The sequence below is a fragment of the Melozone crissalis genome, unplaced genomic scaffold, assembly GCF_028551555.1.
Source record: "Melozone crissalis strain CALT ecotype California unplaced genomic scaffold, PUWL_Pcris_2 ptg000006l_1, whole genome shotgun sequence".
Classification (NCBI taxonomy): Eukaryota; Metazoa; Chordata; class Aves; order Passeriformes; family Passerellidae; genus Melozone; species Melozone crissalis.
This window is the reverse complement of record NW_026535784.1, coordinates 18,201,788-18,490,145: the sequence shown is the minus strand read 5'-3', so window position 1 is coordinate 18,490,145 and position 288,358 is coordinate 18,201,788. Positions and strand designations below refer to the sequence as shown.

At 38.6% G+C, this 288,358-nt stretch overlaps 4 protein-coding genes across 6 annotated transcripts; 2 read left to right on the top strand and 2 right to left on the bottom strand.

Annotated features, from left to right (window-relative positions):
* Positions 1-51,003: 51,003 nt before the first annotated feature.
* On the top strand, positions 51,004-154,041 carry ATP8A1 (ATPase phospholipid transporting 8A1). 3 transcript variants are annotated; one of them, XM_054292034.1, is made up of 37 exons: positions 51,004-51,114; positions 58,853-58,967; positions 60,155-60,254; positions 60,949-61,047; positions 64,072-64,117; positions 67,970-68,010; positions 71,539-71,612; positions 73,063-73,132; positions 73,735-73,862; positions 77,006-77,117; positions 77,948-78,113; positions 80,317-80,444; positions 83,081-83,158; positions 85,534-85,622; positions 86,159-86,203; positions 88,779-88,851; positions 90,878-90,983; positions 92,187-92,269; positions 92,450-92,499; positions 97,128-97,197; positions 98,200-98,284; positions 101,852-101,991; positions 103,865-104,003; positions 105,169-105,233; positions 108,521-108,693; positions 111,219-111,402; positions 111,513-111,623; positions 118,228-118,302; positions 118,420-118,542; positions 121,075-121,153; positions 125,278-125,339; positions 128,512-128,568; positions 129,039-129,146; positions 140,913-141,001; positions 141,393-141,485; positions 149,129-149,220; positions 149,558-154,041. In XM_054292034.1, the coding sequence occupies exons 1-37, from the start codon at positions 51,066-51,068 to the stop codon at positions 149,653-149,655; spliced, it is 3,495 nt and encodes a 1,164-aa protein (XP_054148009.1). In that variant the 5' UTR covers positions 51,004-51,065; the 3' UTR covers positions 149,656-154,041. The 3 variants fall into 3 exon arrangements, with proteins under 3 accessions (XP_054148009.1, XP_054148018.1, XP_054148027.1); XM_054292043.1 differs by lacking the exon at positions 71,539-71,612 and adding an exon at positions 68,909-68,982; XM_054292052.1 differs by lacking the exons at positions 71,539-71,612; positions 86,159-86,203 and adding an exon at positions 68,909-68,982.
* Positions 154,042-158,454: 4,413 nt separating this feature from the next.
* On the bottom strand, positions 158,455-160,407 carry SHISA3 (shisa family member 3). The gene is made up of 2 exons (XM_054295560.1): positions 160,113-160,407; positions 158,455-159,300 (listed from the first exon to the last, which is right to left on the bottom strand). Exons 1-2 carry the CDS (start codon positions 160,405-160,407, stop codon positions 158,849-158,851), a joined length of 747 nt encoding a protein of 248 aa, XP_054151535.1. The 3' UTR covers positions 158,455-158,848.
* Positions 160,408-217,555: 57,148 nt separating this feature from the next.
* Positions 217,556-249,095, top strand: BEND4 (BEN domain containing 4). The gene is made up of 6 exons (XM_054295886.1): positions 217,556-217,941; positions 226,565-227,131; positions 238,540-238,631; positions 241,922-242,162; positions 245,355-246,804; positions 246,844-249,095. Exons 1-5 carry the CDS (start codon positions 217,578-217,580, stop codon positions 245,570-245,572), a joined length of 1,482 nt encoding a protein of 493 aa, XP_054151861.1. The 5' UTR covers positions 217,556-217,577; the 3' UTR covers positions 245,573-246,804; positions 246,844-249,095.
* Positions 249,096-254,044: 4,949 nt separating this feature from the next.
* On the bottom strand, positions 254,045-287,932 carry SLC30A9 (solute carrier family 30 member 9). Its single transcript, XM_054291972.1, has 18 exons — positions 287,836-287,932; positions 285,860-286,036; positions 283,448-283,510; positions 280,604-280,703; positions 279,722-279,814; positions 279,420-279,502; positions 278,318-278,376; positions 277,535-277,602; positions 276,115-276,217; positions 274,267-274,322; positions 272,822-272,957; positions 272,354-272,393; positions 271,830-271,901; positions 271,266-271,373; positions 270,233-270,398; positions 264,716-264,845; positions 261,839-261,952; positions 254,045-260,318 (listed from the first exon to the last, which is right to left on the bottom strand). The coding sequence occupies exons 1-18, from the start codon at positions 287,930-287,932 to the stop codon at positions 260,274-260,276; spliced, it is 1,710 nt and encodes a 569-aa protein (XP_054147947.1). The 3' UTR covers positions 254,045-260,273.
* Positions 287,933-288,358: the final 426 nt, after the last annotated feature.

Sequence of the window (288,358 nt, the reverse complement as noted above, 5' to 3'; positions counted from 1 at the left end):
GAGAAAACCAAGCCCCATGAAGCTTTGTAGAAATGAAATATCAGTTAGATAACTGCAAATATCTGGAAAAGCCAAAGCAATCTCTATGTAGGTAAGCTCTGAATTTGGAGGGGAAACATGCTGTTGTGTTTTTTTTATGGCTGTTTTCCTACAGCAACCACACTGCAAATCTGAATTTAAACTCTGAATATATACTAAATAAACTAAACTAAAAGGCTGTTTCTTATGGCCATGTGTTGGCAATCTTATGATACTGGTAGCAGAGGTAGGGTACAAAAGCCTTTGCCCAGAGCCTGAGCTATTTATTGTATTGACCTGATGCTTCAGGTTATACACACTGTCATTATGGACAGCCAGAAATTTTGGACTATGGCATGTGTCTCTCTGACACATTATCCCAAAGACTTTTCTATTTGGCCTTATATTTTGTTGCATCTCTTGATGGCAAAGTTATAGTTTGATACTTACTACATGTGCAGGCCGGGAGCTCAACTAGTTATCTGCCTCTCAGTTGTATAATGGGAGGTTTTGCAGATACCCAATTAAACTGTGATCACTGAAAGACAAAAGAAAGCCATCATGAGATCAGGCACTGACCTACAAAAAATCTTGTCTGTAAGACAGAGTGGCCTCAAACACCAATGCCCTTAAGCTTTGTAATGTTTTTGATTCCCAATGACTGCATGTACACTGCTATGTGGAGTACCCTACAGGCTTGCAGTCCAAATGATGCTCATCTGCATTGCTGCAGTGCAGGATGTCCTCATGGTCTGCAAAGTTTTTAGGCTAAATGGAAACCCTGGGTATAGACTGTGCTTAAAGTGTCTCTTAGGCCTTACTTGCCCTGTGGACAGGACAAAGTATCTTTCTACCTGACCTATTCTTAGGATAGATGTGACCAATAATACTGAAAGTGAAGGTATAGTACAGATGGAACATTTTGAGTCAAGATGTCCAGCAGCAGAGTTTTCTTACATGTTTTTTTGCAGTTCATTCATTAGGATATATGCACAGATGGGAGAAATTTAACCAATAAAGTCTGAAGAATGTAAATATGCTCAGGGCAAACACAAACCTGTGGAGACCTATAAAGGGAAATCACTACATTCTCAGCCTCCATTTTATTCATGTTTTGTTTACTATACAAACATGGAGAGGCAGAGGTGATGAGGCATTTGCTCAGGAATTATTCAGCACCATCTGGCATCTTGAGGTAATTAGTCTGCACTGTATCTCCTCTGGAAACCATAGCAACTCTACAATAACTTAATTGTGTTCTCTGATGATAGCATAATAAAGAATAAGTGTTACTGCTATAATATACTAATTAATGCATTTTCAACTGCCCAGCTGCTGTATACAAATGTCCTGAACATCATGGCTTTCTTGGTAAAAAGTGTTTGCAAAACAGAAAAAGGATTCAAAAAGAGCATAATTTTGCCTGACCCCACTCCTAGATAAATTCAAGGAGGAAATGGTACATGATTTAATTGATTAAGAATTGCAGGAATCAGTCAGTCAGTCAACATAATATATGGGAAATACATCAGCTTTGTCAAACAAATCTAATTGCATTTCTTAAGAGCCTAAGCTCTGATGATTAAAAATAAATAAGCAGATATAATCCACACTGCTTTATAAGGCATTTGATGTACTGCAACATGAGAAAATATGACCAGAAATTAGTATTACACAGTATCAATGAGGTGCATATTAAAAAGATCAAGAAAGGGCTAACAAATGGGCAAGGGGGCATGACAGGGTTTGTGTGGAAGCCAAACTTCAAAATCACAGTTCAGCTTTGCAAAATGTAGTGTTTTACATTTAGAAACAACAAATACAACCTATTCAGCCAAAACATATGAATCAGAAAAATAGTGACTCTGAAAAATATCTCTGAGTAAGACTAGATTCAGAAATTCATCTAGATTTTTGGGAAGAGAATACAGGCTAGTGGATCCAGTTGTCGGAGAATGACCTAAAGAAAAGGCCATGAGACATAAAATTGAGAGAAAAGTATAAGGGAAAAGTAAGGCCGTTTCTAACAGTTCTCAGCCTTCTGATTTGTATAAACAATTAGACTCTCTCAGGCATCATTCTATAAACAATAAAGTTCTCAGCTTGTCTTCCCATGGCAAGTAGAACACCGTCCTTGGGAAGGCCTGTTATCCTGAGAACAGATGTAGAGGTTTTGGGAACACTAGTTTCTGTTTTAGTTTCTGGTTTCTGTTTTGGTTTCTGTCTTTAATAAACAATTGTAGGTATTCTAAAACAAAGGGAGTGGTTAGAAATTTCTCTGTTAGCCTATCATGACATGGGATTGCAGAATATTCATGGCGTTCGTTAGCACTGTTATTTAAGGTGATTGATTGATCAATAAAGTTGGACTTCGATGCATTACCAGGATGGTCGTTCGCCCCTTCACTTCAATATATGGTGACCTCCGACCGTGATAGCGAACACCACGGGGAAGCGAACGCCACGCGAAGTGAAGACAGGTTCGGGTTCCGTAAGATCGAAACTGCAGCCGGAACGGCGAAGAAGCGCGGAGGACAAAGCGGAGGGTAACCCGCCGGCCCGCGCCGCGCTGCGAGCGACTATACAGATAGGCTCGTCCGAGACATGCGGCCGCGATCTTGATTTGAAGAGCTGCAACGTGCGCACATAGGTATGGAAAGGCAAGCCGCATATGAACTTTTTATTACCCTTTTGCAAAAATGGCAAATTAAGGGAATAGATTTACAGAAAGAGTTACCAGGCCTTTTAGCGTATGGCCTAGAAAAGGGGATCTTTATAAATCCTCACACAGTTCACGAATTGTCTGAGTGGCGTAAATTTGGTGATTTATTGTGGCAGGCTACATTAGATGATGATAAAACTGCTAAGAAGTGGGGTAAATTATGGCGGGTCGTTAACACCGAACTGTTGCGGATTCAAGCTGAAAAAAGGGCTGCTCACCAGGCTACTGCCGCTTACGATCGTAACAAAGAATGCGATCAAGATAGGGAATTTGATAAGAACGCGGGAATTCCTCTTGGTCCCGCGACGCGGACAGTTTTATTACCTGCTTCACCGCCTCCCTCGGAAAGCCAGGCTATGAGTCACACTATGAGCCAGGCGCAGTCCGCCTCGCTGCCCGCCGCGCAGCCCCCCCTAACGAGCCAAGCTCCGCGGGGTGCCCTGTTGTCTGCTTTGCCGCAGGCTACACAGAGCACCTCTGACTCTCCCGTACCTGCTGCGTCTCAGCAGCTGGGGCCAGATACGTGTACTCCGTTCCCGACAAGCAATCAGCCGGTCCCTGGGTCGGAAATCGGCTTGGCGGCGGCGATTGCGAGGGAAAGACGGGACGCGTGGGCTGCCCTGGCCAAAGATGCAATTGACAAGGGAGATCAAGAGCTGATAAGTTCGGCTCAAGAATTGGCTTGTCCGGTTGTCTTTAACCCCCAGCCTGGAGGAGGTTTTCAAGCCACAATTAGCGCTCTTGACTGGAAGCTGTTATCTCAGTTGCGAGCTACTGTTAATCAGTTTGGCTTTAAGAGTGAACCAGCTAAGCAAATGCTCGATTATATTTTTGACACCAGTATCCTTCTTGTTAATGATTGTCGTGGGATAGTTAAATTAATTTTTACCTACCATCAACAATTGCTGTTTAACGCCCACTGGCAAGCTTTAGCTAATGAGTGTGTGGCAGTTCAAAGACAGCCGGGGGATCCCTTGCATGGTATCACTATTAATGAGCTTATGGGGCTGGGGCCTTTTCTTCGTACTGAAGCACAAGCCTTAATAGGCCAAGAAAAGTGCCGGGAGGCAATGCGGTTAGTCAGACTCGCGATAGATAAGGTAAAGGAACCAGGAGGGGTACCAGTGTATATGGGAATTAAGCAAGGCAAAGATGAGACCTTTGGCGCTTTTGTTGATAGAGCTGCGGCTGCAATTGAGAGAGCCGGAGTAGCAGAATTTATGCGCGAGGCTCTCCTTAAACAGTGTTGTATTCAAAACTGTAACTCTGCTACTAGAAACATACTTAACACCTTAGGTGCAAATTGGACTATCGAGGAAGCATTAGAAAGAATGGCGCTCATTCCTACTGGCCAGCAGGCTTTTGTGGTAGATGCACTTAAACAGATAGGAATAGGTTTGCAAGAACAGGCAAGGTCCTCTCAGAGTCAGGTGTTAGCCGCTTTTGCACCTCTTCAAACGTCCGCTGCGTTTGCAACATCAAATAAAGAGGGCCGCACGAAATGCTGCGAAGGCACGGGCCGCTTGCGCCGGGAATGCCAAGCACCGAAGAAGCCGCCGCCGCAGGAGCCGAGCCGCGCCGCCCCGAGAGCGGAGCCGCCGCCGCAGAAACCAAGCCACGCCGCGCCGGAAGTGAACAAAGAGCGCCGCGGGGGGAGCGACCAGAGCCGCATCGCCCTCATGTGTGAACTGGGGGCCAGATGTCCACGGGCGGCCAGTTGCTGCTTGGGAACAGTGACTGGACATCAGAGAGCAGGTGATGGAGGAGCAATCATGCTGTGCATTGATAGTTTTCGTCCTGCTGTTTAGATCGACCGACATCTTTTCTGGGCTCTGATGAGTGTCCAGCGCCATCCATTTTCAGGGCTAGTTACACACTCCTTAGCGGATTCCGACTTCAGAGTGCTTTTTCGAGCGGGAGCGTTTCTCCCTCTGCCCCGTAGCCGGCAAAAGCTACAGTTTAAGATCTAACAGCCGTAATAACTGTGACTCTTGTCAACAAAAGAAAAGATTCCTATTGCAATTAAAAGACCAGTGAAACTAAACAAGCGACACCAAGGACTGTTGCTGTCAGGATGTTTTTCACCTAAGTTGGTAAAGATCTTTTGTTCTCCCCAGCACAGACTGTAAAGCAGAAATCAGCATAAAGGCCAATTTGGCTCGGCATTGGTTATGCTGTCTTGGAAACACCTGTATTGCCAGAGACTTTGAACATCAGAAGCCCGGATGGCTGGGCCAGTGGAACATTAGACTTTAAAGCTGTGTTTTGAAAAGTTTAAAAATGTTGAGATGTGTTGGATTGATTGTATGAGTGAGATGTTGTGAGTGTGTTTTTGGTATAAATGCTGCAGCAAAAAAACGTGAGAAAGGTTGTTTTGGTTGAGTGTTTTGGAATCGGGCCCGTGAGTGAGTTATAGTGAATGCCATATATTATTTCTATAGTAAGTTTTATCTGTTATTAAGTAGTTTAAGTTGGGTTATCAATTAAGTGCCATTAAATGTTAAGGTTAAGTTTGTTGAGCTTGTTTTCGGTTGGGTTCGAGGTCTTTTAAGTTTAAATTATATATAGGTTTGAGTTGTGTGGGATTTGAAGAAAATTAATTTTTGCTAAGTATTATTAAGTAAGTTAAGTTAGATTCTGTTAAGTTTGAATTAGATTTAAGTGATTTTACATGATTTGCAAATAAGTCTGTTAAGTTAAATATTTTAAGTGCTTTAAATGCATACTACTTTTAAACCACTCCAAATTAACAAAGGACTGAAAATCACCCAGTTGATGCCATTTGAGCCAAATGACTAAAGGATTACAAACTGAAAACTGACTTTGAACATTTCTGGGAAGCTCATGAAAAAAGGTGGATGTGATAACTTCAAGGACAGAAAGAATCATTTTCAGGCTTTTTCACCTTCTCTCCAGGTTGCATGAATGAAAACAGTTAACAGCTTTCTTTTCTTAGTCCAATTACCACCTGTTGTGCAATGCCTGATAAGGCCTTAACACGCCGTTGCCGGACGACCAGAGAACTGATTGACATTATAGAATCATTATCATCTTTACATATACGAGGACTGGCAAAAGAGGACTGTCTTGAATGTCACAGCCCAAATTGTGCTGCTTGGGTTGCACTGTGTTGTGGGGGTTGTGATCAGTTGTTACTTTTTCATTTATGGTGCCACACCTGTAATTATAGGCACATCTGGGAACATAATTGGAAGCAGGCACTACGGAATGAGACAGGGCTAAACACTGCTTCAGCTTCAGACCTTTATAAATCTCATGAGCAAAAATCTTGGCTTATTATCGATGGGAGGTACAGTGTATTTTGAAAAAGGTTAAAGATCAAAGTGCTTCATATATAACCTCAATAAGGTGTAGAAAACTGGTGCCTTTAACACAACATTCTCTTGTAGGCCCTATAAGAAGAGATCCCAATCAAGCATTAGATAATTGCAGTTCAGCTTTGATTACTCTAATTTCCAAAGGATGAGTCAGCATAAACAGACATGGGCTACTGTGGATTCATCTCTAAACCTGGAAATAGTGTCCAAACAGCTTTATAACCAGAGTAAAGGCTCTACTATTATGACACCTAAGATATTTTTAATTTGTGGAGATAGAGCCTGGAATGGAATACCAGCCCAGGCGCAGGGTGGATCTTGTTATTTAAGCAAGTTATCATTATTCCACCTCTGAGCACTGGTTCTGATCCTTCTCCACAGGATCACATTTCTGACACTGAGTGTCCTGTTTATCCTCAGGCCTTTGGTGCAGCTGAGCCCTGGCAGAGTGGGGTCTGCACTTCTCTTGACATCTGGTAATGCCTCCTCCACAAGAGTTTCTATGAGGAAAAACTTCACCATTATCTTACCTTGTTGCATTCAAAAAATAGTAAGATAATAGAAAAAACCTGCAAACTAACCTCCTTTCTTAAAAAGAAAAAACGGGGGAAATGTCGGAGAATGACCTAAAGAAAAGGCCATGAGACATAAAATTGAGAGAAAAGTATAAGGGAAAAGTAAGGCCGTTTCTAACAGTTCTCAGCCTTCTGATTTGTATAAACAATTAGACTCTCTCAGGCATCATTCTATAAACAATAAAGTTCTCAGCTTGTCTTCCCATGGCAAGTAGAACACCGTCCTTGGGAAGGCCTGTTATCCTGAGAACAGATGTAGAGGTTTTGGGAACACTAGTTTCTGTTTTAGTTTCTGGTTTCTGTTTTGGTTTCTGTCTTTAATAAACAATTGTAGGTATTCTAAAACAAAGGGAGTGGTTAGAAATTTCTCTGTTAGCCTATCATGACATTGGATTACAGAATATTCATGGCGTTCGTTAGCACTGTTATTTAAGGTGATTGATTGATCAATAAAGTTGGACTTCGATGCATTACCAGGATGGTCGTTCGCCCCTTCACTTCAATATCCAGTAGCAATAAACCTGGTGTTAGAATATGGTTAACGTTCTGGTGCATGCCTGTATGCATTGTGTGCTTGTTTCCAATACAGACAAGTGAAAGAAATTATTCATGATTGGAGGAAATACTCAAGCAGAAAAATGTGGCCATGCTGCAGCCCTGGCCATGGCCTTAGCCAGTGTTTGCTTGTCAGGCTAGCAGTGGGAAGTCATACAACTGCAGCAGTACAGTGCAAACGTGCCCAGATGAAAGACAAGGGTTATTTCCATGTGTCATCTCTTCCTCAATTGCTTCCAGAACCTGTGCTTGTTCTCCAGCATAAGGCTGCCCCACAAAGTGAGCATGGGCCAGCTTGCTTAAACCTAGCCAAGGGATCTCTAACCAGGCCCATTGTCATGTTATTTAGACACAACAATTTTGTGCTCAGCTCCATTCGGACACCATGAAATATGGGAAACTAAAGCCAAACACATATTAATGTCCTAAAATCAGGTTGGATACTTTTCAGGAACATCCAAATTACTGGGCTTAGTCCAGAAAATAGTAGCAATAAAATGGCCTAGGATATAAAGAGGATGTGACAAGAAATGATCACATGGCCTCAGTCAATGAGCACTGACCTATGATTTAAAAAATTATACAGTCACCTCATTCCCAGACTGGGTTTACCAACATTACATTGTCACACTGTGAAAAAACAGCAGCGTGATCCTCCAGTCCTGGAACAGCACAAAGTTTGGAAATATGGCATTTTCACTAAGACTCAATTTAACTAGTCAGACACATTTTAAAATCAGATATTTGTCAGTAAAAACCAAATTCCTTAGTAAAGGAAATTTCTAGGGCAAAAAAGGTGGAATTTATCCAACTGAATGTTGCTTACTGAGAGTTAACTGAGTGCCATTGTCATGCATTCAGAATGTCAACACAGGGGTCTCCTTAGTGACAATAGTATTAATTTCATTTCATAGTGATAGGACAAGGAGTATTAGATGCAATTTGAAAGAAGAGAAATTTAGGTTAGATACTAAGAGGAAACTCTTTACAGTGAAGATGATGAAGCACTAGAACAAGTTTCCCAGGGAGCCTGGCAATATTCCAAACCAGGCCGTGTTCAAGGACATGTTGGATCAGCCCTTGAGGTAGCTGGTCTAGTGGGAGGTGTCCCTGTCCATGGAGGGAAATGGGGCTGGGACTGGACATTTTTTAAGGTCCTGTCCCACCCCTTAACATTCTATGAATTCTATGATTACATAAATCACGGGTACAAAACAGCATGTTTGTTCTCTTATCCCCCAGGCCTGCTGGTTATGTTGGCTTTGAGCTTCCTTCCTTTCCTAACACAGGTATGACTGTGTTGATTTTCCAGTTCCTTAAGAAGGAATGTACACAGTGAAATCCAATGCAAATAAATATACTTGTGTTCAAAGTGGTAACTGAAATATTTTATACTCTTATTATTACAATACTCAGCCCCATCCTAGCTTAGGCCAAAACTGTACCTTGATCCCTCACAACAGACCTAGCTTGGTTTATGGCAGTATAAATGGAGAGTTATGAGTAGTTATAGAACAAAGGTACAGAAGATAATATCTCATACAGTAAAAACAAAAAAAAAAAAAGAAAAAAAAAGTGGTTCAAAAGTATAATTATAGGTTAAAATATATTGATACACTAGGGGAAAAAGTTGCCAAGCATATACACAGGACTTTCAGAAAGAGCAAATAATCATAAGACAATTGTGAATTATGCTTCTATTCATCGTGACTCATATTTGACTCATGGTAAGTGAAATCAATTTCAGTCACAGGCATAAGCACAAGTATTTTTTCTGTGTGAAGGTAAAAGTAGTTTTGACTGGTTATTAGCTCTGCCTCAGACAACCATTCCCAAATACCTAGGGAGAGCAAAATCCCACAAGATCAAATTCTGCTGAACTCAGCCCCATTCCAGCTCACAGAAAGAAACGCGGGAGTGATTGTGCAGTTTCTTCCCTTTCTCTGGCAGCCAACCCTTCCCTTAGAGACAGACCGTACCATGCACTCAGGCTGAACCTGGTCTCGGCAGAGGAAGGAAGGGCGCGGAGCTGCCCAGGCTGCCCTCCCGGGGCCGTGCAGTGCCCGCCGCCCGCCACACGAGGGTTCGCATCGCAGGGAGCGCGCACGGCGGGCTCAGCTTCACACCTGCCCCGGTCTATGGGCACACAGGGCACACAGCCCCGGGCACACAGCGCACCACCGCGGGCACAACCCGCTTCTTGTCACTCACAGCGTGCCAGGCACACGCCCGGGAACGCTCCAGCTTCACACCTGCCCAGGTCTGTGTCTGCAGGGCACACAGCCCCGGGCACACAGGGCATCACAGGTCTGTGCCAGCAGGGCACACAGCCCTGGGCACACAGGGCACCACCGCGGGACAACCCGCTTCTTGTCACTCCCAGCGTGGCAGGCACACACCCAGGAACGCTCCAGCTTCACACCTGCCCAGGTCTGTGCCAGCAGGGCACACAGCCCCGGGCACACAGGGCACCAGCGCGGGCACAACCCGCTTCTTCTCACTGGCAGGCACACGCCCGGGGGCTCCAGCTTCACACCTGCCCAGGTCTGTGCCAACAGGGCACACAGCAGAAACACCACGGGCAAAACCCGCTCCTTCTCACTCACAAGGCTTGGACAAACTTCTATAGCTTTGAAAAGTAGATGATTGTGCAATATTTCATGCAATCAAGTCAATAGAAATTTGTCCATTTATTTCTGTATTTTCAAATACTGAAAAAGCTAAAGGACTGCTATTAGCTTCAGTTGAGCCAGTTTCAACCCAGACCTAAAAGGGACATACTATAGACCTGTGTAACTGAAGCAGAATTCAATACTGTATATATTTTCTTTTTTTTTTTACTGATTCTATTATATGAGCATACTTCATTGTTCATTTTCAGATATACTGGGAGTTAAGCATAAAAATAACAGTAACTGTGTCTATGTAATGTGTGGAGTGGGAGGAAAAGGGGAACTTGGAAACAATTTCAGAATTAATAACGGTGTGCTATTCTAGGCACTGCTATTTTATACTAACTTTACAGAAAACTTTGAAATTGTTCAAATGTTTTCTGTTAGATGAATAATGCTAACTGCACAAAGTAATGTATGTTCTTTATAGAACAAGGGAATGGGATTGATCCATTTCCCCTCCTTTCCCCTTCTTTCCCAAGTCTCACCTTTTCTTCCTCCATCCCCCCATTTCTGTGACATATATTTTCCTGTGACAGTAACTCTTACCTTCACATTCCCAGGAGCACTAAGCTTAGAAGCAGCAATCTAGCAATCACCACCACAGGCAGCTGGGCCTTTGTCCTTACAAGACATTTATGGATATGTGCCAGAGACTTAACATTAGTTCCAGATGAAACCCAGCCTGAACAGACAGTGGATCTTACCCCTAATAATAAGTCTAAGTGAGATACTTCAGCAGCTTGACTTGACAACCATCATCAATCTCAATGCAGAAAGCAGTTCAGATCATTTACTGCTTAGACAGGTTGAGATCTTTCTCCATGATTCTAGTTAATCTACAGAATCACTTATGTAAACTTAGCTTCATTTCTAAGAATAGATGGATAGATGCTGGTTTTCCTGCCTCAGATGTTGTAACATCAAAAAGGAAAAATGTTCTGGGCTGATTAAGGAAGTGGTGCTCAAACAAAGTCAATGTCTCATCTGGATGTGCAAGGAAAGTGTGCAGCACCAGGAAATTTCATGGCTTTCACTGTGAGGACTCTCACACTCCATGGGACAGCCTTGGCTCTCCAGCTCCCTCAAAGAGCCTGCTACCCTTGCTGTCATCCTCCTGCCTCCCACAAGTTAACATCTGCTAGCAGGAATTAATGCCATTTAGCAATCCCTGACATTCTCTACCTTCCTGCAAAGTCTTAGCCTGACACCCCAGGCGGTGTGCAGAGCTCTGCCTGAGGACAGAGCTGTCACTTACCTGCTCCCATTCTCCCAGGTCTCAGTCCTGATTCTATTTCCTGGGGTCCTGCCACAGCCTCCCTAGGAACAGAGCATCTGTCACAGCTCCTTGGGCAGCAGCATGTCCCCACCCCACACTCCTGTGGAGGGCTTGTTCTGGGCTGTGCACCAGGCTGTGCAATCTGCTGCACTGCCTTGATGCAGAGCAATGGAGAAATTCTTCCAGACCACATTTCAGGGCTTCTTTCTAATCTTTGTTTTTCCTAGACTAAAATCACAAGCAATTTCCACAGCCCCATTAGGCAAGGTATTTCAGAAAACACTGACAACCTACATGATATGATTATTGTAATAATGAGGTCTTTCATCGGGGAAGTCTATGAATAATTACTTCTAATTAAGTAGCTCATAGATGCAGTAAACCATTCATCAGTGCTTCAGTCCTGCATTACAGACTGCAATAATTTTTCTGTTAGTGTAAATGCTGAGCAAGAAAGTATAATCAATGAAAATATTATTAAAGATTTGTGTCTCTGCTAGGAAACAAATTGAATTTTTTTCTCTTGGTTTTGTTTTCCGTATTTGCTCTTGCAGTATTAGGCAGTAGTTGTCCTTGGCCAATGACTCATTCTGACTGCAGCACTATTTGAAAAACAGAAGTGAAGCAGTAAGTGCAATAGGAAGAATAAGGAAAAGAAGAAGAAAGATGGACTACATACAGAAAGTCACTGACTTTCTCTATTAAGAAAACTTAACAGGAAATCTTTTCTAGAAAGTTCTGAGCCAAAGATAATAGACACAGAAAGCTTATTTTAGAGAATTTTACAATCTGTGGACTGTCATTACACCTACATCTATAACAGAACCTTTCAGTTTTATAAAATTGACATCTTATGCCTTATTCTGGGACCAGATACCCCTGAACTGTTTAGGGGGTATCTGATGGCAAAATCATTGTAACAAATAGAGTTGTGATTACATGTAGAACAATAATACAAGAAACAATAAATATTAGCATAGAATACTTAGTAACTCAAAAATTGAATATTCATATATAAGTAGACAAAGTTCTTCTTGGACCCAAGTGTTCACACACTGCACAAAAAGAGAACCAGAGCAAACAAAGGATTCTGGCAATATTATAGGCTTGAAAATGCATGGAGAAGCAGTGGCTGTGTTTTCAAAATTTACTTTTATCTTTTCCCAGAAAGAGAATTTTGATCTTATTTATAATACCAGAAAGTTGTATATGGAATAACCCAAGAAAGAAATCTTTGTTGAGACTCTCCAAATCCATGTTGAGATGCCGTATAAAGCCATGAGAGACAAAAACTCCTGTGGTAGCTAAGATATTTAGAATTCAATTAAGAATCCAGGCCTTAATATGCTTGGAATATGAGATAATAAGAGCAGGTTTTCACTGCTACATCCACAGTGAGTAAAATGGAAAAAATGTAAGCATACTTACATACTATACTCCTTAGAGAAAAATCATTATTAGAAAAGGCAATAGCAGAAAATGTAAGAATTAATTTTTAAAATGCATCAACAATATTAAGGATCATTCAAAAGAATTTAAGTTCACAACTTTGTGAAGAAGAAACACATAAAAATCAACTCTTTGCCCAGAAACAAAAATGAACAAACAAACAAAAAAGTGGCAATGCAACCATAGCAGTATTTCCTGAAAAAAGTTCCTATTTTTTATGAGGTTTTAAAATTTTATGAGGACACCAATTATAAATACAGGGTTTTGAGTAGACGCCTACCAAGAAATCAGAACTTAAAAAAGGGAAGAGAGGCAAAACAAAAACAAAAATAAAAAAAAAACAAACAAAACCAAAAAGATAGAGCAAACCGGTAAACAGAATTCTCAGATTTTTTGACAATATTTCTCCAACAGTAAATCTGCCTATTTTGTACTTTCACAGCATTCCAGCAGCCGCTGCCATAGGAGATACTGAACACCCCATGTTATTTTTTCCCTCCTATGAATTGACAGAACCATAGCTGTTAATCTGAAGCAGAAACCAAATACCACAACAGCATGCAAGTGCCTACTTGCTCAGACACGTAGTACAAGCACAATATTGGTCATTGTGGGGAGTCCCTCCAACTCTAAGAAAGCAAATCAGAATTGTATCTGTCTTTGTAGAATAAAGGCTGCAAGTTGCCATTGATGTAGAAGAAAAAAATACTAATATGGCAGGTGGAAGAAATGATAAATTGTACAAAGCTCTCAGGCATGAGATGGCAATAAATATTGCACATTTTTTTCCTTCCTTTTCCTTGAGTATCTTTGCCATCTGTAGTTATACACAACCACCAACTTGGAGACAGGCTTTTACGTTTCAAATATATTCACACATCTCTGAAGCTATCACTCATCTGCAATGCCTGGGCATAGCTCAAGGTGGAACACAGGATATGAGACTGAGATATTTCTCACAGGATATGAGGCTGAGACCCACATGAGACTACAGCTCTCACTGCTGAAAGAGACACAGAGGAAGGTCTAGCAGACAACTGAATAAAAACTTCTCTGTATCTGCAGTCACAAAAATAAGGTGCTTAACAGATGAACTAATGAAGACACAATGCTGAGCAGCAGTCACCCATGGCACAGTCTCCTCTTTTTTAACAGTAAGATGGACCCTCACTTCTGGCAAGCAAACCCTATTACCACAGGGTTTGTGAACCATTTCTAATGCAAAGCTCTCTGGCAATGTTAATGGGATATTCAATGTTCCATTGACAGAGCTAGCATAATGGAAACTGGTGTACAGAGGCCACCTCTGGTTTTATAAGCAAGACCTTTGAAGGCTACAAAGGTTGTAATGCTTGTAAAAATTTTTTGCTATGCATCCTTCAGTATTTATTCAGCTCCATGAGTCCACAAGTGACTGAATATCTTTTCTGGGTTTATTTCATATTCTATATATTGAAACAGCCAATCTAAAGTTAAAAATCTGTCTCTAAGTGGCAAGTTCTAAATCCGATCCTCAGGCAAACAACAATTTGTAATTCCTGTTTACCAATTTCACATTTTAAGCCAGTCACATTTAATTAGAACTGCAGAAGCAGGCTATTTCTTGTAAATTCCAGTATGGGAAATACATCAACACCACTGAAAAAAATAAATAACTCAATGCTACTTTTACTTAACCAAGTTTTCAAGCACATCATGCATGATTTCTTTACCTTAATCTTTGAAGTCCTCCAAAGATTAAAATAATATTTTAGGATTCTTGCAATCAGGAAAAAGAAATATAGTGCTGACACACATGAGGAAATGTTTCATTCCTTCTGCAGTCAAATTTACAGCATAATAGTACAGTAAATTTTGAACATGCAAGTTCGAAAATGAATGCATTTCAGGTGCCCAGAGAATAGAGGCTCCATTATCTTTATTGTATAATACCAGCTAGATTATCTTTATTGTATAAGAGCAAAAGACATTCTATAAAATGAGTCCAGGTATTTACAACATAAATTTATAACTCACTCTACTTTATACTAGAGCATGATTATACCTCCCAAGTGTTTCTACACTGAAAGAGTGGCTACTTCCTTGCAAAGTGAAATTGATTTAGTATTTCATAAAAGAGGGGAAAAAATCAGTTTTTTTTAAACTGCTTTTCAAAACCTTATAAAGGTATGTATCAAGTCAAGGGACCAAAAACCCTTCTCACCTGATATTCAGGCTCAAGTAGTGACCAATAATGGAAGCTTAGGGATGTCCCTATTTACCTTTCAAATTCCTACAAATCTTTAAAAAATAATTATTTAGGGTTTAAGAATTTATTTCATTGCATTCCTAACTGCTATGACTAAATGCATCTAGCTTTAGACTATACTTATGAATTTGTTTTTTCTGCAAATCATCCATTTATAGTAAATATCCCCCATTAATTATGTTATCCAAAACCACAAAATGTTTTGAATACAATGAATGTAAAGCTAGCTGTGTTAGTCTCTTACTACATAACCTTTTTTCATACTTATGAAAAAAACCTATCAGACCAGATTATATGGGGTGTATATATGGAAAAATTCTGCCTGTCAATCCAAAGTGCTCTGTGTCATTTACTCACCTTTAAAAGAATCCCCAGAAATTGCAGATTTCTATTTATGAGAATTTTAACACAATGCAGACACCTGCTTCTCATATATACCATGGGATTTCTGTATATGTCCATCATAAATCTATTTCTACCATACCTCCAACTAAAACTTCAGTACAAAATTGACACTTGACAATAAGGGAATACCATAAGTTTGCCCAACAGGACAGCAAACAATCCTAGACTGTTTCTAGAAAAGTGACAAAGGCACATCTTTCAGGGTGGGGGTTCTTTTTAGTTTTGGGGGGGTTTTTTTGGGGGGGGGGCGTTTTTGGGGGTTTTTTAATTCAAAGTAGAGTTCTAAGGAAAGTCGTTTGAATTCTTAAAAATGAACATATTTGGCTTCTACTGAAAATAACATGAGAATATAAGAAACAGCAGCTGCCTGGAGATGACAGCATTAAGACATGCTGCACATCTCCCAGCTGAGTGCTTTTCCTAAAGTTGTTGATTTAGCCACAATAAAAATGAAAGCACAACAACAATGATTTGAAGGAAAGTTTTGTACAAGGGTCACTTGGTCATATCCACATAGATTCAGTGACTGCTATACCATTTCTTGGTATATAATTTAAGTCTGAAAAGTAGTTAAACAGAAGTGTAGTTATAAAAAAGTACTTGCAAAAATACTTGCACCGTGACCTCAAACAGAATGTGATTTCGATTTGATTTTAAATGTGTGATATCTGTAGTGTCAGATCTGCTTTTGTTCTTGTAGTGAGACCCTACTGACTGAAATCACTGCATATATTCCCTCTACTGAAGTGAAAATAAACAAGGTGAAGAGGGAAATGATGCATGCCTGTTGAACTACAAGAAATTTGCAAGGAACTGTTCACAGAAAAAGAGGATCTTCCACATGGAAGCTCAAAGTGAAAAGCAGCTCTCCATCTGGAAAGCTTATTTGATCTTTTTCTCCGGTTACTGTTTGGAGGGTATTCTGGAGATGAATATTGAGTTTGAAATTAATTGGGACAATGATAATTTTTCAAGCCCTTGATGTAAAGCTTCTGCTTGCCACCAAATTAATGAAAAATTTTTATGGTAATAATCAAAGTAAGCAAGGACAACTCAAAGTCCCAAATTTAGACAAAAGATTACTTCTCACAGTAATAACTCATCAGGTCCTTAACCATTGCTTCCCCCAGTGAGCACTATAGAGAGGGATCTACAGAGTTTTCTCCAAGTCTGGGAGGAAGTCTTCCTAGTCAGGACTTTCTAGTCATTCAACTTATTGTCCCTACTGCTGCTCTTCCTCTAGTCACTGAACTACAAAAACTTGTTTTCAAAGAGTTAATCTAAGTCCTTAAGTTTAGAGTGGGGGACATTGCAATACTGCAACAACAGCCTCTTGCAGTTTATATATATATATTTAATCTCTTTTTTATATCAGGTAGTCCATGAAATATTAATAGTGCTTTGAGATTGGCTCTGTTTTCTTTACCAACAGCTTCATTGCTCCTTTTTCACTAAACACTGTATTCAACCTCCTATTGGAAGTTCAAGGGAAGGGAAATGCCTTATTAAAGATCAGCTTGTTCAGACATGGTGATCTATCTAGACACCAGAACTGGCCATAGGTTGTGTATTTATTGCATTTTGGTAGGATCACACAGCTTTCTGCCAGTTCCCCAGGCTCAGTGATGCTCCTCCATCCACCCCAGCTGCACCTTCATTGATGATGAATTTTTCCATATATGCCTCAGTTGTTTCTATACCATACTTTTGCAAGAAGACACACAAGGTTTGTCTACTCTTGTTTACCCTGTCCTTCACACATCTTTGGCATGACAGACACCTGCTAAACCAGGGCTGAGGTCCTAGGTGAACAAAATGAAAGCCTATCCTTGGGTTTTCAGTTGCCTCATGGCTTCAGGACCCTGCCTTTCAGGCTACCAAAGTAAAAGACCTGCACAAGCAGAAGTCTCATGCAAGACATGATACTACATGAACACGTTGGCTACCCTAGAAAGCATTTCAGCTAACTTTTACTCACTAAGGTAAGTGTTGTACAGCAGTGAATAATGCCAGCAGTGCTGTTTATAACTTTTCTTTTAAAGCATGGTTGTTCTGCTCGTAGGTGTGCCAGGAAGTATTGTCCATGAAAGGCTCCCTATTTGTTCTAAAAATGCACATACACAAGGGAAAAAGAAAGTGTAGCAAGTAGCAGGAACAACATAGCAATGGACAGAGACATGCTTAGGATAAGGCAGGCTTTTTAAGATCACGTAATGCAGGACTTGTACCTTATGAAGGTACATTAATATGTCTCTTATGAAACCTGAAAATGGCAAGGATTTGTTGGATTCTTCTAAAGATTATGCAAAGACTAAAAGTCTATCAGCCCTAATTGAGTAATCTCTATCCTCCTTCCCATTTAAAAGCCACAGTAAATAAATTCATGTACCAGGGTAGGTGGTATGAAAATACTGCTTCTTATTTTTTATGGGCAGTCATTTGGACTTTAATGTTACATGGAGAATAAGACAATAACTTACTAAACATACCAGAGGACAGATGCCTGTTAGGACCTTAAACTTAGATCTGCTGTTGCCATCATTCACTAGTTCACCAGATCTGTTGTCTGTTAAAAAAGTATTAAGCTGATGTTTTAACTAAATTACCAACTTAACTAGATCCCTTTCCAGTTCCAGTTTTTCACTTTACATTTATTTCACAGGGCATGTCTCAGCATTACAAGTCAGGTAGATGTCCTTCACTGAATTACCTGTGTCACTGAAGCTGCTGCTCCAAAGCCTGAAGGGATTGTTGCCATCCAGCTCTCACTTCCTTCTCAGCAGCCCTTCAGTTCCGTGGGGCTCCCCACTAGGATGCTAGCTTGTCATTCCTCACACAGGGCACCATTTCCAGGGATTGAGAGACACAGACCACACTATGCAAGCAAGGCCAGTTTATTACACTAGTCACCAGTATTTATAGTTCTCTAATTTCCATATGAAATTTTCCACTTGGACCCCTTTGCCCCTGTTTCCATAGCAACACAATCTTTTTGGGTTACATTCCTGTGCCAGCAATGTCCTTGTTACATCTTCTCTCATCAGAGTGATCAGAGTGACCAGACATGATGTCTTCACTTTTGTTCTTGCCTTGAGTTTATCTCTCCCACGGCTTCCACTGCACCAGGGCCAAGAGGTCAGCGGCGCTACCCAGCTCAGCTTCTGCAGCTGATGTTCCACACTCCCCATCTTTTTATAAAAACAGTAAAAGGTCACCACCATAAAATACCAATTTTGCTTCAGGCTAAATAAGCATCATGCTTGTCTCTAGCTCCACTTTCCCTACTACCACCTTCTTAGAGCACTTTGCTAACTACATCACTTCAGTGGCTTCCTGACTGTTTCCTTGCAGCTCAGCTGGAGTAATCCAATATCACCTTCTGTTGGACCTCAAGGCTGATTTTGATATCATCACTTGCCCTACTTCACTGTCTACAAACATGCTGGAAGAAAACTGTACAAGTCTAACTATTGCACATGAGATACAAGCTGTAAAAGAGCATCCGCAAACAGAAACAATACTTTAAAAACAAAACAAAACAGTTGGATATTCTGCAAGAATGTGTTTTGTGTCTTGAAGTGAAAAGCACAGCAGGTTTCTCTCATATGTTTTTCAGTTGCTCATCTTTATATCTTTACCTAGCAGGAGATCACTTAGAGTGGGAAGCAAAGTATTCTCCATATGACTTCATCCCCTGTTACAACATTGTTTTTGTGGTTTCATGATCAGTAGATCTTCTCAGTCTTGCCATGTATACAGACCCATATCTTGTCTTTCCTTACCCCTGTGGCTTTTTCCAACCAGCATCAGCTCTGCCATTTTATGATAAATATTCTTTCTTTTCTTAGACTCTCACATCAGCAGATTTCATCTCAGGCCAACAAAAGAGAAACTGCCTAATAGAAAAGACTAGTCAAAGGTGAAATGGGTGGGGAAAAGAGAAGAGGATCAACTAATACTACAAAAATTATTAGTCAAAATAAGGCACATTAAGGAGAAAATGGTTCAGATTAAGGGAAGTAAGCAAAAAGTATAGAAAGTAAAAAAACTAAATAACCTAAAAAAAGAAAACTCAGCACCAAAGTTAAAATAGACTATGAGAATCAACTTACATCCCCAAAAGCTCATACACATATGCTAACATGACTCCTCTGGGAACAGCATGGGAGTTGTGTGAGAAAAATATTTTACCGTATAAAGATCTCAGGATGACAGCAGGTCAGCGGCAAAACCACAATGATAATTTGCTCAGAGGATGAAAAGTCCTAGAAAAACAAGTGAGATAATCCCTTCTTATTCAGGGAAATAAAGTCTATGATTCACTTTATGAAATATAAAACCAATGGGTCAGAGCTCAACATTAAATCATCTATCTGTAAGTACTATGCCAACAAATGGAAAAGCAGACCTGAGGAAAGAAGATAATGAATTATACATAAGCATTTCTGCAATATTATAAGCATTTTTAAAAAGTAAGGATAGGAATTAATGTGCAAGCAGCTTCTTTCTGTGTGGCAAGGTCTACTTAACAGCCTGGTGTAACTGAAACCCTGCCTGTTGCTTATCCATGTCCCCAGGGTGTATGCAGAGAATGGAGACCAGCTCTTAGGAAGAGACATGCTGCACGATGGAAGAGTAAACGCAAGTAGGAGATTGCTTGGAAGGATCCCTGAAACACGCCCATTTTTCTTCCCCATAGCGCATATCCTGGCAGTGCATTACTGAAATCTTCAAAAGGCAGGATTTTGGAACTTACATATATATATTTACATACCAAGAGCATACATATATTTAATTATATTGCAAAATATTGCCATTATCAAACAAAACATGGAGCATGGAGTTACCCAAGTAGTGGAGATCTTGACAAATTTGAAATCGGTGGGAGGTCTGTACAAAGAGGTATTTACAGCAACAGAGATGGAAGAGAAAGATTTGTAGGAGCTAGGTGTGTCCAGGTAAGTATGCAATTTCAATTACTTAAATTTAGGGACATTTTCTCCCTTGAAACAACACCCTTTTGTTTGCTTCTGTGTTCCTACCTGGCATGTACCTAATATGTCTTACTTTAATGCATCTTTCAGGAATGGCCAGGTTATGTATACTGGGCAAAGAATGCAAAGTGACTCCCTCTTAAAAATTACACAAAAAACATGGGAACTGGAACCACAGATAATATAAAAAGAATAAATGCTCTGCAGGTGCATGGGCTTCCACCATGAAACACTATTTTTATGGGAATCTCCTCTTTCATGTGAGCACACCCTGCTGAGAGTTATGGCCATGTTGTATTACACACAGCTTCAGTAGAAAGGACATACAAGATCAATATCTCCTGTGTAATGTGTGCATATTTTTGGTTAGACTTTAATCTGTTCCATTTAAATTCGTGACTCATTTCTTATGTGTAGCTGAGATTTCAGGATCTACATTTAAGTTAAAGACTGTGAAATTACAATATTTTGACAAATCAAAATGCTTAGTGTTCAAAGTTTTCTACTTCAATAGCACCATAGATTTCTAATATGCTTAAATTAGTCACCAAGTATTATTAGAAATTAGTCAGTGCTTTTAATTAACTGGTCTTTTCCCCATTAAAAAAAAGAGAGAAATTTGAACAGAAATTTACATCAAATAGGCAACTCTCTAAAACTCTTACTGTATGTTTCATCTTCAATCAACTTCTCAAAAAATGCAGCCTGATTACCTGGACTGAGCTCTCCACAGTAGATCTTCCAGCCACACCTGCATTTCCATAGCACTATGTCCCTCTCTTTCTCACTCTGTCTCAGAACTGGCCAACATTTGGCAATTCTACCCCAAACATGAACTATCTGAGGTGTTTATTCTAATGATAATATGGATATAGGCAGATCTGCTGTATAATTTTTCTCTCCTGTAATGCTGTCTCCAAGCCAAAATCATAGTCCTAGTACCCATATTATGCTAGATTACCGTCCTGGGATGACACACATAGTTATGGCACAGAGCTATGGCTTATTCCCAGTCTCTAAAAACCCACAGACAGTCCACCCCCACCCCCAAGTAGGATTGCAGATACTGATTTCCAAGACAGTTTATTTCCATGGCAGTAAGAAGTGGGGGGTGACAGAGACATGTCAGCAAACTATCTATTTGTGAGCAAGCTGAGCCTTCTGGCAGACTAGGTTTTGGAGAACCTGACTCTGCCACATCAGAAAAAGGAGTGCAACCTCCCAGATGCATGTTCCCATATGAATTCCAAGCGGTTTGTGAATAAAAGACTTCAGTGACAGCTGATATAATCAGTAAACACCAGTCCAGCAAGTATTCACCATCTAAGAAAAACCCCAGCCATCAGCTTACACCTGCATCTGGTGACAGGAGATGGCTGGGCTGCATGGCAGTTTCTGCATGGAGTCCAGGAAGCTGTGATGTGCTGATTGTTTTATTTTCTCACCTATCCAGCTTTGCAAAAGACTTCCAGATATGCCAGCCAAAGATATTGTCTCTAGTTTTGACCCCACTCTCTATGTGCTTAAAGGTGCTGGAAAATTGATAAGCCTACAATGCAGGAGTTGCAAAGTCAGGAAATACAGACACTGGTCCAGCAGAGAAGGGAGCTGACTCAGCAGGCCTGGCACCAGTAACAGAGAGATTAGATTAATCTAGAGCCAGAAGTGGGAAATAGTTCTTTCTCAGCAGCCACCCTGCAACAGTAGTTTCTGGTTTATGAGCCCCCAGGGAGAGCTGAATGGAGAACAGCTGTGAGAGCTATTTGTCAGGAGCATTTGGTCTGACCCTGAACCTTCCCTTACTTTTACCATTTACAGTGAAAGCTAAATGACATAAATTCTGGGCAAACCTAGCTGTCTCAGGGCGAAGTGGGGCTGGAATGACCTCTGGCAAAACTGTCACCTCTGACGTTCGAGGAGAGAGCCGAAATTACAGCAGAAACTCCTCTAGGGCAGGGCAGTGAGCAGGATTCAGCTGAGCATCCTGCAGTAGTTGGGATTTGGCACACTAAGGTTCTCAAGGTATAGTCCTAAACATTACTGGGAGGTGCTGGGGTTAATGGCTGATGTGTGTTTCTTCTGATGAGTATAAAAAGGAGGCACCTCCGTTCAGTTTGTATTTTTCTGTCCTGCAGAAAATAAGGCTTTTCTTAGATGTGTTTTCTTAGATATGTTTTCATGAAGGCATCACCAGCTTGGATGGCAGGCTCAGCTCCTCCTCAGAGGCCACTCTGCATCCCACCCACTATGAACACCTTTCCATAAACACTCAATACACTTGGGCTTTACCGGCTCTAAGAATGGCACCAGACAGAGCTGCCTCATATGGCAAGGATTTTTCAAAATTATGTTCTATGTAGGACTTCAGACAAGTCAGTACTTAAAGCATGGAAAAACAAGGATGAATTAATTTACAGATTTTTCCAAAATATCTATTCATGCAGTACCTGACAGGACATAACACCTACCTAATACTATAGGGCAAAAGTTTTTTGCTTCCACATATAGTCTATGTATGGATATTGAAAGGAGCAGAGGAAGACAGTCTTAAGAAACAAACTAAGAGAACTCTCAGCACTGCATAGAAGTCTGCATAGCAGATCAGAGAAATAAGATTATTAGGATGTAACAGGATCTCCAGTGGGATGCCTGCATCTAAGGAGATACCTATAACACTGTCCTCCCTGAATATAGTGAGGTGTCTTGCAGATCTTTGTCTTGTACCTCCATTGGCTGCCTGGAGACATCACTTACAGCTGTTTTTCTTGTGCCTTCAAATAACCCACAAAGTTTCTCTCAGACAGGTAGAGAAACCCCTGTAATCGTGACCACAGAGGCTGGTATGCAAAATATCTCAAGTTAAAATTGTGCTGTAGAACATTACCTCATAGTCTAGACTTATCACTTCTGCAACAATTTAATCAAGGTTACATAAGCTACATAAAGCTCTTCACTATAAGAAGATAAACCCTACCAGAGTTTTGTAATAAAGCATAATAGCATGTACTGATGGGTGAGAAAAAACCCCAAAACCATTTAGTTTCCATAGCAATAGGAAAACTGTGACTAGTTTTCAAGGCCTTTGCTTTCTTTCTTTTATTGTTATTGCCGGTTGTAAAATATCTGAAGGAACAACAGCTAAAGTGGCTCTACTCTAGGAGATATGAGAATCCATCATTCAAATGACATCATCCATCAAGGATTAGCTTCCAGGAGTCTGGCTTAGTGTTGCTTGAAAAATTACTTTAAGCAGTCCACAGGTGGGAATGGACATATAGAGCAAGAAGAGCAAGGCAAATGCAGCCAACCAGCAGCACTGAGGCATTAACATTAGATTGCCAGCTAAATATAATCTTAAAATTGAAATGTTCTCAAGACTCATTTTATTGTATAGATCAATTACACAGAGCCTCCTCCAGTCAACATCATAAAAAATCCACCTTGAAATTGATCTGAGACTCTTTTAGCTAAGCCTGTTCTGTGTTTGCTGAAAGTAGCATGGGACCTTTCATCCCCTGTGTACTGGTATGCAAGGAAGATTGATCAGAGGCCAGGCAGCCCAAGAAAGTTGAAGAGACACAGCTGCAGAAGAGCATCTCCCACAGTCTCCACCAAGCAGTGAAGCCTCGCTCTTATTCTCCCTTTAGGAGTCTGGCATCAGTCCAGCTGTTGTATGAAATTGGAAAGCTCTTGAAACTTCTGTTGCTACCTGGCCTCTCTGAGAGCTGTTTTTGGGACTGCCAGCCTTATGTCACTGGGAAAGGTTTATGGAGTCCCAGGTCATTTCTAGATAGTCCCAATCATCTTTCAGGATGTTCTTATGAACATGCAACCTACGTGAAGGACAGAGGTGGACCAGCTGCAGTTCTCATTATTGCTGCTATTATCACATCCTTTAACTGCATGTGGATTTTCTGATAGAACTGGCTTCTATCTCTGCTCACCACTATCAAACAGTGAAGGGGAAAAAGCACTCATTACAGCAATGCACTACTTAGTTTTCCATTCTTATGTAAACTTAGTACACTTAAACTACTTACTCTGACAGGGCAAAGACTCAAATGGCTGGTAGAGGGCAAGATGGCAGTTCTGCTTCAGTCTCAAGTCAACAAGTATCATGTTCCTGAGTACTGTGTAGGAAGGAAACAGGTGTTCTGGGAGAAAAGTCCCCTCTAAAAAAGGAAAAAGGTTGAGCTGGTACAATGGAGTAGATTAAAATTTGTATTTGTTTGACTAAATTGTGGGAGAGATTATTTGCCACTTGGTCTGTAAAGAAGGGCATTTTTACTTAAGGTTTGGCCATGACATTGTATGTGATTAAACTCTGAAATACTTGTGGAAGACATTTGGAAGAATTTGTGTACCCCTCAAACATTAGAATTTTCTTTTTAGTTTAAACTAAAAGAATAGTCATATTTTTCACATAGGATACTGATGAATTTTAGGTTATGTTACATCAATATTTTCTAAGACTAAGCTTGTGCAGGTCATTGGTATGAGGTTTTTCTTGTCTTCTTGGGAATTTTCTGTCTTTGTCTACTTTCTCCCATTTCATTTAAGCATTTTACATTGTTTCTTTGGCTGTTTAAAATGGCACATATTTATTTAAGGTCTAAGACCCAGCAGAATACTCAATCACTTCCTAATGTATAAGTGTTACAGATTTGCTAGAAGGTAATAAAAAATCCGAAAATGTTACCCGGCTAATTGTTTAATAATACTCATGCATTCATTATGCTACATCCTGCCACAGATGCTGATAAAATGAAACGCAGATGAATAGCTGTAGGCAAATTGCAGAGAAAAACTTCAACCCCTTTGTTCAAATCTTCCTGTCCCTGGAGTTTGCCCTGTGAGCACAGTGTGCACTGGAGAGCTGGATGTACAGCAGTGGACAAAGCTGGTCATATCACCTATTGTCAGTCTCCTGACATTTCCATTGAAAGATCCTGTTTTGGGTGTCTCTGCCTAACTATTTGGACTAAAGTGTTCTATGCCAAGTTCTCTGCCTGAGGCTGAGTTTTATTGGAAGCATTGCAAGGAAAAAATATTCTGCTGTGTCAGAAAGCAGAGTTGGAGGAGGGGAATGCATTGCTTTTTCCACTTTACCAAAACAGTTTAATTAACCAAACTGGAATCTGCTTTACCACTGTTCTTCTCAGCCCTTGCAAAGGTGCTGCAGCTGATCAAGTGGCTGGGTCTGTGTGACTGGAAAAAAACACCTGGATGATGAAAATTGCTGTGGGACAGATGTGTTTGGGTAAAACAGGTTTCAGATCTCCAGTTTTGTTTCAGTGGAGCTATTCCCAGCTAGAAAAAGAGGCTAGCTCAAATCTTTTGTAGAGAAATTGGTATCTCACAGTGGAGAAGGAGGACACAGTATTGGGATGAGACAGAAAGAATGTACACTTAAGGGAGGAAAGGAGAAAGGGAAGGAAAAGGGAAAGGGGAAGTGAGCAACACAGCCTTGGGCTTGCACCAGACAGCAGTCTCTACTTCAGACCCTCATGGAGACAGAGATCACCAAGTTCCCCATCCTTTCACTCCTAGCAGAAGCTTATATTGTCCTCATCATATGGCTGCTCTGAGAACAGAATGAGTTGTTATCTCACCCAGTGATGGAGATTTGTGTATTGGAACTGAAATACTCAATACTGTTGATTGTGACCCTGCCATGTTAATATAGCCAATATGATTCCTCTATAGCAGCATTGGTTTCCTCAGTTCTTGGAGTGGTTAGATCTAAAAAATATGCAGGAAAAAACCGTAAAGATAAATTGCAAAGTCAGGTATATAAAACTAGATTAAAGACAGACTCTGTATTTCTCATCACATGCTACATGGGACTGATCCATTTAATTTCTCACAGCAGTTAGCTGCCAAATTCTGCTTACATGCTTGGAGCAGAGACAATCAGGACCAATGGTCTACAATGGGCTGAGGGGAAGAGCCTGGGCATTTCTCAATTTACCTGGCTCTTGCTCCCTCCCATCTTGCTCAGTATTGTTTTTGCATCTATGATTTAAAACCAAACAGTTGGTAAAATTACTGTTAAATGCGTGTGTATATATAATTTACCATTTGTCTTAATTTCAAACCTCCATTTTAAGCTCTTTCAATAAAGAACAAATTTCTTTCAACAGACTTTTTTTTTATTTCTACTTCCCTAGTTATCAGAGCAGCAGGCAGTGAATGCTAGAATTCTCTCTCCTCCTTCCCTTTTTTCCACCTTCCCTCACATGGAGGATGTATTTACAAATCATGTTTTACAGGAGACTTCCAGACTCTAAACAACCATAAGCAATGCAATGAATCACAAGCACAGACATAATACATACACAGGAAGCTACTGAAATCACTCAAAAAAGTAACCGAAAAAATAAACACGTTCTGTGGTGGTGTTGGAAGTGATGGAGAGGCAGAAAATGCTCATTTCTGAACCTATTCTCTCTGAGTTACTTGAGGAATTGCAAGGAAAACAGCTAGCAATTGTACACCTTCCATGTGATGTTTTTCATCAAATGCAGGATGCTAGCCAGAGACTAACCACTTCATCAGGTGTCAGGCTCAATGTGTTCTTCCCCAGCTTTCAAGGAAATGTGCTCTGCAGTCACATTGGTTAGGGGGAGGAAAAAAGGGGCTTGTTTTTAGCGATAGACATCTGAATCACTCAGATTCCGTCAATTCTGGCCAGCCGCCAACCCTGAGGCCGAGCGTAGCAGGTGGGCATTGGTGTGTCTGGGAGGTGCCACAGCGCTGGGCAGCAGGAAGGAGCCAGATGGCCGCCTCAAAGCCTGGCCCTAGCGGAGCCGCCTCAAAGCCCGGCTCTGGGGGAGCCGCCTCGGAGCCCGGCCCTGGGGGAGCCGCCCCAAAGCCTGGCCCTAGCGGAGCCGCCTCGGAGCCCGGCCCTGGGGGAGCCGCCTCGGAGCCCGGCCCTGGGGGAGCCGCCTCGGAGCCCGGCCCTAGCGGAGCCGCCTCGGAGCCCGGCCCTAGCGGAGTTGCCTCAGGGAGCAGCGGCCACTGCTGCAGTACCAAGGACGAGGACTGCGGGAGGGGGAAGGGCACTCTCGGAGCATGGACCAGCCAGCCTGCTCCTATTCAAGCGCCTGCTGTTCCCTTTCATCAGAAAGATAATCAGATTCGAAGTAAAAAGCACTTGTGTTGGATATTTTTATTTTGTAACCTACCCCAAATTGTAGATTTCATGACAGCCTGAAGAGATGAAATTTAACAAATCAAACAGGAATGTCCGTTTAGGCATTAGTATCAGTTTCAGCTGTATATGCACCTTTGCAACAGAGCATCTTTGGGACCCGCTCCACCCCTTCGTGCAGCTCCTCATGGCAGCCAGATCTGCTCTGCTGAAGTGCAGTGTCATTGGCTCAGTGCAGCCTGTGAGGTGACTCAGGTCCAGTGTGCTCATCAAAAACAATATGAATACATCAATAGGACACAGATTTCAGGTATTTCAACAATTACCCAGAGCACAGTACAAGTCTTGACAGAAATTATTTTCCTACACATTAAAAAGATTGAGAGCTGAAAATCAGTTAATGGTAAAATGGAAAAATATAAAAGAATACCACAAATAAAAGCCATCTCTGCTGTGGGCATAATTTTCTTTAGTGCAGAGATCATTTCCAGAAGCTGCAGGAGGAAATAATTGTGAGTCTGCCAGACAATCTGTGACACAAAAGCCTGGAGTGGAATGATAACCAGAGAAAAGCACTTTATTCCCTTTACGTGATATATTTGTTTTCCCATCAGAAACCACAGAGCCATGATAAGCTGATGTTAGAATTCTGCAACTCTTTCCTTTGATGGATAGTTAAGGAATAGAACACAGCTGAATTAAAAACTTGTGGTGGTGAAGATTAGCCATCCCTGTCCAGGAAGGGCTCTTTTTAATCACACAGGAAGCTTTTCTTGGGTGTGAGACAGCAAATGGCATACACAGGTTTTGCAGTAGACTAGTGCAGGAAGGTGAGCAATTCTGGTAACTAAGAAAGGGCTTCATGGAGCTCATTGCTATTCTGGGGCTGCAGTTGTTTTCTAGTTTTATAGGAACATTTCTTCCTCTAATGCAATTTCCAGCAGATTCCCTGCAAACAGCTCATTTCCTTGAACCATGGGTGAGAGAGGCATTTCTGACCTGAAAACAATATCTGACCTGAAAACATCTCAGAAAAGAATGGGGAAGTGAATTGGGAAAGGTATTTTTTGTAGAAAATGGTCTAATCAATCTTTCTTTCTTTTCGTGATGCGTATGAGTGTCTTCCAGGCACCAAAAACCCACAGAAAAAGACAGTCCTCTCTGAAGCAACACACAGCAGAAGGTGCTGCTCTGAAGTGTTACTGCATGCTTAGCAGAAGCAGAGAAGTGGTTTATCATGTAATGCAGCACATAAAGCTCTCATTTGAATTAGCCATGTAAGTGACAAATAGGGTTAGCAGCCCAAATGAACCCAGGGAAATTTGAGCAGAATTTAATTAGTGACTTAAATCAATAATGAAACTACCTATGTTAATCTTTCAAAAACAGTCATTAATTTTTTCCTAATCTCAATCAGTACATGGATAAACAGGCAAAGTCAAAACATTATTTTATTCTTGAAGTTCCTTACCACAGAGATTTTTAAGCTGCAGTGAACTATCTAGTGAGATATTGATTCCCTTTTCTTTTAGCTAGGCATAAGGGGATACAGCAGAGGAAAAGAGAGATGGAAATTATTAAGTGTGTATCAGTGTAAGTAAATTGAGTAACTTCAATTTCCCCCTCCCCAAAACAAAATTAAAGTAAACACATGTATTTTTTTCTAATGCTATTGCACCTAATTCTATGTTGTGGTTATCAGAGGAATGCACTCAATTGCAAATAAAAGTCATTGACTTGAGTCTGGAAATAGAAGAGATTTCAAGTTTCTTTGAATGTAGTCCACTCTTTGAAATTGCAAAACTTCTTTCTATGTGAATAATCTTTGTCAGTACTGAATTAATTTTATCCATATTAATATGGGTTGACACCATAAATTCATTTTGAAAGTCAGTGGCCAGATTTTTTTCTGTGCAGCTACTGAATATGAATGTCACAAAGGATTTTCTTTCTTCTCCCACTCCTTTTTTTAGCATATATATATTATTACAGATAATTTTAGAGGAGAAATAACAGCTCCCTCAACATTTTCCCCATCTCCAAAGTAGTGCACACCACATAACAGGTCTGTTTGCCACTCTTGCAAGCACTTAAGTAGCATTATAATGTGATATTCTCCTCCTTGTCACTGTTTGGTATACAGCTTTTACCAACTACATCACAGTACTCTTTTATTTTGTCCTTCAAGGAGTTCACAACCCTCAGTGCTCCAGGATGCTGGGTTTGCACAATTCCCAGTGTGTCTTTTGCTCTGAGCTGTGCCAGGAGGTTTGTGCCCAATGCAGAAGCTTAATTCTTAAGGATACATTCTGAGAAGTTCTGCTCTTCAAAGGATTTTGGGAAAAAAACCCACCAAAATTTATGACTAGCTTCTCAAAAGACAGTCATAACTGAAACTGAAGAGTTAAATCTTTCTCTAAGCTACCCCATGTGCATGTTTCTCAATGCCAGCAGAGCAGAGGGACCCTGCCTTGGACAGCCTCCACTTTAAACAAGCATGGCTAGAAACTGCAGAATCTGATTTGTCAAGAAGCAAACTCAGCTTACAGCAATGCAGTTGTTCGATCTGCTGCAGACTAACAGAATATTTGACTGAAGTCAGGTTTCCAGAGTACACAGCAAATGCAGACCTGTAGACCTGTCTCTTCAGAAAGTCTTGGAATGGCTAACATCTTGCAGTATTTTCTGATTCCTTCTGTTGATCTAGTAAACATAGGAAAAAGAAAAAGCATGATGATTTAAAGTAGTCAGCTTTCTGTCATTGATTCATCTATTTAGACATCTAAAGGAGTTTACATTCTGAAGATGCAAAAATTCCCAGACATGGTTTTTTTTGTAGACCCCTGAAAACACAAGTTGTCTCAGTGTGATTAGAGGTATGGAAATAAACTGAGGCAAAAGTGGAAATGTAAGCTATAAGTTAAACAGTACACTGTAAACATACAGGTGTGGTTAAAGGTCTAAAATCAATTATTTGACCATCTGGAATAACCTTTAATCTAAAATCAGACAATTAACCTGCAAATAAAATTCTTATCAGTTTAGAGTGGTTCATATTATTGCACATGACTTTATCAAAGTTCCTTCACAGCAACACTCATTGCCTGATATACTTTGCACTTGGCATGCAGGGTACTCAGTTTTCCTCTGGGAAAAACTAGTGGTAGCTCTGTGCTGCCAAACACAAATGAAGAATTGCTATCCTAAACAGCTAAAATAGACAAACAATCTAATTGAAGGAAAGCATGCCACCTCTTCTGCTCAGGTGTTCCTGCCAAGTTGCATGAAGGGCCACATTTTACATCTGGGTCAGGTCATTGGTGGTTCTTTATGCCCTGTCCTTTGCCTGGATCAAACCCTCTCCCCATACTCAAAGCCATAACAGTGCTTTGTTAATAATAAATCATAAATTCTCCTTCCAGAAAAATAACAGGAGGACAAACATGAGTACCCATAATCTTTACTTCACTGTTATTTTTTTGATACACAAAGGTAAAACGAAGTGAGATTTTAACAGCAGCCACTACGAAAAAGTACACACATATTTACATGAAATGGTGCAGCAGATCTCCAGGAAGGAAAAGTTATCTGTGAATAATCAAATTAAGGTTAGTATGGTGATGACATTGCTATAATACAATAACATAAAGCACAACCTTTGCACTAACACAAGGCTTGCTAGATTCTATCCCTCCTTACTCCTGTTATGGGAAGCTTTCTTTCATTTTTGATCTTTTCCCCACAAATCAGGTCTACAGGTATGAAGTTCACAGTGTCTGAGTAAAAAAACTACATAAAACCAAACAATATTAGGCCTAAGATTGCATGCTGACTGTGACTGGGGAGAAAAGACATGGCTGGAATACCACAGACAGTGACAGAAGGCTGACCACAGACTCATTTTTGTTTGTCTTTCTGCAGTGTGGAGTACAGTCCCTGTCTCATATTGGCTGGGGAGTTGACAGATGAGAAAAGCACTAAGGGGCATAATTGTCTCTCCCATCATCCTGTCTTTAATGATCACACATTCAAACCAGTAATCTGTGGTGGTGCATGATGTGAGGTGGCACAGAATTGCTTCAAGTAATGTGGGTAATGTCTGACATGGAGGGAATAGCTTAGATCAGTGTTTAAAATTTAATTTCCTAGACATTTCAAATTATTCTTCACTTAACACTAATTTAATATTTAGATATAAGTCTCCTCAGGGAAGGGGAGAGGGAAGAAGTGTGACTGTGATGCCAATGACTGGGTGGTTAGAATGAAACAGCTAATCTAGAAAGTCAAAGCAATATAAAAGACAGATTTAAAGCAACTGTTCTTAGTGGCTCAAGTGGAAAAATTACACAGATGATTCTACTGTTTTGAAATACAATTTTTTAATTGAATGCCATAAACCTTATTGCTGGCTCAGAAGATAGAGAGGTATCATTCTGCACCCAAGCTGTATAATCCTGAATTTCTTAGCTATTGAGATCCTGCTCCTAGAACATCATGTCTCTGTTCTTACTAGAGCCTGTGGCAAAACCAGGAGGCAAACAGCAGAGAAAAGGCTCTTCTAAAAAAAAAGAGGGGCACAAACCCAAAAATTCTTCCAGTCTTTCTAATTATTTTTGTAACAGATTTATTGTCTCCTTGAGAACCAATGGAAGCAGATTAGCATCTTCCAGATGTAAAAAACTACTAAAATGAACCAGCAGCATTAAATTATTCTGAAGGTTAAAAAAAAATAAATCTGTAACCATGTTGCTGCAGGTGGGATACTGAAGAGAAAAGTCTGAAAGGAAGTACAACAGCTTGTACCAGTTTTTACCCTGTTCCCTATGCAGGACCCATCCGAGAAACAGACTGCAGTGAGAGGAGTGATGGGCTGGGCACGAGAGATTGTACATCTGTCTATTCCCTTCATCTAGAATATGGATACAAAGGGTTAAATATCATTTTCTCTGTGGATAGTTTCACCCATCTGGTGCTGGTTCTTTTAAGAAAACCGAATGATTACAATTATCTCCACAGCAGAGATGTCCAGCATTGCATGTGATACACAGACGCTGGAGGAAGTTTGGACACCAAAGCCAAATTCTACCACTCTCCCTGAAAACAAAATAAAACCCAAAAGAATAAAGGAGGCTCAAAACTTCTATAATTAAGCCATAGGAATCTGCTGCTGTGACATTCAGTGAAATGTTTCTCTTCTATTCCCAGGGGAGCCTGTGCAATGTACATTGCCTGCCTCTGCTTTCTTGCTTCTGGGCATCAACAATCCCACCAGACCACCTTCTGTATCCTACATGCTTACCATGTGTCTGTTAAAGCAGTGCCCTGTAGCAAGACCTTTCCTAATGCAAGAAAGTTTAAAAAAATTTTAAAGTCACCACAATATCAACTCACATATTTTCAAGGGTGGTATTTAAATGTAACAACAATTCTTTGTCATATTGTCAAGGGAGTTTTCTGTAATTTTAGAAACTAGGCAGCCAAAAATAGAAGAGTAAATCTAATGTTACTCTGCTCTCTTGACATGCATGCCATTACAAAACTAGTTTAATCAGAATTTTTAAACTTATCTAATTTTTTCTTGTTTTATACTGCCATTCACCAAATTTAACTATAAATTGGAATTTTTCTTGATAGAACAATATACAATAGAATTCAGATTATATCCTGTTCCCTTTTGAAATTCAAGAAAGTGAAATAATCATTTGCTAGACACTTAAAACTGCAGGAGTGCAAAAAATTATTTTTAAAAAAGAAAGAGGAGGAGAAAATCTCAGATATAATTCCTGCAATCTCTGTGCATAATTGTTTATGTCAGATGCTCTATGGTTTTGAATTGCTAAAATAAGTTCAAGAAAGGGTAAATCAGGGGCAGGAGGGTGAAGGAGGTAGGAAGAAGAATCAAATATTTCAGAGTGGAACTCTTGAGTGCAGTTAATTTGGTCAGTTAATTTGGCACAGCCAGATTCCCAGTGCTCCCTGGATATTGCTTTTCCAAGGTCATTTAGTAGCCAGTTTAAAAGAAAAAGTTTAAATTACAATGGAATTCCATTGCTATGGCTATTCCATTATGTTTGAGAGACAAACATGTGCTGTTCTACTATCTTAGCTTCTTGGGTCATAAAAGAGCAAAACAGGCAAAGCCAGGAGATAAGACAAAATCACTACTTGAATTCAGGTTCCCTTTCTAGACTGAGGCTTACATTTTTTTACTTACTACTGCTGTCTTTTTTTTTTTTTTTTGCTTTCCCTTTTGATATAGTGTGTAATATGTTTCAAGAAAGCAGAAATTTAAAAACAATAAAATACTTTTTCAGACCAAAGAAAAGTTCCCACATAACATACAGGAAACAAGGAAAAAATTTATCCAATAGTATATAAATTTTAAATGTGTCCTCTAAAGGAAGCAAAACAACTGGCTCATTTGACCAGATTTTTCCTGCGTTCTAGAAGAAGGGATAAAAAAAATTGTAAGAAAAGAAAACACAGACAAATGAAAATTTGGCAAGGTTAGAAAATGCAGGGTCAACATCATATTAAAATATTTAACACAAGGGAAGTATCCAATATTGCTTAGGGATGGCAGGTAAAAACAAAGAAAGGTAACTGAAGCAATGCATTTTTGTAAAAATCACACATTCATCAAAATGCTGTTCTGATGGGGAAAAATTAAACAAGTAGAAAAAAGCCTAAAAATATTTCAGTTCTTCTATAAAAAATATGGTTTAACCTACATGTATGCTGGGCAGTTTTTGCATTCTTGCATTCTTAAAGCAACTTTGTTAATGTTTTGTTACAAGTCCATAACTTGTAACTCAGATTTTTTTCCAGCCAGGTTCTACATTGTTCACCAGCATGCCTCACAGTTGAGAGTTGATGAATTAATGAAATAAAACAACATTAGGAAACTATTAGGACTTCTATGGTTACATTTTTTGCTTTCTAGTCCATGTCTCATTTTGTGAAAACAACACAGACTGGAAAAGTAATTAGGATGAAAGTAATTCCATTGCTAAATAAACTTAATGGTGTCATAAAATCAAACTATGCAAGGAAGATTCAGGTCAAGTAGAATTCTAATGATGCAAACCTCAGAAGTAGAATTCAGGGCCTACTCATGAATACAAAAGGGAAAACTATCACTGTATTAAAGCATCCATCATTCTCTTCCTCTTCTCCACAGAAATGAGAATTTCCAGATCATAGCATATAAATATAGCATCACAGATGTAGCTACAGCAATTCCTACAAAATATATCTTGGATAACAGTACTTTGCTTGAAGATGTATTTCTTGGTTTTTACCTCTAATAATTAACATATCTGGGACCTGGGCACACAAAATCATCTGAAATTATTTCCTTCTTTGTTATCATGAAAAGATATGGGCCTGTTTTTCCCATGTGTCCTCCACATATACGCACGTATGCATACACACAAAAGCCATTTTATACCCCACTTTGAGCATTCAGGCTTTGCCCTTTCTCTCCTACAGAGACAGAGGAAGCTCTTGGAAAGAATTATGTGATTTTGGAAGTGGGGCTGGGGAGGCCTGGCAGGGCAGGGATTGCTGGGGTGTATGTGCAGTGGTTTCCAGGGTGGAAGCTTAGCTGTCCTGTGTGTGCACCAAGCACCTCCAAAGGATTGTGGAGAAACTGTGTTGGTCTGCTATTGATACAGTAATGTGATTGCTAAAATTCATTCATACACATATCTTATTTTTCCACTTATGTGATTTTCAGGTAGATTTTCAGTTAGATACTGAATACTCCTCTATAGTTAAATCTGTGGCAGAATTGTCAAGCACTTTCCTGATATGCATGCTCTCCCTTATATTTTCAGAATAATCAGGTGCATTCACATTGGGATGATATCAAAAAACTCATTTTGACAGGGATTCTTTCAGCCAGTTCATGTTGCTGTTCCGGAGACAGGATTTGTGTCAGGTCAAGCAACCCTCACTTTTCCTTTGACAAGAGGACGATGACAGATTAAGCACACACTGAAAATGAGCACTGAGAATGAGAGATGTTTCTAGGGGAGAGTAAAGGCCAGCTTTCTTCTTGGAAGGCAAGAGTGCTTAGGAAAACTACTGGGCTTGTTGTCAGCAGGCTGGCTCTTGGTCCCAGCAGGCAGCTGGCAGCTGTGCTTGCTTGGCTGGCTGTGGCTGCGGAGGCAGCGCAGTCGCGGTGCTGCGGTGGAGCACAGGGGCTCCCAGCATGGCAGCACTGCTCTTCAGCCACCCAACTGTCTGCTGCAGAGTACAGGGCTGCAAAGGAAAAAATCACATCAGGTGAAGGGCATCTCTCATTTCACTTGTGTAATAAAAGTTCCTCACTGCAACCCTTTTGTCCCCACTGTAATTAAGGCACTCAGCAGAGCAGTGACACCTTCACTTTAACCATATAAATAGTGGTTTTGAACCAACTACACATTTCATGGTGGAATAAGAACTGAAATGAGTATTCTGTAAAATACTTGGACTGTTCTAAAAGGATCTTCAATGCATTGAAGTCTTAGGACTGCAGCCCTGAGACAAAGCACAAGGTAGCAGTAACCTGTGCCATAAATCACTGCATGATAATCCAGCAAGCACCTTAAAATCAGCCAAACGTTCTTTACTCAAACAAATAATGAGTATTTATTTGGTATTTTGGCAGGCTGCTCATCAAATTGTATTGATTTTTATCAGTTCATAAATCATATCTCATTTGAACTTAACTATGCTCTTGACAAAACACATAGATTAAAAATGTTTAAAACCTAATGAAAGTATTTCAAGGCCTGGGAAAAAAGTCCAAATAAACTATATTTATTTGGTGATTGACAAATACTCTTAATATTTGAGACAGAATGTCTACAGTTGCTTTTTAAAGTATCAAACCTTTTTTAATTTATTCATTTCAGAAGTCTTGTCAAGTAGAAACACATATGGGGGTTCTTGTAAACTCAGTGGCAAGAAGCAAAATACAGGAACTAAAGCAATAATATTTGGCATTCTGGAAAAGCAAATTTGAAGTCTGACAAATATCGAAATAAATTAAAAAATATCATAGCATATGCTCCTATAACATCCAACATTTATCTTCTCAAACAGGATTAACTGAATAATTCATAAGTGCTGCAGATGGAGAATGAATGAGTTTGCTATACTGATCTTTGTGAAAGTGATTACCAGCATTGCATGGGGTTCCCAGTACTCCCTTTTACACTATGAATGGATGTTTTCCTTCAATTTTTATAAATGACCACTCAGAAGGACTTTTTTCCTTCTGTTCCATCATTATGTATGGAACATATGCTGTTGTCAGCTATTTTTTTTTTCTTTTGGTCTTGCAATTTGTATTATTTTCAAAAATAGGGCAACATTACTATTGGGCATTTGTCTTCCATGGAAACAGAAGATTTTCATGCATAGGACTGAAACCAAGTTCTCATTTTACAGAAAAAAGAGCATGCTAAAGCTGTTGATTGGGTTAGAGATTGTATTTAAACTCGAGACTGCTTCTTTTACTCTCAACTGTGTGTACAAAGCAGGGACTTCAGCTGATAATATCAATTTTATTACCTGTCAAATGTAGTTTATAGCAGGTGCTTTTTCAGTGACAGCATCCCCATCCCCAGAATGATTTAATCTCAAAGCCCAGTAAAGATTATGTTCCTGTGCAATCAACAAGAATCCAATTAGTGCATGTGTCTCCTTGGCTTTATCTCCACTCTTCAGGCATTACTACGGGGATCCAGCTCTCACAGCCTCTCTCAGCCTTGTGCAAGCAAACATTTCTTGGAGCAGAGGAGCTTTGCAGTGGCCAACACACTTGTGCCATGCAGTGCTTTTGCACACTTCTGCTTCCCCTTCACATGGGTCCTGCTTCTGTCTTGGCCTGGGATCATACTACCCACATATATCTGACACCCTCTGTGGCCATTGCTAGTAGAAGCTCCAGTTTTCTTTCCAGGTGGTAAGAGGCAGTTCCCTTGTGGAAGAGGAAGGCAATAAGAGCAAAAGTTCTGGGAGTGAAACTGCTGGCCACTAACACAAGAACTGAGAACTGGGTAGAACACCTGCAGAAACCTGAACAGGTTTCTGTTCCTCTTTTTTCCTTCCCTATGAAAGAAAGGGATAAATTTATTTTCATTGCCACATTTCCTTTAGGAAACTAAGGCAAAGGTCACGAGCTGAATGCTGAGTCACTGCTTTGATTTATGCACCCATTGCAGTTTGTATTTTATCCCTGCATATTGAATAATCATGTGACATTGTCAACTATTACAGTCAACTTATCTCCACAATTAAAATAATTCTCCATAAATATACAGGAAATGCTTAGCATGACTGTAAAATAATATATAATTTTATGGACTTTTATTTTTAAAAGTTGTTGTATTTAGTTTTCTATATTTGATCCTTTACAAGAGAAGAATGAAAAGTAAGCAATACTATTCAACTTTTTATAAACTAAGTATGTTATAATTGTTTCCAAAAGCTATTATCAGTTACAGTTTACTAGTAAAGAGACAATTGTGGAAATCACTGCAGGAAATAAGAGGTGCTATGTGGAGCTATATTTATGTTTGCCTTCTAGCTCACTGAAGGAAACAATTAATGAAACAGGGATCCTATCAATTGTATACATGCTGCTCTTCCACAATGGAGCACCTTTACTTTTCTCTCTTTCGTGTCCCAGAAAAGCATCTGCTTTAGCAAAACCACAGTTTTCCCCCTTGTTTTTCTTGTATTTTGCTTTGGCAAACCATACTTTCCCCTTAAATCAGCTCTGCATAGAGTTCCATTTGGGTTCAAGACCACTCAGTTCTCTGGGTCCTAAGTACACTGCAGCTGTGTGCAGTACTGCTGAGATATAAATAGATCACCATCTCAGCAGGTTTTAAAGCTTCAAATAAGCTTATTAAAATTGATACATTGCACAAACTGCATTCAACTCTATTAATGATTATCCTTGCATTCAGGAACACTGAATTCAGTTACTCCATAGCATTGCACAGAAAGGTGACAGTCAAAGAGATGTCTCTGGATCTAAGTTTACAGTACATATTTCTCGGAGTAGGAACAGGTACTTTTCATCAGGCTGATGTTTGAGAATTGAAACAATGTATAAAGCAAATTTTTTTTTGGCTTTGGAAGAAGCTTGTCTTTATATCCTTGTATCAAATTCAGCTTGGTAAGAGAGATAAAATGTACAACAGGTATTGCTGGTGCTGGTGGAGGTTTAGCAACTAGATTAACTAGTTAAACTCCCACCATGGTAAATACTGTTCTGTGTTTCAAAACCTGTATAGTCATCTGTTTTAGTTTCCAAATATCTGATGTAATTCTGATTTCATTTGGTAGTCTACCTTTTACAATCCTTTTCTCTCAGATAAACATTAGATTAGTCTCCTGGTGTCTAAATAAATGCTAGTATTTCCAAAGATCTAGAAGACAAATGGAAATAGAAGAGTTGGAGAAAACTCTCTTTTAATTTCTCCTTCAATTTCCCTTTTTTGGGATAATAGAGCTTTTTGACTTTTTTGCAATCTTACCAACCTTCCCCTACATTTGCATTCTGTAACAGATTTATTTATATTTAGCATTTTTCTTTGGCTAGCAGAAGAGGTTATGATGCTGGATTAGTGCTTTATTCATAGTAGGATTTCAGATGAGTCACGGATATATCTCTGCAGCAGCTGTTGCAGACCTTGTAATGCCATTATGCCCTGACTCTGAGTGAGATGTTGCACTCAGGTTCTGTGGCTACCCTCTTAGTGATTTCTACAACACAGAAGACCTCCAATGTAGATGATGGGACACTATCAAAGAAATTTTGGTGTAGAGCATATGCTGCAGGCACAATGCACACAACATGCACTTTTGAGACCTTTTCAGATCTTACATGGAAAAACACTGCAGAAGATGAGGAACATGTACTTGCAGAAGTTTGTTGCTGTGACCTGTCAAAAAAGATTCACTTCCTGAACAGTAAAAAAACAAAACAAAACATTTCCTAACTCAGCAAAAGAAAAACTGAAACCCAAAACTCCCAACTAGAGAGTGAAACAAACAAGGGGAAAAAACCTCACAAACCCAACAACAAAAAATAACCAAACAAAATGCTTCCTTGCTCATAGTATGGAGGAACAAAATCCACAAAACAAAAAAGTAAAATAAATACCTCTTTGCTGATGATTTTTAAAAGTCCTATTTGCTTGCTCACTGTAAAACACCTCTGCAGCCTCACTAAAGACCATTAATGTCTATAAGAGCTTTTAGAGGTCCTGCTGAAAAAGTACACAGTTGTACTACAGAAGGAAATAGATCTCATTTGATACCAGAAATTTGGTCAGGAATTTAGCTGAATGTCTGCAGAAGATAGAAAGCATTTTATACATTCCCAACACCATTATGAAATTCTGAGTTCTGGGGAAGAGTTATCATAAGCACAGACCCAGATAATGCTTGACATTTTAAGCTTCAATCCCAAGAACTCTGCTAAGCTGCCACCCTTGAGTGATGCCATTTGCACAGGAATATTAATCCTGTATTTACCTCCAAGGTCTCTTATGTTAAAATTGTCACTCTCAGCTAAATTCAGATTTAGAGCAGATAACCTGCTACACCAGGGGAGAGGTACATAAAGTACAGCCACTTGTCCTAAGGACTCAGTAAATAACAGCTGTGATCACTTTTTTCTGTGAAGTCATCCAGTCAGGTAACAGTACTGCATTGGACTAATGGAGGATATACACCTGGCTTCTTGTACACATTTCTAACATTACACTTGCTAGTCAATGCTCTTTTTATTTGATTTCACTCCACTGCCTTTATTTGAGTATATCTGGAGTCAATCTGGTTTGTGAAGATATAAATAAATAGAGGACATGCATATAGAGATTTAATAATAGCAAGTTCTATTTCTGAAAATCAGAAATAGAATGGTGCAAAATTGCTATGGTGTGAAGATACATAAATAAAAGGGGGCAGAAGAATGAGCTAAATAATTTTTTTACACTGCTGATTACCCAAAAAAGATGGATATTTTTTGACATGTCAAACATCTCAAAGATAAAACATGAATTCTCACTCCCAATGCAAAGGAAAGGGCATCTGTCATGTTACACATTCACTTGCTCTGTATCAGAACCTCCTTCAAAGCTTTTCAGAGACTCCTATCATGCTGCATGTTTTCATTTTGCAATGAAACCAGCACAACGACATTATTTTGTTTAAAGGTCATGCAAACGTTGGCTAAGTACACTCTTAAACAAAACTATTTCATAAATACACATGGTTAGCATATTTCATAAGGGCCCAGTGTTGTAAGGTTTTGATATGTGAGCAATGACCTTATTCCCCAGATTAGTCTGTATTTATCACCTACATAAAAGGGAATAGACATTGTAAATACTTACAAATACACCAACACAGATCAAAATAATCTTGTCCTATAATGGTAAATATTACCTCTGGGCAACTAAGTATATGCTAGATATAGTGTGTCTGAACAATAATGTACTGTTCAACTGAAAGCTGGATGTTTTAGTTCCTGACATTGGCTGTTCTAAAGTTCCTGAAACAAGTTATGACAGAATGTTCTTTTTTTAAAACATATTGCAGCTGCCAGCTGCCCTTCTATCTAGGTAGCTTTATATCTCTTTTTATTGTGATATTGCAAAGCAAAATGAATGCTGAAGACAGACTTTATTAGAAAGTAAAATACCATGTCATCAGCATGTGTCATCAGCATCTCTTCATTTAAGAGTGCCATTCTTCTAAAGATTACATGAGAATGCTTTTCTGCTCTTCATCTTTTTTCTTTAATTGTGCCACATTACCTTACTCTAGAGGAGACAGAAAGGAAAAGGGTAGTGCAATAGGTCACATCATTGAGGAATAATACTGATATATAGCCTAGTATTATTTGGCACTATGCTTTTTAGGCAGAAGCAGGTTTTTCATTTGTTCCACCGACTACAGAATAACACAAAGGGTTTAAAATTACTGAAAAAAAAAATATCTGGGCAGTATCCTTGCACATCTAAGCTTAATAGCAAAAAGAACTGTCAAGTTTTAGCAAGGACTGTCAAGTTTAGCATGTCCAAGATTTAATTATGAGGTTTTCTTTTTACTGAAGGACAAGGAATATATCAATAGAAAATTTTTATAAAAGCATAGGGAAACAAAACTTTGGGAAGTTGGGAAAAGTGGTTTGTGACCAAAGTTTAAAGCCTGTAAGGTTCAACAGGCAGCTGGGATACTGTGACTTTCAAGTCAGGACAAACTGATTCTGTAACTCTTACAGTAAAACTACCCAGGTTTTTACAGGCATTCTAGAGCCAAAGATAAAACAATCGTCATGCAGGTCATTTTCAGTTTTCATTAAAATTATTAGAATTCAATCTAAACCATCCAACAATTTTAATGTCAAAGTTATTCTTTTACAGGCAGACTAACATTCTCCTGAAATGGTTTGATGAAGTGTGCCATGAACATCATTAGTATTCTCACACTCCTGAGTTTCAAATCTGATTTGTCATAAGAGTTGGAAATTTGGTTATTACTCACAGCTCAAGAACTGAAGCTCTTAACCAAGGAGTAGGACAAGTACCAACCCCAATATCAAATACCAGACATTTGCCCATGAGTGTGTAGAAAGCATGAGTTTCTTGGTGTCTTAAAGAGGTGTACTTTAAGACACCAAGATAGCTTAAGACACTTTGTCCATTATTTTATCTCCTCTGTCTTGCTTTGCCTTGTACAATGTTTCACTACTCCTACCTTCCCTATCTACAACTATTTCCTGACTCCAGTCCTCAGTGCTGCAATCACACCTTATCCTCCTTGCATGCAATTTTTTCCAAAAGTGACATTGAAAAACATAGGAAGTTTAATTTTTTTAGTCATTCAATGTTAATCTAGTACATTCCCTCCTGATCTGGAAAAGACACTGGGAAAAGGTAGCACAGAGGGGAATCCTGCTCTGTCCTTTAAATCCCAGAAAATGGTGTAACCTTCAGAGATTTGGCTGTCAAATACTGCCTGCACTGAGAATCTGCAAGCTCAGATGTTTGGAGTCATGACTCGCCCAATTTCAAGTTGACTTTATTCTCAGCTTTTTTTAAGCAATGTCATAAAACATTCCTCTGACAATTAGGCAGATCAGCTGCACGTCTGCAAAGGTTTTGCAGTTTCTCAACTAAACAATCTGAAAATATTTAAAATAGGAATCCCTCAGCACACCATTTTCTCTCTCCCAAAGGCTGGCTGCTCATATTTGGATGCAGTGAAATCAGGAACCGACAAGAAGGCACAGAGAGCACTTTCCAACCTCAAATCTGTTACACTGCAGGAGGGCACTACAGGCAGTGCCCACTGTACTGCCCTGCTACTACAGGGAGTGACACCTGCTCCCTCTCCTCAAAACACAGAGCTGACTCATGCACTACATTGCTTTGTTTAACAGATATTTTATTAGTGGATTTTAGACTGATAATGAGTTTCTGGTTTATTATTTCCTTCTCTTTATTCATATTTGAATATGCCTGCTATCAGAGCTCTTAGCTATCTCTACCTTGATATTAGGATAGATACTTAGATCTTTTATCAGTGCTTTCTGTAACTGACTGCCTGTAAAACTGAAAGCATTTATTGTTGTATACCTTCTCTTTATTCCCCCTCCTTGTTCTCTCAAAAACATGTATCTAATTGGATACAAGTATTTTAACAGTGTTTTTTGGAAAAGTATCCCAGCTGTTTTTAATTTAAACTTCAGCAGCCTTCCTCATGACCCAGTTATTCCATAAGCAGTGCCTTAACATCTTTAAAATTGTAAGCGTTAAAGTCAGCATGAAATGGAGGAAAATAGCAATGAATTCTACTATTTTTATAAATGTAAAATTATATAACTTTAATTTCCACTGATTTCTTAAAGTGAAAGTAAACACTGAACAGCAGAATTAAATGGTCATGCTGTGTAATTAAGACCTGTGTGTGCTACCAGTCATTACCCTTTTAGCATTTTCTTATAAGATTTGCCTCACAGAAGAAACCAATTTAATATAAACACCTGCATTTTGTTTCTCTTCTGTGGTTTTCATCTAGTATTTGCATAAGCATGTGATCAGCCACAAAGAGGCCATCTGGCTGGCCACACTCTCCCTGATCCATTTTCTCTATGTGCCAACAGTGCTTGCTCCTGTGCCATCTTCCTGGTGGATAAATCCGCTCACCACAACACTATACCCAAACTATCAGCATGATTGTTTCTGTCTGCTGAGCAATAAGTATTACTTGTGTGTTTGCCACAGCTTCAGGAACATCAAGGAATGCCTGCAGAATGCTACAATAGCCTTGAACCCACTGTGAAGGCCAAGTAGCCTGACAAGAGTTCAAATCTTTGCCTTTTTGGTTTGGTTTTTGGGTTTTTTTTCAGGCATGATGAATTTCCTCTTATTTTCTTCAGCTGTGACTGACTTTCAAGAGAGTCACATGCAGACCTTCACTTTCATGTTCCCTTTAACTGCCTGCTCTTCCACAACTGCTCTTCCTGTTTACCCAGTTTACCAGTTATATCATGACAAGGTCCTGTGGGGTCCAGCAGGTAGGCACTGGCAGTTGTGTAAGAAACTGCCTCTACTGTGGCCCTATATTTATGACTTAAGACCATGGAAACCCAAGATGATGATCATTTCAGCCCAGCCTTACATGGTCTTGAATGCCTGCAGAGAGACCTTGACGAACTGAGCAGTCACCCACCATATGAAGTTCTGAAATATTGACTGGGCTATCACCAGCCAAATGAAATTCAACATGGAAAGAGCCAGACTCTGCAACTGGAATGGGGAAACCCTGGATGTACAGACAGACTGGGGAATGAGAGGCTGGAAAGCAGTGCTACAGAAAGGGACATGGCAGTCCTGGTCAACAGAAAGTTGAACATGAGCCAGCAGTGCCCTGGCAGCCAGGAGGGACAACCCTGTCCTGGGGTGCATCAGGCACAGCATCACCAGCCAGGAAAGGGGGGGGATTGTCCTGCTTTGCTCTGCTCTGGGGCAGTCTCACCTCAAGTCCTGTCTGCAGTTTTGGTCAATATAAGAAAGACATTAAAATATTATGAAGTATTCAAAGGAGGGCAAGAAAGATGGTGAAGGGCCTTGAGCAGAAGCCACATGAAGAGCAGCTGAGGTCACTTAGTCTGTTCAGCCTGGAGAGGAGGGACTGATGTAACCTCATTGCAGTTGCATCTTCCTTCTGAAGGGAAGGGCAGACATTGGTCTCTTCCTCGTGGAAGCACCAAGCCTGACAGAGTTCAAGAAGAATTTAGACAATGCTCTCAGGCCCATGATGTCACTCTTGGGGCAGGGGGAGGATCAGAAATGGGACTCTATGATCCTTCCAACTCAATTTATTATCTGATTCTTTGATTCTCTGACTTCCTCTGAAGGGCTAAGCACTATTCTTAGCAATATTGAGGCCAGGGCCTCATTAAGATAGGCTTGGCATTATTCATGTTAATATCATAAGAGAATAGTAAGGGACCTTAAGGATATTGTTGTTCCAATCCCCCTGCCATGGACAGGAAACCTTCCACTAAACCAGGTTGCTCAGAGCCTAATCAAGTCTGGCCTTGACCACCTCTAGAGATGAGGAGTCCACAATCTCCCTCCCTGGGCAACATATTTCAGTGCCTTACCACCCTTACAGGAAAGAATTTCTTCCTCATATCTAATCCAAACCTCCCCTCTTGATTAAGGCCACTTCCCCTTGTCCTATTACTACATAACTTTGCAAAAAAAAAAAAACAAAACAAAAAAAAAAAAAAAAAACAAACCAAAACAAAAAAACTGTTCAAAAGATAAATAAAAGCTTCCAAAGTTGAAAATGTGGAAGTCATGTAGTCATGTGTGACAACTCCTAACGTATATGGCACCACAGACAGAAGACAGCAGAGGTCTCCAGAGATCTCTTCCTACGTAGCCTCTCTGTCTATATCCATCCCTCATTCCTGCAAATTGAGTTCTAGAAAATCCTGTTTTGGGAAAAGATAAAGAGTAACTTCCCTTCCCTCCATGTGTAAAAATGAAGTTATGAAAGGAAAGGATAATGAGGTAGATTTAAAGAAGTACCGATACACTAACTTTATTGACCAAAAGGAATGCTCCTGATGGCACATTTAATAGTATCTGTACTGTTTTTCAAGGCCAAGCTACAAAACAGACTAAGGACTGGCCATAAATGTATTGCACAAATGTATTGTGGACATCTAGGCTGACTGCTTCCAACTACCACAATTCCATTTAGCATGTGAGATCACAACTTTCCAGGAACTTGCAAGTCTGATGTTCTGGCAGGAAATGATGCTGCCACACAGTGTTGCAGGATGCACACCAGAGAAGATGTTCTTGCACACTTCCACTACAAGCAACCATCAGTTTGGTTTTATCCCATGGAATTATATCTGAGTAGTATTTTTTTCCTTCAGTGCCATGAACATGAATCTGTAGGAGTATAAAGAAAATTTGAGTAAAGGATCTTTAGTCTGAGGTATGGAAGTTGATCTACAAAGAACAGGATATACAGATGTAGCATCTGTATCTGCTACATCTGGATCTGCTTTGTTTCTGTTTGTCTGGGGTTTTCTTGCTTTCCTATGATTTGTTTATGCAGTCAGGTACTGCTACAGCAGCTGAGGGAGAAACTAACAGGAATGCCTTCACAGGTTTCTATAAATCAGCCTAGAGATTGAATTATTTAATGTGATTTGTGGCATGTTCTATGTCTAAATATCCACTTCAGGGGGCTGAGGTTTCTTTTATTAACATGTTTTGCCTCAGAAAAGGAGAAGTTTTGTACTTCGTAATCATAAAGGATACGATCAACATAAATTTACACTGGCTTGTGTGAAAAAAGCACATTCTATAATGAAAATTTCACAGACGTAACACGTGGGCAAACAGAAAATTTGATGTTTCCTGTTAAACCACCAAAATAACTGTCAAGAATTTCACTAGAAATATTTGAAATATCCGCAAAGTCAAATATTTTTTAAAAACTTGGAGATATATTTACCTGAGAAGATAAAACATAACATGAGAAATTCCAAAGTTTAGAAAATAATGAGTTAACATGTAATTTTGTAAATAAACTAATTAACATTTTAATGGTTTCAGGAAGAATTTTAAAGCACTTAATCTGATCTCTTATAGAATAGCTAGCAGAAGCTTATGCTTAAACATATGTAGAATGGATTTAAAAATCAGTACACAAAATCTGTAATCATTAACCTTTCAGAGGGTCAAAGAAAGCAAAAAAAAAAAACAAAGCTACTGCTCCATTGAGCACAGAACTAGTTGTCTTCAGCAATATCATACATAGCCTTCTAGTAAATTACAGACTCATCTGATCTAAATGGTTGCTTCTCCATACCTTTTTGAATTTTAGATGTAGTTATTTATAAAATTTCATTAGACACTTCCCATGCTATGGGAGTATCCTGTATATTCAATTACAAAAGTAATGGTTCAGAATTATGAGAGTTTGAGATTAATAGCACAGCCATCGGTTCCTGCACTATGAAGCAGAAAAAGACATATACCAGAAATCCTTTCCACAAAGCTCTGGAAAAGCAGCAAAAGTTACAGTATTAATTTTCCCTTCCACTACTGTATGAAACCTGGCCACTTATCAATATATCACAAAGAGAAACTGCACCCTGAAAATTCATATGAATTATTAGCATTACTGGGAAAATCTAGACTAAAATTTTATGTGTGTCAAGTTTGTGAAAACTTCAAGCCTGCAGAACTAATTTATCCTGCTTTATATATGCAGTTATTTTGTATGGAGTATTTCCTACTCCGGGAGGCTACTACAGTGCACAGTTAGTATATCAGAAAGAATGGAAATGCCTATATTTTCTAATAAAGTAAGTGTTTATACCATTTTCAAGAACAGATCTGATTTGGGTGTAGTAGTCACCCCTGAAAGCAATTACAGATGAAATGGTGATGTAAGACTGGATCATCACAGCTCAGTCAAATCATCAAACTATGGAGTAGTGGAGGTGATATTTTTGACATATGTATAAATGTGTATCCTTTCATAATTTTCTTTTACTAGCTCAACATTTCAGCTGTCATTGCAAGACATTTTATGTCTGAAATAACTTATTCTTCTCAATGAATATGCAATTTTTCTGCATATATTTTAAAAACGAGGTTTCTGTCATCTTTTGTTCCAAAAGGTAGGGGTGTGCTAATAAATTAATGCTAACAAATTTCTATCTGCTTCACCAGAGCTTCCACAAATTTCAAAATACACATTGAAATTGAAGAGAAAACTCAATTAAGAGTGTCACCTAATCTTTAAATCAGAATATAGGCATATTGTTTAATTTATAGCTGTGTTGGAAAACAGACTGACTTGCTTCTGTTTTGCAATCCTGTCATGTACATTCCAAACAAGTGATGATCCAAAGCTAAATATTGGATTCCTTAAATATAGAGCACATTTTCAAGTGCATAAACTAAGCATACTCTCAGCTTAAAAAGGTGCAGAAGCCTTTTCTGACCTGTTTGTATAAAAACAGGAAGGGTGGAATGTGGAGTTGGAAATTTGAGTGACACAAGTTCCATTTACATAGAAGAGGTGAAAGGATGGAGGTCATACAGTTGTCTTCCAAAGGAAAGAAATAAATACAAGGGCCAGCTGGTTTTGCTGGCAGATCATGTAGGGGAAATGTAGAAGAAATAGACCCTACTGTGCTTCTCCTGGAGTAATGTTGCAAGTGGATGGGGACTGTTAGGAAATATAGCAGCTGAGTTTCATTCATTTGGATGACATCTGGTTTAACTGTCTGTTGTGTAACTAAATGGTTAAACATGTTTATCTTACCATTGAGACTTTGTAGAATAAAACCTGAAAAAATTGAGAATTTCTTAACTGATAAGATTTAAAAAACCTTACTCATTCTTTCAAATATTACTCATGCTATAACTTCAAAAAATGTTTGGTTGTTGTTTTTTTTAAAGACTTTTAAGGTTTCACAGTAACTCAGAGTACACAAAAGTATACCAAGATTAAGGCTAGTAATTTTTTGTTGTGCTGTTTTGTGAGGTGGACAGTGGCCTTATTTGTAAAATAACTATTCACAATTTTAAATAACACTTGGCAGCATTGTTATAGTATCTTCTGTTCTCAAGAGGGTACACTTCCAGCTGCCCAAAGGTATCAGTAATAAGCACCACTTGCCAGGGATATTGCAGCCAAAAAACCCAGTTTAGACATAAAACAGCATCCAAATGTGGATTTAAGTGATAATCCTATTTGTCAACAGCACTGCAGTAATTTGGGGGGAAATGCATGTTGACTGGCATGTGTATTGATTTATAGTGAATTTCACAATTTTGTTGCAGCCTTTTAACAATAGTGAAGCTGCTAGAAATTGCAAACCACCACTCCCACCCCCCTCAAGATTCTCTTTCACAAAAGGGCCCTATTGATGCTGGGAGGTTTATATATATATATATGAGTCCCCTAAATGACTGCTTCAGTCAGGCTTTGATGGAATGTCACAGAAAACTAGAAGCTGTTTCTTGCTGAAAGTAATTTGCACCAGCCAAGACTGCCCACGGCTGACTGACCCACACTGAGCATTTCTTAAAACTGGATGAGCAATGCATGTTGTTTCCAGGCATTTTGTTTTACCAGAGGAATGCATGAAGAGGCATCTTTCTATAATCTTTGTTTCTGGTTCAGAAAAGAAAGAAAAAAACCTCAAAACCCACAAAAACACAGACAACCCACACAGATTGCTGCACAGGATGATGCAGAAGAGCATTGTCTTTTGAAGGACACTCTTGAGCAGGTTTTCTGACCTGTGACTTGAAAGAAACCCACAGTATTTATTCCCTAATGCAGTCTTCCCTGAAGCAAAGTATTCCTCTTCCTTGATATCTGAGCTCAGCATTGAAGAAAAACAAATTCTTGGTTCACTTTCCTCCATGAATGAAGCACTGCTTCACAGAATCATAAAATCATTAATGCTGAGAAAGACCTCCTAGACTACTGAGTCCAACCATTAACATAATACTGTCCGGTCCATCATTAAACCCTAAGCACCAACAACATCTACATGTTTTGCTTGATCCATTTACAGAGATTAAATTTATACAATTTTATCAAATATTCACTCTGGTGCTGTCAGGAAAGACTATATATTTATATCTATATATCTATCTATCTTATTTTCTTAGAGTGGGTGTATATCCTCTATAGTGAAAACAGCAGCAATCCTACATCTGTAATCTGTGTTATGTACTTTCTTGAGGACACAATGGTGGCCTTTAGGGGACACGTCAGCCCCAAATCCTCTCAAGATTCATGAGACAACAGTAGCTTTATTCCGTTCCATCATCCTCTAGCCAGCCAGTATGCTTTATGCCCGACTGAAACAGATGCAAGACATGACTATGCCAAGCAGACCGGCCTCCACCATCCCCTTTCCTATTTTCTCCCGCATGCTGTTTTGGCTGTGGCAGCTTTTCGGGAGGCAGGGGGGCAGCATGCGGCAGGCGCACTGCTCAGCCTGTTGCCGTCACCCCAGAGTCACGCTCACAGTGAGTGCCGAAGTGAAAGTGCCGCTGCCGCTGCTGCTGCCGCTGCTGCTGCTTCAGCCGAGGCATCTGCGGCGGGGACCTCCTTCCGACAGCCCGCTGGGGAGCAGCGCTCGGAGTCATACTGACTCACGGCTGTCAAGCTGCGGCACCCTGACTGAGACTAAAAATAAAAAGTCGGGCGAGAGTTTGAAGGCTGCCTGTCAAACAGAGCGTGGCACAAACACTCTCCTCGCCTGAATGAGGGCTATGGAACAGGGTTTCAATTCCCTCTCCGGATGAACGCCTCCCGACCCCCGCCGCGCCCCTCGCTCCACATCCACCTCGCTCAGCAGCGTACGAGAGAGAGGGCGGGAGTCGGGGAGTCCGCTCTGCACATAATCACGCCTGAGCAGCTCTGCCGGCTCGCCGCCGGGCCCGCTGCCCCCCATCTCTGCCCCCCCAGCAAGGCCACCGGGCTGCGCACTCCTGGCAGGGCCCCGCTCACCCCGCCCGGCCCCCGGCACTCCCCGCCCCGTCACGGGTCCCGCCCGCCGCGGCTGCCGGAGACACCGGGCGACCTTGCCCGGGGCTTCCCCCGCCCGCCCCCAGCGCCGGGCAGCGGCCCAGGGCTCGGCGCGTTCCATTCCCCCCGCGTCACGGGGTGGGGGGCGCATCGGAAGCCCTTTCCTCGCTCCAGAGGCGGGACACACACCGCCGTAGTGCCGCTGCCCGGTTAGCCGCGGTGACCCGACAAGCCCGAGCCCGGGGAACAGGGAGATAGCGGCGGGACGCCTCGGGACAGGCAGGCGCGGGGGGAGGGCGGAGTTGGTAGGTTCCGGAGGGGGCCGGCGAGTGCGGAGCGCGGGCGCCGCGGCTGTCAGTGAGGAGCGGCGGCGCCAGCGGGGACGGGCGCAGCCGGAGAGAGGCGCTGCCTCGGGTTGCCGGAGCCGCCGCCGTCGGGACCCGCCGCCCTCACCCCGGGCCTCGCAGCGGCGCAGGGCGCGCTCCGGCGGGCGGCAGGTGCAGGGCGCGCCGCCGGAGGCAGGCGGCCGCGCCACCGCCCCGGCGATGCCGACGGTGCAGAAAACGGTGTCCGAGATCCGCTCCCGCGCAGAGGGTAAGAGCCGCCCGCCTCTCCGCGCCGGCAGGGAGCGACGGGGGAGCCCGGCCGGCGTTCCGGCGCGGAGCCGCGGCGGGGTCTGCGCCGCCTGGCCGGGAGGGGGCGGTGGGAGCCGGTGTCGCGCCGCCGCCGCGCTCCTCAGCCCCGTCTCCGGTCGTGCCGTGCGCCCCCGGTGGGGCTGCGGCGGCAGCGACCCCAGCCTGGGGCGGGAGCGCTGCCGGTGCTCTCGGGAGGCCTCGTATTTATGGTTGTCTACATCCGGTGAGCCCCGCGCAGCGTTTGCCCCTCAGCGATGGCAGCGGTGGTTTCGTTTTCCCCGGGGCGTGTGGCTGCTCGGCCCGCCGGCCCCAGGCGGCAGCGGGGGCACAGGGCCTGGGGTCCTCGGCCCGGGAATAATCCGGAATCCCTCTTTTGTGTGTGACATGTACGTGTGCGCTGACCATCAGAAATAAGCGTTTCTGATACACGGCTTGTGCCAGGAGGCTTCGGACAGCGCTGAAGTCTCGTGCCTAAGTGGATTTATTTAACCCCAGGTAACGTGTCAGCAGCTGCTTTATGAGAAGAATCGTTCCTGTGGAATTACATTACTATAAGGTGTATTTTATGCAAAAGTAACATTTGAAATCGTGGACCCCGAAGCAGTGGTGTGTTGGGGCTGCCTGTGATTTTTGGTTGCTGTAGGTAACAATAACAATGTCCCGGTAATGGCATAAGAAGTATTGAGGCAGTTCTGCTGGATTTATCCCCTTGTCTGAAAGGTTCCTTGCTTAAACCATATATCCAGTTGATTTTTTTGTTTGTTTGTTTGTTTTGTTGTGCTTTGTTTGGTATAGGTAGGCAGAAACTTCCTCCCTGTCTCTTTCTTCCTTCTTCCAAACAAAGAATATTTTATTTAACTTTTGTGCAAGGAAAAGCACAAAGAATCATAGATTAGAAGTGGGCTGTTAGATGGATGTTCTTTTGCAGTTTTACCATGTTTATGCCTTCCTCCATCAAAAGTAGGTTTGTAGGAGGTCTGGCTCTGCCTCTGCCTAGGAAATGTTAGTGGCAAAGAAAAAGGATGCATCTTTCTAAGAAGAAAGGGAGAAAGTGCATCCTTTCAGGAACACTTCTGAAATGTGTTTACAACCAGAGCAGCAGTCCTGTATACTCACAGTGATTAGTAGATGCACATAATGAGACTAGTTAAACGTCCAATTTTTCGGTGCTTAATTTCAATTCCTTTTCACTTACCCTTGTTCCAGACAATTGGTTTTCACTGCAAGCTGAGCATTGCATAAATAAATTGGGAAGATGGATGCTCTCTTTAAAATCATCTAATTCCAGAACTCTTAATGGTTATTAATGGAATAAATGTGGTGTTCCCTAAAGGTAACTGGCCATCTAAGATTTACAATTGCAATAAAAGGAAAAAAATAAAAAGTCTGGTTTATTTTTCAAGGTTGAATGACTGTGAAGCAGTTAAATACTGGGTTTAAGAAGCTTACCAAAACTACTTCCTTTAGGACTGACAGTAGGTATAAACCATCTTTTAAGAAACTTAACTTTTGCAAAATGCCATGATAGTTTTTTTATTATACCAGTTGAGTTGATTCTATATGACTCATACTGTACTTTACCATATATATAGTACTACTCAAAAAAATTTGAAATCTGTTTTCTTATTCTTATATTAATGTGACACTTAGTAATTAATTTGATCTATAGTTAGTCTTTGCTTAGATATAATTCACAGTGAAACCAACATCAATTAGTCTCTTTTTTTTCTTTTGAGATGAGTGATTCCAAGTCCAGTTACACCATACATTTAGACTACATGCTTGCCGTTTCTAAACAGCTCTTTATAAATGCTGCTGTTTTCTAAAACAGAGAACTTTTTTCTTTTTTTTTTTTTTTTAAAGAGTGTTTTCTAAAACACTGCTGTGTATTTGACAGGGACATAAAGGAACTGTCAAACCCTAGTTCTGGCAACAGCCCAAGTCTCTTAGATAAGCACTATGCCAAGTGATGATAAAGCTTCTTTCAGAGAACTTTGCCAAAGTCTTACCCCAGTGCAGAGTTGTTACTGGCAGGGTCCCTCTGTGTTCTTGGAACACTGGAAATGCTGTAATCACAAACAACAGCTTCCATGACTTCTGTCATAGTGTGGACCATTCCTTAGCCTAAGACTTGTGGGGGTCTGGCAGACAGGATTACTTGCCTTATTCTAGAATTTTTGTATTGTATCTTTGGGCTTAAAATCTGACTTTTCTCTCCTGTCACTGCAGCAACTAATTCCTACTTCAGAGACCTTTTCCATGGATCATGAACTACCTTACCAGGCTGGACTGCCTTGAACACCATCTCAGAAAGAACTAAGCTCTCTCTCACATGAAGAGAGAGTGATAATGTTATTAGAAAAAATCAAATGTTTTGCTCAGATGAAACAAACTGAATCTGATATGTCAGAAGGATGTGCACATGTAGCATTCCCAAGAAGTGGTCCACAGTTGCACAGAAGAATTGACACTACAGTCTGTAAATGATTGCAAAATAAAAATTATAGGTGTTTTAAGGTCTGTAAGCCAACATGCTACCTGCATAGAGAAAAGAATTTGAGCAAAAAGGAACTACTGATTTTGTGCCATTCTTCCAAGTCTCTGCAAATTCTTCATGGCTGATGAAGGATAACCAAGCATGTTTTAATAGGTTTAACCATGTTTTAATAGGTTTTTGTGTCTGTTATCCTCTGTTGCAAGAAATAGGTGCTGCTTACCATTCTGAAGTGGGATGTGTATCAATTAAGTCTCTCTCAAGGCACAGAAGATCTGGCCCTCTTAAACAAATGTAGGAGATTAGTGTCATGTATTCTGCAATTGCAAAACACAAGGGGGATTTTTTAGTAGTGTGGCCTACATAAAGCTTTATTAAATACAGTAACTAACTGTGGTTATTTTAGCTATATATAGCTTCACAGTTAATATATGCATCTATTAAATAATATGAAATTGGATCATTCAAGTAATTCTGTTTCTTTTGAGAGGTTCTGGGAAAGTGGAATTGTTCTTCTCAAGTCTTATTAGGGTTCTCTGAAGATTGAAGCATTAATACCTTTCTTCTGTGTGTTGGTGAAGTTCAGTGAACTGAAATAGATCATTGAGAAAGGACAGAGAGTTGAGATGCCATGATGCTGCCTACCAAAACTAGTAGGTAATAACTAGTTGTTGTTAGTGTTCTTGTACAAAATCTAGGTAAAGCTGAACTGGGGTAAAATGAGACATCTTTCACATGAAGAATATATTTTGAAATTCTGTAGTGGTCATCAGATTGCCTTCAGCAGACTATCAGTTTTTGTAGTGCCTGATGTATGCTTAGGTATTTCTGCTTATGGTCTTTAGGACTACATAACATTTTACCAGATGTAGTGATCATTATAGTCACTTGTGTCTGGGGGTTATTTGTGCCAAGTGTGTTTTGATCCCAGTGTTTCACAACAGGGAAAAATCTTGGTTTAGTTCTAGACAGGCTTGGCCATCTCAGTGGTACCAGCAGGTTCAAGCAGGTCATTTAAATTTCCTTCTGTGCTCTGAATCCTCAGGAGAACGGGCTGATGGGTCAGGTTCCCAGTGCCTGTTCTGTCACTGAAACTCTGTCATGGGTTTGCAACAAATAATTCTGAAGGCACTTTCTTTTTCATAGGGATTCCATCTTTGAACTATACCACGTGCTTCAGAAATATGAGCTAGCAAACAGACTGTTCTGGCATTGGCTGGGATAGGCTTAGTTTTCCTCATAGCAGCAGATACAGTGCTGTGTTTTGGATTTAGGCTGAGAATAATGTTGATAACACACTGATGTTTCAGCTGTTTCTGAGCAGCACTTACACTAAATCTAGGATTTGTCATCATCTCATACTGCCCTGCTAGGGAGGAGGCTGGGAGTTCAGAAGGTAAAGGAGGGGACACAGCCAGAGCAGCTGCCTGCCATGACCAAAGGGATGTCCCAGACCTTTTGGTATTATGCTGAACAGCGAAACCAAGGAGAGTTGGCCGGGGGCTGGCTGCCTGCTGCTCAGGGACTGGATGGACATTGGTCAGTGGTTGGTGAGCAATTGTGCATTACTTGTTTTGTATGTTCTTTTATCATGATTTCCCTTCTTTTTCTGTCCTATTAAGCTGTTTTTATCTCAGCTCGTGAGTTTTACATTTTTTTCTGATTCTCTGCCTCAGCACATGGGGTAGGCAAGTGAGTGACTCTGTGGTGTTTACCTGGCTCCCAGGTTAAACCACAGCACTTAGTTGTGTAAGAGGTTCTTGGCTACAGCATCAGCTTTCAAAGGTTTTGAAAGCTCTACTTAGAGAATAAAAGGGATTTTTTTTTTTACAATGAAGAAGGGTGTATTAAAATCCTTTTGGCAATTTGGTTGAGGGTTTTCTTTCCTTCCCTTTATTTCCATATTGTAGTATATGTGTATGTAACATTTCAGATTTGTAGTGAAAATGAGACTGTTTGAAGGAATGAAAACTGAAAGTCTTAAACTACCCTACCTAAAGGAAAAATCAGGGGTATGGAATTTACTGTTGTTGATTTACTAATATAGAAACTTTTTAATCAAGACTGGATTAGGAGGAGTCCCTGCAAATATTGAGTGTTTCAAGAGAGATGCTTCTTCCAAGTTTATTATTGGAATCAAAATATGGACTTCAATGGGTGCTCTTGTTGAAAGAAGCTCTAATTGGTTTGAGGACTGTTTGTTTGTTTCATTGGTTACTTATTTATTAGCAATTTGTTGTTTTTGAAGATGTTATGGGTTTTTTGCTGGGTTAGGCTGCCAAATGAGCTTGTGTGGTTCCTGAAGTGTTTTGTTGGCACCTGTAAAGTCTGTTAGGCTGGCTGTCCTTCCTCTGAAGAGACTCCTTGAGACAAATACTGATGTTTGAATGTGTCTGCCTTTCATTGGGTAAGGAAGGAAATAGAAAAATTGCAGAGGTGAATGTAGTAGTGGGGGGTTCCTGTATCATAGTAGAGTCTGTGAATTATGAATAGGAAATGGGATGAAATAAAAAGTTTCTGCTGAGCCTTTTCTCAATGTGTGGAGACTTGACCTTGCAAAGTAGTGTCTGAAATGTATTTTGAATAGGTAAGAGGCAGTGTACTGGGCCAGTGGACTGGATAATGGCTTGGGTTTTGCCTAACACCTTTGCAAGCATTTATGAAACGTGCTAGAAATAAGCATTAAGTTTTCATATACAGCCCTAATTATCCTTGACATGCTATACATTCTGATGTATTCAGTTGCATTATTATATATTTTATGGGTCATTTTCTTGTTCTCATACAGAATGAACAGTATATATTTAACAAGCAACTGTATACACACAGTATTGGTAGCAATCACCATTAGGACTTTATGGTGATTGATTTATGCTGTACCTGTTGGTATTTTACAAGCTCCAGCCTGAAGACTGCTTGGGCCTGTTGTCAGCAGTGTAGTGGCTGACTGGTTGACAAAACATTGGTGAAAAGCCTTTGGAGGGAAGAATACCTTGGTGTCCCCTTTTACAGATGAAAGTTGGGATGCAGGCTGGCACAAGATTCTTCATAGAAGAATATACAGAAAGCTCAACTTTCACTGGCTAGTGGAGCAGGTGCTGGGAATGTCAGTGAGTCTAATAAAACTATTTCAAGTTGAGCACACACAAAATGAAGAATATACTGATGCCACTTCTCTGGCTAGTGTCACAAAGAAAATCTGGGCCAAGTGAAGGAATCTCATTAACCAGTGAGACCAACCAATTGAGATTAACCAGCTTAATGGCCTTGGTTTCCAATGATCACATCCTTCCAGCTCAAGATTGGTCCATCACAATGAGCACAAAATCAAGCCAAGGTGACAGAAGGACTGGGTGAAGCAAAGCATTTGCTTTGCTGTCCCACACAATATCTGTGTTTCTAGAGACACATGGATTTGATTAATGGACCACCCAGTGGATAAAGAAATGGCTGAATGGTTGCATTCCAAGAATTGCAGTCAACAGCTCGGTGGAAAGCAGTGACAATTGGCATTCCTTAGGGGTCAGTATGGGAGCTGACTTTTTTCACATTTTGTCAGTGATTTAACAGTGAGATTGAGTGACCCCTCAGCAAGTCTGCTAACAGTGCCAGGCTGTGTGATGTGACTGACATGCTGGAGGAAGGGATGTCATCCAGAGGCACCTTGACAGTCTTTAGAGGTGGCCTGTGTGAACCTCATGAAGTTCAACAAGGCCAAGTGCGAGGTCCTACACCTGGGTCAGGGCAATCCCAAGCACAAATACAGGCTGTGTGGGCAGTTGACTGACAGCAGCCCTGAGGAGAAGGACTTGATGGTATTGGTGGACAAGAGGCTTCACAGGATTTGACAATGTGCATTTGGAACCCTGACAGCCTGCCACATCCTGGGCTGCATCAGAAGAGGCGTGACCAGCAGGTGCAGGTGTCAGCACCTCAGTGGGCAGATGGGTGCTTCTGCCCATCTTCTCTGCTCTTGTGAGACCCCACCTGGAGTACTGAATCCAGTTCTGGGGCCCCCAGCATAAGAAAGACATGGGCCTATTGAAGCAAGTCCAGAGGAGGGCCACTAAGTTAATCACAGGGCTGGAACACGTGTGTGTGAAGACAGGCTGAGGGAGTTCAGCCTGAAGGAGAGAAGGCCCAGAGGAGATCTTCTAGCAGCCTTGCAGTGTCTAAAGGAGGCCTGCAAGAAGGTTATAGAGGAACTTTTAACAAGGGCATTTATTGATAGGGCAAGGAGGAATGACCTTAAGGAGGGTAGGTTTAGATTAGATATTAGGAAGAAGATCTTTCCTATAAGTATGGTAAGGCATTGAACAAGTTGCCTGGAGAGGTTGCAGACTCTCTATCCCTGGAAGTGTTCAAGACCAGGCTGGGTGGTGTTCTGAGGAACCTGATTGACTGGAAGGTTCTCTGCCTGTGACAGGGGGGTTGGAACTACATGATCTCTAAGGTTCCTTCCAAACCAAACCATTCTGTGAATTAGCAAGGAGTCCCTGACAAAGCTCACATATAAAAAGATGAACCTACAAGAGGTCAAAGCAGCAGCAGCTGGCTGTAGTGGAGTAGAGAGAGATGGATTTAGGTGGCAAAGTCACAGCCTACCTGGGGTTTAACCTGGTGAGTGCCTTATAGATGCCATTCTTGTTCTCCTTGAGATGTAACAGCCGGAAGGTGATGACAGAGAAGGGTGGTGCCTCTAGGCTACATGCCACAGGGAACCTGGAAACAAAAGACAGAATAGGATGCAGTAAACAGTGTCTTCTCCCCTTTGGTCTCTACTGATAAGATCAGCTTTCAGGAACCCCAGGTTCCTGATGCCAGTTAGAAAGTCCAAAACAAAAGAGACTTACCTTGGTGGAGAATGATCAGTTTAGGGAACAGTGGAACAAACTGGCAATACAAGAGTCCATGAACCTAATCAGATGCAATCACGAATGCAGAGGGAGCTGGCAGGTCTCACAGTTATGCCACTCTCAGTGATCTTTGCAAGGTAAGGATGGTCTGTGGGGAGTGTAGGTTTTTAATGAGCATCTTGAATATATAAAAACGACTTTTTTGTTTTTTTAGGGGTCATTACCTGTGAGAAATGCAAATACACTGTGTTCACATCCACAATAAATGTCCTTTTTGTCTCATGAAGTGCTTTGAATCTTGTGTAAGTAAATCTATTTATATGGAAAATCATGCTGTGTTTTTACAGGCTATGAGAAGACAGAGGATGTTTCAGAGAAAACTTCCCTAGCTGATCAAGAGGAAGTGAGAACTATATTCATCAATCAGCCCCAGCTAACCAAATTCTGCAATAATCATGTCAGGTATTAACAAAAATGCCAGAGCATTGCATGCTGAATAGCAAAATTGAAAAGGTTTCATTAATTCTACTTCTGTCATTTCTCCTGGCCACCAATGACAGTCTTAGACACTGGAGGGAGGAATGAAGTGAGATGAGGAGATAAATAAGCTGTTTCAGTTACAAACGTGACCTCCTGAATTTTTAAGAATTGAATGGGGAAGATACAGCTGGTTTACAGCTGTACCATCAATGTGTCCCTAGAGGATGGATTTGTTCTTCAGGTTTCAGTTGAGTTCATCTTTGAACCTATTGCTGGCAGCTGAATGCTGATGGAGATGTACTGTACCTGAGCACAGCGTTGTTTGTGCTTTGGAAACACTTGGCTTTTTCAGTCAGCCAGTTACAAAGATGCTGTGGTTGCCTGTGAGACTAGTTTTCAGTTTCAGGCTTTAGGGACTTTGTTGACGTTTTTTTGTTTGCTTTTGATGAATTTTAAGTCATACAGTAAATACTCATAAGTAATGTGTGTTTAGATCTGATAACATCCTCACTTCTGTTGTTAAAATTCAAAGGAAATGAACAGCAGAGATACCTCTGTCCCAAGTAGGTGTATTTTCTGAAGGTAACTTTGAAAATGTGCAGAAATTTTGTAGACATTGAGAATAATGGGGGGGGGGGGATTTCCATGGCCTTGAGAAACTTTAGATGCTGTTTCTTGGTGTATAGAACTTCTCCTTCTGTCTTGTGCTTGGTTACAGAGTAGAGGGCTTTTGCAGGATACATTCATTCCCCCCTTGACAGTTTTATGCAAGGTCAAAGTAAATATGACTGACTTCAAAATAAGCTAAAATATTCTTACAGGCCTTTTGCTTTAAAGTTTTTACCATGATTGTTTTTACATATATTGTTTTAGAACCATAGAGGGTGGTGGTCTGTTCTTAAATAGATGTAAAAGGCTGACAGAGAGATGGGAGCTCAAACATTTTATGAGGACAGCTTAGCAGAGATTGTTTTGCTAGGATTGCTAGGATAAATTTGATTATATTCTTCCAGGCTAGCAAAAGCACACTTAATATTGAGTATTTATCAGTTTAGAATCAAAAAGCAAACTGTTTTGTTTGAAAGCTTCTATAACTAAAAGGGAAAGAATACATTTGAAGAAGTTTTTGTTCTATAATAATAGCATGTGTTTTTGTCTCTTCCTCTCAGCACTGCAAAGTACAACATAATCACATTCCTGCCAAGGTTCCTTTATTCCCAGTTCAGAAGAGCTGCTAATGCATTTTTTCTTTTTATTGCATTGCTTCAGGTAAGATCAACAATAGGATTCTAATGTTTTAAACTTGTTAAGACACCATTTATATTATAGACAGAGATACTGAGATACTTGAGATTGCTCTACTGTTCTTTCCAAGCTAGCTGGCCTATCAGAACAGCTGTATCATGTAGACATATCTTTAATAAAATGCTTGGGTTTGTGGCTTCCTTGCCCCTTGAAGATAACAAAATGCACAGAAATATTTTTCTGTAAAACAGGTAAAGTATAGCTGAAATCCTGTCAAAAAGACTTGTGAGAAGAAAATTCCATTTAAAAATATCTGGCATATACAGAAAACTGTTACTTGTAGTGCATTTCTTCTAGAGGGTAATGTCTAAAAACATACTGAGCTATATGAACAAAAATCTAAATTGGAAAGTTTAGTTATATTTTATAAATGCCAATTTTAATTCAGTTTGAAACAGAAAAGGAAGGTGAATATTCTGCAAACACTGAAACCTTTGGAAATAGTACCATTGAACACTGTACTGCTTAAAGTGCAGATGTTCTTTTATTGTATCAGCTGCTTCTGAATTGAAGACTATAAAGCTCTCTTGGAAATAATAAACACTGAGTTTCAGAAGTGAATTCACGTGTCTTTATTTGCACAGAAAGTACTGTTTCTTGTATTAAAAATGTTTTCAACCAGCAATGAAAAATATTTTTTTTCTCCTTTTTTTAATAGCAAATACCTGATGTATCACCAACAGGACGCTACACAACATTGGTTCCTCTCTTATTTATTTTAGCTGTAGCTGCAGTGAAGGAGATAATAGAGGATATTGTAAGTATTTAATAGCAATAGTTTGTAAATAGCTATCATATTTTTCATTTATAATATTATAAAAATGTTTCCTGGTTATCAAATCCAGATCCAAGCAGTTGATGCGCCTCTTTGTTTCTAAAGTCCCATGTATAAAATCTTCAGTTTCACTGTTGTGACTTTTCGTGGTTTTTTTAAACAAATGGGGAATAGGCCATTTCAGGTTTTTTCCTGTTGCTCCAGTCCAGTGCAATTAACTGTTTGCATTTCCTAAATGTTATAATTTTCCTGGTGCTGAGTGTGATTTGATGACTCCTGATGGCCAGAAACAGACATAGGTCCTTGTTAGGCACCTATGCTAGACTTTCCTAGGCTCTTTCTAGTCCCTGTCTGTGGTAGTGGTTGTTTTGCTTTCTTCTTGCATTGAAAGAAAACTTTAAAAGAGGTGAGACATTGTCAACACAGAAGCATCCATTCAGATTTATTTTATTTTGAGGGAAAGAAAGGAATTTCAGTCTACGTTTCACTTCATACAAAAGATGTTGGGGTTTTCTGAGTACCTTCTTGCCCTCTCTTCACTAAAACTATATGATAGAAACCTGTCTCTCTAACTTGCCTAAAATAATTTAGTCTTTTAATTGATGTCTTTTATAGCTAAAGAATTAAAGTAATCTTAATATTTACCAAATAACTCTATATACTAAGAATTTATTTATCTGTTTTTGTTTTTTTTTTGTTCTGCAGGCATGTTAGGAGGTTAAGACATTAGATATGTCATGATACAGCAGTGTCTTGTCCACTAGAGGAGTAGTGTTTCTGTTTGTGGGCTCTTCTCTTTGAGTTTTGGAAAGGGTTGCAGGTTGTGTAGTCTTTTCTTGCACACAAATAGTAAGCTGCCTGGGAGCTCCAGATTTATTGTGTTTGAGCAGAATTACAATGCATATGCAGAAACATGATCAAGGGGAAGAGTGTTGAGCTGCAAAGGAGGTTTGGGATGGAGAGTGCTTGGTCCCATGTGGCCTTTATTGATTGGTTTTCTCCTCAGTTACCTCTGTGAATGGATGGTAGACAAGATATTGGCTCTCTAGGTTGTATGAAGCTCCTGGATCACAGAGTTAAGGGGTCCTGCAAGACACAATGAGGTTTACATTAAATATTTTTCTTCTATTTGGCATTTCTAGCTTTTTCTGCCTTACAGTCAGGTTCTCCTTAAATGCCTTTGTTGCTTTCTCTTTACATAAACAAAACCCCTTGTAAAAAAAAGCCATAAAATCAATTCATGTTCTTCTAGATATTTTTAACCATTCTGCTGATAATGCTTACAGACTTACACCATCTGTCAGTGTCTAGGCAAATATAAAACTGAAGCTGCTGCTACTGTACAAAGTGTCCTTTTTAAAATTATCTCATCCAGTCGCTTTTCTTTTGTTATTTATTTCTACCATTTGCTCTTTGTAACTTGAAATATACAGTTTGGTGTGGCAGGGGAGAAAGACAGGGATCAGGTATAGTGGGTTTTGCATATACCAGCTAAATAAAGTTCTTATTACCAAATGCTACAGAGATACCTAAAACCAACACAGCTGTACAATTTTCTTGCTGAGAAAGCTGACCACTTTCTGCATAGTAAAATATTCAAAGTGTTTTCCCTTAACCATTAATTTTCATTATGTCTCAGTTTTTTTACACAGTGAAATATCTAGGATCTCCATGAATGGTGATCTTCATCTAATATTACAGCTTTTGGATGGGAACCTTGTATACTGATAATAACAAATACACTTGTCAAAATAATACTTTTAGCTCAAGAACCAAATGTTTCTCTTTCTGAAATGAAATACCAAGAAGAAAAAGATGTTAGCAGAAGATACTATTCATACACAGCATGTGTTTTCCATATATGGTTCAAAGGTGCTAGCAGGATTTGTGACATGCAGTGTTAGATTGTCAACTGGTTCCAATAATTTTCACCTGTCACACCTCAGAAAGCACTGGATATTCACCTTTTCAAAATGGAGGAGATTCACCCTGTGGGCAAATAGACATCTGCTATGGTCAAGTTAGGCTTTCCCTTTGATCAAAGGTTATTTGTCTGTACAGTCAGCCATCTTTTTGAAAGGAGAATCTGCTGGTTATCTATGAAAATCTAGGAAAAATAATATTTCAATTTTGCAAAGTTACGAGGTGACCTTTTAAGAGCTGCTAGCTCAGAGTCAAATCAACATTTTATTGGCAATAAATCACTCAAGTATCTTGACCTATTTTTCTTCCATTTTACAAGATTGCTTCTGATTTTGTTTGTATCACAAAGGCATGAATTCTGAACATCTGTTTAAAAAGTGTACCTAAATCAGTTAATTCTACTTAAATTATTTTTTATAAAATGTATTCCTGCTCAGGAAAAACTGAGTTCGTGAATCCTAAATAGTGTGTTTAAACTATTACTCTCCTAAGCTTTTTGTGTCTGAATTTGGTCATACCTTGAAAATGCTGGCTGTTAGTAGCTGTATCAAAAGATTACTGTCAAAAGATGTCTCTTAGCTATATTAAAACTGAGGGCATCATTGCCTCTTTGGGGGTGTGCTGTTGATTTTTTGTTTGTTTGTCTGTTGCTGTTGTTGAAGTCTGCAGGCAGCTTTGTAGAAGTGGAGTCATTATGTTTACACAGGCATTGCCTGACTTCAGGTGTCTGTATGAGACCCTCAGATGAAGAATTGTTCCATGATCTTTGCTGTGGTGGAGTCATCTCCCAGTTCCAGGAAAGGACAAAGTTACAGCATTGAAATGCACCAGTTCCTTATGTAAGGAACTTGTCCAGATAGAGATTGCCCACATGAAAGGATATTTTAGTACAGTACAATTAGCCTGGAACTGGATGTGACTTTCCTGCATAACTATGCAAGTAATTAATAGTCCTGTTTAAATACTTGTGTGGTTTAGTGAATAGATGAGTAGGAGGGGCTAATAGATGGGTTTTTTGTTAGAAGTATGAAAGCTTTATCTTATCAACAAAAGTCTTTAACCACTCTGCATTTTTTAATTTAGAAAAGACATAAAGCTGATAATGCGGTGAACAAGAAACAAACTCAAGGTAAGAAATTTTTTAATCTTTTTAGGGGGGTTGTTGAATTTTTGCACATGGTAGTAATACAACTCAAACTGCTGACATAATTGAGTGGGAAATCACATGTGCAGATTACTTCAACATTTCTAAGGTAAACAGTTGAACTAATTAATAATTTGCAGTGATGTTATCCCTACAAAATAGAATATGTTCTAGATTAAGGTTGTATGGTTCCTAAGAAACTTGAGCATTTATTCATTTAGCACAGGTGATGATATCACTATTAGAAGATTGTAATCACCTGTATATTTAATGGACCTACATTATATTTGTACTCAGAAATGCAGACTTTTAATTGTAATTTTTTTTCAGCCAGCAATAGGAAGAAAGAATCATATAAATAGAACTGTCTTTCTATGCTGCTTCAAAACTGTGGATAAACACTAATGGAGTTATTTTGGATTTGATTTGTTGGGTTTTTTATTAAATCAATCCCTAACCAAAATATTGGCATGTAGTTTTTTTAATAGATTTTGATAAAATATAAAACTGGGATTATTTTAGCTCAGAAAGTGAGGGAGATATTAGTATATCCTGAACATGTTTGTCAGGTAGTATGTCAAAATTTAGGTTCCTGCTTTGCTGCTCTTCAACTTTTCATGTTACTTGTTCTGAGGTAGACCTCTCTTGATGGAATCAATCCTGTTTTTATAAACAGGAGGAGGAATGAGTGTCATGTGAATTTGATTCCAGAGAATACGAAAAATACCACAAAGAGAAAAATCTTACATGGAATCCTTTTAAATATATAATAAAAATAATGATTATTTTTTTAGGGAGAAATGTAGTCATCACTTAAAAATTTGTGTAGCACTGCTTAATACTGGAAACATAAATCTTAAAGCCTACCTAAATTGTATGTAAAATTTAGGGAGGCTTGGATAGCAGGATAGCTTAGGAAATTACTGAGCATGTAGAAACTACTGAGCTCAATAGCAGGTATGGAGAGATTAGGGTGAGGAAACAAAACTGTTGACTGAAATCAGAGAAACAGAAATCTCCAGAGGCCTGGAGAAACAGATAATCTATAAGTAATACATAGAAAGCAAAGGAAGACTTAATATTGACATCCAAAATTCTTTCATCAACCACTCATAGCTTTTGAGATTAGAAACAGTTTTGGTTGCAGTGAAATCTTAAAATGCCTTTTCAATTTTTCTTTTTGTCCACAGTATACAAAGTTTTAATAAAAGGCTTGTTTTACTCTATTTTCTGACTCTTCTTCTTGATTACCTCTCATCAGGGTCTTTGGTAACTGTTCCTAGAATTCCTGAGTGTTCCATGCGTGCAGAAGAGTATCTGGGAAGTTAAATGTGTGATGAGGATAAAGAAAATTCTGCTCACACTGAGAAACACATTTCTTAAGCTCATGCAGGATTCACATATGTGCAGCATTGATCCTAGCATCCTGACAAATCAATTTTTAAATATATTGTCAAGTACAATCTATTGTCATAGCAATAATTGAAAAGTTAATCAGTATGGTACTCTCTTACTTTGTTTACGTGCATTCAGCAGTTCTGTGCCCCTGGAAAGCAGCGATATGCATAGTACATTGTATGTGCAGCTCCACCTTTGGTTGCCTTTTAAACACAGAGAATTGTTAGTGAAATGACTGAGCACATGTAGATTCTGTATATGGGTCCCCATTCAACTCTCTGTTCCTTAATGATGATCTGTATCTCAGTCAGCTATTAGTAATTAACTTTCTAAAAGTTTACTATAAAAAAACCTTTTGCAAAAGATTTGGATGTATTAGGCAGCATTGGGGATAATTTTTTGTTGCCTCTGGCTGCATACGTGTGATAGAGGGGGACACCATCAGATAGTCTGATAGGATGAAATCTGCATTTCTGTAGTTTGGTGAAGCAGCCTTCTGTAGGGCAGATGGAAAATGCTTTTGAAAATTAGTTGTTTGAGAAAGCTGAAAAGTGGGAGATACAAATGAAAAAGGGTGCAGAAGACTTTATGGTGCTAGTTCTCTAACCATTATATAAAAGCTGCATAACAACATCACTTTTCTTTTTGTTCTCATAAGAAAATGGATTTAACTGAATGTTAGTGTGTGTTAATTGTCCTTAAAAGCTTACCCAATCAAAGGTTAGGGTTGGAGTACTCTTGAGATTTCAGGTGGCTCAGCATGTTTTCATGAGTCTGACTCGTCTGTTTTTGAGCTGATTTTAACCAGTTAAACCAGAAAGAAACAAATCCAGAAAGAAAAAATGATAGTGTCCTTCCATGGGGTGGATAAACTGGCTCATCAAAGGGCCCAGCAAACCCTGGAGGCAGCATGCACAAAGCAGTGAGAGCAAGCACTTTGGCATGGGGTAATGGCAGGACAGGACCTTCCCTCTGCAGGCAGAATCCCCCTCTTACAAAGCCCCTGGCCACATCTGGTGACATACTTATATTTCAGACCTGCAGACTCCAGTGGCAGTTATTAAACTGTAACTGTTTGTGAAAAGTAGTTGTCTGGACAGCGGCAAGGTATATTTTTAATTCTTGTCAGTTCTTTCATCTGATTGGTGCCATGGCCCCATCAGTATTGCTGTATTGTAAGCTGTGTTGCTGACACAAGGGGATGGAAGTAGGTAATTGGCATCACAATTATCAAAGGTCTTGGATTCCTTAGGACAGTGTTACAACCAGTCCTCATGCTGAATCTATAGTTTTACCAGTGGAGGGAAATTGTTTGTCAAAATAAATTTTGTATAATGATCAGCTGCTTGGTGAGGCAGTCTTTAAAATATCTTGCTTGCTGTCAGAAAGGGAGACTGCCCCATCTGCCATTTCCCTGAGCATATCAACACTAATAAATTTGGGGAAGGAAGGGGAAGACTTACTAAGCAGGTTAAGTAATGATTGCAGATATCATTAAGATTCACAAGAAGAGGAGTCTTGGACAGAGCCTCCAAGAAGACTTAAATGTAAAGGCCATGTGTAGTCCCAGATTTTGATCCACTGTTTTGAAGTCAGCATACTCTTGTGTAAGAATTTGATCCTGATTGGGAACTGAAGCTTCCTGATGGTTTGAAAGCCAGAAAACACAGTGAAAGGGTGCAATCCCTTAAAGTTATCTGAGTATTGATACATAGCAATGTTTCTTTTTCTTTTTGCACGTCCATCTTCAGTAACTGGGGCTAAAGAACCATTATCTTTGTTATTCTCTGAAAATACAATCTTGGCAATTAACTGGCAACAAGGCATGGGTTTTGTATCATAATAGTAACACGTAAAACTAGAATAGTGGAATGTGGTTAAAATATTAATTGTTACTACCAGGGAAAAACTATACTAAATACTACTCTAAATAGCATGGGGTATTTTCAGGATATTTGTGGAGGAGGTGACTGTAGGGATCCTTAAGTTCTCTGATATCCCAAAACCAACAGAGGAGATAAACTGTAGTGAGCCTCCTGGCACTTCTAATGAAAACTGAATATATTCCTCTCACCACCCCCCCCCCCCCCCCCCATAATTTCAAAACTTTTTAACTTCAGAACTTTTTATTCCAATTACTGATTTGTTTTGGAAAACACATTATCATAAAATCTATATGAGATTTATTTGATTCTCAAGTCCTGTAAAATCTTCTCATTGACTTTGTAATAAGATTCAATGGCACAAAAACTATTATCAAGAATACGTGCTGTATATTTGAAATGCTTGATCTGAATTCATAGAAACAAGGCATGCTCTAAAATATTATGTAAATCAGATGTGTCTGAATGGCTTTTCATAAGGAATATAGCATATACCTGTAAACTGCAGTTAGATTGTACGACTGGAAAATTCTTTATTTTTTTCCTTTTCTTTTAGTACTACGAAATGGTGCATGGGAGATTGTCCACTGGGAAAAGGTGTGTGTCTGTATTGGTCACTTTTAGAGCATAATGCATATTTAATATTTGTTTTATTTCTCCATGTAATTTTAATGATAAAAAATAACTGATGTTATGGGAAATGTATAATCTCCTGCATTTTATTTTTTCTTTTTTGATGTTTGTCTCTCAAAACGTACTTTGAAGTAAAGTCAGTTTTGATGGCATGAGTTCAAGCTGGTCAAGGTCAGTGGGAATAAGCTGAATAATATGATGGCTGAGGCAAAATCACTCACTTCCTTAGTATAATGTGGTTTCCCAAGGCAGAAACTTCTGTATGGAAACTAGTTACTTCCTGTATTTGTTGAACTTCATCGGCTTAAATCATGAGACCTTTAAAGGTGTATACACAGTGGTACCACAAGCAGGGACTCTTAAAGGTATCTTTCAAGAACTAAATGTTATGCTATCATCTAGTCACTTCGTTTTAATGGTTTCCATACGTGAAAACTTGAAGAAAATTTGATCCACCATAATTTGGAGGCAAGGTTCAGATGAAATTGGCTTATACCTTTGAAGAAGCAAGGATATAGTGTGATGCAACCAAGCTGTGGTCTTGGGTCAGAATAATTTCTTCTTTCATTCAAATTCAGTCTTTCAGTAAAGTGTTTTACAAAACCGGCAAAATTAATGACATGCATGGAGAAGGCTATTAAAGATAAGCCTTATTTAGCTAATTAGGCTTACTAAAGATTAGATTTCCTAAGAGTTGCAGTAACTTTTGGCAGAACTCCAGCTGTACAATCTAACTTCTCTAAGTGTGTGAGTTTCTAACAGTCTTGCTAGCAAATTCAGCAGGTAAATATTTACTGTGCTTAAAACAAGGGTATAATACATTTTGTTTGAGACCATTAACCAATTCCCAGTTTTCTTTCAGGTAGATGTTGGAGATATAGTTATAATAAAAGGCAAAGAGTATATACCTGCTGACACTGTACTGCTCTCATCAAGGTAGAGATGCCCACTGATACTTATAGTGTAGAGGCTGGTTTCTCTACCCTGCATTTATTTATTTATTTGTGATTGCTCCAAGGAAATAAAGAATAAACAAAAGAGCTGCTGTTCTGAAGTGTAGTCTTGTGTTCATTTGGTCATTTGTCATTTAAAGCAATGGGGTTTTTTTTCAACTGTGAAAATTGCAGTTTTGAAATTACACAGGCATTCAATTTACTCCTAAGAAAAATGTAGTATGTTAATTTTGTTGCTGAATATAATACAAAAAAGACTGGTTCTCTGTCTAAAAATTGGACCTCAACTGCCATATTTAGCCATATTGGCTTTTTCATATGTACCCAACAAATTTCATCCCATAAGTAAATTGAAATTGATGTATTGCAGGGAACAGAAATGGTTTCTAAATTATATAGTCTGCAGTTTGATAATTGAATCACGGAAAAAAGTGAACATGATATGTGAATCATCAAATTAGTACTTATCTGAACACTCACTTTATTATCTAATATATATATTATGAATAATGTAATCAGTTGCAAGCAAGACTTAATTTTTAGTATGTCATGCTGTGACCCTTTTTACATGGACAATCACAGATTGTTTATCATCATTTCCTTGGACAGTTTTATTTAAGAAATCCACATCTTAAGTGGGAGATGCACGTTTTTCAACATCTATTTGATCAGGTCAACAGACAACATATTCTAAGAATCCTTTTTAATGGATTTTACCTAAATGTGACTGTATTGTAATTTATTTTTTTTTTTCTGGCACAAGCAGAAATGTTGTGTGTATGACTATGATTTAGGTATGAACCCTCTGTGACCCCACTGAAGTTAATTAATCTACTTATGCCTACAATTAATGAAGTTAGGATCTTATGCATTTCTGTTGACAGACTGTGATGTAGAGTAGTACATTGTTTCTCTGTCTTCCATTACATCTCAAAATTAAGTGCAGCTGTTTCTAAAACACCTCATAAATTATTATCAAGTGTAAAGTAGATCCCAGAAAATACTGTAAATTTCCCTCATATTCTGTCTTCAGTACAAGTGTTATTCATAACTTAGCTTGTGTTGAGTGTCCTCTGTAAACCTTTTACTTCTGTACATTGAGAAGCATTTACAAATTCTCCACCAAGGTCTTTCCTTCTCCAGCAAGAACTTTGCAGGCAATACACCAAGCAACAAGGACACTTTTTCTACTGGCCTGATAATAGCTTCTGTCATGCTAACCATAGTGTCTTGCAGGTGGAAGAAATTACATCATCTCAGAGCAGCTTCTTCATAATCTTCCTGAGTAATCCCTTAAATTTTAGTCTGTTCCTAGATGTCTTCATGGTTTTGCCCTTTCCGATTTAGAGGACATTGCATCACAGCTGTGGTCTACACAGGAAAATACCAACTGCCTGAAAAGCCTACTTTGCAATCCTTGTACCCCTAAAGGAATCCTGTATCATGAGTTGACAGTGAAAATAATAGTTAGCTGCTACAGAACTTGTTCAGGACTGTTTCCACTTTGTTAAACCCCTCTTTAGTGCCCTTATTAGAGCACACTATGTGTGTCCAACTATGTGTGTCCAACTGTTACATTGAATTTTCCTGTCAGCTTTTCTTCCAGGATCCAGTTTGCAGTGGGGGCTCTTTGAATCACAATTGCTTTTCTAGGCCCAGTGCAGGCATTTCTTCCAGCTAAAACATCTTCCCTAGTTACTTTACTAGGATCCTGTTCCAGCCTTATTTCCAGGAGAGAGCCCTGTACTACTACATGACCTCTAATTCTCCCTGCATACTGGCACGTGCTCTCCTCCATCTCTTATCTCCATGTGGCCGTGTTTCTTCTGGAAGACTCTCATCAATTTTGCTTTCAGGTCTTTATTGATGCCTAGCTACACTTTAGGTTCCAAAAGGAATGTGAGTCTGTGGGCCTGGTTTTAATTCACACTAATAATACTGGATTTTTTTTACCAGCAATAGCAGTTTCTGGATAAAAAGAGGATCTTAATTATTTTAGGAACTATAATCTCTTACAGTGAAGGACATAAACCTCTGAGATTTAAATCTGTATGGTTCTTGCTAGTTCAGTGTACACTGAAACTTGCAAAACTGGAAAAAATACAAAATAATTTTCAGCATGTCTACATAGAAAAGGTAGTTGTTACCTGGCTCTTCAGAAAAGCTGGTGAAAAATTGATTGTTGTGGCTTTTCTTTTCTTAATTGATGTATGGAGTGGCTGGAAACTTGGTGAGTTGAGAAATAAGCATAACACTTTTTTATGTTTACATACAATGTCAGTGTGTTCTGCAGCTTAAAGTTTGTGCCTTACAGTAAAATAAACCACTTGAGTAAAAATGAAAGTGTAGCTCTTTTCTTTTTGACCTGATTAAAATAGATTTTGAAAAAATTGTCATCAGACATTTTAATTAACATGTATTGTTTGAATAATAATTTCAAACTCTGTCTTTTTGTCTTTGTTCATTTGTTTTGTTTTGTTGGTTTTTTTCCTCTGTCACTTATTTTTCTGTTCTAATCATTTCAAACTGGGATGTGTAGGTGGCAGTAGGGGAAGTAGTGAAAGTGACCAATGGGGAACATCTCCCAGCTGATCTCATCAGTCTGTCATCAAGGTTAGAATAAAGTAGTTGCACAGGATATGTGTATGTGGGTCCTCATATACCAAATATGAATAACACTGCCATGTTGATAATCTTTGCTTTGCTATTCACCTTTCTCCAATAAAATCTACATATTTATAAAATTAGAAAGGGTACTTTTTTCAAATATAGATAATTAAAGTGAAAATATGCAATAACACATTAAGAAGTTAAAATTGTTTCACTCCTCTTGGTATTTACACTACCCCCATGGAATTCTATCAAACAAGTTGTCATTGAATAAACACAGTTAAACACCAGGTTAAATATATGTTTAAGAGGAATATACATGTTGCTACCAACTTGCTGTTTTCAGCAAAGAATATAATTTAACATTGGTAGGACTGGTAGAGGACCCTCTGCACAAACTTGGATGTTGCACAATCTCTGCTGCATGTGGTGGCAAAAGCAGCATTGTTCTTGTGTACTGTGACAAAATGCATGTTTCTTAGACATGTCAGCTTTATGCTATTGTCTGCACTCTTACCACACTTTGTTTTTTCCCTAACCAATCAATGGGCCTGCCTTGATCTAAGAGTAACTTACTTTGGAGGTCACTGTAATCTGCTGCACTTCTTGCAATTAAGCATGTGTCTCACTTGAAATGTCTTTGCTGCCTTAGTTTGTTTTAAAAGTGCTTTACAAAAATACTGTTTGGTTTTTATTGTTAACTAGTAAAAATATTAGAATTGTGAAAATGTCTTACACAGGTGGTTCCATCCAAGCAGGCTAAATAAAAGTTGTTTATATTTTTAGAGAAGTTTGCCAAGAATAAAACACTAACCTGAATGTACCTTATTATAATTCTTGACATTTTCATGCTTGTACTTTGAAAAATTGTGTTAAAATAACCTACTTAACATTATCTTTAACATATCCAAATAATTTAAAATTAAGTCACTTATGTGTAGCCACTTTTCCATTAATAAAAGAAATTTTAAAAAAAATTGATGCTCGAATTTCATGCTAGAATGAAGGAAAACTCTAGAAGCATTGAAGTGGTGTAGAGACTAAACCTTTTTTCTTTTAAGTGTTGCAGTGGTTTTATGATTTATTTGATCCTTTTCAGAATCAAAGCTCTCTTTCTGTCTTGTTTCTGTCTTAAACTCTTGCTGCCTGCTCTAGTAAGCACTACAAATGCACTGCACTGTGCCATATCATAATCTCATGTGTAAAGACAGAACACTTCTGCTGTGTACTGTGATTTTATTACTGGTTCCTTTAAGAAAAGGGGCTTTAGCAAACTTCTCTGAAAATGTAAAGTAGTGTTAGTTTTTATAGCTTTGGCTGTAAGTTTCTCTGGTTTTGAAGATTTGATAAGACAAACCTGTATTACAATAAATAAGTATTACAAGATTAAAGGAAGTTAATGGATTCTACCCCCATTATAATTTTGAATTCAGGACTTTTTTTCTCTTAATAGTGAACCACAAGCCATGTGCTACATTGAAACATCTAACTTAGATGGTGAGACTAACTTAAAAATTCGACAGGTAGGAATTTCATTTCTGGGAATATTGCTAATATTATTTCTGTCTATTAATGCTTATAAAAATATTCTATTACAATGATAGATGTTCTAGAAGACTGAAGTTTTAGGGGTTTGAATAAAAAACTATAGAGTATTGGCATCATAAAAGTGGAGGAATGAGTGGTTACTTCTAAGTCATTCTTTGTGCTTTGTTTTAGGGTTTTTCTTTGGGAGAATAGGTAGAAACAGAAGTGGTTTGGGCATTGGCTTTGTTTCTAGAGAGCAGATGACAGGGCAGAGGCCCTGCAGAAAGCAGCTGATGGGGCCAGTTTTGTCCTTCAGGGACTGATAGGGAATAGCAGATTTTGACTGAGTGTGCTGTCGCTGTGCAGGGACATTCTTGCTGAGCTCTCTGATGGATTATGACCCTGTCTTGGTCGTAGTATTTTCAGATGCCAGGGTGACTTTTTCACTTTAGCACCCAATTGCGACAGCAAAGTGTAGCTGGTCCATTTTGCTCCCATAGGGATGATTGTTTTCTGGTCTTGCTGTTAGATTTATAATATATAGATTTGATATTGGGTAGTGTTTTTTAATGTAATGACAAATGAATTTTGTTTACAGGGTTTGCCACTAACATCAGACATCAAGGACACAGAAAGCTTGATGCAGCTCTCTGGCAGAATTGAGTGTGAGAGCCCAAACCGACATCTCTATGACTTTGTTGGAAACATCAGACTGGATGGGCATGGGTACGTAAATACAAGGGAGAAGACCTTGGGAAATTCAGTCTAACAGTAGACAGCTGTGTGTTCTTAAACTACTGAAGTAAAAATATGAATAGTAGATCTTCTTTTATGTATTGTCTGCTAAAGTTTACTCTTTTGAAAAACTAGAAGCATAAAACCTTCAAATGTCTACAACTTGAGTTGTTTTACTAGTTGTCCTTCAGAAAGCATTAAGTATTAATAATAGGAGAGACTGCTAATCAGATTCTGGCAGTTCTGGAATATGTGCCTAGAAACTCACTTCTTAGGCATGTCATTTGTTACAGAAGCTGAATAGAAATAATTTGTCTTTTTTATTTTTTTAGTTGTTCTTTCTCCTGTTTGTCTAAGTGTGGAGTGGAACAGAGCTCATTGCTATACACCTGACATTCTTCTAATTTAGTAGCTGAAAAATGTTTAATACCTTAGTTTACTGGAAGTACGTTCCTTTAAAAATAGAAAATATGCACTTACAACACACATGATTGTACAACTGCTTAAAAAATTCTTAAAATACTGAAATGCTGACCAAATACTGATAGTCAGGGTCCTCTGTGAATTCACAGGAGATTTATTGCTAGATCCAAAATTGCTGAATCCTTCATTCCCAAAGATTTACAGTATTTCTTATTTATTTGGTAGGTATTTATTTTTCCATATCCAGTATTGTTCATGTTTGTGGTTTTAGACTGATATATATAGTACTAGTTACTAAATATCTCTTTTTTTCCCTTTAATATTCAATTTTTTATTTACTGATTTCTTACAGATGCATACAGGGATTTTCAGTCGCGAGTGTGGATCTATTATAATTCCACTGTACTTGTCATTAAGAAGAGAAAAACATTTACCTGTAATTCTTCTCTGAAGGTAATAGTTATAACAGATCCACACATTAATTCTTTCTCTCTGGCTAGAAGTAAAAACATACTTTCTTTTTTAATCTAATAATTTAATTTAAAAATTTTGATTTAAAAAATCAATATTGAATGTGCTGATGGCTGTTATGCCTCAAGAATTTGTAAGAGGCTGCCATCTGCTGGTCAAGAATTTTTTTCATTTGAGAAATTATATTTTGGAATATTTTGCCTGTAGTTCCTGTGCAGTAAGATAGTTCCAAAAGTGTGGTTCTAATATAATCTTTACCTTCAGTGAAAAAGAATTACAGGTAAGTGACTCTTTTTGGATCTTGGCCTTACTTCAACCTGAAAAATCAGGGATCTGTTCTTTTTCTGCCTGTTATAGAGGGAGTGCAAATTCATCTAATTGATATTTATTTGTCCAGATCTTTAGACCTTCCTACCACATTATGTAGGTCCAGCAGTTGTGATTTACACTTTATTCATTACCATCTTAACATATTGGCAAAAACAATAAAGGTAGAGGATACTGAAAATATGTCTCCCTCTTCTTTCATGTAATATAAATCACTGGAATGCCATACATGTTTTATCTTGTTGACCTTTTCAGTCTTTTCTTTTGCCCTTCATGGGAGAGGAACTCAAAAAAAAAAAAAGGTTTTCTTTCTTTTCTTTTGGATATCCAGTAGTCAAGGAGACAGAAGACCATTACAGGTATTTTGCCTTTTGGCTAAATCTGTGAACTAGGAGAGGCAAAAGTTTTCTGGCTATCCTCAGCCTTTGAGTGAACTAACCCTTATCACCAAAGTTTGCAGCTCTTTATTATGAGTCTACAGATGCATGTCAGCTTGGTTTTAGTCCATGAAGACAATTAGGTAGAGAAAGGAGAAAAGTTCTGTAGCCTGGTTTATATGAACTGTGATTAGACAGTGTCTTGGTGAGTGGTATGGAGATTGTGCAAAACAAGGTCAAATTCTGGTTATCCAGGCCTAAAGTATATGCTTTCCTGAATACATTCTCAAAATTTTGGGTAAGAGTGAAGTATACTTGTTAACAAAAACATTTTGTTTTGTAAGTTTTCACATGTGTCTCAGAAATTACTAGTCTTAATATTCCCTCTGCCACAAAAGCATTCTAAAATCACCTTCCCCCACTGAAAACATGCTTTACTGAATCCAATGCAGGCATGTTGGTGACAGTCAGTAGTTATGTAAAATGGAAGAGGAATGAGATGTATTGAACCAGTTTTAAGAAGGCTGAGTCTGGGAAATAAGACACTTGAGATCTCTGTCAAGCCATCACTTTATTAGAGCAGAGTGTGATGTATTTGTCATCAATGTTGAGTATTTGTCACATAACACCTGACAGATCTGGGCTTTCCATACCCTGACTGTACTCTTTGAGCTACCCAAAATGTTACTAATATAATGACTTTTTCAGATGCTTTATATTTTGTATATCAGAGATACAGCTGCTGTCCTTAATCAGTTAATTGCTTTCAAACAAGTAGAGATAGTAACTGTTGCAGGGAAGAATTCCAAACACTAGGGCACTTTTGACGAGTGTGAACTGCCAGCTGTTATTTATAGAAAGAAAAGTGCCAGAACAGGGCATGTTTATCCATGGAAAAGAGTAATAATTATCTAAAATGTTTGTATTTTAAGAAAAACTTGACATACATTATATGTCCATACAACTAAATGTTTCCTATGTCTTTTGAGGGTGTGTTGCTCCTTATCTATACATAGTTTTAAAAGAATAACAGAACAAAATATACCTGATTTTGCAGTTAAAAGAAGGCGCATGAAATATTATTGTGAATGTTAAATAACTGTGTTCATAAAGGTTGGTTATTTCATTAGAAGAATAGACTATGTTAAGAGTTCACAAAATTATTTCATTTGAAAATTGCTTTGAAAATCAATTTTTAAGAGATCACTTGGGAAAAAAATTGATAATCATAAATCAGAGGAGAATTAGATATTTTTACTTGCAGTATGCTTGGTTAGTAGTACCATATCAAAATTAGTAGTCCATAATAAAAATTAGGCAGTAAGTAATATTTTAGAAACCTTTGATTTTTGCCCTGGTTTTTATCTCTCAAGTTTTCTCTGTCAAAGCTCCCAAAAAGGTAACTGAAAATTAGATTCCTAAACTATTAACAGTAATCATGTAAATTTTGAGAAATTAGTTTTAACAAATGTTGATTACATTTAAACATTGACATTGACTGGTTTAGTGTTAAAATGCAAAACTTCTTACTTTTAGTACTGTTCCATTGGGATCTGATCAGATTCTGCTACGAGGAGCTCAGTTGAGAAATACTCAATGGGTTCATGGGATAGTTGTCTACACTGGACATGACACAAAACTTATGCAGGTTTGTCCCTTGGATTTTGTCCAACCTGTCTGTTTTATTACCTTAATTTACCATTCCATGGTACAGAAGCATGGCTTGGTTCAATACTGTACTAAAATGTCAGTAATAGAGCATCTTTCATATCAATTAAAAGCAAGAAAAATAAAGCAATTTCTTGTTGTTTTAGTCACTTAGTCCCAAAGTAGTGTTTCCACTCGTAAGCATATTTATTCATTGATTTTATCTAGTAACTTGTGCTTTGAAAACTCTTTATTAGCAAGTTCTGTTATCACAGTTTGTCATTTTTATTTTTGACTGCTCCTAAAACTCTCCTGTTGTGGGGCTTTCTTTCCAATACAAAGATAATCATTCTTGTCAGAAAAAAAAATGAGGAGGGGAGAGACTGAAATTACTTTGCCTAATTTGTTTTGAAGTATCACAATTGAGATGCACCTGTTGAGAAAAAATAATTTCAGATTGGTCATTCATGCATTATTTATTGCTTTTCTAATTTGTAAAATAGTTACTTGAAAAAGAGTGTTTGTATTGACAGCTGTCTTCTGTTGCATTGACAAGGTGTATTCACACTCATTTTTAATGTTTACTGTTAACTATTGGTGGTACCAGTGTTCTGTGTCATTGTTTAAACTTCTTATGTCACAATTCTAAAGCCACAATTCATAGATTTATAAGCTGCTGGTTTGGGGGTTTTTTAACTAAAAGGGTTAGGGCATTTTTGGTGATGATGTATTTGGGAGACTATTTAGAAAAGGATACAGTAACTTAAAAAGCAAGAGCCATGTTACCTCATCTAATATTTAATAACCACTGTTGGTTTTTGTCTTTTGCAGAATTCAACAAGTCCACCTCTTAAAATGTCTAATGTAGAACGAATTACAAATATTCAGATTTTGATTTTGTTCTGCATCCTTATTGCCATGTCTTTGATCTGCTCCATTGGTTCAGCTATATGGAACCGAAGGCATACTGGAAGAGACTGGTATCTTGATCTAAATTGTAAGATCTAAAATATTATATTAATATTTTAGTATTTGGTTGCCTTTCATATTTGGAAAGGAGGATAATTACCTTGCACAGTGTGGTTTTTGTGTCAATCTCTCTTCTTTATTTGTTGACTAAAGTCCTTAGGCTAGGTATATCTCAGCAAGTATAAAATTTGCCTTGCTGTGCCATCTGAGCTCTTGCTAAATTCAGGAAGGGCAAGATGGTTTGTTTGTCTCTACTTTTTTCAGGCGTTCCATCTCTGCAGCCCAGTGAGGTCTGCATCAGCATTCCACTGGCATAAACAGTCAGCTTCCTAGACATCAGTCTGAAGCCTCTTTGAACTGTTACGTATAGATTACATTTAAAACTGCAGTGACTTTTCTGAATTTTTATATTTGTCTTAGGAAAGTGATGCTGTGCCTTTATAATTTTTACAGGGCTTTAACTAATCAATATCAGAACTTAATAAACTCCTCCTAAAGAAGATAAAAGAGACACCACAGGTCTCTTATAACATATTATACTGGGCAGCTGTAGGTAAGGTGAATGTAGGGCAGTGTGATGTTGCTCAGGCCTTCACAGCCGCATGGAACATACTGACAGAGTCTGACCCTCTGTGAGGAAAAAGGATTTAAAAGAAGTTTTCATGAATGTACTTTGCAGTCAATTATTCATGTTTTCAGAATTTCTTAGGACCCTTTTTACTTAAGCAGAACTAGAACTAAAACAAAGCTCCTGAGTACAAGGCTTCTGAATGTAGTCAACAAAGAAGGGTTTTTTGAAGTTTTGCTAAGTTCTTAAAGAAAAATATTGAAGTTCTGATTTGAAGGCACTCTTGAAGTTTCTGTGTCTGCAATTATGATGAACTTTGCTTTCCTTCTTTTTGATGCTGAGAAAGAAACTTTATTTTTTATTAATTAAGAAACTTAACTTTTGTGTTTTCCTAGTTAGGTAAGAAAAAGTGAACTAGTTCATAGAAAATTGACAATTTTAGGTAAAATCAAAGAAGGGCATCAGATGCACTTCATCTGTGCTTTTTTTTTCTGGGAAATATAAAAGTTTTAAAAATATGGTGGCTTATATGTGGTTAGTGCAGTAGTGAAGCAGTTCATAAGTTGTTATTCCTGAAAAAAGACATATGAAATAGTGGCCATTGATATTTTGGTTTGTGTATTCTAAACTGAGTATCCATATCAGTTTCTTTTCTGATGTATGTCCCATGATTAAATGAAATTATTTTGGGTTTTGTAAGGTATGTCCTTTAAGGCTGTATTCAGCATATAGTTGTTCTGATACCAGATATGTAAGAAGCATTATAATTTATATGTAAGTGCATTTTTTCCCCCCTTTCCCCTTAGTTATTTAATTTTGTAGCTCCCTGATCTTTTAGGCAAGTACATCATTTGATGCAGGAATTGATATTAATGAAAGTCTCCAAAACCTTCTTTCTTGGATCTTATAGTAACAACCATATCCACCTTGGACAGACAGTGGAAACCTGTCTGAGGCCAATTTTCTTTGAGATACCTTGAATAGAGCTAGGCAGGCTCCATCTTTTACCCTTTTGCTGCACTGCACAGCAGACTTTCCCATTCTCATCATCTCAGAGGTGCTACTGCTAGAGTTATCTTTGTAAGAAAAACTTAAAACTTGAAAGGAAAAAGGAGTATAAACTTACTTGTTTTATATTTTAATAGTCACATTTCCAGTTGTTTAGAACTTTCATTAAACTCTCTGATTTCATATCTCCCTTTCATGGGGTGTGAATTTACCTCTTTCAAAGCATTTTGCTCTGTTGAGGGAGACTATATGATTGTGTTAAGGTGGATGGAGAAAAAATTCATTCCACTATATAATTCCCCTTTCAAAATGTTCAACTATAATATTTTGAGTTTAGAACTTGGTTGCTTATATAGATACTCCCAGATTTTGATCTTAAAATGTAGAAAAAGAGGGAATGGCTGGTAAGTTTACTCTTCAGAAATTGGAGATGAATGCAAAGATTGCTGAATTTGAACTCTGATATTATAACTGAGATCCTTAACTCTAAGGAAGGTCTTATCCATAGGCAAGTGATACTGTAATTAATTCCAAAGATGCTTCTTAGAACATTTTAATAAAAATCAGCTGTTCATACAATATTTTGAATATAGTACATATATATACTTCTAACTACAGTCTCAAATATTTATTTGATTACTTTGTTTTTTGGCAGATGGTGGAGCAAGCAACTTTGGATTGAATTTCTTGACTTTTATCATTCTCTTCAATAATCTTATTCCAATCAGCTTGTTGGTTACACTTGAAGTCGTTAAATTTATCCAGGCATATTTCATAAATTGGGTAAATATTATTTTTTAATATTGATTTCTAAAATCAAGTGGGTCACAAGTAAGTGAAATGATGGATTGCTTTTTTATGTGTACATTTTTTTTCAGACTTTATCTGAATGCTGTTTATTTATTATTAGTGGAATCTGAGGAGATAATTTCTTTTAGTGCACTTATAGCAGCACCGGATTGATTTTTGGAGCATGTTTGTTGTGATCCACTCAGTAATTGTAGAGGAGCAAACTGAGCCTTCTGTGGATTGCAGAGAGAAACTTAAGGTTCAGATGTTCCCCAAAACATGATTAAAGCCAAACAAGTTTAAATGTTGATACCAAAGAATTGATACATTTTATTTACAGTAAATTAGAAAGAAGGAAATTGAAAAAGAGAGTAGGGGGATAGTAAGAGTGAGAGAGATTAAATAGAAATAGATCAGATTAGGTAGAAATATATCATCCCTCTGTGGGTCCCAGCGATGTGTCATTGGTCCTCTCCATCTGGTCTTCTTGGTGGTGAGTGTCCCCCTCTGAAAGGCATAGAATTCAGTATTTAATTAACCAGCCTGATTTGGGCCATGTGGAGATGTCCAGGGCAAGTTTGACACTGGCTCTGGCAAGACTCTGGATCGGTTGCATCATTTTGCATCACGTGCAGTGCTCTGAGGCATGGCTTCAGGGATGAGTCTAGGGAGCACTTGGGGGGTTCTTTGATGGTTGTGACACCCCCTGGCTTGCTCCTCACATGAGTGTCCTGTGGATGTGGCTTTCCTGGGGTGGTGGGGGGTTGTTTCACAGCTGAGCCAGTTTGTGGGATGGAGGATGGGTGTTCACTGCCTCTGACCACAGTTTGCACCACACACCCAAGGCCCTCCTCCTCCTCCACCCTTGGTGGGCAGGGAGTGTGTGCAAACCTGGCAGCAGGAGATAAGTTTGGGAGTTGTGGCCTTCCCCAGCCCAAAACTGGGGAGGGATGATTTTCAGGGCAGCTGCTGGGCTTGGCTCTCCAGTGGATGCTTTCCCAGCCTTATCTGTTTCTTCCCAGAGCTGAGATGATTGAACAAAAGTGTCCTTTTATCTTATCTCAAGTTCTCTTACTAACTCACAGTCCAAGGTTTCATTCATAGGCCCCATTCAAGGTGGGCTTTGGTGATGCAGCTTTTCACATCAATGTTTAAGCCATGAATTATAACGTTTCAGTCTCATGACATTGTTTTTCTGCTTTTTACTTTATCATTATTGATATTCAGGTGTCAGTTTCCTTCAGAATGATCAGAAGAATGTGTTTTGCAGTGCTGGAGACTTTGGCATTTTGCTTTGGCATTTTGGTTTTGTTTTTTTTTTTCTGAGCACAACCCTAGTTTAATGGAGTGAGGTTCATTGTACAAAGGCAGTGTCTGCTAATATTACCCCTTATGAAACATATAAAAATCATTTTGACATTCTCTTTTTTTTTTTCTTAATGAATTAGTGGGGAAAATGAAGGGTTTACTCTGAGTGGGAGTGAGCTGTTTTCCTTAAAGCCATGTAAACATGCCTTCAATTTTTCCATTTTTTTTCTGAATGTAAATTTGTCATAGCACTCTGAACGCTTTATCTGATTCCTTGATCAAATGTGTGAAATAGATTTGTATGTGTACGCTTTATCTGATTCCTTGATCAAATGTGTGAAATAGACTTGTATGTGTAAGATATATTATGGAGATATAGATAAGAATGCATGTGAAGTAGCAGGTGAAACATATGCTTTATTTTAAAAGTTAAATACTCTTGTGAGCAGTCAGCTAGTTTCGATTTCTTGAGGGTTTTTTTGTTCAAAATGTTCAAATGTTCAAAATGTTCAAAAATTGGAGAATGCAGTGAAATTCTTCCTTAATTTTCTGTGTTTGAAAATAAATATTCAACAAAGACCCATCTTGAATGGGTAGATTACCACTTGTAATTTTTGTTTATACAAGAAATCAGAAAGGCTGTTTTAACTTCCTTTCTTGCCCCAGTTTCTCATTATAAGGGATTAGTTGCCTTTTATTTATCCTAATCTGGGACTATGGACATTTTTGTTAAGTAATATTTCTCTTTGTGTCTAGATTGTATTTGTATGGAGAAGTTGGTCATCTGCAATCTGTTGCACTACATTACCATGTTTGACAATGTTTTAATCTTTTACTGTATTTGAAAACAAACTCTGATGTTTATTTAACAAATAAGAGGAAAAGAACTCACACCATATGAATTGTATCTTACTTTTATTGTGTACTCTCAAATTTATCTTCATGTTTTTATCTCAAGATATATTTATCTTGCTATTTAGAAATGACTGGTTGTGCATACAATAGAAGTAGGTAATACTCACTTCTCCCTATGAGTCATTTCTGCTTGTTGCTAATGTCATTTTAAATGTGTGGGTCAACTGTTTTTCAATATACTGATCACTAGAAATAATCTGAGCACAATCATCCATCAGAAAATCTTACTTCTACTGAGGTCTCTTGGAAATGATCTGATAGTGTCTGTGGCTTCTCATGTTGAAACAATCTTAGATCTATTCATGTGTGGTCTTTTCTTCTACACTTAACTGTTCTATTTATGTGCTAGACTTTTTGTGAAAATTCTGAAGGACAGATTTTTAAATATATGTACTATTTATCTCTAGGACATAGATATGCACTATGAACCTACAGACACTGCTGCAATGGCTCGTACTTCCAATCTCAATGAAGAACTTGGACAGGTAGATAAAAGAATTACTGATTCTAACTCTGTATTGAAATTATTCTTGTGAGGATTTATTTTTAAAAAAATATAATCTTGACTTGGTATTTGCTTATTTCTATTCTCTTTGTTTTGTCAGATATTTTTAAAAATACTTTGCAGTATCAGTGAATTAAAGGCAGTATTAAATGAACAATCTCTTCTGTATCAATGTGCATGTGGTAATCACAGAAGATTGAAATGTATCAATAAAGTTACAAAATCAAAGGAATTTTGAGCATTAGGGCTGTCTGTGGCATAAAATTTAGTCTCAATATATGCATTTATGATAAAGTATGTCTTCAATATGTCAGGTTTTTTTCACATTCTCTGCATTCCTCAGAAGTGACAGCAAGTATATCAGGGTTGAATCAGTTCTATACATGTCCTCTTTTCTTGCCACTAAAGACTGGAAGCCGTGAATGGAATGGGGCCTGAATTAAACCCTGGAAATTTGAGCTTAATTCTTTGTGCTTTGGAGTTCTCTTTTAATACTGTAAAATCAGTTTGACTTTTCGCAAGACATCATTTGTTATATGTTCATATTGGAGAAGTATGACTTAGTGCAAGTGTGCCTGGGGCAGAGGGTGTGCTTCTAGAAGAACTACACATGGTATTTGCTCTTTCAGTCAGTTGTATTTGCAGTCTGGCTTTAAAACGTGCTGAGCTTTCTGGAACACTGGTGGTGAGCAGCTCTTGCTGTGGGAAATAAATTACATGCTTATTTAATTGAATTGTATTATGAACACAAGTATGCATGTTCTTGCATTTCCCAATCTAGAAGTTCTCATAACTAATTCTTTACTTTATTGCATGGGCATGTAAAAGTTGTCTCTAGCTTTCCAAAACCAATAGGTCAGATTTAGCCATATAGTAAGGCAGTCCTAGGGACTAATATGTGTCATTTGGAAAAACTGCTTGAAGGTTAGCATGTTCTATGACTGGTCTACATAGAGGAGTACAGAGCCTTTTCCTGTTGGGTTTAATATGTATGTGCAGGAAATTTTGTTCTTTTGCTGGCTTTGAAGGGGAGTACAAGCTCCTCTAGTAGGGAAGAGTCTGTGTTGAATCTTAGCTTTCCTTCTGTTACATTTTACACAATCTGTTTTTTCTATCTCTGCAGCTAGTTTGTTATTCACATTCCGACACATTCTTTCCTTTTTACTTAAGTAGTTTTTGCCTTCATTTCTTAGGATTCTCATCAAATTCTCCTTCACCATTAAGAGCTAGTCAGGCTCCACTTGCATTTTTTCGGCAGATTCTTAATTTAAGCAGATTTTTGTATGAATACCATAGGACTCTACTAAAAAGAGCAGGTTTCTTCTTTGAAGTACATGAGGGTTGCACATGTAATGAAGAGATTTGCCCCAAGAGATCTTCAGGTTTTAAGAAAGGCAAAACTTTGGTATTGGGAAAAGAGGTTGACTTTTTTAGCTGCAATTTCCACTTTCCCATTGTGCCCACACAGAAAAAAATATACAATTTTCAGCATAAACCTGACACGGAAAGATTCTTTATTACTGCTGATTTTACTAAGGCGTAGTTCCTCAGAAACATTTTTACAATAGATAGCTTTATTAGTCCCAGGTATAATGTAGTTAATTCCTAGTTAAGAATTCTTGGATTTTTTTAAATTGGAAGTAAAATTTAATGAATTGAAGTTTACCTGTGACTCATAGAACTTTTGATTTGTCACAGACAACTTCATTCCTTCATATATTAACTTTTTTCATAAAATTAGGTTTAAACAAAACTTAAAAATATCACAGGTTCATGTACTTCTGCTTTGAATTTTAAAATGCTCTACCTCGTAGTTTCTGGAACAGAAGGGTTTATAATGCCAGGGGAATAAAAGATGTAGAGTAGGTAGAAAGGAATGTATTTCTCCTTTTCCTGTAATTTGGCATTTCTGAGCTGTTGTGCTTTTACTAACATTTTGGCTTGAAGGAGATATTTCTGTGTCAAAAAGATTGGCTCAGAAATGCATATATAGATACTTTACTTAGCATATTGCTTTCTGTCCAAAGTTTACTGTTTTACTGGCAAATACAGTGGTCTTCACAAGTTTCTTGCACTTCAGCAAAATGTTGAGTGAGGGATGGTTAATTACACCACTGTGTACTGAAGAAAGCTTAAGTTTCCTGACATCTCAGTTGATTGACTTCTTTGGAAGTGGGTATGAAGGCTGTGTATCTGCCATGTTTATGTATTGATTTTGTTGTTGGATTTTTTCCTATAAACTGTTAAAATTGCAGAACAGGTAAAAATATTTCAAATGTTGATAGTCATGAATTGTACTAGATATGTCACTAACTGCTGAATGTTGATGTATAATGGATTTTATCATTCATTTAGGTCAAATATATATTTTCTGACAAAACGGGTACCCTGACGTGCAATGTCATGCAATTTAAGAAGTGTACAGTAGCAGGAATTGCATATGGGTAGGTATTTTGATATATTCCTTCATCTGTGTGCCTCCGCCTGTCCATATGTACTCATGCATTAGTACTGTAGTTAAAATAAACTTACATCTGAAAATATCTACAACTCAGTCAGCTTTTTGTGACTATAAAATATTACTCATAAGAGACAGGATCACTTCTGTCACGACGTCTCTTTTTGCAAAGAGGAACAAAAATAAAGTTGAGATATCACAGGCTTTCTGCTGTAAGGCAACTTCAATATCTTCAATATGCATGGTTTTGCCATCATTTACCCTGTTTAATGTTGTAACAAAGAAAAGCCTGAAGGAGACTTGCAAAAACTTGGTTTGTTAGAGTATATGAAGTCTCAATAGAAAGACCATATTTTTGCAATTTTCATTGCAATCTAGGCACTAGCAAAATAGGTGCAAAGCAGGGTTTTTTGGTAATTTTGTTTTATTAACTAACTACTTCTTTTTAACACAATCCAAGTTTTTAGCATTTGTGATTCTTTCTCCTGTCCCTGTTCTGTTTTTTCCTTGCTTCTTGTGCAGCCATTGCCCTGAGCCTGAGGATTATAGTGTTCCTTCCGATGATTGGTAAGCTCTAAAAATCATTTAGCTTCTGCTGTTTCTTGAAGATTCAGATTTAAAAATACTGAGCAGTAGATTTAGAGATGGAGCTGAATGTGCGATATGTTACTGCTCAGAAGTTAATTCAGCATTGAATTCACACAGACTGACCATCTTACACAAAGTTATGCCGTTCAAATTCTGTGGCATTAGGTTGCATACTCTGGAATAGAATCTCTAAGTGGATCCCTGAAATATAGTGCAGTCACTACACTGACAGTCCTGGTGCAATTCAGAACTACTTATTGGAGAGAAAGTTTTGTCTTTTATTATATATCTGGTACTATGTTAACTTTAATCACACTTTTCTACTGGTAGTCAGTAATATGTTACTAATAATCAATACTATGTTTAGAAAAAAATCCATATTTGAGAGTGAAAAATATGTGAGTTATTGTTGCTATTTTACTTCCTCCAGATATTTTTAGAATATTAGCACTGCATAGTTCTTAACTGGAACTGAGATTAGAGCACCCAAATACACTTGGGACTAACATTAATGTCTTAATGAGGACTTCAGGAAAGAAAAGCCCTGGCTTCCTTTTTGCTGTCATCTATATGAAGCCTTGTGCTTCTTCATCATACTTTCTTACACTAAATATTTGCAATACCATTCAAAATAAGCTCAGATACATCACAGAAAAAAAGTTGTTTACAGTCTTTAAATTATCGTTATTTTATTTGTTGAAAGTGACAACGAGACTTGGAACACAAAATTGGAACGTGTTGTCATCTTTTGTTGAAAACATTTGTAGGAAAAAAATCATGACTAAATTAGAATTAATAATTCTTTGTTTAGATAGAAAAAAAAAAAGGCAGAAAATTTCCTCCTGCAACACATAAAATGTAGTACACAGGCATAACCCAGAATCTTACCTGACCTGAATATCATTTGATGTAGAAGGAAAATGTTTCCTAAAGATACATAAGTTTGCTTAACTGCATACAAAGATTTTCATTAAAACAAGGCAGTGCTTACATGAAATGAAGCATGCTTGCTTATAAACCATTAATGAAAAAAGACTGATTTTGAATAAATATTCACATAAATATCTTTATGAAGATATCTGAAATGAATAAACTGATATTCGGACAGTAGTTTTTAAAAACAATGAATCCAAACCTTATATGCAAAGAATATATTAGAAATACTTAAAAAAATGATATTTTAAATTTCTTTGTGTGTAGATCTATTGCAATTAATAAAATCTCTTTGTGCCAGTAATATTTCTAGCCCTAACATGACTAATATACTGAATACCAAATCTTCTGTATCTTTTTTTTGTATTAGAAAGAATTGTTTTCTGCTTCGTTAAAACTTACACCTGCAAATATTTTTCTGTATTTTAGCACTGAGAATCCAGAAAATTTATATCAGAAAGCTTTAAGCAAACAAAGCTTAAAGCTTAACTCTGAACAAATATAATGTGTCTGAAGATGTTAGTATTTGGCACCTCAAGATCTATTTGCTTTGCATTCAGAAAAGAAGTCTTGGTGAAGAAGCATACTTCAAATCTTTTGCTATAATTACAAAGTTAGAAAAAGTACTCCTTACATGGCGGTACAGAGGAGATTCTGCACTTTGTATTCCTCCATGGTAGTTACTGCAGGACTAAAACAGCTCACTTTTGGTTTTCATAGAGAATCTTTAGACTGCCTTTGATGTATATGGTTATTCTTCAACTTAAATCACCAAATATATTTATTCTTTGTAAGATTATGTAATCCAAAGTAAATGAGAAAAAAATTCCTTCAACTGGATTCACATTTCAGCAGTTTTGTTTTACTAAATTCAAAGTCATCTAGATTGTCTTAATACTTAGGCTGTAGTATTGAGACTGTAGCTGTAGTCAGCTGCAGTAACAAATCTTCCTAGAAGTATCTACATATTTGAGCTGTCACATTCAGCCAGAATATTTGTGCAATTTGGGAGATGCTAGTGTATGACTTCTCCAGAACCATCTCCTCCTTGCATCTCTTAAGTCCATACTTCGCCGCTGTTGTTATGTCTTCCTTATCTTTCCATTTCATATGTTCCTTTTTGATCATAAGCAATAAAAAGAAAATTCTCTACGTGCAGACTTTTCTGATGTCTGAACTCATTTGTTTACCTCTTTCAGATTCCAGACTTGCTTTTCTACAGACATTTAGAAACTTACCCTAAAAATGCTAATTTCTTGATGAACTGTGATCTCTTTGGGCCTATATATTTTTTGTGCCCCTTTTATAATCTCATTCTAGAGACCGGGAGACAAGAAGCCTCAGTTTTACATTGTGGATAAATTTTTACTTCATGCTTCATTACCTAAATTCAGCAGGAAAACTTTGCTGGATTTAAGCATATTTGTATAAACCAATGTTTCTTTAAATTAAATAAACTTTGGAAATGTGAGACAAGTACCTTTTCAATTCTTTTTCTCACAATACATGATTGCAGCCTTTATTGTAGCAGTTATAGCCCAAAACTTGTGTTTGGATGATTTGTATATAAACTGTTTAAATCATGCTAAGAGTGATCTCTTTTTTACTCAATTGTTTCTAGGCAAGGCCCACAAAATGTAGAAGAAAAAACATTTAGTGACGTATCATTACTGGATAATCTTCAGAACAACCATGTAAGTTAAATAGAATCAATTGTCATTGTTTTGTGACATGAAGCCATTGGTACCAGTAGTTCAAAAGATTATCTCCTTTGAGGGAAAACAAATAAATTGTGTATTTATACAACATCAGCATGAGCTCATGAATAATTGTTGCTGATATAAGTTAATTAGATCCAACCCTTATTTTCTCCCCTTGTTTTTTGTTTTGATGTCATAGTTCAGATGGTATAAGTTTGAAGTAGTCTTGTGTTCTTCTTTCTCTGTGTGTTTTACTGGTACTCCTGCTGTTCACATGATGTCATGACATCCATTAAAGCTTTCAGGATAAGCCAAGTTAATTTACATCCTGACATGACTTACCTGGGCTTGGACAGGAGTCAGGAGTTTACCATATGCCTTGAGTTTATATGCATGCTTCCTTCCATAGGGTTAGATCTTCAGATGATGAAATGAAGGAGGTCTTTTGGAGGCTTATATTTGCCCCAAAGAGACAATACATTTCTCAGGAAAATAAGTTATTTATTATCTGACTGAGGAACAGTACTATCATTATCAATTTCTGCTTTTTTTTTGTGCAGGAGATTTTTTACCTAGTCATAACCAACACCTACTTTAAACAGTGTAACTGTTTGTTCTCTTTTTGAAGAGTTAAAGTAAATTGCTCTTTTCTTTTCTTAAATGTTGTCCTTGCAAGAGGCTAGTTCCAGTTTAACTGACAGTGAAGCACCTTTTTCTTACCAATGGGGCAGTCTTTAATGGTAGAAGTCTGAGAACAATTCTCAAGTGTATCTAAAGCAAAGGGGACTCTTACACTTACCTGCGCAGGCCATTTATATTGGCAATGCTAGTAACAGAGAGAGTGGCAGAGTTGGAAAGAGGAATCAGCTATTACTGCCCTTGTTGAAGTGTCTTTGGTGTGCAATTATTGAATCTTCAAAGTTTTCTAGTAGATATGTATTATTAAATATATATAATACAAGCATGCTATAAAAATGTGTCTTTATGCATCTTAAAAATTCAGGTACACATTCAAAGAGAGGTTTCAACCCTGTATTTTAAATGTATTCAGCAGTGCTTTGGAAAAGAATTTGTAATTCAGCTTTGTGAATACATCTTAGAAGATCTGGGAGCCATCAGTGGAGGAGCATAAGAACTTGCTCCCATTAGTGTTTCTGCACTCTGCACTAGAAAATTAAATTAGGTTTTCAGAGATTATTTTATTTTATAAAGTAATTGTAATGTTATTCTTAGTGTGAAATACAAAACTGAAATACCGTAAGTATGCTACAAGAAACCCTCAGCCGAGGTGGCAGCTGCTTTGAGCTCACTTACAGGGAATGCTGGGGTTTCTTTTAAACCAGTCAGTTCATTCATGTTGTGAAGGCCAGCTGCAGTAGTAAGGTTCTTAGCTGGATTTGTCAAGTCCAACCAACTATTCTACTTATATGTCTCTTTACCCCTCTTTTGGCTAAATAATTTTAAATCGTTTCCATTTTTAACATTTTGAAGTGCCTGATATATTCATCTTTAAAGCACTCTGATCTTACAACATTTTCCATGTGATTTTTGTTTGCTACATCTTTCTAAAAGTTCTCAAGAAGTGTTGTCAAATACAGTACTAGACAAAAGTAAGAGAGACTATTTTTTAGTTAAAATTACAGCATCCAAAGAGACTTCTATGAATAAAGTAAAATTCTTTCAATACATCATTCATACTTACCTTCCCTAAAAAGTAATTATTTGAACTGTTCCATGTTTCTGGTTATCTAATTTTGATTGTTATGGTATCAAATGCCACTAAATTTTATTTATATAACCAGTATGTAAGTAGAGCAGTATATAAGTAAGTATGTGCATGCTGCAATTAGTTTACAGATGGTATTTAAAGAAAAGAGGTTACTTTAAATACAGATAGTATTTAAAGAAAATTTAATTTCATTAAATTTTTGTGGGCTATTATTTGTCTATATCTGTTATTACATTTTGGTTGTTTATTGTTTAAATGATCAATCACACTCAGACCTATTTTTTTTCTTAGCCAACTGCACCTATAATATGTGAGTTCTTGACAATGATGGCAGTGTGTCATACAGCAGTTCCAGAAAGAGAAGGTGATAAAATTATATATCAAGCAGCATCTCCAGGTGAGACTCAAATAATTCAGTGAACATATTCTGTCAACTCAAGAAGCAAATTTTACTCAGTTTATTGTTTTTGAAGAATCTTCCAAAATTAAAAAAACCCAACTTATCCCTCAAAAACTAATTGGTATCAGCTAAAATCAGTTATTTAAAAAAGGATTTAGACTTTTTTTAATTTTCATTAGAAAATATATTTGAATGTTACGTGGATTACGTAAGGACAAAGAATCAGTAACTCTACAGCACTGCCATGGTGTTGTCTGATTGCTGTGGAGTTCTAAAGGAAGTGCTCAGAAGTAAATAAAATCAAATCAGGAGACAAATTGATGTCCTTGCTCATTCTAGAAGCCTATTCTGTACTTGGTAACCATGATACTGATTAAAAACAGAGACTGTGTAATCAAAACAGAAATATTTTTAATAGGATAGAAGTTGTGGTAAATTCTGTGAAGGACTGAGAAAAGATTATTGTGCAAAAGGTCTGTTTCAAGCCTGTTGTGGTTCATAGACAATGTTTGAATTCAGGAAATGATTAAGCAAGGCAGAATGATTAAAATATGCTCAGCCCTGCTGAGCTAATGTGTTATAATTTATGATGGGAAAAATTACCTTAAGTGTAGAGGTTCTTCCTTGGCTCCCCAGCTTCTAAGTGGCTGGCTCTATGAATCCTGTCCTTCAACAACTGAAAGAAAAGGGCAGAGGTAGTGCCATAAATAAAGTTAACTGGGTCATGGCACTCTTTCACTGGGCATTGCAAGCAGACTCCATTCTGACATCCTGAGCCACTTGGAGACAGCTGATGACTGTTGGAGATGTGGTTGCTGATTTCTTGAGTGTAGACATTGAAGTTATCTGTTATTTACAGCAATGACTTACCACTCTTCTCTTCCAAACCAGAACTTAAACAAAAAGCATTGAACATTGTCCAGTAACCTGGGGAAGGTGCTAACCTAGGTGCTTTGGAGAGGGTGCTCTCATTACTGAGCTGAGAGGTGTGGTCCTTTCAGGGCTTATTTTTTCTAAACTGTTAACTCATTTCATCATTTTTCACAGCAGAAACAAAGAGTTCTTTCCAGCACCACATTTAATCTTAAAATCCATAAAGGAAAAAGGAAGTGAAAAGTAGAAAAGCCTGGACTGTGTTGATTAAATCATGATTAACAGTTTTCTTGTACATCTGTAAAATAACTATTGAACTTGCTGCAGATGAAGGAGCATTGGTCAGAGCAGCCAGGAATCTTCGTTTTGTATTCACTGGAAGGACACCTGACTCAGTAATCATTGAATCTGTAAGTACTTTGGAATAACATTATAATTTACTGCATTTGCTTATGTTTTAGTTTAAATAATCTGAATAACTGCATTATCATACATTAGTATTGATATGTTGCTTGATTGGTTTTGGTTCTTTTTCTTGACTTTTTTTTTTTGAATTCTTACCCTCTGGTTTGTTTTTTTTTATTCTTCAGCTGGGACAGGAAGAGAGATATGAACTGCTAAATGTCCTGGAATTTACAAGGTAAATTTGTACTTGGTGTCTTTTTGTGAAAATACTTAGACATTTCTCTCATGGATAAAAATGCTTACACTTTTTATATTTTTGCAGGTAAAGTATGCAGGTTGTGTGGCTTCTATCTGTGTAATATGTAAAGGCAGTATAGACAGACCAGAGTACATGATTAAGATTACACTGCCTGGTTTACTGTAAAAAAATTTAAGAGGCTCTTTTTTTTCTTGTTGTCTACATTACAACTTATATTTTTCACTTTTGCCTTTGCTCAAAGATTAAAAAAAACTTTGATACCAAAACTTTAAAAAATCTGTGGAAAATAATATAGGAAAGTGTTCAAACTTCTAAATGTATTTCTGAAAGCCCTGACACCATATGATTTATCAAAAAGTAAGTGTATTTATCATTACTGCTAAGTTAAATTTTGCATTTGACCTTAAATATACTTGTATAATTATGGCTTGTTTAAGTACTCTAGACTGAGATTCAATATCTTCTGAGCAGCATCGCTGCAGTAGTTGACCAGTTGGCTTACTTGGGATATGAATTTATCACATCTTTTGCTTTCAGTAAAAATTTTATGGTAAAATTCTTGGAGTTATAAATGTACCCATAAGAAATATGGATGCAGTTTCAATTCTTATACAGAGCTGTTTATATTTTATCTGTGCATGCTGCCTGTGTTCTAAACGTTTGTGTAGGCCTATTGCTTACTTTGGCACAGGATAAGGAAGACATTTGCATGTAGAGGAAGTTCCTTTTCTTCTTAAAATGATTACTCATAATTGTACCTGTGGGAAGTGATTGTTGTTTTCCTTCCTGTCATATTATATTTCCCTTAAGCTTAGCTAAAAACAAAACAACAAAAAAAAAAAAAAAAACGGGGGAGAAAAATAAAACAATCCAATGCATGAGAGACAGACTGAAGATAAGTTGTGTGAAATCAGAGTTAGTTGCCTATAGTTATAGTAATAGTAATAATAGTATGAAACAATTAAAGATTCAACAGAAAGTAATTTTTATAGTTTTGAATGTATTTTAACGTCTGTTTGCAATTAATGAGGTTTTTTATATTGTAGAGGACATAGGTGAATTTTTTAGATTTATGTCATGATTTCATTCTTTTTGCAAGCATTGCTTGCATTTTATTTTTCTTGCAAGTCAGCAAGTATGTAGTGCAAAGTGCATTGCTGTTAATTTGACTTCTGTGAAAGTTCATATTGTGTTTCTGGAGTAGCAGTGAAGGATTGCTACTTTGTTTCTGGTTTTGATCTTTGTCTTGATTTCATCAATTTTTTAAAAACTTCTGCATAAGTCTGAAATTGTAATTTAAATTGTGATACTTTATGGAGGTGCAAGAATTGCTTTTAAATCTCAGCCTTCGGAGGCATAAGATTTTTGGTGGATACTGATCCCAGAATTTTGTTAAGTATTCAGTTTTTATAGATGTTTTTGTTCATATTCTGCAATATTTAGCTGTGCTTGGAATTGACTTGTTGGAAGCACTAGAGGTCACCCGTGTTCCACAGCAAGAGAAATTTTGGCTCCAAAACAACACTATTTGTATGGGTAGGAGCATGTACCTTCAGAGAAGTAATCTGTTTTGAATAAACTGTTAAGAGTTTGCAGGTGTTCCAAGTTTTTCCCAGAAAAACTGCCAATAAATTCCTCACTGATTAAGACTCTTCTGCAAGTAGAGTGCAACAGCATCAAGATTTGATAGGAAAGTCTTACAGAGAAGCATGTTGCAGAAGTAGAATTTGTAGGAATACTTGGTAGACTTGTCACTTTTGATATTCTCTTTTTTCAGTGATTACACTTTTGCCTGTGAAAAGAGAAGTATTTACCTGTATTTACAGTATTTACCTGTAATTCATACCTTGATTAGTCTCTCCTGTGTAGTTGGTTTCATGAGTAATCCACGTTGTCTTAGCTGTTGTGCTGGGCAGACAGAAGGCATCCTAGAGCATTTGGGGCCTTACCTCCTCTCATCCATTCAGAAAGCTCCAGAACACACTGATTCTGTGACTTTACTTCTAAAAGTAAAAAAAGAGTGAGTGGCTGACAGAGGAGGTACCAAAACCTCTGTAGCAGTGTTTGTTTTCTGTGGTTGTTTAATCCTAAGTAAAGTCAGGTGATAGAGTAACTGCACCTACCAAGAGCTGCTTGGCAAACCTTGTGACTTAAGGAAGTATTTCTGTCTCTTTAAGATGCTTCTGTCTATTTATAATTCCAGTGCAACTCCTTGGGAATTACCAGCTATTCTGCCTCTTAGTAACGGCCCAAGGGGTTACCCAGCCTGCAGGTCCGTAGAGATCACAACAGTGGGTTTGCAGGATTCCATAGCACACGAGGACATGGGGGCTTTTTTACCTACTTTTTAATTGCAGATTATTAAAAATTACTGTTAGCAAAGGAATGTATACAAGCACACCCCTTGGGGGTGTGCTTGGGGATGAGGATGAGGATGATTTGCTTGGGGCTGACTCTTAGACAGGCTCTGTGTTGGGGCTGACTCTCTGGTAAGTCATTTGTGTGGGGCACAGACATAAGGAAATGCAGGACACAACCATATTCAGCAATCAGTAGATGCTCCTAATTTATGTATTTCACTTGGGACCACCAGTAGATGATGGTGGGTTCTTTTCTCCAAGACAAATTTTTATTTTTCCAGATTTTTGTCAATTCCCAATTTCTCCCTTTTCCAGACAAAAAATTCTTGTTAAGTTTTGTGCATATTGATGGTATCTCAGGATGCCTCCAATTTCTAGGCTTCCAGGCATTTTCTCTGTCACTATTTCAGGAAACATTTTCTGTTCAGTATTTTTCCCATTGTAACCAGGTCATCTTTATGGCTGCTCACATTGCTTCTATAGAGAACAAGCAGAACAAAACAGTGGTCTCACAATTACAATTATTTGCAGTAGTGCAATTTAGTGGCTTACTGTAGTTCACCAGGAAAAGGAAATAAAACTGTCAGTGCCATAAAATAGTTTTTAAGAAGTTAGAAGTCCTTGATAGTAATTCTTGGTCATTAGCTTTATTGCAGTTTTACTAAGGAAGTTTATGTCAGTCAAGATTCAATGTCTGTCTGTATAGCTAAAATTCAGAATGCTACAGGAAGTCATTTGTGATTCTTTGATACATCTTCAGTAGAATAATATGCAGCTCCATACAGGACTTCAAGGTTGCAATCTTCTGGTATTGCAAGACAAGTACAAAACTGCTGAATTTTTACCTGTCAAGGATAAATAGATCAAATTATTGTTTTATACACCCCCTCACCTACTGTAATTCCTTCACTATTTCTGAATTGAACATTCAGGCAAGTGTAATGAATTCAAGTAGCAGAAGCTTGATAGTCTTGGCTGGAATCGATGTTGGATCTGAGACATGCTTTTATTTTAGGCAGCTTAAAACTGTAGTTTAGATGATCCTTATTTCTCCAGTGTTGTCTAAGTAGATTCACAACTGGACAGTGTCTAAAGCTTTTTGGAATTCTACTTATCTGAGGTTTAGAGGTGAAATGGAAAAGAAGTTGTAGTTAATGGCTTTGTATGGGCTTTTGTGCAGTATTCACAGTAACAATGTTATTTAATATTACTTTTCAGAAATTTTTACTTGAAACAGAGTGCATACCCAGGAGAAATTAGAAAATGTTTTCCTGAAGATACTCTTCAGCCTGTTACTTCACCTATAATTATAAATTTCTCTCCTTCACCTATGTCCACATTCCAATTACAGGATGTTTTCCATGGGAGTCTGAACTTCAGGAACCATTTATATGATAATGCTCCTTGATGATTTATCAATGGGATCCAGTTCCAGCTGGAACCAAAATTGTTAAAGGACCATTTATTTCCATCTCTGTTTTACTGTGAATTGTTCTATGAGAAGTGTTCTGCTCCCTGAATGGTTTCTGTAGATTTATTTATAAAGTTGAAATTTGAAAGACTTATGATATAAATACACATCTTGACAGGACATGATCTTGCACCTAAAGAATGCTTGTTGGCAAACCTCAAAGGGAAGAAGACAGAAAGCAGACCGTGACAGTCTTCTCCATGTTTTCTTCCAATTTCTACCTCAGTTATGAGGACAAAAAGAAAAAATAACTTGGATTTTATTAAAAACTGAGAGCCAGAGAGTAGTTAAAATTAGTCCAGCCCGTTTCCAGCTCTTAGCATACTGAAAACTTCGCATGATAAATGAAACTCTGGGATAACAGCAATAGGATTGCAGCACAGTACAGTGTCGGAGTTATTCTGGCTGGCTGGGAAGGAAGAAAAAACTGAAACAGTCCATGATACACTATCTATTGATGATATTCACGATAAGTGCTTTGTGCTCTAAGGTGCTTTTTTGTCATACAGTATTTAGATGAAGGTGAAAATTCTTAATATCATTTTAATGGGAAAAAGGCCTACAGAAGTATGCACAGAAAAATAGTATTCATTTTAATTGGTAGGCACAAAAATGTTTTCCATCCCAGTCAGCTGAGAGCATAATTCAGAATTGACAGTACTGACTTTTATTCTTTGTATAATGTAAGATATATATTGATATTATTAGGTAAAATATTGGTAAATGCTTATATTTATGAACCGCCTTACATAGAGAATTTATTTCTCTTTCAGCACTAGGAAGAGAATGTCGGTGATAGTTCGCACACCATCAGGGAAATTAAGACTCTACTGCAAAGGAGCTGTGAGTTTTATTCTTTTTTCACTCTGTAACAAAGAATACATCCTACCAATAAAAATACAAAAGCAAAAGATTGTAATAACTGCAGTCAAAACATTGAAAATGTAAGGGAAGGAATGTTGATTTTCCTCTTTCAATTTACATTGTTTTGCTATGTAGCTGTTCAATGTGATGAACTGGTTAATATCCTTCTTACCAACTGCCTATGAAGGTATGACAGCCCTGTTCATCCTACTCTTTCTACTGGACTAATACCTTTATGTTTCCTAATAATAATTGCTTCCTTCTGTACTCCCTAGAAAATGGATGAACATGTATTAACTACTTGCTGGAGTAGCTGGGCAGGGATCACTAGATAGAGATAGTAATCTAGCAGAACTGGCTAGATGGGAGTGTTAGCCAGCCACTGATATTACACAGAAGTCAATTTTCCCAAAGCAGGACCTGTAGAAGGTATCCTTATCATAATGCATACGGGAATGGAGAGTTGCTCATTAGTTCTCAGGCTCTATGTCGAGTCAAGTTTGAGGAGGAAGGAGTTGAAATCCAGTTCCAGAATGGTTTAAGGAAAGGAAGTTTTTTAAATATAAATGTCCATTTTTGGTCTTCTCTAGGGGAAAAAAAAACCAAACCTGTTGTTAATATTCCGTGTATTAAGCTGGCTACAAAAAATCTGAGAATGACAGTTATGAAGCACTAATTTTACTTTGTGGGCATAATATTAAAAGAGGAGAGCAGCATTATGGCACATTTCAAAATAAGGGGAAGTAACATCCAAAAATGTAGAAGAAAAAGACTGCATTATAGCAGACTTTGTAAATTTAGAAAATCTGAGGATTAAGAAGTCCTTTAACTTTTGAAATAAGATTATGTCTATTAATTTTTGATGCTTAAATAATACATTTCCATTTTTCAGCCTTTTTCCTACATGATTTGTATTGTCTACCCCAAACAGAAATGCTTTTTCTATTAAAGTGTTCTGAGCTATATTTATTTCTTTTGTAGGATACTGTAATTTATGACCGTCTTGCTGAAAGTTCAAAATACAAAGAAATTACCTTAAAACATCTAGAGCAGTTTGCTACAGAAGGTGAGTGATATTATTCAGTATAAAAATAAATATTAAATTCAGTTACTGGTCAAATTCCTGTTTTTTAAATTTTGTCTTGCTGTAGTGTTTTACTCATGTTATGTTTGAAATGTCTGTTTTAGCAATGTCTCCTTAAGAAAAATCTTCTTCTTCCTAAGCAATTTCAGTAATAAGTTCATGCTTAAAAAAAACCCTAAAAAACAAGCCACACACCCACAGAGTATACAGTAGAATCTTTTAACCAAAACATATTTTTCCAGAGGGCAAACACATAGCACATTGTTTCTGTGAAAATCTCATTTCCCATGGCTGCTTTCATGTCCCATACCCAGTGATGCTGTAGGGATGGGCACACAGGAAGAAGTAGCCAAAGTAAAGATGGTTGGAAATTATTAGTGTAGTGCTTTTAAGGTAGATTTAGCTGTATTGTTTCTGTCACCAGTCCAAATAAGGGGGATTGCCAGTGTCCATATGAATTGTTTTGGTGTCTGCAGTTTTAATAATTGCTTTTACAAAACAGTTGCCAGAGGTGGGAAACCTCTCTGTGAGGGTTTGTGAAGTAGGAATAGTAAGTAAAATTTAAAAGACTGTGAAATTAAGATGATTGATACAAGCAGCCAGTTAGTTATGTAATTATATTGGATTTCACAGTACAGATGTGATGAGAAAAGCAGAATGTAGAAACATTTCTGCATAGCTCCTAGATGTTCCATGCCCTTCCCCCTTAGTATCTCAGGAGGATTATAGTGTTGTACTGTGCTGTATCATAGTGTTACAATTTATCAGTGAGTTGTTAGAGAGGAGTTGGAAGCAGAATCATAAGAGTTATGGGTATCTGAACTGCAGAGTTTCTACCTCTATGTTTTTCTAATACACTGCTACTGGAACATTAAAATTATCTTTAATGTGTCTTAAAAATAAACTTACACTGGGAAGGAAACTAAAAAGCAGTGCTTATGTTTTGTTAACTGATCTCTGGCCAGATATTCTTGTTACCATGAAAGGTCATTTTTTTGTCATCATATGACGTCTCTAGGTTTTGTCTTCTGATTTATCATGGAATTTGGAGTTTTGGCTAGTGTATTAAGCAGCTTCAATCTCTTGGTTCTACCAGTGACAACAGAAACAAGTCACAGATCTGTTTCTTTTGTTAGTTTTTCATATCAACATCTCTGCAGGAAGTATTTGGTTAGTCTTAAAGAATCTTAAGGTAAAAAAGTTAGAATAAATTTTACAATAAAGTTGAAAGCAGAACTATACCCAAAAAAATTTGACTGAGGGTATAGCCCAAAGCCTCAGACACACTCTGGGGTTCTTGAAAGGCTTAACCAGAATTAGCCTAGAAAAAGTTACTTAGGTGTGAAGTTAGTTTGGGTCATAAGGTATATATTTGGTTACAGAAAAGACCAAATTAGATCACTGTCTTCTATCCTATGTGAATTGATGTGAAAATTTCAACCCAGTTCTTAATTACCATTCTCATTTCATCAGTAGTACAACTCCTTAGCAGTCAAGTTGAACTAAATAAATCAACATAAAGAGTGAAAAATTCTGTCTGTCTTTAGAACCATGGTACATATGATAGGATTAAGAAGTTTATTCAGATATTTTTTGTATCCTTCTTTTCAACAGATTGAAAGATTCACTGTTAAGAAGAGTGAATTTCTAACTTTTAAAAAGCATAAAATTCAATCTTTAAAAAAATCACATGTCTCTGGAATTGATTAAAAATTTTGTATTTATTTTTACTTCAGATTTAAATTGCAGCCAACTATGTTGCAGAGTTTCTCATGAGTATCCTTTCATGTGGCAGGACAGTATGTCCTTGGCATTTGCTGCCTGCTCTTGGTGTGTTGTTCAAAAATGAAGTGGTTAGCATGGCTGGCATTTATATGTAAGCGTTTATTAAGCTGGAGTGTTAATGCCTGCTTGGACAAATAGAAAAATCCTCTGTAATTTTCCTGTGTTGTTCCAGTCTGTTAACAACCAGACTAATGATATTTTGTTTTCCACATTTTATTTGGAGGATTCTTTTAAGTCACAATGAAAAGAAGCATATTAAAAAGTAAAAAAAAAAAAGTATGATTAGGCAGTGATTTAAAAAGAGAAAGCAAATACCTTGAAAAAACTATTTGCTGACATTCCATACACTTGGATTTCTCTTCTTCATTTTATTGTCTGCAGAAAAAATGTTGAAAGCATTGTGGAAATAGTATCACTATTAGTCAGACATAGATTCCTTTCCTCTCCTTCACCTATATTCATTGCTTTGGACCTTGTAAGCTTATCCTTATTATGCAGAGAAAAAAAATCAGTTCAATTGTCAGCCTTGAGTTTATTCTTCTAAGTCTAAATGGTGAGACACTGTGTTCCTAATGCTGTTTAGTTGTCAGAATACCCACATTACACATGGTTTTTATCCTGAAGATAAAATGATAAGATACTAAAAATTACTAAAAAAGATACTAAATTACTCTTACATCTAAGACACATGTATTATTTCATGCCCAACCTCTTATAATTTCAAAATTGCCACTCGTGCTGATCTTTATGCTCTATATCTTTTTAAGCCTGTGACCAAATAAAGGTTACATTTAACCATCCCTGGTTGTGGTGCTGTTTGTGTCCTAGAGCAGAGTGGGCAAGTGACCAAAGGGTAACTACATTAATCCTGCCTGCCCCCTTCTAAATCTACTGGCCTGCAAACTGTGGCTAGTATATAAAGAGTTATGTCAACTTCATTCTCTGGAAATCTGGTAATATGTGAAAATGAGCTGTTAGAAAATTCACACCTAACTACTTAAATTGAGTGTTAAATGTGTGTTGTTAAAAAATAGATATTTCTTAAAATCATGCCGTCTCAAATTCTTGCTGTAATGCTTAATTCAGATTTTTGCTGAAGGAAAAAATCTGTTAATAATATCAACCAGCTCAAAGGCTGGTAAGTAAAATTGCCAAATGGTACATGATGATTTTATTTTAAGAATTTGGAAAGCTGAAACAATCTGTGAGATGGGAAAGTTAAATGAGAGGATTCAAAGTTGGCTTCTAGATGATAAATTTCAAACTAGAATTCCCTAAGAATATTGAGGAGGGGTGAAAAGGGCAGTTGTAACATTGTGCTGATATATTTTAACTTTACTTCCTTCCAGCATAGCAACTTTTAAGTTTATAAATCTTTTTCTCAGAAATATGATTTAATTTTACACTTTAAATGTTTCAGTGTGCATACTTGTTCAGAAAGCGTTGGGATTTCTTCATGTTTTTTAACAATTTAAACTAAGTCAAATCTTGCATAAAAATTTACTCTTTTTTTCCAGTGAAATACATCACCTCTGTTACGTTCAGCTTCTTAGAAACTGTTACTCTGTTGAATAAATTTCTATTTATAGTTCATTTTTACTTTATGTATATTTAAAAAGTTCCTCAAGATGTGCAGCAGTAATTTGAAATCGGGCGTAAACATACATAAAATACAGAATAGTTTCAACTTTCAAAAGCTACTCACTTCAGGCATATCAGGGCAGGGACAAACAAATACTGAATCATTATCTGCTTTCTCTCTAGGCTTAAGAACTCTATGTTTTGCTGTGGCTGAGATTTCAGAAAGTGATTATCAAGAATGGTTGGATGTCTATCACCGTGCTTCTACAGCTATACAAAACAGAGTACTCAAACTTGAGGAGAGCTATGAACTAATTGAAAAGGTATATGCAGCTTGTTGTAGCTTTCTGGGCTTTGGGTTGGTTGTGGGGAGGATGGGGTGGCCAGAGGGATGAGCAGAAGAGTGAGTTCCTAATTATTGTTTTTATTTTCTATACTATGAAAAGTGAATCAATTTTGAGGAATAACACTTAGGTAGAAAAATGAAATCTAGTGATATACTGACAGCTGTGTCAGGTAGTCCTTGCAGTTTAAACAATCAAAATGAAGGAACAATTAATCTGACAGAGTTCTTCCTGCAAGTAGCTACCTTGCTGGAAAGTGTTGATTATGGTTTGAACTACTGGATAGCTTTTTTCCAGAGTTCTTCTAGTGTGTAAAAAACTGTAAGAACAGATAAACAACATCTGCTTCATTATATAATGATCTTGGAACAATGGAGTGGCCAAGATTGGAAGGGACTTCAGGAAGTCATATAGACGCAAATCCCTGTTTAAAGCAGGGCTAGTTTTGCTTGCCCAAGACTTTGATGAAGTTTAGAGTATCCACAAGGAGGGAGTTTTCCCAGCTGCAGCAGGTAATTTTTTTTGATGTTCAACTTAGTCTTTTTTCCTTCTTCAGAATTAAAATTTTTATTGCTGCAGAATGTGTCTGGTGCTTCTTGCTCTTTCACTGTGCAGTATACATTTTGGAGAAGAATGGCTGCTCTGCAAGCTTCAGTTAGCAGAAGGAATCCCTCCCTTAGTCTTCTTTTTTCTCATGTTAAACTCATCCTACTTCTTCAGGTGCTCTTAGTATGGTGTGCTCTGGGCCCTAAGCTATTTTTGTGTCCCTCTGTTGCACTTGTTCTACTTTGTCAGGCTCTGTTTTACTGAAGGCCTGTAAAGCAAGTTTGTACCCAGAAACAGCATCACAAGAGCAGAGCCTTAAGTTTCTGACAGCACTCCTTCTGGAGTAGCCAAGCATGAAGTTAGGACTTCCCTACCCCAACAATAAAAAGGTCTCATGACTATTAAATTTATAAGAAAAAGAAGTGCATGAGACCAATAGTGCTAGAAGTTTTGATGCTTAAATTTTTAGGTTTTCTTTCTCAGAAAGTATAACACAGATTGATTGACAAAACTGGTTAAAATTCAGAGCCTCACAAATCTGTAGTGTTTAATTCATGAAAAAGACAGGTGAGGGTATATAGCTTCAGTCACTAATAAACATTTCTGGAGCAGTTTATCTGGATGTGACAAAACAGTCTTGAAATGACATTACTTTTTAATGCCATGACAACCCTGCTACCTTTACAAATGTGTGTGTAAGCTGCACAAGTGCTTCCTCAGGATGTAGTATGCAGGCCATGCTGCTGCCAGGATTGCACACTATTACATGTATAATGGTGTCTTTAACATTTAGCTAGTTTTAAAGGTATATTAATAGGAAATATAAAAATGGCTGTATTCACAAAAACTATGTAGATTTGCTCCATAAGAAGCTAAAATCAAGCATAAAATACTAAGATAAATTTACAGGTGTTTTGGATTTTTTTTTTACAAAGGGAAGAGAAATCATTAAAAGAGAGAAGGCATGGTATTAGCATTCCTGAAGCCTTCAAATCAGAGATACTCCTCAGGAAAAGATAGCTGTTGCTGCACAAGCTGAGCTACTGAGCTACTGAGAAAATAATTGTTTGAAATTTGACTGTACAGTGAAATCACACTGTACAGTTTTGTCAAGCCACACAGATATCTAAGTTAAAGCTTATGGAATAAAGTGGAAGTTCTTTATTTGTTGATACCAAATCTGATTAATGGTTTAGACTGCATTAATCTTGTTGTAAATACAGAGAGTTAAATAAAATAAATGGAACATTGAAATTGAATTTAAGTCAAAAAACCCCTGTATGTATGAAATATTTTATGTTCACAGAATCTTCAGCTGCTTGGAGCAACAGCAATTGAAGATAAACTACAAGACAAAGTGCCTGAAACCATAGAGACACTCATGAAAGCGGACATAAAAATCTGGATACTTACTGGGGACAAACAAGAGACTGCCATTAATATTGGTACTATATTTGTATTCATTTGATTTCTTTGTTATGGGTTTAAAAATAATAGCAGTTGATGCAGTAAAATTTCTTTCCGAGTGGAAAGTTGTCTTGTAAAAAATAATATTATGTGTCACTCCAGAATTTGAATGTGAACTTAGTCAGTGATAGGAGGAAGATAGGAAATGCTGGATTCTGCCTCTGTTAAAATTCTAAGAGTAAGAAAAAGTTACGTTAGAGAGGAGGCAAAAAAATAGGAAATTGTACTTTTTTATAGAATATGAAATGAATTCAAAAGAATATATTGACTTCTGACAATGAGGGGGAATAATATTAAGATAATGTGAGTGTTTTTAGTTTCCCTTCTCTATTTTTGCTTCTTTCCAAGAAAGGTGAACTAAAGTACTATAACGTTTTAACAATGGAGGGTTTTTCTTTCTCTTTATTATGAAGGATGGTAAAAAAGACTGATTTCAACAATGATAAATCTGTATCTTTAAAAAGTTATACATGAAAGCTGTTTTTAACATTTAATGTTCTTTGCATGTGACCGCATCAGCACTTACTGCTGTAGTGTAGATGTATGTCCAAAATAAAGCCTTACTTTAGTCATATATATCCTTTTTATTGGATGCTATTATTTCTAATCTTAAAGAACCCTCCATATGCACACAATACAATTGATCTAAGGTTATTTTTCTTAGTACCTTCAGGTTTGAGGCAATACACATAATAGCAATATTTCCACTTTATTAAGAATGGTGATACATATTTTTGACTAGGCAGCCTACATCATCAGCACAGAAAATGCATCCTGTTTATGCATCAAAGAATAAAAGAAAGAATGAAAAGGTGTATATGTGCAAGTTTTGAAGGAAAGGCAAGTTGCATTCTAAAAATTTACAAGGCTTAGAGAGATCTGTTTGTTGTTTTTCTGTAACTCTCTTTGAAGCACCTCTGAATAAGGCAGAACAGCTGCAAGTTGCAGCAAGGGAAATTCTAACTGTTCTGACTTATATATGTATGTACTTATATAAAATGTAGTAGAATTTCTTTTTTATCATTTATTTCAGCTGGGGAAATCTTATTTTTAATTCTGTCTGTAGATTTATTGCAGGAAAAAATGCTTTGTTATAACGGATTTTTTGAAACTGATTTTTAAAAACAAAATCTTTCCTAACAGGTCATTCTTGTAAACTTTTGAGAAAGAACATGGGACTAATTGTTATAAATGAAGGCTCTCTTGATGTAAGTAAAATCTTTAAAGTTCTCAGTTAATGAAACATTATTTTATTGCTTAAAATATCCAGACATCATGGTGAGGTTGCTGTAACACCAAAAAATAAGTTGGAGTGTCTGTTTATCTGGACAGACATAGAAAATTCTGTCAAAACCATGGTTTGGAGGCATGTTGTTTATGTTTGTCTTGGAGGGTTGCTTTCTTAATTTTAGTATTCCATGCTTGGAAGACTGTATGATCTTTGTGACAGAATGTTACTGAATAACTGGAAAACAGTCTACGCCTTCTGAAATCACAGTGCAGCTACTACACAAAGGAACTTCACAACTGTCAGCAAAAAAATTCCATGTAGTAGACTGCATCCATGCAGCTCAAAGCCAGGAGTTTCACATTATACAAGCATTACAGATTAACCACTTCTAGTGTGGTGATTCAAAAGTTCAATAAATATCTATCAAGCAATCTATTTTTATAGTAAATTTATATAAGTATAGAATAAGAATAAATGGTAGTAGCTGCAATGATAACTGCAGTGTACTCTCTATTTCAAACTGGAGTGTCTAGATTGTATAGAGATTGAGAGATCCTTTCCTTACGTGGCCAAAGTACAGAGTACATGGAGATGCAATATCTTATGCCAGCTGAATTTGTACATGCAAACTGGTCACTTGCAAATCTGGTTTTGGTGATAACATATATAATGGTTTTTTTCAGCAGCAGGTGAATGTAGTCTGAGAGGCAGTTCAAAAAATAAAGAGTAAACTAGCTGTATGCAAATATTTTAAGAGACTATTTATGAAGTTTTCTGCCTCACGTGATGGCATTTTACTGTTGGATGAATGTATATCTTGTGTCCTATCCTTTACTTGCTGGTGTGGTTGGAATGGCAAGTCAGTCTCTATTTCTAGTGTGACTCGTTACCTTTAGTAAATTACCTTGAAAGTTCTAGTAGAGGAGTGGGTCAGGTCTCAGGAAATGAAGAGAGGGATGGATTGCTGTGATTGCAGAATGCTGAGTCAGTGCAGCTGCAAATGCTTTTTAAGCATTTGACACTTTGACTTTTGAGTAGCATAGGTCCACCTCTTGTACTAAGACTCTATGCACCCATGAGGGTGGCTGGACAACCCAGTTTCCTCATTGTGAGAGGAACTGAGCAGCCAGGAGAGCTTGGAGAAGATAATCTCAGTGTCGTGGCACTTGTGTATTTGGGATCTTTGATAGGAGTTGCTCTGTGGCAGTCCTCTCCTCCTCGTCTGTAAAGTGCAGCCTCTTGGCTATGTAAAGATGTTGATAGGTTCAGTGGAGTCAGGGAGGTTGGCTTTTCTTGATCTGCATACTCTTCTGAAAAACACTGAAACCTTGCACTGTGAACAGTGGCATTAAGTGAATGTTTCTTCCCCTTGCTCTTAAAATAGTAGTGTATGTCCATTGCATACCAGTGGCTTTTGCTAAAATACAGTTTGCTCAAATCTAACCCCTTTGTGGACATGCAGAGTCCCCTGTCTGAAAGACATGAAAAAAAAGTGTAACAAAACAAATACCTCATCAATTTGGTCATGGTTACAACTTAAGCATGCAAGACAGAGGAAGTTAGAATTAAATGTATTTGTTCAGCTCTGTGAACATACAAAGAATATGCTAAATTAAAAGATCCTCTAATTTGAACAGATACTCTTGTTCATGAAATAATACGAAAAATATCTCAACCCGATGCACTTCCCCAGTCCCCACTAGACATTAGCTGGTGTGGAACTGAAGGTATTTAGGTATCTCAACTCTTCAGAATGTTATTTGTTTTGGGGCGAAATCTAAATGGCAGAGACCATTTACTCCTGGATTATGGGGATTTCACTACATAGAAGAAATAGTAGATGGGAGGAATCTGACTTTTCATGTGTTGTTTAAACTTTGATAGAAATTAAATAATCCACAGAGATGAGACAAATTGATACTTCCTTTATGTTGCAATATTTCTTAATTAGAGAAGATGCTCTAGAAAATAGTTACAGAAACTATTGTCATTTTAAAGATTTTCTAGCATGTAATTTTAAACAGTGGAACTTCATTTCTGTCACAGTTTCTAGCAGGTGAGAGCCAGGAAACAAGTGCAGAATTCCCCAACAGGCTAATCTCATTTTAGATAAACCAATGAATCTTTAGAAGGCCAGTAGAAGCAAAATAGTCAAAAACCATTAACAGCAATGTGTGGAACTGGGAGGAGTAAGTTGGTTTGAAAAGGCAAAGCAGTATCTTTTAATTTCATTTCAGAGGAGTTTGAGATTTTTAGTTAGTTCAGTGTTCTGGTTTTAGGTGGTTACACCAAATTTGGTTTATGTATGCCTGACATCACTGAAGTAGCGCAATTATTTGGTTGGTAAACTTGTAAAAAAAAATGGGAAGACGTTGTGATAGGATGTCACTAGCTTCCAAAGTTAATATTTTACAAGCAGAAGAGTTTTTTTTCATCTTCCTTTCTCCTCCAAAATACTTTTTACTTTTGGGCTGTGAACCAGGAAACAGAAGAAAAGTGTGTTGTAGCTCTGTAAAGATCTTTCAAAAGGAAAGGACAACAAGCAGTATTTTTTGGCCCTTATGACACTCCATGGTAGAACTGCACTGTAGCTGACTAGATGTCGCTGACCTTCCCAAAGCAGGCTACTGCATAAATAAATATATATGAATGTATTGTCCACTGAATGTAATCTGAAGTTCTCAGTACTAGATCACAAAATAGTGACTTCTCTAGGTATGATTCAAACTGTCATTAGCAATTGAAAAATACAAAATATGTTCCTTTATATAACAGGTACTTTGTGTTATAATTGTCAAATTATGTTAAAATATGAATTTAATGTAATAGAACTATCAATTATAATGCCTGTATTTATATCATTAATTATATGTGTTTCCTTTTTTCTAAACATTTAGGAACATTTTGTATAATAGAAAATTCTAGTATCTCTATATATGTGACTCATCTTCTGTATTATTATATCAGTTTTCTGTATACCTGTGTCTTCTGGCAAATACTTATACAACTACTGTTATTGTTCAAAGAGCATTGAAGGTTCCACCTCAACTTATACACTTCTTTTTTGGCAGAGTGAAAGAGCAGTCCTACACAACATAATAATGCAGTATTGCAAATATGCTTTTTGCTTTATAATATTTGGTAGCAGAATCAAAAGGCAACTTCCTCAAAAACCAAAGTGCTAGTGTTTATTATCACTGAAAAATTTGAATTCAAGAATATTAAGAAGTAAAAATAATGGACCCCGATTTTTTTGTGCAACAGGGAACAAGAGAGACACTTAGCCATCATTGCAGTACTCTTGGTGATGCTTTAAGGAAGGAAAATGATTTTGCTCTCATCATTGATGGTAAATCTCTGAAGTATGCTTTGACATTTGGAGTAAGACAGTATTTCCTGGATTTGGCTTTGTCATGTAAAGCTGTTATTTGTTGCAGGTAAGGTTTACATTATTCTCTCCCCATGCTATTTTATTGACATATAAAAATAAAGAAACTGGAGTTCTGAAATACAGTCATTCAAGTGAAATATCACTGTAGAGCAGTCTACAACAAAGTGTACTTGTCAGAGTCACTCAGATTGCATATTTCCAGGAACATAATTTGTAATCCATTGAGGGTAGTCTCAATAAGGTTGAGACATTAATCTTGACCTTGAATTGATATTACAGTTAACCACAGGTTATAGCATATCTAGAGTCACCTGTAGATCTTTCTCCACAGGCTGCTTTTCTGTAAGATGTGGATTACACTGTATAAGAATTGCTCCAAAATGTTAAAGCTACTACTTAGGGTGATTTTTGTTACCTGAAGCTGGTGGAAATGCCTTTCTAAGCATTATTATGCCTGATTATTATAGGCTTTGTTTATACAATGAACCCTTTCATCCTTTCCTGTAAATATCAACTATTACAGCTAGAAACTTCCATTGTTCCATTAAAATAAGTGAGATTCATCTGAAAAATCTGTTCAAAATGGAACTATTTTTCTACTTTGCAAAAGGACACAGAAAAATAAGTAATATTACAATATCCAAATAATCACTGGATTTCTAGTCTTTCCATCCCTTCTGAAAAGCGATGTCATGCTGCCAAGGGATTTTTTAATTAATGTTTTTGTGGTTAAGCTTTGTAGCCATGCTTCAGCCTGAAACAGTTTGAATTTCAAACTAAGGTTTTACTGTCTTCTAAACTGAGAAGTTTCTCTGATGAACAGTTTATACTGTGCATAAACACCTTCCTAATGGCAGTAGTCTTTCTGACAGATAAGTTGGAGTATTGTGCTTGTTCTACTAGGTTGAGTTTGCTCAATTCAGTAACAAGCAGGAGATGCATGTAGAACTGGTCTTTTAAAGCTATATTTCTTTTTCTTCTCTTTCCTTGATTACAAAATACATTTTATGCCATTTGAAGAGATAATTTTTCTGGTTTTGTTGAACTGGGCAACCATTGAGGGGTATTCTGTGCATAAATCTGTCTTTTATTGTTGGCATTCTTGTAAAGAAACAGCAAAGTGCAAAATGAAAGTTTCTGTTCTAGTAGTATTCTATCTGTAATTTCTTCATTTTACACTTCCATAATCTACCTAGGTCAGTTGGTTTCAATGCATATCTAGATATATGTCTGACATATTTTGTGGTTGCTTAAAAATTGGCTACAGGTTTAAAACTAAAATACTTGCTTGCAACACTCACTGTTTTAATGTGAACATATTTAATATTCCATGTTTCCCAAAAGTCAAAATTCTGCCAAAATATTGTTTCTGTTAAATGCTTTGTCTTTAGTACCAAAAAACTTCATTTCCTTGTTTATGAGCTTAAAAATAAAAAGTTTTAAATGGTAGTTTTTAATTAAGGTAAAAAATATAATCCAGACTTAACAAGAATGTAGGCTCTTTCTTCATCCATATAATGACAGTAGACATCAGAAATTCTCATTTGTTCTAAAAGTACAAATTACACCACTTTCTTTTAAGTTTGCAGGCTGCATTGACTTGTGCAGAAGCATTTATTGCCCATGGATTCTTCCTAAGACTAGCTGTAGCACAGATGATGCTGACAAATATTCAGTAGACATTTCTCTTAAAAAAAATCTGTGTATGTTATTAATTCCAAGCAGATGTTTGGCTTAAAGACTTCAGCAAGCTGAATTCCAACTCTATATTGGCTTCAGAGTAATATATGCAGGAAGAATGTTAAATGGGTTATACTGAAGTAAAAATGTACAGCTAAGAGTGAGCAAAATGAATGAAAAATATTTTTTACCGGTTTCACCATGAACTTGAGGCAGTGACAGTGCCATCTCCCAGCTGCCCCTATAACATTGTCTAAAAAGGAATTAAGGCACTGTTCCTGAGAAGTTAAAAAGATGAAAAAGAAGTACTCAGTCAGGAATCTTCTGTAGAAGCTGGCTGTAGCAAGTCTTAGTACAATTCTCAACAACAGAGTTCAAAAAAAACATGTACCAAAAGATCATAGAAATTTTTTTTCATATAGGTCCCTGGACCACAGAATTTCAGAAGGGCTGTTGCCCAGAAACTTTCAACCCAGGTTTTCCACAAGGCTGTGGACTCATCCCACACAGCTTTGTTAGAAGTCCAATAGTTGTGCATGTGTTGTGCTGGCCACTGAATAATGTGATTACATAGCCACCTTCAATTTGAAGGCTGTATTATTTTTCATTCCTTTATTTTCTAAAATACATTTTCAAACAGTTCTCTCTAACACACTTGGTAAGGTCTTTCAGCTTTTAAGTAGTCCAAAGTTCATAAATGTTGTTTTTTATGCATTTTTCTGTGAATGTGCTTTTAGCATGTACCTTGAAGGGCAATAACAAGACCATGTTGCTCACCAGGATGTTAATTGGCCTGGGTTTATTAGCTTTTCACAGAATATAAAGTATATTTTAAAAGTACATCCATTTGAAAGTCCTGTATTAAACCTGTTTGTTTTTTTTATCCCTTAGGGTATCACCACTTCAAAAATCTGAAGTTGTAGAAATGGTTAAAAAACAAGTTAAGGTAGTAACTCTAGCAATTGGTGATGGAGCAAATGATGTTAGTATGATACAAACAGCACATGTTGGTGTTGGTATCAGTGGGAATGAAGGTCTACAGGCTGCTAATTCTTCAGACTACTCAATTGCTCAGGTAAGTCATTACACTGCAAAATACCACAATAAAATATTTTAAAATTTTATTAATATTAGTGTATGTATGTTTTAATTGTATGTTTGTCCATTTTTCATGTTTTTTTGCAGTTCAAGTATTTGAAGAACTTGCTGTTGGTTCATGGAGCCTGGAATTATAACAGAGTAGCTAAATGCATCTTATATTGTTTCTACAAGAATATAGTCCTTTATATTATTGAGGTAATTTTACAGCATGTGAAATGTTACTTCTTGAAAGTAAAACCTTAATTTTGAGCTTTTGGTTATGATATTTTTTAAAATATTTTAACTGTAAATATTACCTACTAGTACTGAATCTTGAAATTTTTAATAAACTGATTAATCGGAATTTTTTTTTTACTTCAAAAAACCACAGTTGTTTAAAAATGCATGGTAAATATTAGTGCTAAATGTGTTTCCAATATTGCTAGCTTATTGAAATGCTGTACATGTAACATCTTTGCAGTAATTTAGGAGCCCAGTTACAAGTTTGCCTTAGGTTTACCCAGAGATGTGTGTGCTTCAGCTCCTTGTGCTGGTGTCAGGGCCTGTGGGTTCAAAGTCTGCAGCCCTTTCTGAGGTCTCTGATGCACTGCTGGGCTGTTGCTGCTCAGAGCAGTGCCCAGGGCTGGTACAGACAGGCTCAGTTCCACTCTTGGGCACCTTTCACTTGCTGAATGGGGTGATCCTGCATCCTCAGGCTCCTGTTCAAGAACAGGGATACTTTCCTGAAAGTAGCCGACCTCGTTTTTTCACCTGGGATTTTAAGGAGTGAAATCTTGCAAAAAATACAGTGGTATGAGAGGATTGTGTTGTAATTAATCTACATTTATTGGTAGGTATGGTTAGAACAGAGTGTAAAATTGTAGTTTTCACTCCCTTCATCACCACACAGAAAATATTTTAAACATATTTTTAAATAATTTTTAAAGCTCCTCTCGTTCTTCCCATCCTTTTCTTCTGACAGCTGCTGCATCTTTTATCATCAAAAATACACACACACACACACACACATATAAATATATATATATATATATATATATATATATATATATATATATATATAGCATTTATAATTGATTCAAACTTTATATTTACAGTGAAACTTTGGGTTAAAAATGTGGAAAATTTTTTTAATTTTTGAAAATCTTGGCCATAAAATAAATTTTATTGAAAGTCTTATGTATTTTGTATGTTAATGGGGTTAACAGATACTCTTTAAATTTTCGTTGTTTCTTTAAATATATTTTCAAATTAGTATCTTAAACTTGCAAAGTAAGTGTTCAGCTTTACTGGGAAAAATGTTTTATTTCTGTTAAACCTGATGTAAACATTAGATTAATATTTTGATTCGGATACTTACTTATGTGACCTTAATTGATTTAATATTTGAAAATACTTTACATTTTTTATGTACAATGTTGTAGCCAAAGGAGTGTACTTTTCTTACCATATTTTTACATTTTCTAAATTTCCTCTTTTTTCTCTCCTTATTGTGTTATAACTGCAAATAGATTTCTATGTAAGTAGCAGCAAGTTTGTAGCCTCTTAAGAAAAATATAAAGTAGGAAGCTATAGAAAAAGTAAGTCCATTAAAGATCCTTTATTGTCTAGAAGTGGCTGACTTTAGAGCCTGTATTTCAAAGGCTGTGTATCTACTTACATGATCAGACTTCCACAAGTACTGATTAGCAGTAGCTCTAGAAGTATTTGAAAAAAACAATAATAATGTATACTTTGCTTATAGAAAGCATATAAAGTTTGGCTTTAGAACATATCAACTTACTTGTCTTAAATTTCTGTAATTGTCACCTGCAAACATGTTGTAAATTTTAACAAATCAGATATAAGTATTCCACTATTTGTATTTTTTGAGAAAGAAAGTTAAACGCAGGGTACAGAGATCATAGTCTAAAGATCAAAATTTTGATTTTATGAACAGATAGTCTCATCTTCCTGAGCAAATTGAAGGGCAAAGAGATAATTTTGACATGGGTTGCTATGACCCTTTATATATAATGCATGCAATCATTTTGCCATATATACCTTCTCTGGAAGACAAAATAAATTCTGCTTGAATTCCTGTATACCCCACATTTGTCAGCTCAGAAAACTTTTCAGAGATGTTAATAGCTCATGTCAATACTGTGAGTGAATGGGCAGAAATTCATCATTGAATGTCTCCAGAAAGGACAACTGCCAGTCTTGAGTCTCTCTTTTCAGTTTTTTTGTACAGATCAGGCGTGGGAGCAGGGAGCTCAATGAGTATTTGTAAGCTGCTGCTTAATATGCAGAAATGCTACATCAGGAAAACTTCAGTGAGGCTTTTGTGGCCACACCTCCTCTGTCTTGGAGTTTAGAAAATAGTACTGTGAAAGGCACGTCTGGAAGTTACTTTAAACAAGTTTTCTTTTATTCTGATAATAATAAAAATACCTACCCTTACTTAATAGATCTGTATCCTGGTTTTAAATGTCTGCTCAGTACTAATCAAGAAAATAATGGAAAATATTCCATTTAATCTAAAATATAGCCTTTATCCTAGGCATTCATGGGCTGATATGAAATTGATGTCAATTGGTTTCTTAATTCAGAAAATGGTAAAGGTCTATAGTAATACTGAAGCACAGTGATCAGTGCTTACTGACATTTAAACTCCTATTCATAAGAAACTAGAAGTGGTCTGTAATAATGATTTTCTACTCTGTGTCTTGATGCTATAGCTATTTAAATATGGGCCTGATCTTTTGTATAGGACTAGTCACAATGACTTGAGAGGCTATATTCTGATGTATGAGTCTAAATTGCAAGTGAAAACTTTGAATCTCTAGTAGATCGCTAATGTGCTTTATTGAGCCTGTACAGATCATCACACTCATGTAGGATAAGCCTATGCAAAGTCTCATACTTATTTTGGAGGAGCTGACTTCATTTTACAAAGGTGGTTGATGTTGAGATTGATCTCATGACTGAGAACTCCTTTGTGGATTGGTTTTATTTTTATAATTACCATTACTGTATGCATCTGTCATTAAACTACTCATTTGATGAAGCTATGAAAATCACCCTTTGACATCAGAGGAACAGAATTTTCCTATTCCTACTTCTCATTTTGCTATCTAGTAACAACTAGCAGTAATGTAAAATAACTGGTTCATATTAAATAAAAAAGAATTACAGTTTTAAAAAATAAGAATATTTGATTATTACCCAATATGAAACATAAAATGAAAGAGTAAAAATAAGAGTAAGAATCAGAGTAAGAGTGATAAAAGACCAAGACAAGCAGAAGAAACAGATCTGTGGAGTTGAGATTTAAATTTCAGTCACAGATGTTTAAACATGGCTATTTATAACAATTTAAGTGATACCATGAAAATAATTAATTTATTAAGTAATTCAAGCTATAATGACTTTTTTTATTCCATAAACTTTGGATGATGGGGAGGTTATTTTCCCCCTTCCCCCAAGCAGTTCATGTCCATAACTGGAATTGACCATTGTGTTCCTATTTCCTTTGCCTGACATATCAGATGAATAGCCATGATCATATAATGCATAACCCATATAATGCATAAGCCCAAACATGAGCGGGCTTCTGGGCATACTCACACTGGGTCTGAGCTGCACAGTTCAGCTGCTGTGGTTCACTGTGCCATGGCTTACTTGAGGTGTGCAAACTGCACCGAGTTCAGTTTGAAACACACACAACAGAAGGTGATTGTGCTCATGCCCATATTTTTGCATTACATGGCTGGAAAAATTAGAAATACAAGGATCTTTGTTGAGGTCCATCTCATTTTAGACAGGCTGGGGACCTAATTCTTTCCTTTTCACTAGAAAATTTTGTAGGTGTTGAACTACAGACTAGTCTAATTTTCACTGCCTGTTCATATATATAGACTAAAATACTATTTTTAAAAGCACCCATCACCTGTTCTTCTGTAAAGGGGAGCTGGATTCATAATTTGAGTTGTTAGAGTAGGACCTATACCCTAACAGAGAAGTGTTTGAGTCTGCTCCTAAATTAGTGTTTTGTCCAGCATTCTAAAAACTTATTTTGCAGGTACAGCTTCCTTCATTGTCCTTCATAACGAGGATGGAACACACTTGTCTCTGAATAAATTGCCCAGTGCAGAGCAAGTGTTTCTTGTCACTATTAATAATGTAGTAAGCTCCATATTACTTTTTTCATATGGGATTAAGAGTGTAATTTTCTAGGGCCCAAGATTCAGAAGTTAAGGCAAATAGGTAGGTTATTTTCTTCTTCTCTTATCGTTTGAGGTAAGGGCTGTATTTGTCCTTTGTCTTTTCTTTTTCCACCTTTTAGCTCTTTTAATTTTGAGCCATTATGGCATAAGCCAGTTGTTCTTAATCTTGTAACTAATATAAACTTAATGTTTCTGCTTAAATACTAGAGATGTTTTGTCTCTTGAAGTTAAATGTGTGGTATTCCACTAAACAGTAGTGTTTCTGCTAGAGACCACTGCTTTTAGCCACATTGAAAGATTTCTTCTTCATGGACTTTTATTGATATATTCCATAAGATCTTCAGGACTTAGAGATGCTACCAAATTTCATCTCTCTTTAGTTTGCATCTAGGCCTCTGACCAAGGTCAGTCCCTTATTGCACTAAAATGGACTAAAATGCCTAAAACTTGCATGCATGCTTTCTTTAGAAAAAAGTAAATGCTAATATTTCAGGAAGTCAATACTATACCTTAAAGGATTTCTTTACAATTTTATACTAAAACCACTTTCAGTTTAAACACCTTGAAAATTCTAACTTAAATTCTGTACAAAATAAGCTGAAAGGAACATTCCATTGCAAATTAAAATTTTATTCTAAATACTTGCCTTGCTTTTTAAAAGTCACTCCAAAACATTTCCAAGTGTTGCTTAACATCATTTACCTGTAAGAGCAGTCAACATGTGGAATAGATTCAGTGTATGTATTTAGGCCTTCCATTTTAAATTAGTGTTTTATAACACTTTGCCTGCTAGTTAAATCATAGTGGAAATTTAATGTCTTTTCCATACACTCCTTGGTTATGAAGGGTCAAGCCTATGTGTGTTTGTGGTCTTCTATTTTCTTCCTAGAGAGGGATACTTTTCTTTATTTGCAATTACCAGCAATGAAATGTACACATATTTATGACCAGCTACTGAGTCATGTATCTTCCACCACCCTAACACTTTCAAATCAATATTTCTAAACTTTACTCCAGTATTTGATACAAACAAGGGGGGAAAAGCATCAATTGTACTGATGTAGACTGCATAATTAATTATTCTGTAGTGCACAATTTATTATGTACTCATTTTGAACCTTTAGAGTCAGCTACTGAGAAACTGCTGCCAACAAATTCATCACAATTAAATCATAATTCATATTTTGAAATTCAAAAATCAAAATAAAAAAGAGCTGCTAAAAATCTGATTCAGCTAAAATAAAGTAATTCCATTTTCTTTTCAGTTTATAGTCTGAAAGGTTAGAAAATTGTGCTTGTTGCACTTAAAACTACCAAAGTAAACAAATTTAGCATTGCAAGATTTTGGAAAATTCGGGGTATTCTTACTCTTTCTGTATTGCAGCCTTGAACAGTCATGACTTTGTATCCAATCTTCTTTTAATAAGTGGCCACCAAAAAAAAATTTACTCTTATCTGTTGAAAAAAATAGCAAATTTTGTTGGATTTTACCTCCCATTTTTAGTGTTAGTAGTTGCCAAATTCAGGAGGTTTTCCATCTCAAAGTAGTCACAGACATGTTCAGACATTGCACCACATGATTAAAAATATTCTGAGTTTGGTCATAGAATCCAGTCACCTGGAGGCCAGCTTGGGTACATACTGATAAACATACGTATTGATTGTAGTAATTCATGCTTCCTTAATGAAGTTTAATGAAATGTAAACTGTAAGAAAGCAGCATCTAAAAATTCACTTGAAAAACTTGAGTGTTAAATGGAGTAGACTGTTCAAATTATTTTGACTTGTCTTACTTAAGAGCTTATGTTTTTCCTAGGCCATATAGTTTCAGTGTAACTTGATCACTTGATCATAAAGACTCATCAGATCTGCTGCTTCTCCACTTTGTCATTGAACTAATTCAAGGATGAGAATAATAGGAGAAAGTAGATGTGCAGAATGCTGTGCTGTAAAACATTAGAAAATATGTTATCACGTTTCAAATTATATCTGCTTTCATTTAACCTTTTAGCAAAAAAATGATAAAAATTATGCAATTAAAGAGATGTCCACTTCCCTCTCTACAGTACCTATGTAGCTGAGTTAGTGCTTCTTAACTAAGTAGCTCTACTTTAATGCTCTGGTAAAGCCTAATCCTTTTATGAGTAAGGATTATTGGTAGTTTTAAACAGCAGGTTAATCAATGAATTCTGTTAGTCAAATTTGCTAACAATGGGAAGACAATAACTACTGATCTGTAGGTTCCCCCTCCAGCAGCCCATATTTGTCAGAATTTTTATTTAATTAAGAATTAAGTGAGCTTAAATCACTCTTAAAACCTTAAAGAACCTGACATTTCTTCTGAAAATAGCTACCTCCTTTGAATGTTTTCCTATTTACATGGAATTGCTCACATATCTGACTAGATTGCCTGCTGTCTGTTCTTGATGGAAAGCTGGGTTTATCATTAATTTTTATATGGATTTAAACCACAATATTTTCAATTGTGGTTGTAAATGTGTTGTAGGGGTATCCCTTTTTGAGAGGCTGAGGAAAAATCTGTTTATTGTACCTTGCAAGACATTTGGGTAATACATGATTTTAATCTTTTGCAGGTCTGGTTTGCATTTGTCAATGGCTTTTCTGGACAAATTCTTTTTGAAAGATGGTGTATAGGTCTTTACAATGTGGTAAGACAATTTGTGTGCCTTTAAGTATATTTAACCATGAATGGTTCTTGAGTAAGAAATCTTTAAGCAAATCCTCACCTCTAAAATGTTGCAATTTTTTCTTTTTAAACCACCTAGATGTTTACAGCAATGCCTCCTCTAACTCTTGGAATATTTGAGAGATCCTGCCGAAAAGAAAACATGCTGAAATACCCTGAGTTATACAAGACTTCCCAAAATGCACTGGACTTTAATACTAAGGTAGATCTTTGTAAAAATCAAAACATAAAGCAAAAATTCATAGGATTTCAGTATACTTACCCTTTTTATTCTATGCTGCTCATAATTAAAAATGGAGGGGATTTTTATTGCTATTATTTCGAGGTGTACACTTGTCAGTGAATGGTACAAATCATATATATATATATTCATTTTTACCAAGTATGGAAATGGACAACTAGGATTTCATTTTTCAACCCTTTTTTTTTTCCCTGCTGGTAATAAAGCTGTCTTCTGTAGGCAGAAGTGATTAGACCTCACTGTTGCTGGGCTGTATGTATTTGTACTGTTATATGGAAATGGATTACTGAAGCCTGTGGAGAAGTGTTGCAGTGGACAATAAGAACTGTCACTAGATTTGTAGAGGGAGGGACATGGTACTATTCTCTGTCAATTTGGAGTTGTGGTTTTATGGTTTAATTTTGAGTTTTGGGAAAAAATACTTGGGAGTCAAGAATGCGTCTGTGGATCAAAAGGGATCTGAAGCTACTTTTGGTGAGAATTGGGTGATGTTCATCTTAGAGAGACTAGCATAAGTAATGGTAAAAGAATGTAGGACTCTTTTTAATACATAAAATAAAGAAAATTTCTACAACATTGCCCATAAAATATCTCTTTTGAAAAAAACTAAATTAAACTTGTGCCCGAATCTGTGATTTCATGAGTATTTGACTTTTGTAAAAGATTCTTCTGATTTTATTTCTCGTAAATATAATTGTGACATTTCAAGTAATGTCATTTTATGTTGAACTTGGGGACATTTTCAATATATCCTGGAATTAACAATGCTTACTTGTGATGGTCTGTAGTAAATATGCAGAGCTGATACAGCGTACTTAACTCTTGTATCTGCACCACTTGTGCAATGTAACTCAAGTTACCCCAATATATACATAATTATTTGTCTAAACTATCTTTGTTCACTGAAACAGATGAAATTTTTCTCCTTCTTCCTCATTTCATCCTTTCAAAATCCACCCTGAAAGTTTTTAAGGACACTGTAACAGTCTCTTGTGTCCCTGTGAATGCTTTCCAAATATGAGTCTTTTCATGGTCCCATAAATACAGACACTTTTTTGTGTTGTGATAGTTTTAATAAACAGTGTAAGTATGAGTTATAATAGTTGCATTTCTGTTTTAAAATAAGCTTTAGTTGTTTTTTTTTTATTGCACAGATATATTGTTGACTTAAATTTGTGACTGTTCCCATACAACATTTGCACAGATGTATTGTTGACTTGAAATTCTGTGACTGTTCCCATACAACATTTGCTATGAGTAAATGTCTACAAACTCACCAGCTACAAAATTCCCACCTATATAAGTTGAATAGTTGGTGTTAAAGATTTGGAAACATTACTGCCTTGAATATTGATGCAGATATTTGTTATGGTAAAAGGGATCAAAGGTTATGAGGTCATGACAGAGGTTAAAGGATTAGCATGGGACAAAAAGACTTGGTCAGGAAAATGGAAAAGTAGAACTAATTTTTCTTGCACCCACCTGTGCTTTCTGTCAAATAAAAACTTCTGGTAATGACATAGCAAGAAGGAGAGACAAAGGTTAATGAGTAGCACAAGTTTAAATGTGCAAAGTATTAGAGTGTAAATTGGACCATGCAACCAAGTGTAGCTGAATAATCTAACAAAAGATGTTGAGACATTGTGGAAAATGTGAGACAGGCAACTTAATTTCAATTGTTTGAACACCTTAACACTCAAGATACACATCATTCAGTTACAATAAAAGGCATAACAGTCAAAAGCATTGTGAGTGAAAAAACCAATATTGCCATACTGAAGGAAATGGGCTACGTATTTTTTATTAAGTCTTTTTATGTCATTATGCAATATGTTATGGAAAATGTTAATGGAGTGTTTTTTCTTAAACTTAATACAATCCTTTGCAGAAGGCATCTTTTACAAATGAAAATAAGTTTGAAAGTAAAGCTTCAGTTGTTCAGCAAATACACTAAAGGAATTTTAATATGATCAAATTGTGCTCCTCAAGAATGGAGTATGTAAGGAGAAATTAAAGAAGAAACTGATATTTGTCCTTTTTTAATTCCTTTGTGTGTGGGAATATGTAGGTTAGGCATATGTGTAACTCAGGTTTTAATTTTTCTATTATCTAAATTTATTCTTATACTAAATGCAAATTATAAAAGCTAGAGTCCTTTTTAATTCCCCACTTAGAATGTAGGAATTGTTCCAGCTGTCTAGTTTAGTCTCATTTTTCTGATGATATTCCCATATTTTTATGTTTTAATTTCCCTTCTGAATTGAAATTAAAAGGAGGAGATAATACACACTTTTTTTCAAAGCATAAAAATAAACAAATGACCCATGAAGAGCTAAGAGGCAGAAAGTGCCTGTCAGTTATATTACTTCACAGTGGTGGCCTAACAAAAACACATTTTGTGAATCTAACACACGGATAAAAAGAAAGGTCAGGGTTCACAGAGCTAGTTTATTGCAAATGGTTCTCATGCATTTTCTGTTTTCTCTTTCTTAGGTTTTCTGGGTTCATTGTTTAAATGGCCTCTTCCACTCATTCATTCTGTTTTGGTTTCCACTAAAAGCCCTTCAGCATGGTAAGTATTATGAAAAATAAAAATATAAATGTTAAAAAGTACAAATATTGTCTTATTTCTAAGGGAAGCTTTATAAATAATAACAGTTCAGTGTGGTTAAATTTCAAGATACCATTTCTAGAACTAAACCAGATGCCATATACATAAAATGTTTTATTTAGGATCTGTGTAAAAGCAGGAATAATAATATGTACATATACATTTAGCTATTTCAATAGTGTTGACGTAAACTGAAACAAGATGGAGAAAAAGAGATTGCTATTTAATTATGCTAATTTTTATGATATACACCACCATGGTAAATACCTACACGATTCTAAAATGCTATGATCCCTTGTATTGTCTCTTACATTTTGTCAACATTTAGTGTTACTGTGTGTACATTCTGTCCTGTTAGTTCAAGGCCATACTAATCTGCTAGTTTATATTTCTATGAGTGGGATTGTGGCAGAGGAGCAGTGACATCTTGGACTGCTCACTCCTGTCCATCTTCTAGTTCAACTGTTGTATATGCTTGAGCTGCAGAAGAAAGGGGGGTGGTTGAGAGGAAAGTGGTGCTAATTAAAGGAAACTTGAAAGCACTGCTTCCATTTTGTGGGAATGTTTGGGGCTGGAAGAGTTCTCATAAAGGTGGGGTTTTGTTTTGTTTCCAGTTTGTGAGGAGGAAAAAAACAAGTGTGTACTTTGCAGCTTTTCTGAAAATTATCCCTTTTCAGTTTTGGTGATGTAGCCAAGCAGTCTGCACTGGCATAGGGGACAGAAGTGTTCTCATGGACTTTTGAAAATGCTTAGACTAGCAGCTCAGGTCAGCTGAGTAACAGCTGCTTATGCCCTAAAAGCTTAAGGGAAAAATACTCTGTGACTCCTAATGAGTAAAGGGAGGGTATAAAGGCAGCCTATTTTCTCTGAAAGGCCACTCACATCACATTGAATGTAAGTTCAGTGGCAATAATTTGCATTGGAGAGGTTTAGATAGCCCAGGAGGAATGAGATTCCCAAAATGTCAGTGCATACTCTAAAACCATAATCTCAAATTCAAACTGAAATCCCCATTCAAAGCTATAGCCAATCCATGTGAGAGATTTTTGCATTACATCATGATAAGTGTTCAATGAGTGTCTGTGGTGATGCAGAGTAGAGTTCATTAGTGAATGGCAGAGATACCTGTACAAGCACTTGGCAGAGCTCACCCCCCTCAGCCCACAAACCCTGGGCTAGAACTGCCTTGCTGGCCAGTGGCCTCTGTGAGTCTGAACAAATTGCCTGCTGCCCTTCCCTTTCGTTGCTAAAGAAAGGATGGGTAAGGGAGCAGAACTGGGATTTGGGGGAATTGGGTACATTGTGAGGTGATATAATCAGTACCTAGGATGGGTCTGGTGGTGCTCAGAGTTTTACATGAGGGAGATACAAGTGCAAAAAAGAGATATGCTATTAACTAAATCACTGGTGTCTGCATGTGCAATGAGAAAAGGGAAATAATACTATTGGTTTCCTAAGGAGTACCAGAGAGAGGAACTTCTGAGAACAAGTCCCTGCTTCCACCTTCTTTTAACAAAGAAGTGGTGCAGGTAGATCCTGAAATATGAAAGTTATAGCTTAGCTTTGTGCATCAGAGTGCTGAGTCCCAGCACTCTAACTGGTGGAGATAGGCTTAGCTGCCTGCCTATTCCTCTGCCTTATTCTCACTTTGCTCTTTACTGCTAGCTATATATTGTAAAGCAGTGCAGTGTTATATGAGAAGGTATTTATCAGAATGTTGAAAACCAAATCTTGAAGATGATTAAAATCTCTTGGTCAATCTTCTCTTGGTCAAATTCTACTGTTTAGTCATAGTCTTGCTTGTCCACCTATTTCTTATCTGTAAGTAGAAAATGTCAAACTGCATGTCATAGTAGAGTCTATCAAGAAATACATGATCAGAGAATAAGTATGGATTTGCAAGAGTTGTTTGTCAGAATTGGCTCCATGGGACCTTACCATTGTACAGTACACAAAATTTACACTCTGTGTACCGTCATGTGGACACAAAAAGTGACACATCAATCTTCACAGAAGCTTCTTCAGATGCAACTTTGTCAACATAAATGGAAGAAGCCAAATTTGCATGTACTAGTAAGTCCACTAGGTGCTCCCTCTTTTGTATAATCTTTAAAATAAGCTACAGTCTCAGTTTGTTGGGTTTTTTTCAGGCTATAGTGTCACTTTGGTTTTTTAAGATTTTCTAAGCTTTCTGATGTTAACATTCTTGTAGTAAATTTTCTTACACACTTTCTGTAAATAATTCATTGTTTTGCATTCTTTTATAGAAGAAGAGAGAGTTGATAGACTGTTAGTTTGACTAGTGTCATTGGAGAGGTGTCACTGTCACCTTCCAATCCGCTGTCACTTTTGTAAAACTATAAATATTAGAGTCAGAGAATAAAACTTCCCTTTTTTCCTTCACCTTGAGAACAGTAGTGTGCTTGTCGTGTCCTATAGCGACACTTCAGCTCCTATAGTCCTTCTTGGTGTGCTAGTCTGTCCAGGGAGAAAGTTAAATAGGGGAAGTGTCAGAAATGCAACCACTATCACTAGAGCTAAGGATGCAGCCATTGTGAGCTCCTCATCATGGAATGGGAGACAGCTAGGTTAAGGAGGACTTCTATCCTAGAATTTTTTTGTGAAGTTGTCCCCTACTGTCTCTTCCAGAATATCAGTAAATACATCTTTTTTTTTTCTTTGTTAAACTATCTTCACAAGTCCTGAAAAGCTTTTTTAGAGAGGAGCATTCTTCATCCACAACCAAAATGGATTTAATTTCAAGCATATATAAAGATGATATGAAGGCTGGAAAAACACTCAACACAAATATGAAAACATACTTAATTAGCAGTGTTTAATATACCATGTGCCAGCTGAGATAGTAGAAAATAAGTGTTTCCAACTGCAGCCTGGTTTTATCAGCATTTATTACCATTTTTGTCACCTTCCTCTGTCCAGCCTAATCAGAGGAATTAGAAATCTATCCCTTAATTCCCCCCACAGAGAAATACCTTTATTTTTCTCTTTCCCCAATACAACTTTTTTAAAAATACTTCTTTATTATTATTTTATTTTTTATTGTCTTTTGTCCTTACTTACTACATACAAAGCATTTAACACTCTGTATAATGCAGTAAAAAACAATATCCCAGTGGTTAGAACCTCTACAGCAGAGCATTATAATTTTATTGGTTTAGTTGCAGTATTTGAACAGCCTTGAATGCTAGAAGCATTTCAAAACTGAACATGGGAAAATGCAGCCACCTCAGCACTTTTAATTGAGAATGAGGCATTTCCTCATAATAATTCAGTTGTTGATCATCCCATGTCTAAAAATAAATTTGACAGAACTGGAATCAGAAAAGCCTATGCTATAAAAATACTCATGAACTTCTGGTAAATAATGGAAAATTCACTGCTTTAGAGTCTTCAGCTTAGGAAACATGTGGTTCTTATGAAAATATGATTTCTTATGAAAATGCGTCTCTTGAGAGCTCTGACGCTGCATAACTGATGTGTGTGTGTGTTTCCGTATGTGCCAAATGTGTATGTACTTATATGAATCCACATATTTGAGTTGGGTAAATTTTGAAAATTTTATGAATGAAAAACATCTTGAGAATTTAAGCTGAGTATATTTTGTATTTTTACTGAAGTTGAATTCAGAAATATGCATAAGAGCAAAGATAAGTTTCCATACCAAAAATAACAGAATTTATGAAAGTCTGACTCTAAGCTTTCTGCTTACTTATGTGTTATAAGCAATATATACTCTAACCATTATATTTCACATCTTTCTGATTATAAAATTTTATATCTGATAAAACTCTAATTGCACTCTACTGAATACAAAATTGGTTTTATTGGTATATGGTGTCACAAAAAGTTCCTGTTTCCTGCATAATCCCTGAAATCACTGAAAGTTTTAGAGCACTAAACATGACACAAGTCATAGTTCTCTAGTGTTCAGTGCAGTTCAAAATGAAATATCTCGGCACCCTGTAGAAAGTGCTGCCATCTATTTTGTATCAAAATTATGATCATATATAGTCCTGTTGTGGATGTTTAAATGTTTTTATTTTTATCCTTGTTTCCTTTTCCAGGTACTGTATTCGGCAATGGCAAAACTTCTGATTACCTGCTCCTGGGTAACACTGTATACACTGTAAGTCTACATTGGCTCTAACTATTTTAAAGATATCCTGCTACTATTACTATTAATTCTATTCATAGAAGACTTGTGCAGTGCCTTAAAAAGTGCCTTAAGAAATGGCTCTTGAATGACTCTTCGAGAAGGTTTGGAGTGCACTTTGTGTTCTAATTCCAGTTTTTAAAACAAAGCAGCTCCATAAAGATGCAGAAGATACATTTGTTCTTTACTGTTAACTGTCTGTTTTTTTTAAATAATGGGAATTCTAATTCCCTAATTAGCATGCTTATTAATTTAGTTTAAGCATTTGCATTGGAGAAATCTCAGGTTGTTGATTATAGAAGTGGTTTGTGGGCTTCTGATGATACAATCCTGTTCTCTCTTAATTTATCATGAGGCCTTATAAGAGGTAATGAGCCATGTTGAATAAAGATTGTGCCTCCCTTTTCAGAGGCAATCAAACCACCAGAAATACACCTGATTCCTACCTAACAGTAAACTTCTGTTGCTCTCATAGATAGTAGTCATAATTGGTTTTTTTCCTTTTAATCTTTTATCTCCTAGAATAAATTAGTAGAGCTAAATATGTGCTTTTCACTCACTAGATACGAATGTTACTCAGTAGTGGGTTGTCCAACATCTGTCTTAGAAGCAAAATTAGATTTATGCTCCTCTGTTCTTCAATGTTAAAAGTTTAATTAATTTTTCAAGTTCCTCACTGTTGGCAGGTACAAAAAAGAAATTAATTTTTCCATTAAAGTAAGGGGCTGTAATATGAATTCACATCAAAATCACTTTTTTGGGGAATAAGGAAACAGCATAACTGAAATAAAACGAAAATACTCTAGACACATACTAAAACAGAGGTCACAATGCTGCTCATATGTCACATTCTGCTACTGCTTCTCAACTAGGAGAGCTGAAACTTGACCATCTTGAGAGGTAGTTAATTTCTTGCTACTAACCTGCAAAGTGCTCAAGAATTTCCCAAAGAAAACTATTTTCCTTCACTTCAGGTTAAAAGTCTGGGGAAATATAGAAGTTGCAATTGATGTTTTCCTGCTCTTGCACGGGAATTCAAGGAAATCTGGAACAAACATGATTTTTGGAGAGATTTTCAAAATTAGGGTGGAGAGTTTTATTTTTTTTTTAAATCTCTTTTTGTGAGGTATATGAGTAGTAACAGTTGTCAGTCATAGCAAAATTCTGAGGCTAAGGTAATTCTCATTTCTCATACTGTTTACAATGTGGTTTTCAGATGTCTGTAGTCATCAGTTCTGCAAAAGTCAATAAGAAAGGAATTCAGGAGTTGATATAGTTTCGTTTCGTTGGATCCACAAATAAAATTCAGAAATATGCAATTATTCATAGTATGTCCTGGAATTATTTCTTTAAACATAAATTCCAAATAGGAATTGAGTGCTGTGAAAATATCTGTATGACCATTTTGGAGAGTCTTTTGTTTAAAAAAAATCTCAGTCTTTATACAGAATACCAGTTTGAGTTCTTGCTCCCTGGGTAGGATTTAGAGCACTGTTGAAACAGAGGAGGGAGCAATAAACCCCATATTCTTGAGGGAGCGGCTGTGTGTAGTTGGTGATTTTGTTAGGGGTCTCAGATCTGATCCCATCACAGGTCAGTAAAGGCTCTATACTCACAATGTGTATCTCCTTTTATAGAGATCTGCAGTGTTTGTTTTGTGTATACATTTTGTCTGTGCAGCAGCAATGTTTGATCTTATCCTAAAGGAGGTTTACTTCTCTTATGACTGACCCAGGTAGTGAACAAGTGTACCAAAGGAGTTTGTTTGGGTTGTTTTTCCGTAACTTTTTTCATGCATCCAAATCCAGAACCCAAACTGGATAGACCAAGCAAATTATAATACTCATAATCGTCCTCAATTTTCTTCTAATTAGATTTCACACATATTTTAGATAATGAAATTGTGGTGGTGTGAGGTTGGATTTTTTTTTGGTTCTTAATAGCACAGTTGAAATAGGAGATTGCAGGATTTCAGAATTGAAAGTATAAGCTTATAGGTGGAAGCTTTCTTGCAGTGTGTGTATTCTTCTGTGCACCAGACAGAGGGAAAGATTTGTCATACATATTTAACTAGTTGCTTCAGCTTCTGATTGAAGTGCATTTCTTCTGAATTTCTGAGGCTGTTTGAAGTTTGATACAAGCAGACTCACTGACAACCAGTGCTGCCAAGTTATCCAACAAGCTAGAATTTAAAGTGTAGCTGTTAGAGTTGGAGCTTGGTCTTTATGACTCCTTTTATCAGCCTCATATTCTTCAGATTACGCATAAAGCAAAACTTGTGATACACATCCACGAGTAAGTTACAAAACGTCATAACTATATCTGTGGTAAACAGAAAACTTGCTTGAGTGAATTTCAAAGGAGGGAGATAAGCAACTTTCCTAGATCAACTAGTCCTTGCTGTAGGATTATAAACTTTCTCCTGTTGCTCATCTGTAAGCTAAGATGAAGCATGTCCTACAAATGTGATGTTTTCAGAGGCTACTGTATAAAAAGTATAAAGATAAGAAAAGGGTAAAGATCAGAGGGAATAATGAAAATGACATAACAAACTTACTCAGCATGTTATTTGTATGCAGAACATAAGTCTTACATTACCAACATTTACTCGGGCTTTTTAGGGTTTGGTGCAGATGACTCATTTACTGATGAAGTGAACAAAACTTTTGGTTGTTTTTTAAGTTTAGATTAATGTAAACTTGAACAATTGCAAGCTTCCTTCAGTCCAGCATCTGTTTCTTCTAAATCTGTCTTGGTGTACAAAGTTGTAGTCATCCTGTCTGTAACTAGAGTGCCTTCAGTCTGTACTGAAGACTACTACAATTTTCACAAACCTTTCTGTGTAACCTAAATACCATCAATAAAGGTGCCAACACCTTTGTAAGAGCCAGACTTACAGAGTTCTAAGAAGCAAGGATAAGATTTCTAATGCAAAAGAGGAGTTTTCCAAATCAAGGGAGTGGCCATTATTAATGGAATCTAGTAATTCCTAATGTTCTATTATTAGCTTATTACTGGATTGTATCCTTAAATCTTCTAGTAGCAATTTACTACTTCTTGTCTTCTGAAAGTTTAACCAAACTAATAATTTCTGTATGTTAAGATTCCCATAGTAAGAATACTCTCTCTGTCTTCTTTCCTGAAGTTTGTGGTTCTGACTGTGTGTTTGAAGGCTGGATTAGAGACCTCATATTGGACTTTGGTAAGCAAATGCCTTTACCATATTCTCATATGTTCTGTGAAATATGATAGATGAATAATTGTATTCTTCTTACTTGTTATATTGCATCCTTTAAGAGTTTGTCAGTAGAAAACTGTGGTTACTGTGTGGAAGGACAGAATATCCACATACTAAAAATAATGCTCAATATTGAAAATTACAACAGATGTAATATTTAAACTAGAAAAATCAAATTACTCTGGACTTACTGTAACTGAATTTAAATTGGCTTAAAATGCAGTAATATTGCTGCTGATAGTATCGTTTTCCTTTAAGAAATATCATTTTCCTTTAAAAAATAATTTAACTCTACTTTAATAGTAGAGTTAAATTAATACAAGGCATGAAAATTCAACCCAAAATATCAAAATAGCATTGTAAATACTAGGTAGCAAAGATCTTATGTTATAATGCATCTATGATAATTGTTCTTTTTTGGTTTGTTTCAACAGTTCAGCCATATAGCAATCTGGGGAAGCATTGCACTTTGGGTAGTGTTTTTTGGAATCTACTCTTCTTTGTGGCCGGTCATTCCTATGGCACCAGATATGTCAGGAGAGGTAAAAATATATTTTAACTACCATCCAAATGTGTGAAAAAAATATTGTTTCAGTCTGTAATACAGACCTAATCTTTATTGGATCCTTCTGCTAACTAGAGGTGCATATGTCATTCTGTCTTTTATACCTGCAATATGGCAACCATGTTTATTAAAAATAGAATAAATTTTTACTCTTGTGAAAATGGAGCTCAGCTAACAGGCTGTGAGTATATGGTCTAATGAGAAAGAATAGACAGGTAAGCTGTTTTGCAGTTCTTAGGTAAGCTTTAATTTTCTGAAGAAAAGTCTTACCAAATGCAGTTCTCAGAATTATAGTGCTTATTTTTCTGGAGCATTCTTTTATAAAAATAAAGTAACCAATAGTAGCCTGGTTAAGGCTGTTTTTAATCTTGAATTTTACAAATTTTCCAAATACTTCTGTGAAATGCCTCAAAAATTTGAGGTGCCATAACATTGCATTAACTGCTTGTCATGAGCACTTCCTTTTTGATTAATGTGCTGCTTGGAATGCATTATTGTAATGTACCTTTAACCTTTTGACAGTAATTAGTGGTTTCTCATTCATTTTTAATTGCATTTGTGTAAACCTGATCTGAATATTCCAGATTGTATTGAAACTGTAAAAGATGCTTATTTGCTACCATATCTGATTTAATTGGAACTGCAGTCCCAAATTCTCAGTACCATTCAGTTCCAGAAACATCTGAAGAATTAATTTCCCAAACACTAATGTCTGCTTCTGGGCAGGACCAGTACTTCCTGAGCTGAGAATTTTGATGTGCATTCTCAGTGGGAATCAGAGACTGAGAATACTTGCTTGAGTCAGAAAGATATTATTTTACTGGTTCTCAAAGCATATCAACTAAATCAAGCCTTACACCAGTAAAAGAGTGAGTCCCTTTAACTCCACCACCACTGTGATATAATTCAGCAATTTAAAAATTTATGTAGGATGTGGGAAATGTAGGTGCATATCTCTTCCTCTCTTGAAAGTAATTAAGACTCATAAGTCGAACCTCTTATTTAAACAGTTAAAGGAAAAAATAGTTTATAGGCATTTCTGTAACTATTACATTTTAATAGAAAGCACAAGGTGTTACCTTAAATACTTGGACACCTAAGGAAAACAATTTGAAATTACACAATTTCTAGGTGGTTTTCCTCTGTATCATTGTGTCTAACATATGTATATATGTAGATTTTGTACATTACCACATTGCCTCCAGTACTTAAAACTAATTCTGTATATTATTTTAAATTAATCTAAGTTATCGTACTTCTGCATTTTTCTTCATATATACTGTATTTTATAGAAGAAGCAATGTTTTGGAATTTGGTGGTTTTAGAGATTTTGTAAAAACTTTACAGCTTTTAAGACACCGGAACTTTCATGGTGATAAGCGCAGTGGAAACAAAATGGTGTGTTATATACCTTGTATGGCATAAGGGTGGATACTTCACTATTGAAATAACAGTGTTATAGTTGGTACATTTTCAGAGCCTGAAGTTACTGTGAAAGCACCTGGTGTTGAGGGAGTGTAATTCCTGTGGTCTCCTAGAAACAGTTCTTCATTAAAGAGATCTAGCTGTCAACAAAAATAATACTCTTAGGCTTTGAATTCAACATTGTGCCAAAGTAGTCTGACTTAGGGACCTAAAATCATTTATTTGTTGTGATAAAACTTTATCTGTACTTGAAATGGGTAGTCTTAATTTGTTAGTGTGTTTGCTTGTGCATTTATGTGTATATGGTAGTTTTGATGTGTGTATGTGCATGAAGTTGTTCAGAGGGGGCTGGTGTTGACTGAGGTTGGTTTTGTTTCCTTTCTAGGAATATATTTCAATGTCTGTGATGTCAGAATAAAGTCTTCTGAAAGTATCATAGGCCAGTAAAGCTTATGTTCGAAACTCTGGTCTAGCTTTTTGTGCTGCACTCTGTGTGGCTAAAAGTCCTGTTGATGCATCCTGCAGCTCAGACTGGAAGCAGGATTTCCGTAAGATTTCCTGGAAGCTCCTCTACTGACTGAGTGGTCTCTGGCAGGGCAGAATTCACTGAGTTTCTCTGCAGCAAATCAGACCTTCCAAAACTATTGAAACGAAAAGATTCATGGATTTATCTGTGCAAGAAAAATGTGATGTGACAGAAACAAATCCATATAAGCAATTCTACTTGCCTGTGCAAATACTGATTGCCTGATTTCTTCAAATGTGTGAGTCAGACTTGAAAACTTCATCAACCTATTGGCAAAAGTTAGAGTGTGTCAAAAGCTGACGTCTGCTTTTAGTTTTTTGTCCATTTTAGCTGGTATGATATGAGAAATTATGCTGAAGGGGACTTTCATGCAGTTTTTTCCCCAAATGTGTTCATTAAAAATTCCCCCTTTTTAATAAACTTCAGATTTATAAGGATATATTGTGGCAGATTACATAACTATAGTACTTAGAATGTTTAAAAGCATTCTCTTTCTTCTTCTTCTTAGGGCTGGTAACAATTCTGTCATAGTAGGTTTATAGTCTTTCCAGTCTGTACTCTTAACATAATATTCATCCAACAATTAAGTTCCAGCTAGATGGTGTCTTCTGCAAACATATTTTTCATGTCTTCTTTGAGATAGAAAAGCACTTAATGAAACATTCTGGAAAGCATTGGTTCTTCTTCATATTAATGTCATGAAAATCTTAAGATTCTTCCTGCTTATTTCTGGTTCTGTTCCAAGAAAATAAAATTCTGGTGCTCTTGAGGGGGAGAGAAAAAGCATATGGAGGTGATGGAAAATTCATTCATTGGATGCAGAGGAAGGTTTTAATCTAAATATTTTGAAACTCTTTTTTTGTATCCACTCCTATAAAATATTCAACTCTGATAAATTTATTTCTGTGGAGAACACTGCAAGGTATTGACTCGAGAAAAAATTGAGTTGTAACTGAAGATAAGTCAGTTCATGCTGCTAACATTTGAGCACTAAAGCTAGTGGCCCAAAGTTAAAGCATGAGAGTTGTTGTTTTGTGTTCATTTTTTACTATCCAAGCATCATCCAGTCACTTACTGAGCAAAGAAACAAATATATCACATTTTTTGCAAGTTTTTCTGACTTTTTACACTAATTGTTTCCATCATTTTGTGTATTTTTCCAATTATACAGAAGATAATTAAAGTTGGCTTTTACTGTATTGTTCCAATTACACAGAAGATAATTAAAGTTGGCTTTACATATAGGTTGCTGTATGTTGGTTTCACTGAAGGAAAGACTGCAGAATGCCATGGTCTAAAAGAAAATACAGTAAAGTGAAAAATTATGAAAGTTACAGCATTTTTTTCTCTGTTGTCTAAGTCACTAGACCCCTTTCCTTGACATGTTCCTAATAGTATAATCAAGTGTATTTTTCTCTCTCTCTTCTCTGCTCTGAGTTTTCCCAGAACAAGAGCACACAGGGCCCCCCTTGATCCAAAATGTCCAGTTCATCTAGCATGCTGAGACAATTCTGGCATCAAGACCTTTGTTTTCTGGTTTTTCAAGGCTGGTAGATCTGCACTGGGCAAGCACTCATCCACCTATACAGTACTATTTCTCACAGTGTGGGAACTGCATGGCTCTCCATGGTGCAGTAGTCCTAAGTCCTGTAAGTAGTGATAACTTGTTGTCAAACAGGAAGTGCACCAAAAGAACTGCAGTTTGACTTCTTACTCACATAAGTAAGGTATCCTGGCACCGGTCTTCTGATATGAGTACCTGGTAGTTCTGTAGCTGATTATCTGTTAGAGATTGATAGTAGATGTCTGGCTTTCCATATTTTGAAACCAGTTACATCTTGCCAACCTTAAAACAGTTTCTATTCCAGTTGTGGGGTTTTTTCCTTAAAGAAATAATGTTCCAAGTGGAGAAAACGTCATTCATTTTCCCTGACTGATGATGTTCAGATGAAAACTGTCAGTTCCCCATTGTCTTTTGGCAGACACAGGCTAGAAGGTAAAATGGATGAAAGCTATGAGAGAAGCAATGGGCTTTATGAAGCTGAAGAAAATGGAAAAATAGGCCATAAAACTGAAGAAGGATATGTGATAAAAAGGGGTGATAACCTAAGTAATTAATTATGTTGTATAGTATGTGTAGGTAGTTCAGGTACTGTAGCAAATCAGCTTCATGAGTCTTAGTAGAAAAAAGACATAAATGTCTTATCATTAATTAAGTAGAACTTACTGTTTACTTTCTTATTATTTTGCTTGTACTTTAAAATCACCCGTTCAAAAATTACTTTCCTTGAGTTTATTCTGGGACTATATTCTTCTAGTCTTAGACATAGATCCTAAGAAACTGGGAATTTAACTTCTATCTACTTATAACAAAATATTAAAATACCTTTTCTGCAAGGAGGATTTTGGTAGAAGTAGCAAAACACTATTTCTGTGAGAAAAAATGGGGATGCACAGCTTATGAGAGAGAAATACTGAAAACATTTCAAAAGCTGTCATTGAGTTTATAACAACTTTGCATCTTCTGTAACATACAGAGGATATTTTTATTATATTAAAATACTATAATAGCATACAGAGGATATTTTTATTATATTAAAATTTGCATTACATCTGCAGGAATGTTTATTCATGCATTTGCTTTCTGTCAGTACTGTCTAGTATGGAAGCATGTGAACAAGGAACTTTGTGGGTTATTTTCTTAATATTTTACTAGTAAAGACTGTGCTCTTAAATACAGATGCACAGGAAAGAAAGGGGAAAAAACAACATTAAATTATTTTTAGGCATTTTTTGGCTACGTTTAACACAGTATATTTTGACCCTTTGCATTAAAAAGTTGCATTTAATTTCAAAAGAAAGGTGTCACTTGAGAATAGAAGAAAATTTTTATTGTGTACTTGAAAAAAATCAACTACCTGGATCTGTCTTTACTACATTGATATTAATTAGGTTGATACTTCTATATATAATATTAACAAATAGATAATTTAAATATACTTTCAAAATATTTTAAACAACTTATGGTATTTTCTGTTTAAGCCAGATGAAGTTTGCATAAGTTTTTTAAAGTAAATGCCAAGTCTGTTCATATTTGATAAATGCTTTGCAGGTGTATTTTCTTTTTTCTTTTAAACTCTTCAATACAGAGAAAACTATTCTGTGATACTAAACAAAATGGATTTTTTATCTTCAGGGAATTGCCAGAAGTTTCCTGCTGTCCATATTTTGTCATATCTGTATAATGACTGCATAAATAAATGAAGCTGTGATTAAAGTTTTCTATGTTTTTATATCTGTGTAGTCCTTTTGCAATAATTGCTTTAACTAATGAAATTTCTGTAACTTATATAACCTAATAACAGCAACCTCCATTCATCTGTCAGTAGGCTGTAAAGCTGCAAGAACCTTCCATTAGTGCTTCCATCCTTGCAGTTAATCGGTCTGCTTTTCCTTTAAGTCCTCTTAAAAAAGCAGACTAATTTTTTAAATTATAAAAATAGACACTTTTCTAAACTAATATGATTATCTCTTTCTTAAAAAAATCTGGTTATGGTCTGAGTTGCAAACCTGTAATTGAGGAGGGGTGAAAAACAAATCAATCTGTAATGCTCCTTGTTACTGATTTGTGCTCTGAATTGTTAGGCCTCTTTTTTTTATGCCTAAATGATTAATAAGATAGCTTAGAATAATAATACTTCACTTGAATAAGAAGTATGACATGGATACTAAAGCAAAAGTTCAGTATCCACAGAACTGTTTAATTTATGGTTGTACTGTAGACAACGCGCTGTAAAGTTCTCCAGAGCACCATCTGTTTCTGCTCTGCCTGACCCAGGGGATTTATAAAACTACTGGCGGAAATTGGAGTTAAGGTCCAAGCATGTATTTTACAGAATTTAAGATCATTTGATTGAGGTTTTCAGAAGTCTTGTGAAAAACAGTAATATTTCTTTTGGGAAGATTTAGCTGCACTGTGTAGAAAAGGTGTTTTAGAATATACTGTACTGACAGCATTGGTTTCTTAAATATTGCTTCTCTCTATATTATGCCAAGTATCCTGCTTATATGAAATCATGCTTATTAAAATATTAGATATGCATCCTTTAATGCCTTTACTACATTGGGTTTTTTTACACAAAAACACATCAAAAAAATAAACTGTAGATACTTTGGTCTCTAATGAAAAGGTCTTCTCTAGTAAGATGTTTGTCTAAAGTTTGATCCAAAAGTGGGAAGTGGTTTTAGTCTAATGTAGAGCAAAGCCTACGAAGCAAAGTATTTAGGATAGAATACAATCATAGAGCAGCTGAAGAGGTCTCTGCAGTTATCTGGTCTAAAGCTTCGGACACTGCACTGAGTTGTCCCGGACTGTGTCCAGGCAGCTTTTGAGTGTTACCAAGGATGGAGACACTGCAACATTGAACAACCTGTGTCCCTGTTCAGTCACCCTCACAGTGAAAGGTTCTCTTGATGTTCAGATTCAAGTTTTAGTTTGCTCTCCTTGCCTCTTGTGCCATGACAGGGCTTCACTGGAAGTAGCCTGGCTCTGTCTTTGCCCCCTGCACTCGGGGTGAGAGAGCCCCCAAAGCCTTCTCTTAGGCTGTAGTCCCAGCTGTCTCAGGTTTTTCTCCTGCATGAGAGACACTTCAGGACATTGGACTAATTTCAGTGTATCTGTGTTTCTTGTGCTGGGGAGCCCAGAACTGGAGACTTCCCTAGGTGTGATCTCTTCATTGCTGAGTAGAGGGGACCTGCCTTCCCCTCTGCTGGCAATATTTTGTCTAATGAAGCCAAAAGATGCCATTCACTTCCTTTGTCACAACGACCAATTTCTGGCTCATTTTCAACTTGGTGTCCATTGGGACCAAGTCCTTTTCTGCCCAGCTGCTTTCCAGCTGGGTGGCCCCCAGGATATACTGCTGCCTGGAGTTGATCCTTCCCATGTGCAGGATTTTGCATTCCTCCTTGTTCAACTGCATGAGGTTCTTGTCAGCCCATTTCTTCAACCCTTTGAGGTTTCTCTGGATGGCATCACAATCCTTTACTGCATTTGCCACTCCTCCCCCCATTTTGTGTCAGTAGCAAACTTCCTGAGGGTACGCTTTGCCTCTCATCCAGATCTTTAATGAAGATGTTAAATGAAACTGCACCCACTATGGATCCCTGGGGTATACTTTCAGTTACTGGCCTCCAGCCAGCCTGACACTGATCACCAGCTGCCATTCAGCCCATTTTCAGTGTAACTCGCAGTCCATCCAGCCCATACATCAGCAGCTTCTCTGTGAGGATCTTGGAGCTTTTGCACCCTGCTGTGTTGTCCCTCCAGCTGTAAAAGGTGCTATTAATGGATACTTGTCCCTCGCACTTTTAAAAAACAGATGAATATTTTTAATAACTTTTCCAGAATACAGCATAATAAATAAATTTAAATGGTTGTATATTTAAGAAAAATTGCTATGGTGCTTTTCCTCAGTGTTAGCCAGGGAGAGTTATAAATAAGGCCCCTAAAATTTGGGAAGTAATGATTTCTCTAAATTCCTCCAAACAAGAGAATTACTGTGCCATGCATTTAAGGGAACCTGGCAGATAACTGAGTTGGCAATCTGTATTTCAAAAAAGTGCTTTGAGCTCTGTATGGTAAGCAAATACCAAAGTCTATCAATTCTCACTTCATTTTCACAAAACTTGTGGAATATAGTCGTTCTTCAATCGCTAATATCTAGGGTGGTTGGTCTTTTTTTGCTGTTGCACTGCTTTTTTACCAGTCTGGATTAAAATATTATCCAAATTCTTTGTCTTCACTTCAGAGGGAATAACTGGTGTACTAAATTTGCAAGAACATTGAAATAATTCAGCAATAAAAGCTAGGCTTTTCCTTCGTAGTCCAAAATATTTCCCATCCTCAGCAGAAGGCCCTTAGAGGCATTATCCTACAGTTTTAGCACATTTTCATCCCCCTTCCAAGTTTTTCCAGCTTGTCTTTTAAGACCTGTGAGTCTTTACAAAACAAAAATCAGTAATCTGTATGTCTTCCTTTCTATATCTATATGAACATCTTGTTTAGGGGAAAAAAAGTTTCAGTGTACATTTGTGGAGAATATTATTACTTTAAAAAAAAGTGATTTATTGATGATTTTTTTAAGTTAATCAGACTTCATCACATAGAACATATCCATTTTAGTCATCTGTCCTCACCTGGGAGCCTCAAATTATGTTACCATTCTGATACTAACATATTTTAATAATTTATATTTAAAGGGTTCTTTTTGTCTTTAACTTCACGAGTTGTCTAAGGGGTTTTTATTTTTCCATTTAATTCCCAATAGGTAGCTTCCATTTTTACTCCTCAAACCTTCACCTTTAATTGTACTTCATCTAGTAGCAGACATTTATTCGTGAGCCAGAATCTGCTATTCCCAGATATACTTCAAAGATCCTTCTCCATATTCAGTAGTTACATTCTCATTCACTCAAACAGGAACAGCAGAGCTGATCTTTGAACTGCCCAATTTATCTTCTCTGCTTCCAGTGGTCTGTCTTGGTTAATGTACCTAATAACCAGAGATCCTAACAGAGAGGAACTTAATTCTTTGCAGTTCTAAGTAACACAGTTCCTAATTAGAAGGAGCTAAAAGATGTTTTTTAAACTCTACTTAGCAAAGACTAGAGGCAATACACAAACTTACTTGTAGGAACTTCATTGCACTGGAAGTTAATGCAGATCTGTTTTAGTATTATAACAGTAAGTACTTTGGCATATATGAAGGCAAACACATGCACAGAACTACTAATAATGAAGTTTTTCAGTAGGTTAAAAAGAGAAACTTTTGCTGGTTTGATGATGTTGAGGTATTTTATAGCTTTTTAGTTTATAGGAAGGAGATGTGTACCCTCAATGATATTTGAAATAGATAAACTGAAAAGGGTGAACTTTTCTGCAGCAAGAATTTTACCACTGTTTTCATCTTTCTCTTCTTATTTTTAAAGGCTTTTTAAAATCTGAGCCAGCAGTTTTGGCAGATCAGCTCATAATGAGGAAAAAGCAAATATTCTCTGTTCATTCTGACATGTAATTTCCTAACACTACATCTTCAGCAGTGCTTTAAAAATGTTTTGCAGCCAGGATTTCTTGTCTGCCACTAAATCATGAAAAAGAACATTCCTCAGCAATTTTTTCTTTTTTGAAAAAGGAGAACCTATATAAAAATCAAAACTAAAAAAAAAAGTTAATTTATTTTAGAAAGTCTTAATATTGAGCATGAGCCACACACACAACAAATTATTTATCTTCCCTGCAGGATTTGTAAGTCCTACAATAAACTGGGCTTCTCAGCTCTCATTTTGGATTACTTCTGAATTCCCCTGGGAGCCACTTTTGTGGCAGATTCCATTTGGTTTCACAAGGCCTAAAGGGGGAAGACTTGGCATAGAGCACAAATCTCTCACATTAGGAACAATTTGTAAACCACAAACAGAGGCAGCCAGAGTCCGTCCCCAGAACAGGCTGCTCCTGTTAGTGCCATTGTCTGAAAGGGATTGGTTTGCCATTTCCCAGATGACCTGCCTATGTGTAGAGAGATGTGAAAAGTTAGAGACAAAAATGTTTTCTACAGAGTGAGGGGGGAGCTTTCTTGTACAGAAAGGAAGGAAATACCTCTGTGGGATTTTATTTTTTCCCCTCTTCATCCAAAAAATACAAAGAGGGCCTCTGTCTTTAATGCGAATGTCGGCTTTAAATCTTTTAGGTTTGGATTAACTCTGTAAAAGAAAAAAAATCTGACAGGCTTTCAAATATGACGCAGAAAAACTTTTTTTTTTACCTCAATTCATGTTGTTCATTTGTAAAGCCAAAGGCTGGATGGAGTGAATAGTAGGCGCCAGTTGTTCCTTCATTCATAGTTAGCATTACAATGGTCAGAATTAACATCCTAAGACCTACATTATCACTTTTGCTGTTTCACCAGCAAACATTTAATACCGGGTGGCTAACACAAGGACAGCTCTTTGCTATGTTCTTATAAATAAAAAAATGTTGTTAATAATAGGAAGCAATAATCATAATTAGTTCAAATTGTATTATTATGATTTTTTCTTGTTTTTAAGGGAACTGTCTATCTAATTACTAGTTAATTATAAAATGTCTTGCAAAATGCATTTATGATAGACATTTCCTATTAGCTCCTGTTCTAGAAAATGAGTATTTCATCAAATATGTCAAAAGTCAGGTTTTGCCTATAAAGTGACTGCTAATAGATTTTTTACTCTAATACATTTCCTCCTGATACAAAATTTTCTCCTTTTTTTTCCCTTTTGAAAATACGAATTGTTTTATTCTGAACCTGTCACTGCTCAGTGTTTACACCTTTGCTGGCAGCTGTTGACAGAAATAGTTAGTAGAATCTCAGGGCAATATCTATGTCCTTTTAACACAGTCATGGGAAGGTTACCACATTTTTTAAGTACATTCTAATGCTTTCCAAAGAATCAATGTCATTAGGAATTTGGATACCAAAACAAGGTAAATTGAACTTTTTGCTTATATGAGAATTAGGTTTTTTCCTGAAAATAATTAGCTTCTATTTTCATATATTAACATGTTTGAGTATAATTCCTAAATGTTCATGTATGCATGTTGAGAAATTAGAATTCAGCTACTGCAAACTACCTACTATTTGTCTGTTAATTAAAACTAGTAAAATTCCGGCTTATTTATTTTACATACTAAGGCTTAACCTGTGAAAGAAATTAGTCTCCAAGTAATTAAATAAAGGATTTGAAACTACACTACACTACTGTTGTGTAGTGGTTGTGTAGGCTGTTACTTTCAGCCTCTGTACAGTTGAATTACATTATAAAAGTGTTTCTAATACTGACTGCAATTCAAACCTGCAGTAACATGCTTCAGTTAGTATTTATCATACTCTTTGCATCCATAATATTATCAATGTAGACATTTCAGTGTGAATTACAAGGGTAAAGACATTTTTTCTTTGATGTCCATATATTGTGATGTTTGTCTTGGCCATTCAATATGTTTTAGTTTTTAGTATTTCTACAGACCAAGTTGTGAACAGAAGAAATTCCTATGTATTACATATAGTGGTGTACAGAAAAAACAGATACACAGATAAAAACAATTACGTGGTTTTCAAATACTTCACCATGTTTTAATGGTGAAATCTTCATTTAACAATATGTTGCATATTTTCATAATTACATAAATAGTTGTTTCCTTATTTCTCATTTTTAATCAATCTGTTTAACAGGAGTCTGTGGCAGTGTGGGAACTGTGGTACAGCGAGTTCTGTGGGAGAAAACTTTGATCCAAGTTATATTGCAGGGTAATTGTAACAGTGTCCAGTATCCAAATGAGAGTCAGAAACTCTTATAGCCTGTTAGAGTAGATTGCTAGTTGAAAAACTATGCTCATAATGTATTGAGCAAGTTGGGAAAGGGTGGATTTTTGGTAAATCTGATTTTAATGGAAAAGCCTGTAAACATCACAGTGGTATAGAGCAGCGTTGTGGAGGGGTGATTCCCCCATGCAAAGAGCTAAGCACTGTATCTTTCTGCCAGCTTCTTGACTTGAAATAGTGCTTACTATTTACTGGATTTATGTTGCAACTCAGGGGATTTTAGAAAGGAGTTCAAGTTCTATTTCACATTAGTCAGACTAGAATGATTCATTTAAATTTGCTTTTGACAGCCTCCACAAACTACTTGATATTTCTAAGATATTTTTTTGCTAGTTCTTGTCATGACATCCTGTTTTGTGCATTTTCTCTTCAGGCAGCTATGATGTTCAGCTCTGGAGTGTTCTGGATGGGACTTCTGTGTATTCCTATGACAGCTTTACTTCTTGATATAGTATACAAAGTGTGAGTACGGAAATACCAGTGTTTACAGAAGAGAGTACTGACTTTTAAATGTGTTTTCTAATTACTAATATAATAAAAAACAAATTAAGAGCAATTATGGTGATTTTATAAAATTCTTTTTTACCATCTTTGTTAAAAACTTTATTACAAGAGTTATTACTATTTTAAATGTTCAAATAATTGTAGTGTTTTATTAATAAATATTTTCTGTTTCTAATTTGCAATAACAGATGATAAAATATCTTCTTTAGATTTGTTTTTTAATATTTCTCCTTAGTTTTAAGTCAGGGAAAATGGATTTATAAATTGAATATTTATAAAAGCATTTAAAGTATCTGTTGTTATACTTTCAAGAAGAGTAAGTCTGGCAGTATTTTGTGTGTACTTACAGAGTAAAGAGAGCTACTTACAAGACACTGGTAGATGAAGTTCAGGAGTTGGAAGCGAAGTCTGAGGATCCTGGGGCAGTTGTGCATGGCAAGAGGTACAGTAAAAATATGTAGAACATTATCTTAAAAAACAAAGCTTAATATTTTTAGCTGTATACATGTATCAAAGACAAAAATGTTATTTTTCAAAAGCTGTACAAATGAAAAGCATCTGTGAAGGACCTTCAGGTCTACTGAGCCTATGTGTTTTTTCATAGGTTTACACAGAGGTTTTACCAAAAGCTTTAACTGATATGTTTCTTTGTAGCTGACTGGTTTCTGGTTCTTATGCATAGAACAAGCTTGAGGTGCAGTTTTAATTCTGTGACTTTTGCCTGTGTTAACAATTAATTCACAAACAAAAGAAGAAGAAAATGGGTTAGAACAAAATGAGTTTAAATCTGCATCATTTTCTAGTATAGCCGTAAACAGGGCCTAAGCACAAAAACAAAAATTAAATTCTATAAAAGCTGCTCAGTAGCATAGAAAAAACCAAAAAATGTATCTAGTATTTTCTGAAATTGAATATAGTAAGCTGGTTTTGTATTTAATTCCAATCCAGAGCAAACTGATTTGATTAACCTATATGAAGTAAGTAAAATTTTTAACTCACAAGAATTCCCTTGTAACGTCCTCTTTCATGGACCAGGCAGATAATTTGAAAAAGGAGAAGGTAAAACTGAACAATTGGACATTTTCTACATGTAAACTCAGCATGAAGGTGTGCACTCACCAAAATATTTCAGACTTTTTAACCCCAAGCTGAACTTGTGGCAAGCACTCGCTGAATGTATGAGATGACAAAATCCCCCTCTCCCCCCCTTCCAATTCATTAGTGCCATCTGGCTGAGCTAGACCCTTCTTTTCTTGTCTTCATTTTAATGAGTTTTGTGAAGTCTAAAAAAAAGCCAAAACTGCTGATACTTGATTTTCCTGTTCTTTCTTTTATTTGGACTGCTGTTCTTTTACTATCTTCATGGCAAAAAGCATAGCCAAGAAGACTTTTTTCCTACCAAGCTATGCACAGAAAGAGACCAGAAAAAACACAGCCACTTCTTTTACTATAGGTTCAATTTTCAGAAAGTACCTTTTGTTCATAAAGATACTTTACCAATCTTACTGTATCCCTGTTCCAGTTCAGCGGGAATCAGTTTACTAGGATTTACCAGATTGAGATCAAGTTACATCAGATACCAAGGAGATAACCATGATTTTTAATGGGGCAGTATCCAGCTTGTACGAGCGCTTTCACAAGAATGTTTTGTCTCTAGTTGGGTTCATCTTTCCTGGTAACAAGGAAGTGGGGTTATGGAAGCTCATCCTGCCAGCCATGGAACACCTAGTCTGGTGTGGTGGGTTACAGAAGAGGACACACCTGCATGCAGTCTCCTCTCGGGCTCTATATTTCCCTTTGTAGCAGCAGCTTCACACTGGAAGTACTGTAGAATCCCCTAGCTGGTGGCAATTCCTCCTTCAAGCTTACTTTTCCTTCATCACTGCAAGACCTAACCATTGCTTGCAAGAGTAAGTTCTCTTGCTTTTAAAGGTGATGTGAATTGATTGCTTCAGATGCTTTTCTCCAGTGGCAGTGGTCATTCAAGCAGATTGAGGGAAATTTCTTCCTGCAAATTAACCCACTCAACTATCAGTGTGCTGAGCTTTGCAGCAATGTGTGCTCTGTCCTCTTTTGCAAAGAGGAAAAACTGTAGAGGTATGAGTTTCAGGAAAGAAAGCAAACATTAGTACTGGATGGTGCTAAAAGGGGAACATCTTGTAGGTGTAGAAAAAAGTAAGGTAACCTACCTTTTTAGTATTTCATACTTGCATTCCCAAAACTTCCCTTGTATTCCCAATTCAGCTGCTTTAACTTCAGTTGTCTAGGCAGGATGCTTTTCCCTCATTCTACACACGTGTTCCAAAGCCCTTTTTATATAGGTAAAATGAACTTGGTGTTTTCACCACTGCTTTTGTAATTATCTTTTTATCCCACAGTTAAATAGTTATGAGGGCTCCATGACAGCTTTTAGTTACCTGCCAGAATATCTTTTTTAGATCTAATTCTTCTCCACAAAGTTACTTTTAAATCAGTATTTCTGAAGGATACAAGCAACCTTGTGTGCAAATCACTGGATGTTACACAATTCAATATCTCTCAAGATTTTATCCCCTCCATTATTTTTTTAATGTATTAAAATTCAGGTGATAGTGCCAAAACTTTACCTTTTATGGAGAAAGTATTAATTGTTAAGGAAATGGTCTGATGAACTGACTTACTTGCATCTACAAAAATTCAATTCAACTTTTTTAAACACTCTTGAGTCTCCTAAATTGCAAAAGCTCAGATTAATTAGTTACCAGTACAGAGTAAGTAGTTAAATGGGTGAGGAATATCCTCTACATCTGTTTAAGATATGTACATGATAGTTTCTTATTCTAGTGTGTGCATATCTGTGAGAGTACCATTTTCTGTTACAGCAGAAAAAGGGTTTGTTCTCATTAAATGCCAAAAAAACCCTAAGAATATATAAATCAATGGATGATTAAAAGATAACTGAGAAATAGTGAGAAAGATAATTCAGAAACCTTTCCTCTCTGTCCACCCCCATCTTAGAAATACTACAACACAAAATAGAGGTCTCAGCTTCCAGAGATAACAGGTCAGGATTCTTGTATTGGACAGCTGTTGTAATCAGTGTGTATCTAAATATTTACTGAGAATGGGACCTACAAGAAAGCCAGGAGTTTTTATAAGGGCATGTAGGGATAGGACTGAAAGAGGGTAGGTTTAGTTTAGATACTCAGAAGAAATTCTTTCCTGTGAGAGTTGCAGGAATTCATAAAATAATAATTTTTTTTTTCTATAACTGTGTCCAATTGCCTGTAAAGGTATACATTTCCTATTCAAAAATAGTTAATATTCTGCTTGTCCATATAGTTACACATAATGAGCACAAGCATTTAGTTACTGTGATCTAACATTGGTTAATTATAAAACCATGTTTTCTTGGCTTCACATGTAGATATTTAAATATGCTTTTGAATGGCAACAGGGTGATTTATAATAGAGAGCCGACAATATTTCAAGTATAGAAAAAGAACAAAATTTAGTACTTGAATAGCTGAAAGCACTTTTCTCAAGTGTATTTCCTATGTATTTTGTATTTTCTTTACCAGCAATCAGATCTGTGCAGTGGAAACTTTATTATACATTAACTGAGATATGTGCCTACTTCATGTTATTGTAAAAGTTTAAGGTAATCTTTTCAGTGCTTTGCATTTAAGCAATGAAATTTGGTGAAATGAGGAGGAACATCAATAAGACTTTTGCGTTGGACTTCCAGAGGGCAGACTTTGGCCTATTTAGGAGACTTATTCAGAGAGTTCCTTGGGAAGCAGCCCTTAGAAACAAAGGAGTCCAGGAAAGGTGGGTGTGCTTCAAAACAGAGACCTTGAGGGCACAGGAACAGACTGTCCCTGTGTGCCAAAAACTGAGTTGACAAGGCAAACATCCAGCCTGGATGGGCAACAAGGTTGTGAAAGAAGTTAAGAATAAAAAGAGGATGTATCATCTTTGGAATGAGGGTCAGTCAGATCCCTCAGGAAGTATTTCAGGGGATTGCTAGAACATGAAGGAAAAAAATTAGGCAGGCCAAATCAGTTCTAACTTAATTTGGTAACTTTTGTAAAGGAGAATAAAAAATGTTTTCATAAATATATTAATGGCAAAAGGAAGGGTAAGACCAACCTTTTTTCTCTATTGGATGAGGGAGGGAACTCCACAGATGAGGAGAAGGCAGAAGTGCTTAATGCCTCCTTTTCCTCAGTCTTTAGTGGGAAAACAGCTTGTTCTCAGGACAGCTGTCCTGGGCTGGTAGTTGGTATCAGGGAGCAGAATGGTTCCCATGTTATCCAGGAGGAGGCAGTCAGGGAGCTGCTGAACAACTTGGATGTTCATAAATCCATGGGACCAAATGGGATCCATCCCAGGGTGATGAGGAAGCTGGCAGATGAGCTTGTGAAGCCACTCTGCAGATTTACCAGCTGTCCTGGCTCACTGGTGAGGTTCCAAGGGACTGGAAGCTGGCCAATGTGACACCCATTCACAAAAAGGGTGGGAAGGAGGATCCTGGTAATTATAGGCCAGTTAGCCTGACCTCAGTACCTGGTAAGGTTATGGAACAGTTTATACTGAGTGTCATCACACAGAACTTACAGGGTGGCCAGGGTATCAGACCCAGCCAGCATGGGTTTAGGAGGAATAGGTCATATTTGACCAACCTGGTCTCCTTTTATGACCAGGTGACCCAGCTGGTAGATGCAGGAAAGGCTGTAGATGTTGTTTATTTGGACTTGAGCAAGGCCTTTGACACTGTCTCCCAGAGCACACTCCTGCAGAAGCTGGCAGCCCAGGGCTTGGACAGGAGCACTCTGTGCTGGGTTAGGAACTGGCTGCATGGCCGGGCCCAGAGGGTGCTGGTGAATGGTGCTGCATCCAGCTGGCGGCCAGTCAGCAGTGGTGTCCCTCAGGGGTCTGTGCTGGGGCCAGTTCTGTTCAATGCCTTTATTGACAGCATGGATGAGGGTGTTGAGTCTTTCATTGTCAATTTGCAGATGACACTAAGCTGGGAGTGTGTGTTGATCTGTTGGAGGGTAGGATGGCTCTGCAGAGAGACCTGGAATGGTTGGATGGGTGGACAGAGTCCAATAAGATGAAGTTTCATAAGTCCAAGTGCCCAGTCCTGCATTTTGGCCACAATAACCCCCTACAGTTTTATAGGCTGGGGATGGTGTGGCTGGACAGTGCCCAGGCAGAAGGGGACCTGGGGGTACTTACTGACAGCCAGAACATGAGCCAGCAGTGTGCCCTGGTGGCCAAGAAGCCCAAAGGCATCCTGGCCTCTATCAGGAACAGTGTGGCCAGCAGGAGCACGGAGGTCACCCTTCCCCTGTACTCGGCACTGGTGAGGCCACACCTTGAGTGCTGTGTCCAGTTCTGGCCCCTCAGTTTGGGAAGGACCTTGAGACACTTGAGGGTGTCCAGAGGAGGCAATGAGGCTGGTGAGGGGCTTGGAACACAAACCCTGTGAGGAACCCCTGAGGGAGCTGGGGATGTTCAACCTGGAGAAAAGGAGACTCAGGAGTGACCTTATCACTCTCTTCAACTCCTTGAAAGGTGTTTGCAGTCAGGTGGGGTTGGTCACTTTCTCCAAGCAGCAATTGACAGAACCAGAGGACACAGTCTCAAGCTGCACCAAGGGGAAATATAGGTTGGATGTTAGGAAAAAGATTTTGACAGAAAGAGTGATCAAGTACTGGAATGGTCTGCCCAGGGAGGTGGTGGAGTCACCATCCCTGGATGTGTTCAGAGACTGGATGTGGCACTCTGTGCCATGGTTTAGTTGAGGTGTTCAGGCATGGGCTGGACTCAATGATCTTGAAGGTCTCTTCCAGCCCAGTGATTCTGTGATTCAATCTGAACATTCCATTCAGGAATACAAGCAAGGAATGATGGTATCAAGAATGGTACAATAGATATGCTAATGTTTTAAATAAAATATTTTTATTTAAGTTTTTTATTATTATTTTTATTTATGTCAAACATTTCATAGAAATTTTCTGATTTCACTCACATTAATAAGGATTTCACAGATGTATTGCAAAGGAGATGCAGCTGATAACTGTAACTAAGTGTATCCATAGTCTTCCACCTCCTTGGCTTCGAGTTTTTCATGAAAGTACTGATTTATTTATTCAGTGGCAGTATTCTTACAGTTTAGATTTCAGTCCCTAATTTTTTATTAATGTTGCTACTTAAACAGTTTACAGTCCTGAACTAAAAAAGAAAGCTCCTACACAGTGTAGAGGAGCAAGCAGGATGAAAAAAATCCCCAGACAGTTAGCTTAGGAAAGCACTGAGAGTAAGATGTGTTTCAGTACTTCAGCCTCTCCATTCTTGATTCAGTCAGCAGATGCCAACTACCTTCCTGGAATCGGTATCTAATTTTTTTCTTACAAGGGAGTCTCATTCCATCTTTACATTCAAAACATGGCCACAGAAGCAGTTTCCCCTGTCTGTCACCTTACCCTGCAGATTTTCCAGTTAGCATTCCTCTAGGGGTGTGGAAATAGTAGGTTTATTTTCCTTTTCCAACTTAAAAAAGCCAAGCTTTCACCATATGCTTTAACCACCAGACTAGAGGGGAACAGAAAGATGAGATAAACCATTAGTCTCTCCAGCTCTAAACAGTGGTTCAGCTTCATATATAAATGTAGAGTCACTTAAGGAAGAATGAACATTTCTAATTTAGTGGCTTGAATGGTGATCTAGTAAGGAAGGCAGTCTAGTTCCCTTTCTTGCACCACTTAGTCTGGTTGATAGCCTGAGAAGTTAAATCTTTTGAGCTAATTGACAATAATATTAAAAAGTAATTTGGGTAATCAAAACTTGGTAACATAAGGTGTGTGAAATCTGTTTTTCTTACTACATCATTGCACGAGAGACAGCTTTGCTAATCTAGCAAAACTGTAGCAATATCAAATCACTGTGTACTCACATTATACATAAGATGCATCTCTTTTTTAATTGAACTAATTTTAGACCAGTTTACATTGAGAGTAGGCTGGATTTTTCAGCATTTGAAGTGTTTAAGTGATAGGTTGGTATTTCTTGAAACACAGGCTGTAATTCACAGTGCATATCAAATCAAGAGGACACTGAAGAGGTCTTTTTGTTTTTTTTTAAATATAGTCCCTTGCACCTATTTAATATGTTATTAAAACTGTCAGATTTTGAAATTTTTCTTAGCTATGGCTCATGTACCTGGTATTTATTTAGTAATGTATGTTCCTATTAGAGAGAACTTTAGTGCAAGACAGAAAGGAAACCCAATACCTTTGCTACTTGTTTCGCTACAGTTAGCAGCATTTGGCTGACTCCTGAGTCTCAATTTAAAAAATGTTTAATGCTCCTGTTTTCCACTTGGGCTGAAATGGGGAGTACCTTGAGTCACAGTGAAGGTACCCAAGTGTGTGCACACAACAACATAACAAACTCAGTAGTGCTGGGAAGGAAGGAGAAGGGCTGAGGTGGCCAACCTTAGCAGCAATAGTAGTCTGTTTTTGGGTATGATCTCCAGAAAAACACCTTCTAGAGTTTCCTGGGGAAAGCTCCTTTCTAGAACACTTTCCATGGAAATAATTTTTCTGTACACACAGCTGATAACCATGAACGTGGCTTTCCCTCCACTCATTTCCCACCCCTTTGGGGTACTGTGTCAATAGAGGCTGGGAACACTTTCTATGTAACATAAAAAGGACTAATTCAGCCTGGCACTATTCAAGCTGTGCTACATTAAGGAAGACAGTGCCTTCCCTTTACATTGTGTGTTTCTAAAGGAGTCACACTCAAAGGTTCACAGTATTATTCATTTATTTGTGTTGTCAGCACACAGCAGTGTTTCAAAAATATATTTTGCCTGCACTGTAACAAGTAAAATCATTACCAGGGGTCAGAACTTAATAATCTGTCCTCGTGCAAGCTTTTAATCATCATCTTAATAATTCATTAGGCACAATATAGAAAGGAAAGGGAGGGTGGACATTTCTCATTTAACAATTAATTCCCATTGAGCAAACTCAAACATAAAGGGATAGGGTAATTAGTAAGTAAATATTCTTCATGTGTCTACTTTCTCTCTAGCTTAACTGAAAGAGCCCAACTACTGAAGAATGTTTTTAAGAAGAACCATGTGAACTTGTATCGCTCTGACTCTTTGCAACAAAACTTGCTTCGTAAGTGTTCACTGACCGAAATGAGTATCCATTAATAACAGTAGTAAAAATCTGCCTTTCACTGCATTTATTTATAGCAAAAGTGCAGTATCCTAAACCCATTAGACCATTTTCTTTGTCTGTGGTTAAGTTGTCCTTAATACCTAAGGTACTGTGCAGAGCTCTTTCTGCTGTTTTATAACTGCAAAATTCTGTAAGAAATGGCACAGTATTCTACTTACTGTTGAAAAGAGGTTTATTCCCTTCTGTTCACCTTTGTTAAGTTGCTTTTATTAAAGTTTTAAAAAAATTAAAATTATCAAACTTAATTTGTTTCTATTTCACCTTATATCTGCAGATGGCTACGCCTTCTCTCAAGATGAAAATGGGATTGTTTCCCAGTCTGAAGTCATAAGAGCTTACGATACCACAAAGCAAAGGCCTGAGGAGTGGTGAAGGAACACAGCTGGACATCTAGGCCTTAGTTGTTACTTTTGTGAGACAGGCTATTAGATCTTTGCTGGGAGCTGTGACCATGGTCCAGTTATCAGACATTGAAAGATCTATAATGGTCTTGTTCCATAAAGTTTGGATTTGTGTATTCAGTAGACATAAGCACTGTGCAACTATACTGTAACACACCATCTCTAAATTTTTAACGAGTATTTGCTTAGCCTTTGTAAACAGATTGGAATTTACCTTGTATCTTGCCAGCTTGCTTATTTTACAATGAATTTGGATCAATACTGGTCGTACATTGAAAGGCAGTGGTCAGATTGCTAAATGTACTTTACATTGACAGATCAACTAGCATCTGTGAAGGTTTTTAAATGTTAATATATTTAAATATATTTGATAACAAGCCTTTGATTTCAACAAGTGCTGAAAAAACCCAGTATCTTAATGGTGTTAATTCACCTTCTTTAAGAAAGATTTTGAGTCAAGATGCGCATAGATGTTTGTGTCAAACTAATCTAAAAACATTTGCCAAAGAAGTTCCATAAATGTTTTCTGTTAGAAACAATTAGAAAGGAAACTATCTCCAGTCCTGATCTCAGAACTGCATGCTTGAGTCTCCACACTTGAGGAGAAGGTATAGTGAGTCTAATTTGAGTGGCCTTTTTGGCATTTGCTTTCAAAACTGCAAGTCTTTGCACCTTTGGCCTTATACAAGCTTTCCCCTTATTTTCATTTAGTATTGTGTATGTTGAATATGGCTGCCAACTTGTGTAATGGAGTACACGTAATACTTTATTCAATTTCTAAGAATTGCTCTGCCTTACTTCCCTTTAGCAAACTTAATTATTTTTGTGATGCTTAGTTGTATCTGCTTATACTGTAGGTTCAAAAGAAAGTTTGTTTAAACTTATTTTTTAAAATTAATCAAATTTTCAACATTTTTATACTAGGATTATTTGAAATGCATACATTGAAATACAGAGCAAAGCATGCCCTTCGCTAGTCTGTGGTATGTACTGGTTTATTTGCACTAAAGTCACTTCCTATAAAGGTGTGAAATACATCGCAGCAGTCTCTTTACAACTTATTGGTCATGCAGAATACTTATATACTCTCACCTTTAATTAAAATGGAGAGGAAGTGACTGCAGGAAAAGATATACACCTGGTATGAGGGGAAAAAAAAGAGGGCAGTATTAAATGAGAACATTGTGATACATGCTTTAACAAGTTATACTTGGTATTTCTCAACTTACCATCCAACAACCGTCAGGTTTCAAACTAAGAAAGGCTACTTGAACTTTAAAATTTAGCTAATTCTTGCCTCTCTTTAGTCCATGTTTAATTCTGGGTTTAAAGGCCACCACAATTACATTAAAATACAATTTTCTATAGTAGCAGTTGGTTATACTGTTAAGTAAATTTTTGTGAATTGCATAGGAATTATCTCTTTTTTCCTTTCAATGGAGATCAACCAGATGGAAAAGCAAAACAACAATATCCCCAGTGATCTGTTAAATTAAGTATTTTACTCTTTGCTCTCCAAATCATAACTCTCCAAGTCATCCAGTCCCATCTTTTCTCTGCCCTCCTTCATTTGTCATTACAAAAGGTGACTTTACCTCCTTGCCTTTCATCTAGCTAAATGCTTAACATGTAATTAATCTCACTATCCAAGTTTCTTATCCTCCATTCTGAGAGAAACTTGAAAATACACAGAGAAAGCCCAACAGAAGGCACTATATGAAAGTACCTATTTAGGAAGGTGTATCAGTGGCAAGGCAGTCTGCATTTCATGTGCCTGCTATGCAGTGTCTTCCTCTCGCTAGCCCGGAGTGATCTCTAAACAGCAGGCACAAGGAGAAAGGGAGCTAGAAACAGTACTGCCAGTCAGCCATGCAGACAAGAACTGCCTTCAGAAAAGCCATTGCAGGCATAGATAAATAGATGGATCAATATGGGAGGGCCAAATCACTTGACCTAAGGCAAGAAAAAATTTGGGGGCATGCCCCTTTCCTAAAACAGGGATCCCTATTTGCTGTCATCCCAGGGACAAAGACCACCTTCAAAACATTTCTGAAATTAACCATGACACTGTTGCTCCTTTTTAATCTTTCTGTGTACTTAATTCATATAAAATTAATCTATACATAGTCTCGTAATGGGCAATTTTTTTCTGTTCTAATTGGTTGAATTGCTAATTATGCAAATACGGATTAGAATAGACTGTGAAATACATGCAGTGAGATATTTACATGATCTCTTATTCTTCCTATGAAATAAAATTGTTTTACCATTGTAATACAGTTTGAAGAAAACAACACACAGTAAATCCCAAATTAACTACCTTAAAAAGGAAGAAAATGACTGAAACAACTCTAAGGTCCTCAATTCAGACTAATTTACAGATTTGTAAGATAATCTTATCACAGCATTTCATGCTTACATATTTTAAGAATTTGAAGGAGTATTTCACAAAGTGCATTTTTTTACTACTTCTGATGAATTTTTCCCCTGTCTTGTACTTTCTCTGATAATTAGTGGTTGAAAGAAACCACTTCCTAAAAATAGCTAAAAAGACAAATCTGGCAAAAACAGTAGGTTTTATTGCTCATACAATTCTGTTTTAAAATACAAGATTATCTTATCCATGTGTGCCCATTTTTAAATCAGGCCAAGTACACAATATGCACTTTATTTTCACTTTAAGTACACAGTAATATAATCTAGTTCCATCCTGTTAGCATGTCATACCTTTGTTAAAATAAGGGGATTCTGCTGATGTTTGTTTAAAGGAAAAAAGAACAGTTGAGGCGGAAATGCTCATAATAATGCCTCTGTTCTTACTGTTCCAAAATTCAAAAGTGTATTAAATAGAGAGTTCACGTGGACTTTCCCATCTCTTTCATGGGCACTGCAAGTTAGTATTAAAAATTTCCATCTAAAAGATGAACCTGTGCCACTAAAAAATCGGGTATCTTATATAAATACTTTTGCTTGATTATTTTTAAATATATACATACATATATATAGAAAATATTCAAAAGAGTAACTGGAAAAAAATTTTAACAAACCTATTGACAATTTGTATCTGGAATTTTTTCTTGCCATTTCCTAATTTTACACATATTTTTGCAAAGCAGTTTCAACAGATTTATACTTAGTCATCATTCTATTTGTATAAAATGATAAATAAAATATTTTGAAACGCTAAGAGATAGCTGAAGATTCTTATATGTCCACATGCATCCATAAAATTCACCTTGTTACAAAGATGAGCATTAAGTGTCTTAAGATGTGTATCATGACATTTGAACCCATCTTGAATGATGAGTAATTTGGAATATGTGTTAAATTTAAGGAGAAAAGTTTTTCCCTTTTTTTCTTGTGTATTGTGTAAAAGCAGTTGTAGTTCTGATAAATTTATCATTCTGTCTGCATGTGGCACTATTTCTGAGTGTTCTGAGGCGATGCATGGTGGTTGTTGATCCCTGTTTTTTAATGCCTTCGTTAAAAGTCTGCTCATAATATATTGAGAAGCTAGTGCTGTGTAAGCAAATGAGTTTGTCAGTTCAGCTTCCTTGGTACTGGATGTTTTCACTGGTTACAAAACTCCACAAATTAGTTTCTCCTTCCCCCTCTCTGCCCTCGCTCCCCCAGTTTCCTCGCTGTTAACCAATAGATCTTTATTAAACAAAGGAATATTTTAGCATTCCAAACCTGGTTCCTGCTTATGCAAACCACTACTCTTATAGGGTTCAACCGGACTGCTTGTGAGTATAAGGACTGCTCATCTGAGCAATGATGTGCAAAGTTGGGCACTTTTGAGGGTTGATACTGAAATAAAAGTATTTCCATGTAGAGTGTGATTTGTAATTGCAAAGCTGTGACCAGAACAAGTTTGTTTTGTTGGGGTTTTTTTAAGTCATATTTTATGGTGTTTTTTTAATGTAGCATAGAAGCCATAAATGCGTTAATATTGTTTTTCTACTTCAACATAATTTTTCGTAACGATTTTCAGTGTTTGATATGTATTAACCGCTACAGAAAGCGGTCAGTCTGAAACAGCAAAATTTGCATTCAAGATGAAGTGAGGTTTTACAGCTCCACTAAGCCATTACTGCTGAAACTGTTGTGGAAATTATGAAGCTGCATGAATGAAGATTTTTTGACTCGGTGTTTATGGTAGTTCCTCAGGTTTAGTTTTAACTGGATGTTAAATGCACTGTGTTTTTTAAATAGTTCTTTTAGTAACACATTCAGTTCTATGCAGTGTTAAATGTCATTTGGCATTTGGTGAATGTGCATGTTTTGAACTGCAAATTTTAAATGTTTTGTCATTTAATTGTTAAAAAATGAATAAACTTTGCCATTAAATTAAGAAGCTTTGTTGACTTTTTTGGTTGGAAATGTTAGGGATTACTTTCAGAGGAAAACATATTTCATCATTCTTGGGTTTGAATACTTTAAAATGAGACATACCAGAAATATTATTTCACAAATATTATCAAGTTCTTGCATTTTTTAAGGTATACTGAAAAAGTAGTAAATTGGTTAAAGGTTTGTTGGGGTTGGGGGGTTTTTTTTAACACCTTTTTGGAGATGTCTTTTTCAGTTCTCATGTGAAGTCTAGAAAAGTTTAAAAAATTTAAGGAGCACAGGAGTCTGCAATTTAGTGACTTCCAGCCAAGCCTTAACATACTCTGGTGGTGACACCCTATTTTGAAAGAGAAGTATGTAGTACAAGAATGGTAAGAGCAGGAATAAGGAAATGTCACCTCCCTTTTCAGACAACAGTGGTAAGTACTGTATCCTTTGGCTTTGATAGTAGCTGGTATTTCTTCCCTCTAACAGAGCCCACCACTGTAAAAAATCAATATTTTACTACCTTAACTGAGTTTTGGTAGTAGCTGGGTGACTGATTTTTATATGTACACTAGACAATGAATTTATTTTGTAATCTGTCCAAGCAGGTTTGATAATACATGCATCTTAGATAGTGCTAGTTTCACAAGATCCAGTCTCTAGTAGCAGAGCTGGTTTAAGGATATTCCACCTGATAATATTTTACATCTCTCTTATACTGGCAGTCATGAGGCCATTGAAATTATTCATTTTGTAATCCAGTTTATAATGATCCAGACTTCCTCTCAAATCCTTTCCCTTCTTTCTTACAGCAAACATTATTTTTAAACTAAAATAATTTCACTAACCTGATTCACACTACAGCCTCCTGAATTTTTGCACAAGCCATAGATGGAAAGAACAGAAGAACAGAAAGGCATTTCCTTTTCTGCCTTTGCTAATGAAAAGAGGATAGCATGGAATTATAGCCTTGGTGTCACTGTGAGTCAAAAACTTTATGTGCTATGAGTGGCTCCCTCAAAAGCAGACTCATTGTTCAGAGGAGTTCAAGTTCAGACAGTACATTGCAATAGGCAGCAAAACAGCACTGAAAACCAACTTCAACTCCTTAATGCTCCTTAATGTTCCTTTATATCCTTATGTCAAGATGCAACTGAGCAGTAATGACAAAATACTTTTGAAATTGTCAGGTTTTTTTTATTCCAGTGGGATTAGTATTACAAATAATCCGTGAGTTTACATAGCCACATACTGTACTGCTTACCTAGTTTCAAACAGAATCCTTCAGACATTCTTGCAAGTACTTGTAATGTTTTTCCTAGCACTGGAAAGTCTTGATGCATTTTGGAGATACACACTTCAGAATCCCAAATTGTGGAAACACAAAACAAATGGCATGCCACTGTTGCTCATTATCCACCGAAGGCTTGGGTTTCATCTAAGTCATTACCAGTTAATGGCAATCAAAGCATTTGTGGCATTGTGTGTGAATGACAGTAATCAATTTAATGAGTGTGAATATTCTTTCATTTGGATTTTAGATTGTTGTAGTGCTAGTAAAAAGGAGTACGAACTAAATTCAGAATTGCAAAAGAAATAGTTAAATCTACTTTGTTAACATGGCAGTAAAGCAAGTACTGCCTGTAAATGTTACTTCTGATAGTAAGCAATTGCCTTCAGTTCAAGCATACATCCAGCCCTTCAAACCATTTCATTAGTCATTAAAGTGCTATCACAATGTCATTTCTGTTCTGTCTGCAAGTTTTAGGAAAATTTCCTGTTCCTATAAATCATAGGAGTATCTAATGCCAAAAGGCTCTTTCCGTTAGGAAGGAAATTCAGCATTCTCGCCGGCACACCAAATCCACCTGGGTCAGAAACTACTGGCACAGGCAGCATTGTTTCTGTCCATGGGCTTTATTCTGGCCACCTCCTTTCCTCTCCCTTCAGCTATGTGGGTCACTGCTACTCTAACTACATGAACAATAATAGATTTTTTTAATTTTTATTTTCTTCTTTGTCTGTCTGTTTGCAGATGGTGCATAATCCCCACCTCAACTATTTTACAGGTAGCATAGCACAGCTATTTTCACTACAGCTGATCTTTCCCACCCTAAGAGCCACATCTGCAGGATTTGTTGCAGTCTGGCTATTGATCTGTGACATACTTAGCACTCTGTAAACTTACAGACTTATCTAAGTCGGATTCAATGAAATTATTCCTGTGTGTCAAGTTCTTCAGCCATTCTATGAGGACAAACCCATGGTGCAGCATCAGGGGAAGAAAGGAACAGGCTCAGAGGGGTCTTCCCTGCTAGGCTGAGTTTCTTGCTACATGGCAATCAATACAGCTCTCCTTAGGCTGAACAGTCATTAACATTTAAGGCTGCATGCAAGCGTAGCAAAAATCTGTCCTGTGTTAAAACATTAATAACTGACTGCAGAGCCCCCTGAGACCATCACACTGAAGCAGCCTGGCCTGTACAGCACCAAGTGGTAACAGGCAGTGACTGAGCCAAACTCTCAGCTTTGCTGTGTACAGTCTTTCTTTCAGGAAAACACTCAATTTCAGCCACTCCCCACCTGTGTCACTGGCTCTGATGACTAATTGCTCTTTAAAGGTACATAAATTGCCCCTTCTTAGTTAAAAGTGATCAAGTTTCTGCTTCCAGAATGGGTCTGCGTTGCCTTGGTTTACTAGATAAAGATTTCTTCTAATTGGAGATTAACTATAATTTGTAAAAAAATACAGTTGAGTTGGTTTGCTGTTTCTGCTGTATACAGGAATGATCAGTACATCTTACAGTGTGCTTCTGAACAAGACAGCTGATACATCTTGAAATATTCAATGATTTTTCAAAAAAGTTACTTGACAAACAGTCCCATCCATAGCCATTCAAAATATGCAGTGGAGAGTCCTGTGAAATCTTACCAAAGGCAAGCAAAATTTTTCCTTCTTGAAGATTGTTTCTACAATAAAATTACAGGCCAGAATTTAACTTTCGATTCATTTCCTGAATACTTAAAATCTAATTTTTAGTATCTTGCAAAACACATACACATCTGTGTATCATGATTTGGGTGGTAATTAACGATTACAGCATTCAAGCTAGAGCCTATTACTTAAAACATCATTGTATAGAACTTGTCTTTTTGCATTTCTAGCAGTAATGTTTGCTGGATTATAATGGTAATTGTGCAGTTAAAAACTTATTAAAAGTTATTTGGAAAAATTTTTGTCATAACTACTGATCACTAGATATTTGCTATGAAGAAAGTATTCAACTCTTGATAAAGAACCAATGAAGCTTTTCTAAACTACTTGTTAAATAGGTCAGCTATAATGTACTTCAACAGATCCTGCACACAGGGAGTTTGAGGCTGATAAAACAGGAAAGCTCAGCCTCTGATATTGTAGATTCTGACCCACAGAATGACTTCAGTTTTTCACAAAAAACAAGTATACAGAGAAGCCCTTTAATGACTGCATTTTTTACTTGTGTATTTTCCATTTGCTTACTGCATGTATTTGGTTTAGATGCTTTTTTTTCTTCTTCCATTTGGTTTGTTGGTTTACTTAGGTGAAGGAATGTAGAAGGGCAAACAGAATTTATTCCTAGTGCAGCATGTTTAATCCAAAAATACCCAACTAATCAGTGTCATTTTCAACACTTTTTCACTGCAGCTGCATGTAAAAAACATAAATGAATCTAGTAGTTTGCTATATGGTCAGAATTTTGTATTATATTAAATCTGCACAACAGGTGCAGGTAAAGTTGTAAATCATTTTTAAAAGCAGAATAAACTATTTTAACAGGAAAAAAATACAAAAAGAGTTGCACCAACCAAATTCAACAAACACTACCTGTACAGAGTCATACTGATGACACAGCATTTCAACCACACAGTTTATTGGGTTGGTTTTTTTTTTTTGCGTGTTACTACTAAATAATTAGTGATGTCAATGGTGTAAATACATTTTAAATTACAAACTTGTCTTTACATTTTATACAGGGATAATTTTACAAACAGAACTTCATGATCAGTTTGTCCAACTTACACTTGCTGAGCAAAAAGCTGACAATAAATACTTCCTTCTGAAGAATGCTTTAGTAGACCGCTATTTTTAGAGTTTTATGTGGAGAAGTTATTGGTGATATTGCTGAATACATTCTGCTTTCCTCACAGATAATTTGGCTATGTGAGACTGTCTGATCTTCCACTAGCCTAATTACTGCTAGTTTTATCTACCATCGTTAAGATTTACTAATACAAATATGCAGTGTAAGTTCAGGTAGATTGAGTGTATTTTTAAAAATACCTCTGCATTTTAATATCTAATAAAAATTCTTCCTCTTACTTTCATTGCTCATGGAAGTGGTAAACAGATGTTTTCAAGGATCCTCATTAGTAAGTATTACTCCTGTCTTACTTCTCAGGCTTATTGCTGCTTTATAGAACTAGTCTGATTATTATCAGTGGAAAGCAGCCACTGTTTGTTAACTAAGTTAACTGCATTAGGGTAAAATGTCATTTGTAACACTGAGTACCTTCATCCCAACATGGTTCTTTTACTTGTCTCTGAACACATCCTGCAAAAATTAGGCAGAGCAGTCCTGTTTTAGAGCAACTGTTTGGAGTGTTTTACAGTTCCTTTGTAAGTGTGATCCAAGTTTGGGAAATGCAAGTGAGACCCCTCACTTTTCAAGGGCAACTCACCCACAGGAACAGTTCTGACTTCTGCAGCCACAGAGCACATCAGTGTGACACCCAACAGCAGCAGCCCCTGTGGCTGCAAAGGTTGCATTACTTCTTCACGAGTTCCTTCAGCACTGAGTAAAATCAGAGCAGCTCTTCCCAACCAGGGCAGGCTCCGGCTGGAGAGGATACCCAAAGTATGGCGGAGACACCAGAAATCCTGACGGCTGGGTCAGGTGGACTGTGTGGGCTGTCTGGAAGCAGCCAGACGTGTAGGGTGGAGGTGAGGACGGCACAAGGCAGCCTGGCTCTGCCCGGGGGAAGGAGAACCTGCGGACAGAGCTGCTAGCGGAACTGGAACTGGTGGCAGTGCTGGACTGCCGGGACGGGGTCCTGAAGCTCGTGGAGGCCAAGATCATGGGAAGGGTCTCGGTCTGATAGCTCCGCAGGGAAAATCGGATTGGCTGCGACGGCTGTTTAGGTCTTAAACATGTGCAACAATAAACTGCTACCAGCGAGCCCACGATAATGAAGGCAATAAATATTGATCCAACAATGAGGAATGGAACGTAGATTGGTTCTGGGAGAAGAGAGAAGAAGAAAAGCCATGCAAATTAGCCCACTTAAGTAACAGGTCTTCTGTGTAGAAATAAACTCCACAGTATTTATGAAGCCCCACAATATTTCAGTCCCAATAACATACCAATCTGCTTAGAAAACAGAGCACCATTAGCATTGAAACAAAATCAGAGTTTAAACCCTGCAGGTTCCAGTAAAAATTTATTTCTATTACAGTTTTAATAGTTACCAAAGGTAGAAGCTGTCTACATCGTGTCCCCTTCATTGGTTCTTGGTAGGTATAGCTCAAGAATCTCACTCCTCTCCCCCTCCCTCATCCCCCAAATCGCCGGGACTGTGCAGTGTAACAGCTTGAATCTGCAGGTGAAGCGCAAATGCTGCAGATCCTATTAAATCGCTTCCTTTCCTAAGGTGGAAGATAAGCGCAGAGCGTGTGATTTGGGAAACCAGTCTCCGTATGCGCTGCCGGATTTCTTTTGTTTGGGAAACTGACGGCCACTAGCACGGTGGGCTGTGCGTGCAGAGCACCGGGGCGCGCTCACACCTCCGGCAGCAATAAAGTTAGACAGACACAGCAGAATTTGCCGATGTGAAGTTGAAATACAAGTGCACCATGCGGTCATGCTGCCGGTGCTCTCGGCAGCGCGGAGCTGCGGCCCCCGGGCTCCCGGTCCGTCCCGGCGCGGGGCCGCCCCGCAGCCGCACCTGAGCGCACCTGGAGCCGCCCCGCCGCCAGCCCACCCCGCAGCGGCCCGGGGGATGCTCCGCGGGACCGTCTCCCGCCCGCCCCGAGACCCGCGGCCGGGCACTCACGGGCGGTGACTCCCGGCTCCGAGGGCTCCCGGTCGTTGGTGCAGCCGCCCTGCTCCAGGCGAGCCTCGGCGGCGGCGCAGCAGTAGCGCAGGGCGCAGGAGCCGCAGCAGATGGTGGCGGCCGCCGTGTCGAAGCCCTCGGGGCACTGGAAGCCTTCGTGGTAGCCCCCCTGCCCGTCCACCCAGCCGTGGCAGTACTCGCCGCCGCCGGGCTGGCCCCCGCCGCCGACGCCCAGCAGCCCCAGCAGGAGGCAGCGCAGCAGCAGCCGCGGCAGCGCCCGCCGCCGCCCCGCCATCTCCCCGCCACCGCCCGACGGGGCGCGCAGGGGGCGGCCCCGGGTGCCGTGCGGGGCCTCCTGCGCCGCGTCCGGGGGCTGGGAGGCAGCTCCCACAACACACACACCCTCACACACCCTCACACAACCCTCGCACTCACACACCCACCCTCAGACACCCCCACACACCCCCGCTTACACACCCCCACATACCCACACACACACACGCACACTCACACACACACCTACTCTCACACACACACACCCTCACACACCCACCCTCAGACACCCCCACACACCCCCGCTTACACACCCCCACATACCCTCACACAACCCACACACTCACACACACACACACCCTCACACACACACTCACACTGTCATTCACACACACATACACACTCTCACACACTCACACTCTCACACACACACACACTCACGCACTCACAGTCACACACTCACACACTCACACACACGGCTCTCCCCCGCCGCTCCCCTGCCGCCCCGGCCTCGCCGCCTCCCGCGCCCCCCAGCATCGCCCCGCCGCTCTCTGGGCCGGCTCCTGCGGCTCGGCCGGTCCCGCTCGGTACCTGTCGGTCGGACGGGCCCGGCGCGGAGGGAGGCAGGGAGGGAGGCTGCGGCCAGATCAGCATTTGGTCTCCGACGGCCTGTTCCTCTGGGCTGGCTGTGCCCGGCCGCAGCCACAAACGCGCGGAGCGGAGCGCGGCCAGCTCCCGTCCCACACACCCCATCGCGGCCCTCACTCCCGGCCGCCACAAGCAGAAGGGTCTCTGCGCTGGCAATTTATTCAAGCAGCCCTGTGCTTCTAAGGGTTAAAAAGCAAGTACAGCGTATGATTTATTACAAAGACTTTTTGCTTTTTAACCTGTTTCCCCTCCTCAATACTTTTTATGTGCAAAGATATAACAGCATATCCCCAGAAGATTTATAGCCCCTCTTAGTCAAACACCAGGCCCGTCACCTCTGTTTTCCAAGAGAGAGAATGGGTGTGGAGTTAGGGAGGAGGAACACATCTGTTCATATGAGAATCCAATCCTTTTTCTGCTAGAAGAATAACAGCAAATCACCAAGCAAAAACCACAAAAGGAACTGCTTATTCATTTATTCTAGAGGAAAAAAACATTTTAAATGAACTGAGCAGATTTGGACTTCTGGTTCCAGCAAAGAAACATTTCGGTAAATGATGTCTCCCCTGTGTGCTATCGAAGAGGCACTCTAGCTCGAACGGTGAAAGTACTTATGAAACTTATATTAAAGCTGTGCTGAACGAAAGAATGCATTTTTCCTGCATCTGAAACTTCCTGACATCATTTACTGCTGGGGTATGAATATGTGTATCAGAGTCTGACCACTTGTCCAACATTTTGAATGCCCATGTCACTAATTTCCAAAGTTGGCAAGTTTAGTCAAACAAAAGGAACAAAGTGTGCTGTGTACCAGCAATAAAACTGTGCACTCAGAACCATCTATCAAGACATTAGACTTCTGGCCAACTCCTAAATACAGTCCACAAGCACTATATTTGTGGGGGTTTTTTCCTTTTAACTAATCTATTCTATTTTTTTTCATCTCTGACCCTTTTTTCCTGTTTTGATTTCTGTATGTATAATCAGTACCACCAAATCAGAAAAGCAAATTTAAAAAATTGCATAAATGAAAAATATTTTTCATGGCTATTGAGCAGATATGGCTATAGAAATAACAAAACTGGATACACAAGAAAAACACATAGATTCTGAAAGTGAAAATGTGCTATTTTGTCCTCCTCTGCATTTTCATTTTGAAATGATGATGTGGATTAAACTTTTACCAGCTGTCCTGACTACAAGTTCCTAGTTTTTATAAGCCAATGTTAAATATTAATACAGTTTTGCATTTACTTCACCGTGGTTTTAAAGCAAACATAACCTTCATGGAATGTTTTAAAATGTATGACTTTTAAAGGCCTAATCCAACTTCCAGGAAGGTCAAAAGGAATCTCTGTGTTGACCAGGATGAGGCTTGGAGCAGGAACTCAGTAAGGTCTTCATGGTGCATTTAGCTGTCTCAGGTGCAGAGGAAAGAGGGACAACAGAGCCGTCCTCTCAAGTTTGCAGGAAAGCCTCATTTAGTAGGAGTCAGTGAGTAAATATCTCATAGCTCATATGATAATTTTGTTAATTAATTCATTGGCTTCCAAAAAAATTTTAAAAAAAAAGTGGTCTGAAAAAAGCCTTCTGAGATACAGAGATATTTCAGATCCTAAACTACCATAGGAACTGCAGTGAGAGTTGTGGGTGGGGCACTGAGGGGGCTCCCAGCTCACAGACATTGGGAAGGCTTTGACCTGGGCCTTGTTTGTGCCATCTCTAGTGCTTGGATTGTTAATAAAAGTGTTTGTGTTCCTTTAGGCAGAGACTATTCTCTGCTCCCCTCTGGTGATGGCACCTCAACAGGGTCTCCTGCAAATGGGCAAAATTATCCTTCTCTTTATTTGAATCCCAAATTTCTCCATCCTGCAAGAAAATTCTTTTAAGAGTTTCATAAGTACGAGTTTGCAAGTGTGTGTGGTTGATTTTGTGTGGCTAAATGGCATTTCAATCACACAAGTGGATTTATCTCCCTTTTGCCAAATAAATCAGCAGCAGATTTCAGGACTGATCCTGCAAACACTGCCAACCTGGAAAGCTTTGAAGATACATGAGTTTTCCTATAAAGTGCTGAGGTCCTAAATTGCTTCTTTGGTCTTTTTCCTTTTTCTGAAATATTGGTATAGCCTGCAGAATGTGATGTGACTGTAGTGGAGGTGAACAGGATTGTTCTGACCTAGACAGTAAAAATCTTTGTTCTGCTCCCTTTTCTATAAAGGTACAGTTTGACATGCTAGAAGATTCATTTGCATTGATTTTTGCCATTTGCTTTAAACTAAATCCACACATAATTAAGAATACAGGGAAAAACTGTCATGTTGACTGTTGCTGAGCATCCCACATCTGCAGTTTGAGGACATTGGATGGCTCAGAGTAGCTCATTTTTAGACTGGTTTTTGTTGGGTGATGTTCCTGAAAAGTACCAATGCTGACTTTGCTTATTATTTATTCCCAGCCAAAACCTTCCAGCTTCCAGGTGATGTCACAAACTTAATTACATCACATTCATTTTAAATGAGAAACATTGTTTTTAAAAACAAAAACTCATTTAGTTCTGATTGTTGTTGTTTATAAAGCTTAGTATGAAAACTAATGAAGGTGAGATCAGTCATACAGTTGGGAGAAAAGATACTTAATTGTATTTTCAGGTGTTATTATCTACCAGGCTTTTTTTACTGTCTCCACAGCAAACCTACAGGGAGAACACATTATAGCACTCCTCATCTGCTTCTGTGCAAGATCGAACAATTGTTCTTAAATGACTTCTGAAATCATTAATTCCCTGCACACAGTAATTACCTCACAACTGTCAAATAGATCAATTGTAAAAGCAGATATTAAAATCTTCTTAAATATATTTGTATTTCCTAATAATTATTTTGCTACATTCCATTTTCTGGATTTGGGCTTTTTTTCTAAGTTTTTTCCCCTGATTTCACTACTATACTTTTGGCATCCTTTCAGACTATAAAGCAAGCCAGTGACCCATGAAGTTCTAGCATGAGTGTAAATCCTAATATCACTTCAGGCAGTTACTACCAATGTAAGGTAAAATCACAGAACTTTGGATTAGCTGCTAGAGTCCAAGCAGAGACAAAATCCCCCAGAAATTCCTAAATAATGTCAGAGCTCTGTCTTGACTAGGGCAATTACAGATAGGCTCAGCTCGTATCTTTTCTGATAGTCAAATCTTGCAGGATCAGTCATTTCACCTCAGCTCTTCATTAAATTTTGTCTTCTATTTCAAAGAGTAAAAAAGGCCAAATTGATGTACCAGCTTCTAAAACCAGCCTGGTGCAAGCACAGTTCCCCTTAGAAATAAAACCAAAAGATTTTGCCACCTAAATTGCAAGCTCTTGAGCTACATGATTTGCTTCATTGTGCACATAAATTTTGTGTTGAATAAAATCCTGTATGCTGATCTCCCAGGTGATATCCTTAGTCTTGGCTGCTTGTGAGAATGCCCCTCCTGCAGCTCTCTTGCTGGGGGAGCCACCTGCCAGGCCACGAGCATCCCTGTCACCTGCCAGGCCACACGCGTGTCCCAGCCAGGAGGGGCTGGCAGGAGTGCTGTGAGACGCCCCAGAATCTGCCCCATGGCCCAGGGAGGCTCCAGCTGCATCTCTGCTCCTCCTCTGGCTGCAGAGCCTCATCCCATTGCCTACATCAGCAAATTAAAACAGGCCCATGAAGCCCATAAAGTGCACTTTGGTTGACTGAATCAAGGGGAAATGTGCTGCTTTTCTTCTTTCTTTTCCCTTGCTTGTTTTCCAGTATTCTTTTGTACTTTTCTGGTCTGAGTTGGAGGCTGCAGATCTGACAGCCAACTTTTATGATTTTTTCCTGGGATTTGACCAGCACTGCATGGTTTTCCACCCCAGTCAGGAATATCACCATGTTTTCTGAATTCTCTCAGAAACATTTGAGAGGTCAGGTTACATAAGCCAGCTGTTAAAGGCAGCACCACTTACTCTTTCCCACAGGTAACCATTGAGAAAGCTGGTTACAGTCTGTGGAGAAAAACTTAGAAGTCAGGTTATCTCAGCCTCATGACTGTCAAAGTAAGTGAGATTAATCATAAGTGCCTTGGGCTCACTCAAGAAGCAGAAGGTTTGATTACTGGTATCTTGATCCATGTGCACACATGTCACCATAATGGCTCCTTATCTGGAGTCTGTAGCCCTGCTGGGTAGAGGAGTTAGGATCAAACCTCAGGAGTCATCATTCTCCTCCTAAGGCAGCAAGAGGGGAAGATATTTTTAAGCCGGCAATGCAGCCATCCCTATTTGAGGAACATTTTATCCCAGCCATCCCCAGCTACCCTTTAGAAGATCACTCTTGCCATTCTTTTGAGCTCCACAGACACCACATCCTGAAAGATGATTTGGTTGTGGTTGCATTCAGTAACTCACATGTGCTGAATGTATCTCCTCTCTACAACCACAGCATGCTCTCCATCTCCTCATCCAGGAGGGCACAGAGCTGCTAGAAGTAGAAAAGCAGGGACAGATGTCTAGAATAAATAGGAATTTCTGATCTTATATGATGTGCAATTATCCTTTCTTCACTCCTGTCTTATGGCTACCAAGCAAAGTTTTCTGAATAAATGTTTAATTTTACTTTTAAACCAGAAGTTCCTGTGCTTTGGAATTCAAAAACGAATTCTCCAAGCAACAATTCTAAAAAAAAGTTCAGTGTGTAATTACACCAACCACTAGTAGAGCAAGATAATAAAGCCAAAATAAAAAGTAAAAAATAAAAATTACTGGCTTTTTGTATTTCTAACAGCTGTTTTCAAAGCACTGGACGTGGGGAAATGCTTTGACAGCCAGAAAAAGATTGAAAAATGGCCACATTTTGACCACTGTTTCACCTGAAAACTGTTACTCAGTCGTGATTTGGCAGAGCTCCTTCTCTGTAACTTGCTGAGAAGAAATGAATTATTGCAAGTAAATAACCATACTTCCTAATAATCTTAACTGCTGCAGCCATTTTTAAACAGTACCAAGCTTCCCAGCTAGAGGTGGAAGGCTCAGTATCCCATTGCCAGGCAATTCCCTAATCCCCCAAACAGTCATATTAATGAATATTGCAACAGAAAGGTCAGAGGAGAAAGATAGCATCGGACCTGCTTTGCTCTCTAGCAGAGTGCGCATTTCTTTTTCCTTGAAACAGAATTAATGACCAAAAAAAGTTGAAGGGATGTGAGAGAACATGACATTTTAGTGTAGAAAAGTGTAGAAAGAAAATGTGTTTACCAGGGAATGAAGACAACTGAGTTGCTTTTTTTTCATTCTCACCAGGAAAAAACAAGAAACATTCAAAAAGAATAAATTAATACACACCAATGCTTTTTTCTTTTTCTCCAAAATAAATAGTGCTGCATATGAGGGCACTGTTTCAATCCTTAACTGAGTGCCTAATAAACATATGCCTAAGTTTAAAAATATGCATTTTCCTTTTTTTGTTATTATAAAATTAAAGCATGAGAATAACTGACAAACAATGCACAAAGAAATCTCCAAATGAACATAATAGGAGCACCTTTGGCCTTAAGTGGGATACATCCTTTAAAGAACTAAGGAAGAGCTTGTTTTGTAGGAAATATTAATATCTATCACTAGTTGTTTGCTTATTACATATGAAAGTTGCACACAAGTAACTCACAGGCAATGGAGCCTCTGGATTTAAAAGAGTAATTCCTTTAAATCACTAAACCTGGTAAACTAAGCTGGTCCCTTTAACTTGAATCAGCAACCAAAGAGATAATTTTGTTCAATATTTTATTAATACAAACAGGAATTTTTAAAAATTCTTATATTACTGCTGCTAAAAATTTATATTGGATCTTAAAAATCAGCTCTCCAATGCTAAAAACAGAGCGCAATTCTGCATCTTTGGCCATGGGAGCATATCCCTCAGTTCCTCTGCACCAGGTCCTCAACACCATCTTCCTCAGGCTACATTTCACCCAGCTGAAGACCACCCATCCATGTTTGTGTTGATGTCATTGCATGTTTATACCAGATTATTGTGGGGCTTTCCATCCATTGAATTTATCCTGTCTGCGGAATGGCCTCTTAACACTTCCTACAAACAGCAGACTTCCCAAGAATTTCAGACATTTCAGGTCTGAAGAAATCAGCATTTGGTGATATAAATTAGTTCTATATTTATGATAATCTAATCAGTGAATGACAGGTTAGGTGAGTTTAAAGACTGAGACCCATTTTCGTTTTTCTGACTGCAGGTGGGCAGGATTTAAGGAAGAGCTCTACCTCATCTCCCACACCTAGGGCAGGTCAGGGACTGGGTCACCTTGGCACTGTTTTTAGTGGCTGCAGACTTGCTGTGCTCAAGTGCTTGTTGCTCCTGATATGCTGCATTTCCACATCCTGAGCAAGATGTCCTGCCACTCACCTTATCCAGTCTCGTCTCTGGGGCCATCCAGAGTTGCTTCAGGGCAGGTAAGGAGCCCTGCAGCAGTGCCACCTCCACCTCTCCATGCAGTGAGCTGGCTGTTAGGCACAGGCTGTCTGGCTGAGCGGGATGTGCTCAGGGGAAATATTCGGGGATCCTGTGCTGAAGTGCACTGTCCTAAATTTTATCCAACCAAGATTTGTGTGCCAGAAAGAGGTCTTATCTAGCCAAGTCATTTTAAACTTTGGATCAGTAATAACTGGGGACTGGTTTTAACTCAAAGCCTAAAGCAGGCACACTGATACACTTTTGAAAATATTTTGCTGGTAATTTTTTGATGGCAGCTGAACATTAAGCAGATGTCTTCATTGGGCTGTCCTTTTCTCTGGAATAATACTGTGGACTGAAATTCCTGTTGAGTGTCTAAATAGAAGTCTGAATGTGCCTCTCTAAATGGTATTACCCTGCATTTGCAAGCACAGCATTTCACTTGCCTTTGTGTTGCTGTGATGGTTCAACCCCAGCTGCAGTTCAGCCCCTTGCAGCCAGTCCCTCACACTGTTCTCAGCCCAAATCCAAAACACTGCCCTTTACTGGCTACTCTGCAGAAATTAACTGTACCCAGCCAAAACAGCATGGTTACCCACTCACCTGATTCACTCAGGTCTTGTCACAAGTCTCCAAACACGGCTTCTCTGTTTGAAGATGAAGGATCCCATGAGACAGACACACAAGCTGGTGACTTACAAGCTGGCTACTGCCACCACCACAGCCATGACACAGTGGTGCCAGGCAGAGTCTGCATTTGTGTCTCACCACAGTTCTACACGGACCAACCTCTTCAGTCAGCCACCTCTTCATCCCCCTTGCCTTAGCTGGAGAGATGACATGACAGTGCTTCCCATGGTACCTTCCTTCACACAAGCAGATGCCAGGCATGAGCCCTTGCCCTGCTGAAGGTGCCTGCAAAGATGGGCTGGCTCCCAGTGTCCCCTGGCACAATGTCTGGGAACAATTCTCCTGTCACTGCTCTTTAGTGAGTAGTGGCTTTCAAGCACTGTCTGCTCCCTGAGGGCTCTGGACCTCTTGCACCTCCATCTTTGTAAGCAAATGCAGTAGCTATGAGTGGATGGTAACTCAGGGTCACTAACATAAACCTGCTGCTGCACAGGACTCAGCTTGAGAAGGATTGAGTTGGTTTGCAGTGGTTAACCAACCAGAGAAGATTTTAACTGGAGAATTATTAGCAGGCAGCCACTATTGGGATGTATATCCATCCCATCTGATATCCACTCTCTTTATCTCTGCTGCAATGAAGAGCAAAGCACTTGTACAGCAACATTGGACCTAGTGCCTTGTTAGGGGCTCCTGGATGAGCCTGGGAGTGACTTCTGCTCAAGCCAGACAGCCCCATGCACATTTTATCATTTCCTATCTTGCTCTCCACACCAATTTTCCATCTTGGGAGATAAAACTTTTGGGAAGGAACAAAGCTGTATCTCATGCTCACCTACATGCTTAGTTTTAGTTATCAGGTGCCAATTCTGAAGCCCAGCTTTTAGGAACAAAATTCAGCTCAAACCCTCCTGGCTGGCATCAACTGTACTTCAGTGACATTTGGAAAAAGGTGGATATGTGATGGTAATATGTTCTTGTAGCCCAGAAGGCCAAAAACATCCTGGGCTGCCTCAAAAGCAGCATGGCCAGCAGGGACAGGGAGGTGATTCTGCACCTCTGCTCTGCTCTTGTGAGACCCCACCTGAAGTGCTGTGTCCAGCTCTGGGCCCACAGCATAAGAAAGACATGGACCTGTTGGAACAAGTCAAGAGGAGAGCCACAAAGATGATCAGAGGGATGGAGCTCCATGAGGACAGGCTGAGAGAGCTGGGATTGTTCAGCCTGGAGAAGAGTATCTTCTTGCTTGCAGCATCTTCCGGTACCTAAAGGGGGCCTTCAGAAAGCTGGAGAGGGACGTTTTCACAAGCAAATAATGACAGGACAAGGGGCAAAAGTTTTAACATAAACAAGGAGAGGTGTAGATTAGCTATTTGGAAGAAATTCTTTACTGTAAGGATGATGAGGCACTCGAACAGGTTGCCAAGAGAAGCTGGGGATGCCCCATTCCTGGAAGAGTTCAAGGCCAGGTTGGACAGGGTTTTAAGCAACCTGGTCTAATGAAAAGTGTCCCTGCCTATGGCAGGGGGTTTGGAATGAAATGATCTTTAAAGTCCTTTCCAACCCAACCCATTTTATGATTACATGATTCTCTGACATAAACAGCAGGGTCTGCACAAACCTATTTTCACCCTTTGCAGTTTAGAGCATTACCACCACGTAGGAATCAATGCAATTTTCCTTGATTGTTACTCAAGGAGAAATTATATAAGAAAACATGTACAGGCTATACTCTGCCATGTAGGACACTAAAAAAAGATTAAAACTTTAAAGGTTAAAACTTTAAAGGACTATGAGGAGATTCATAAAATGTTTTGGTGAACACCTTAGTTAGTTTGGAGACTAGTAACGTTGACTTAAAATATTTAGCTTTTGAATTTGACTTCAAGTATTCATGTAGACTGAATGTAGTCATGTGTTTGGTGAATTAATAACTTTATTTCTAAGTATTACTTATTATTCTTATTTACAACAGCCTGAGGAAATTTTGTTTTGCTTATCTACTTTGCAGTCTCTTTGCTTAGATTTCTTCTGGGATCTGACCTATAAAAACAACTGGATTTATGATACTCTAAAGTTTACAGCAAATGCTTAACAAATACTCCTATTTCAGATATGAAGTTTACAGTGTTTAAATATAGTCTTCGATGTTATCATTTTCAGTGTTTACTGAGTGAAGTAGTTTTCCAGCAAATGTCAAGAAAGCAGCTAGTATGTAAATATACCACAGAAAGTAACTGCACACTGCCATCTACAGAGCAGGCCAGGGACATAGCAGGAGCAGTTGATCGCCAGGAGACATGAGAGAGGGTATTCATACCCAAAATGTCACGGCTTTTCCTCTTCTGGCAGCAGTTTCTGTTAGCGCAGAGCATGTGTTGCAAAAGAGGCATCATGATACAGACTGCACAACTTGTGTGAGGTATGAGAAATGGCACAGAGTGTGGTGAGTAATTATTTCCTGAATGATGTTTTTTGTAACACCAAAGCTGCATTCAGAACAGTCAGGTGAAACCATGCAAGAAGGCAGGAGGGAATGCATGTCCCCCCATTCCCGATGGGAGAGCTCCAGTGGGGATGCCAGGCTGCAGACATCACTGCAGCCCAGTTTGGGCAGCATATTGCAAGAGCACAGTGTCAGATCCCTGGCAAAAGTGGATGTTTCATCCAGCAGTCTCTCCCTGCCCACTCCGCACCTGTACCTGTCTCTCTCCAGCTGCCTCTCACCTCTGCTCCCTGCCAGCTGCTGTTACTGCCCAGTGCTTGCATGGTTTCACCTGACTGTTCTGAATGCAGCCTTGGTATTACAAGAGCTGCAAGGATCGGCAATGAGCACAGGACAGTCTTGGTCCCATTCTCCAGTTCTATTCATCCCCCAGGAAGGCTGCAAGAAGCACCTGCTCAGGCCCAGGAGTTCTCCCCACAGTCTGGAAGAGAGAAGAAGGAGGGTGTACCAGGGTACTACACACAGAGATTATATCAGTAACACACCTGCTACACTTTGCTCTCTCTCAAGGGCTCCTTTTTGCAAGTGAAAAAAACCCAAGGGAAAATACCTCACTGAAGAGTCCTCCTTCAGCCCCCCTCCTACATCTTCCATCCTATGCACAACTGTCCTTTTCAAGGAGCTTTTGAAGGACACTAGGGGGATAAAAGAAAGTGGGAACCATTGCATAAGGCAAAAGCAGCCATAGAGAAAGAACCACTTTGCTTTTACCACCCATTTATGTGGGCCTTGCAGACCTCCAGCAGCCACAGGTTGTCCCTTGAAAATCTACAGTGCTCAACAGAGCATGCTTTGCTCATAGCCTGGGTTTGAGCCCTTTGCTTCTGGGCGGCTGTGAACTAGAGCATCCTGCTTGTGTTTATCACTGTGTAACTGAGGCTGTTTGTATCTCCTGTAGTAATAAACCACTGGGGTTTAGACTGAGGTCAGTGGAGCAAGTGCTGGCACTAAAATGTGCAAGTACACTGCCTATCACAGCTGGTCCAACAGCTGGGTTTGATACCTGGCATGCCTATATAAATCTTTGACAACAATAATAGTCAGTAGCCTCAGCCCTAAATCACTGTTAATACTGTTCTAAGAACCAGCCCTAAATTAGCTGAACCATTAGCCTCCCTCTCAGAAGAAAAGTTAATGTTCAGACTGCCTGTAGTCCCCTGTATTACCCATGTTTCACTTCCTTCAAAGACCTTATCTCATCCTGAATTGATGATGAATTATTGCAAACTTAATCTTACTTCAGACTTTTGGCTCAAGAGCCTAGAAATTTCTTCAGTGCCAGATTGTTGACTTCAGCCTCAATTAATGATCACTTTTTATCAGCTTAGTTCAAATGTTTGGTTTCTAACTTTTGGTTGCATAGTCTAAACATTTCCAAAGTCCAGATAGACAGCTTTAAATTAAAATGTTGTGATTTTGATACTGACTTGATGCCTTCCTGGCTAAGTGGGAATATTTTATTCTTCCATCACTTTGATTAATAGACCTGTTACAAACCCTATGATTTAGAGTACCAAGGAGTGAAACAAACAAATGCCATGTAGATTAACCTAGTTAAGGCCTAATCTTACACTTCCATGAGAAGTTTTTTTTAATTGTTCATAAGCTAATGCACTCTCCTGTAAAATTTTCATAATTCTGCAATTATGAATAATTGCACTTCTCTGCAGTCACCTATTTATCTTTTTCTTAGCCAAAACTTTTGTTCTGCAGATCACATGCTGTATGGTTAAACATCACTCTATTACACAAGCACTTCAGAGTTGAACTTAAGTATCAGCAAATTATTCTGCAAAAGTCTCTGCTAGCAGATTACAGATCTTTACCACCAATAGTTAAGACAGGATAAAAACTCATGTGTTCACATAAAACACAGGTAGTTCTGCTGTGAATACCCAGTCCTCAGGCATTCTCAGCTGTGGATGCTAGACCAGTCACAGATTTTGTAACAGCTTGTTCCCACACCCTCCATCAAATACCCCTTAGGAATTAAAAACACTCTACAGGAAATCACAGTCTTCAGCATACTAAGAACAAAAATGCTCAGGTTCACTGTTACTAATAATGAAACTCATCTTGTCATATTGGTTTGTAATGAAAGTTGTATCTGTATTTTGTAGACTTACTTTAGTACCTTTTTATAAACTAACCAAGCAGATTTAAACATTTTCCTGGAAGATAATTAAGTCAACTTTTGGTAAACAGAAGATATGTTTGAAATTGAATATACCTTTTATATTCTGAAGTTTATTATACCAGCTAGCACTTTTTATTTAGTTAGAGAAGTTGAACTGAGACAGAGACACTAAAACAATTATCATTCTTGAAAATCATTAGAAAGCACTATATATTGTTTTGTTTTGAGTAATTTGAGATTCCTAAAATTCTCATTAAGTTTATTAATGTATGTTCTGGTATGAATATGTGTGTATGCCTGTCTTGCATTTGCCAGCAATCATAAAATGGAATTAACATATTGTCCTAGTGCACCCTTCAGATTTATGCCAAGAATCCTGCCAAGTATTCCCATCACTTGGAGATGAAAGGTTAGATACATTAGTTCCTTGCATAGCCATGTGGACACTCAGCACAAAAAAAAAAAGGAATTGTAAATAGGCTGAGATTTATTTAGAGTTATACAGTTATTAGAGTTATAATAGAGTTAAATAAAATGGAAGCATCCATGAGATCAAAGCTGTGCATCCCTTTGGTCAATTAATGGCACATGAGCAGCAGAGAACTGGTGACACCAGAAACTCTATGGAAAACATGTAGGTGCCCAGAGTAGCAGCGTCCTCACTGTGATAGAGCCAAGATTTCCTTTAAGCAATGTGACCACTCTCCTTCACAAGGCACCTTAATCACACAGATAATTTATTTGTTTTATTCCATTCTCATCTCTAATCAGTTTATACAAACCTTTGGCTTCTGTCCCACTGTGCAGGTCAGGGACATCAGATACTACATCCTTATGTGTGCAAAAATCATGACTGTAATCTGCCCATTAAATGCCTGCTTTACCATCATTTGTCCTGATTAATTCCATGATGAGAAGTGAGATGCCTGTTAAATTCTGCCTTTATTGGAGTCCTTAGGCCTCTGTGCATAGGCAAATCACAAATGGAGGATTATTTTGTACACAGGCTGTAAGCATGATTGCTCTGGCAATCACAGTTTTTGTATGAGTGAATGTGCTCAGGAGCAGATGTGTAGATGAAGCTCTGGGCAAGAAGTTAAAAATTTTGTCACTCAGCAAAAAGTGCAAAGTTACAGCAAGGTAAATTTAGAGATAATTTTTCTTCTGTATTTATTTATATATTTATTGCATAGTTGAAGAGGTAAGAGACATAAGTAATAGACTTATAATGAAATATAAGTTATTATACTTACCTGTGTTCTTTTTTACTCATTCATATGTCAGTTTGAATATTATAGAACTCAGGAGGTCTCCTCTGAGATAACTTCAGAGTCATACTGTTCTTGGTCAGATAATCTGTCCTGAAACAGCTGATAAATTTTCATGGCTATCAGATTGTTTTTCTCCTGGCTAGCTGCACCTGAGACTATAATAATACCACTGGGGTAAGTTATCAAATAGGCTTTGGTATTGATAGCTGAATACTTCCTAAATCTCATTGACTAGCTCAGCAGTATAATGAAATATCTGATGCCTATGAAGTTTTTCCTACAAAGAGCTTTTTCTGTCCTACTGGGATGTCTTTAGAACAGAACAAGTTCTCTAAAATCTGTGTGGTTTGCAAACTTTCCCTTCTTTTCTGCCATTCTTCCTGAGGATTTCATGTCCATTTTTTAAATTACATCACTCTCTATCTGATATTTACCACTGTGAATTCAGTTTACCACCAATAAATCATGAAAATAATAATTTGCAAAAGATGGGTAGCTCTGACCACATGTATGCCTCTGGTGCTGCACTGCTGACAGTCCTGCCTCTCCCTCTGTGTCAAGGGCAGCCCACAGTGTGCTCAGGACATCACACAACTGATGTTTGCTAATGTGCAACCAAACAATGACCAGTCCCGGGGGATGTGAGTCTCCTTTTTCCAGTCACACACCTTGGGTGAAGTCCATTCACCCTCTAGGAATGAGTTAAGTCTCTCAAAATATCTCTGTGTATTTAACCACCCCCTCTCTCCCTTGCTCCACCAAGACACTTCCTCAGAACAGACCTTTTCTTTGCAAACAGCCAGACCCCTTCTTACATGGAAGAGCACAAGGCATCTCAGTGGGGACAGGCTGGTTAACCAAGCCTGGCTGCTTTTGGAATGAGCTTCTTGGTGCCGCATGTTCTTCTAATGTGATTCTGAGTTTTAGGGGGAAATCATATACTACACACTCCATCATTAACAATGTTCTTTGGACCGACTCTGTCTTATCTATCTGGAACACTCAGAGAAATTGAGGGAGACTTCTGAGTAATTTGGCTCAGTTTCGGTGTGACAGAATCAATGTGATTACAGGGAAGTATTCAACCACCCTTCAGAGTGTATGTTCCCTGCAAACTTTAGTTAAATTTATAGCTCCTCTTAGACAAATAGCTGTGAACTAGATAGCTGCTTTCTGACTAGATACAGACAGGAAAAAATTTGTTCTCAAAAAAATAATTGCTGCTATCCATCATCTGTATCTCATCTCAAGAGTGGTCTGCTGCAAGTGCTCCCCTTGGGGTAGCTGTGGGAAATACTATTTGAGTGTTCCAGAACCTGATAACACAAAAAAGTATTGTGACACAACTTGGTGCTGGATACCATCACTTTTGGCCAAGGAGTCTACTTGAATTTCTGGGTAGAAGAAGGGAAGATTTTTTTTCTTACTTAAATTTGTGTCTCTTCTCATTCAGGTCCAGCTCCTGAGAGTCTCATCCCACTCAGGCTGGGGCTCTCCAAGAGGAATGCCCTCATTTCTGGGGGAGAAGAAGAAAGATCCTGGCCGGGGCATGGGGAACCAGGGTGCTCTGGGTATCATGCCTCCACTGCTGGAGCATCATCCCTGCATGAGCAGGGCAGAAATACAGCCCAGCCAGGGAAGGTGCAAGGCCTAGGACAAGGAATGCTGCCACTTCCTGGGATTTTGGTATGAAGAAGTTTCATGTTCACTTGAAATCACAATGCTCCCAGAGCATCTTTGCACCAGAGCATTTAAACTGCCTTGTACAGGTGCTCAGGGGCAGTCACTGATGGCCCATGGGCTGGCCAGGGGTGTGACCACAGCCCAGCTGTGATCCAGCCTGGCTGCCTCTCCCAGACCCTCTCCAGGGTCCCTGACAGCACCATAGCTTGGGAAGCCTCCCACAGGCTTGAGTAGGCTTCACATCACATACCCAGAGTGGATGTGGCTTGGGAAGAGACTGTCCCCTGACTGACTACAGAGTGACTGTCTTCTGGTGACCACCAGAAAGATTTGAAAAGTGGGAAAGAATAATTTATTTTGCTATATTTTTGGCGTGTGTTTGGGCACCATAATAATTGATAACTTTTACCGTTCTGTTGTCTGCTTTTACCAATTTGGGTTTTTTTAAATGCAATGGTAGGTACACTAGCCTTTAGTTTAAAATGTTTCTTCTTTTTGAAATGAAGATCTTATATAAATTACCAAATTAAATCCAAAATAGTCTTCAGGCAGTTCAGTATTTACTTATTTTATTTTTTTAATTACTCTAGCTAGAGGCATGCTATTGGATTTATAGGTGTTTAGATAACTCAATTTAAAAAAGCAAAACAGACTAAACTAGATAAGAGAAACTTAGGCCAAATTATACTGGTTGTGACATATGTGATACATAATGCTGTGTAATTAGATATTAAAATGGTTTCTGTACAGCAGGATGTTTTATGAAAATGGGACAAATGTTTTTTAAATGTATCACTGGAAACCAGACAGATGGTAACCTATATCCCCAAGGAGGATAGCTGAATTCCACCAAGTTTTTTATATGAATTTGAACTGTAGTGAACAGGAAAGGAGGGAATTTGTGATTATAGTCTAGTTTGCCATTAGTCAATGTTTGGCTGAATGTGCAAAGGATGCATATATGGTGCTTAGTCTGGACAGTAATATTTTCTGGGGATTTGTTCTTTCTTGAGCAATAGCAGAGCAGATGGTGACAAAGCAGATCTAGCAATAAATCATGGAGACAGGATACTTGAAGGAAGCAAGATGATCTAGAGGAACAAAATAGAAACTGAGGGATAATTGTAACACAAATGCAGAGTGTATTCCCAGTAATTTTATTAATGCTGGAGACAGTACTTAAAGGCTGAGCATTTTCATGTAGCTTGGCTGTTAAAACCCCTATTAAAAATTTTAATCAACATCCTTTGGGAGCAAAACTTTTCAGGTTGCATACAAAAAAAATCTCTGCTATGTACCGAAACTCCTGGTGACCACATAATTTACAAATGCCTGACAATCATAAACTGCAAATGCCTTTTAAGACTCACTGGGTTTGTGGCTACATGGATTTAGCTCTGAAACCCTGACAGCCTTCAGGACAACCTGATACGCATAATAGTAATGGGAAAGATGCCCGCAAATATAAAAGAAGAAACAGCAATCCCAGGAAAAAACATCTCAGTGGAAAAATTTTAGCCCGCTAGCAGCTGGAGGGTAGTGCTCTCTCTGCTCCCTTCTTGGGAGGCAGCACAAAGCCACATCCCTGCCAGAAACTGACACTTCCTTGTCAGCCAGACTGCAGTGTGACCCTGGGAATGGTGCTTCCTCATAATTCCCTGCATTTGCTCTCTTGCTGTCTCACCAGCACCTGCATCAGTGCTGACAGTGCCTGTCTCTGTCAGATCTGCTCTCACACTTAATATTTCACTGGAATGTTTATAGTTCCACTCCCCAGGTTGGAGGCTGCTGACACTGAGGAAGGCAATGGTGAGCAGTTCAAGGCCCTGGATAGCAAAGGGTCCCTTAGCCCCTCTTTCTTGCACTAAAGTCAGGCAGAACCTTGGCTTCCAGGACACGAATAAGATGAGGATCTGTCAATTCCCAGCTTGTCAAGCTCAGGCAAAGGATTACTGTTGCATTTGGTACTGGATAATCCAAAAGACAAACTATCCATTGATTCAACCCACAGATCTCCACATCAGATCATTCTTGGTGCCTTTCAGGATGCACCAGGCACAGGCAGCACCATACAGCTCTGACATGCAGTCAAGCCTGACTTATCCTGCAGTGATTATCAAGTGGTTGGTACTCGTGCACCCCCTTGGATCACTTGTTGCTGACTTTAAGTTAACATTTCTTCTAACCTGCCTCATCTCAGTGACCCTCTGAGGCAGTCCTACTACAAATAATGGCTGAACAAGGTGTGTTTGTGTGCTGCACAAAGCAGTGTCATACAAAGGAGACTCCTTTTAGCAGATGAAGGACTAGGCAAACTAAAGGCAGAACTATTGAGAAGGAAAATTGGAATTTTTGATGAAAAATATATCATGAAAACATCTTTCAACAGCTTGTAGAGACAGTAATTTTCAATCAATAATTATAAAATTAAAATAATTATAATTATTTTAATAATTATAAAAATAAAAATTAAACTCAGATGAGCAGTTTTTGGTATTGTAATGCCTCCCTTTTCTTTGTCTGGTCACATATTAGAATGACTTGTTGAAATGTGAAAACAGGTAGAAAAGTGAAACAAGCCATTAATGGGAAGAGCTAAAAACATAGTATTTTGTTTGGTTTTTCAATAGCTTGTACCAAAGTTTGAGCAAAGAGAGTAACAAAGCTTATATCTCCTGTCTGCACATGTTCTTGTGTAGTGGCTGGAATTCAGCATTACACCGTAGATTTTCAAGAAGCAGCACGCTGATTTCTCATGTACCTATATATATCAAACTCTGTGTGATCAAGATTGGCATGCTGACATCCATTTGGGATGTGGTTGCTGGTTTGTCCATTTCTGACTATCATCAGGACATTTATGTATTAGCTAGATACTGCAGAAGTATCATTCTTTGAATACTAGACTATGTGTAAGGAGGCAGAACTTCTGCTAAATGATACAAACAAAATTAGTTTGATTGTAAACTATGTGGTGCAGACATATAAATAGCTAGAAAATTAGCTGATTTAAGCACAGTTGCTGTGCTGGCTTTCCTTGTCCATTATCAGTGATACATTCTTCTCCCCAGCTTTGTTTACCTGCCCCTTGGTCTGAGGCAACACCAGTAAAGGAGTACTGCCTTTATTTTACCTCAGGTTCCCTCTGTGGTGCCTTAGCTTACATTCCAAGCTCCAGGTATCCATGGAGGCTTATTCAGGCTTTGGTGGTCACAGATTCTGTCTGTCCCATAACTTGGGCTGCTCTTTGTTTCACCAGTGATATGCCTATGAGCAGTTGCTTCTTTACACAGTTTGCCAAAGCAGGAATTTTAGTTGGTATATATGAGCCAGGATGATCTCCCTTTTTTCCTCCTCCTTCCTATCAAGGAAGGGATGAAAAGATAATGTGAAACAGAATTTACTTATGTCTCCTCAATTGTAAAAACCATTTATAGGAAATGATGTTAGAACAAAAAGTTTTAATGAGTCACATTTCAGATGCCTTATATAATGTTTCCTTCCCAACAACACTAAAAGATCATCAGAGTAAGGAGGCTGAAGTTCTTGCATCTGAAACCTTGTATGTTGGTTATCCTTTAATGCTGTAAAAAGCCAGGGTCATACTAACACCTTTGATCCTCTAGAGTAATTCATTCTGTCAAAACCAATGCAGCCAGACCTATGAAATCTTGACAAAAAATTACCAAACCTGGAGGTAAATGCATTGTAACATGGTGGTGTAACCTTTTCAGTTGTGAAGAGAACTAAACTTCAAAGGCAGAGATGTCTTTACTCTTCCTAAATTTTAATTCTTCACCAAAGTCAATATAAGAAGAGAAGCACAGTATGTGGATCTATATTCAGATTTTATCTGTTAGAGATAGCCCTTCGTTACAGGGCTCCTTGCATCTTAAAGCAAAGGAGGAAAGCCCCAGGGACTCCAGACCTGGGAGCCCACCTGCACTGTTCACCAGAGGGGTTTGGGTGGTGCCTGCTCCAGCAACAGAGAGAACATCCTCTTGTTATTCATTAACAACTCTGCCATCTTTCCTTATAATAATTTCACATTGCTGTGAAGTGCAGCATAAAAATTTTAAGAAGAGAGGCCATATAACTCATAACTTTAAAAATACTCTTTTAGTTTAAGAAAATTGTTCTGTTAGTCTGAGTCATAATGATGAAAGAGAAGTCACTTGTGCACAAACAATTTTACTAAAGAATTAAACTTATTTCATCTGACTGTTAGCAGATGGAAGCATAATAGCTTCTTTTGCTTGGAGTTGGTATTAAGGTCTGGTTTGAAAGGTGTTGCTTCAGTGGATGAGTAGTACAATTACAAAATACACTCAAATATCCAATGAGAAATGTTCTTAAGGTATGATTCAGTAAGATAATAGTTACTGGTATAAAATTTTCAGGGCTATCTTGTGCACAGCTGTTATTTTAAAGGAGAAAAAACCCTTCTGGTGCTAAAGCTGTGGAAATGAGGCCCATTTCATGTCAAGAATGATGTATGGACTAATAGCTCCTGAAAGGTGAAGACTTACTTATCAGATGTCTACCTTTAGAGTTATGGCTGGCTGAGGTAATTTGACCAATTACTTTTACTGATGTTCTGAGCAGTCTGTGAGCTTGTTTTTGTTACCAGTGACAGTATGGTCCAATTTGATGCCCTCAGACCAACATAACTAAACAAATTAGCTTTTCATTCCAAAGAAAATATAACCTAAAGCAAGCTGTGACTTATGTGAAACAAATGCTGGCTCCAGCCCTTGGGGTCTGTAGTCTTACCTCCAGCCAAATTACCTTTAAAACCACACAGGAAAACTCTGAAATTCAATTAATGGATACTTACTACCAAAAAATAAATTGCTAGGGCCTGTGTGGATACTGGAAAAAATATCAAACCTTCCAGAAGTGCAGCTTTTTATGAAATGTTCAAATGACTTGAGAGGTTGGGGTACTGGCTGAGCAGCTCTGCTCCATAGGAGCAGTGGAGGGAGCAGCAGAACAGAATGTGCTGCTCTGGGCTGACTTTCCTGTTGCACCACATATCCTGGGATTAAAAACACAAAATATATGTACCTAACTGAAAATGTGTCTGTTTCGTTTGCATCTGATACAGAAAGAGAAATCACTTTGCACTTTACACAGTCCAAATCTCCTTCTTTTTCCTGTTTTCTCATTTACAGGAGTTGGTGTTCTTCTGCCCCTCAGAAAGTGGAAGGTTGGAGGGTGTTGTAGGATAAAGGTTAAGAAATAATAAACCATTGAAATTCCAATTGAGTTTATTTCCTTTATTCCACATTACCAACTCTCTGTGGTTCTGAGTAGCAACAGAAAACACAAGGACATCAATCCCTGTTGTTATTTTTCACATTTTATATAAACTAGACTAAAATAAAGACAAATAAAATAAAAATGTTTAGAATGTCTGTATAACATAGGAAATGTTTAGGCAATGTAAGAATAAAATGCATTTCCTGACAGTATGAACACTTGAGCTTTTTTTCCCACCTGCCAGGAGAAGGACAAGGAGAAAGAGTATGGACAATGCCTTTTTTAGAGCTTCAGCCCCTTGAATCATAGCATTTTGAAAATAACATATTTTATTTTATTTTATTTTATTTTATTTTATTTTATTTTATTTTATTGTCAAGATAGTTGCCTATCCTTGTGGAACTAGGCAACTCTTAAAATAGTTGGCTTAGGGGAAAAAACAACAGTCTGAGTAATTATTTTAGAAGAGGTGACACAGATAAGATACTCCAGTGCCTATTTTCTCCACCTTACTTTGACTCCTGAGCACCTCCTGAGAATTTATACTTTTCTTCACTAGGAGCAACAAGAATTGCTTTAAGCTACATGTCCAAGATCAGAGAGATGTGCACTCATCTCTCTTAAGGTTGTTTAGCTTTACACAAATGTCAAAAATGTTTACTTTTGTTACTACACTTACTAGAAAGAAACTCATAGTGCTAGTTGTTTATCTTGTTTATTCTCATTATCCTGGGCTTGACAGCATGACATCAAGATTATCTGGGTACATTTGTGCCTCAGAGGACTCTTACCAATACCTGTGTAGAATTAGATGTCAGGCTGCATTTTCTTATAATGAAAATACCCAATTTTATCTTCTGGGACCCTTGTGACTGCCATCCTTGCTTTGGGCCAACTATTGAGCAACTGCAGTCACAGGGATTTACTCAAATATGGGATGCAGACCAGAGTGTACAGCAGGAGTAATGCAGAAATTACTCTGATGAAAAGTGTTTGGACTGTGACTTTGGGTGTCCTCCTGAAATTCTGCTTTTAGAGGGACACTGTGAACTTCAGCTGCAGCAGTCTTACAGAATAAAGAATAGAATTGTCATATATACCTGTGTTCTCCAGAAGTATGGTGTGGCATTTACCAAACACACACCTCTAAGCACAAAGTCTAAGTTTACAGTTCTAAATGTAAACATGATTGAGATTTTGCTTTTGACAAGTACCATTGATGGATTTATACTTGTGAAAATTGCAACTGGATTCCTTCAGGGTGCAAGTCTGATTTTATTGCATATAAGAATACAAATGAATTTCCAAAAATCACATAATCAAAGCTCTAACTCTGAAAGAATTGTGGACTATAGTTTCACCCTTTAAGCTGATGTTACACTTTTGAAAAATTCCTTGTTGTTTTATTTCATCACTCTTCTAAATATGGAGACACAGGTACAGCCTCAAAAGGGAATCTGGGATCCCAGCTGATTTCTTTCTATTCACTTATTCATCCCAGCTGTAAAGGTCTGTTGGTTAAATCAGGCCTTTAAAATTACTCCTCTGTAATGCTGTGTCTTACAATTCGGCCTTTCCCAATCATCTTTGTAACTCAACTGCCCTCCAAGGATTCACACAGGAGTGACTGACTGGCATTGAGACTGGATAAATTATTCTGTTGATGGTGTCTAGGAGGTAATAAAATTCACTTGAGTCCCTCAGATCTGGAAAGCCAATGAAGTCAGAAGAAGGAAATAGCAATAAAAGCTGTGTTTTGTCAAAAAGTTAGTGAGTGTGTGACTGTGAATACCTACAAGGGGTAGTCTCTAGAAAAAGAGGTTACCATTCTGCAGACACCTTTGACACAGACAAAACCTAGAAATAATGGATGATATCTCCATTACCTAGGACTGTAGCTCATTCATTTTCTTTGTGACCAGAAGAATATTTATATAGCAGTTTCCAGCCAGGGAGCTCAAGAAGCTTTAAAAACTACAATTAGTCTCACCTCTGAGTTTGGGCAGTGCTATCTCTATTGCACAGATGGAGCAACATTAACATGGGGAAGCTGTTTATCAAATGAGCCAAACCAGCCTGTGGAGAAGGTAAAGCCTAAGCCCCCAAATGCCTGCCCCCTGCTCCTGCACTTTGTCCATTTTTCTGTCAAAGAGCCTTAATGAGGTTTATATATGTATAGAAATATCAATGCATAATAATCTGCCTTAGCATTCCAAGGTAGGGCTAAAAAATGTAAGAATAAGACATAAATCATTGATTAAAATGTCAGAAGTGATAAGAATAAAAGATTGCTTCTGCCTTTGCTGAATTACATATGCAAATTTGCATACACTACAAAATGAACATCTCTAAATGAATGAATTAGAATCTCATGTAGAAATGACTGAACCACATTTGCATACAACGTTTATTAGGAGGAGATGTTCTTATTTTTGGAATAAACAGTGAGAACAAATCCCTGGAATCTGCTGAAGCAGCGTGTGCCTGCAGCTTGTCAGAGCACACCGTCCGCCCTGTCAGTGTCTGCAAACAAATATGAATTGTGCCCTGAAAAACCACAACTAGAAGAATCAGGAAAACATTAATGCATCCCAAATGTTTACAGGAGTTTATCACATTGTTTTTAGTCTGAAAAAATTAAAACCACTGAGTTTGTCTTGATATTATTTTCTTTTCAGAAAGCTGGATTAGTACTTTGGCAGGTTTGACTTCACCATTGGGACAGGAGCATCTGTATTTATTTGAAACAAACTTTATATTCTACTAGCTAAAAGAAAGGCAACTTCCAGTAAGACCAACCCAAAGGTATTGATGCAATTAAAAAGTATTGGAATTGGAAAGTACAGCATACCCTACCTATATATCCAAGACTCCAAATTATCTGGCATAGAGAATCATGAAATAAAAGTCCTATCTGAAGACTATGTTCTTATTCCATGTATGAATTCAAAACATTGTAGTTTTCAAGATTTCATGAAGTGCTGAATCTTCTTTGAGGCTTTATTTCACCCAGAGCTTCTTTTATTTGGAGTAAAGGTGAGCACACTTCGCATCTGCATTTTCAGCCACCATAAAAACTATTCCAAGTATAGGAAATTCCTTTCAGTTAGTTATGGTTAAAGCACCAGGGAAGAGAGGAGAACAGGAGGAAATCCATCCTGACTCCCACCCACAGGCATCCCACAGGAGGCTCAGACCACCTCTTCTTCCTTTGTTGCTAGTTACTTCTTAAAATGAAGAGTTCATGGAAAAAGGCACTAGCCTCTTTTCCCTGGGCACCATATTTGCAGTAGTGACCCTGCAAATGCTTTGCGTTGTTTAACCCCAGCCGGCAGCTCAGCCCCACGCAGCCTCTCACTCACTCTCTTTGGTGAGATAAAGGAAATTGGAAGGGTAAAATCCCCCGACTAACCACTATGAAGAAAATTCACTCAAAAGGAAGAAAGGGGGAAAAAAAAGGAAAAAAAATGAAAAAATAAAAAGGAAAGAAATAAAGAAAAAAATAAAAAGAAAAAGAAAAGAAAAAAGAAAAAGAAAAAGAAAAAGAAAAGAAAAAGGAAAAGAAAAAATAGAGAAAAAAAAAGAAAAAAAAAAAGAAAAAAAGAAAATTTTTAAAAAAGGGGGGGGGAAAGGAAAAATAAAAAAAGCAAACCACCTTTTGTACACACGCGGCTGTTTTCCCTGGAAAGCCTGTTCCCGGTGTTAATGTCTTTCCCGGCCAGCCCGCCGGAGCTGCGGTGCCTCTCGCTCGTTCTCCCCGCGGGAGCGCCTCCAAACGGGGGCGGGGAGCGCCCTCTGCAGGCGCTGCCGGAGCGGGCGGGTGCCCCCGGCCCGGGAGGCCCGGCCTGGCCCGGCGGCACCGCGGCCAGTGTGGCGTCCTGAACCCAGCCCTGCTCGTCCTGAGCCCAGCCCTGCTCGGCCTGAACCCAACCCTGCTCGTCCCGAACCCAGCCCTGCTCGTCCCGAACCCAACCCTTCTCGTCCTGAACCCAGCCCCGCTCGTCGACACACCTCGGTTCGTCCCAGCGTGTCCCCCGCGTCGGCATCCCCTGGCAGATGCTCACCCGTTCGCTCGCTGCCTGGGCAGTCGGGTGCGCTGTATCAGGGCACCCCCAGCAATTCACAGGTTACGCCCGAGACACAGGATGCCATCCAGAGGGACCTGGACAAGCTCAACAAGGGGCATATGGGAACCTCAGGAGGCTCAACAAAGCCAAATGCCAGGCCCCTGGCCTGGGTCGGGACAAGCCCCAGTATGGACACAGGCGGAGATGGATGGAGGGATGGATGGATGGATGGAGAGAGCCCTGCGAGAACGACCTGGGAATGCCAGTGGATGAGAGGGTGGACGTGACCTGGCAATGTGCTGTTAAGCATGGAGAAAAGCAGGCTTCAGGGAGGCCTCGCTGCAGCCTTTCAGGGGACTTACAAGAAAGATGGGGACAAACTTTTCAGCAGGGTCAGTTGCAATAGGACAAGGGGTAATGATTATGGAAGTTGTAGAAGCAGGATTTAAAATAAACCTGGATTCTGCTTGCCAAAGACATTTTCCTGTGACATTTCCAGCTCTCGGAGAAATAAAACAACACGGTACCTTGGTACAAATGAATCTTGGACAGCTGGCTGCATTATCAATAACACTATGTACCAGATACCTCTTGAGGAAAACTGTGTGAAAAGGAAGGTGGTGGCATTGTGTCCATTTGTAACATTCCTATTTCTCTGTCACTCTGAACTGTAGGATACAGGACATCATTCTATATAAAGCAGGGTTTCAAAACATGCCCAAAAATCAGAACAACTGTCTGTCTACACATCCTGACTTCATATTCCTCAGAGTTTCTTCCAAAGGTGTGAAGTCATATCATCCCACACATAGCAAACTTTCCCTTCTTGGCAATTCCATCTCACTTTTGGGAAGCTTCGGTATGTCAGTCCCTCTAAGCCCATAGCTGTAATTTGGAAGGACTAATTTTTTTTTAATGTTGGTGGGGGTTTTTTTTTGGTTTTTTTGGGTTTTGTTGGGGTTTTTTTGTAGAACAAAGCACAAGTTTGAGCAAGGAACATGGCATTTCTTTTCATCTCTTTAGCACTTCAGTGGTTTCAGTGGCTTGGTCATAACCTGGACCCCTCTGAATAAGCCACAGAGCAATAGGGTGGCTCCTACTCTGGCTCATTGACCTTCCAGAGAGACAATTTTAAAATAATTAAAGTTCAGAAACCGTGGGGGGTTCACTTGTAAACAAGTGTATTTGATTTTATTTGAGTAAGAGGATACCTTCTAGGTTTGATCTTAGCCCTGTCACAAACATTTCTACTGGAATTTCTAAATTGTTTCTCTAGCCAAGTTGAAGCCTGAGGAAATTGTCTTGATTCTTTGTAGTGACCAGATTTTACATTTCACTTTATGCTAACTGAACACCTAAACTCCATCCTTCTCATCATAAACAAAAAAGGTTTCCTAGAACAGACAAACAAAATAAAAATTCCTCCACCAAGGGGAGTCTCCCTCAACTTACAAATCCAAAACCAAGAAGAATAAAAAAACATATCCAAGACAATTATCTTTTAAAGATAATCATATTCTTGAAAATATAATATCCATTGCTCTGCATATACTTTGGGGGGAAAAACAATATGTGCTTAATGTATTTTCTCCATCTTTGGATACAATATTCTATTGTTGGAGTCATGCCAATCAGCTGGCATTCCCTGCTCCATAATGGACTGAACATGTCCCCAGAGTCATTGCTCTCAAGTTATACCCTGGATGGATTTAGCCTTTTCTGTCCTTTCATCAGGTTTCACCAGACAACTGCTAACAGGAGGCCAGAAAGAAATATTGGCAAATGTGTCAAAAAGTGGTCATAGCTGTTTGACCATTCTGAGTCCGAATATAATAAGTATTGATTTTTTTTCTCTTCCTTTTGTATTTGGTACCATTAGTTTAGCATTTTGTTACCATATAATTATTAGGAAAAAAACAGAATCAATATAAATACAGCCTTTCAGTTCTTAATTTTCTGAGTTATCTCCACTCATTTTCACTTGGATTTGTATGCAATTTTTTTAAATTCTCTATTATCATTAAAAGAAAAAAAGGAAAAAAAGTCCAATTCTATGATTCCAGAAATTTCTTTTAAGTTCAGTAGGGGGGGTACTAAGCATTTACAGTGAAAATCAGGCTTGTGTTTCAGGAGCTTCCTTCCCAGGAAGCTCTGCAAATAACAGACTGCTGCTTATTCTATGGATTTGTGAAAATAGATCCAAACTGATGGGATTCTAACCCAGCAGTCATCCAGGAAGTACTTAAAAAATAATTATCTCATAGCAGAAGGATCTTTCATTAGAAACTTATGTAGAAATAAGTGAAAATTTTATGTGGGTTCTGTTGTCATGGTTGTCTCTGTCCAAATCAGAAAACTTTAAAATAACTCCCAGCACCAGGTACTGTGTTACCACTGTCAGGTAGAAGCACAGAAAAGTCCTCAGGACAAGAAAAGATGGACCACTCTCAGAGGGAGATTATGGAAGATACTATGAACTCAAGTCACCAACTTCTTCACATTACTTTGTTCAATTTTGCACTTGCCTTGGAACACTGATGATCAAAAAGAGGTCTTGGTCTTAGTTTTCCCAAACTAATCCAAATCTGTCATTTTTACAATATATGTTCTTAAATACCATGAGTGTCCTAAAATCCAAAGACACCAACCCAGCATCCAGCTAGCCTGGTGCAATGTCATTCTTGGGGGAGCTCTGATGAGCCTCCAGCTTGGCACACATTGGCCTCTCTGCAAGAACAATGAACCACCAAAAACTGGTCTCTCTTCTCTCCACAACCCAAAGGTCTCCTGCCCTGAGCCTCTGAGCCTGCCTAAACCACACTACAAGAAGCAGCAGCTCATTTCAGCCCACAGAGGGTGTTCTGTACCATGGCCAGAGGCAGAGCAGCTCATACCCTGTGGCCTCACTCTTGCTGGGTTGGTTTAAGCTGAATGGGGCTCTTAGCCCACACCTCCCACCTCTCGTGTTGCCCTCCCCAGCCACAGAGGATTGCTCAACAGCAAGCCTCTGACTGCATTTTGTGGCATTCACATTCTCTGAAAAAATTCCTTCACCCAGGATTTTTCTCCTGGGAAGCTGAGAGGCCTCAGAGAAAAAGGAAAACAATTCTTATTTCATTTGCGTCTCCTGTGGTGTGCTCATGTGTAGAATGTTCTTGGAGACTGTTTACCCAAAGGCGATTGCCTGATTGGATTCTGGTGTGAGTTGTTTTAACTCATTGGCCAATTGGGGCCAAGCTGTGTCGGGACTCTGGAAAGAGTCAAGAGTTTTTATTATTATCTTTTTAGCATTCAGCAAATATCTTTTCTGTATTCTTTAGTACAGTATAGTATTCTTTAATACAATGTAGTATCATTAAGTAATAAATTATTCTGAGAACATGGAGTCAGATGCATCATTCCTGCCTTCGTTGGGGCATTCCCTACAAACACAGTAGCATTTCGTGCTCTGGGGGACATGAAACTCACAATGAGAAACAATGGTCTCTGCTCTACCTTTTCAAGGAACTGCTGCAATTTCTTAGCAGAAGGAAAGACTCTGATATAGAAGTAATAACCAACAGCCCTGAATGGATAAGCTGGCAATCTGGCAGGAGGGAGCATCACTTTTTGAGTGACTACTAAATGGCATTTGGAATAATGCTGTTGGTCAGTACATCTCCCCGGAATATTCAGGGTTTTTTAAAAAAATATTCTCTTTAGTTGCTGAACAGTTAGTGTCTTAATTTCCGACATCTGCAACAAATCTACCGAGCCTAACAAGAGTTTCCCAAAGCCCTGAAAACCTTGCCCCTCTGTCAGCAACAGCTGTTCCATTAGTTTAACAGTCTGCATAGTGCCCTCAAGATCCTCAAATTGCTGCTTTATATTTCTGCCTTGGCAACACTGATGTATTTTGAGAGCCTTTTCTGTCACCAACCCACTCTACTCCTAAAGAGAAATATATGAAAACAGGAAACTCTTCTATGGCTGCAAGCAAATGGTACCGGTGGTCCATGAGATGTGGAACATTCCCAGGAAATTTCCCCCTCCTGTGTACTTCTGGAGGGGTGTCTTACAATGTTGCCAGTATAAATTAATGAAAGCACTGTAACATCTGAGCATTATATAAAAGAAGGGTGGTAGTTTTCAGAAGCAATTACCTTTCAGAGTGAAACAGTAAGAGCATACAGGCCATTTTAAAAATGCTTTCTGGGTTTGTATTGCCCGTTATTGCCAAATATTCCCAATCCCACAAATAGTTTATCTTTATTATTCTTTTTTCATTTTCTTTGAAATTATAAAAATGCATTAAAACCCCTTAAAGAGAGCATTCAAAACAAACACAGAGTGTGCTTAAAGCATTCTGTCAGAATATGTTTCAACTAGAAAAATTCCCCAACTCAATACTGAAATGTCTTGCAGGAAGATTTTCTATAACATTTTGCTTCAGTTAGTAAAACATTTTCAAAAATTATAACATCTGTTCTAACACATTAGATCTAGAGTAACTTGATTTCATCCTCAAGTTATTTAGTTCAGAAATTTTAAATCAAAAATAAAATTATAAATTTAATTCTTGCCAATCAGAATATTCAGCTATCTTTCTCCACGGGATTTTTTTCTGTGTCTTCCACAGAAGAAATGTGGAATTCTAGTGGAACTGCCACTCGAATTTCCCACAGAAACAGAACTCTGTGCACAGCTCTCATTAAAACAGCAGTCCTACTGTCAACTCCATGGGAATTTGCTGTCCCAAGCTCCTTAGCATCACCTCTCTGCTCCCTTCAGTAGCAACATTAATGCAGATGTAGTGTCTCCAAGATGGATTTGAATTAAGGGCAGCAGTTTATCATTAAGTTTCCAGGTTTCAGAGCTTCAGGACAGAGTTGGCTTCAGCCCTCCATATAGAGACACCTGAAAGAAGATATCTTTGGATGCCAGCCCAGCTGAGCCCATCAGCTCAGCCAGGCAGAGCCCATGAGCAAATGGAGGAGGGCTCTGGAGTCCATTCCAGCTGAGTCAGTGAGGATGGAGAGCAGAGAGCATTTGGAGCAGCCCTCAGGAAGGCCTGTCAGAAGGGTGCCCTGCCTCTCCTTTGGATGGAGATCCATGAGCTCTTTCCCAAAACAGAACACTGAAAATAAGGCTTTTCCACATAATTCAGATTTGCTGTGGGCCCATTCACCTCTCTCCATTGTCTCTCCACATGAGTGCTGGGAAGTGGAATCTGCCTTTCTAAAGTGCTCCAAGTACAAGTGCTCAGAGAGCTGGGATCCATGGCACAGCCAGAGGCAGAGTGAGGCATCCCAGCTCCTGGGTCCTCCCCAGCCTCTGTCACCCAGTGCAGACCCTCCCTCTGTGAGACCGATGTCACCCCCACAAGACACTAAGCCTGGAGAAAGGGAGTCAAGGAAATGAACAGCTTTTAGACACTAACATTTTGCTTTAACAAAACAATGTTAAGAATCAAGCAAGCTGACAAGAGAGGTGCCAGACCCAAGCAGGCCCCCCCTTGGCACTTGCTCAGGGAAGGTTAGCAGCATTGCTGCTCTCCTACAGGGATGTTTTGCTCACCAGGTTACAATAAGGATCATCATTTCTGTCCACTGGTGATCCCCTTGATGAGCTGTCTTGGTGTACCTACAGTTCCACAGCTCAAAAACCTAAACCTATGCCTGAAAACCACTCTAAGTCATTGTGGCTAAATCTGTGCATTTCTCTATTAATACATTAATGAAAAGCTGCCCGAGGTTTGGATTGTCACTCTTCAGAAACAAGGCTCTGTAGTTGTCTTAGGAATGTAGTATATAGAAATAAACAAAGGGCTGAGAATAACCAGAAACCACAGTACAGTGGTACAAACCCATGATACACACAAATTTGGAAGACTATTCAGTTCGAGCCTTAGTAAGGAGATGAATGGAAAGGTAATATGGTAAAACCATCTTCATTTACAGGCAATCATAATAACAGTTACCCGCATGATGACCCAAAACTTCATTGATAATGTACATCATGCAATAAATCATTGTTCTGATTCTCATATTGTCACATAATTAATCTCTCTATTTCTTGTAAGTGCAAATCCTGAAAGAACTGGGAAATTACTGCTGTTCCATTTTGGCAGTCATAACCTTCAGTTGCTCAGGCCTTTGGCACTGCACATTTCAGTGCTCACCCTCACACATCCAATCTGTCTGAGCAGCTTCATGACTTCCCTTCTCCATGTTAAAAGCCTTCTTAATTGCCATCTAAGCTCATTTACAACCAAGAGGCCCAGATCTACAAAAGAAAGTCTAATTAAATTGTGCTATTTGATGCCAGAGGATGTTACAAAGGCCAAGTAAAAACGAGCTCAAAAGAGATCAGATACATTCATGGACAGTGGTGCTACTGCTGCCTACTAAACATGGGTTCAGAGGCAACCTCTGGCTTAGGAAGTCCTTCAGGATCCAAGAGGAAAGCTCATGCTACATGTGCACTGTTATTTGTGTTCCTTGGGCTTCCACTTCTGGTACTTGCAGGGAGCAAACAGTGGATCAAATGCAGGTGCTCTCTTCCCAGCCTGGTGTCTCTGATATTCATTCCCAGAGCAGGATGGACACACTTGTTCATGAGCCACCAGGCAAGAAGGGCTCCTACTCCTTGAGCCGAAGGGAGATGGTTCAAATGTGGAATAGAGTTTCCTTAGCAGTGCTCACTCCTAGAGCCCACAAGGCTGCACAGAACTCGTACTCAACACATTTCTTTGCTTTACTTCTCTACTCAGGGGAGGAAGAGTGTGTGGCAGGAGCAGGAATTGCAAAACATGATCAATGGAAGAAAATCCAACCAAGATGCACATACAGAGATCTGCAGTCTACTGCTGCTAATCACTGTATGACCAATGCAAACTAGATCCCTAATTTACAGACTCCTGTGTGGATAACTGAAGATAACTGGTTTCAAGAAAGGAACACAGATCCAGAAACACGCAGGATCAGAGCCTAGAGGGGTTCCTGCCTCAGGACCAAGATCCTCATCTTGGTAACACCTTGCCCCATTTCACCTGCTTGGAAAAAGTCCTACAGTACAACCCTGTCCCCAGCACAAAGGCGAGGGAGAGCCAGCCCAGACTTTTTTTTAACAGCCACCTATTAGCATTTTGACATCATTAATAATCCTGACATCATCAATCTACAAAAATATCCTATCTTCTCAGGAATATGTCACTGTGTGACCATTTCACCTTCAACATTTTCTACATTGGCAAAAGCTATGTATTTTAGGCTTAAAATCTTGGTATGTTATAAGCTCAGCCTTCCTACACAGAAAGTATGTCACCCTATTTTGATCTCAAGTATCTCTAGCTGCAGCCCCAAACCCTACTTATAGTAATGAATAATAATAATCAATATATACTGTATGCTTTCTTTCATATTTTCATGTATAAATTGCCCATATCCCTTAAGAATTGGTGTGGGAAAATACATTCTGTAGCATTCTTCATAACAAAATACTTATAGCCTATGCTACATACTAGAAATTCAGCGAGACACAGCAAGAAATCAATAAAAACACAAATTGCTCCATCAATACGTACATTCATTTATACTCTTCAAGGTTATCTTTGCTATGCCAGCACAGAGACACATTTTCTCCATATATAGCCTTGCATATTAAACCCGGCAAGAGAGAAGGGAACGGAAACAAAAGCTATCAGTACAAATCTAATCTAGCTAGCATGCACATTCACAGACTTTAGAGTTGGCTTTCCTCTCTGTTCAGGAAGCAGTCTGTAATCTGGGCACACCAGCTGACACTGACTCTCCATTCCCTGTAAAATTATCTTCTCCCAAGGCCGATATGTTTAGTCATAGAAAATAACCCCAAATTCATCTTATGCACATATCACTCTATCCACTGGTACCACATTTATGAACAGGACTTTTTTTGCATCAGTGAAAGATGAATGTGTTATGACCCATGAACTGATGGGTTAAATTCTGTTGGTAGTCATTCATGTCAAAGGAGCAAAAGAGAGCCCACATAAATATCTTTGGGGCACTTCATGTACATGGACTTGTGCTGGAACCCTCTGCTCCAGGAAGACCACACAATGCTTACATTTTTACTCACATTCCCATCTATGCATTGTGATGGTGGTATTTATATAAGGATATATAAGGCAGAACTAGGTCTGTTATGCAGAAAAACATATCCTGCGAACATTGGAGTATAGGGACAGAAGAGACTGTGTTCCTAACAAGAAAATGGAAAAATACTAGGAAAGATGTGAGGTAGGATCTGTCAGAGGTCTCTATTTAATGGAGTCTAAACAAGCCCAGCAGTGACAGGTAAAGGTTTCTTTGCATGAGGTCTGTGATGCAGACTAGCTGCACTGGGAGATGTCTTTCTTCCTGTGGCAGTCAGTCATTGTAGAAAACAGCATTTCAGGAGACCACCCTGGTGAACACATGCACTGCTATTTTGGCACGTTATTAATATTGCACACCATAATACATTGCTTAGTTGCAGAATTCTAATTGCACCATTTATTATTTGCACTAATCAATCACAACCTGACTTGCCATGCCTGTGTCATTGGTATTTTCCCATTCTGTCCAGTTCTGATGCAGTCTCTCTATTGTGTTTACTATTAAAAACAAAAATTCTGCAAGGTTAAGCTGAATATGCCTTCCTACTAGGAACTGACTATTACATTGCTTATGGTGAACAGCCATTATTTTTGTAGGCAGATCTTCATGGTGTTTCCAAGAAGAGAAAGTGAGCCTTGAAAAAGCACAGAAAGAGCTGCTTCCCTCATGCCACCTTCCTGATGCTGAGTGTATGGGCAACAGCGACACTTTTTACTCTAACCCGCCACTAGTGAGAAGGTATAGATGAGAATTAATTTGATATGTTATGGGCATCTCAAATCTTAATGTAGGATCAGCCATATATTTCTAAAAAGTGTGTCATAGATTAGTTCTTTTGTTTCTGATCAGGTTTCCATGCCTAGAACTTAAATGTCTGATCCAACTAGTTTTCTGAAAACCTGTTTGATTTTTAACTAACATGGATTTTTCTTTTTTCGTCAGATAATATTCTCAGATGAAACCTTTTCAAAAGGCCATAACAACACCATGTAAGAAAATAAGATGGAAGTCTGTATTCTTGGAAAGCATCTTGCTGCTCTGGAGAACAACTGAAAGCATCTCTTTGTCCATGCAACACTTAACATGATTCCATTCCTCTGCATGTGAGGTGTGTTTTTATAACCCCTTACTTCAAACACTGGCACAGGGAAACCTTTCTCTGAGCTTTCCCTGATGAAACCTCAGAGAATCTTACAGGCAGTAGCAGAGATCTGGGCTAAAGAACCCAAACATCCAGACATCATGGGAGCTGCATAGCAGCACAACCTGAAACTGCAGAAACTGTGTGTGTTGGAGAAGTTAAACAGAGCACTTAGCAGGCTTGTTTGTTTCCCTCTCTGGAGGCAGCTGCAAGCAAGCTTCTTAAGTGTTTCCCACTACCTGTGGTGGTGTCTCAGCAATACACAAGTTATGATTTTAGCCCAGTCCATGTTCAATATGGAAATGACAGTCTTGCAATTTCTGTAATCATCTCACCATCTATCTCTGGATTTCAGCATTTAGGCAGACAGGGGCACTGCAATGCCCCATGATTAGCTCTGATTGTGAAACTCCTTCTATAACCAAAATGATAAAAGTGATCAATCACCTTAACAATAGTTAATAGCTCTTTTCCAAAGCCATAATAATCCTGTGCTGCAGTCTGACTCTGGCAAGCTATTGCCCTATGAGCCCAGCCTTGTGTCTGAAACAGCCCTGCTGTCTCTCATCTAGCAGCCTGAAAGGACACCATATATCATGGTTCCAGAGGCTTCTTTCCACCTTCCTCCATCCCTGCACGGTAACTCCTGCTTGTCTCTGACTCTCAGTCGGCATCATAAAACCTCAGATAGCTCCCTGGGAGGCTCTCATAGGAAGTCTCCAGTCCCTGAAGCCACTTCTTGCTGTCTGGCTTTCTTTTACCTCACCATAACTCATGTCAGTACCAGACCATTTCTTTTCACACCCATCCTTTTCCCTAGAAAAACAGGAAAATATTGTGAATTTTTGAGCACATTAGCAGTTGGCATTTGAATGCCAACAAAAAGCAGGGAAATGAGCTTGAATCATAAAAACTGTGATCCCTCTGGCCTCCTTGTTTGTCTGCAATGGGGCTTACACTGTAGCATCTCTCTGAAGGGTGGTGCAGGGATGCAGTGACTCTACCTTTTCCAGTTCAGCTACTGCCTCTCTCCAGAAGTAATCAACTACCAAAGATGTCACAACTTTAGGGTCATTCCACTGAAATGTCTCTGCCTCTCTAGTTTGCCTCAAACTCATTTTTTTCTAATTGCTAATTAAACTACGCTGAGTATATTGAATGTTAGAGGACTTTTCACTTTTATAGGTTATGAGATAAAACCTTCTGAGAAAGTCAAGACCAAATTTGTGAGACTGATGGAATATGAACACGTGACAAGTGTTCATGCCAAAGCAAAGTCAGCTGGGCATCACACAGGAGGGATCATAGAATCATAGAAAAGCTGGGGTTGGAAAGAACATTTAAAGGTCATCTAGTCCAATGCCCTCTCCAATTGATGCTCATCACCAGGAAAAATCATCTTCCTTATGCTGGACTCAGAGAGCAGCAGGATCTTCAGCATCGTGTAACCGAGTGTTTGTTACTGCCATCTGCATACTGCCAGGTACTTGCTGCTGTTTTTCACACCAGTCTGTCATTTCATCCATAAAGCCAGCCAGGGCACTTGTGATGCTGATTTAGGGCCAGGGTGAGCTTCCAGTTAATATTATTCAATCATTTTCTGCAGATTTATCACCAAGAGCTAGGGCAGCCCATCACCAATCCTGAAGGGGTGAACACACAACTGGAAAAACAAATTCCTGCTAAGATTTCTCTATCTTTGAAGAGAATCTTTGAAGAGCCACAGAGACCTCTGTCCTGAGACAAGCAAAGGGCACCATGGAGTTGGGAGAGGTCTGTAACCCAGACTGCAGCATGCATCAGGAGCGCCCACAGCCTCCCAAAGCATGAAGAGTAGCACAGCCTCTAAGTACTCTTACACTAATTACCCTTTCATTAGGTAATTTATTGAATAGTGGACAGAAGGAGAAGAAAAATCAACTCACCAGTACTGTAAGTGAGGTAGTATCATAAACAAGGTAGAGCTAGGATGAAATGCTTGAGAAAATGGAGACAAATTTCTCAACCAAGACAAGGGAAAACCTGGGTGCAGGATGGTGAGGGCTTTGCTGAACTCTCCCCAGGAACATAACTTGAACCTTTGGGCATTTGTAATGATCTAGTACAGCCAGCAGCTCCTCAGAAAGGCACAATGTGGGGACAACAAACACTTTTTCACAAAGGCTGTACAGCACTGGCACATCACAGTACCTTTGGCAAGGTCCATGTTTCCAGAGCCCTCTCTCTCTGAGTAGCTGACTTCAGCTCCCACATCCTTATTTAAAAAACCAATAAATAACCACCCATTCTCTTTTCCCCTGCAATGATCTGAAATTGCACCCACTCTAGAGGGACACTTCATTTACCCTGTGATTCAGTAGCAATGACTTCACTAGTTGTGCTTTTGCCTCCTGGTCTAGGATGAGAGAAAAACCTGATTTGGAAGTGTTAGGTGGAGAATAAAGAGTTTATTCAGGTTTAGTCTGGAGGGTTTTTCCTCCTTGCCTGTCCTCTGAAAGATCCTCTCAAGTTCTTATCAAATATATTTAGTATTTTTTCATTGTAATAACCATAGTTTCTTAATACATTGGAGTTTAAAGTCAAAAATAGATTCCCTCATCTTTGGCACATCTGCAGGTCCTTTTTTATTAATTTAGCATTTATTATACATTTAGTTCACACACCCTCTTAATAAAGATATGTTTCCCACTGTGAGCCCCAACATTTCCAGTTCCCCACTGTCTGCAGCTGTTATGTCCATGAGCATATCTGTGTTTCTGGCTTCACACCAGCTTGTCTGCCTGTGTCCAACTTAAAATTCCTAGAAGTTCCATTTGATTTCAATCTAATATTCCATTCATCTTCTGCAGCAGTGTCCATTGGTCAGAGGGAATTTTTCTGAGCTGGTGATGTTGTTGTCATCTTCTTTGTCCCTGCTTTGTCTGTGTGCACTCTGCTGGCATATGCACTCTTGCAAAGTAACATAATCCATTTCAACTTAGCATTTCTTCCCAAATATCAGGTATTATTATTGCTTACATTGGTTTTCACTGCATATCTATCCATTATTTTTCTTGACCAGGACTTTCTGTCACTCTCTTTTCTCTAACATTCTGTACTTCCCTTAGCAGTCATAGTGTCACCCCATGAGAAAAAAATGCACCTTCATTTGGCACCTCCAGAAATATTATTTTTTGTCACAGATTAATTCTAACTTCTCAAACACTCCTGTGAGTATTTTGCCCAGATTTTTGTCATGATCTTGTCCCTTATTAAAATCTTTGGACCTCGGGATTGTTGGCCTTAAATGAGTCACAGCCTGTGTTCCTCTTTTGAGTCTTGGGATTCTAGATATAGTTATAGATAGGTATATATACACATGTGCTTGCATTTATATACATATATGAACATACAAATACCACACATGTTCATGTATGATATATCATGCAATTTTAGCAACAAGTTTTTCTTCTGTGATATTTTTCATCTCTTCCCAGTGATGTCTCCAGTCCTCTTACCAACCTTGGGGACTCCTCTGCACTTGCTCCCACTGATCCATGTCCTTCTTGTGTTGGGGACACCAGCACTGTTCCCAGTACTCCAGGTGGGTCTCACAGAGCAGAGCAGAGGGGCAGAATCCCCTCCTTTACCCTGCTGGCCACGCTGCTCATGGTTCAGCCCAGGACCCATAGGCTTTCTGACACTGCCTGTTCATGTTGAGTTTTTCATCAACCATCACCCCCAAACCCTTCCCCACAGAGCTCCTCACATTCTTCCACTGTTTTTAAGACCATTACTTTATTCCTCAATAAGAAAGGCCACATGAGACAATAGGCCTTGAATGATTGTGCTGGGACTAAGTATTTCTTTTTTATTTTTTCCCTTTATTATTTTAAACATATCTGAGGTAATATGGGTTTTAGCCTGAGCAGATCTTATTTAATCAGACTATTCAACAATGTCATTCATAATGATGACAGTCCAGTGGGAACTTGCAGCATCCTGAATTAAATCAAGTAGAATATAAATATAACCAAGGTATTCTCAAAGTAAATACAAGTAACCAGTTTAAAAATGGCAACTGGCTTTTGCTTTTTTAATTGGGATGACATTTTGCAAGGCCATTTCTGGGTGAGTTTCATATCCTTTCATTCTCTTCAGCTTTTCTTATTTGTATAATGTTACCAAGGCATATATGAAATACATTTCAAAGTACAGATATCAGCTCATTTACAGCTAATTATAATAGGCAAGTGGTGCAGTAAATGGAACGCCCGATTTTCTCCCCTCTTTTTTTTCCTTTTGGTTGAAGCTTTTGTGATGTTCTCCAGGTGACTCCCATGCATAATGTAACACTAGCAATGCTGTTTGCATAATAAGCTATTTTCTACTACAGAAGCAGAAACATTTTATCACTATAGAGAAGGCTTGGATTATGAATACATTTTCATATAAGTTGATTTATGTGAAAATTACCAATAAATGCATTCTAGCCATAAGTAAAATGTTTGTTCCTGCTTTAAGGAGTAGTATCATTTGAAACTTACTGGGAGGGGGCATGCACATCCCACCAAGGGAAACTACTTTATTAGTGTGATTCAAATGTCAGAGCTTGCAGTCACCTTCTGAGGTATGGAGCTCCCTGAGTTTCCTCCAATGAAGTCAAATGAGAGTGGGAAATGCTCAGCACTAGATAGAAGTATTCTGCATCTCAGTACACTGAATTCCCAGCTCTATGGCATTTAATGCAGTATAAACACTAAACCAAACCTGCCTCTAACCCATTGGCACCTTCTGCAGTTTTCACAGCAGTTGTTTGTTGCCCTCTTGTTTCAAAGGCAGCTATGTTTTAATATTTTGAGGTTTCCTTATTAGTCTTTTTTTAAACATTTTTATTTAAATTGGAGCAACACTGTCAGCGAGGGCAGCTCTGGAGCCTCACCTCCCTGCCAGTGCTCTGGGAGCAGAACTGTGCAGGCTCAGCCCAGCCCAGCAGGGGCAGGCAGGGACCAGCACCTCCATGAGCTCACAGAGACCCTCACCACCCTCACACCCACCCTGCAGCAAGGGGAGCAGGGGCCCTACACACCCCCACCACGGCCCTGGAGCCATCTCAGGATCAGCTCAGGACCACTGCTCACGGGTTTGGTCACAGATGAAACCTGACCTAGATGCATATAAAGTACCAGTCTCAAAACTGACACCCTTGAGACTGAGCTGGTGCCCTTTGAAGGCAGCAAAATAGAGGGCTTTGGATGTGGCCATTTGCATTGGAGGGTATCCCAGAACCAATTAATTGCCATTGCGAGTGTGTTTTTGATGAGCTAGGGTAAAGAGGAATTCCTCAGGGAGTGCTGGACTTGCTCCTACTCAGTGAGGAGCTGTTCCTGCAAAGCACAGTCTGGGAGCAAACCCTGGTCCTCCTGAGCCTGTGGAGACCTCAGCATAGCTGTCTGGCACAGCAAGGCTGTGTCTCAGCAGAGCAGATCAAGCCTCTACCTTTGAAATAATGAATAAACCCACACCTCAATTTTTCAAAGCTACACACTGCTCAGATCTGCTGCTACTGTAAATCAAGGTGGTTTTATCGACACCAGAGGAGTTCTGCTGGGTTACATGAGCTGAATGCCTGACCCAGTGCTGGCAATCAAGATTATTCCTGCTTAGTGGATAACTCACAGAAGAAAACTTTTCATACAATATGTCAATTGTTTTCAACTCTACAAAATTAAAAGGCTAACTCTGTAGTTGGAGGGGGGTTGACTACTGCAAATGAACAACATATAACATTTTTTGCCTGAAACACTACTCTGTAGTTGTAAACATTGCTTAATGTCATAGTTTCCCGGTAGATTTTGTAAACTTCTGCAAAGCCACTCTTCATAGAAATCCATTGATTTCACCTGCATTATACCAAATACGTTGGTGTGAATTATCTTCCAAATACATACTTATTTTCCTAAATGCCTTCTAGTTTTACTAATTAACTTCTCTCCCTTTCCCCTGCAGATTTGCCTGTGAGGAGAAGCACTGTTCAGCACACAGCCTTGAGCAGTACACGGCGCTCCTCAGCTCAGCAGCTGCGAGATGCTGGGACTCTTTAGCAGCGATCACTGAGCCTCGGTGGGGAGCTGGGCCCTCCACGGCAGGCTCAGCTGTGCTCAGGCCCCACTGCCTGTGGTCCAGCCCTTGGTGATGGCAGGATACACCGTGCATTGTCTTTGTTCGAGATCTGACAATGCCTCTGCCCTGAGTTGCCTCCAGGCAAAATCCTGCATCATTCACTCCCACGCTGCTGCTGGGAAGTGTCTGTACCTACCTCTGCTCCTCATTTACATTTGCTATTAGGGTCACCTTACAGAGTACAGCTCACTGCATTTCTCACCAGAGAGAAGAATATTTTATATAAAAAGGCAAATTAAACCCTTCTCCTAAAAGGGATATTCCCTGGACACACCCAGATTTCCTACATGGCCCAGGTCCCCTGTGCCCTGAAGTCTGTTCCACACCATGAGCCCCGAGGCACAACTCAGCCAACTCCTGAAACTTGTTATCTGTGTTATGTTTTCAGCCCCTCTCAGGTGAGCATGGCAAGCTGCACATTTTGGCTCAGAATCCCTTTTGATGGGTACCAGAAATCCTTGCAAGCCTCTCGTGCACAATGTGCTCTTCGTGCTGTGGCTGCCTTGTAACCCGCTTGGGAGCCCTCCCCTCACATCAGGGAGATTGGCTAATTGCTGTGGAGATTCCTTCACAAAGTTCCTTTCCCTCTGAGGTTCCTGCCTGCTCTCTGCTCTGACACTTGCTGCTGGCACTGGTACTGTGGCAGCTCCACTGGCCCCAGCTTGGGTCACTCAGCCAAAATCTCTGATATGATGAAGGAAAGGCCCAGGTTACCCTGCTGTGGACATGCCAAGCTCTCCTAAGCAGAAAGTACCACAAAGAAGTCCTGGGTATGTTCCCTCACTGGAAGAAGTCCTGTGAGAAGTCCTGGATATGTTCCATCACTGAATCTGGGGATCCCAGCATGAGGAGTCTGGTTCAGCTTCCCTTGCTCTGCTCCTGTGCATAACAAAACTGATGCTAATTCACAAAGTAGCACTGACCCCTATATTTTCATATTTTCAATTTAAAAGCATTTTAAACTGTATCTATTTTGCTACCATTAAATACATTGGTTTCTCTTAAGATACTAACTAGTGTAACTGCTAGAGCATGGATTCAAGAAATTAACCTAATTCATGTTCAGATGAGTTTAGCATGGAGACTAAAGGTGGAAAGCAACCTACAGAATAGGGGTATTAGATCTTGCATTCTTAGTTACACATTTACTATATCTGTAACAGCTCACTTTTCCATTTTGAACCCTACTAAGTGGAGTCTATTTAAATGTACTGCTGTAGTAATAAAGAAAAGGTCAACTCAATGTCTGTCTTGGCCATTAATCAATCTTCCCCATACTTTCTAATTATCTTGATTGCCTGATTGAATGAAGCATGGGACACTGATCATCTCTATGTTCCTTGGTTATATCTGCTGTGGGCTTTTTTTTTTTTTGAGACAAGAGAGGATTTTTTCATGTAGTGACTATTTTTCAAAAAAGATCGCCAACTTCTTGCTCTGATAACGATCTCCTTTGCTGCCTTATCTCCCGCCATTTTCTGTAGCAGTTTTGCAGGCTGTTCCCTATAAAATGTTGAAGTGTCTTTAATCATTTCAGGCAGCAATTTTGTGTTGGTTTTTTCCTCTCCTTTTCAGCAATCTGGGAATCCCAGCATTAGTCTTTCTCTCTGTCTCTCTCCCTCTTTGTCTCTCCCCCCTCTCTGGTTATGAATTGCAGTTTTTTGTTTTTAGAGAGAGCTTAATGCAATGCAGCAAGACACAAACACAGGAACAAATTATAGACATGAAAAGATGAGATTTTTTTATAGTGATAATTCTCTTTTACTCCTGGGTGTCACACATCCATGAGGGACCCCAGAACTCCACCAAGAGCAGCCAGATATCTTGTTACCAAGGCACTCGGGACTGCACAGCTCATCTCCATCCCCAGGTGACAGTGACAGGGAGGGCCTTGTGGAAAGAGTGTGGCAGGGGACATGCAGCAGGTCACATGCAGCCTGCAGAGATCCACCCCAGGGACTGAAAATACATGTGACTAATGGCATACAGAAAGGGACAATTGTGCTGCTCCCATATGAGCTCTGGGAGATAGTTTGGTCTCAGTTCAGCTGCACAGGATGACAGGAGACCTGCAAGGATATAAGCCTCATCTTAATTTTTCTGCGCTGAATTCATTGGGAGTTTGAGAGAATGTTTGAAGAATGCAAAAGGGGATCCTTTGGAAGCATTTCTCACCCCTTTGATTATCTCTACAGTTTGACTGAATGAGTCATACAACCCAGCTCCTTCAGATATCCATTAATGCCAGGCAAACAAAGCATATTCAACACATCACTGTCTTACTCTGAGGTTTGTTTTCTTCCTGTTCATAAATAGTTTGAGAACAAATGTGTTCATTGTTTGAAATCTTTGGCCAGTAATTTGTGCAACTTACACAGAGCCTGAGATTTTCTGAAGTAGCTGATGGTGAGCCCTGTCTTCCTTCAAAGCTGCATCAGCAGGCAGGCAGCCTCCACAAGCTTTCAGTGGCAGGCACCAGCAGCCTCTCCAAGCCTCTGCACAACCTGGCCCTTGCTAGAACCAGAGTGCACTGGTGGAGTGATGCTTAGGTGCTCCACCACATCCCAGAAGCCTGGATCAGACTGAACTTCTCCATCATGATATAAAAATGGAACAGGATTATTGCTGGGCAAGTGCTCTCCTGTGTTTCCTGGTGTGAATGCTGTTACTGAGAGAAAACTCAAATTTTTAACACCCCTATTCTTTACACACTGACACCTCAAATCAGGGTTAATTTCCCCAGCAGCTCTGGGGCAGTGGGCTGAAGCTGGTGGAACCTGAGCCACTGCATTCCCCAGTGCAGCACCAGGACCCCCAAACTGGGTTGAGCCCGGGGACAACTTTCCAAAGCAGATACCCCCTTGGTTCCTGAGAGAGGTCAGCTGGGACTGCTGGGGTGTCACACTCATTTCTCCTCCACTTGTCCCTGCTTCAATGGCAGAAACCCCTCACAACGATGCCTGAGCACCTCCTGCTGCCCAGCACACCCTGAGCCTTGGTGCTTCCCTGCTCTGCACATTAACCACACAGCACAGGTACATGTGTCTGCCCTGAGGATCTAGAGAGCCTGGTAGTATGATTTTCTTTCTTTTCTTCCTTTTCTTGGGAGCATCTCGTAGGAGCCAGCTACTGATTTTACACATGGCAAAGCCACAATTGCAGTGCCCTGGTGGATGCCACCCTGGCAAATGGTGCACTCTACTAGAAATAAACAGTGCAGCCAGGTTAGCATAGGTTGAGGGAGATTACTGTTGTATGGCTGTCTTATTTCCCAGTCTTACAAAGACAACCCAGCAGTGATAAATGAAACAGTACCCCTAATGGAAAATTACTAGCTGCAAAATTACAAACTTTAGATTCAGTAATAGTACATTCAGGCAATATTTACATGACAAATAAGAAAAACCTCTGACAGAAGAATCTTTCATGTACTTGTCTGGTTTTATCACTCACCTCACAGTTTTATCTTGCATTTAATCATATTGCCCTTCATGTGCCATCCAGTAGCCAAAGTACAAAACTATCCTTAATCTCTCTGTATCTCATTACAATGTGAGACAATGGTTTTGGAAAACTTTCTGTTAAGTATGATATATCTCAGCTGCATAAAGTATATGCTCAAAATTCATACAATACATGAAATAGCACTAAAAATTCTAGGACCATCTTAAAAGCAAAAGAACTGGATAAAATTATGCAGAAAATACAGAGCGATGGGTAGGTAAAGTGTTATTAATAGATCATAAAGACAAATGAAAAATATCAAATGCAATTTCATTTAATAAAGAACACAGAGAAATACATATCAGTAGGTCTGATGGCATAAGACTTGCTTTGACAGTTGAATCCTTCCATCCTCAGAGGAGGGCTCCATGATATCTCTTTAGGGCAAGTACAATTGAAGAGAAATCACTTTGTTTTGTTTTTGATACCTAAATCTGTAGTCAGTATGACATAACATATTTTCAGGCCAGAAGAACATGATACAATAAGCCAACAATATTTATAAATATTGTTATTTACTCCATTAAATCCTTATCAGCTTTAGATCATAGATGTTCAGCACTGCATAACAGTGGGTCCTTAATTGCATGTGATTGTTGTCACACCTCAGTGTTAAAATTACTTATTTTCTACCTGCATTTACAAGTGGAAATCCCTTTGAAGAAAAGTAAGTGTGAATAACATGGTTATTGTTGGTTTTGTTGTTGCCATGATTATTATTATTGCTATTATTTTAGCCTCATCTTGATGGGGTTTTACATTCTAAAGAGTATCAAGTGGCATTGTGGAAGTCGAACTCAGATGCCTGAATTTGGGATGCTGTATTATACTGCAAATAGCTGGCAATTTATTAGTTACACATTCCATTTAATACACCAGTTTCTGTGTATTTTAAGATCTCTGGTTTTAAGTCTCTCTAAGACCCCTGTTGTTTCAATTACTTATCACTGTGGCCTGAGGTATCATTACTGTGCTGAGGATAATAAACAACTCCTCCTATTTCTGCTGCTGGAGCTGTGACTAACTTAGCATGATCAAGAAGCAGCATAGGATGGAGAAGTGCCATATGGCAGGTGGTTGATCCTAAATCATATTCTGCTCTGCCAGCTTTATTATGTGGTCTGGGGCAAACCTCTAAACCTTACTTTTTGGAAGAGATGAGCACCATATGAGCCCACAACATTTATTGACTTCACAAGATCAGATGTGGTTTTGAAATCATGGATCTTCTGCTGCTTCTTTGCTGTAATAGGATTGGTGTCTGCTGTTAGGAATAGCAGGAGTCGATTTAACACAACAAATTTAGAAATGCACCATTGAAGGACTAAGCATGAGAGCAGTTCCATTTGCATTGCAGCATGGAGCTGCATGTCAGCGTATGTTCTGATGGGGATCTTTAGCGCTTGGGGTCTGAGGTGTTTTTCTTCTCACATGAAGTCACAATGCCTTACTGAGTATCAGTCTTGACAACTATCCCACAACCTTAATGTTCCTTTTAAGGTTTGAATACAGTTTCACCTGGTTCTTTCTGTGAATGTCTTATTAATATTCTCTCCATAGCATATTTTTATATTCTCTTACCTGTTACCAACGTTTGACCAATTGAAATCAGAATTCAGATCATGTAACCTCTGCTTACTTGTTCATTCTGCTGATTTAAAAAGTCTTAGTTTACAAGAATTTTGTCAGCCCTGAAGAATGTCATAGTTCAGAGTTATCTCATCTGTATCTGTGCATCATCGAACTTATGTCAGTTTTAATGGCAAAGAATTATGTCACCTTTTATTTGCTTACAATGCCTCAGAAGTTATATATTAAGAGCTTTTTCCTTTATGGAAGAGTAGAAAAAACACTCCCTAAACTCAAAGTTCATAGAGAATCCTGCTGTTACCATTCTTGCAATCATGTTTTTCAGCTGTATTATTCCCATTAAATCTAATGTTACAGAAAAAAACTGCTTTGCAAATATTTAATGGCTTCTATGAATCTGAAAAAGTTAATCCTTAAGCTTGTGCCTCTTTAAATATCTCCTTTTTTCCCCCAGATATGCAAAAGAAGCAGTGTCTGGTTGCTTTTTCCTGCAGTTGGGAGATTGTGAGGTCTCAGGCATTTGAACATCCTTTCATGGGGTTTTTTTGGACAGGTTTTTTGCAGACTTGCTGGTCTAAAAGTGGATTTACCATCCAAAAAAACCCTGACACTTCAATAAGAAGGTTCAAAACACATCTCCAATGCTCTTCTGTCTGTGCCCAGGCATGGCCAAGGTTTCATCGTGTTGCCTGTACCCAGTGTTCCACCAGCAGCTCTGAAAAGAACCTGCCCTGCCCCATCAGGCTGCTGGCTCAGGTGTGTGTACACTTTCAGAGTGCTGGGAAGTCACACACCTGTGAAAGATTCCCTCTGCAGATGCCTTTAAAATTGCTCCACCCATGGATTTGCCATCACAGCAACTCTTCTCGCCCAAATGTCTCTGTGCTATATTATTGTGATTTTGTCATGTGCAAGGCAGGAGCACAATCCCACACTTGGCAAGGCGCAAGTGTAATGGGAACAGGCACTGGAGACACACTTAGGAGAACAGAGCTGCTTGCAAACATATTAGCCCTTCAGGAGAGCTGGCCTCCACAAATCTGGCCCTGGATGGAATATCAGCCAGCAGAGATGAGTTTTTAATACCTCCAGGATTATCTTGGAGACAAATTCTCTTTACAAGATGGGAAGAGTCCACAGAGAACTGATGCAGGTCCCCATGGATGGACTGTGAGCAGAGCAAGGCTGCCAAGCTCTCCAGAGACAGCAGCTGCTGGTGGCTGGGTCTGTCACAGACATGAAAAGATTGATGGCTTCTTCTCCATCCCTTAGTGGAATGGTCAGTCCCCAGTTTGGAAGAAAAAAAAGAGCAATATCATTGAAAATTAAACAGAGAGACAAGGGTTGTTTACAATCTCTGCCTTAATGATGTGCTATGGGATGAAGAGATACCTTCCCCAGTGCTGAGGGTGTTGTGCAGTCATTTGTTGCAGTGCAGAGTGTTTATACAATGCTTGTATTTTATACCCCCACACACAAATGGCAAAACAACCTCCTCCCCAAATAAGTAATGACCTTTTTTCAGAATACAGGTAAGTAAGGGGACAGCTGTATATGGTCAGCACTTTATGTCCTTACAATTAGACTGTAATTCCTCTCACACTTGCTTTTCCCCTCTCTGCTTGAAAGTCCTGTTGTATGAGTCAGTGTCACACGGCAGATGTAAACATCAGGCTTGGTTTTCCCCACATACAGAAAGCTCCTCCCTCAATAAAAACTGAACAGCCTTTTTTATTTTGCCTCGCCCAGATATAATCTTGAGGTGTTATATATAGATCTACCTTACAGAAAGTTACAGACATTTTACAAAATATAAAATGAAGAATTCAGGTCCTTCAAAGTGAAAATTGGCACTGTTTTTATGTTGCTTTATCTGCAAAGGCATGGAGAGCCTTAGACTTCAGAGGGTGTAAAAATCATCACTCAGATGTTTGGTAAAGTACCATTAGTTTCCTAAAAATAACATTTGTATATTCTAAATCTTCTAATTGTAGATTGTTTGGTGTTAATTATACATAATACCTTGCTATCTGTCAAGATTTCATCAAAACCTAATTCCCTGAACTAATATTTCATGATCTTCAATTATGTAAAATACTGACTTCTAGACCCAATGAAGAGTGAAATAACAAACCTTAAATCTTCAGTGGAGCAACACTCTCATTTCAGGCCTGTCAGGGAGTAAAGAGAGGACTGCTCTGCACTTTGGGAAAAGAAAGGACCATTTCTTTTGCAACCCAGTGAGTTTTTAGAAACAATTGTTTAAAGAACCTCATTAGCATAAGAAAAAGGCTCTTGGTAAAAATGAATTAGCAGTCGCAGTGCAGGTGAAGGAGGCAGATAATGTATGCTAGGTAAATGGAATAGATTGTGAATATGGTCGATCACATGGCTGTCATCTCCACCTGATTTCTGACATTCACTTCCATGTCATAGGAAAACAGCCCCATTTCAGTTTTGTGCTGCATGTGGGAACACAGCCTGTACCTGGAGAGTGTGTCAGCTCCTGAGTCCCTTTGGGCATCTCTGCTCCAGAGCTCCCAGGACTGCTCACTGTTACTGGCTGGCCCAAGGGCAGCCAGCAGTGGACTATAACAATCTCACAATCAGTACCTGTCACTAGAGTCAGGGAGAGGAGGCTCTGAGGTGCAGATATATATGCTTCAAACAGCTGAGAAACATTGTGGAGGATTCAGCTGTCCTCTGCTCGGTGCTTAAAACACCCACTTCTACAGTTCTAAGGTAAGATCCTGCTTGAGTGTGGAGCAGTGAACAGGAATGGAATCTTACAGGGACAGTCCTGCAAAAATTTTAGGCTGGGTTATTGGGATGCACAGAAGCATCTCCAGTAAGGAGCAGTTCTGAGGATGGGGTTTGCAGCTGGTAAACCAGACCAAGGAGTCACACTCACCTCTCCTTTCCTTGTGGCAGGGATCCCAAATGTTGGGCATTACTGTCATCATCATCCTCATAGGTTTGTATTTGTATGCAAACACTGGTAACTGCGGTGCTTTGAAAGCTGGCTAGCAGTGGTTGTTTGGAGAAAGAACAGAAGAAAAATTAAATGAGCCCTTCACAGGTAGATCCTCCTAGACCCTGCTCACCAAAAATTAATGACTTCTTGGCATGGGCAGTGTACCTCTAGCTCTCATGTAACAGTCAGCAACAGCCCTGTGGTCTATACATTTCTCTTTTGGATGCATTGTAGTTTGGATCTTCTCAGAGTCTCCAGTGCTGAGTCCATGTGTACGGCATGTAAAATAAACGTGTTTTAAACTTGCTAGTCGAATGAATGTTCCCCAGCTTTTACAGTTGAAGGAGTATTGAATCATCATTCTTCACTCACCTTTCCTACACCACTCATTCTTTTATAGCCCCTTGTTATATCTCTTTCCAGGTATCCCTTCTCCAGACAGACAAGTCCATGTTTATTTGAAGCCTTTTTGTATGAAGGTGAAGCTGAAGCTTCCCTAATGCACCTCACACTTTGAAAAATGAAAAAAATGTAGATATTATACTGTATAATCTGAGAAATAATATTTGATCATGTAATTAGACTGTATCATAGGCAAATGCTCTAGGGAACAGAGTTAATGTTGCATGTACAACCTTAATTTTATTTCCTGACTTTTAAATGCCGAACTAGGCAACTTTAACATTTTCTTAATGCAATTTTTGTATGGAATATTATATAGGCTATTACATATGCATGCATCTTGAAATCTGGAATACATTAGGCTGTAGCACACAAACTGTGGCACACACATCTGTGTACTAGATGTCAGCACTAGTCTTGACTGGCACCAGCTCAAAATTACACAGGTCATTTCAGAGTGGTGGTCTCAATCCCTTGGAGTGTCACTGCCCTGTTGTTTATTTGGTATTTCTGTAAGTCTTACACAGGAGAGTTACAGAGAATTAGCTTGAGAAGTATTTTTTTTAATGGATTGATGATAACTTTCACAACCTCCTTTTTACAAAGCTAGCCTTATTTGAATATTTAGGCTTCAGCAGCTTAAGAGAAAAAGTATGTCCTCAGAAGCTTTAATAATTATGAAAATGTCAGAGAATACTATAAAAACATAAAATAATTTTCCAAACAGAATGACACCATGGCTTTACTTCCTGATCTCTGCAGACCTCCCTGGGTATGAAGACAGTACAATCGAAAGCTAAGAATTTCCCCTTTCAAGTGGTAAGTGTAAGAAGTTCTTTTCTAGCTACAAAGGGCTATAAGATGACTGACTTCAAGGCTGACTTGTAAAGGATTAGACACTGTCCTTTCTCCATCTTGTTCCACAATGTAATGTCAGGGTATCTCTGAAGCTATATGGCAATTTTAGAGGTTAGAAGAAATCCTTTGCAAAGACAGAGTACTGAAAAAACTGCAGGGTAGACACTTGGATAAACCAGAATATCGGAATGATTGATGTAGCTCATCTAAATAATTCAATATTCAATCATCAAATAAAAAATAAAACATACCATACATGAATTGTCATGAATTTGTGACATGAAAGTGTACCATTGGAAACAGGGTTGTATTTCCCTGGTCAAAAACACCTAATACATGTCAGGATTACAAAAGTTTAATATCATATGACAAGAGCAAGATATCTACTGTCTTTGGAGGTTACTCTTGAAGAATGTCACCATGGACTGGATGGAATATACCACTAATAAATCACAGCAATGTTCTTCCAATAGACTAAGTGATTTTTGAAAAGGGCAAAAAAAAATCAAATAACATATTCAGCTAACAGGATTTGATCAGCCGATCATCTAGTGAATATTAAAAGAGCTGATCTGATGAATAAATTATTCAGTAGAAGAAGGCAAAATTAACAAATTATGTATTTGCTGAACAACAGCTAAACCATTCAGCACATATATAATTAAATATTTATTCATACATATTTATAAATAGTTCTTGCACTTTTGTTTCTGTTTGTTTCATCCAGGTGAATAAAAACTCTCAGCTCTTTTTTTCTTTCTTCTGAAGGAAGTGGAAAGAGCCTGTCTTCAGAAAGCTTGATCTCAGGTCAGCATCTCACTGAAGCCAGCTTCATTTGCATTTTTAATCTATGTAAGTGAACATGTGAAATCTTAAATGTGTGTCAGGTTTTAATATTTAGCTTTCCAGTTTTCTGGAGGCAAGTGTATATGTCTGCAAGTCTGCAATTGTAAAGAAAGAAAGACTATGTCTGTGCTCATGCTTTGGTTAGATGTACTGGGGCAATGCAGCTGCCTTTTTTGATACTTGGGTTTTCCAGGAGCCACAGCATCTTGCTTTCATACATATATATGGCTAGAAAACAACAATTTCTTTGGAAATCATGGTCTACTCCATCATAATAGAGCTGACCAGAGAGGATTTCTTCCCAGCAAAAGAAAATTACAGTAACCATAGTATTAAAAAATAAAAGTGATTGAAGAAGCACAGAGACAAAAAAAAAGAAACAAAAACCCACCAACTTTGTTTTTCTTAACAAGGTAAATTCTGCGTAAGTGCAATGGATGTTTGTAGAGGGACAGCAAGAAATGCTTCCTTGAAGAGACACTCTTCTACCAGCTTGGAAGATTTCAATAAATTTTTAAACATTATTCCAAATCAAAATAATGTAAATTATCTAAATTCTGATCTCTTCTAGTCTACCTAAGGATGGCAGAACCAGCTTCAACCCCAGTAGATATTTTCAAGGAAAGAGGCCAATAGAAGATTTCCTCAGTTTTAAATTAGGATTCAGAGAAAGAGCATTACCAAAGTTAACTCTCACCTCTCTGGTGGTGTCAATGGGCAAGTTCCCCTTTTGTTGGCCACAAGCTCACTGCCACATAGCAAAGAAACAAGAATATATGATGATGCTCAGGATATGAAGATATTCTTATGACAGAGTAATCACAAAAGTAAAGTTGATGGACACTCAGGGTAGTCTCATATTTTCTGAGACAACCTCACACATCTCATTTTTTTTTTTTTTCCCCCTCAGATCCTTTACATTAAAACAAGTAAAAGCATACACTTTCATAGAACATTACTTATTTGAAGTGCTGCTCTGAGATCAGCTCTGGATGACTTTTGGTAGCACCTGATCTGGTCTGGAGAGCCAGAGGTGGGTGATGCATCAGAAGAACTCCAGCCTCTGCAAATGCAGCATCTGTGCATTTACCCTTCAGCAAACATGGCTTCACCTATTTTTTTTTTCCTAAGCAAATGTAGCTTGTTGTGGACACATTCCCAGGCATAAAGACTTGCATGGTGATCGAATTCCATCTCACATGAAACTAAAGCAGTCTCCTGGCTCTACTTCCAGAAAATTTTGCCTGTATGTGCTGTCGCCTTTTTTTCCCCCATTTCTATTAATGTAGAATTCAACTCAGTTCATGTTTTAAAGTTTTTGGAACCTCTCACAACTGAGCCATTTTGTGGTGCACCACAGTCAGTGTGCAATTGAGGTCTCAGGAAACTCCAGGTTTTGCCCACCACTTTCTTCTTTTCTGGGCTTCTAAGAAATTATTTTGCCCCCAGCTTCTTAGGACCTCCCACAGGATTACTGGTTCTGCTTCTACATGATTACTAATGTAGAGGAAGTTCTTCATTTCAGTCCCATGAAGTGGTTGAGCTCTGCATTTTAGGATGCAGAGAAGCTGTTGTCATTATTTCATGTAAGTTTTAGGGGCTGCCTGAGAATGGGATAGTCATGAAGGGAAATGCAGGGAAGAATTTGCACCCTTCTGTTCCTAGGCTCTCTTTAAAGCTGGAAAAAACATCTAATATGGGCTGAAGCCTTATTTCAGCAAAGAATCATGTGTCATTCCCATGCCTCCATCACTGTTGGTATCTTCAGGCTGTGTTTTTTGTCAGATTAAGCTGAGTTGACTCTCTGCTCAGTAGACACCACAAGGCTGATCATGCGTATCCTGTGGTGCTTAAACCACAGTCAGGTTCCCATCTTGATCAGTTTAAGGAAGATTCTGATTCCAGCTGTTTTCCTATGTCCATCCCATGTGTGATTCCATTGTAACTGATGTGCACAGCTTGCTTGACAAAATTTGACCATATTTTTGAACAGCCATCAAGCTGTGTGAGTGCTGAGCCCAAGTGTAAAATTTTAGCGCAAAATATCAGTGAGGTCTCTGCTTGGGGAAATTAGCATTTTCTACTCTAATTGAGTTCTAGCTCAGTGTGACTTCTGACCTGCAAGGACCACCTTTTTACAAGCCTGGACAACAGAGATTGGAAGGGCAGGGACCAGCAGGACCAGTGAGAGTGGCTCAGGTTTAGTCCAGAAGCTGGGTCCCAGCCTGAATTTTGGCCAAGGAAGCTCTACCTTGATCTGCACAGCCAGCAACCCTCTCAAAATGCCGGTCTCAAAATGCCAAGTGTGCAAAATGACAAGCATTGCAAATCTAAGCATTGCAAAGAGCAGCTATGCAATATAGAGCAGCTCTACATTACATGGTGATGGCCAAGATCAAGAGAAAGCACCAGCCAGCTTGGGCAAGGGCTGGGGAAAGAGCTAATGCTCCAGAGAGGTAAAGCTACTCTAAAATGCTCCAACACAGACAGTGAAGATTTCTTAGGGCAGATGGAAGTTTGGACTGAGTTATGTCATTCATTTTATTCATGATATATTTCTAAAAAAGGCTCAGCAACAAGTATCCTATACTGTTTCTCCCTGCTTGAAACTGCTTTATGTAAGCTGTCTTTAATTAAAACAAGCTTTTTCATGTGTCCACAATTGATTCCTTAAAATATTAATATTTTTCCCTACATTGGGTATCAGAGCCATTACTTTTTCCTGTGTATCCTTTAACTATATTTAAATAATTCATTTATCCATTTTCCAGCCCTCGGGGAGACTTAGGGTTTCTTTTACACCATGTGATCCCATTTGAAACAGAAGTTATTTCCTTCTCCTAAAGTTATAGGATCTTTTCTATCTTTCCAGTATTTACTAGGCATAAGAAACCAGTTAGCAACCATTTTATTAAGACATAAATGTAGCATGGAAATATGTGTCTGCCTGTGTATAAATGCCCTTTCCACTGCTCATCAATCTTTTACTAATTAGAAAGACAAAAATATTTTAAAACCAATTAATGTCACTGAGAAACATTCCAGTAATTCTCAAAATACAATGTAACCATGATAGATACATTTCAATTATTTCAAAGCATGTTCTCAGAGCTCTGAGTAAGCATAAGGGAAAAGAAGGGGCTGAAAGCTGCACTGCTTGGCTGATGAATCTCTGACATAGGATGTGGATTAAGGTTTAAGTGAGAGCAGCAGTTCACATTCTCCCTCAAAAAGCCCCTGAGTCACCTGATTAAAGTGCAACCTTGACAAATATGCACAGCGTTGTCTCTCACAGTTGGAATCACCAAAGAGACTAAAAACAGCACCGTGCACTGCATAATCTCTAACCTCAGGGGACAACAAAAACAGAGAATTGCTGTGTCAATCTCATTTCCTTGTTAGGCTCATTATCATAAATGCGGGCCTTTGGTTTTGAATGCTACACTTCAATAAGATTTACCTATCAACAGCTGCCGAAATATTGAATTCCACAGTCATCTTTTCCTTTTGATGCTTTCCCTTTTGTTTCTTTATCCATAAACATGAGCAACTGAGCTAAGCTTAAATTAACTAGCCGGGGTTAAATGTTTGGGGCAGCAAATTATGGCTAGCCTGCCTGCAGAGTGGTTTAGATTACAGAGGAGAGTTGCCAATCTCAGCTCTCATCATACACTCCAAATGTGCAGAGCAATATTGGCAGTTCATGGCCAAATCCTGCGTGCTTTAGCTATCACAGGAGCACTGCTCCCATGAATAAGTGGAGCAAGATTTAGCCCCTGCTCAGAAGATAGGGATGAATCACACTTTTATTCTTTGAGTACCTCACAGCACCTTCAACACAGACATGTTCAGTGATTGATGGCCTGTGTCTAGATTGGGTATTTTTCTATATACTGACAAATATTCTCTTTGCCATGATTTCTAGGAGCAGAGGAGTGTATACTGCAGCAAGGTTGGGTTTCTTATTTGTCATTGTGCCCGTTGTCTTTGTTTTGATTAGGTTTTTTACCGAGGGTCAGTTACTCCCCATCATTTTTCCACTTAGAGTGCTCTGCAATAATCCTGTTACAGATCTCCAGCCCTTAGTGTCAGTGAAACAGTGAAAACTCGAATCAGTAAACAGGTAGGGAAAGACACAACCTTCTCTTCAGGGTCAACTCCCAAGTCATGGCACAGTCTAAGGGAAATGAAGGTGTTTGGCTTTCTGAAAATGAGCTGCTGGTATCAGCTAAGGGTTGTTGGGGTTTTTTTTGTTTATCAAGGTAAAAGCTATGTGTTAACTGTTTTCATCCAACTGTTTTCATCAGTGTGCAACCAATCTGGGTCTGTAATTCAGAGTTAAATGTTTGGTTAATAATAATTTCATGAGTTCATGCTGAGACCACAGGGGAGCAGTAGGCTGTGCCACAGGGACCAGCCACGGAAAAGGGCAGCCCAAAACTGCTCACAGCAGATACAGCAGCATCTTCCATACTTGGGGACCATCACTTCACCCAGCCTGCCTCTTTGCCAGGCTAGGGCCACGCTCCTCCCCTCCAAAGGCACATAGTCCTGCTGCAAGAGTGGCTGCATACCTGCACAGACCTCAGGAGCAACATGGGGTTTCCTTATAAAAGGGCATTCCACAAAGGAAAAGGTGGGAGCACCAGGGTTAAACACTTTTGTATCACAGGACTGACCTGCAGGAACCCATCAGATTAGGCACAAAACACAGTCTTTTGGCCACAACACCAGAGTCCCTCGTCTGAAACTCAGGAGAAAACACAAAAGGAAAGGTGGGGAGACATCCACAGATTATTTTAGGTATATGTGCTCAAAAGAATCACTGAGAGCAAGCTAGGGGAAAAGCTGAGGTTTCAAAAAGCAACTGAAGTGATATTTTGGCGGTGATGGGCACTGTCAGAAACCTCAGCAGAAAGAAATTCAGTGCATATTCCATTTTCCTTACAGATGAGGTCCCCACACCACCTCAGTGGCTTTGAGCCACATAAACCCTGAACCTGCTTCTCTCTCCTGTCCAGGGAGAGCCAGCATCTGCCCAGTGATCTGCCTGGACCTTGGCAGAGAGGGCAGCTTGGAGGACATCACCTGTCACCCCTGCTTTCTCTGTCTGTACATGGTTCCTGTTAGGCAAGGATTGTTTCTTCCACGAGGAGCTCAGGGGTAGGCATCTGCACCAAAGAGTAGTGAACTCTATGAATGTAGTTGACACCTGAGAAAGCAATTTTGGGCTATTTATTTGAATCTAACTTTTAGGAGCCTAATACTAACCTTAAAAAATTTTAGTACTGATCTCCAATAGCTGCTGTGGCAGAGGCCAGTCAGATGAGACAAGGTAGAGGACATATTTAATTTCTGAGTAGGAACAGTTTCTCTCACACATATTTCCAGTCTTTATTTTGCATTACACTACAATTTTCTTTTTTTAAAAAAGCACAAGTGATCAGACTCAGGCAGGAAACAAAGAGACTTATGATTGATTTTGCTTAGGTAAAACAGCGATTTCTATCACACTAGCCTTTACTTGATGCTTTTGGCTGCTACAAGGAATCGATTTACTCTACTTGTCATAAAAATCAAAACCAAAACCAGCCCAGCTCCCGGTACACACCCTACATGAAAAGAACGACTGGCTTGCAGAACTAAACCCCACTTTTCTGCAGTAGATGGGCAGGAGTTAATTACCTTCAGCAAAGGGTTGCATTTCATTACCAGTGAGCCCGACTCTGACTAAATAAAAAAAGCTGGAATGGGAGAGCAATGACCACAATAAGTGGCCAAAATTCCACGTGATGAGAGAAATTATTTCCCACTGTCAACACTTAAATACAGCTAAGGTGAACTGCAATTTTACTTCCACAAGCCAGAGGATTTATTGTAATCCTGATAAATTATAGTAACAGAAACAGGCGAGAAGTGGGACAGAAGAAATGGTAATGCAAAATATAATGGTAATGCAGAAAAGAATGGAGAGAGCCAGTGAGCAGTTTGTTATCATTTATTTTTCTTCAACATATCATTCGGTTTCAGCTGTCTCCCATCTCACCCAGATCTCCACCATTTCTCAGAAATGTCTTTCGATGGCATCTCATTCTCCTCCTGTCTTTCACCATCGCTTCATTATTTCTTAACTGTCCCTGAAAGGGCCCGGGCAAGCGACAGGGAAAAGTGAGCAGGGGACGCGGCCCCACGCGTCCGCCGCATTTAAGCAGTTTGCAAAAAGCGGGCGGGGGGCGTTGCAAATAATGTTAAATGTGATTAATCTCCCGGATTCCTGGAAATCTGACATGCATGAGTTACAGCGAAACCTCTTTTATTTCGCCATGAAATGCTTTTGCATAATGAGAAAGAAAATGTCCTCTGTGCCCTAATATACTCTGACAGGTCCTGGACTCCCAAATACTTTTATTTATGGCATTATTTATTTCACCCCTAATAACCGGGGAGGCGAGCCCGCGGCTCGCTCCGTGCGGGGAGAGGAAGGGAGGGAGAGAGGCAGGGAGGGATGCCCGGCGGCCGGCGGGGCTCCGCGCCCGCCCGAGGGGACACAAAGTTTTCGCGGCGGCCGCCGCTCGGCGGGGCGGGCGGGTCCGGCAGCCCGCGAGCCCCTCGGGCCGGGCGGGGCCGGGGGGTGCCGGGGGCCGCTCGTCCCCCGCCGCTGCTCACCTGCCCCTCGGGGGTGCCGGGGGCGGCGGCGGCCCCGCCAGCGCCCGCCTCCCCGCCCGCTGCCATTAGCAGCGATTACCCTAAACACTTGCCGGTCGCCGCCCGTCTCCCTCCAGGCATTGGCGCGGCCGCCTGTCAATCAGGCCGGCGCCCCGCCGCGCCGGGGCTCCGCCGTGCCACAGAGACGAGCCGCGGCGTCGGCAGACACAGCCCCGGAGCGGGGCCGCGCCGCGCCGCGCCGGGGGAGGCGGCGGAGGATGGAGGAGGAGATGCAGCCGGCGGAGGAGGGGCCCAGCACCCCCAAAATCTACAAGCAGCGGGGTCCCTACAGCGTCCTGAAGACCTTCCCCGGGAAGCGGGCGGCGCTGGCCAAGCGCTACGAGAGACCCACCATGGTGGAGGTGCCCCGCGGGCGCGGAGCGGGGCAGCCCTTCCCGCACGCCGCCGAGCCGCTGCCCTACGCGCCGCACGGCGCCTTCCCCAACGGGCCCGCCCGCCCCGGCGCTGCCCCCGGCGCTGCCCAGGGCCACCCCCGCCCGCCGCCGCCGGCCCCGAGCTCCTCGGGCCGCTACGGCCCCTGCCCGCCGGTGGCGGGGGGCGGCGGCGCGGAGCTGAGCGCAGGTACCCGCAACTCCTCTCTCTCCTCCGCGCAACTTCGCGGGGCACTTTGCGGCGGGCGGGAGCGGCATGGGGCTGTGGGCTCCGCCGCCGAGGCGCGCACCTCTCCGGGGCGGGGGGCGCGGGGAGCCCCGCTCGGGGCGGCGGCGGGCGGGGACGGGGCGGGCGGCGGGCGCCGTCCGGTGCTCGGGCACCGCCGAAGTTCCCGCGGCGGGCGGGGCCGCTCCCGGCCGGCGGTGCCCGGGGCCGTGGGCAGGGTGGCGGTGGCGGGGGCTGTGCCGGCGGCCGCGCAGCACTTGGCGGGGCAGGCGCCGCCGGCCGGTGCGCACCTGCGGGAGGGAGGGAGCGAGAGAGAGGGAGCGAAAGAGAGAGAGGGAGCGAGAGCTGCCGCTGCTGCCGGCGTCGGGGGAGGACGGGGGGAGCCCCGGGCCGGCCGCCCCGCTCAGCTCAGCCCCGCTCTGCCCCGCTCTGCTCCGCCTGGGAGGGCGGCAGGCTGGGGCCGGCTACCGGAGGAGCTGCTGGTAATGGAGAGGCTGCTGATAGAGAGAGCGGTGGTGATTTTAACAGAAAGAAAATAGATCGGCTGCTTGCCTGCACCGTTTTCGTAAGATGCAGTGACAAACAGGAGATCAATTTATTTTTTTTCTTTAAAGGTGTAAGATACCGAGATGCTGAACGCATATCTTTCCTCTAGTGATGGCTTGGAGTTAAAAAACCACGTAGATCTTGATATGCAACCTAAATTTGGCATCAGGAAATGGGAAATTGCATCTTTAAGCAGAGTACAATCAAAAATGAATTACAATAAATCCTATATAATTGCATAGGTCATTCTCTTTAATGAGATTTTATTAACCTGACTGTCAAGCTTTTGAGTCAGGCAGATATTTTATCTTCTTCAACTGATAAAAGTGTCAGCTATAAACCACCATATAAATATTCATAAATCTACACATCTGTGGCAGCCTATCAGCATCATTCTTTTGGACATTAAAAGCATTCTAATTACTTTCTGTCTAGCAGAGCTGAAATGCTGCCTGTTATAGTATGTGCTTGGCAGGCATGATTGCTTTTGTTTGCCATCACAAATAGCAGCATCCTATTTTATATACTGATGGTCCAGAATATATTCAGGGTTTGACTGAACAGGATGAATATTATGAAGCACCATCTGGTTTTGATATCATCGGGTATATTAACTCATCTGTTAATTTTTGACACATCATTGATTTATTTATTTAGAAAAATTGGATCCTGTTTTGGTATGTTGCTGTTTGCCTTTGTAACAAATGTGATGACATTTCCTTACTAAACAGGGAGAGACTCTAGTTAATAGGATATATGGCTATGTTCTAATGTCTGTCTATGCTTAGAAGTAGCCTTGTAGTGGATGAATTTAGCATGTCTTGTTACAAATAATTCAAGTACTTTACCAAAAAAGTTTAACACTTGAATAGATTAGCCAGAGAATTCACATCTCTGGGGCATAGTTCTGTGATCCGTGGCAGAAGGTCATCTTTCTTCATGAAATTGCTTCTTATATGAAATGCCCAAATGGTGGGATTTTAGTATTCTTTGTGGCCCACAATCAAAACACTGATAATAAATGTGACACCTACATTTCTTTACAGAAGCAGATGACGCCATGGAAAACATTCAGCTGTCTGGTAGATGATATATGAGACCATATTCACAGCAAAGCCCTCTGGGCTTTGATGAGCAGAAGTTTGGACTGTTTTTCCTGACTACATTGTGCTAACCAGGCCCTAGAGTGGGCTTCAGAGCCTGTCTTTGATTTAGTTCTATGCTAAAGAGAGTGAAGGAACTGCCATGTGTGCCCCAGAGTTCTTTGAGGTCCCTGTCCCTTCAGCTGCACATTCAGGCTTTACTGTAGGTTCCTATATGGGTCCCAACTCACCCTTTGCTCAGGTAAGTGCCAAGAGAAGCAGAACAGGAGGAAACAAACCAGAAACTTGCTGCAGTGTGTACTAGTAGCATTTTGCACAAGCTGTTACCAGAGGTGGTCCACAAGTTGGAAAGGGGACTGGAGCAGGTCCCTCTGAAGACAGGCTGAGAAAGTGGGGGCTGTTCAGCCTGGATAAGAGAAGGAACCTTCCAGCATCTTAGGAGGGCCCACAGGGAAGCTGTGGAGGAACTCTTCAAGAGGAACTGAAGCAGGACAAGGAGTAATGGGTTCAAACTGAAAGATGGGAAATTTAGGTTAGATATGTGGAAAAAAAAATTACTGTGAGGCTGATGAGGCACTGGAACAGGTTGCCCAGAGAAGCTGTGGATGCCCCATCCCTGGCAGTGCTTAAGGCCAGGCTGGGTGGGTCTTTGAGTAACCTGGTCTAGTGGAAGGTATCTCTGCCCACAGCAAGGGGTGTGGAACTAGATGAACTTTAAGGTCCCTTCCAAGCAAAAACGTTCTGTGATTCTATAAAGCAGTAGGCAAGGTTTAGATCTCCTGGATATTTTAATCCCATAGGTAGGGATGCTTTGCTGAGCTGTGTGCCCATCCTTCCTGCTTGGTGGTGGAGGAACACCATGCAGCCTTTTCCTGGGAGCTGTAGCACCACTAGGATGAGCAGGAAGCTATTTGGGACCCCAGTGCTGTATGCATGTGAAGAAATCCCATTGTCCAGAAGCTTGAAATCCTCTTAACTAATGTGTGAGCCAATTTAATAGCACAGGCCACCCCTGGGGAAGCAGAGTTGGGGTTTTGCCCCTGGAAAGTGAGAGCATTTACATGTTCTGCATGCACAGTCACCCTGTACTTTGGCCAGAACCTGTGAGGTCTCTGTGCTCCCCACAGCAGCATGAGAAACAAGCCCAGAACCCCTCTCAGCCAGAGGTTCATCTCCAGTGATGGGTGGGTGTTGTAGGGAGGAACAGATCATCCCTTAGAAGGTGTCCAGCTGCATGTACATTCTCCACAAGGCAGTCACCATCCATGATGTGTACAGTTTGCCCACTTAGTTTATCCTCAGCTCTTGGCAGGTGCTTACTTGAATAAAGGGGTGGAGTGCCGTAGGGCAGATTTTTGGCAAACCCACTTCCTAGGTTCAGAGATACCCCTCTTTTTGCTGATACCCTTTTTGCTTGTGCAGGCAACAGTGAGCAAATAGCCAGTAAAACACCAGTCCTGGGATGCCTAACTCTGTGCCAACAACTTAAACACCTAATGCAGGTGATTCCTAAACTTCAGGCATGACATTTCTGGCCCCTTGGGATTCACAGCTCCAAGTTTGCTTTTGAAAGTGGGCACCTCAAACACAGTCATGACTAAAGATGCTTCCATATTTTTGTAGCTTTGTGTAATGGTTAGAACTCTTCCCAAGGGTAACCAGATTTTCCCTTGGTTGCTCTCTAAGAGATCACTCTCACGTCCAGACTCCAACAGAATTGCAGTAAGAGGGGTTAGGGAAAGGAAGGAAAACAGGAATTCTCCACCCAGTGCCATGATGAAGAAAAATTTAGTTTGAGATCCCATCATGCAGGGAAAGATCCTGCGTGAGAAATGTCATCTTACAATGAGAAATGTGAAGCTGCACTGCAACACAATCCTCCTCTCTCCTCTAGAGGTTACTCTGACTGCTGTTGCTGCTGTGAGCCACACGGATGGATTCATTCAAAGCACCAGCATATACCTATTTTCTTCTATAAAATATAAACTCTTTAATAATCTATCCACATTATTTTCCTGGAATGAAAACTATCTGTCTTTGGTAGTATGTGCATTGAACAGTCCCATAATCCACCAAAGAAAGTCCTTTTCCTTAGGAAAGCATGATGTAGACCTTACAGTGCAGCTTAAAATTTTGGGTGGGCTTTCATGGAAAGCAGAGGAAGAAGAGCAGAGCTGGTAACACCTGTTAGCAGTGCCAAAAACATGGCATATTTAAAATGACCGGTTAATAAAGCTCTGTTATGCCCAGACAGAAAAACAGTTTGTTCCATGAACAGCTGAGATGAAGATCAGTGTTTTGACCTTACCTTAGAAATTGTGAGCCCTCATCTGGAAGCAGATCTCTCAGATAAGTACTGAAATGGCCAGACACTTGTAGTCGTAATCCACTGGACTGTCTCGATGATCTCTATGCAAAACGCCCAAGAAAATGTTGTGTAGTCATAGGAGGTGTCATGCTCTCGATTTTGTGACCTAAGCACAATATTTACAGCAGTGGTCATATCTAAAAATATAATGGCCAAGTCTCTGTGCTTGGATAAAGGCCAGTTTGAGGGGTACAAGGCTGCTGCCCCAGGATCTCAATTAATAAAAATATTGTAATAAACAAATCAAGAAATACAAATAATCAGGTGAGAGGGCTGACTCTCTGCAAGGTGAAGAGTGAGACAATTGGAATTGCTAAGGAACCTGAACGTCACAATCATGCTGAAAATTAAATACCAATGAATACATTCCCTGCAGGGGAGAATGTATGGTACTCAATATTATAAAGATGACTTTTTAAACTAGCTGCCCAAGAATACAAAGGAAACTTTGGAAAAGCCACAACCTGAATCCAGAGCCACTGAAACCCAACACAATGCTTATTAATAAAGCTGTCTGATCTAAGTATTGAAAAGATCCATAGGTGTAGGAAAAACTGAAGGTTTACCTGCCAAATTTTCCAGACATCTTTTTTGATGCATTAGTTAGTGTAAGTTATCAGAGTGATTTTTCAGACATATTAAACCCTGTTTTCAGTCTGGCAGTTGAGTAGCTGAGAACCTCCCCTAGTCCCAGAGTCAGTGAGAAAATGATGTAAAGATGGATGCTGTGTCTGGGAGTTGGTACCTGATTTGCCATATGATAGTGTCTTCTGGTTGCTTGCAGTCCCAAACAGTCTAGTTAGGAATACTTGTGCTTTTAGCAGTTTAATCCTGTTCTCTTAGCACTTCATGGGTCTTAGGCAGCAAGTCCACCTCCAGGCAAATGTCTAGTTAAAGTCAATAGCAGCTCTGTAAGACTAAAGACTCTGGGGTCTGAGACATTAGAATTACATGGTTGGTGAGCAAGGTAATAAGGAAAAGGAATATCACAATAAGACTTTAATAAACTACTTACACTGTTTGAGTCCAGTGCAGTGATTTCACTGGAATCCTACTTTCATAGAAAATACATACATTATGTTAAATCAATTAAGAATCATAGATTGGTGTTTATTCAGTAGTAATCACATAAAAACAACTTTTGTCATTTCTTAAGTGATTAGACATTGCACAGTGCTTGCATTTCTAATTATAGACAGTCTGTAAAAGCTGAAATCCCAATTTCTACAATATATGCTAAATGGGCAACATTTTTTTTTCTCCGTCATAAGAAATAACTGCAGTTATCATTCTCATTTAAGGTTGTTCAGACTGTGGGTGTGTGCACTATTACTGGTGTAAAAGTCTCTTCAAAGTAGAACCTACTTCAGCACAGAGACAGATATTTCCAGAATATGTGCTGAGGGCATCCCTCGCTATTGCTGTCCAGCAGTACCCAGAAAAAAAGCATTTGGGATCTCTGGGTTAGCCTTTCAGATGAGCCCTGCTTTGTCATGGCTCATTTTTATGTCTTTGAGTATGGGTTGAAGTTAAGAAAAAAATCAGTAATTGCTGTTATTGTGTCTTTGTAATAGATCTGATACTGAAGATTAGATCAATAATGTCATTTCTGTATAAAATTTCAGTTACATTTTAAACCATTATCACAGTGAATATGCCTAATGCATTACATTTTAAAACAAAACTAATAATTAATTTAATCTTTACAGATGTTAATGTGTATTTTGGTATTCTTCAAGACTAGTAATTTGAATGTCAGGTTACCCTTTGCTGTTTTTAGAATAAACCATAATACTGGAGTAACATCTCTTACAAGAGTCTAATCCCTTTTCAGTTGTTTCATTCATATCTTGTCCCCATGCAACGAGGATATGCAAAGAATACGTAACTGTTTTGTGAACAGAGACAATAATGATTAAAATACAAACAGTATAGATGACTTCAGGTCTGGAATCAGATTATAGGATTAAAATGAATGAAAAAACCATTCTGTAGTAGGATTGCAAAGTTACAGTCAATATCATCCTGTAATAATTTTAAAGGGGAAATGTGGAAAGAAGTAAAACAAAGAAAGCACATCTTGGGGTTGTTAGTGATGCTTGAATTTCCTGATTTCCTTTTGGTTTAAAGCTGCCATGTCACCAGGATTTTGTTCTTCTAATTCATGTTACATCTCCTGTGCTGTTTTGCAGTGGCGTTGGTTGTAAGGGTTAAAGACAGCTGGCCTTAGGTTAGTGTAGGAGAGGAGAAGGAGAGGCAGTGGGTGATGGACCTGGCACCTCACTGGCACCCACTTGCAAAGGGGGAGCAGTGCCTGTGCATTTCTGCCCTTTGCGTTTAGTGTGGTCAGAGGGTATTGCATAAAGCTTTGGATCTGAGAGGTGTTGTAGAAATCTGCTTTCATTAGTCTGAGCCCGTCTCCAGGAGTGTGATATGGCTCATAAACACAGGAGGCTGATGTGTTCATGAGCGGTCTTAGGGCCACTCCAGTGCTTCCCATGGAGCCCCTGGACAATCCCTGCATGGCCCAGGCAGCCTCATGGGCCAGCACTGGGCTTGGGCTTGCTCTGCCCAGGAACCTCAGGTTCCTGTTTTTTCTGTCCTCAGGAGATCACATCCTCGGGTTTTGTGCCTGGGAGGGCTCCTCTGGCTGCATCTGAGGCTGAAAGTATTTGTATGCTGCTTCAGCCCTGCCCTCTTTCAGAGATCTGGAGCATGGTACAAATGCAAATTAGTGTTGTTTCAAATATTCTTCAGGTCAGCTGTAGTGACCTCAGTGTAAAGTAGATTTTCCACCAGACAGTGGTAGATCTTGCAGAAGTGCTGTGAAAAGTGCTGTGGTATTTTCAGGGTCCCCTGTTGTAGGGAGGAAATGATGAATCTGACTCCATGTTCTTAGAAGGCTAATTTATTATTTTATTATTTTATATTATATTACAGAATACTATACTAAAACTATACTAAAAAATAGAGAAAGGATACAGACAAAAGGCTAAAAGAAGAATAATTAAAAACTCGTGACTCCCTCATCAGAGTCTGACACAGCCTGACAGTGATTGGTCATTAAGTTAAAACAGTTCACATGAAACCAATGAAACAGTGACCAGTTGTAAACAATGTCCAAACCACATTCCAAAGCAGCAAAACACAGGAGAAGTGAATCAGGTAATTATTGTTTTCATTTTTCACAGAGGCTTCTCAGCTTCCCAGGAGAAGAAATCCTGGTGAAGGGATTTTTCAGAAAATACAATGGTGACAAAGTGCCACCCCGTAAATGCCTGAATTCTGAACATTTCTGATTTTTATGTGTCATGACTGTGATGAGGCTACTGATGAAGTTCTGGTAAATGAAGGTCTGGGGTGCTCAGTCTCATGTATCTGTAGCAGGTTGCCTTTTCAAAAGTAAATGCATTTGTCACTTTCTAAAAGTCAAGCCTGCCTGAGAAGTGCTCTCCAAAATTGGCAGTGCTTTAACCTACCAGTCTTTTTTTTCTTTTGCAAAATGTTAGTTACATCTGTTTAGATACCTAGAGGAAATTAGCTTTGAATAAGGTAAAAAAAATTAAAACGTACTGTTTTTGCTGGGGAGCCTAACAGGTCATATCATAAATATCTTGGTCATTTCCTGTCTGGGCCCAGGAAGTATTATAGCAGCCTGAGCTATACATGTAGACATTGCAGAAATGAGCCATCCTGCTCTGTAGGTTTAGCTTGTAGCTGCTGTTGCTCCCTGAGACGTGACACCTCCTGTCATGAGAGGAAAGCTGACTAGGTGCAGCACTAGGAACAGGCATCCCTGTTCCTAATGCCAGAGCTGAGCTGCTGTCTCCAGAAACTGCTGCACAGTCCTGTGCAGTTTCCTGACTGTGTGCTGAGCATCTTGAGGAACTCCACTCTCCACTGTGCCATACTGGCCTGCCTGCAAACCTGCAGCATGCCTTTGCTTGATTTGAGGAGAGGGGTTTGTGCTTATCACTCTGGGTAGTTCCTGGACATATCTGGAACCAAGAGCAAAAGGAACAGAAGCAAAGTCCATTGAATTTAGGGTCAGTTGTGTGGAGTGTTCCGTGCCCAATGTCAAACAAGTGCATCAAAGACAAAAATGAGAAATAACAAAGCTTGGAAGCCTTGTTGGAGAGGAACTGGGCATAGGACAAAGGTATGGTGCAAAATCCTACAAGTATGTAGAGTTAATGCCCTCCAACAGCTTGAAATAGGCTTTCTGGGCAGTACTTACTTGAACTTGTAGCAAATTGGATGTAATTTGTATTTTCTTCCCCATTTTCCTGACTTAATCCCTCTGAAAGAAGATGTCAGTAGGCAGTGTCTATCATCACAATGCATTTCTGATTAACAGCAAGGTCACAAGGGCACTCTCAAAATAGAAACAGAGTCAGGATTGTTTTAAATCACAGTGTTGCAGAGGTATTAAAGCAGAAGCCATAATTTTAATACGTTCAGAAATAAAATGCATGCTACTGTAAACAGTTGTGTAGATTCATCTAGCTGTTACTGCCTGGCATAACCTCTTGCATTAGGTTTCTGTGATTCACCTTTTCTTTTGTTGCAGAGAGTCGAATGATTCTGGATGCCTTTGCTCAACAATGCAGCCGGGTTCTAAGCCTCTTAAATTGTGGTGGAAAACTGCTGGACAACAATCACTCTCAGTCCATGATTTCTTGTATAAAGCAGGAAAACCCAAATTATAGTGAAAGACAAGAGCACTGTCAGCTCGGGAAAATGGTCCATAGTCAGACGTCAGACATTTTAGACATAGAGATGCAGTATATGCAAAAGAAACAACAAACCTCAGCCTTTCTGAGAGTTTTTACTGATTCCCTTCAGAACTATTTGCTTTCTGGGAGCTTCCCTTCTCAGAACACCTCATCAATAAATGATTTTGGCCATTTGGCAGATGTGGATCCACTTTCAGCCTCTCCAGTACACACTTTAGGTGGATGGACATCTCCAGCGACATCGGAATCTCATGGTCATCCATCATCTTCTACACTGCCAGAGGAGGAAGAGGAGGAAGAGGAAGAAGGTTACTGCCCTCGGTGTCAAGAGCTAGAGCAGGAGGTAATTTCATTGCAACAAGAAAATGAAGAGCTTCGTAGAAAGTTGGAGAGCATTCCAGGTAAATAATCTCCTGCCATGTAATGTTGCTGTGGAGTGATAAAAATAATGTAGGTGATGGTTTATTTAAAGTTCTAGTATTTTTTAAAGGTTGAAATCATAATAATCAAACACTGGAATTTGTCTCCAGCCAAAATTCCTGTAGCTGTGCCTAGTGGAAAATTACTCTGTGAATATTGAGTCCTACACTAGTAAGGTGTGTTCAGGTGGGATGTACTTGTAATCCCAAATTCCAAATATAAATTTCGTGGTTTGTCATAGTAATTTCAAACATATGCTTTCATAACTCTTTATCTGTCTTGTTCTTTAATTGCCATTACAGCTTATAAACCTGATTCCTTTTGGAGCTCCTTCCTTTTGGTTACTTAAGGAAACTATTCAAAGTTATATCCATAGTTTTACCTGAAATAATTTTGGCTTTTACTTTGAACAGTTTCTCTTAAATTGCTGCTAGCTTAGTGAGAAGCATTACTACATCTCCTCCCATTCGTCTTCAAATAAATCTGAAAAAAAAACCCTACAAAAACCTAACAACTTTTCCAGTTCAGCAATACCTAGAAGCCACTAGGAGAGAGAAAGAATTCAAATAGAAACCCCTTCTGTGAAAAGATTCTCTTGCTGTTTACACCTAGGACCTCTCACTTTTCAGGTGAGCCAAGATACTTGAAGAGTGGAATGGGATAAGAACAAAGTATCTTGGACCTGTATTTTTTAAACTTTCAGCACAGGCAAAAAATACACCTCAAATAGTAATGCTAAAAGCAAATTGGAATTTAGCAAAGAAGGAAGCATACATCATGCTTTTGACACATATAAACACTAGGGAACTGCACCTTTTTTACCTGAACTCAAGGTCTTAGAGTAGATCCGTAAAGAGTTAGTTGAACTGATCTCAGAATGGCAGAAAAGCATGTCTAGTACAGCATGAGCTGCAAGAGAGAAAATACTTCAAAGATGCTAAGTATGCAGAAAGGAAGAAGGCAGTAACCAATTACTGCCCCAACATGTAGAGGCAGTTGCAAAATCTGAGCAAAATGCAAGCAGTAGTCTTCATCATTCTTCTCCCCAGCTATCCGTGATGTACTATGCATTATTTGTATCATATCATGTTTTTCTTTTGTGCATTGGTCCATAGGGATGCTGGCAAATCCCATAAGCAGCATTGTTCAGTGCAAAGAAAACCCAAAATTTAGAGTAACTCCCTCACCTCTCCCAAAAACATAGAGTTACCATAATTCATGCACTCTCAGTGGTTTCAGCAGGGGTTAGTACATCATCTGGAACTATGTGACAAAGGGAATTGTGTGGACTTCAACTCCTGGGGGGTCCTACCTTCAGGTGTAAGACCAGAAATGATCCTGTAGGGTCTCTAACCTGGCTGACAGCTTTCATTCAGTCACCTGTACTGAACACAGTAATTTATTTTTTTACTTTCATTAATGCATAACTTGTATTTGACTGGAGTAGTATCTCACACAGCCTCCAGTTTCTGGTGAGCAGTGGCTGTATCTCTTACCTGACATTTGGTTCCAGTGCTTAATGACACTGGTGAAAATATGTGCCTTGTTCCCTGCCTGACTACCTGAAATCAGCTTTTAGCCATTGACTTTTATGCTTTGCTCCACTAAATGAAGTGCTCTATAGGTCTTGGTACTTCTTCTGATTGAAGGTACTTACAGACTGAAAGCTGACTTAATTTCCATTTTAAATAAACAAAGCAAACAGAACTGTTTGAAACTCCTCAAATTACCTGAATCCTTCTTTGCAGTTTTTTTCCTCCCCTTCTGCTAATTTCTTTAAAATCTGGGCACTGGAAATGCATGCAATATGTTCCTATGAGCCTGATCAAAGGTGAATAGACTCTTCACTTGTACCCGTGGTTTCCCTGGTGGGTTGTGCAGCTGAGCTTCTCATTCTGTGCACATTTCTTCCTAAAAGTACGCACTTTGTATTTGTCTGTGTTCATGTACTAAGTGTTCCAGATTGTCCCACTTGCCCACTGTTTGCTGATTTGTCAGTTTCTGTATCATCCAGAATTTTTCAAATTGTTTTTAAATTAACTTTGTGATAGTGGTTAAGAATGTTGAATAGTTTTGAAGGTGTTGTTAGTCCTTGTTGGGCCTTTCTAGAAACATGCCTATTAATGATGATTCCTGTAATGCCAAATATTTGAGATGTCAACAGCAGGTTCCTAATATATATTTGGTTTGGTCTGCTGGTGTTGAGTGTTGCTACTTTTGCAATCAACTAAGGAAGGTAGGAAGGTGACATGCCCATCAGAGATCTGGGTGTCTTACATTGTTCAGCCCATCTTTTTCAGGTGAATCTATATGATTATCAAAGAATGACAATCAGGTTAGTCTGGCAAGACCTACTTTCCATAACACCATTTAGACTGGAATTAATTATATTCATATTCTTTAGTTCTTTGTCATTTGAATCCCGTTGTGATTGCCTGTATTTTGCTAGGATTAATGCTGGGTTAAACAGCAAGTATTTAGCTGGGTCATCACACTTACCCTTTATTTCCCTTTAAAAGTGATAAACATGCATAATCATAGTCATTTTACACCCCCCAGGAGTCATGAAACTCCTTGTTTACAGAGTATCAAAGGAAGCAGACAAATATAAAAGATGTGCAAGGAGGTAGGACTTCACCTGCCAGCATAAAATCATCATCAGATACATCTGCTGCTTTCTGGTGACACATCCAAATAGATCTGAAGTGACCCATGTGTTTGCAGAAGTGTTAAGAGCCACAGAAGTCCCTGAGATTTTGCTACATGGTAGAACAGAAATCCTCAGGCAGTCACACAGCCACCACTGAGCAAAGTTAATCAAAAATCAGCTAAAGGCAATGTCTAATTATTTTTGTCTCTAGTGTTCATTTTGCTCTTGTGAGCTCCTACTCCCAAAAAAGCTGGCAGAAATTTTTTGTGTTGCCCAGGTCTGTATGTAAACAGGAGCTTGCTCTCTGTGCCTTTTGTTTGTTTGTTTTTGGCCCATCAAGATGTTGCATACATCTTGAGGGAGGCAGAAAGGAGGGAGACAGGAGGGAGACAGAAAGCCCTCTGCAGAGTGTCGGTGTTGTGTGCCACCATCTATCACATCAAAGTAACCTCAGAGCACAAACTTCCTTCCCTGCATGTTCATCCCCCTCGTGCAGGCCGTCCGCGGGGCCAGGGGAGGCACTGAGCGTGGTGGGGAGGCAGCCGAGGGGGCCAGGTGAGTGTGAAGGTTGCCATGCTGTCCCTGTGGAGCCACTGAAAGGGCAGGACGTTTTTTCCATGGTGGTTTCTGTTCCCATGCTTGGGGGAGCGGGTCCAGAGCCGCTGGCTGGGCTGGCAGGGGACCCTGTGGGGCGACGGCAGTGCACGCCGTGCCCTCCCCACGGGCACTGGGGCTCCACCAGCAACTCTGCCAGCAGAATATAAAAGCACCAACCCCTCCCTTCTGCTGTATAATATGAATCATTCTGTCCTTCTCCTGAAATACTTTGCATTTCTTTTTTTTACTTTCCATATGCAAAAGCCCTTTTAAAATCCATGAGAGTTTGCGATCTAAAAATAGTTGCCGCTATACATCTCTGCCTCAAGCTTTGCAAAGCAAGGCTCACAAAGAGACTACCACAAAAAAGAGTGTTTTCTCTGCAGATGTAAAGGCAATGACACTTTTTTCTTTTTTTAACAAATATTACAGAAGACATATCCTCCTGTAGCTTTTGGACACAGAAAATAAGATTTTTCAGTTTTCAGGACTCTGCCCTGTTGCTGTAGAGCCCTTCAGTTCTGGAGGATCTTTTTGCCTGTAGCCTAGCATCACTCTTTGGCAGATCACCACTGGAGAGAAACGATTACATGGATAGAATACCCCATGTATTTTGGTTGCTGGATGGGCAGATTTTTTTTCTCAAAGAAACCCCATTTGATTTGACTGAAACAATACTTAAATTTGTGTGAAAACTTAATTGTTCCAGCTGTAGAATAAATGAAGAAAAATTTGTATTTTAGTGCTTGGAGTTTAAAGCAGTGCAACTTCTTTCAACTTGTCCAGTTTTCCCAATATTTATTTTTTTTAGGGCAAAATATTAAGCATTTTCAGTTTTCAATTCAACTGAACAGAAGAGAAGCATTTTGATTTGGTGTGTTATTGTGTCTTCTTCTGAAAAATAATTGAAGTTTAGGTAATTCCTGGAAGGAATTACCAAAATTGGCAAACTCATCATTGATTCTTTAGGGTTTTGAGATCATTAAGAACAAAACAAAGTAGTCCATGTACATGAGAAGAAAAGTGTCTCCTAGTTTCTTTCCTCTGTATAGAAATTACTGTGGCTGTGAAACTTTCCCAGTAGTAAATCTAAAGACATATTTGTGGAGCTGCATGCAAGACGTGGATTTTAACCATGAGGATATTAAACAGCTCTTCATTATAATCAGCATGATTTTCTCACACTTTTTTATCTGAAAGGGAAAAAATATTTCCAGGTGATTAAAGCAAAGGTCTATAATCATGAGTTAGGGTTTGTCTCCTGGTGCTCCCAGCTTTGCTGCGTGGTTTTGGATAAAGCAATCTCAAAGTAGTAAAAGTTGGGATTTAGTAAGTATATGAAGCAATGTGTGACAAATTCAATGATTATTCTAACTTTGTTAGCCCAGCAGCAAAAAATACTCCAGCAAATAGCAGAGGGATGGGGAAGGAAAACCCCCTCAAATGTTGAGTCCTGGTCACCTGTAGAGGCTGCATTCATGATGGCTGGAAGTAGCCAAAGCAAAGTGGGATTTGCAGGTAGAGTTAATATCAGTGTAATTGAAAAGTCAGACAAGTTTTCCAGGAGGTTTTGTATGCCCAAGGCTTGACTCCTCTTCCTGACTATTGGATGATACAATAAAAGATATTACTTTTCCCTACAAATCCAGTCTCCTTTATACTTTCAGAGCCTCATGTTTCCAAAGAGCCTACCACAGCCACAGTGTAGATAAAGCACCCATCAAGGGTTATGATGAACACTTTTTCATGTCCTTTTTTTTGTCCTTTTTCTTGATGTTCACATTTAACCACTTCTTTGGTTTCCCTTGATGTTCTGGATGTTTTGGTCTGATCTGTGGCCTCGTTCTGCTCTTCAGCTTCAAAGTGTGAAGTTACAGTGAGAAGAGAGAGCCTCGAGCACGGTCACCCAGTGTTGGGCACAAGAACCCCTTTGAATTTGTAGCACAGCTTTGCTTGCTGCTGGGGGGGACAGCTTACTTTGCTAAAGCAACCTGAGTACAAAAACTTACTGAAACATGTAACTGCAGCAGACCAGGGCTTGCTTTATCTGTTTTCTCTGTGTTTCTGAATACAAACCCACAAGAATTTGGGAGATCGGGTTTCTCAGCCGACTTGGGAAACCAGAGCTGGTGAGAGTTTTGTGGGGAGCTGCAGTTCAGCCTGTCAAGGATGAACTCCCAGGTCTCAGCTTTGGTTTGGCCTTTGCCGGTAAACATTTGGTTTTTAGTGACACAAACTGCTGTCCCTTGTCACAAGGGATTTCCTGGTTTCCCTGTTAGTTACCAGCAGAAGAAATGTGTAGTAGAGGGGTTTGCAGAGGATGTCCCCTCCAAAGGGAAGACTTCACTGCTGAATGGGATCACAAGAAGAGGCTCTTTCTAATGAGTAGATGGAAAGCGAGAGAGCACAGACAAAAATAAAAGCCACAGGAGCATGTGGCAGCATCACTTAAATGAGATGCACAGCTGCCTTGTTTTATCTCTTTTAATCTGTTGTTTATGCAGAGGTGTATATCCCAGGGGCATATGGGAGGGGAACATTCTTTTTTTCTGGAAGAAATCTATTGCAAAAGAAAATTAAAAGTACAATGGCTTTTCAGATGCAGATTTATAGAAATTAAATTATTTACCTGGAAAACACAGCTGAGAGGGATTTTTTAAGTAATGAGATATTTCCTTGAATTTTTCTCCCTTCCCTGTTTTCAGCTGGCATGTAGGTCAGTTTAGGAAATCTTTAACACCCTCCTACAGATTGTGTCAATTCTTTTGATTTCTGCTTTATGCTTTCGCTACAAATGAGTGCTGGTTTTATTTTACCATCCAGTCACAAATATCCAAATTTGCAGGCTCTTGAGCACTGAGATCAGCTCCTCCCCTATCTTTCCTTGCCCCTTGCTGTTTTTCCAGCCCATCACACTCCAAACAAACTCATCTTCTTGGACCATCCATGCAGCTTTTGCTGGCTTTCAGCTGACTATTGAAATAAATGACCGTATGAGCTAAAATAATCCAAGCCATGCACACTTGTTCAAATCTCAGGCAGCAAAGGCATCTCCATTAATGCTATAAGAAATTCACACAGCCCTGTGGTTCGTCAGCACGTTCCCTATCATTTGTTACATCTTTTTGACAGTCGAGCATCAATTTAGAAATGCCCTGCAATGAACTCAGAGAGAAGCGCTGCTCAAGGTCAGGTGAAGGAGGACACAGTGCAGAGCTGAGCCAGGCTGAGCTAACAGCTGCTGGCCTGAGCAGGCTGGAGTACATGTACACCCTTCCCCATTTTCCTCCCCTCTGGTGAGGCAGAGCTAAATGGTCTCAAGTGCTAAGGGTTCATCTTCTGCAGAACACCAAGAGGAATACCAGCCAGTGTCAGCTACAGAGCACAAAATCTTATTGATTGCAGAATAACCAGATTTCTTACTGTCTGTTTATGGGGCTGAGACACTGCAGAGACGCACACAGCCAAACTGGGGTGAGCCATCCCATCTCACTGGGACTGTCTGATGCTGCAGGAGAGGTTGGAGAGACACTTTATTTACCTTGGAGATGTGCTGTATTTACAGCAAGCCCAAGCGTCTCTTCACAGTGCTGTGCTTTGGCAATGTAAACAGCACTGGAATGTTTTACACTGGAGGCTGCAGTGGATTTTTGGGTGGATAAATGAGAGTTCTCATTGTGACAGATATCAGTGTAAGTCATGTAAGTGATTGTGTCCCAGTAACAATTTATAATGAGCAAAAACCCAGCTCTAACCAATCATAGGGATGCTCATGGCCCTTCATAAAAATTTGGAAACAATTATCAGAGGCAGAGGTTTAAAAAGAAAAAAAAATAGAGTGAGTGATAATTGGGAACCATTAAAAACATGTCACTGAAGACTCCAAAAGATTATCTAAGAGGAGAAGTATAATGCTGATTACAAAACCAGCCAGTTTAGAGGGAAAGTAAAGGAAGAATTAGAAACATAACAAATGGATTCAAGGGGAAGTTAATGGTGATGTGTAAAAAGCAGTTGTATCAGTGGTAAACTAATGATTAAAATGAAATGTGGAGCATTGTCTAGAGAAGGCTTCTTTTCCCTAGCAAAATAAAGGAAAAATATGACATCCTGAAAACAGTGTTGGACCATTATCAGACAGAAACAGATTTTATCAATAATATGGAACTGTTCATTGACTATTTCTGTTCTGGTACTTGTGAAGGGTAGCATGATGCAGTCACACCAATATAATGGTGATGGTAAGCAGGTAGAAATATTTTCCCTTTCCACTGTAACTCTGGGTGTTACCACACATTCATCAGCAGCTTCATGTGGGACTGCAGCCTCAGTGCCTGTCCCAGCTGCCTCCCTGTGCTGGGACCCTGGAGAGCAGTAGCTGCTTGCACACCACAGCTTTTCCTCCCTAAGTGCACATCAGCTCACTGCCAAAGGCTCAAGGCAGCTGCTACCCAAGGGTGATGTTTGCAAAGCCAGGAGGTTTGGACAGCTCACTTCAGGAGCTAAACCCAACCCATGAAAAACACAATTCTGACCATCATTTTTCTTTATGCTTTGTAATATTTTGGATGCTTTAGAAGACTGAAAGATGGAAATAGTATCTTGATTTTTTTAAAAGGACATGTCCTGGATGATGGTGATTTCGTTGGCCTGATACTGAGCCAGACAAACTAATTGCACAGCTGATGCCAGCTTCAATTAATAGAGTGCTAAACCAGAATAATGGCATTAGTACCAGGCTACATCTTGCCAAATTATGGTTTTGATGAGATGAAAAGTTTGGTGGATGAGTATTGCAGATATTCAGGGTGTTACATAACATTAAAATTACAAAACATGATTTAAAAATACAAATATATTTGTATTCGGGAAATTCGGGAAAACTGCCATGATGCGGTTGAATTTCTGGAGGGATGTTTTTTGTGAAACTGTTCACAGCCCATGTTTTTAATACTTTAATCCATGAGCACACAGTCATTGCTTACAGCTTGCAAGAGGTGCAGAGGCAGCTGTGAGAGAGGAGGATGTGAGGTGACAGACCTGGCTGATCTCTGTGTGCTGGAGCACAGAGAACATGGCTCTGCTTGGCTTCAGCTCCTGGGAAATGCACTGGGAAAGGCACTGAGTGCTTTCAGTGCCCTGAGAAAGGCTTTGGGAAGTCACAGTGACTTTCTGCTTGGATATTGATGCACAGCTTGGCCAAAAAACCCATGGCCATCAGCTGTACAGACAGGAGATGTAAGGAGGTGGAGGGACTCTGCTTTTAGCGGGAGCCCAGCACCTCTGGAAGGTCAGTGTTGGGCTTAGCAAAGAAAAAATGGAGAAATTACTTTACCTTCATTATGTAACAAGTAACAGGCATTTTCCATTTCTTTTCCAAAAAATTTTGCAAAGCCCAGTTTGAAGGAAAACAGAATGCAGACTTGAAATAAGGTTTATGTTCCTGTGGGTAGAAACTGCATCACTGGGAGATGACTGCTTGAGTTCTATGGTGTTTTACCCACTGATGCTGTCTGTTGCAGGGAGGATTTAGTCCAGGGAGTCACTGTCCTGTGTGGCAGCTCGGGCTGAGAGATCAGAGCCTGGATTTTGTCATTGGCACAGGGTGTGACCACCACAGTCACTGTTCAACTGTTCATTAGAAATTAGGATTCTCTGCAGAGAAAGCTGTGACAAGCTGTGCTGAATAAGCACTTGTTACAACATACAGATACCTAGAATAACAACATCTTAAACTTGGATCAATGGCAGCAAACACCTGCCCCTCCTGCATGTGTCCTGGTTAACATCTTAGCCAGACCAGCCTTCCCTGGCACACTGAGTTCCCTGTGGGCCCCACTCCTCCTTGCCCTTTAGCTCCTGCAAAGACCTTGCCCTTTCATTCTCTGCAGGCCAGGCTGCTTTGCCATCTCCAGAGTCCATTCTGAGACAGTGGCACTTCCAGAAGGTAAAGTCTATGGAAACGCCTTCCCTAATGGGCAGGAAAATTACTGCCTCCCCACAGGCTTTCTGCTAAATCATAGCTAGTGTTATCTCAATGGTGGTATCTCTCCCACTGCTTAGAGTAAGAGCAAATCCCTGTTGGTGATGTCCTGATAGTGGATACCTGCATAAACATACAGAGTATCAGCCCAGGGGGCTATGGTCTTGTTAACCCTGTGGAGACCCCATCAAAGATAAACAGAATAAATAAACTAATAGACTTAAATGATTATTCATCTTCCCAGCTGGGACCCCCAGACTCTGAGAAAGTTACATTTCCTGAAGGGTTTGGAGGAAAGAGTTCTCAGCAAAGAACTGTTTGCTGAGAAGAGAATATCTGCAGAGTCATGAGAAGGACACAGCAACAAAACCAAAGCTTTGACTCTCCACCTCGTGCTGCCCTCTTTGTGGTTTCTTCTAGGCTTCAATTAATATTGCAGCCCAAGAAGTCTGGATTTGCAAGTAGTACCTGGTGTTTGAAAGGTTGAGGTTGTTTGTACCAGCAGCAAACTGTGCTGTGTCTTGGCTTTAAAGTCAGAAGTGATCAGCATCCTCCAGTCACTACAACGATTAAAAAAACAATGCTGTGCTCAAAACATTGCTGCTTTTATGAGGATAGAAGTTTTTATAAGCTTTGGCCAGCTTTTAGTACTTTCATGTTTCTCAGTGGTGATGAGAAGGCATTTTATCAGCAGCACAGAGTTCAAGTAGAGCTGCACTTCATCTGCTGGGGACACAACAGGTTAAGTAATTTCCTGTTGTCTTCTCAATTGAGCCCAAAACCCTTGGAAGAACATAGGTAAACACATCCCTGGGTAGCCTGCAGTGAGATTACTTACTGTGTGAAAAAACAGAAGCAGGAGTAAATACACTGATGGGTTGTCTTTACAGAGAAGTCAACGTGGGGTGCAATAACATAGAATTTTATTCATCATATCAGGCACTTTGCATGACTTCTGTGTGCAGAGGGCTGGATGTAACTCCTCTTATCCTACAGTAAAGGGTCTGTTTTGCACAGAGTAATTTTGTTCTGCACCCTGTCTGCCTAGACAGGGGCATAGTAAGCTGTGTGGTGTAAATGCCAAGGAAAGAGGGCAAAATACCCATAAATCCTACCTTCAGACATTCTCAGATATTTCAGTGCTTGCTTCCAGACTGCCAGCTTAAGAGAAAGCCCAAAACACCACATTTTTTCAGAAAAGAAGTAATAAAATGCCAAGAAATAGTAATTTTTAAAAAAGGAATGTAAATATTTCTTCTGGGTTTTGAGCTGAAGCTATGATTAAATCTGAATACTTTACAAAAACGACCCATTCAAAATGTGAAAGTCATAAGGTACGTTAAAAACTATGCTTATTTAGTCTTGCACAAGTCAGTTGTAATGTTGGATTAATATCTGTTTAATTCTCCTATGGTGTTTCAGGCTCAGGAGAAAAGAGCTGTATTTCAAAAATACTCCAGAGTTAATCAGGGATGTGGCAGCATCTGCTTAAGAGAGACCCATAATTGAATCATCCCTAATTAACCTATCACCTCAACAGAAGGGAATAGGATGTTGGTACCACTACTGAAATGGATCAGAGTGATGGGAATGGAAAGGGGGGAGGATAAGGGCAAAGAGAAATAAAGCAATTTGCCTAACACCTAGTTTTATAATAAATCTGGGAGGAGGGACGGTGTACAAATTGGAGTATACAAGTCATTGAATCTCTTTAGTATATTTAATCAGACTGAATTTTCAAAAATATTTAAGCATATTTACATGTTAATCAATGCATTATTTAGGTCCTGTAAATGTTTCCTCCTTTGTATGGATTGGGATTTTTACAGTATTTACAGATTTTTTTTTTTCTTACTATCATTACTGCTGACCTAATTTGTATTTGGAGTAATTATAATTTCAAAATTGGGAAAAAACCCTTTGAAAACCAGTGGGCAGAAAAATAAAAGTAGTTTCAGAGATCTCAGTATAGGCAATACAATACTTGTACATTTATTAAATGAAATACCTTCACAAATCAAAATGAGAAGTATTTCCTATTTGAAATAAATCTCACAGACATAGAACAGAGATACTAAGGAACACTGCTTGATTTAATGTTGTTGTTCTATTTTGTGCTTTATAGCTAATGTACAGTAATTGCAATTTGTTTCATGCAGTGCCCTGCCAGACGGTTTTAGATTATTTGAAGACTGTACTTCAGCATCACAACCAGCTTATGGTACCCCAGCCAACAGACCACCCAACCGAGGTAGTGTACAGTGAAAACACTAAGCTGCATCTCTTTGTGCTGGATTATTCATTACAAACATGCAGGCAAATAAATCAGTAGGCGTTTAGTAGAAAAACAGGTTAAAACCTGTCATTTTTAGGTACAGTTATACCCTAAATGGAGGAAACACATCATTAGTATCATCTAGAATTACTTTACTGAGCAGCACCTAACTCCCTGCATCAGCACCAGGTGTGCTTGCCCTGCTTTGGGTAGCTTTTCTCTCTTCTTTCTTCAGAAACACCATATTTGTGGGTAGAATTTGGGCTGGGGCTCCCTGGTGACAGCTGTAGCTACGTGACTGAGCGTGGCTGCACGTGGCATGCTGCAGTTCAGGGTGTGTATCACTTTGCTCCTCCATTCAGTTTTATCCTGTGCAAATTAATAAATACATACTTATATTTATCACTAGCTGTTATCATCCAAGGATTCATTTTCCTTTTTTTAAATGCTCTTTTGCTTAACTAAAATTTTCAAGTACTGTAAAAACTGAGGCTGTTTTGTAATGTCTCACAAGGAATAGCTTGTCACAGTGTGGCAGAATTTTTTATTCAATTAAACACAGATATTAATCTTTTATTCATAAATTTTATCATGTACAAATACAAGCAGAGATACATTTGTATTTTTGGTTCTTCCTTCAGAGTCTGCTTATTTCATTTCTGGGAGGTTTTATGCTTGTTTTAGTTTAATGACTGCTGGACACACCAAACCACATCATACATTTAGTGAGAATGTTTTGCCCAGAAGTGCTTTACTCTCTGAGGAAGCAATGAAAGTGTATCTGTAGCAGGAATCCTGTAATTGTTTAACAGAGTGGCATAACACTATATCATGCCTTGGAGAAGAATGAGGAAAAATATCCTACATTTCAGGGGGAACAAGAGAGCAGTGTTATAAAATTGATGCTGAGGAGTTACACAAAATTTATTACCCTGTCCTCAGTTAATAGCAGTGTGAGCTCTCATGAAATCTAGATGTTGGGCCTTGCTGCTCCCTATTTTCATCAGTGCTATATATATATAAACACAGAATAGCTTTTGGATAGCTTGCTGCTTAGCAAAGCCATGCCTGAGCATCTGTCCCTAATGCACATGAGCAAGCCTGGAGCCCAACCCTGTGCCACTGTGGGCTTGCATTGCCCAAGGCAGGCCTGGCAGGGCTTGACAGCAGGCCAGCACCTACAGTCACCTGCAGCTTGTACTCTGCAGTGGTATCAGTAAGAATGGTCGTTGCTTCACTAAAGGGTTTTTTTATAGGAAAAAATAGGTTTCAGAAATCAAAGGTAGGAAAATAACTTACTTTCTATAGAAGGGATGTGAACTAGCTGCTGAAGAACAATTAAGTACCAGCGTGAGGATCACGTGGTCCTTTGTACTGATGCAGTGGAACAAGCCAAGGGAGTACTCCTGCCAACACCCCTGTGACAAAGTTGTCACAACTACTTCAGCATAAGAATATATTGCCTCCAAAGAGCTTTCCACGCTGCCCCTCTGCTCTTCTTCCTTCCCCAGCTCCTTCCCAGTGTTGGAAGAGGACAAGGAGCTGGACTGGATGGATTGTAATGTTCTTCCATGGCAGAGCTCTTCAGACATTCAGGCATCCCAGGGGATCATGTATGGGCAAAAACTAAAGCAGCTGCCTGTGTCATGAGTGGAGGGGCAGGAATTGACCCTGACTTGTTTGCAGCGATGTGAGGAGAAAATAAAGTGCAAAGAGAAAGCCCCAGATTTAACAGGGCTAGACTATAGGTGAAGGGTTTTTCTCTTGGAGGTGAGAGCTTGAATTTACAGCTACAGGGGAGTGAAGTGTTGAGGTGTCTGGGGAGGAGTGGCTCTTCAGACAGACAAAGCCCATCTCTTGCCTTACATTTTGCCTTTCTTTGCAACATTTTGTGTTTGTTCACAGCTATCTTTGCCAGCAGCTTATAGCAAGGCAAGCAAGTAGCAGACATCACACAGGTGAGCCCCCAGTGATGCTAACCCCACTGGGAGGTGGTGTGACTCTAGATCATACAGATTATCTAATGATAATCTCAGCACAGTCTTCACTAAATTCAATCTTCCATATATTTATCAAACTCGCCAAAAAAATTAAAAATGAATACCTGAGGAAAAACTTCAAAGATGCTCTCAAGCTGTCTCCCAGGATGCTATAATAAATATGTGAAAGGAGGCAAGGGTAGTCCTTAAAATAGTTTTCAGATATCAAAGGCCTGGAAGTGAGAACTTTGCAGCACTTGCCCACAAGTGTGGCTTGTGGCTGAGCACCTCCCTGAGCATCTGACCTGTGTTTCTCCAGCTCACTGCAGGCTCCTGTCAAACCTCAGGTCTACACAAAGGGTTCACTAATTGGGCTATCAGATTTATGTATTTTGATAAGGAGGTGCAGCTGTAAAAGTGAATGAGTCTCTAGGAGGGTGTGGTTTGGGTTTTCATTGTGTACTTCAATTATTTCAATTATATTAACAGTACCATCTTACATTAATTGGGTAATCCTGAATTGTAGCATTTTATGGGCAACGAGAATTAAATACAATTGAGGCAGAATTGACTTAAGAGGGCTTATAAATGTGTGTGGATTACAGGAATCCCCATAATTACTCCCACAGCATTCATTTAATGTTGGAATATTGAAGCACACAAATTATGAAGGTTAAAAGCAAAATTTCTTTCCAGCTGACACAGTGGCATTTCTTTAAAGCTATAATTTGAGTTAATACAGCATTCATTAATAATAATGAAGCTTTTAGTTTTCATAGTTGCTTTACTTATTTTCTTTACATTTTTCACAGTAACATAATTGCTGTCAAGTTTCAGGTGTGTTCTACAGAAGTAATAAATTTATTATAAAAATAGACCAAAAGAGTCACCTCTGAAGGAAACTATCAGCTGTGATGAAGTGATCCATTTGATCAGGCTCTTCAAAGACCCTTTTTATGCATTTTACCATATTAAGAAGAAACATTACACTTAAATAGTATGCTCAGTTGCTGATTCTTAACTCTTTTTAACCTGCTTGTGAAAGTGGAAATTATCAATAGCTGCACCTCTCAAAATTTATACATTGTACCTCACCCAACCTGAGTTCTAGAAAATGGAAATGTAATTTTAGAAGTGCTCATTCTCTGTAAGAGTAACTAAGTGTTCACTGTGGGTTGTGTTTCGCTGTCAGTATCGTGGATAGTTAAAAACGTATCTTTTATTGCAACTAACATTTTCACTTGTCTGCCTTGTAAAATAAGCAACAGAAATCTTTCACTTTTTCAGGGGAGTAAGCAGTTGCTGAACAACTACCCTGTCTACATCACTAGTAAACAGTGGGATGAGGCTGTAAATTCTTCCAAGAAAGACGGACGACGGCTCCTCCGCTATCTCATCAGATTTGTTTTCACAACCGATGAGCTTAAGTACTCATGCGGCCTTGGGAAAAGGAAAAGGTCAGTGCAGTCAGGAGAGACAGGTCCTGAAAGACGTCCTCTGGATCCAGTTAAAGTAACATGTCTCAGAGGTACTGCATCTTTTCGCTCAGTGTCCACCATATGTGATCTCATTTCACCACATTGGCTCTGCCTCAGTAGAAGCATTTTTGGCTGAACTAGAAGGGGTTTCGCAGGCAGGTGGCAAGCACCCAGAAACCCTCCACTTTCTTTTCATACATACATACAAGTGTGTATGTATGTATGTATAATATATGTGTTTGGGGTGTTTTGATGGGAAAAAACAAGGCCTCTTATTTAAGAGGACCCAAATGCAAGAGCACATGACACTAATACACTTCAAGAAGCAGTGAAGCAAAACCAGACATTCCTGATTACACTCTTTTATAATAAGCTCAGGTAATTTTTTAACAGCAATACACAGCAAAACTCACCAAAGGAATAGTTACAGTTTAATGTTTAGTAAGGATATGATGCACAAGAACACAGTGCATCGTTGGAGTTAGAAGCTAGTTTCAGAGTAGGTTTGAAAACATCTTCTAGGGTCAAGAATATCTTCAGGTTAATTACAAAGTATACATAAGCATGTTGTCCAGAATTTACCTTATTTTTATGCATACTGATGCAACATTGCCTTAAAATGTTAGGGAAGAACTCTCCCCCGTGTTTGGCCTGAAAAGGGAGGGGAGTTTTGCAAGCATTTCACAATGTTAGAGAGTGAGGATATTGCACAGAAAGGGTACAGATTGAAAAGAATGTTGTGTACTTTGGTTTCCTAAAATTGTTTGAAAAGGCTGGTAGCAAGCTTTATAATAAAACATACAATACAGGACTTTTTAAAACCAAAGTAAAAATATGTTTTTAGTTTCAACATCTGCATTGTATAAATGCATATGCTTATTATTTCTTTAATTAACTCATAGTTAACTTTATAGTATTTTTTGAGCGCATATGTGAAATTTTGGTTGAACTAATCTCAAGAATGTTTTACTAATCAATGCAATGTAAAAAGCTATATTGTGGTCAGTCAGTGATAAAAATATCTTCACTCATCCAGCTGGAGTCCCAAGTGGTTACACACATCAGATGTATGGGCCTCTTCCCATTTAGGGTAGAAGAATCCAACAAGGCTAAGTAGATAAGGCCTGAGGTTAGGGTACAATATTGATGTAACCAGGTAATGACCTCAGATTCAACATACAGACAAATGAGGCAAACAAGCACTTTTTGTACTACAAAATAATCTTTTAAGCTGCTGTATGAGACTCTACCAGAACTCTATCAGAGCTAAATTGGAGGGCAAATCCATCGCACACTGTGCTGCAGAGGCCTAGAGAGAGCAGGGGCCCAGAAGTTTTGCTGGGAAATGAAGGCTGGAAACAAGCACTTTAGCATTTACTGTTACTTTAAGTATCACCTAATAATTTATGCACAAGCAGAGTGTTGATACCCTTTTCTTCCCCTTTCTCTCACCTGCCTCCCAAGACTAATAGTAAATGCATCTGTGCATGGAATTTTGCTTGTAGCCACTCTCTTTTTGAGGTCCTGGACATGCAGAACATAGGGAACACTCTTTGGGAGAAAGAGAAAGGGTAATTTCTTTAATTGTCAAAAGCTTGAAGAGGAAGCCAAAACATGCAGTATGTAATGACCAGCTAAGAAAGCAGAGTAGACAGCTCTCCCTTGGGCCTTCGTGTGTAGGTGGGAACATGACAACTTTCTCCAGTGCTGAGAGTTGGCCACTAGCTCCTACTCATTTACAAGCCAAGGTAACAAATGTCTGACTAATTCTCAACCCAGCTAATTGTGCCTTTCCACCATCGCAGAGAGTGCAAATTGGTTCTCTGTCTGCACTCAGAGTTTAAATATATATAAACATATTTTTAATATATTCCTACAACTGACTGGTGTCTGGAACCAGTTTTAAAACATCCTGGCATGCTTAAATTATAGCATTACTTTACACGGTAACCATTTCTCTGAGAAAAAGATGAGTGTGGAACATAACTAGGTAGGAATTACTGTTGCTTGTGGATTTCCAGGGAAATGAATTTAAAACAGAGATTGCTATCACTTCCGCAGACACACTGCTGGAGGAGGTATGCAAAAATCACATCCTAATTGTCCAACAGATGAGATACCTTGCAGGCACGGGAACTCATGTAAAAGCACAGCATTCCCTGTCTGGAGATGTGGTGACAGTAATGAAGTTACCTTACACCACTTATTGTGCTGTTGGCTTGTCAACAGTAGAAAATAGAATTTAAAAATATCCTGGGACACACAATGCTGCATGAGGGAATTACTAATGTTACAAAATAAATAAGCAGCTCTGTTTCTATATGAGTTACACTGTATCCAGTATCTCTAATAAGATGCTCTCACATTTAAAATCATATTTGGATGTTTCAAAGTCCAAATACACCTATTTGAGCTATGCCTAGCAGTTACAACTCCAGACTTGGCAGGGCACCTTCTGCAAGCCTAGCATATAGCACGTCAAAGAATGTGAAAAATAAATTATAAAAAATGTAATCATCACATACAAATAGCTGTATGTGGCAGTAGCAGCTATTTAAATAGCTAAAATGCATGCAGTACAATTCATTTTCTCCTGCATTGAAAACTATTGCAAGGCTCCCCCAGTCAGCTCTCTGATCTCATTTAGCTATTTCTAAGGCCAAATTACTCTCTGAAAAAATAGGTGTAAAATACAGGGAGATGAAAATAGCAGAACTTAAAAGAAAGATCTCCCAGACAGACAGGTGCACCAAACTGAAATAATGGCAGTGACATTTTCCAGCAGGCTGGGGGGACTTCTGCTGGTTGCAGGTGCTGAAGGAGCCAGCAGAGGGAGGTCAGGAAGATCCAACAGCAATCACCTTGAGGTATAGATACCAACAGGCTTCTAATGAAATATTTCCTGGCTCATGTTAGCTTTTACACTTACTGCACATGCTGAATCACAGCCTTCACTTTGAATTAGTTCTTTGTATTTCCACAAGAAAGGAGTTTATATCCAGGTCCCATAAGTCACCCAGGTAGCTCAGGTGTAACAACATACACTGCATGTGGAGAAGCACACTTATGCAGAAATAAAATAGGTCCAAGTGGCATTATCATGGCATCCCCCATAAGGCTTTCCTTCTGCTTAAGCAGAGCAGCAATACCTCCTTTCTTATTTCCCATGAGCTCCTGACACCTGGGCAATACCAGATGCTGCAAAGACAAGTTGCTCTCAATGCTTGCCTGTTTTCCTGCAGAGTTCATTAGGATGCACTGCACCTCCAACCCGGACTGGTGGATGCCCTCCGAGGAGCAGATCAACAAGGTGTTCAGCGACGCCGTGGGGCACGCGCGCCAGGGCCGCGCCGTGGGCACCTTCCTGCACAACGGCACCTCCTACTACGAGGGCACCGAGCACCCGGGCTCGCAGGACGAGGTCTTCAACAGAGGCATGCAGGATGCTTCTGGAGATTGATGGCACTGAGAGCCACGTCGTACTGCAGTAGCAACCACTTAATTTAGGAGAGACTGTTTGTTGAACATACTTAATCCTGCTGTCATTTAGGAGGCCAAAGCATGTTTGAACACATACTGCATACATTTCAGCTTCTCCATCCTACCATGTGCCAGTTAACAGAAAGAAATCCATTTCAAGACCTGCTTTATGGGACTTCTCAGTGCCTATTATTTCCAAACCCTTCAGAGCACACTCAAAGGGAACATGCAGTCCATTTCATCCAGTTGTAGAGGAAAGGTCATTTAAAAACTATAGAAGTGTCTAGAGAAACAGCAGCTAATATCTCTTCAGCCTACTGATAACAATCCCAGGCCCAGGCTCAGAACAGCTGGGTGCTATTTGCTTTCCCTGACTAGAAGATTTCCACAAGTCTGCACACTCAAAAGAGAAAAAAAAGGAGTGGTTTCCCATTTGCTAACAGAAAAGAACATAACTATGAATGCTACCTTAAAGTACCACACAAGACAGAAAATCCAGGGACTTTCTTAGCCAACTCTGTCAGGAAATTAAGCTTCCCAAGTAAAACAGCAGCACTCATCAACAGCAGAATCCTTCAAAGACCCAGAACAATAACAGGCGTTTCTAACAGATAAAAATTGCATTGTATATCAGATAGACAGTATATTTATCTAGATTTCTAGAGGATTAGAGTTGATCATGACAGTTTTCATTAAAAGAAGATTGCTAAAAACAAATTGCCATTTCAGAAGACAGATTTTCCTTTGTCTGTTCCTATTCTGCAGCCATATTATGTAGCTTTAGAGGCTTTAAATTGCCTTTTCTTGTTTTCACTTTAATTTGTGCTTTATATCCGTTCCTTGAAAGAGGTGAGGCAATGTGCTGGTTTTGCTCAATGTTGCATTCAGGGAAGGGTTGGGCTAGAAGAATCTGGTTTAGTGTTCTGTGGTAGGTAGACATGAGATCCAGACTGAGAGCTGTAAGAAAAGAGCTATTGGGGCAGAATTTGCAGTGGTGCACAACATTGGAAGCAGATACTAGCTTTAAAAACAAAAGCTGGTCCACAAAAAAAGTTCAATTTTGAATGTTTAGGAGTCCATTGTCCTTCTAAAATGATCCACACCAGAAACATGCAATGCCAAAGAAACAATGTCCTTTCCTTTCCACATCAGGGTGTTTCCATCTCCTTACCTTTGTGTGCTCGCTCAGGCCAGTGTTGGCATCCTCCACTGGTGTGCTCACTCAGGCCAGTGTGTTGGCATCCTCCACAGCCTGAACCAGCACTTCCTGAGGCAACATTTCCCCTCTGGCAGGTAGAGGGAGCTGGTTTTGGGAAGAAATCTCACTTCACTTTTGGCCATCCTTAGTGCTACCTCATCAGCGTTGGCTCTCCTGAACGCGCCTCTCATACACCCCCAGCTTTCCCCAGCGCCTTGTCAAGCCACAAGCATAGCTACTGATGGCTCCCTTTGCCTTCTCCTCCCCTTCCCCACCTTCTCCCCCTGCACCAGGCAAGGCAGGAGGCGCTGGTCCCTTCCTCAGAGGCCAGGAAGGGCTCCGTGGGGTGCAGTGCTCCTGGAGCCCAGCCTGGCTGCAGGGCTGGGGCAGTCTCATCTCACCCACACAGGAGCCCCTTCCTGCCCTCACCTCCTCTGCCTGTGGCTGTGACAGGTCTCTCCTGGCCCATGGGGCATCTCGAGACATGGGCTCACCATGCACTGCCATAGAGAGGACCTCGCTCAGTCCCTGTGTGCTTTAGGCCCTCAAATGTCCAATACCTCTCAGTTCACTTTAATTTTGGTGATTTTTTTTTGAAAAGGGGTTGTAAGGTACTCACTGGCCCCAATATAATTTATTTATTTTTCCTAAAGTCAACTAGAAGTTAAGTCACTCACTAGACCAAGGGGTTTAGTACAGCATTCCTTCATTACAGACAGGAGGTGACTTTCTTGGAGCAGTCACACTACATGGTGGCCTCTGGAGGAGAAATCAGTGTATAGAAATGTCACAGTACAGATATCCTATAGTAGCTTTTCGGTGTTGAACTTACACTTTTTTAAAAAGAACTATAATAGAAGATGTTACATTGCTCAGATGGTGTAAGTCTTGCTGGTCTATGTTTAATGTGGTGACACATGCCGGAACTATTTGGCAAAACATGTCAGAACGTGTGAGTCAACATTATACTGTAAATTTGTCCACAGCGATATGTATCATGCTGTATTTTTGTAAACATTGTGATGGTTTCCTTTCAGATGCTTAATTGTATGATGTTTAAGGTATAAACATTTTATAGCAGTTGCAGAACAGAATTACTGAACTGGACAGACCTCTCAATAACTGAAAGATTTGCTGTAATAACTAGTAAGCCTAGCTTTATTTTTAGTGTAAAAAGCATAGCCAGCATCCTGGAGCCACTCACAATCCTCTACTCTCATTGTGCAAAATAACCAAAAGTATAATTTCATCCTGAAAGCCGCTTTGGCAGTAGAAATGGCTTTGCAGGTTTGGACCTTTCTTTATGAACAAAATTTTGTCCTCAATTGCTTATGTGCACTGGCCAGTGACATGAATCATGGTCACAGACAGGCATTAACAGACACCAGCTCATATTTTTGTTCATGTTTTGTTTTAAAATAAGAGAGTATAAAAACTTTTGTCAGTTGTCTGTTTTCAATTGCCATCATGGCCACTTAACCCACACATTTAATTTTAAAAATCCCAAACCTTGCACAACAACTTATTCCAGTTAATTTGTTCATTAGGTGTTATAAATTCACACACATTGAAGCATCTAAATATCTGCAATATGTTATATATGGGACCTGAAATAATAGATAGCACTTAAGCCCTTGCAGAGGGAGATATCCATATATAGGCAGTGTGCTTTGTAAGCCAGCACATCCCTTCCCAGCAACAGAAGGAAACTGCTATCTATCATGTCACTCCAGGAAGTCCCAGGAGGACAGAGATTCTTGTCTTATCCTTCCATAGGCTTTAATCTTACTGTCATTTATGTATCTGCCTTCTCTCAAACTTTGTGTAGCAGCACCGCACGCCCATCTGTGCCAACATGCCTTCGCTATATTTTCTATGACAAATATTTGTGGAGAAACTGTGATTTAAAAAAACATTAATCCTGATATTTTTATTGTTATGGTGTAGTTAATTCTATGAATACTTTCTTATGATGATTGTACTGTGTAGAGTAAGTACAGATTAGGGATAGACCTTTATCAGATATTGTACAAAAGAAAAGTGCATAGTGTAATATAGACTAGTAAGGTTTTTGTGACAATTTCTATAGGATGTGTGAATTGTTTTCTATGTGGCAACACACATTTCTTTTAAAGAATATAAAATCTTAGAGAATTTTTTAAACAGTCAATATTTTTAATTATAAAGACATTTGTTACCTACAGTTTACTATTTCAGGTGTTAATTCTAATTTGAATATTGGTTTTACTACATACCTCCAGTTCCATTTGTTCTGTTGCATAAAAAATGCACAATAAAAGCTAGTCTCTGGTTAACCTGTCTCTTCCTTTCTCTAGAGGCAATCTTGTGTCAGTGTGACAGCCATGATACCTGGGTCTCACTATAAATAGATATTAAAAGTTTTAGATTTATATAAAGGGCTAGAGCATTTTCTTTTGCATTAAATGCTTGTTTGGTATGAAGCACCAGAAACCACAGGAAAAGATTATGAAGAATTCAAGTATGAATATCATATAAATAATTTTCACCTCAATGTACAGCCACATAGATTTATGTGCTGGTTAAATAGAAAGACTATTAAAAGGAAGTACCCATCTACCATCTTAAAACCTGGATTTTGAAGAAGTGACGTTTAAATCCCATTTTAATTCAGAATCCAGTGATGGCTGAATGTGTCCTGTTCTCTTAAACGCTTTAGAAAATCCTGGCTCCAGATAATTTGTAGAGGAATTACAGTGACAAACATTCACCATGGCAAACCACTGCTGCTGGGCTGTGAAGCCAGGGCCAGCCCACAGGCTGGTGTCAGCCACCTGAAATGGTTATTTCCATTCACATGTATATGTATGGTATACACACATATATACCATGGTATATGTGCATGGTATATACACATATATACCATGTGTATAAATGGTACACATTTTATAATGCTACCAAACAGTACCATTAGAAAACAGTGCTTTTGAGTGCCTGTAATGCTGCAAAATTACCTGGGGCTGGGCAAATATTTTCTAGGTCAGGGGCTTCAGCCTGCTGCTTCTTTTTTGGTGAAGATCTCAATAAGTGAGAACCATTTTCTAATCTCTCCACCAAAGTAATTTCAGGTAATTGAGAAATGAAGGTAGAAAACCTCCATTAGTCCATCTGCAAACAATTATAATTAGCTTCTCTCTGAAAAACTTTGACTTCCCAGACTTTTGGGCAATGACTGGAAATGTCTGAGGGTAGATCTGGAGGCAGGAGGGAACAGGGATGGGCTGTGTGCAAACCAAGCAGGGTGAAGGTGTAGTAGTACAGGCAGGAACCCAGCAGGGAAGGCTGGCAGGGAAGAAGAGCACCTAAGTAGGGGACCAAAGGCAGCAATTGGGTTTATGAAGCTTGAAAAGAGAGATTAGGTCTAACAGCAGGGTGCATGGAAGAGGATAAGCATGAGAGGCAGTGCTTGGGGCTGGGCAGGCAGAGAGAAGGGTGCAAGTACCTGTGATGGGGAAGAAGCAGGCCTGGGAAGTAACTGCAGTGGAACAAGCAGCACAGATGGGGAGTGTAATTCAGTAATGTTGCATTTTATCACTCTTCCACTAGATACATGTTAAACATCCTGGTAAGGCAATGGCTAAACTGTTCTCCTGCTGTGCAGCAGTGCTGGTGCCCTCAGAAGCATGCCCATGCTGGCAGTTCTGTCTCTCCTGAGGCACGAAATGTCCCTGAAGAGAACTTTGGGGTCCAAGTCAGACACTGAACCTCATGCATATGAAGGTATTTAGTTTTTACTTCATTTGCTTTGAACAAGCTCAGCTGCAAGCTCATATTATTGAAGTGTTTGTAATGTTACTTTAATAAGATTACTCATGTTGCAAAGAGTTCAGCTAGGCAGGGTTTACTCTGCCTCCTTCCCTCTGCTGAGGCACTGACTGAAGCCAGTGGACTGCCACTAGCTCAGGCAGCATGGACAAATATACAATGTCTACTGATTTGCAAAGTAAGTGTCTGTTTGGAAACATTCACATAATTCCCAAAAGAACATCATATCTCAAAAAGAACTCATCTTTTCCTACCTGACTTACTTATGCTCATCAGTAACTACAAACAGTACCCCAGGGCTTCAGTACAAGGTGAGTGTGAATACAGCTCCAGGAAATCATCACATAAACCTTAGTTATTGACAGAGCAAGCCAACACCACTGATGTGCCCTGACCATTCCTTAAGGCCTGTTTAAATCAGAGGCTCTCTCTTGGTTATTTCCTAGTGAGTTCATACATAAGCAGCTCTCTTCCCTGCTGCACCAGGAGCCCCTTGCAATACTTGGCAGATCTCAGTATAAATGACCTTGCCCTGTGAATGCAAACACCTTTCTCCAGAGACCCTTCAACATCTGAAGCATAAAAGCAGCTTCTACTGCAAATGTGTCACACTAAGGGGAAAAAAAAAGCCACACCAGCAGATTAATTAGCTAAGTTGAGAGAAAAAAAGTCTGACATGAATATATAGCTTATACAGCAATGTTGGGAAAAAGCTAAAAAACCCTTTTGTCCTTAAAAACGCTTTAAACTTTCCCAATCATCTGTCAGATGTAATTGCCTCAACCTAGGTTGTCTTTGTAGGAAAATTGAAAGAAACAGCTTTGCTAATGACTCAAAGTAGTTTCCCATTAGAAAAGTTAATATTAAATTTAGTTCCCATTTAGGAAGAGGGTCAATAGTAGAGCAGAAAAAGTCTAATTAAACCTTTCAAAAATGCTTGGTAGCAATGTGATTGAAAAGCTGCAATTCTTCCAAAATTATGTGAAAACCTCAAAGAGACAAAACCTGAACTACTTATTGATGGAAAGAGGGAATTATTATTTGCTAAAGGATAATCCAAAGAAGCAGAGCAGCAAGTTCCAACACAGTCTCTTGACAAACAGAATGTCAAGGAAACACCTGGGTTATCTTTCCCACCTACAGCATCAGGAAGATTGTTCCAGGCTGAGACATTTCCATGGAAAAAGTTGACCTTGGCACATTTGTAAACCCACCACATGCTAGCCAGAGTACCAATGCACCATCTCCCTCAATGATCCAGAAGTGTCCTATTACCTACTCATCAGATGGAGAACCCAGAACACATTTTGGAATTAGTTTTCTACACCTATAACCCTTGTTTTGAACCACCTGGAAACTGAGATTCTACAGTAAAGGTCAAAACCAATGAAATCAGTGCACAGCATAAAGGGAAAGGAGCAGAATGGGTTCAAGTCACTGCCTTACTGGAAAGTCTTTCTTGCCTCAAGGTTTCCAAGTTGTCCACATTCATTAGCATCTTCTTTCACAGTATTTTTTATTTTTGCTGAGATGCTGAGAAAGTTGTCTTTCGTGAGACACATCAGTGAATACAAATCTGCAGCCAAAGATATCTATGTACAGTTACAACATGCAGAGACAGAGGTTCATATATGAATGCATTTTCATGTGCATCAAATTCAAGATGGATTTTCTTTATGACTGCCTTGGAGAAAAATAAACCCTCAAATTTAAAGCCTAAACTTAATGCTTTGTGTCTCCAGAGTAGCCTGATTTAATAGCAAACTGCTGTTGAATCAGTATTTGGGGTAAAAAAATATTTCTCTAAAACACTGAGTATCAGCTTACGCTAGAGCAGTGAATAACATTTCAGTCACCTCAGGTGTCAGAAAGAGAACCTAGAAAAGATCTTACTAAGCCCCAATTCAGCATCAGAACTGAAGTCTAAATTTAAAAAAAAAAATAAAATCACAAAAAAGCTTGGGTAAATCAATACACGTAATTTACTGGGAGCTGAGCTGTCACAACTTCTGTGAAAGCAGAAACTATGTCCCTTTTCCTAGGGTTTTCAAAAAAAGTTTAATTCAAACACTAAAGGAAGGTTTACTTTTCATGATTTTTAATAAGTCCCTCATAAAGTATTTGCAAAGACAGACAAAACTCATTCTTGAACAGGACTTTTAAGATCACCTTCAACCACCTGACTGCAAGGTCCCACTTCAACCCATTACCCCCAATTTAACACAATTCTTTTGGAATGCCTTTCAATAAATGCCACAGACAGCAAATAAAGAAAGGATTTTGAAGATTCCAGATTACATTACATGAAATGACAGAGCTCTCTCCCTCTTTCTGAGTGGCTGAGACCACTTGCTTGGTTATTCCAATAGCCCAAAGACAGCCCAGTATTTGAACTTGACCTCAAATAGACAAGAGATGACGCCTCAAGTCTGTCACTTCTCTGCTCAGATGGATCTTGTGTCATTTGGTTCATTAGAGGAAAAAAAGCGAACACAACAAAACCATAGGAAACCAACAAACTTCCCTTGAGAAGGGGTGTCTCTAAACTATGAAATTAAGCATCTTTAGCAATAGGGACATACAGTGCATAGCCAAAATCTTTCCTGCAATATGTTACTTGACCACTTTATTTCTGATATCTGATACTATACAGACAAAAACCAATTTTTCAAGTTTCTCTACTTCCTCAGCCAGATTTCTGACATTTTTGACTCTTCTTTCCAACCACATAAAATTTTTTAGCCCAATTAGAAGCAGTTCTTCCAATAACTGGATAAATAAGCAGTTTTATTGGTATTAGTGATAAAAAGTGGCACTTAAGTGTACCAGACAGTACATTAAATCCTTTCTAAGCTGACTAATTTCAAGGGTTTTTTTAAGAGGCTTGGACAGCTTTGCTGGGATTGTGAAACTATGGTTACTAGGCAAGACTAACACATAAATCTAACCTCTTCAAGGAATTCTTCACACCCTTGGCTATACACAGACATACAACCCATCTGTAGTACTACTTTTTTTCACATCATCCTCACACCTGGATCAGGACAGGCAGTCCAAACCAGAGCCAGTGCCAGTGGGGCCTCTGAACCAGGCAGAAAGAGCTGTCCCAGCACTGGGGAAGGGATTATCCTCTTTGAGGGCAGGGAGTGAATAGGATGAAAGGCAGAGCTGCCAGTGAGGTTCAGAGAACAAACAGAGAGCTTGGCCAGCCTGGGCATGTTGCTCCCTCACCAGGCACATGCTATTGAACAGTGTGTGCCAGCATTGGGAAGGCAGAGTCAATAACTAGCACACATAGATGGACAGAACCTTTCTTTTGTTTTGCATCCATAAAATAGTTATATGCAATTGGAATTCAGAAACACAGCAAACCATCAGCTGCCTAAAGCCAGTGTTATTGCTTATTTTTCCAATACATATAAAATTGCTTAAATTAACAGAACACGACCCTTACTGGCTATGTAACATTTTACTGAGTAATTACAACTTCCAGCCACGATACAGAATGTACTGAATTCAAGTATAATTACAAAACAAAGAACATATGCAGGTAATTATTCCAATGTCTACACCTCACAAATCAAAATTACTTCCCCATACTAATAAGGAGTAACCAAGACACAGAATGAAAAAGCCAATACACAAAATGCAAGACATGGGATGGGGTGGGGGCTGGTGAATCTGATTAAAAGACTGCAAAATGGAAAAATGGATTTTGACTTTGACATTGTACTTTGAAACCTCTACCACAAGTGAAAAATCCTCACTGTTGACTTTCAAATTTAATACCATCTTGGCAATAGCCAAAATGCTTTCCAAACAGTTTAGGCATTTTTCGAACACTTTTCACACAGTCCTTCAGCATATTTAATTTGAAGAGAAACCTAAAAAAATCCCTTTTATATTACATAATTTACACATCATGGCTTTTTTCTTCTGACTTCAGATTTGAAGCAGCTGATCACAACCTCAAAAGTTTTAAACACAGTCTAAATTTAGATTACAAAAACTAAATTTATGCTAGATTATGGATCTGTACTCCACTATTTTAACAGGCACCTCTTCCCTAGAACAGAACTTTGAATGCTGGCTATACAAAAATTTGACTGGGCTTGCTGTTAGTGTAACACTTCTAAAAAGTAACCAACACCTTTCATTTTAATTGGTGGCTTTGATTTACACAAGAAAAAAATGTCCACAAGCGCCCTACATAATACAGAATATCTTCTGCCTATCTATTTTAATATGCTGTAGTGTCTGTGGTATTTAAAAACATACATCCTTTTCACATTACATTTTGAATGTTTTATCTCCTTTTCAGAATGTGATTCAATTATCCACAGACATCTCAGCAAATTGAAAAATAAAGACTAATGTATTCATCAATGACTACAGTCCACTGCAAGGATACTGCAGACCTTAGAACAGAGCACTTTTCCCACAGCACATTCAGTATGGTGCTCCAGTCATCTTCTGTCTAAAAGAATCAATTAATTTTCTCTTTAATTCACTCCAGCTCCCACTTCCACAAATAACATTATTCACCCTCCACTTACCAAACACATACCTCACCAAAAAAACCTGAGACTACAACATCATCCTTAGCAGCTTTCAGGGGACAAATAGGTTTGTACCTGCAAGGCTGAACACCATATCAGGACATAGAGGCTCTGATTTTCAGTATAGGAAAAAAGAGCTTTTGCTCAGGGAATTACTCAACTATCAGAATATTGGTGAAAGAAAGAAAACATCATCCTACCTAGTTTTATACGTTCTAATAAAATATAATTTCTTATCGTTCTTTTCTTCTCCAATCACTACTTCTTATTTCTGGATAAGTTTTTTAGATGATTTTCATCCTTTCTTATTTCCAGGTGCTCAATGTCTTGGGTCTTTTCCTTCCTTGGATTCTTTTCTTTTAATCATATACTTTTAGTTTAATTTCTTCGGCTTCAGCAAAGCCTGACTGACTGCAGCTTCTATAGACCATATATCCACTTAAAGCTTCTGTTTTATTTTCCTCAAAGGACATACATTTCAAAAATTGAACTACTGTTCTTTAGAGTCTGGATTCATATTTCTTTTTTTATGTAATACAGTCTACTTTTGATCTCAATAATTTGTGTCTCACTAACAAGAAAGAAAAAAAATATTTAAGCTATGCAAACCCTCTATTAAAAACAAGTCTTTTTGGTACACCTCAACTTCTCATTTACATTATGCAGGTGAACTGCAAAAGAGACGTTAGTGGTACTCTCTATTCAGAGACAACAATAATAGAAGCAGCACAATACTTAAGCTAGAAGGGAAAAAAGCACACTGTCATTTTATACTCACTTCTGTAAGCCTTTAGGTATGCACAGAAGGGCAGGTTTTGTACAGGAGTCAATAGTCATCAATTGTTCTACCATGCCAAAATGCCTCAAGAACATGTGATCATAAAAGGAAACATTTTTTTTTTCAAATCTTAAACAATATGGTGCTCTGGTTTCCTCTCTAAGGAAAACATCTAAGTCAAGTTTAGAAAAAGGATTACTTCATTGATAATTTTCAAAAATTGCCACACTGTGAACAGACAAGGTCATGAAAACTCTTTGCATGAAGACTGTATTTGATGTACTCATCACTATTACAGATACTTCTATAATGCATATTTTTTTCTTTGTTACAGAAAAAAGAAAAAACAGCTAAAATTATTACAAATAAGGAGGACACAGGACTGCAATCAATGTATAATAGACAAAACATACCTAAAAATATTCCTGTACTCTCCTTTTATCAAAGAGGGGACAGTAGAAATCTCTCAAAAAATGAGTCTCCTGACACTGATAAAAAAGAATCTGACAGGATCAGAAAACTTGGTTATGGCTAACATGGTTTGTAGTTTTCAAAGCAGTAATCACTATTCTTAACTATTAATGAACATGAAGTACAGTACAAAATTCACAGACCAAGAGTAGAATTCACCCCTGCTTTTAAAAATATAAGATGTTCAGAATAGCTTCTTCCTCAAAAAGTAAGAGTCACTTCAAAAAAAACAATAAAATCTGTGTGGGAATTCAAGGAAGGAAAAAAATAGAGTCTAAAAAGTCTTCAGTTCCAGGATAAGTCACAGGGAATAAAGAATGTAAACTTGTCCTTGCAAATATGTGTTCCCCCAGTACTTCTGGACCAGAACACAACAACCAAGCAGTCCCTGTAACACAGTAATCCACTGGGGTGTTCACTACTAGCACTGTACCCTTCATAAATGCTTTAAAAGGGGAGGGCGAAAGGGACACCACAACAAACGCTGAATTTCCAGTGTATAATGGAGACAATTTAGACTTGAAGTTCATTGCTCGGGGAAAGAAAATCACTTCAAATTTTTATCCTTTACAGAAAAAATAATTCTATAGCAAAATGCATTATTAGTATCCAGCCAACTTGGACTTGAAATACATTCAGATCATTCAGTATATTGGAACACTAAGACAAGTTTCTAAAACATTGCAAGTTTTACAGAATCATGAGTCACTGCACAGCATGTAAGAATCTTCCACAAAGCAGAGAGGGTGGGCAGCCATACTTTGAACAAAACTTGAAAAAATAGAACTTGCAAGGGCAGTCTACAGAAATAAATTATTTTAAAACACCACACCTTAATGGAAAAAATCCTAGGATATAACTTTATTGTTAAGTAAATCCTCACTTATTTTCCTTAAACTCTGTAAAAAAACCTATTTTGTAATTGCATTTGTGATAAAGAAAAATTCACTTCTCCACACATGTACAGCTCTTTAATCTGAGGACTTCATAATGTAAATGTAAATTTATTAGCTAATTATTTTCCTCAAAAACATTAAAATAAAAGTAAAATAAGTAGTGGACCCGCATTACCTCAAAGTTTTGACTATAATGGCAGTTAAAGAAAAAAGCAGTAAAAATGTCATCTGTAAAAAACAATTTGTGAATTTTAACATATAAATTAAAATGTAACAGCTTGGAATTACTATTCTCTTCGAACTTGGGAGGCTCAATGAATCAGTATTTCCATCCAACTGCATGACATGTAAACTTCCGAGGTACTGCCAAAACCAGTCTGCCTGCCTTTTTGTAGTACATCACCATCCAGGTCACTTTAACAAACAGAGACTAGTCAACAGTAATGTACCCAAAAACACTCAAGTCCTGGCATCTTGACTTTAACACATGGTGATGCTGTAATCAGTAAACCAGGCTACAATTAACTCAATTCTTTCTTGAATATAAACAAAAGGAGTGAATGGGTATTCTTCTGACTCAAATAAGGAAACTAAGGTCAAAATTCAGATGAATTACACCTCCAATGAATAAAAAAAAAAAAACAAAACATTTTAATAGGCTTTTGGAGCAGATGTCTTGTAAGAATATAAGCTCATACCTCCTCTTGAAAATGATACAGGAACACTTTGCTATTGAGATAACGTTTACTAAGCTGGCAGGGAAAGTTCTGCCCTGTGAAAATTCTGCCCACTGACATTACTCATTCATCAGTAACTCCAGCATGCAAACCACTTGGATCACATTGGCTGCTTTCACTAACCTCGGCAGGAAGAACCTTTTCCCAGTTTTACTTCTCTTCAGGTTTTTGATTTCTGAAATATCTGGTTTATTAATATGTTTATTCAAATTCAAAATGCAAATAAATATTCCAGGGAGAAGAAAACAGGTTATGCATTACCAGATTCCAGTGCTCTTCATGAATAAGACTAACACCAGGAGAGTGCACACTGAGATGAGATGAATTTTACATAGAAGGGTGAGGAGAAAGGTAAATTATTTATAATGTGCTAAAAATATGCCTTATTTATTTGATATGGGAGACTTCCAAATTACCTTTAAACTACATTTTAAATCATCAGGCTTAAATATATTAACTAGTTTTGCAATAGGAGAAAACCAGATAAAGGAAGCCTTCTTTTGAATCAGCCATCATAAGGTAGTATGCTATAAAGAAGCCACCAGTGGACAGGGATTATGGAAAAGGGTACCAAGAAGATCCTTTCACCCACAATTACTGTATGTGAAGCCCCATCTGTAACTTAACTCTGGAATGTTTTTCTACTTAAAACAACCAGCATGCAAAGTGCTTTGCAGTTGTCAAAAAGGCATGTTATTTTAAACTCTCATTGTTCACTGGTAAAGTGACACCTAGTATGAAAAAAAAATAATTCTAAAATGCTTTTAGTCAAATCTGTACATATTGGTCTCCACAATTATTTGCTGCAACACTTATAATATAATCTTAAATTGATTTTTGAAGACTTTTGTTTCATATCAACATTTCTTCTTTCAGCAATTTAGCCATTATTCAGCAACTGAGTTACTAGGATGGTCTTATTGCCACCTGTCATGCATGAGTAAATCTTATTTTACATTAAAGTGCATAAAGACTTTTCCTCAGTGCTACTTAAATACGGTTATTTCACTTATATTTCAACTCACATGTTCAGTACTCATGGCCTTCTTTAAAAAGACTGGGTCTCAAAGAATCTGATACAACTTGAGTACCTACTGCAGAAAGCCTTGAGACAATTGTACACAGCTCTAGAATTTCACATTTCCAAGTTATAAACTAATCACTTATCTCTGGATTGTTGAGGACCACTGATAGAATTACTCTACTTTCCCAAACAAGCAAGGTCAAGTTATACAAAAATTCAGAGGAAGTGGTTCTGAATTCAGGTAATATCTAAAGGCAAATAAATTAAAAATACAATGTATTCATTCGTTTAATTATAAATAGATCATTTTTTACTATTATATATTCCAACTACATCTCTCATATCTTCTATCAAAGCCCATATCTGGCAATAGAGTCTATTAAAATATAAAAAGCCAAAAATGCCAGGTAACTTTTAATAAGCACTACCATAAATATCTCCCAGATCACATCTGAAGATATTTACAAATAAGAAAACAAATGTTAAAGTAGGGAAAAAAACCAAAATTTAAAGAGAGGAAATGCACCAAAATTTGTACACAGTAATTTTTCACAGTAACTCAATGTACTCTGGCTAAACCATCCAGCTGGCTCCTCTCAGGTGAAAAGCCTCATTTTCCTCAAGTGCAGTAATAATGGTGGCAAAAAAAAAGTTTCCAGGTCATGGTCATTGAGATAAGGCCAGCGCCCATATGAAACAATTTATCTCATAGAAAAGAAAAACTGTGAAACAATCACACAGTTGAAAAATTACAATTTAAGGTTGGCAGGTTCCACTGGAACAAACTCTTCCTATCTAATCTTAATATCTCCCAAGAACCTTTAATGATATCTTGAAAGAAACTAAAGAAGTGCAAACAGACTGCAAAGGGACACAAATGGAAAACTACATGTGTTGTATAGTTTCAGGCAGCTGTACTTGCCTAACTAAACCTGGTTGTTAGGTTGTAAGTTCTGAATCACAGTAAATATTATTGGACAGACTCTCCTGTGGAATTTAACTCAAGTAGCTTTTTGAAACTGATTTTTCCATGGAAATTTTTGTCTGCAAGTCTAGCGCTCTTCCAGAAACAGAAGCAGTGCTAAGAGTCCAGGAAGCTGAGGGCAAAGGAAGCGAGGTATGGTGCTGAGGCTCTGCAATCCCAGAAGCTTTGCAGCCCTTCATGTCACTTCTTCCCACAAGGGCAGCAACCTGGAGACTTCTCCTGTTCAAGTCTACAGTATCTCCAAATCCACGTGACGAACATCAGGATTTCGTTGCTGAAATAAAATTTAAAAACAATGAATTGAAAATTTTCAAATGCATTTTTGCACATAGTTACAATATGGTTCTGGTATGATGTTGTCAACTAGATAACAAATTTCCTTTTTGGGTAACATAGGGACTATTTTAAAATGAGGAAGAGTTTCAATAAACATTGTCCGTATTATAAGGCATTTTTGGAAGGCTAAGTCATCTTTTTATTTGAAAAATACTTTTCAACATCATGGATAAATTAGTTCTTATGCTTTATGAAATATGGAGGAGCTCTCAATTTTAACAAGGCAGTAGAGTTTTATATAAACGTTCAGATACACATGTATATAAATATCTCACTTTCTTAAAGTTTTAACAGATGCTTTCCTGAACAATGGGTAAGATTGCTGAAATAATTTGTTCTCTGCCATTAAGCTATTTATAAAGATTCAGAACACTGTTTCTACTAAGAAATATGCATTTTCTGATATTATAGAAATATGTTATCACCATTACATGAATTGTACAATCCATGAGAAAGTCACGACTTCAAAGACATTAAGCATGTGAACCTGACTAGTATATCTAGTAAAGCATATTCAATACCAACACAATCACTATATATATATATATATATATATATATATATATATATATATATATATATATATATATATGGCTATACCAAAAAGCAGTATCCATGTTTATAAAAAAAATTAGGCATGATCCTGCTCCTAAAAACCATGCATGAAGAACTGATTCAGATGATGCAATTAAAATCAAAAATAATATTTTGATTCTTAAACAGGACAACCCTAGGGATAGAAACTTAAACTAGAATATTCATGAAATATAACAAGCAAGGACAGACATACTCTTGAGTAGTGTCTCATGGCCAGAAAGAACAGTCATGGCAGGACTGCATTTATCTGGGGGTCAGTATACTTGGAGCTCTGAATTCATAGCAGGAAGGTAAGACTGACAGCCCAAATACCCCTAGGGGTAAAAATGGGAACAACCCTTTCTTGCATCAGCCAGAGGATATTTAAATTGCATAGTGGAAAAAAAAATATAAGACAGCTGAGAGGCTTTTGTAAAGTAAAATAAACACTGTACAGCTTCAACAAGAGTCAAAGATGTTGAGTAGCAGTCCCATCACACAGAAATATTTGATATAATTCTAAGATCGAGTTAAAAAAAAAATTCTTTTTTACAGCCAGCCAAAACAGACTTCAACAGCCTATAAATAGTCTAGCATTCTGAGAATACAGTGAAAAAGACACATTCAGGTCTACTGAATGAAAATTTTTTCTATGTTGGTATAAAATGGAACAAAAAATTTAATAAATGGATCAGTGGCAAAGTAAGGATTTGCTGGTGGCCAGAACTTAGATAATAATACTACAGCAAGAAAATCTGCATTTGTAACATCAACTTCCTTCCCTCTCTCATATTTACAAATTAAATCTCAGAAAGTAGATGCAGAGATTTTGTTTAAAATGAATCACAGAATAAGCACTCACTAATAAGCAGTTAAATTTACCTTCAGGTCCTTCTCAAGTCTGTCTACTTCAGCTCCCAGCGTGTCAACGATATTCTCACCATGCTTAAGCATAAAGGCTTCTAATTCTTCAAGGGTTTTCACTTGCTGAATTTCCTAGGAAGAAATTAAATTTAAGAGATTGAGATGAGGAAAAGAAAATAAAGGAATAACACTCCAGAGGGTCTTGACATATTTCAAGAGGGAGGAAAAAAAACCTAAACAAAACACTTCAGCTTTTGCCATTTACTCTCAAAACATCATCTGTTCTTGTGTCTCAAAGACCCAGAAGAGTAGCATCTAGTTGATGAAAACAGCTGGCTCTGTCATTACACCTGCATTTAATACAAAACCTTCTATCTTCAATTGATTTCATCCTTAAGTTTCCAAATAAGTTTAGAGAATTTCTTTTATTTTCAAGAAGTTTCTGAGGTATTCCTCACAGCAAGGCAGAGCAGGATACCCCTGTGTATTCTTTCTCCATTTTCTACATTCTTGCTGTTCCATTACATTGTCTTCTCTGGGCATTACATTATTAACTCATCTGAAAGTCCACAGGGATTATGACAAATACTGCTGTAAATATGACTCCTCCATAATATCAGAAACTTGAAGACAGTTGACTGGAAGTCAGACTAAGAGACCAACAGCATAAAAAAGGGAAGGAATGAGATTAAGGAAGACGGGATTTTTAACTCCACTCTCCAAAAAAACTACAGACATCAGCAGCACCAAAGCAGGTACTACAGTATTGCCATAGAATGACACAATGGTTTGGGTCAGAAAGGTCCCTAAAGATCACCTAGTTGTTTCCCCACTGCCATGGGCAGGGACACTTTCTGCTACAACCAGGTTACTCAGGGCCCTATCCAACCTAGCTCTAAACAACTCCAGGGATGGGGCATCCACAACTTCTCTAGGCAACCTGGTCCACTGTCTCAGCACCCTGGCCACCTCAGTACAGTTTTTTCTTGTATCTACTTTATGTCCATCACCTTTCAGTTTAAAGCCATGAGCTTTCCTTAGAGGTCTCACACCAACCTGTCTGGAAGCCATTTGTCCTGCAGTTTATCTCAGCTGAAGTATGTTTAGGATAAATATGTTATTGCAAAAAGACAAACTTTTTGTCAACTTATTCTTCTTGTACATACAAGCGCATGACAGCAACTTCTCCTCCCTTCTCACTACTCCAATACTGAAGAAGAATAATGAATTGAGCAAGCTTAAAACATACCTCAACCACAATAACCCATGGCTACAATCACAGCAAGTCTAACAAGAAAAACACCAAGGTAATCTAAATGACAGCATTTCAAGAAATACTTCACAACTGTAGAAAGAATAATGTTGACACCAGTGTTAGTTGAATGAGCTGCTTGTTTGAAAAAGTATAGGTCAAAAGGCAAGCACACTGTCAGCCTCTGACTTCAGATGGCTGAAGCCTTCTGAAAGGAGCTATCCTTCAATGACATTTTTATAGCTGACATGAGGTTACCACATGTAACAACAATGACCAGTGAAAGAAGCAGTTGCCAACCTAGAATCAATCAGGAAGATCTTTCCCAACAATACTCGAGGTATTGTAAGAACTAGTGGAGGTTGTATGCAATTGCCAAAGGGAATAGCAGGTAAAGAATAAAAGCTAACAAAGCCATGAAAAGAAGACTAGTGCACTAAAAACTGCAACAGCAAAGCAACTGGCAATATAAAACCAGGCAAACTTGCAGTGTCTCAGTGGTACAAAGCTGATAGCACTCTTCGTCTCAAAAATGCAATAAATTGAAGTCCTATAGATGAATTGATCAGTTATTGCACTATACATACACACTCCTAATTCTTATTTTGACATTAACAGGACTTTGAAATTGGGATACTGACTTAATGATTTTAAAAACTATAATGTAAAATTTAAAAGTAAACATAACTTCTAAGGCATGCTTAATGGACAGACAAAATGCAGATATCTGTATTTCATTTTGAAAGGGTAGAAAAGAAATTTTGTAAACAAATGTACATAAGAAAGTTACCAGTGAAAACAAAAACATTGTCTTGTCAAAATATTTTGCTCACTTAAAACTCTCCTTTTAATTTAGATAAATAATTATTTTCTTCATATTTCATAATTCTGCCATATAGAATACAGCAGAGTATTAGTTCTCTCTTGAAAAGAGAGCTTAAGAAAAGCTACTCTGAACTATACTGAAATCAGAGACTGACACTTACTAAAGATGGTTAATTCTTAAACATCATCAAAATGCTAAATTATAATGCAGGCAATCCATATTCACACCAAGTCTGAACAGCTGGACCTGTAAACCCCAGCACTGCACCACCAACACCCAGGGCAAATGGCTCTGTCAAAACAGATACCTATTTGCAGATGACAAGCCTCTCGTTTTAACTGCAGATCTTATAATTCAATAAATGCATTGGAATAATTATGTTCTCATCAATTTTTTTTTACATATCTGTATTTTCTAACAAAACAATCACAGAATGATAGAATATTGAGAGTGGAAGTGACACACAAGGGTTATTGACTCCAACACTTATTTGAATGGCCAGTGCAGGGAGCAAATGCACAACCTTGGCATTATTCGCACCTGGCTCTGATCACATGAACCAATCTCAAGGGTAATGAATTAAAAAATATCTGCCTTCCTCCTTCTCAGGCCAAAAGTAGGTCTTTTTCAGCAGCACATAATACAGATCTCTCTAAGTACATTTAAAACACTAACACAAAGCAAGAACATCTGCAACCCTTCAAAGGAAGAAGTGAAATGTATCTCATCTACTTTCAAGTCTTGGGTTTAGAGGTACTTGAAATTGGAAAATAAGTATCAAATATTGAGGGTTACAAAAGCAATTTTTTCTACATACTTGTAGCAGCTGTTCAATATCTTGTTTTTCCAGGTAAGACCGAGTAACAACACGTCCATCAAAGTCTACTTCTGCCTTGAATCTTACTTTGCTCATTCCCATGTCTGTGGCTTTAACATCATGAATTGCTCTGAAACACATACATTTTTAAAGATAATGTAAAACAACATAGAACAAACCACTAGCTAGTTTGACTTTTCATGTTAACAATACTGTCACCACAAAATGATCCTGTAATTTTAGAAGGTCAGTCTTTGACAAAATAACCTCATTTTGTCCACTCACACTTCCATTAAATACTGATTTATGTTTAACTGGTTATATCACTTCCACAGATTTCTGCAACACCAACATATCTGTAAATCACTGCAATGGAAGACAGACAACCAGAAGGATCACAGATTCAGAACTAGATTAACAGTATATTAAAAAATTCCACAATTAAAAATGTGACCATTTCCCCATTCTGTATTAAAAGATTAAGCCCAACTTATTTTCCACTGCAGAGAATTTCTTGTGGATATACATGACACTATTTAACAGCCTTTAAGTACCCTCAATTCTGAGACAAGAAACAATAACCTGTTGAGAATTATTGAAAGGACACATTGCAATTACAGAAGTGTCCTTTCCTAAAGTTGGTAAATGCATGATCTTTTGGAGAGTTTTCAAAAATACATTTGACTTAGGAAAAAGTTCTGGATATTGTGTTTGGAACTCATTTTCGATCCTTCAGAGCTATTAATCACAGCTTATCAAGATACACGTGTTGTAAATGCTGAAAATCTCTCTTTATTTAAAGGCTTCTAATAAATACTAGAACATAAAAGCTCTAATGTTTATCTTTTTGGTCCCTTGAAAAATTCTGGGTTTCTGTAGCAGAGTTTTGTTCCAGCTTGTTGGACAAATTCTAATGTGTGCATATAGGTAGTAAACAAGATCTTAATTTTTCTAGGATAAGAAGCAAACTCAGGACCAAGACATACTGTGATAAATTTCAAGAGTGAAATACACTCAAAATAAAATACTTGACTTTTTCCTCATTATATTAACAAAAACTCAGTTTATCTTCAATGCCAAGAAAATTTTAAATTGCCACTGCAGAGCAAGTTTCCATATTTTCCCATCAAAGTCAGAAAAAATAAGTGGACACTAAAACACAGGACACAAATCACAACAGGTTCACATTTTTTAAATTCTTGCTTCTAACATTTTCAAAGTATAACAAGTATTAAAGATTTCAAAGACTTTTAGTTTTATTAACAGAAAAATGCATTCTTGACTATTTGGTAAATTCTAACACAATATTTAGATTGAGCAATGCAGCTCACTTGATGGAAAGTACCAAACTTTACTAAATTGTGGAATGTCACAGAATCTGTAAATTTAGCACGCCCTTTGTCTTTAGCAAATTTATTCTTCCCAACTAGAAATGCTTCTTTGCATCTGAATGTTTATAAATCAGAAATAACTTCACAGGCAGTGCAGGAAGAAAGCAGAAGGCATGTATGTTGGAAGGAGCCTGTCAGAATGAACAGCCAAAATAGAACAGGAGACAGAAACTTTAAGATAAATAATCACAGGAACTTTTACAGAATACTTCTTGTAATATTCAAGGTGGAGGAGAGGTAAGCATATTAAAAAATAAACAGAACATGAACTAAATTGAGAGACACCAAAAAATACATCTTAGTAAATATTCAAGCAGATGAAAAGAACCATCAGCTTACTGGTACCAATAAAGACTTTCCAGCTCCATTCCAATTCACACAACTATTCTGTGGGAATTTATCAAATCAAAATAGTATTAATTGGAGCAAACTACATGGCATCTAACTACCTTATTCCAAAGGGGGTATTTAAAGTAACAGATGGGTTAATAAAGAGAATTTGGAGCCACGTGATTCAAAAATGTCGAAGACCTATCAAGTGCCAATCAGAACTAAGTAAGAAGATAACAAGTGGTATTTGAGATTCTCATTAAGCAGTAGCCTGATAAAATTCAGTTAAATTAAGCATATTCTATAAATATGAAGGAAAACAGTCTACCTTAGTGCACATAATCTGCCCAGGGAAAATAAGACAGCGAATCAGAAGGAAAAAAATCAATAATCATTCAAAAATAGAGATGTGTATGGTAAATCTTAAGCTACAAAGGTTGTTTATGGAAGCTTCTGGATGGTTAGTAGAAACCATAAATTCTAACTAGGGAAAAGAGCAAGTTTCAAATTAATGAAAAATTTGTCAAAGAACATCAAGTTACTGGGTTTGAGCAGTTGGTTGTAATATTTTTGGTTTTTGTTCAAATCAGAATGACAGATTTTCCAGCACAACAGAAGCACAACTACACAACAGCTGTTACAATGAAGTAAAATTAAAGATGAAACTGTCACTGAAAATAGCTTATGTCTAGGAATCTGTGATTAAATTCCATAAGAACAGAATCAGGACAGAGTCTGTACCACATCACATATTTTATTTCACAGTTATGAAGGGCTAATCTCCCATAGTTCAGTTAAGCTGAACACAAGAATGATTTATACACCAAAGGTGTCAATGAGAGTTAAGAATTGAATGTCTGTATAGCAAAAATAAAATCAAATCATTTTCCAGCTGAGAGCAACTCTGAAAGCCTATTCAGGATCATGAGTTAAATATGGGACACAACAAGAAATTACTAAGAAAAATTAAAAGAAAGGAGAAATTATAAAGTCCAACAAGCTGAAAGAAGTAGAATGAAAAAGTCACAGAGTGTGATACAAACCAACTTTTTTAAAGTATATCAAAACCAAAGGATAACATGGAAACAAGCCTGCTACTAGACAGAAATGGAAAATTGTTACTGATGAAACAGAATAGGAAAAATCATGCAGTAATTGTCTTCTTAATCTAAAAAAGCAAGATTATATTAGTACAACAAAGCATTTCCCTACTTAGAGCAGAGAAGCATACTGGATATTTAAATGAAAAAAAAATGCTTCTAATCCAACAGGTTCCACAACTTATATTCAAAAGTTAAAAGAATTAAGAATAACTGTGGAGGCAAATTAATTTTACATCTAGCCATGCTGATGAGAATTAAAACAAAAACCAGATTAACAACACTGTGCCAAAATTTAAGAAGAGTAAATAAATCCACCTATTTAAGTGAGGACAGTTTCACCTGACAACTGAAGGAAAATACTGAGAAAGGCGGAGAGAAAAATTCTATATTAAGAACACTAATTCCAGTCATTAAGATTTTAGGGAATGTAGATCTTGTCAAACAATCTTGCTATAAAAAAAAAAAATTAAAGAATCAAAGATTTAGTTGAAAAAATATCACCACCAGAGAGATTATTTTAGTAGGACAGCAGTTAGTATTGCCTGATAATCAAATACTTTATAATTAGCAGTGGATCACAATGTTCTGGCAAGCTACTGCTGGAACAGCAACTTAAGTGTGGTGCTAACAGGGGCTAAGGGAGTAGATCTCAGAGCCCCTGGATCCTTTTGTCAATTTGGATCTAAAATACTTTCTGATGAATACTGAATGATTCCCTAAGAGATCTCCTCCTGACTTGGCAAAACACAACTGAAGGTAAACATTGCAAACCATGCCTGAAAGAATAAGGGAGGAATATTCTGGGAGCAGTAACTGCAAAAAACATTGCATTGAGAACGGAAAGCCCTGAAAGGTTGAAATAAGAAAGCAAATATTAGTCACTATTAGAAGCAGGCCAGTAATCTGGAGCTTGTTCTTTTACATTTGGTTTCAGAAGGATATGTAAGACTACAACAGACTACTACACATCTCCATTTAAGAAAATGTGAGTTTGAATGTTCAAGAAAATGCTGACACTCTAGAAGTCCAAAGCTTATGTCGAGGAAAATATACAGGTAACCCTTTGGATAAATACTTAATATTAAAAGGCTTCCTCTTCCTCATTTCAGCTGCTATGATTTCTTTTTTCCTTATTTCAGCCTTAGGTTTGTTTTTTTCAGCCCTTTCTCCAAATCACAGCTACCTATACCTAGTAACAAGCAAGGGTAATACAAGTTTACATTGCAGAGAACTGAGATTAAGACCAGGTGTCATCTTAGAAGAAGTGCATTACCCAAGCTAGAGACAGCAGGCTTGTGGTAAGAACTCAGTCAAAGACAAACTGGGCACTGAAAGAAATCAAAGCTGGGAACATCATGGATCTAAGAAAGAGATAACTGAAGGCAAAGTGAATACAGAGAGTAGGATAAGCACCTAAACATGTTTCAGCTTCTAACCTCAAAAAAATCAAAATATACAGTTTCTCACAAGTCTTTATTTCTTTTATTATTTATGCTTTTTTTTAATTAAGGTAGTTCTTGTTTGTAAAAAATGTTTACAGCAAGAAGAACATGAACTAAGTCTGTTCTGTTGGGAGGTTAGAGCCACCTACAAAATGGAATACATTATAAAATGGTACTTGGCCTAGGAAAAATTTTATTATTTCAGCCTGAGACAAACAAAAGCCACCTGTGCACTTTGGAAAAAAGAACTACAGAAGTCATGTACATGTGAACTCACCTACTCTAACACAGCACTGTTGACACATTCTTCACCATTCAGACTAATCCAGGGCCACCACAAATGCTTAATTTACTGACATGTGCAAATTGTAACAGAACTCTATTCCAAACAAGATTCTTGTTTAGTTTCTGGAATGAAGGGCATGTCATCCAGACTTCTTGCTTGGAACTGTGATGGTGCCAGCACTTAGTTCCTTTCAAGTACTCTGGTATCATTAACTAATGGACATGGAGTTTTTCCCTCCACAGCTCAAAAACTACTTCAAATGAAAAAAAGCACTACAATACTTCAGCTGATTTACACAGAAATATATTCCTAAATAAAGATCTAAAAGAAAACAAAAAGAAGTTTGCTTCTAAATCAAGATTAATAGGGTAAGGCTAAAACAGCTCATTGAAAAGCATTTAAACAAGATCTAGAATTACTATGAGCTATCAGTTTACTACAAATTGCAGACTTGCTAAGAAGGAGAAATTAGCAATGAGTTAATTTATAAGCATGTAACATGAAGAATCCATGGCATCATGTACTACTGCAGCATGTCCTGCCAATTGCTACAGAATTCCACACACTGAATATAAACAATAACAGAATTTAAATATTTAGGTGCTAATAAACGATTCAAGCAACATAATAGTATCATTTAAGTGCTTGAATTTAATGAATTTGAAAATAGTTTAAAGTTTGTGAAAGCTTTCTCATTAGGTCATTGTCAATTCCTGTAATTAATGTAACAGTTGGAATATATCTGCAATGCTATTTTAGCTGTTGAACACCCAAGAGGTACAAGTATCCTTTTACTAAAAGTTTTAGCACAGAAATAGAAGTTAGCAATAATAAACACTCTAGAATCCCAATACAGAAGACTCCACACTAAAAATAATCTTACCAGATTTCTCTCATTACATGTTGTTTTCTTGCTTTTTGTTAGTTGCTGTTGACAGCAGAGGCTGAGCTGTAGAGGTTCTTACCTTACTACAGGATCATTCTCCAGGAACTCGGTGAGCCGCTGCAGCTGCTCTGGCTCGATGGATCGTCCCAGCAGGGCTTCAGTGTTAGTGTAGATCAGAAATGCTGACACAGTTCCTAACAAAGTTCCAACACCCAGAGACCCCACACTGTCATAATAGGGGTTTCCTAAACGAGATATAGCAAATTAGTTTCACAGTGTTTCTAAAACGTGGCAGAGAATTCTAATTTCAAACTGAAAAGAGTTCATAGTTTAGAGGGGTTTTCTGGGTTTTGTTTTTAGTGAGATTTTTTTGGTTTGTGTGGTTTTTTCTTAGTCAATAATTTATTTTACTTTTTTCTTCTCTTAATTCAGTGGAAATTTTTTCCTACTGAGAAACATGATGAAGCTGGAACCATAAGTTCCTCCTGTCCCCTGACCACTCCTGTCTCCTGTAGGACTAATAAATTAATAAACTCTTGTCTGTATGTGTTTCTATATTAAATATAAATTTATAGACAAAGTTATTTACACTGAAACTAAGGTAGCAGCACAAAATCCAGTGGTTTTTTATCAGTAACTCAAAAATTTGCAAGTATTAACTTGCAAATTAATGTTTCTGGAATACAGTACTTAAGTTTCAAACACTCATGTTCAGACCTATAGAAATAGTACTGTGTTTTTAAGTTGATGAAGGAAACTAGAAATTAAATTTTAATATTCCTTCTATATAAAAAGTGAAACTTGCAATTAAGTCATTGGAAACCACAAGAAACAAAATTCCAATATTTATTCTCTTTAAAAAAATCAATACTTAAAAGAGATGAGTAAGTAATCATTCCTCTTTAGAAAATTTAACTATGCAGCAAAGATGCACTTTGAACCACTTGGCATACATATCATCCTACCTTTAGTAAAAAATAACTTAGTTTGTATGACAAAACAGCTCAAAGATCTGCTTACAGAGGCCAAGTCAACCAATATAAACTAAATGTTCTGTGTCCATTACATGGGAAAAAAATCCACATTCTGCCTGCCTCTGTGCAGAATTTTACCTGTTAAAGAAGTCAGTCCCATACAGGTAGCAGCTACAGCCACGCTCAGGACTGCTGCAGCATCCTCCAGTAACACCACGTTGGTACTAGGATCACGACTCTGCACAACTGCACACACAACACAAAAAAGTTACATTACCTGAAAATTTAGCTTTACTATGTTATGCATAGCACTTAAACTATACTAACAACAGCAATTTAAAAGAATAATTTATGTAATTATATAGGTGTAAACTGAATTTTTGCATATACTCACACTTCTGAAAGCATTTATACGTACACAGAACAAGCCCAATTATGGCAGCTTCTCAAAAATGTTAGAAAAATTAAAAGGGGCATTTATCATGAAAAATACATGCACTTAGCCAAGTGTTTAACAGCACTCTTAAATCAGCAGTTCTCACCTAATTTGTAAAATGTTATTTGTTAGTAGAATAGAAAACAGATCAATAAAGGGAAAAGTAAAGGGGAAAACAGAAAATTGTTTCTATCATTATGGAAATACTAGTGAACAGACTGTGTTTTAAATAACACCACATACCTTACTGCTATAATGATACTTACCATATTGATAAAATGAAAGACCCTTGGCTCGAGCACTCCTCCGAATTTCATTTATAGCAACAAGCAGGGTGGCTGAAACAACAAAGTTGTTGCTGAAAATTGCTAGAGACAGAAGGACTTGTTTCCATTTTGAAAAGAGGAGCTTTTGGTTATATTATCATAGCAACAGATCATCAAGAAAGCTCTGATTGTAGGTACTTTGAATAAAGCAGTGTTACTTTTTTTTCCACAAGTGTGTCTCCCACACAAATCAGAACAGTTATATTCATTGATAGTTTAATACCAAAAAGACAATCCATGTCTACTTTCCAAATTTTGTGTTCTTCAACTTCTTACTATACAGACATATATAAAAAAGAAAAGTTTTCACATGATTCTTTTTGTTTGTTTACAAATATTTGCAACGGAGCTCAAAATTTCACTGTGTAAGCAAAGATCAATTATTACTGTAATTACTGACATTTGTAAAATGTTATTATCTTAAGAGATTACAAATACTTAAATAGAAACTTGAAACTGCATACCTCCTTCTGATACCAATGATCCTGCTAAAATGCAGTATGCCTGTATGGAAAAAACAAGAATCAGATATGATATAATATTATATGCATATTTCTACAGATCTTTTCACCACAGGCTATCCAAATGTAGCATTCCAGAACCACATTACCCACAGTGTCATGTAATTGTCCCTAAACAGAAGGAAACCAGTAAAAATTAGATCCTGCAATACATTCCAAAACAGGAAAGCAAAACCTCTTGGAGTGGGGGGATATGAAAGGAAGATGCAGGGTTTAGAGAACAGCTCATTTTGCTGCAGGATCAACTACAGTTTAAAGATTTTTTTTTTGTTAAAACACATTTTCATTAAAAACGGTTTGAGTTAATTGTGCTGGGACTCAGACTGACTCAGGAAGAGCATTTCAGACTATGCCACTATTTTTTTATTAAGTCACTGGTGTTAAATACAATACCAAACAAGATTAGCTTACCCAGAGAAGAGATTCTACAGGATGAGGGTGGAGTAAACCTATGATCCCATGATACCAAGAAAGTCCTGCACCCATCATGAAAATGCCTACTCCACTGATCAGGGAGGCAATATAGCGCATATTTGTGAAACCATACCTAGAAGAAAGAAAAGAAAATTATTTTAGGAATATAAGTTTCTACATCTCCACAAACATGCCTCATATTAATTTTTACATGTCTTAAATTATCATCATATGACTTGAGATCTATTTAAAACAAAGCTGCTAAATCCAATCTAATCCAAGGGAAAAAAAAACCCTACTTGAAAAAGAATATCTAATACATGTAAGGACATCAAGCATAAATGTTTTTCTAATTTATTTTTAAACAGCTGAATTAGCTCTTGTACCATGACTGAGGATTTTATTTTACAACTAAAAAGACCCCAAAATAAACAACATTTGTACCACTTTAAGATTTTAGTGAAATGCTACTTCTAAATATGGACTCTAGTTTTGTGAGCAGCCAGTCTACATAATTCATAAAGGTAACTTATGGGAATAAAATTTACACATCTCTCCGTATTTCAGCTAACTACAGACATCCAACACTGGCAGTTTTTAAGTGGAGGAATTAAAGCAACATTAGAAGTTTGTGTTTATTCCTTTTTTTTGGTTTTAACTCCATCTACAAGCAGTGCACTTCTTTTGTCTATATTGAGGAAAAAGGGAAAGGAGCAAGAGGGAAAAATGAGATATGATGAATATTTGCACAAGTTTAAGATTTAAATTTTTCAAATTTTAATGATGTAATTAATGAAAAAATGCATAACTAATCCCATAAATTAGACATATTTTTGAAGTAGTTCTTAAAGAATGAATGACTTGTCCAAACATACAACAGGAGTAAAACAGCTCAACACTGAGAAAATATAATGGAGAGTACAGCTTATAACTTTCATGAACATGTAAGAACTTATTAAGTAATATTCCTATGACTAGATACAAACAAAGAGCAGTTTATATCAAACACATCTCCTTATGGTACAAGTAACTAGCTTGCATAAAAGCACTTTGTTGAAAAAAGGAAGAGGACAGTAATTTTTATTCTTTTATAAAATCTGGTGATTCATATGAACAGTGTTTAAAAAGTAGATATATTAGTTGGAAGAGGCAGAAGAGCCCAGAACACATTAGAGAAATAACGACAATTAAAATAAAACATAGCAAAAGTGTACTACAAAAAAAAAAAAAAAAAAAACAACACTTGCACCAAGCCATTGAAGCTCCAACTCCTGGAGCTTGAAAGAAAACCCTTTTCTTATTTTATCTGTTGTAAAATCAGATATAATATGTTTCAGAAATGACAGAAAAAGCAAATTAAAAGAACAAGGTGATGCACAAGCAAGAATTGATCTTACTGCTATATATAGTTAGCAAAATCTTTATTTACTCAAAAAGCTTACGGATGACTAGGGTCAGGTGTCCTTGCAGACTGACTGATGCCCAAAGCCAGCAATGCCTATTTAAGACAAGAGATTTAAAAAAAATTTAGAAACTTTCTGTATCAACTGAACATGAAAGGTAAAGGCAGATGTAATTTGCTGAACTGCATATATGCTTTGCTACTGATATCCTATTAGAGCTGGAATATAACCCTCAAAATTTGTAATCTAAATTTACCACTCCCAAAAAATTGTTAGTTATACCTACATACATGATATATATGCAATTATATGGTGTGTGTATATATAATTACTGTTAATTATAATTTTGGACTCACAACTGAAAATGAACATTACATACAATCACAAGTGTTGTTGCTGTGCTTCAGTGTGAAGGAATGAAGTTGCTCAGGGAACAAAGCTATTTAAATAAATCCCTCTTGAAGAGAAACTATAGTGAGACTGAGGCGTAGTAGGGTGAGGACAACATTTAATGCAGTAACTTTACACTGCAACTTGCCAGTATATTTTGAAGGAAGAAATAACCTCTTGCTATCTAAATTGCCTACCTGGGATATATTTAATTAGGCATGTATTAAGTAGTTGATGCAGGAAGTTATAAATCTAGACCTGAATTTTGCAAAGCATGTGTTTTGTTTAAGACTATGGATAATGAAACATAGTAACAATTAGTCTTAGCAGCAGCAAGCTGCTTTGAGGAAGCAAGGCTTCTCCTGTGTTTTTCCCAAAACCACACACTCAATTATTTGGAAAAACAAAACAAACCCTCGCTCTCAAGTTTCTATTTCAGTGGAACATTCAACTTTGATATTTAGAAAACAGAGTAGCTCTTCAATGTATATAATACCACTATCAAACTTGGTTCATCTGTACATTGACATACTTGGCCAAGTGAAAAATCACACACTTTAATACTTAAATTTATGGGGAGGTCAGCCTTATAAGTTGAATTAGGAGCACCCCTGTCTTCACTTTACCCCTGGATCAGCTGAAACATTGTGTGAAACCATCAAAGTGAGCTGTCAACTCAGTCTTTCTGGACAGAGAAGCATACTGGGTCCAACTCAAGCAAAAAGTTTGCCAAAACTATGTTAATAGATGTTTCAAGATACTCAGTCTGCTCTAAGGTCCCACAGATTCCTCAAATTTGGAGGAGCACAAGTCTGCTGCATTTTATAAGTTACAAGCAACCCAAGGATTCCCCTTGCCTGAACTGCAGGAGCCTTTCCTTCAACCCTTTAAGGGCTATTCTTTCCCCACAAAGCCTTGCAATATAATTTCAAGGTCTCATAACATATGCTTCAAGCACACTATAGGAAACACTGGAAAAAACATTAATTTTATCCCTGCACATTAATATTGCATGTTCAACTCTGAGCCTGCCACTCCACTTCTCAAACTAAACATGCCATGTATGTGGCTACTTGTGCTGTGACAGGCTGATAGGTAATCAAGGAATAGAAAAAGAAAACAAGATGCTCAAATTCTCATCATTATTCTACCTAGAGATGAATAAGTAACAAAGTCTGTCATCGCATTACAGTAACTGACAGGAAAAGCATTTCTAGTTAACATTTAACCAAAACACTAACCAAAATCATTTTAGTTTCAAGTATCACTCATGATCCATAAAGAAGCTGAGTACAGTTCTTATTGCAACTCCACTCTTTCACTTTATTTCTAAAAATCTTCAAAATCTATATTCTGACTTCTCCTTTCAACACTTATACAAATTTAGAAGCATCCTATTTTTTTTATTCAAGTGCATTATAACTACTGTAAGTATCTGTCTTTATTCCCAGTTTTATTCCAAGTACTAACTTGAGCAGAATGGGAAAAAATACGCACCTGGTTACATGTGTCTGCTAAAGAATGTATGGCTTCTGAAAACATACTTGCAGAACCCGTGTAAACCCAAGCAAGCAACTTAAAGAAAAAATTCAACCCATTTCTGAAAACAAAGAGAAGAAATAACAGAATATTTGATGTTAAATATTTCCAGCAAAGCCAGGAGTGCAGTACAATCATGTGTTATCTGCCAGAAAGGGGTCAACTCAAATATCAGTTTAATAATTAGAGAGCTGTGCAAACAGATAATTGATAGAGATTTTCTGCATGGTTACTGTGAAAAAAGTCCTTTCAGCTAAACTTGATAAAGATACACAATTTATTTTTCAGAAATCATTAACTTCTAAGCAGTTCCAAATAAGTTACACTTCCTGAAAACTACCATCACACTCACTACTCAGAACAACTAATTTTCTACCAGTGGGAGAATACAAGTCTTTACAACTTCCTTATCTATTGTTTCAATGCTTTGCCTCCTACACATCCTCCACCAACACTGCAGTGCAAGGTTCATCCTCAGTCTGAGCCATTCTCAGTAGAATACAGATGTGAGACAACAGACAGGAAGATAAGGCTGTCACTGGTTTATATTGTAAAAATTATCTATGGAATTTCTCCATTAAGATGTTCAGTGTAAATTGTAAAGACATTTTTACAACTACAGGTTTACTGGAGTAAACATTGTCTTATGTTGCACAGAGGTAACTATTAATACCAAAGTCCAAGTCTACATTCTCACTTCAAACATTATCAGAATCAGTAGGTTAATTGCTACAAACATATTGCATAGAAAATCAGACTAGAGAATTCTAATATCCTCCTCTATATTTTTAACATGAGTTTCACTTATTGCCAATTTTTAAAATGTCTAAATAAATTAAGTGTTATAAGAAACTATTAGCAACATTTTCTAGTGGCATATTTTAACATGTGCCAGAAATTATATTCAAGTCAGAAGAAACAAATCCAGCAGCTTCTGAGAATGCAGCTTTCAATCAGAAAAGAAATAACAGTTTACAGAGAAAAGCGAATTATTTTCTGTTGGTCATTTAGAAAATCTTTAAAATGTATTAAAAGCTTCCTCTCAAGAAGGAGCAAGAAAAATGGACAACTTTAAATACCTGCTGCTTCAGATCCTACAAAATTTTGGTTTTTACTTTAAGAAACTATTATAGGGTAATACACTCCAAAAAAATTGCTCTTCTCTCATCAGAGATATATTCAATGCCTGACCTCTATGTATTGATCAATGTATTCACATAAATTCTCTTCTATGTCTCAATAAACAAATGAATCTATTAACTTTAGTTACAGACACAGGCATCTTTGTCTTAAATACACACACTGTTACTACTTCCAGGATAATAGAAATAAATTACTTTTTATTGCATAAACAAAACTTTTTTCTTTTTTTACTTACATGCAAATAGCTACCATTACCACCTTCCCTGGTCCCTTGAAAAACATAGCTGCTGTACTGGAGCGTGGCTACATAAAGAAATAACAGATTATTTAATAATTAAATCTTGATCTCATGAGACACCAAACATACAAATTAAATAAAAAACTTTGCACTGCCCTGCATTGCAAAAGTTCTTGAAGGCAACTAATTTACTACTAAATGTTCAGCCAAACCGCAGTTGGGTCTCATGTATTTCTACAAATGGTTGGCCATTAAAGAGTTAAACTCCAATGAAGTCTCCAGCAGAGGCCACTGCAGCCATAAGGCCCAGAGCCCACTAAGGAATCATTCTGTACACCCAACCACCTGGATCTAGGGTGTGGGTCTGCTTAAGCAAAAGGGAAGGGCCAGCAGTGCATAGACAAAAGCAATCATCTTCTGGGGTCTTTTTTCTTAAAGAAACTTACTTAGGTTTTTTAAATTAACAATATATTCACTACACATAGTAAGAGGTTATTCTTGAAATCATGAGTTGCATGATTTTGACAAGATTTGTGACAGCTGCAATTTTGACAAGAAGGCAAGAAAGAAAACTTTCTTACTGGTGGATTACATTGCCACAGTAGGAACCAATTCAAGCTGTCATCACATTTACTACTGCATAACAACCAGATATAGATCTGGTATATTACAGTGCAAAAAAATCTTCCAGTAATATTCAGTTACACGAATTTACCTTCAAAGAGTGTCATAACACATTTCACTACACTTTTCTAGCCAAACACTTGAAAATGACCTTACCTTAGTATTTCCAAAGAACTCCTTGTATTCCCACAACAGCCTTTGGTTTCTGAACAGATCTGCAGTAAAAAAATTTGCATTGTGAATATGTATTAGCAACCAGTAGCTTCAGGAATTGAAGTCTACCTTTTTTATGCAGCAGCCAACTTCTAATAAGAGCTAGATGGTCTATGAAAGAATTCCTCCCTTGATGTTGTTAATCAGAAACACATGTTGTTATACACTCATGCAAAATGCCAAATACAACCTGTAATGATCCTATACATTTTTACCATTTCTACCAACAAATGATAATGCATAGGGAAAAAACTCAAAGTACACTTCTGCAAATTCATTTTATTTATATCCAAAAATTATTCTTCAGGTCAATAAAGATTTTGAGGCTCCTCACTACCCTTTCAGTACACTTACAGATACCTCAACAGGTGTCTGCAGTTCCAGCCTTTTCTGACAGAAGGGTGTTCTTGTGGCACAATGTTCCAAAAAAAATTGACCTCTCATTTTAAGGTGCACACCAGACTAAGTATCTTGAAGCGGTATTGCTTCTTGTGTGATTTTTACTGACTAGACAGATCCAAATACGTCATGAACTACTGATTTGGCTGTACATGGTATTGATAATGCCAGCAAGGATTACAAAAATAATATTACACAAAGAAAAAAACATGATTTGGGGGTACTTCTCCTCTTCTGAAACACAAATGCAAGCTGAATTCTTCTCAGAGGAAAAAAATTAATGAATAGTGGCATGGTGTAAAGATTTGGATCAGTTTTAACTCTTTTCAAAATTCTCAATTAGATAAAATGCAAAAGCATTGAAAATGTAAATTATCATCTAAAAACTGAAAGCCCCCCCCCAAGAGTATGTCTACAGAACACCAAATGCATGTTCTTCCTGTAGCACAAAGGTGATAAATTGCAAGATAGTAACAGACTGTATCTGCATAGATAGTAACATGTTACTCTAAGATTATGCCACAAAACCTAGTCAGCAATTGCTAGTTACAAATTTACATGCTTTCAATAAAGTATGCTATCTTGTAGATTCCTAACAATCACGCTTCTTGTGACATTTGAAGGTATTTGAACACTACATACTCACTTTCTCTGTACTTGATCTCTGCCTCTTTACGTCGTTTTCTTTCTCTGGCAAGAGCCTCTGGACTACCCCAAACTTCAAGAGACCTGCATGAAGTAAAAGTATCTTAAAAATGTTTCTATTCATGCAACTTTTTTTCAAGCATAAAACCATACTGTTGAGTTTTTTATACACAATGTAATTATATAATCATGATATAACATATGTTCAGATAGAAAATGGAAAACATTGCTGCCCTTTCACATTGCAAACCTGACTTTTAAAACTCTTCTCTCTCTCATAGCATCCTTTTCAAATGTTCTTACTTTGCCTCTACATCCGATCTCAGGTACACTGTGAAAGTCTCAGTGTCATCATGGGGACTTCGTCGTTTAATTTTTCTCAGCTGGTCTAAATCACTAAGAAAAGTGGACAAAGAGTTTAGTGTAAGAAAAGGAATACATTGTTCTAATTTGACTTTTATGTCTGGGTGATGGTCCACCATTTTGATATTGCTAATTTGTTGTACAAAAATAGTGAAGTTGTCTAATTCAAACAGAACAGACAGACAACATGAAGCAAGTGAAAACTTTCCTCCATTGAAAACTACTGTTTTTCACATCCAGAAGTCCAAATCATGTCTTCATACTATGAAATACTACACACTAAGCCAAAGAATTAAAACACTAAATAATAAAACATTCAATGAATGATCTGTATGTAACTGATAATGCACACATACGATAAACAAGAGGTTCTATGAATTAGCCTCCCTAAATGGAAATCAGCAGTCATGTGACAAGAAAATTTAATCCCAAAATTTACACTCCCAGCACAAACTGCAAAAGGCTGAAGATAACAAAGCTACTTGGGGAAACAGACAGAATTCCTGTGCTGAGCTACACATTAGGGCATCTAAACCATTATGTAAAAACAGGAGGAACAGAGGTGTCTCCCTCCAAGCAGATTTATGGTCTCCTGAGTACAAATCAACTACTTTAAGAAGAAAGTACTGAAACATGAATATTAAGTGCAAGCTCCTAGTCCACTGTAAAACTAAGCAAGAACTAGCTTCAGCCACTTACAATTATGTACACCACAAAAACATTTAGAAAAATTTGTGCAAAATCACTCTACAATCACAACTACTTCTCATGCACATATGAACAAATATTCAGAATTTAAATCTCAACTCAAACCCATCATACCTGGATTTAAGACAAAACTCATTTATTGCTCTGACTCCAGTGATGAAGTTATTTTGTGTGTATTTTGGTCCATACTCTCTTTTTTTAAGGACTGGTTTCACTTTAAAAAAGAAAATAGATACACAAGTCACTCATAGAAACTACAGCAAGAACTTCAAAAATTAATTCAATCTAGGGTCATACTGTGATATCTCTTTGTGGAAATCTGAAAAACAGTGTCAGTGATACAGAAAATTGCCAGTGAAGAGAAAGGTATCTACCCTATTGTGGAAATGAGCAAGGTAGAATGATTTACCTCCAAAACTGCTACTTCCTAAGCTGCAGTCCAGGGTTCTCAAACCTAACTGCCACAGTCAGCTACTTCTCCAACTCTGATGTCAGAGATGGTGTTTGGCTACATAAATAGCATTCAAATACAGCCATTTGGAAACCCCTTGAAAAAAGCTGTTTCATTCAATATTGCCATTTGGAAACCCTTGGCCTAAAAACTGAAATAGCAACAGACTGCTCCATTTCTATTTTTTCCAATAATTAAGTCCACTTTCTGCTGTTAAGACTTTTGACCTTTGCAGAGCATACAGACTGTATACATAATTTTTCTCAACTATTATGTTCAAATTTAGTAATCTTAACATTGGGCATTTACACCAATTAAAAACATACATGATTTATTTATAATGCTTTTTATGTCTGGAAGATGTGCTCTCATCACATCAGATTTTTCATGCACAAGGAAAAGAATACCATACATATTCAGAAAAATTATAAATGGAATTTTAAATTTATGCTATTATTTTCTACTGGTCGTATGTACATAATTTCATCTTACTCTCAAATGTAAGTCACTGCACACTAACATGCATTAAAAACACGTTTATTGGAAGACAAGTTACATTCAGAAGAATATAACACAACTAACAAACACTGTAATGTAACTAACATTACAGAATACAGCTTAAAACAAAAAGCTCAGATTCTACTGGTGAGAAGACTTTAGGAAACACATGAACTTCTTATAAATGACAGGATTGATATGATTTCTATAGCTGGTCCAGAACTACTCCTTAAGTCACAGGATACTTACAGAAAGATACTGCTTTTAAAGACTTTGAGAAAATTTTTCCCAGAATTCTACATTGCCTTATTTCTGTATTTTGATGCTTAACAGCAAAATATATTGCTTGACTCTCCATGACACACTAACAGCACAGGTATTAATATTTATCATAATAATCTGATTTCTCTCATCCAATTTGAACTTGAAGAATTTTTTAAGTCCCTGAATAATCACATTCATGCCACAAAGCTCCTGAGTGAAGGTGATGAAAAAAACTTTAGATATTTCCTAAAAACAGTACACAATTTACTGAGGTTAGAACAGGCTGATCATTTTTAATAAAAAACACTTCCCATCTTTTATTTAAAACAAATATATGCCCAAATCATATTAACCTCACTAAAAACCAACACATGGATTTATCAAAAAACTTACTAACTCACCTTTCAGAAATACAGGTATATTTCACTAAAATAAATCACATATTGTACATTGTATATATTGTACTGTAATTGTACATTGCACAGCATACCAACAATCCTACTCCTAGTTCAAATAACTGTATAAAACTGTAGTAAAAGTGGAGGGAAAAAAACTCTATTTGGTGTTTCCAAAAGAAAGACAAGCTCAACAAAAGATGATGTAACTAAAACCCTTTAAAAAGCACGTTTAAGATTAGTGAGCATTTAAAAATGTTACGGTCTTTCTAATACTTAGCAATACTTGGAGCGGTAAGCTTCTAAGCCAGAGCAGCATTTTAAGATTAGAATTCTACTTTCTAGACACTAGCAAAATCCTTGACATAAACATTTCTCCTTGCACATCTTTAATTAAGAGAGAGGAAACTCTCTACTGGAACATATATCTATTTTCACAATTATTTCACAGAAATTTCTCCTATCTACCTTGCATTTTTTCCCTGCATGCATACACCAAGAGACAATAAATCTAAAGAAACTGACATCCTCCTGCACCACTGGGATTGAGAAGGTAGAGAAAGCAGGAAAAGATTAAGCCTGGGAAGAAGTGAAGGGTTAGAGGAAGGTATTTTAAGATTTAGTTTTTATTTCTCAGTACTGTAGCCTGATAAAATAGCTGACTTTCCCCAAGTCCAATCTGTTTTGCTCATGATAGTAATTGGTGAGTGATCTCTCCCTGTCCTTAACTCATAAGCCTTTCAGTACATTTCCTCTACCCTATCCAGCTAAGGAGGGGAGTGACAGACCAGAGTGGGTGGGCACCTCGTGTCCAGCCAGTGCCAAGCCCACCACATTACTGCACACGACTGGGAATTGTACAGAACTCAGATTAGGCAGTTCATGTGGTCAAAATATATTTAGAAGCAACACTGATTAGATTAACTCAGTAATAAGAAAGAACAGAGGAAGACTTAGAACAAGGAACAGGGAAGATCAAGTATTCAGCTTAGCCACATTAAGTCTGAGAGGGAGAATGGACACAACTGAAAACACACAAGGAGGACAGACTGCAACAGCACATGAAAAAACAAATCAGTCTTCTCCTGATGAACTCTGCAGCTTAAATGAAAATTACAAACAAACACAGAAGAGTGAGTAATTAGAAGGAATAGTGCTATGCTTGGTTTTTATGAGTCATTTTGAAACAAACTGTACCAAACAAAGCTGGCACACAAGTGTGTTTTAAAATGCTATTCACATAACTTGCTTACACAATTGTTATGTCTGGAAGAGGAGACACAGTTTCCCTTTTTTTATTGACTACTAGCAAACAGCAGGAAAATTCCAATACACTAAGTATTTCTTTACCTTTTACTTGGATTGGCTGTTTAGGTGAAGACTGCTTTTGGCCTGCATTGGTTGTATCTTGTCCTATAAAATAAAATTAAAGCTCACCGTAAATATAGAAGTACCTACTTTTCTTTTTAGTTAAGAGTTTGACTAACATTAGAATATATCTCAATATTGCACTGCACTCTGACAATTAGAAAATGTATTTGCCAGATTTCCAACACTTAAAACACTCAAAAGACAGAAATAAAAAAATTAACAGAAGCAAATATACGTAATATAGTATTGATCAATAAACTTCTAGCAGCTTGCAGAAGAATTTGTAACATACACCACCCAAATTTAAAAAAAAATATTTTAACAGTGCACTTCTGGTTCGGGACAAGTTTTATGCAAAACTTTAGGTTAGTAAATATAATTAATTCTATATGACTTACGGCTGCTATGTATCAGAGTGTTTCAGAGCTTCCAAGCTGGGATTTAATTTTAAGTGAAGGAAGGTTCTTCATTTACAAAAAGTTAGCTCCTTAAAACACAAAATATTTAAAGTAAAACCCACAACTCATAGGTAACAAGCTGGAGCTAGAACAAAAACAAAGTCTTTCAGCTGGTTTTGAAACCTGAGGATATGATCCTATTTAAAAACTCAACAAAATATAACTTACCATAGTGAAATGAATCTTAATATTTGGAAAACTACAAATTCCAGTAATTTTAGCGAGATTTCTAGTTAGAAATCAGAAGTACTACTTGGAAACTCAAGCAAATATTGCATCCCTGTCTCACACATCTCAACACAGCTTTCAGAACAAAAACCTTAGGGTTCTAACATGTCAAACCAATATACTCACTCTTTTGTGCCCTACCACTCTATAACATTGGAGGTTTGCCAGACATTCATAATCATTCACAAAATTAAAAATTACCTTATTCAAAGTGATATACTTTTTTAAACTGAAGATTTTTTTAGCAGGTTAGTGTTGAGTAATGAGGTACTCCTAGCCTAACATGGTACTTAAACTATTTCAAGATCAGATTCTCTCAAAGCCTGCACTACATAACTATGTTTCAATAAGGCAATTAGTTAATGCCCTAAAAGCAACTGAGAACTACAGCTAATAACAATTAAGGATACTTTTTTTGAGAAATAACACTTATAAATTTATGAAGTTGATCTGACTACATAGCAAATAAGGTTGCACTATAACTAACTAGCATTCCCTAAACAGTCATCCCCTTCACTTGAAAACAAAAGAAACAAAATCCCTTTGTTTTTCCTTTCCTTTATTTTCTTACCTGGGAAAGCACAAAAATACTAAGACTATATCCATGCACAGAGATCTATGTACATCAAGTACCCTTTCAAAGTTTTCTACCTCAGCTTAGAGTCAGAACAAAATCACAGTGCATCACTGAGGAAAAGGATACAGAATACTTCCATTCACAATCAGTTTTTCAGACCAGTAGAGGTTGATATAACAGAACTTTCAAGACTGAACAATGTTTAAGAATCACTTTTGTACTTCCAAACACCAGAATGTAATCCTCTTAGCTGGCTACAGTTACTAGCTTTTAAAGACTGTTGCAAACCCCAGGAATTTACAAGTTACTAAAGAAGGAACAAATAACTGCTATCCTGACAAAGAAAAGGAAATTTTCTTTAGAAGACCACTCCATTGTAGACAAAAGCACAAAGAAAGAGAGCTTTCATTTTGAAAAGCATCTGTTATCTCCTAAGCACAGTCTTCCGAGCCTGTATCTGTGCAGTCCCACAGTTAACAAGCACCAAAAATAGAGGATGTTACAATGAAGCAAGGACAAGACAGTTCTGAATTTCACAAGCACCTAACAAGCACCAGATCGACAATCAAACAGCAGGGAGGGTCAGGTTATGCACACTGTATCAAATGTTTAACATGAATGCTGCAGTTCTAACAACTGTCAGATTAGAAAGCTACAGCACATGAAACAGCTCAACCTTCTTTACCAGTCATTTATAGCCTGGCCTTGACATGCCACAATGCTCAAAAAGGCACTCATTCAACCTTTATCATTAATTCCTTTGACACAACACACCAGAAATACTACCAAAATAAATCAAATAAACAAGCAAAGTTGTGAAAGATGAGTAATACATCCCATTTCATATCCCTTAAATTACTTAAGCCCTTTCAACCTCCACATTTTTTCCACCATCACTTTAAATTTGATTACTCTAAACTTAAACCCTTAAAATATCAGAATGACAAAGAAATAAATTTCAGCATTCCTCCCTGCTTATGCACTTGAATTTCATATAGAGATGCCTACAACCCAAAATACTAAGAATTCTGCAATCGTAATATCATACAATTAAAAAAACCCTGTTATCAGTAAATATGTTCAGCTTTTACATATTTATAAATACTCTTTATTGTAGCTTAGTATTACCTGTTTCAACTTTATGCAGGGTTTCTCCATGGGCTGATCCATTTGTATCTTGTGATCCAAGATCTTTCTTCTGACCATTGGAGGTATAAACTCTCACTTGACTCATCAGCTGCACAGGCAGGCGATTACATGGCAGAATATAAGACAGGCTCCCACTTTTCATTGAAACTTTCCATCCTAACAAGGGGAAGAAAAAAAAGCTGTTTCAGGCAGCCATTTTGGAAGGAGAAAGAAGGCAAAGCAGTTCTGCTCTGGCAGCAAAAGTTATGGAAAGTGAGCTTTTAAGTACTGACATGTGCTCATCTTACCCATGTTTATGGGTAAAATTACAAAATGAGAATACATAGCATGCTTTCACTACCTCCCTTCAAACATCCACTTTTAAATTTCATTCTAAAACCAGAAAGTTTTTCCCACACTCCAGTATGCATTTTTCCCAGAGACCTCTGGATGATCTTAAGGGTTAAAAAAACACCAAAACCAAAGCTATTTGACAAGATCAGCTTTGTGACACATTGTCTCATTCTAGTCACACTGCCTCAAAGTCTTTAAAAACCATATATTGATAAAAGAACAAACACAGATCACTACAAAATCATTAGCCAGGGTTGCAATTTCATTTCACTCTGTGCACTCTGTGATACAAATCATGGCTTACCAATGAAGAGAAACTGAACTGCATGCAAATTACACAGCTGCTACAGAAATCACATAGAAAAGCAAACATTGTACAAAACATTTTAAAGGGTAGTGTCTTAAATTTTGCAGCATTCACAAGAGACAAATTACAATATAAATATGCAAAAAGTCCATTGAGAAACCACTCTGGGTAGGCTATCTTCCATCTCAAAAGATTAGCCAAAATCAGAGTTGCAGTACAGACCAACCTGTATTAGCAATCAGTTTCTTTCAGGGAGCACAATATTTCTGTAGAGAGGGTAAATAACACCTCCAACCAGAAATGCAGCAGGGAAACTGTCTGCTTTGGAAAGCACTCACTAAGAAATAAATACATTTTTAAATTAATTAAGAGGTGCCAGTAAATAAAGTCATACAAAGCATGACCACTTAACCATGAATAACACAGCTCTCACCAAAAAAAAAAAAAAAAAAAAAATAGTATTTTACAAAACTGTCCATTCTGTAAAAGTCTCAACAGCTTTCCTTTTTTTTTTTGTATTCTGCACACCTGCATGCCTACATGCACCGACCTGAACCTTACTGAAGGAAAAATTTCCCTAAAAAAGGGCAGCGCTTACTGACAGTTGTCACAATGTGACAAAAGCCCTTAATACTGAACTCAACACAGTTCACAGAACTCACTGATTACGAATTTATAAAACCCTACAATAAACACGTGGTACAAGATGAGCAGTGTTGTTTCCTATGCTTTGGTGATGCTAGAGCAGTTAAAAACGGGAAACTTAAATCAGCACATTTAGAGGGCATTTGTCCTACTAATTCATGCACACACAAGAAATCGCTAAAAAAAGAAAGAGCACTTGCTGCAATTTAACCGTGACTACGCAAAAAGGGGGAAAACTGCTGGGAATTCAAATTCCATGGGATGTGTTGCCTCCTCGGACCAACACCAGCCCTGTAAACCCGGGCTATATTTTATGTAATTCCTGCAAACTTGGGCCCGGCACGGGCATGACGCGCCCGCTGTGCGTCAGACGGGGCTGGCACAGCCCGGCCGAGGACAGCCCGGCCCCGCACTGCGCTCACAAATCGCCTGCACGTTTTCCTTCTTTTTACCGCCGACCCTCGGGAAGCAGCCGGCGCTCCCCGTATCGCGGGTGCCCGCAGCCGGGAGCGGTGCTACCGCCTCGGGAGGGACCCGGGCTGCCAGCGCCGCCTGCGAGCGCCGGCACTCGCGGCGCCCCAGGCGCAGGCGGAGCTCCGTCACAGCTCCCGACGAGCCCCGGCCGCCGCGGCGCGGCGCGGCGCAGCGGCCCGGGCCCCGCAGGACTCACCGTGGCAGGCGCGGGGCCGCGGCGCCGCCTGGCACCGCAGGTACAGGCGGTAGAGGCCGCGGCAGCCCCGCCGCTGGGCGGCCAGGGCCGGCATCATGGCGGCGGCCGCTGGGCAGCGGCCGGCAGGCGGGCGGCGATTCGCATCGGCGGAGGCCGGCGCGGCTGCGGCGGAGCCCCGCTGGCCCCGGGCGGCGGCGGTGGTGGCCGGAGGCGGGCGGCGCCGCGGCACCCGGATGTGCGGGGGCACCGCGGGACCGCGCTGACTCACCCGCCCCGCCCGCCGCGCCTGCGCCTGGCCCGGGGAGCGGGGCCGCGGCTGCCGGGCCGGCCCTGGGAAAGGGCTCGGCCCCGGGAAGCGGCTCGGCAGCAGCTCCTGCTCTGTTACCGTGCCTGGTGGAGGGTAATGCATACGGCTACGAGTAACAAACGTACGCGCGTTGAATTGCTTAGCGCAGCTGAAACACACATTAGAGTATTTTTTAATAGGGTCACAGAAATAATTAGGTCGAGCGGACCTCCGAGG

Bases quoted from the DNA above. Each gene is read 5' to 3' on its own strand.
- ATP8A1 (XM_054292034.1), top strand. From the start codon at position 51,066: ATGCCGACGGTGCAGAAAACGGTGTCCGAGATCCGCTCCCGCGCAGAG. The intron at 71,613-73,062 runs GTTAGAATAAAG...TTCTCTTAATAG, and splicing joins CTCATCAGTCTGTCATCAAG to TGAACCACAAGCCATGTGCT. The intron at 92,500-97,127 runs GTAAATTTGTAC...TTTCTCTTTCAG, and splicing joins AATGTCCTGGAATTTACAAG to CACTAGGAAGAGAATGTCGG.
- SHISA3 (XM_054295560.1), bottom strand. From the start codon at position 160,407: ATGGCGGGGCGGCGGCGGGCGCTGCCGCGGCTGCTGCTGCGCTGCCTC. The intron at 159,301-160,112 runs GTGAGTGCCCGG...CTCTTCTCCCAG, and splicing joins GGAGCCGGGAGTCACCGCCC to AACCAATCTACGTTCCATTC.
- BEND4 (XM_054295886.1), top strand. From the start codon at position 217,578: ATGGAGGAGGAGATGCAGCCGGCGGAGGAGGGGCCCAGCACCCCCAAA. The intron at 217,942-226,564 runs GTACCCGCAACT...CTTTTGTTGCAG, and splicing joins CGGCGCGGAGCTGAGCGCAG to AGAGTCGAATGATTCTGGAT. The intron at 227,132-238,539 runs GTAAATAATCTC...TGTTTCATGCAG, and splicing joins AAAGTTGGAGAGCATTCCAG to TGCCCTGCCAGACGGTTTTA.
- SLC30A9 (XM_054291972.1), bottom strand. From the start codon at position 287,932: ATGATGCCGGCCCTGGCCGCCCAGCGGCGGGGCTGCCGCGGCCTCTAC. The intron at 286,037-287,835 runs GTGAGTCCTGCG...TCCCCTTGTTAG, and splicing joins GCGGCCCCGCGCCTGCCACG to GATGGAAAGTTTCAATGAAA. The intron at 278,377-279,419 runs GTGAGTATGTAG...TTTTTACTGCAG, and splicing joins AGAGATCAAGTACAGAGAAA to ATCTGTTCAGAAACCAAAGG.